This window comes from Ochlerotatus camptorhynchus, unplaced genomic scaffold (genome assembly GCF_037179485.1).
Source record: "Ochlerotatus camptorhynchus isolate MF236.1 unplaced genomic scaffold, CSIRO-AGI_Acam_v1.1 ptg000330l, whole genome shotgun sequence".
Lineage (NCBI taxonomy): Eukaryota > Metazoa > Arthropoda > Insecta > Diptera > Culicidae > Ochlerotatus > Ochlerotatus camptorhynchus.
The window spans coordinates 13,199,368-13,473,886 of record NW_027040818.1 but is presented as its reverse complement, the minus strand read 5'-3'; the positions used below and the strand labels follow the sequence as shown (position 1 = coordinate 13,473,886).

The 274,519-nt window shown below is 40.6% G+C and overlaps 3 protein-coding genes, 1 long non-coding RNA gene and 1 pseudogene across 5 annotated transcripts; 2 read left to right on the top strand and 3 right to left on the bottom strand.

The window, feature by feature from the left end:
* The first annotated feature begins 8,923 nt into the window (after positions 1 to 8,923).
* Positions 8,924 to 22,390, top strand: loj (logjam). Its single transcript, XM_065230579.1, has 3 exons — positions 8,924 to 9,214; positions 9,292 to 9,555; positions 21,786 to 22,390. Exons 1-3 carry the CDS (start codon positions 8,975 to 8,977, stop codon positions 22,011 to 22,013), a joined length of 732 nt encoding a protein of 243 aa, XP_065086651.1. The 5' UTR covers positions 8,924 to 8,974; the 3' UTR covers positions 22,014 to 22,390.
* On the bottom strand, positions 22,018 to 27,305 carry LOC135708487 (uncharacterized). Its single transcript, XR_010518297.1, has 2 exons — positions 25,354 to 27,305; positions 22,018 to 25,051 (listed from the first exon to the last, which is right to left on the bottom strand). It is a non-coding gene; the product is annotated as an uncharacterized LOC135708487 (long non-coding RNA).
* Positions 27,306 to 36,707: 9,402 nt separating this feature from the next.
* Positions 36,708 to 55,560, bottom strand: hpo (serine/threonine-protein kinase hippo). Its single transcript, XM_065230465.1, has 5 exons — positions 55,196 to 55,560; positions 39,737 to 40,545; positions 39,324 to 39,680; positions 38,792 to 39,267; positions 36,708 to 38,723 (listed from the first exon to the last, which is right to left on the bottom strand). Exons 1-5 carry the CDS (start codon positions 55,207 to 55,209, stop codon positions 38,553 to 38,555), a joined length of 1,827 nt encoding a protein of 608 aa, XP_065086537.1. The 5' UTR covers positions 55,210 to 55,560; the 3' UTR covers positions 36,708 to 38,552.
* A 70,111-nt stretch (positions 55,561 to 125,671) lies between these two features.
* yki (Transcriptional coactivator yki) lies at positions 125,672 to 265,289 on the top strand. 2 transcript variants are annotated; one of them, XM_065230492.1, is made up of 7 exons: positions 125,672 to 126,952; positions 217,409 to 217,575; positions 246,177 to 246,389; positions 247,017 to 247,117; positions 247,206 to 247,356; positions 247,417 to 247,481; positions 264,255 to 265,289. In XM_065230492.1, the coding sequence occupies exons 1-7, from the start codon at positions 126,258 to 126,260 to the stop codon at positions 264,357 to 264,359; spliced, it is 1,497 nt and encodes a 498-aa protein (XP_065086564.1). In that variant the 5' UTR covers positions 125,672 to 126,257; the 3' UTR covers positions 264,360 to 265,289. The 2 variants fall into 2 exon arrangements, with proteins under 2 accessions (XP_065086564.1, XP_065086565.1); XM_065230493.1 differs by lacking the exon at positions 246,177 to 246,389 and having other exon boundaries at positions 125,677 to 126,952.
* Positions 259,338 to 260,729, bottom strand: LOC135708520 (uncharacterized; annotated as a pseudogene).
* Positions 265,290 to 274,519: the final 9,230 nt, after the last annotated feature.

The following is a 274,519-nucleotide window of genomic DNA, read 5'->3' as shown; positions in this document are numbered from 1 at the left end:
GTACTACACTATGTTTGTTTTAATTCGCTATGAAAGTTAAGATAAAATGAGGGGTTCGTGGATTTTCCTATGTTTCGAGGGGTGCATCGATTAGCTTGGGACCGAAGAGAGTACCAGAGCTGAGCATGTTTCTTCGGGACCTTCTGGTCTTAGAGTTACCTCTATGGTTATAACATGTTATAATGGTTGTCAAATAATTGCAACACAGAAACCACCATCAAGACAGCGCTATAACATGTTATAACTCTGTAGTCTGAACGTACTATTGGTTATAACATGTTATAGCGCTATCTTGATGGTGGTTTCTGTGTTGCAATTATTTGACAACCGTTATAACATGTTATAACTGCTCAGTCTGGCCACCGTTTTATGACCACTAGCGTGCACAGGAATCTTGTTAAGGAGGGGCAATTTTTTTCTATGGTGCATTTAATCTGGGGATGGGGAGTACTCCAAAGTGCGTGGTGTATAGTGTCCACCTCCCAATATTTCCCTACTGTTCAATCTAGCTAATTTTTTTTTTTTTGCTCCGGTGTAGATCGGTTCGTTATTATATTGTGCAACGACGTAATCATGTCATTTTGAATACGGTACTTGTGTACTGGCTAGTTTAGGCACCTTCCGCCAAGAGTTTTTCCAGCACAGGATCGTAGTTAGCCACCAACTGGGTGACACACTTTCCGCTCCTTCCGAATGTCCACGAAGTGGTCGGCTACCTTTGCAAAGTATGCGCACAATATCGATGATACTTCGTCGATACCCTTCCTGGTTTTGAAATTCTTCCACGCTTCCATACTACCAACATGGGTATCACTGCCATTGTGTTTGTCCAGCAACTCGGTCGCTTTCTTCCAATTTCTGAATCCTGTAGGAATCGGACAGCTTGGATCACCCGAAAAGATCGGCAGCATAATGTATTAGTGTATAATTGGCTTTGAAAATCCAGAATATCATTTAAAATAGTTTTTAAAGTTTCTAAGATTTCTTGGAAGTTAAAGTTACAGTTCGATTAATATACAGGTTAAAAATATAAACCAAATAAAATATATTCTTCAAAGTATTGGTATCATTTTTTATTCAGTTACCTTTCTGAAATTTTGTGCAGTACGTTTTTGTATATTTTGAAGGCACCGTTACAGTTTATTTTTGACAAGGTCAAGGTCAAGGTTTTTTAAGCCCTTATATGCTGTTGTAGTTACACTTTACTATTACCGTTGCGAGTACGTTAAACTTGGCCATTTTCAGCGAAAATTGGAGTTTTATTTTTTTCAAATTTTGACCTTTAGGGCGAACACGAAATTATTGCGACACCGAAAATGTCATGCCAATTTTTTTATAATGTTTAGAATCAAACCAAAATTTTAGGGTAGTTTTATACATATATTTACTTCAAAAATCAAACGAAAAGTTAATCGGGCATTTTCGCTTGATGCCCTCCATCAAAGTCTTTACAGTGTCATCCGGTACCAGTTTCTCAGTTTTTTTTTCCATTTTCTTAACATGTCCTTCTCGTCTTTGACTGTCTTCTTGCTCTTCCGAAGTTCCCGCTTCATTATTGCCCAGTACTGCTCCACCGGGCGCAGCTCCGGACAGTTTGGCGGATTCATGTCCTTTGGAACAAAATGGACAGAATTGGCCTCATACCACTCCAGGACACTTTTAGAATAGTGGCATGATGCCAAATCTGGCCAAAATAGCGGAGCTTCGTCGTGCTGCTGCAAGAACGGCAAAAGGCGCTTCTCGAGGCACTCAGATTTGTAGATCTCGCCATTTACTGTGCCCTTTGTCACGAAAGGCTCAGTCCTCAGTCCGCAAGAGCAGATGGCCTGCCAAATGAGATATTTGGAGGCGAACTTCGACATTTTCTTCTTCTTAAATTTGTCGTCCACATCGAACTTGCGCTTGCCGGTGAAAAACTCCAACCCCGGAATTTGCTTAAAATCGGCTTTTATATACGTTTCGTCGTCCATCACACAGCAGCCATATTTTGTCAGCATCTTCTCGTAGAGCTTCCGTGCCCGAGTTTTAGCCGTCGATTGTTGTTCTGTACCTTGTATGTATGTAGTCCAGCTCTCTTCTTTGCATTCTGGACGTAGCTCTGCGACATGCCGATCTTTTTAGCCAAATCACGGCTTGAGACGTTGGGATTTGCTTTAATCATCCGCTTCACCTTTCCCTCCATCTTTTTGTTCTCCGGTCCCGGTTTTCTTCCAGCTCCTTTGCCGAGGTCCAACGTCAATCGCTCCTGGAACCGCTTCAACAGTCTGGAGACGGTTGAATGGTGAATGTTCAACCTTTTTCCCAACTGCCGGTGCGACAGGTCAGGAAATTCCAGGTGTTTGGAAAGAATTTGTTCTCTCAACTCGCGTTGGTTAACCTCCATTTTCGTTGAATCGAAAAACACGACTTCGAGTTTGACAGCATGTACACAATACACATCAATGAGAAAGTGTGCAAAATTTGGTTGATTTTTACCCAATGGTAAAAAAGTTATGCCCTGTTGAATGTGTCGCAATAATTTCGTGTTCGCCCTTTAAATGCCAAGGCTAATAGGATCATTAAAAAGGTTTAAAAAATATGTAACGATTGGAACGAAAGCGCACAAAACTATTTTGACAAGCGAGTACAGGATTGTTAATGGAATGACGACATGTGCGAAGGATTGAGCATGTCAACCCTGTCCCTAAGTACCGCCAGTTGGGGTGACAGAAAATGATGCCGAATATTCAACATATTTTAGAGATGATATAAAGGACAAACCCGAATTTATTGCAACGCACATAAACAGCTGTAAATTTTTAACCTCGGTAACAAATGACTTGAAATTTTCAGAGAAGATTCTTACATGAATTTTTAGCGAGACAACAATCGACCAGGGTTCAATGGCAAACTAATACCTTCTTTTCAAATAGGGAATCCAAAAGCTGTCTTTAAACTTTGTACAGTTGCGAAAAAGTCCATCCTCAGAATTCCTTGAGGTTCTTTTCGAAGTTTTTAGAACTCTATGAACTCTTTTTAAATTCTCAGAAGTCCTCTGGAATTATTTTTAGAACTCTTCTTGACTTTTACTCAACCCACCTTGGAACTGAAATTCCCTTAGAGTTTCAGAAGAATTTCCTCAGTATTATACAGAAATTATTCCCGGAATGAGCTGGAAATTATCGGTACTCCTTTACCATTTTATTCAAAATCTCTTTGGAATTTCACTCAAAATTTAATTTTCTCGGTATTCTTTTCGGAATTATATTGGAACTATCTACATGATTCACTAGAAATTACCCGCTAATATTTTTTTTTTGGAATACTTCCCAGAAATCCTTTGGAAATGTCCTCAGAATTCAATATCCTTGAGGTTCTTCTCGGATTTTGAAGAACTCTCCCAATAGCTGTTTTGAAATTCTTCTCAGAAGTCCACTGCTATTATATTTGGAACTCCTCATGAATTTTTTCTCAGAACACCTTAACGGAAATTCCTTCAGAAATGCTTTCCCGTTTCCTCTGAATTCGCTTGAAATTTTGCTGAAAACCCCTTTGGAATTTCACTCAAAATTTGATTCTCTCAGAGTTCTTCTCGAAATTATCTTGAAACTATCTGCAGGATGCACTAGAAATTATCCGCAGAATTTTCTTTGAATTCTTCCCAGAAAAAATTAGGAATTGTCCTACGAGTTCAATATCCTTGAGGTTCTTTTCGGAATATTTTAGAATTTTTTTTTCTCAGAACACCTTGGAACTGAAATTCCCCTAAAGTTTCAGAATAATTTCCTCTGTATCATCAAGAAATTTTTCCCAAAATAAGCTTGAAATTATCCTCGGAATTTCCTTAAAATTTTACACTACATCCCTTTGGAATTTCATTAAAAATTTGATTCTCTCGGTATTCTTTTTGAAATTATCTTAGAACTATCTGCAGGATTCACTAGAAATTATTCGCAGAATTTTCATGAAATCATCCCCAGAAATCTTTTCTTTTAGAACTGTCCTCAGAATTCAATACCCTTGAGGCTCTTCTCGGAAGTCAAGTTTAAGTTGTCCGTCCATTCACCAAAACGTTGTAGTTTTTCTACCAGAAATGTTCAATAAAGCTTGCCCCTTCATTCGTCAGAACTGTGCAATTTTTACATCAGGAATTTTCAATTCAGCTTGCCTCTCCATACAGCAGATTGTTGCAAATCTTACACCAGAAATTTTCAATAAAAACTTTCCCCCATAAAATTTCAACTGACCAGAACGATGCAAATTTTCCACCGAAAATGTTCAATAAAAATTGCTTCTCAAATTTTCTGATTAGTGCAGATTTCCTTTTTCCATTTTCCACCAGACATTTTCAATTTAGCTTGCTTCTCCTATCATCAGAATGTTGCAAGTTTTCCACCAAATAAAGCTTGCCCCTATTTTCATATTTTGAGAATGTTTAGTAAATCAGCTTCCCTCCAATCATCAGAATGGTGCAAATTTTACACCAGACATTATTATCAAAGTTTGTTTCTCTATTCAGCAGAAGGATGCAAATTTAAGACCAAAATTTTTCCGAAAAGCTTGCCCATCCGTTCACCAGAACGGTGCAGATTTTCCACCAGAAATTTTCAATATAGCTACATTTTTAATAAGGCTTGTGGCTTCATTTACCAGTGTAAGTTTTCCACCATAAATCTTCTGTTCATTTCATTTATCACGGCGATGCAAATTGTGCACCAGAAATTTTCAATAAAATATGCTCCTTCATTCACCAGAACGGTGCACCAAAAATTGTCAGTGAATTTGTTTCACCATGCACCTTTGTGGTGCAATTTTCAGGCTTTGCCTCTTCATGCAGAATGGTGCAAATTTTCCACCATAAATTTTCAATGAAGCTTGCATTCATCAGAACGATGCAAATTATGCACCAGTAAAATAAATAAACCTTGCTTCTACATTCACCACAGTGTTGCGAACTTTCCAGCAGAAATATTTAGTTAAATTTGCACCTCCAAATTTTTAGCCTCATCTGCCGCTCAAAGGTAAATGCTTCGAACGAATTTGATAGCAAAGATTACATCCTCAGAAGAAGGGTTTGTGTATTTGCTCATTTTTCTATGCGTTGCTTCCACCTTCACTCAAGCGCAGCGCTATTGTATCTGTCGGTTGGATTCTGGCAAAGTTGCCAGTCTTCTTGATTTGTTGTCTTCGCTTATATGCAGAGTGCATTCCATTTATTTTGGCAATTAATGTTTGTGACAATGACAATTTTTGTCATTTATCTCACCCACTCTTCGCTCTTGGCGAAAAGGCGATAAGAAAATTTCTCATTGTGACTCTGTCAATGCTAAATTTGCACGTTGTATGTGTTAAACACAAACCTTACAATATTTTCTTGTTACTTACACATACAATTTCATTCCATAATTTCATAAAACATTTTTTTAGCCAAAATGAATGGAAGGTACCCTGCTTGGGAAGTCACTCTCCACCTTGTGTTATACACAGCAAATACACACTTCGACACACTTCAAACACCCTTCCGCGACATTTTCATCCACTGTGGCACCTTTGCCGTTTGTTGGTCAATTTAGTTGTTGTTTTTTATTCCAAAGAAGCGAGAACCACGGCGGTCGGTTTGTTGGATTGCACCGGACCTCGATGGATTAACAGATGTTGATGAGACGTTCTATTTCAGACGACAGCAGGCAGGATTCCGTGCTGGAAGATCCTGTGTGGACCATATTGTCACGCTCCGCATCATCTTGGAGCAGGTCAATGAGTTCCAAGAGTCCCTGTACTTGGTATTCATTGACTACGAAAAAGTTTACGACCGAATAAACCACGAAAACTTGAGGGGCGCTCTGAGACGCAAAGGAGTCCCTGATAAGATCAACAATCAATACGAAACTAACGGGTTTAAATTGGTTCACTACTTGACTAGCCTATTGGTCCCAAGCAAACGATTAACGTATCCAATTCTAGTCGAAATTCTAGTACTACACAATGTTTGTTTTGATTCGCTATGAAAGTTTGACAGATAAAATGAGGGGTTAGTGGATTTTCCTATGTTTCGAGGGGTGAATCAATTAGCTTGGGACCGAAGAGAGTACCAGAGCTGAGCCAAAAAGTTGAGTACGTTTCTTCGGGACCTTCTAGTCTTAGCGTTACCTCCATGATAAGATCGTCAACCTCATCGAAGCGCAGTACGAGGCTTTCTCATGCAAAGTGTTGCACAACGGAGCTTTGTATGACCCGATTCGGGTAATCGTGGGTGTGAGGCAAGGATGTATATTATCACCGCTACTGTTCCTCATCGTAATCATGGTTGGAGCCGTTGACCGTGTACCGAACCGTGGGTTGCTGTGGCAGCCTATTACCATGGAGCATCTCAACGACTTCGATTAGGCTGATGATGTTGCGTTATTAGCACAACGGCGCTCTGACATGCAGAGTAAGCTCGACGACCTTGTGGAACGCTCCTCTGAAGCAGGTCTAACCATCAACGTCAACAAGGTCAAATCGTTGGATGTCAACACGGAAAACCGTTCCAATTTCACGGTAGCTGGGCAGGCAGTGGAGAAAGTCGAAAGCTTCCAATATCTTGGCAGCCAGATAGCGTCGAACGGCGGCACCAAGAGCGACATAGGTGCACGGATTATGAAGGCGAGGGCTGCTTTTGCCAGTTTGCGAAATGTATGGAGAGCGAATCAGATCAGTCGACGCACCGAAATCCGAATTTTTAACTCGAACGTGAAGTCTGTGCTGTTATACGCCAATGAAACATGGTGTGTATCAGCGGAGAACACTCAGAAGCTGCAGGTGTTTATCAACCGATGCCTGCGGTACATAATTCGTGCCTGGTGGCCCCACAATTGGATCTCAAATTCCGAGCTTCATCGTTTGTGCCTTCAGAAGCCGATAGAGACAGAAATTCGTGAACGGAAAAGGAGGTGGGTCGGCCACACACTACGACGGAGCGGAAATGATATCTGCAAGCAAACACTGGACTGGAATCCAGCAGAGGCAGACCCAGAGGCTCGTGGCGGCGTGGGCACAGGTCAAAGCCAAAGCTAGTAATCGCCCAGGATGGAAATCTTTCACAAAGGCCCTTTGCACCCCTGGAGGTGCGCAGGATCGTTAAGTAAGTAAGTAAGTAAGTTCTATTTCAGACAACATAACATAATTCGGGGAAACGTCTATGAATTGTCAATACACTTTTAATCCGAATAAAAATCCAAGATAATAGCAGGGCATGTTATGGTTGCCAGTAAGCATAATTTTTCGATTTATGTTTTGACAGCTTAGTCGGCATGAAGAAACACCCTCCGGCACCCAAAACACACAAGAAACACAATCACAAGGTGGTTGGCAGAGTGACCTACCCCTTTGTTGTGGCAAAATACAAAACAATTAATAAAACAGATGAACATGATTGCACATAGAGGAATACTGATGGAACTATCCCAAAGTATTTTACAGGTATTTACTGACAAAAAATATTGAGCACACTTAGGTAGTTTCGAGCAACTACAAGCGAATCCAATATCCTTTGAATCTGACAAATGCTTAAGTAAAGTAAGTAAGGTTTCAATAGAAGAATTTGAGAAAATGAAGAATCGAACATTAGAATTTAACAAGTAATACCTAACTCATAAAATTTTAATGCTCGATTATTCATTTTCTCAAATTGTTGAGTTGAAAAAAAAAACGAATGACTAGATAAAGATTTTCGTAATTTCAGACAAAAAAAAACATATTCTAGGGAAATGTGATTGTTACTTCATTACATAAATTTTCAGGTTTGTCTCTCACTACTGGGACTTAATTTTTAGTATTTTAAGATTTGTAGAAAAAAATGCATGATTCATGATTTCGAGATCTTTTTAAAAAGCAAACTTAAATCATTTGTCAATATTCTAAACATTTAACAAACTCTTTCTGAAATGAACGAACTATGAAGATTCACGAAGATCCTAGCGAAGATCTTGATTTGTTTTCCGTGGCACTGTATTTAATTATTTTTTTTAGTTCTTTGCCATTACATTTTTTTTACTTAATTTGGAGATAAGGCGCATTAGTTGCCATATTCGAACTTAACATTTTTTTACGGTAGTGGAACTTACTGAAACATTCAAAATTGTGGGAACACTTGCCTGCCTCACTTTGGCTACATTCATGCCTTTTAAAGCAATAATACATGTCATTCGAGTGGACTTAAGGTAAATTAATTAAAATTAAAATGTCTTAGATGAGTGGGTGATAAATAGTAGTGACATTTAGAAAACAAGATGTTTGAAAAACCTGGAAACTAACGTACTTTGTCTGTGTATCTGGAAAGATGACTAACAATCTGGAATACTGACAACGCTGCGCCCAAGGAACATCAATCATCTGGCAATAACGAAGTAGCAACCGCAGGCGGTCAAACATGCTCATGCTCAATACTTCAATAAAATAGTTTACTTGATGATTTACGCTAACTTCTTGACCCAAAGCTTGAATAAAAATCGACAATTTGGGTTTTAAAAACTGATCAATTAGATTTGCCCTTATCCAAAAAGTTAATGGTTAACCGAATTCCCTCCGTGCACTGCAAATAGCCTCCTCGAGCGTACCTCGACCGTCCACTAGCCTGGAACCGCACACAGATGCACAGTCAGTGAAAAATAAAACCGGAGTCAGCCAAAATAAACATTCCAGCGTATATCAGCAAGTGCCATGGACGAGAAATACCACACCACTACCACTGACTGGCTGCGTTGTTGCGTGGTGCTGATAATCAACTAGACGACATGTAAGTTACTTTAAAAACTTCGGTGTCAGACGACAGCAGCACACCAATATAGAAAAACCCAAACCAAAACGCGGTGGTGAAAGGAGCACCAGTTGAGCAAGCTGACAGACAGACAGACATACCTGCAGACGACGACGTCAGTGTTCTTCGGTACATTAGATCAAGCAACCAGAGAGTGAAACTGCCTGTCGAGAGGTAGCAGGCTAGCGAATCGAAAACATGGTAGCATCGAAATCTTTTACGTGGCACACGTCGATTTGCGGTGCGCTCCTAGCCTTTGGACTGCTAGGGGGATACCTGGTGCAGCTGGTCGGATCACAAGATGACGCAGAAGCCCGACCGTGGTACGAGACCCTCCCGGCTGTGGCCATGGACTACAAAGTGCACATCGAGGCTGGCAAGGAGGACTGCTACTACCAGTACGTTCAACCGGGCAGCACTTTCTACGTTAGCTTTCAGGTGAGAGTTGATTGTGGTTTTGGGAAGATTTGATTTGATCGGTGCCAATTCATTCCTCCCCCCTCCTCCCTTTGTAGGTGATCCGTGGCGGAGATGGGATGGCCGGATTTGCGGTGCGGAATCCCCGAGGCGAAATCGTTCACCCGTACCAATGGCAAGCGTCCAGTGACTACACAGATGGTGCCTCGATGGGAGGATACTATGCCGTCTGTATTGACAATCAGTTTGCAAAGTTCGCGAGCAAACTGGTCAATATGTATCTGACTGTTATTCGGTACGACGAATGGGAAAAGTACACGAGGGAAATCGAAGACCTCAACGTCAACATGAACAACTTCACGGTATGTAGTAAGGGGCGGCGGGGGTGTAGTTTATCTAGAAATCGTTTATCGCCGGACGGCGATGGTTGAAAGATTGTCAGTCATTGGTTCATTGTGGGTTGCTTGGACTGGGAAGTTATAATGAATTTTCCTTTGTTTTAATTATTGTAATATGTTACGAATATAGAATACTTTGGCAATTTCTAAGGCCTTTGGCAGAGTCATGCCGACGTTGCTAAGACCATTTTCATTTGGCCATTTTTGAATCCATTCTGGCATCAGAACGTTTGGTCAGTTTGCCGTTTACAAGGGGGGGCCACAGGATTTTAGAAATTAAATTCCCGGTCCTTTCTTGGCTTTTCCCGGGTGATTTGGTTTGAAGTACGACACTTGAAAAGTGTTTAAAAATATCAGTAACTTACACATTTTTCAAAGGGCTGAACGCTACTAGGCCGAGTGTATCATTAGGGGAAGCTAACCGCTCAAAAAAAAATAATTATAATTAATATTGGAAAAAGGTATCAAAAATCTAAAAAAAACACATTTTTTCTAATTTTTTAAAGAACATTCACGTTTTTTCATAATAAGATAGAAAAAATATTTTCACATGTAATTTTTGACAAAAATCTAAGGAAGAAACTGATTCTCTTGGATTTTTGATAATTTATCTCAATATTTTAAAAAAAATAAAAACGTACCGAAAATATTTTTTTTTATTTCCGGGCCGGTAAATTTTCCCTTGAACCGAACATTAAAGTGATAGTTTGAAGTTTAGATCACGAGATTGAACTTTTAGAAAAAGAAATGGACTAAGAACATTTTTGAAGATAGCATTTGAAAATATTCAAGATTTTAAATTTTTATTAAAAACATTTTTTTGATTTTTTTTTTCTACCATAAAACATTGTTTTTCTCTAGGGGCCAGACAGCTTTATATCATGAGTAATTTTTAAGCAAATTTTGAGTAGCTCTGAGTTACTCGCGCTGCTCAATGATGAATATCGTTGTCAACATGTCAATATGTATCGCAGCAACTGAGTCAACGAGAGAAAAGTTTTGATCGAGTTATGTGTCACATATGTTACACCGGTGTAAGTTCAAAACAATTTTGTAAACTTCTTTTCTTATATTCTAGCGTATCAGTTGCATTCCCTGCATTTTGCATGACTTTAATTACTTTGATCAGCCATGATTAAGGAACAAGTCGCTTCCACCATAGAATTATTCCAGACATCGCAGTGGAAGTGAAAAATCATTGCCAATAACGCTTTGTAAATTGAAAGCATACTACGAATATTCTACCAAACACTTAATGAAAACAAACCAGGAATAGCTCTTGATGAATAATAATACGGGTTTTAATCAGGGTAAAACTTAACAACGGTATTACCGCAGAGTATTAGTTAAAAAACCATCTTTGTCGTTACTACCGAATGTTCAAATAATAGGATGACGAACTATGCAATGATTCCTGTAAATCCATATAAGTTGTTGGAGTTCGTATGATCGAAACGTTTTCAGTTTGTAGCAGTATCTATAAAGTATCTTAAAAAAGAAAGTTTTTTTTAAGAGAAAAATAACATACTTGCATTTAAGCAAAACTACAGCTGAAAGTATCTTTAATAAAGAAATCTTAATCTAAATCCTAAACAAAACTGTTAATGATGGCTGACGTTATTTTGTTTGTAAATACGACAGATTGAAAAAAGTTAAATTAAGGCTACTTTGTTATTGTTTGAGTAGCTACGACTAACTCACAGTTACTCAATGTTAATATATTAGCTCAGAGTACAGCTGACTTGCCCGTAGGTTTTTCTCTACAACTTTTTCTCAGAGAGGTAAAAAATGACAAGGTCCCAACAAAATTAAGTATTCAAGTGATTGATTAATAAAAAATAAATAAATACTTAATAAAAAAAATATTCTGGCAAGGGTATTAACTCTGCACACCTAAATTGGTACCGACTGATTGAGCTGTGCCGAACATGTCAATCAAAGTGTGCCTATCAAGGTGTCAATAATCCATGAGTTTGGCAACCCCGAAAGCTGCGACTTTTGTGATTGTGTTTACATTCTCTATTGCTCTGAAGGATCATGGCAAGCAATCAGCTTCCCTTCAGGAAGTGGAACAGGAAGTGAAAGCCATAAAACCTATACAGTGTATACAGCAAATTGAATCCGTCCACCAGATGTACAGAAACGAAGGCGTAGCTTGATCAATGATGGATCAAATTGTTACCTTCTGCCTATCAAATTCTTCCCGATTCTAGGAGCAACATCCTCGAGCCAGTTTTTAATAAAGCCTCAAATTTTTTTTCAGTAATTACCAAGGCCTTAACAGCGGAAGCGGAACGGCAGTGGCAGCGGAAAAGCCCGATCTGAGTAAGCCTACTTGTCGGATTGAAAACTAGTTATAATCAAATCGACTTCGGTTAGGCATCTTGATGCCATTTGTGACAACTGTCAAACTTTCCGTTTCCGTTCCGCTTCCGCCTACATTGCGCTTGGGCCTTTACAGTTGACCAATCGGTAGGCATCACACTGAGGACCCATGATACGAGCTCGTTCTACAGAAGGAAAGTGACAGCGATGCATCTGTAAAATAACCGGATCTGGTTACGGGAATGTGCTTGATATCGGACTCGTGGAATAGAATAAAATGTAATTGCATTTCTTACTGCAATGATTCTTAAGTAATGAAATTGGGTTGCTAGCGGAATGCTTGAATAAAACAGCATGCTGTTATATTATATAAATCTTATGCTATTGCGCTAAGGCAATCGTACACCAGTCCAGGTCTGATGGAATATGTGGGGTTAATACGTATTGACATCCCACAGCAGTACTGGAACTACTTTCAAAATTATATGGACATCACTATAAAGTCCTGTGGTTACCCCATTTAAGTTCATACCAATTAAGACTGGCAAGAATAACCGAGAGAAACCGCAGGTGAAAATGTAAAAATTTCCATTGCGGATGATCCTCGGTTAAACCGGTATTCGAATCAGGCCACCCTCCTTTGATAAGCTTTTTTTTATTTATTGATTATTCTGCATAACAAACTTGTAAATGTATCTCAACTCTCGCAGAAAATCCTGCTCTGATTTGAGATTGGATGCCCACGATAGTATATACCGTATGCGTGATAATGTTTGCACCATCGTACAAGTAAGGTTTCCGTTTCACCTGTGCATACAATGCCTTGGTTTTCTTTGCGTGCACGTAACTTATAGCTCATACCGTAGTAGGCTTTGTATAAAAGAAAATGATTTACTTAGTTTGACAGTTGCACCATGACGAAGTGGCAGCGTATTCGTGATTTGTCCCACGCTCAAATGTCGCAAAAAGACATTTCAATCGCCGTGGGAGTGTCCCGGTGGACCGTTAAAAGGGTTTTAGACCGAGAAAAGAAAGGACAACTATCCGCGAAGGTGGCCACAGGTCGTCCGAGGTCAGCTCGGGTTCCGAGGGTTATCGCTGCTATCAAAAGGAAGATTCGGGTGAATCCAGTGCGTTCAATAAGGAAAATGGCAAATCGGGATCAGTTCCGTGCCGTAAGATCGTAAAGGAAGATTGCCGGGCGAAGTCGAGGGCACGGAAAAAAACTCACATGATTACCAACCGCATCCGGGAGCTACGAGTCGAACGATGCAAGAAAATCTTGAACTTCCTTAAGCGAAAAAATCCGGTAATCCTGTTCACCGACGAGAGCATGTTTACCGTCGACCCCGTATCAAATTCCAGTATATTAGTTCTCTTCCGGTAAAAGACGAAGCCGACGAGCACAAAAACGTGTATCTGACCAAGCATCCTGCTAGCGTTGTGGTGTTTGGATCGGTGGCTTCCGATGCCAAAAAAACGACCCGGTGTTCATTCCAGAAGGCGACAAGGTCAACACGGAGGTCTACATCGGGATTTTAAGTAAGTATGTTCTTCCGTGGATCAAACAACAGTACGGTCCGAAGCCAAATGTTGTATTTCAACAAGATGGGGCTCCGTGCCACACCTTGAACCGCACTCAGAGGTGGTTGCAGGAACATCTTCCGTTCTGGGCGAAGGATATGTGGCCACCATCCAGCCCCGATCTTAATCCGCTGGATTAAAGAGTGTCCACGATGAAATGGCCACACACAAAATTGATTCGCAAAATTCGAGTTTTCATCCGATTGCCATCAAATTTTCAGGGATTGAGAAATAACTATTAAACTTCATTTTACCATTTTACTCGTATTTTATTAACAGTCCATACGCAAATGCCCGCACCTTGGCCTTAACCCCGGCCATAAGATTCTGCACAACCTGTGAATCAACCGTTTTTTGCATGTAAACCCATACTTTCTTCAGTTCCTCGACTGTCTTCACTACCTTAGGTCGTTTAAGAAGGTGCTGCTTCATAATCGCCCAGTACTTCTCGATGGGGCGGAGCTCCGGAGTGTTGGGAGGGTTGAACATTTTCGGCACGAAATTGACCTTATTGTCCGCATACCACTTCAGCACGTCCTTGGAGTAGTGGCATGAGGCCAAATCCGGCCAGAAGATTGTTGGGACGTTGTGGGCCTTCAGGAGAGGAAGCAGCCGCTTCTGGAGGCACTCTTTTATGTACACCTGTCCGTTCATCGTGTCCTGGGTCACGAAATGTGCACTCCGCTTCCCGCACGTGCAGATGGCTTGCCAAACCAGGAATTTCTTCGCAAATTTGGACATCTTCTGAGTGCGGACATGCTCCGGAACGCTGAACTTATCCTTGGCCGTGAAAAACAGGTTGCCGGGGATCTGTTTGAAGTCGGCCTTCACATATGTTTCGTCGTCCATGATGCAGCATTCAACTTTCGTCAGCATGTTGAGGTACAACTTCCTGGCACGGGTTTTGGCGGACTTGTTCTGCTTCTCGTCGCGATTAGGGGCCTTTTGTACCTTGAACGTTCGAAGCCCAGCCTTAGTTTTGGCCTTCTGGACAAAACTTCGGCTTAGGTGCAGCTTCTTAGCCACATCCCTAACGGAGGCGTTCGGATTTCGGTTGAAGGCCCCAACTACGCGGTTGTGATTTTTGGTGTTGTACGGAATACTTTTTCCTTCACTTCTGGGCTTCCGATCGGTGGTCAACCGTTCCTCGAACCGCTTAATCACTCGCGACACCGTGGAATTCGTGATTCCCAACGTTTTACCGATGGAACGATGCGAGAGATCCTTGTTCTCGTGATGAATGCGCAAGATTTTATCACGCACGAGCTGTTCTTTCGACTCCATTTCCGCGAGTTTTGATCACAGGACTTTAAAACTTGCAGGATGTAAATAATGCACTATGAACTAAATCCACCCAAATTTTCATTAAATTCTACCCAACGGTTAAAAAGTTAGAGCAATTTCATAGTGTGGCAATTTCATCGTGGACACCCTTTACTCAATATGGCGCGTTATGAAGGCCAAGGCCTGTTCTAAACCCCACCCGAGTACAGCAAGCCTCAGACAAACATTGACCAGTACTTGGAGAGAAATGGATCCAGACTACATTATTAGAACCTGCCGTGCATTCCGGAAGCGTGTGGAGGCCGTCATTGCAGCAAGTGGAAACTCGATCTACGATTAACATAGTTTAAGACTCTGAGAAACATCCCCCCTTTGAATAAATAAAAAAAACTCGAAAACGAAATTTTTGAGAATTTTTTTAATTTTGACATTTCTCAATGGTGCAAACATTATCACGCATACGGTAACATTTAGTCCAAAAATAAGAAGGGTTTTCTTTTGGGAGACTTTTGGGGAAAGCATGTGCAGGAGAATGTGAGGGTTTGTCGAGGTTAATCCCTGGCATATAGGGGATCCATTTGTTTGATATTGAGATATTGAGATTGTTGGCGTGGCCTTCCAAATTAACCATCAAAGGCAACTGGCGGGCATTTTTCTCTATGATTCCATCCGCAATCGAAAACGTGTCGGTCGGTAAGCCCCAATTTGGGCAGCTTCTAATTTTCATAGCATTAACCAGCCAGACTTCTTCAAAATTTCCTCCGCAGCCGGCTTAATTTTGATTTGCGTTGAAATGTACTGCGAACGTGCATTGGTTTTGATTTTCATGATACTGGAATCCAACCAGTCTGCACCATATGAAGACTCAACAACTTCGCCGATCGCATTTCGAACTGTACCGTCGTATTGGATGACCAGATCTTCCAGACTTTTGACCAATTGTCGCTGGAGGTAACCCGTTTCAGCCGTATTGACAACACACTCTCAACCGGTCACGGTTCAGAGAATACTTATAGATTTTTTTCGAACGATCCTCAAAACCGGTTACCAAAGTATTCAACCGAGTAGACAACGATTGGCGAAACGTCAACACTTAACAGTGATGCCGTTTTATATTATATTGTTTGTGTCCTACTTGTCAAAGTGCTCCCTATCGTGCCGAACAGTGTTTCGGCACAGTGTGCAGAGTTGATTATCTCTTGACGTCTGAAGTTTTAGAAACAAACGAATGACAATTTTGAATAGGGCTGAATCTCGTTTTGCCCTTCTAAACTTTTTGTAATTTTTGAAATAAAATAAAATAACAATAGCATCAGCCTAATTTTAAAATCCATACAGTAAACAATGTTTGAATCAAATTTGGATAATTTTTTGAAGTCCTTTATTTAAATGTCTCAGAATTCCAAGGGGTTGGTCACTCTACACAGTGTGCCAAAATCAAACTTGGGCACACCCGGGTGCAGTCATTGGCGTTGTTTGGCACCCATGGTTACAATTTTATGATCTTTAAAGTTACTAGCAACACTGAACTTTTTCTGCGCCTGCGCAGTGTGCATGTGTCAAAATTTGTTATTGATGTTGCAATTCCTAGTCAAATTATTTTCAAAACAACCGTGAATCTCCACCAAGTCTCGCCATGGATTCTCAAAATCGTTACACCCGTGACGGCATGACCGAGGTTTCCGACCATGGTTACACGAACTAGCGATGCAGCTCCCAAGGCTGTGGCAGCTTCCAGCTTCCGTCTTTTTTGACGAATTTTAGAGGAGACGGACCAGCAGAAGGAACAGCAGCAGCAGCAACTAAAGCAGCAGCAGCCGCAGCCGTGGGAGCTGCATCGCTAATTCGTGTAGCCGTGGCCGACGCTGGAAATCTTGGGCCGGTCACGACAAGCGGTTAATCGGAAAGTCAACAACCAAACAAAAACTATACCATCCTACCATTCGAACTGCTCAAATACATCCATGGCGGGGACTGCTACACCAACCATTCCATCGTCCAACATATAATGTTGGAGGACCGTCTTGGCAAAATCTCAAATAGTTCAACAAATTATTTTTACTATCCTTCCTTTTTGCACTTCCAACTAACGCAATAAGAAATTATAATTGATGAATTTACGCGAAACTGCACCAGTGCATGCAACACCTAGGTTTGAAATCCAAAACCATAAAAGTGATGATGTACTAAAAAATATACCATGCGATTTTACAGGTAGCAAAACGTCATTATCATTATCACATCATTTCCATCTGCCGGTCGACCGTAACGTAAATTCATCAATTACGAATCATAACATTAACTACACAGAAAAAGGAAAATCCTTTCTTTTCTCAGAAAAAGAAGCTTCCGCTCTTTCAAAGCTAACGTGTTTTCGGTGTTCTCGTTGCTCCACGCACCGTTCATCTTCTTGGAGGAGAAGCACAGCTTCATAATGAACGGGAATTTTGTGCATTTGTGATCGATCGCGCTGTGGTTGTACTTCATTATGACGTTCACCGCCAGGGCTACGCTCGGGAACTCGACCAATCCGGAGGAGGAATTTTCCGATTTCAGCGGGAACATTCGCACTTGCGACGGGTGGCAGTCCTTGGTGGTGAATGCAGTCAGCAACAGATCCTCGGACGGCGAACGAAGAAGTGGAGAATGCGATTTTTTCTGGCCTGGGAAGCGGTTGTTCTTGGAAGCGCTGTAGACCTTCAAGCTGATCGAATTGTCCGGCTTGGTGGAGTTCTGCTTGGAAAATTGGCTGGTCCGTTTCGGGTCAGCGGTGCGTCCTTCATCAGTCTGACGTGTGTTCCGGCCGGTGTTGGTTTCCAGTTTTCCGACGGATGATACTCGGGCGGTGAAAAATTCGGTGCAAATCCGTTTCCTCCGCCGGCTCCCAGAAGGGTTGGTTGATTAATTGATTGTCGTTCGTTGTGCGGAGTCGGCCTTCCGACGAAGATGGAAGGATCGTGTAGCAACGGAGCTCGTCCGTTGCAGGCATCCTTGAAGACGGATACATCATGCATCATGTGTGTAGTCCCAGCTGGAGTCCGTGTCGTTTTTGAAAACATTGAAAAACAAAATAAAAACAAGAGCCGTTAAAATACCGGGTTGCCAAACAAGGTATTATTCACAAGCAATCAAAAGTCAGTTCAATGACTTCTTGGCACTGCCGGTACAACTGCGGCACAACTGCGGAAAAAAGTTGGCGCAAAACAATTGTGTAGAGTGACCACCCCTTCAGAACTATGAAATTTTTCTAAGTTACATGTAAATTTTTCGAAGTGCACTAGACCGGACGCTACTGGACTGAGTGGGTCGTGTATTGTAGGTCATAAAGTGCTAGAATGAACTTGGACATTTTTATATAAAACAATGAAATCGGACTAAGAAGTTTTCTGGAGATTTCTCGATAACATTTTCAATATTTAGGGGCTATGCCAGATTTTCACATTCTTTAATTTTTCCAAGTTACAGTCATGGCGTAACCCTTAAGATCTCAAATTTGAAAATATTCATGACTCTGGAGTTGGGCAACATTTGTTAATTCTGACCATTTGAAAAATAGTCTACAACATTTAGATAAGAACACCAAATGAGTTTTGAGGAATACTCCATAGAAATATTACTACAATATAAAGTTAATTTGAGAAGCATTTCAATCAAATTGTAAGGAGAACTAAAAATTTACCCCAAGTAGTTCTGAAAAGACTATTATGGGTATCCTGAGAAAGGCCATTTTAGGGAGCATTCTAATGGAATTCGGAGGAGACTTCAAGTGAACTCTACGACAAAGTTAATGATGATATGACTACACTGTCCATATTTGCATGATTTCCTATGCGTTTCGGACTGCCATGCGATTATGGGTAATACAATCCTGACATTATTCCTAATGACCTACTACGGTTGAATTAAATGTCAAACAATAAATCAAAGAGATGTTTGAGGTCCAAGGGAATATCGATATTAATTTCAAAGGAATCTACTTTTGAAAAAAGCTCACTCAATTCTTGTCAAAATGTCAAGCTTGTTTGAAAGCGCGGGAAAACACCAGGATATTCTCTCAAGTGTATTTTAAGTAGAATTCAAACTTAAATCTGAGAGAAATTCCCATGGAATTTTGAGATGATATGCAAAGAAAATTTGGAAGAATATCTCCTAAATTCTAAAGGACATATCAAGAGATTTCTGAGGAATAGTCCAGAGAAATTTCGAAGGAAATTATTTAGGGAAATTTAAGGTTAATTCTCGCGAGAATAATTTAGAATATGTACATTGAATATTCAATAATTCTGGCTTCCTAAGCCTTCCAAAGAGAATTTCTGAAAATCTCCAGGAGATTCTCTCAAGAGTATTTCAAGAAAAATTCAAACGAAAATCTGAGAGGAATTCCCATGGAATTTTGAGGTGTTAGAAAACGAAAATTCGGAAGAATATATGATGAATTCTAAAGGACCTATCAAGAGTTTTCTGAGAAAAGTTATAAAGGAATTTCAAAAAAAAAAAAATTATGAAGGGAAATGTATGGTTAATTCACACGAGGATAATTTAGAATACTAAGATAAATGTTGATTGAACATTCAATAATTCTGTAGGGAATTTCTCAAATGTTTTACACAGAATTTCAAGACTATTATGGAAAATATCAGAACGAATAAGACTATTCAGGGGAATATTAAAGTACCATAATAAAAAATCTTTCTCATTCAAGATGAATAAAATAAAACCACTGAAAAAGCGAATGGGTTTCGAAGAATTTAAGAAAAGATTTTCAAAGGCTGACTCTAATTGCTGTTCGACGGACCAGGATATGCGTTCAGCACCGGCTTCCGATTCAACCTCTGGTTGTGAATAGTAGAATGTCAAAACAGAGTGTTGTGAGCAGAAAATGAAGCGGAACACTTTTTTCATTTTTTCTTATAAATTGATTCATCTAAGATGCTCCAATAGCAGTCCCGGTGGTGTAGTGGTAAGCGTGATTACCTCTCAACCCAGCAGCAGGCCTGGATTCAATCCCAGTCGGCGCCGCCGGGATGTTCTGCGGCATAACATCTCTGATCAAGCCTTCCTTCGGAAGGGAAGTAAAACCGTTGGTCCCCAGTTCATGAGTTGATGGGTCGATAGGTAGGGTGCAGGTGTGGGAGCTGCCTCCCACGTCGGTACTTCAGTTGATTAACAGTTGAAACATTTAATGCAAAATGCAAGGATTCTGCTAATGTGCAGGAATCTTTTTGTTGAGAAAAATGGAAAATTTGAATGCCGCCTTAGTGGTTATGATCTTCCGGGTTTCTTATGTGTGAATTGTTTAGGTGCAAATCAGTTCAGATCTGTGGAAAATCGTAAAATAAGACAATTACTGATGGAAATTTGCAAGAAGTTGAATGGAAAATGTAAAAGTAAAAGTAAATTGGTACGCCCCTCGCGCGCCGCTAGCACGCCTCTAGTGTTGGGAATCGAACATCTTTGACAGTGGTTTGTTTACACTTCTATAGAGAACAACTGGTGCAAGTTTGATCAAAGTAGTCCATCGCGGTCAGAAATAACGTCAAATGGAACTCGAAACAAGAAAACAATATTGTACTCAAACACCTGGAAAATCCAGAGTGGCCCGGTTCCAAGCTTGCTAAAGGTCTGAAGATGCCGAAAACAACAGTTTGTCGAGTGCTCAAAACCTACAAGGAAACCCTGAGTGTGGAAAGGAATCAGCGGACTTACGGAAAAACTGGAACGAGGGATCGCCAGCTGCGCAGCAAGGTGTTGAGGTGGTTTTTAAGTCAACCCCGGTCTTTCGATCCGAGATGTGGCCAGAAGGTACAACGCCAACTTTCAAACAGTGCAAAACATATCCTTGTCAGGTATGGATACAAGTCGTACAAAGCCAGTTAACACTCGAACCGACACATGAAGCTGAATTCCGTGGCCAAAAAGCGTGCAAGGCTCTTGTACGACCGTGTTTTGACGAAACACAAGGGCTGCACTTTGATCGATGACGAAACATACGTCAAACTCGATTTTAAGCAGCTTCCCGGTCAAAATTTTTACATCGCGACTGGACGTGGGGATGTGCTGGGAAGATCAGGTTCTTATTTGCCGACAAGTTCGCGAAGAAGGCCATGATTTGGCAAGCGATTTGCAGTTGTGGCCTCAGAACGGAACCATTCGTCACATCCTCGACGATGACATCCCAAGTTTACAACGAAGAATGCCTGAAAAAGCGTGTATTGCCGTTCATCCGCAAGCATAGGGGCAAAGTCATCTTTTAGCCCGATTTGGCCAGCTACCACTACTCCAAGGTGGTTCTGGAGTGGTATGCTGCCAACAAGATCGATTTTTTCCCTAAGCACCTCCGAATTGCCCGGAATTTCGACCAATCGAAAAATACTGGGCAATTTCAAAGCAGTGACTTCGACGAAGCAGCGGGGCAATCAAGGACATCCAGCAAATGTGGGTAAAATGGAAGAAATGCGCTGCTTCCGTGTCCGTTTCCACTGTGCGGGCGCTGATGGGCTCCATCAAGAGGAAGGTTCGAGATTTCGTTCGAAGTGGAGAAATGTAACCATCTAATGCTGTAACTTTGAAGCTTTAATAAAAGTACTGTAAAGCAACCATTAATAGACTTTTTGAACTTATTGAATCACGAATTATAGGTCTTTTTGTGCGTACCAATTAACTTTTAGTCAGCCTTTAATTTGCGTTGTGGAAAAATCCTTATTCTGATGTAAACAAACGTTTTGGTTGACGTTTCCCCTCGCGCTCGTAAAAATTTCCCACGAATTTCCATAAAATTTAGAAAAAAAAATATGTAGCCAATTTGTGATAGACCCATCTAAAAGCAAACCCATAGACTGAGAATCGTTGCTACAAAGCATATCGAAGAACTTTCAACCATCGCTGTTGAGGCAATATTTCATCTGGAAAAACCCTGATAAAGAAAACATACCAAACATCTTTATCTTGCGCCCTTAATTGTTTCCTCATACTGCTGTGTTTTTCTACTCGCTTATCTCTAGAACACGATATCGACGGTGGAGCGCAACCTGAACTCGATGTTCCAGCACCAGGCGTACTCGCGCAACCAGGAAGCCCGGGACTACGCCCTGATCGTGGACAACAACTCGTACGTGCAAAAGTGGTCCCTGCTGCAGATCATCGTCATCATGCTGACCACCTCGGTTCAGGTGTACTTCGTGCGGAAGCTGTTCGACGTCAAAATGGGCAACAGTAAAATGGGAATCTAGGGAATGGTTATGACGACGTGACCACGGTTGTGAGGATAGATTGTTTTTTTTTTTCGTATACCATTCCAAACCTGAAACATGAGCACAATAACAAAAAAAAGAACAAGAAACCAGAAGTCTCGAATGGGAAAGCAATTCGGGCTAGTGAGAGCGGGGTGAGAAGCGCAGGGGAGTTTAGTTATTTTGAGATTTTTGTCTGTATTAGGTACGTTGAGTTCAGTGTCAATTTCCCGATCAAATTGATGAAGCTTCTGTCCTGCGAAGATTGTACTTATGTCACTTCAGAAGTGTCATTCTCGCAATCAAATTCAAGCATTGTTTTAGTTCGTCCAGATAGTAAGGTCGATTATATGAAATATATAATAATGGTTCACAAATTAGGCAGGGATTTGTTCGAAGAATTCTACACAGCGAAAACCGAAAGCCACCAAAGTTCAATGAAAATTTCTGATATATTTGACGCATGGCAACGTATTAGATTTGTTCAATTATTAAAACTAATATCTCATACCCTCTGTTAGTTGCGTCTGCACGTCTTTTCATGGAGCAACTTTCTGCTGATGTTGCTTCATACCTGCTTCGGTAATCCGGTTATAAAATGCATAGGCATACTAAGGTTTCAACAACGGTTTTTTTTTTTCTTTTCATTTCTTTTGGGTTATTTAGGTTTGTCTTCCGCTCTTGGTTTGTTATTTCCTATTGTTTAAGGTGTATGATTTTGTCCTTTAAATATACAAATTTGTTTCTTGTTTGGATATTACTTCCTACATACAATTCTTTCTTTGCTTATCTCCTGGATTTGCTATGAGGTCCACTTTTTTATTTACTTGCCTGATGCTTTGTAGTGTTTGTTTTTGTAACTTGATATTGTATTTTAATTTATTTTTTTATTTTAGATTTAGTTTGGTTAAGGTACTCAATGCTAGATGATTCACTTAACTTGAAAAGGGTGAATTCCGTACCGACTCGAACGGCGACAATTTACTTTGGTTATTTGAAGCTGAAAGAATATTGCGCCTAACAGTAGACTATTTTCGGAGACAAAACATCAAGACAACGCTTCAGGTCGTCCAAAATGGCGTTAGGCATCAAATTTCGATATCATTGGCTATTACGTTCCGTTGATATCCATATTGTGTGGAATGGCTAGCTTTTTGACGTTTCAAACCATTGCCATCAAACCATCACTGCAAAATGTTCTGTCAAAAATACTTCGTAGGGTATGGTGGGGCAAGATGGGTCATCTTCTTGATCTCTTTATATTTTTGTATGTCAACATCAACTGAAAACCTGGAAGGAGCGGAATAACTAGATCCTAACTCACGCCTCCCCGAGTCATATGATAACAAAAGACTACCAGCTGAAACATGGACACAGCAGGGTGGCGTAGCCATCGAGAAGCGGCTCAAACCGGCGTCTGTTCTCCATGTTAGGAGCGGCTGATTCCGTCCTAGTGCCAGCGTGGGACTCTAAACAGGGCTGTGCACGATAGTCCCCCGGCGAGACAGTGGATTGGGGCAGGCCCAACAAGCCACCCTGAAAAAAACATAAAGTTGCAAATACCGAAGAAAGAAATACGAATCGGAACAATCGGCACAGACCTACGCAACGAAATAAGGACTACGATTGGAAACTCGGAACATGGAACTGCAAATCGCTCGGCTTCCCGGGCTACGATAGGTTAATCTATGAGAAGGCGACCTGCGGACCCTTCGCAGACTACGAGGCTGGCGAAATGTGGCCATGGATCGAGTAGAGTGGAGACGACGTCTTCGGACAGCAGAGGACAACAAGGTTTTAGCCTGATTGATGAGGTAAGGTATGTTAACATCAACAGGCTCAATGTAACCCCGATCCCAATGCTGGTTTGAAAAAGCAAGCCATCCTTGGAATTGTATTGAACCGGTTGATATCAATAAATGCACTACTTCATGGTACTGCTATTGGAATAAAAGCACCTCTTCCCTTCACCATCGTCCCTTTAACCACTGACTTACCTATTGCCGTGTAAGACTGGAATGTCCACTCACAATCATGATAATTAAAGGTAAGTTAACCGACTTATTTTCCACTATCGATGGTCACATTCATTTCCTAGGTGACGTAAACGGCAGCCCCTCAAGTAATCTTAGGGGCATCGAGGTGCTTGAAGCTGCGAAGGAAGCAGCCAATCTTTCCATTACCTTTACCAGCGGACAGAGAGAATCTGCAATCGACGTCTCCTTTGTTAGCTCAAGCCTAATACATCGTTTCCTCTGGAGAGTTAAAGAGGATCCTATGGGTAGCGATCACCGCCCCATTGAAATCCGACTAGATTGTATACCAACTGAAACCTCTCGTAGACCACGTTGGATCTACAATCGGGCTGACTGGACCCGCTTCCAAGGGACAATCATCACAACCTGCAGGGACACTGAACCAACGAACCTGGCGGAATACATCGGCTTAATCTTCCAGGTTGTCATGGATACTATTCCTCGATCCAGACCCAATCCGGGGCGTAAAGCTCTCCCGTGGTGGGGACCAAACACTTACATTGCAATTTGCAGTTTGCTAGATTTACTAGAAGGAAAGCTCTTCGATCCGTTAAGCGCCTGCCCAAGGATCACCCAGATAGGGAGGTGGCTTTGGTGCACTACCGAATCAATGGGCATCCGATCTATGGAGCAATGGGAATTGTGCTTCAGCATGCAGGAGGGATCACCCATGATCCGGATACCATCGTGAATGCATTTGGGAACCACTTTGCTTCCCTATCTGACATAGAGGGCTACGACGAACACTTCCGCAGATCGAGAGTCGCATCAACATCATCCATTTCCAACGTGGAAATCCCGATGGAATCACCCGTACCGGCAATAAACCGACATTTCCGGCTGGACGAGCTTGCTTTGGCATTATCCAAGCCAAGGATTCCAAGGCCAGAGGGAACTCTGCAAGCTCAGACGAGGTGGGTTATCCCTTACTCCGGAATCTTCCCCCCAGAAGGCAGAAGAAAACTTCTAGATCTGATCAACCACGAGTGGTTAAGTAACTGCCTTGCCCAGGTAGTGGAAACACAGCCTAGTGGGACCTATCCTTAAACAAGGAAAAATAGGCCGACAGGTTAGCGACCTCAGGCCAATCTCCGTCCAGGATATGGAACCAACACCTACTTCGCAACACTCGCTCAAGTTCTCCATGATGCCACTTCCGCTGAACACCATACTGAACTGGCAGTTCTAGACATCGCAAAGGCCTACAACAGAGCCTGGATGCCAGACGTCATCCGACAAATGCTGGACTGGGGCTTTGGTGGACACCTGATGCATTTTGCTAGGAATTTTCTTATTAACCGCACCTTCCGGGTGCTCCTGGGAAACCACCGTTCTACTACATTCCGAAAGGAGACCGGTATACCTTCCCAAGGAAATCTACTTCTTCCTTTACGCCGCCGATATCGTAATCCTGGTCGTCCGCAAAACCGTCAATTCACTTCGGAGGAAGATGGCAGCAGCAATAAGAGCGGTCACTATGGACGTCATCGGCCGGATTTCAACTCTCACCGTCACCGTCCCCTCAGTACTCCTATATGCATCAACGGGATAACTATTCCCCTCGAGAGGTCAGCGCGCGTTCTCGGGGTTCTATTCGACCGGCATCTGTCTTTTTCACCCCACTTCGACGAGGTTAAAGACGCCTGTAAGACACGCCTGAACCTCCTCCGATGCATTGCGGGACGACACCCGGACTGCAACCGATCCACTCGGCTTCGCGTTGCTAGAACTATTCTGGAATCACTTCTGCTTTACGGGATAGAAATCACTTGCCTAGCCCGTGACCAACTCGCCACTAAACTAGCCTCCACGTACCCCATCAAGCTATACGTATCGCCTCTGGTCTCCTACCATCCACAATCGGAACCGCAGCTTGCATAGAAAGTGGAGTACCACCATAGAGGTAACTCTAAGACTAGAAGGTCCCGACGAAACGTGCTCAACTTTTTGGATTTTATCTGTCAAACTTTCATAGCGAATCAAAACAAACATAGTGTAGTACTAGAATTTTGACAAGCATGGGGTAAGTTAATCGATTTTCTTGGGACCAGTAGGTTGAACAAGGAGTGAGCCAATTTAAAAGCGTTAGCTTACACCGGTTGATACTACCGTTTGAACGACTAATTATTCAGACTATCTGCAACCGATCGATCAGCTTCGAGGAGAAGACAGAAGGCTTAGATGAGAGAGCATTCCTCCTCACCGAGGCTAAACAGCTCCTCTCAGATACCACCAACCTGGAGCTCCCTCCGGTGTCCACAGTCCACTAGTGCGGAGTCAGAGGTTGGAACCTATCCGGACCCACTACCGACCTGACGATAAAGAGGAACTTCAAAGCAGGAACCAATTCACCAGCGCTTATGAGATCGGTTGCAGAGCTCCAGAGAACCAGATATAATAATTAGACCATCCGGTACTCCAATGGCTCAGTCTCGTGTGGTGGTGTCGGAATCGGAATCTCGGATTCCCATATGTCCATATGCCATCGAATACCGAATCAATACTCCATCTTCTCGGCGGAAGCTGCCGCTGCCTTCATCACCGCCACTACTCCTTCAAATAAGCCGATTGTCGTATTCACTGACTCCGCCAGCGTAGTACAAGTCCTCGACTCTGATCTAGCCAAACACCCGTGGATTCAAGCCATCTAAAAACCATCACCTTTGTCTGGATCCCTGGACACGTTGGCATTCGCGGAAACGAGGAGGCAGACCATCTAGCGGCCTCCGGAAGACAAGCGGCACTATTCACCCGGGAGATCCCAGCAAAAAACGCTATCTAGAATTCATGGTCAACCTCATGGTCCCAATCGAGGGACCTTTTCATTAGAAAAATTAAGGGCGACACTCGTAAGTGGGAGGATCCTTCGGACCACCGAATGCAGGTAATCGTGTCGAGGCTCAGAACGGGTCACACTAGAATATCGCACAATTTCTCCGGGAACGGGCCTTTCCGGAAATTTTGTGAACTCTGTCGAAAGCCTCACTCGGTGGAACACGTTATCTGTCACTGCCAACAATATCAGGGTCCCCGTGAATGCTACCAAATTTCAGGCAGCATCAGAGATGCACTTAGCGACGATCTGGCCAGGACTGCAGCACTGATTGGCTTCCTTCGTGAGGCCGGCCTCTTTAACCAAATCTAATCTCCGCACCAAAAACTTTGAGCACCAGAACGCCAAAAAATGAATTATACTCTACGTACCTACGCTGTTTTACCGCAACGAAACAGGACCTTCCACAAAACATCACAATGACTCCCGAATATCTTACAGAAGGACGCGATTAAGGAGACTACTAGGCACCAAGATGACAACAATATTGACAGCAAACAATTCATTTCAAACTCTGTAAAAGAACCACTCTGTATTAAGGGGACCCCTCTGGGACATCGCTTGTTTCTGGAGACTCCCTTCCGGGATCCCCTACACCAAACTCTGTAATTTGGGGAGTTCCCTTCTGGAACTCCCAGCCTCTCTAACTAGGGAAACCGCTTTCTGGGGTTTTCAGAGACGAACCAGCCCACGGGTGAAAGTCTCTCTAATAAAGAAAAAACTGTACTATTTAGCTGACCCATCTTGCCCCGTGACCCATCTTTAAATACATTGAGAACAATAATTCCAACTATTCTTGAATCTAAAGAGATTTAAGGCAAACCCCATCGAAATGTTCTTTCAAGGTTCAGGAAAAGTTGATTTATTATAAAAGCGATTTTTGCTGGTGTCATTGATCCGGATCTCATACTGGAAAAGTTGAATGAAAGTTAAAGGATCCGCTATGGAAATTTCAGAGAACTTCCACAGGAGGTTGGAAGGTTTTCAAGATCAAGTAGAGAGAAAGTCCAGAGGAATGGAAATGCAAAATATCAGGACCTGTAGGGTAACTGCCCAGAATGCTTTGGTAATGGTGACCAGCAAATCTCAATTAGCATTTTCCCAGATTTTTGCCCGGAATTTTAGAAAATTTCCCGGCTACATCAAGTGCGATATAAAATGTAAATTAAGTATAAAACCGAATGCGATTGAAGCTGAAGGATCACTAGGTTTAATGAGCCATTTCTTAAAAAAAATGTTTTAACTAACTTGAAAATTCGCTCTTTTCTTCTTGTAGGATTTAAAACACTCTGTTAAACAAAAACTCCGTTTCCGAGGTTCTCCTTCTGAGACCTCCCCATGACCAAGAAATGAACTAGCCTATGGCTAAAAATCTCTCTAATAAAGATTAAAAAAAAAAAAAATCTTGTAGGATTTTTCTTTGGAATGTTCTCAAGAATTTCTTTAGAATCAGTTCCCTTCATAGTGTTATTTTCAGAAATTCTCTAAAATATTGTGAATTCAGCCAAACATTGGATTCTACCGGTTATTTTTTGCCAGTTTTCATTACGTGGGGGTGATTCATTCACGACCAGAGTTACTCATGAATCACCCCTTTCAATTGAAACCAAAACAAAAACATTGAATCAAAACAAAAACAAAAAATTGTAACAACCTAGCATTAACGAACTCAAATCTCGAACCTACAAAAGATTGCTGCTGATTGCACGTAAGTTAAATGATTTTTTGCTTTAAGATGTGAGCACAAAGATTATAAAAACTCTCAATATTTTACTTTTCAGCATGGAAACCTCTGACATGGAAGGTGAAAGCAGTGAACCAACAGGTTCGAAGAAGAGAAAGGTGGATTCTGACCAAGATCCGGGCCCATTCGCGGAGATTGAATTTCTTGACCTGAGTAATCTGTCTGGCACCGGTTTTGAAGATAGCTGTGAAGATGATATTGAGGACCAGCAAGCCACAATCGAGTCGAACAAAAGTGGTTCCTCATCAACTCACCAAAAGGAAAACGATGGATCTCTGCTGAATATGACTGTCAATGTTCCTGTTGGTCAGTTCAAGAAAAAGCAATTTCATTTCATCGGTGTGTTTTACGTTCGGTTGTTCAGATCACAGCATTTGGCGGATCCGGTTACTTCAAAGGACATGTACGGGAATTCTGTGTCAAGTTTGTTGACGTGCATCTGGGAAGCAGCCAGGGGATATGTTGCTCGGGAGATAGTGGTCGAGCATAGTGACAATGAACAACAAATCAGATGGTCTGCTAAGAATAATCCAGATGAGATTGATTTGGACAGATTTGTGATGTTGAAGCACGAAAAAAATAAGAAATTTTATACTATGGAGGACATATTCGGCACAACAACAAGCTACTAACTCATTGGAGAGGTAAAGTCATTCAGGTCCATGTGTTCAAATACTCCTCCTCCATTGCAACGCTAGCCATGTGGGAGAAGACCAGCAAACTACTACTGCACCCAGAACGCAAGGATAAAGCTGGAGCTCCAGCAACGGAGGAAGTTTTTGGCTGTGTCCATGAATTGAAAGAGATTCACTCACATTACTCCGCACTATTTTCATCTTGGGAACGGTGGGCAAATTTTGTTCTTGCTCAACCAGCAGACCAACGTACAATGTTGATGAGAGAAGCGCCGCCGGATGAGTATCTCCACTTGTTTCGTGCTGCTCCAATTTCTGAAGCAAATCAGCTTAAAGTTACGCGTCAAGGATTACAAGTGGCTTACAATATTGCAGACGGAATTTTAGCAACAGTAAGTGGCTTGTGCACAAAAGCGGATTCAATGGCAGAGATTATGAATCAAATCCAAAGAGAACTACACTGCCTCAAGACACAGGTGAGTTCTTCCCGCTCATTGTTGGATGCAATGCAAGATTCCTTACCACCGGAGGAAACTGAATTCAGCAAGAAGCTGGCGTCTCTTGTTACGGACATGCCTGACATCGACCATGCTGACTAAGCAAGCAAACTGAATTTGTGATTATGATTTGTATTCCTTCAATAAAGAATAGATTGATTGGCTTCGTTTTTTTTTTCAATTTTGAATTGTGTTTATTGTGATTTATGTTCCTAATTTGATTCAAACTGATTTATTTAATAACTATTGACTTAGTTGAGGAAGTCCAACTGAAGGGTCGAATATCCCTCCCGACGAGAACCCACACTTTTGAAAAAGACCTGTGCATTTGTAGGATATGAATTTAGTTAGGGCGGCACCAACAGTTACAGAAAGTGGAGTTGTATCATGTTCCCTATAAATCCGAACACAACCTCGATCGGATTATAGAAGGGGCAGTAAGCTGGCAAGAATATTGGAATAATACCAATTGATCTTAAATACATTACAATATTCTTGTCGCAATGTATACGTGCCCCATCCATTATCCAGACCGCGTGTTTTCCAGGATATTTATGAACATTTCCACTATGGAGAGCCATTTTAGAACAACTATCGAAAAATTTCTTTCTATTGAAAGTACCCTGCGTTTCAAAAGATTCAATTACTCCCGATTGACCTAAAAAGCAGAGACATGAAACGCGTGGCTTGCGTCGAAATTCACCTCGGTAAATAAGGCTTTGTCCAACACGTCCATATCCACGATTTCGAAGCATTTGGCGGTTGTCAAAGGAAACTTCATCCAAAAATACCAGCTGCTTTACATCCCACTGAAAGCATTTCAGTTCATTGGAGAATCGCAAAACATCTTCCTGACGAATTTGAACAGCTCTTCTCTCCAAAGCTTTCCATGACATGCCGTAAGCATGTAGAATCTTGCATATGGAAGCAGCACTGATAGACACACCAAAATGTTCGACAAATAGTTGGCGTGCTTCGTATAAATACAGCACAGGTCGTCTGTTGTACAAATCCAGCATCCATTGTTGCTTCGTCTCATCAAACTTAGAGTACACTGCTGTCCTCTTTAATCTGGATAATGATCCATCTCGTTCGTAGGTAGTAATCCACGAGGAAATAGTAGTTTTCGATTTGTGATAAAGTGTGGCAAGATGAGAGCGAGATAAGCCCAAAAAATAATAGTCGTACAAGCAGTAATATTTCGTGTTAGTAGTGGCCTGCTTGTTCCGCACGTTTCTTAAAGGGTGATACGGTCAAAATTTGGTCAATATCAACTTGACGTATTTCTTTCAATTTTGCATTTAAAAAACCTGAACACCCCTCATTTTGAAGGTGTGTGTGTGTGTAGAATGTTGCCCCTATTTTGATTTTGGAATTCACTCTACAGTTGTCAAAATGCCGTCCAAGCAAGAAGAGCAGCGTATCAAAATTTTGCTCGCGCATCGCGAAAATCCGAGCTACTCGCACGCAAAGTTGGCAAAATCGCTAAAAGTTGCCAAATCAACCGTTACAAATGTAATTAAAGTGTTTGGGGAACGTTTGTCGACAGCCAGGAAGTGTGGATCGGGGGGAAATCGAAAACCGGAAGCCGCTGAGACGACAAAGAGAGTTGCCGGTAGTTTCAAGCGAAACCCTAACCTCTCTCTCCGAGATGCCGCAAATAAGCTGGGTGTATCGTCTACAACCGTGCATCGAGCCAAAAAACGAGCCGGACTATCGACTTACAAGAAGGTAGTGACTCCAAATCGCGATGATAAACAAAATACGACGGCCAAAGCGCGATCCCGGAGGCTGTACACGACGATGCTGACGAAGTTTGACTGCGTGGTAATGGACGACGAAACCTACGTCAAAGCCGACTACAAGCAGCTTCCGGGACAGGAGTTTTATACGGCAAAAGGAAGGGGAAAGGTAGCAGATGTTTTCAAGCACATGAAACTGTCAAAGTTCGCAAAGAAATATCTGGTTTGGCAAGCCATCTGTACCTGTGGCTTGAAAAGCAGCATTTTCATAGCTTCCGGGACTGTCAACCAAGAAATTTACGTGAAAGAGTGTTTGAATAAACGTCTGCTGCCTTTCCTGAAGAAACACGGTTGTTCCGTACTGTTTTGGCCGGATTTGGCATCTTGCCATTACGGTAAAAAGGCCATGGGGTGGTACGCCGCCAACAACGTGCAGGTGGTTCCCAAGGACAAGAACCCTCCCAACACGCCAGAGCTCCGCCCAATTGAGAAATACTGGGCTATTGTCAAGCGGAACCTAAAGAAGACCAAAAAAACTGCTAAGGGCGAGCAGCAGTTCAAGGCAAACTGGCTTTCTGCGGCGAAGAAGGTGGACAAGATGGCTGTACAAAATCTGATGGCAGGGGTCAAGCGTAAGGCCCGGCAATTCGGATTTGGAAAAGCGGAAGCCTAACTAAATATTTTTCCTGAATGTTATACTAATTGAACTTGAAAAAGAAATTTAATTTGATTTTTTAAATAAACGATTTCACCGATTTACACACGTTTTCCCTTGACCAAATTTTGACCGTATCACCCTTTACTATCACATTATCCATGTTACGCCTGATGCTAGCTTAAAAATTAAACATAAATTCAATAATCACACCTTTCACATTAACTATTCCTACTAACCACTTGCTACATTGTTTTGCACGTTTTTATTTTTATTTAGAATTCTCAACATTTTTTAAATACAGCACGATAGAAATCGTAAGGTCATCTTGACAGCACGATGACAGAACAGGTTGACAAATCTTCGACCTGCTGTTTTAACGATGATTTTTAAACCGCTGATTTCAATTCGTCGGGTCCAGTTTACAAATCAACGTACAATAAATTTTATCAAACTAAAAGTTCAAACTTCTCACTTCAGGGAGTCACTTGAAATTTTCTTTGTAGCAATCCAGAAATTCTCTGCAGAACACTCCAAACATTCATGGAATTCGTCCTATGTTCGAAAATCCCTGTGCTGTCGATCGACCGGTTTTCGAGAAGAACTTAGCCAAGGTTGTCAAAATTTAACTTCTTGTCTGTCAGCAGTAACCACACTCGGATAGCAGGGTTAATCGATAACACCTGGAAAATTCATCGTGGTCCACGTCCAAGCTCACTAAAGTGTTGAATTTTCCTAGAAACACCGTATGGTGCGTGCTCAAAACGTACAGACGACGAATCAGAAGCCTCAAAGTAAACGCCGGAGTGGAACTACCAACCGTCAGCTCCATGGAAAGGTCGAGAGGTCCATCAGAAGCAACCCAGGTATGTTCCGATCGCTTCTTCTTCTTTTTTGCATATCAAGCTTATTGCTTATCGCATATTAGCTTATTGGCTGGCCTCAACTTAGTGTTCTAAATGCACTTCCACAGTTATCAATTGAGAGCTTTCGGTGCATGAATTTGTTATATTGTGTGGCAAGCTCAATGATACTCTATGTCCAGGGAAGTTGAGAAAATTTCCAACCCGCAAGATTCCCTCGACCGAACCGAGAATCGAACCCGATGTTCCGATCGCGATTTGAGTAATATGTATGATGCCGCCCGTAGTACAGTGCTGCTGAATTCACTACCTCGAAGGCTTACAGGCATACCGCGCCAGTAGGCATCCAAATCAATCACTCAAGCAGAATACACAACCTGCTGACCAAGTCCGGTGGGTACATACTTATGGATGATGAAACCTATGTAAAGGCCTACTTCGGACAGCTTCCGAAGGCTTGAGGAGGTGTCCATGGCAGATTAAAATTTGTTTCTGCGGATAAATTCGCACGCAAATATATCATCTAACCAAGGGATCGGTCACTCCTCACACCAATCTTGGATCATCTTTTTTCTCAGTGTGCCACAAGTGTGCCGATTGTGCCGGTCATCGAGCAAGCTGCGATTATTTGTAAAATACCCATCCCGGCAACCCGGTATTTCCGACACCTTGATTTTTTTGGTTTGAAATCGCAAGGATAAATCGAATTGAGGATGACGCGGGAAGTGGCGGGTTATCAGCTGGCAAAAAGAGATGATCACCGATTTGCTCATGTACCGACGAAGTGTTTGAAACAGTTCTATCGATGTTCTACCGCACTCAAATTGTTATCTGAAAAAAGCCAGTGGTGCCGCCACCATCCCTCTCCAACGGGGGAGTTTGGTAAAGAGAGATGATCATCCCGATTTGTACCTTCCTCAAAGTTGCCCTTACTCGCTTTCTACTCTCTGTATACAATTTTAACACTGCCGTACTCTAACGGAACTCTCAACTCTATACTTTCATCTCCTCATGTATCGTATAAAAATTACCACTTTAGTCTGTTATTTGAAATTAGTATCTTGAGCTATGTAAATCGTTAACTTCACGCAGAAGTAATGCAAACAAATAGTTAAAGAACAATCCAATGCCTACGAGATTGTGCCGAAGGTGTGCCGATGGATGTGCCCAAGCTGTTCCGAATCTAATTTAGGCACAATGTGCTGCGTGACTCTTACCCCTTGAATCTGACAGGGAATTTGCAGCTGCGGTCAGAAGATAAAGCTTTTCGTCACTGAGAAAATGATGAACTCGAAGGTTTACAAAACCAAATGTCTCCAGGAGCGAATTTGGCCGGATCTTGCGAGTTGTCACTACAGCCAGGAAGTACAACAATGGTACAATGACAACGGAGTCCAGTTTGTTCCGAAAACCCTCAATCCGCCCGATTGTCCCCAGCTCAGGCCCATTGAAAACTACTGGATGAAGAGGAAACTGAAGATAAAAGGTACAGTCATCAAAACGGCAGCTCAGATGACCGTTGTGCGGCGTTTGATGGGTCGTATTAAGGGTAAAGTTCGAGAATTCCTTCCAAACCGCGACGAATAATTCGTTTCGTATTTTTTCTTAAATTTAAAGAATAGTATGGATTTAAGTGAAAACCGTTTTCAAATCCGAAATAGACCTAAAATATGTTCGATTACTAAGTGGCAGTGGCGTCGCGTAACCTCACTTTTTACCTGTGCACCAACTTTCAAAACCAGATTTAATGCCATACCTGAGTACCTGATGGGCGACGACTCGTTGAATTCAGATCTGCGCCGAACGAAGTAACCGTCTCCATTGGTCTCGGTCCTGAGCCAATCGCTTCCAGCCGCCTTGGACGTTCAAGGACCTAATGTCCTCCTCAACTGCACAAAACCAACGCGTGCGTGGCCTACCCCGAAGCCGACGTCCTCTTCCGGGTTCCCTGCTGAATATTGACTTCGCTTGACACTCTTCCGGCATTCGTGCCACATGCCCAGCCCACTGTAGCCTGCCGTGTTTTATAAGCTTCACAATATCCATGCCGTTATATACTTGGTACAACTCGTGATTCATGCAACGCCGCCAGATGCCATTTTCCAGTTTACCGCCGAGTATTGTTCGCAGCACTTTACGCTCGAAGACACCGAAAGCTCTCCGATCGGTTTCTTTCAATGCCCACGATTCGTGGCCATAAAGGGCTACCGGCAGAATCAACGTCTTGTACAGCGCGAATTTCGTTTTCGTACGCAAGCTGCGGGACTTCAGCTGGCTACGCAACCCATAGAAAACCCTGTTCGCGGCTGCAATATGCCTTTTCACCTCGCGGGTAACATCATTATCGCACGTCACTAAAGTACCAAGATAAAAAAAATTCGTCCACAACTACAAATTTTTCGCCATCTAGCACCACTTCACTACCAACACCACTATTGCTCCCATGCTTTCTACCGGCGACCATGTACTTCGTTTTGGTAGAATTTATCGTGAGACCAATCCTCGCTGTCTCCCTCTTAAAAGGCGCGAACGCCTCTTCCACTGCTCTACGGTCGATTCCGATGATGTCGATGTCGTCCGCAAAACCAAGGAGCATGTGCGACTTTGTGACGTTCCTCTGCACGCCAGCTCTCCTAATCGCTCCTTCGAGGGCGATGTTGAATAGCAAGTTCATTTAATGCCATATTCATACTTGAATCAGTTGAAAAATACACTTAATCTTCTAGTTTAATAGATATCTATCTATCCATTACAATATTTTGATAATTGTTTATGTTTTAAGAGCTGGCGCACAGGTAGATTGAGGTTAAGGCGAAGCCACTGCTAAGTGGACCATGTTTTAATATCAATTTGATGAGAGTCTTACGATGAATTTGATAAGGATCTCAAGACGAATCTAGAGGTTTCGGGAAATTATGAATACACAAGTTTTTCGGGGTCTAAACAATCCTGAATAAGTTGACCTCCAATTTTGCAAGTCATCTATCATCTGGTAATCAACATCTTATTTTCGCATTTCATGCTCCGGGATTTCTCGGGAAACTGAATTCTGTGTGTGTATTCCCTCTGGCCGGCCGTGTTGTTACGACAGAACTCTCTCTACAATGTCGCATTTATGGTCATTGTAGACAGCTTTAGTCTGGGAGGTAGAATGTGATAGCTCTATCCAGCATAGCAGATCCAGCAACCCATTTCAGAATGTCTGGAGAGTCACGTCCATTCCGAGGTTTTTTTTTCCTCTGTTCGGGACATAACACTACTGCGACCAGTAATTTGATCTATTGTAGTATCCCGTGTCCTTAATTTAGTGCATGTAGTATTACTTCATCACTATTGAGAAATGATGAAGCATTCGGTTTTGATTGTCATTCTTGCCTTCATCGCAAGGAATCGATTCTAATTGAAAGGTCCCGCTATTTATGCCCTTCGACGTGTTGAAACACCTTCCAAAGGCGCGCCCTTTTGTCAGTCAAAATTGGATTCCTTAGCAACAAAAACTAGCAATGACACCGATAGTGACCATGCATCAGAACCCTAGTCTTAACCACTTCAAACTAGGAAACAACGAATAGAAGATTAGGAATCACATAGGTGAAGACTAACTAACTCATTTTTTCCTTGTTTCAAGATCATCCTCGGTCCAGCCAACCCGAGGACTTATCGCTATCAACAAGGCATAAAAAGTAACAAGGACTAAGATGTGTTCCTTTGATTACTGGAAAATCCTGTTCCCTTAGTTTGAAGTAGTCAAGACTAGGAATCGGTGGTAGATCTTACATCCCGTAACGTACCACGCAAAGGTGATCTACCCACGTTACGGGGTATTCTGAGGTTACTTTCACTTACAATAAGCGCCGCATGTATGTATTACCTGTATCAATTGGATATTAGTATTGCACACACACACTTCCAGTTTCAAAATGTTCTATTGAATCCTGGCACGTATTTAGTTTACGTTTTTTAAATTGTAAAAAGTATTTGGACTAGTCTCACCTAAAGAGCCTGCATTTATAAAGAGACGACATGTCAAAATTGGAACAATGGATTATCTGTCAAAGTCAAAGGAAAAGTTATTCCAATCGAGCAGAAGATCAGTCAAATGGATAAGATGTCGCCTCTTTACCCAATTCAGTCTCTTTAGTCTCATCATGTTAATTTGATCCTCCAATCCTTGGGTTCCGTAGTTTTGATTTTCTCTAAGCGTCGTTGCATCTCATTTCGTGATGCACCTTTGTCGAAATACTTCCTTTTCACGGCAACGTCGGCCACCGAATCACCACCCAAACTCGCGACCGATACATTATCAGCACGTTCCCGGGTTAATTCAAACTCGCCCACGGTGACGAATCTCTCAATAGAACTACACGCCGAAAGTATGTCGGATGCCGGTTTCCCGGTTGGCAATGAAAACCGACACCGAACAATGGAACTGAAGCTGCGTCGTAGATTTTGGAGTTTGGATTCAAGGTCAACCAAGTCACTCAAGGCAAACACAGGCAAAACACGACATATCACGAAATGATAACTTTATGAACACTTGCAACTAAATTTTAGCACAAATTTAAATCGAAAATGTTAAATTCGCTGGCGAAAAATACGCAGCAAAAGAAAAACACGTCAGCTTTCAAGCGCGGCCTACTGCGATTCCATTTCTCGGAAAACTGAATTCTCTATTAAAATTGACGATTACATTAATATTTTCCTTATAATTTGAAATAACCGGATTCGGGTGACCAATATTCGTTCAAAATTACCGAAATAGAATTTTCTTCTGAATTAAGCTAGAATAGTCTACAGTTAGGCGAACTTCCACAGAACCAAAAAAAAAATCATTGCCCCTTTCGGCGATGCGAGACGGAATTCGTAGTGGATGCAATTCAGTGAGCACCAAGGGACCGAATTGGCTTATCTCGGGGGGAACGGTCTGAATCCTAGGGTGGGAACATATTCCCCTAATTTTGGCATCCTCGTAGGTCGATTGATGGACCCAAAACAAAACCAAACGAATCTAAGGGGGAATGCTAGGTACATAAATATTCTTCTCAAGAGGACGGAAGATGAACAACGGAAACGATTTGATCTTCGGAGAATCTCAACAGGTTGGGGAAAAAAGGAAGGAGATTCCGTAAATGATGACCGTAGTTATTTTTTTTCCCGACGATTTTAAAGTATTAAAATTTTAATAGATTAGCTCATATAAATTCAAAAGATCTCTACACTTTGTTTCACCATAAAATAACGCTAGTATTTCACTAAAAAAGATCCGTACTTTCCGCTGCGCGCTTTCAAGGGCAGTCAGGAAAGGTGTATACGTGTGGTTTTATAAATAAGCAAAGTTGGATTAAAAATTAAAACAGTCCGGTCTGATTCGGACGAAAGCTCACTTAAAAATTGGCGCTAACGGTTGCAACGTTTCATTCTTAAAATTCCAAACTAGAAAAAAAAAAACTATTTCATGCTTACGTCTTTGCGGATTTCCCACACGAGATTATTGGGCTTTAGCACATGACGGGGAACGACGGGAGGAGGAAAACTCAAAATTCCTCGAGCTTCTGCTGTCGCTTCTGCTGTTTGGCCTCGATCGCATCGATGATGGGCTTCCGCTTGGCGTGGTAGCGTTTGTTCGTTTCGGCCAGTTCCTTCTCCATCTCCTTGTCGATGCTGGCCAGCCGCTGCTCGAGCTGTTCATAGTTGAGGAATTTCAGCTAAAAAACAACGAAAGAATTTATTGCGATATCTAGACATTTAAATTCTCCCGAAACAAAAAACTCACCGAATCGTATTCACTATCAATCAAGTTGATCCTATTGTTGTAGATCCGATTGTGAGCTTCCATTCCATTGGCAGCACCGCCGCCGCCACCACCACCGCCATCCGGAGTCACAGCCATTGGCGATTGTTGATATTGCACCTGTTGCTGCTGCTGGTGCATATTGGGACTAACAGCGGAGATCTGATTGAGTTGCAGCTGCAGGTGCGACTGAAATCGCTGCCGCTCCTCGTTCAGCTGTTGCTCATCGACACTCTGCGTTAGCGGTGGAGCCGAGGGTTGCTGCTTGCTCGGAGTTTGCACCTGCGGCTGCGGTCGCTGAGGGGACGCGTCCTGATCTTCCGGCGAGGAGCTATCGTCGTCGTAGCTGCGCTGGTTTGTGGATTTGGTCACGAAACTGACCGCTTCCGCTTCCTTTTTGTCGAAGTGGTCCAGGAACAGTGGTCGGTACTTCGGTTTGTCCGGATTGGTGTCATGTCCTACAAATGAGATGATTGATTATCCTACAGGAAAAGTTCCCAAAAAACCGACTTACTTTTCATCGTCGATTCCTCCGAGTCCGAGTTGATCACCATGGTGCCGAGATTGGATTGCAGCTCCACCATCGTTGCACTGTCCGGAACGAGCGTTCCGCAGTCCGTATGTGCTATCATCGTCCCGTCGCCGTCGTCCCGTCCCGGCACCAACGTTCCACAATCCTCCGGGAATTCCTTCATCGTCCTCGAGTTCACATCGTCCTCGTCCGATTCACCTTCGTGACTAATGTTGTTATTGTTTTGCAGCTGCTTGTTCGCCTGACTAATGGCCGCCGCGTGCCGGTAGCTTTGATTTTCCCTAATTTCCTTCGCTTCCGCTATCATCTGACTGAGAATGCTGCACGGTTTGGCGTTTCCTACAAAGAACAGAAACCAGTTAAAAATCCCGACCAAAAATCACCAATCCACCTACCGATAAACTCATGCGTCAGCAAATCCGTCGCCGTAGCTCGTTCCTCCGGATTCTTGACCAGGCACAGACTGACAAAATCGATAAACTCCGGACTCCAGATGTCCGGATCCCGGAACGATGGCGGTGGCTTCGTTGGTATCATAAAGATGGCCCTCATCGGATGAATATCTCCGTACGGTGGCTTTCCCTCGGCCATCTCCAGTGCCGTGATACCCAGGGACCAAATGTCCGCCACGCAGTCGTACCCGATTTCCTCTATCACCTCCGGGGCCATCCAGAATGGTGTCCCGATCACAGTATTTCGTTTGGCCATCGTATCCGTTAGCTGTCCGGCCACCCCAAAGTCGGCCAGTTTGGCGTGACCTTCCGAATTCAGCAGGATGTTACCCGCCTTGATGTCCCGATGGATCTTCCTCCTCAGGTGCAGATACTCCAACCCCTTCAACGTATCGATCAGGATCGTTGCGATCTCGTCCTCCGACAGTGTCTTCTTCCGCAACCTCATGATGTCGGACACGCTACCGGCTCCGCAGTATTCCATCACAATCCAGAGATCGGTGTTCTTAAAGTAACTACCGTAATACTTGACAACGTATGGCGAGTCGCACTGCTGCATGATCGAGATCTCCTTGATGATCTCCTGCAGGTCCGTGTCCACCGGGACCTGCTTGATGGCGAGAACCTGCTCGCTTTCCTTGTGGAGGGCTTTGTAGACCGAGCCATAGCTTCCCTCGCCCAGCTTGCAGATGATGTCGAATACCTCCTCCGGCTGGCGGGTCAAGCTTTCCTCCGAAAGCTTTTTCAGTTCGCTAGACACCCGGATGGGAAATATTTGAGTGTATGTTTAAGGTTTGCGGAAGACTAGAACGTGGACCGAGCGAGGATCTTTGAAAAGTGAGATTTATCTACCGGTAGCTTTCAGCAATGAATAAGATAAACTACAATTTGGGTTAGACACACCACACTCTCAGTTGCTACCGTCGAAACCCCGATTTGCTGATAGTCTGTGTCAAACACGTTACACGCTGTTTGTAAACTCGTATTTAATATTTTCTATAAAAGAAATCAAGTGAATCTTGATAGCATCTCATCAAAAGATGGGGTGTTGTATGTCTTCGTCAATTATTGTATCTATTATCGTTGGGTTAAATGAAGTCCTCGAGCGCTGAATTTTGACCAAATGATGCATCCTCATACCTAAAAAGAGCCTTTACCTTGAGCGTGAGAGGCATTGATGCTGATCATGAATCTTCTTTGTAAATTCTAATGTGATTTGAGCTGTCACATGATGGGTTTTGGTCCAATACAGAAATTGGTCACTTGCCCTTGGATACCCAAAACATGTCCGAGAATGGCCAATGTGGCCCTGGGCAATCAATATTACCTACATTGATCTTTTTTTGAATTCTCATGTGATTTGAGATGTCACATGATGTGTTTTGGACTATGTCAGAAATTGGTCACTTTCCCGGAAGTAGCCGGAACATGTCCGGATGTGGGTTCGGTTATTTTTTTTTAAATACCACAATATCCAAAAGCAGCTCTGTCATGTGAGTTAGTGATGCTATAAGTGCTTTAGCCCAATACCCCACAACCCGCTGAGACTTTCGGCCTCTACGGGAACATTAGGACGCTAGTGGGATTCTAATTACGGCATACAAGGCAGATTGGATCAGACGTGTAGCGTATTGAGTTAAATTGTCCATGATTTTAATTTGTGCATGATGTTTTTGAAACTGTAGGATTTACGAGGGGGACGATTCTATCTATGATGCTGGAAAAATTGTGTTTTGCTCTGGCTAGCTGTGTGCAAGCTGAGTAGATAGAAAGAAGATTGATGACGATTCTAAAGATTTCCTGCAAAAAGATGATGCGCGATGCAAGTAGATGCGAGAAATGAAAGAAGATTTTTCGAAGATTTATTCGCTAGTGTGAGATTTTTTGACCACCTAGAATTAAAATTTAGATGTGTCACCCCCCTCGAGGATTTATTAGATTAACTGTTTGTCACTAGCATTACATTTTGGTAATCCACCTTTTTTTAATACGTAGGGATTGTCAAAAATAGGTGTAAAGCAAATTGATATTGTTCCGCTCTCATATGCTCTCAATATCACGCGTGATATTGAAGAAAATATCATGCTTGATATTGATTGTACAAGCTCCTTTGATATTGCGAGACTATTCACAGCGTGTAAAGTTGAAGCTGAGAGTTGAATCGACGCAAAAATGATCTCGTTTTCATAGACAGAGAAGGTATAATAATGCTATCTCTTTTTTTTATCTTCCCCGATGGCAGACACGAAGCGACGACTGCCAGCCGCTATGGAAGTTTCGCTGTGATGAGATTGAGTTTTATGATTTTTGCTTTACACCCGAATGCAAGTAAAGCAAAAATCATAAAACCCAATCTCACCACAGCCTGGTGAGATTTTCAGCTGGTGAGTTTTGTTAGCTTGATATCCCGATCTACGATATCACAGCTTGCAATATCAACTGCAGTTGTTTGCTTGTTGACTCTCGTCTACGAAAATCAGGCGTGGTCTTGTTCATTGATGAGATTTCATTTTTTGATATTTTCCCAACACTGGATGTAGGGAAAATGACGGCTTCGGCATGACAGACTATTTTCGGCAACCCAAATTGAATCGCTAATTTCATTGGATTTTCTCACGTAAACACTTCCCTGAATGCATTCAAACGTGCGTAAACGTGCCAATGAGCCAGCAGCGGGCCCTTCAAAGAAGGTGCTAATCAAGCCCAGCGCGTCGCAGGATGACGCCGGAAAACGAGTACTGCAAGCCAACCAGTATGCAGTACTCCCGGAAGAAAATGGCGATGGTGACGCCGTTCCCATTGCAAGACGAGAGCGGATTCCCCCGCTTTTCACGCCGGTGAAGGATGTTGCCGAACTGGCAAAACACAAGCTGCTGCCTCGCTTCAAGCTTTGCAGCATCGGTACCAAAATCATGTGCTCCAGCCTGGAGGAGTACAAACAAATAGGAAGTTTCCTGAAGAACAACAACGTGGACTTCTTCACGCATGATCTGCCATCGAGCAAGCCACTGAAGGTGGTTTTGCGTGGATTACCGTCGTTCGAGGCTGCTGCGGTGAAGTCCGAGCTGGAGCGGCTTGGGCTCCAACCTGAGGCCGTGTTCCAGATGAACCGGCGTCCCAACCAAAACACCAGCTTCCGTGATCAGTTGTTCCTGGTGCATTACACGAAGGGAGCCACCAGTCTTGCGGCTCTGAGATCCAAAATCCTGGACCTGTTTCAGGTCATCATCAGTTGGGAGCATTACAAACCCCAACATCGTGATGTAACGCAGTGTATGAACTGCCTCTCATATGGTCATGGCACCAAAAACTGCCACATGAAGACAAACTGCGGCAAGTGTGCTGGAACTCACTCAACTGTACTAAGTCACACATATCTTTAGATCATCTGAAAGCAAGTTTGACAAAAGTCTGCGATGCAATATCTGTGGAGGAACTAACGTCCATCGTCGATAATTTCCCTAAGAGGTTGAAGGCGTGTGTACGAGTCAAAGGAGCACATTTTGAGAAATTGTTGTGAATTTCATAAACTATGTTTGTGTGCCTACATTTCCCATAAACATAACACGGATATTTATTCCTCACCCAGTATATCTTGGTATCCAGGCCATATAGAAGGTTGATGTCTTCGGTAAATTTTTCAGAAAGTCGGAATATTCTCATGACGCGGCACTGGTGTGCAAGTGTATTTCTTGAATATACTATATCTTGCAATACTGGCCATATAGTCTTCTAAATATGGCTTATTCTGAACTTATGTCGATAAACAGAAAGTCCTTGACCTACTTAACAAATTTGCCGAAGACTGCAACCTTCTAGATGATAAAGATCGCAAAATATAGCATATTCAAGGAAATGCACACTTATACCGTGTAGTGTAAAAATTCTTAACTTCTGTCCATCATTCAAAAAGCCTTGACCTACCGAACAACTTTGCCGAAGACTGTAACCTGGAGCTCAAGATATAACATATTTAGGGAATTCACTTGCACACTAGCGCCGCGTAGTGAGAGAAAATTCTGAATATAAGTCCACGAGCCAAAAGTATTTGACCTACTGAAAAAAATTGCCGAAGACTGTAACCTTCTATAAGGTCAGGATCATGGGATATTCCGAGGAGGAACGGACAGCCCACATATTCTTCTGCTTCTTATTTGCTTTTCAAATCTATTGCTTATCGCATTTTAGCTTATTGCGTGCTCTCAACTTAGTGTTCTAGATGCACTTCCACAGTTATTAATTGAGAGCTTTCGATGCCTGTACCATTTCTGCATTATCATAATTGTATGGCAAGTCCAATCATACTTCTATGCCCAGGGAAGTCGAGAAATTTTCCAACCTGTAAAATTCCTAGACCGGACTGGGAATCGAACCCAGGCACCACCAGCATGGTCTTGCTTTGTAGCTGCGGATTTGCCGACTGAGCTAAGGGAGGGACAGCCCACATGTACAAAGTACAACGCGTGATTGCTCATGTTACAAAAGTTGGAGCGAGTACTAAAAGGTTAAGAACAAATTTCAAAATCCTAGTCTTAGAAAACTGTTCAAGATTATGGGTCTAGAAATTTCAGAGAAGTGTAACAGTAAGGTGTGTGGAATATGTATAAAATTTTTGAAAATCTTCTATGGACGTGCATTCAATGCAGTGATGGGCAACTGAACCAACCGGTGCGCACCGTGTGCTGGTTCGTGTTCATAAAAATACTCCTGTGTTTATGTAAAGGCCCACGCACATTAGATCCGGATCGGACGCGTTGCGGCAGAGTGACAGCTAAATCTATTGTCTAACTGTCAAATTTACGCCAACGCAACGCAAACGGATCTAATGTGGGTGGTCCTTAAGCGTGTACCCTGGTTCGGTTGTGTTTTCGTGTACCAGTGTGTTCTAAATCAAAACCGACTGCCGGTTTTCGAGTTGATGTTCAGAACCGCAGTTTGAAAACCGAAAACCGGTGTGCTAGAATTTTGGTTTTGGTTCACGAGATCTAAACCGTGTGCATGGTTCAATTATATGTAACCAAAACCGGGTATACCGTTCTTGGTTCAGAACATAGGCAAGAATTAAATAGCTATAGTCTGGAAATCGAGAACCGATACCTTCTTGAAATCCAATATGGCGGCTTCCGGTTGCAGATAAACTGAGAAATACTGTCAAATACTCTTCAATATGGTTATTTTTGGAATCGGGATGACGTAAACAGACCGGAAATCAATGTCTGACGCCATCTTGAAATCCAATAAGGCGGCTTCTGGTTGTACGAAAACTGGGGAATACTAGCAAATACCCTTCAATATGGGTATTTTCGGAATCGGGATGACGTATATAGACCATATATCAATGTCCGACGCCATTTTGAAATCCAATATGGCGACTTCCGGTCATAGAAAAACTGGGATATACTGTCAAATATGCTTCAATATGAGTATTTTTGGAATCGGGATGACGTATAAAGACCGGAAATCAATGTCTGACGCCATTCTGAAATCCAAGATGGCGGCTTCCGGTTATCGAAGAACTGGGAAATATTGTCAATTACCCTCTTATATGGGTGGTTCCGGAATCGGGGTGACGTATAGAGACCGGAAATCAATTTCAGATGCCATCTTAAAATCCAATATGGCGGCTTCCAGTTGCAGAAAAACTGGGAAATAAAAATACACATATTGAAGGATATTTGGCAATATTTCCCAGTTTTTCTATAACCGGAAGCCGCCATCTTGGATTTCAAAATGGCGTCACACATTGATTTTCGGTATATATACGTCATCCTGATTCCAAAATACCCATATTGATATTATTTCCCAGTTTTTATGCAACCGGAAGCCGCCATATTGGATTTAAAAATGACGTCTGACATTGATATATGGTCTATATACGTCATCCCGATTCCGAAAATACCCATATTGAAGGGTATTTGCTAGTATTTCCCAGCTTTCCTACAACCGGAAGCCACACACTTAGAAAAAATCATGTAAATTTAGGTGCTCTGAGAGTGATATATACGAGCGTCAATTTTGACATAAATTTGAGTCATAACAGACGAGAAATATAGTCCAATCAAACGTACTTTTCGTCGAGCAACGAACTTTTCAGTCTCGGAGCACTTAATTTTACATGACATGTTTGTTTACGTCTCATTTTTTATGTCAAAAACGAATTCCATCACGTGTAAAATTAGTTATTTCTAAGTGTGCACCATAAAGGGTGTCCACTATTAAATTGCCACACACAAAATTGATTCGCAAAATTCGAGTTTTTATTCCTATGCCATCAAATTTTCAGGGATTGAGAAATAACTATTAAACTTCATTTTACCATTTTACTCGTATTTTATTTGCAGTCCATACGCAAATGCCCGCACCTTGGCCTTAACCCCGGCCATAAGATTCTGCACAACCTGTGAATCAACCGTTTTTTGCATGTAAACCCATACTTTCTTCAGTTCCTCGACTGTCTTCACTACCTTAGGTCGTTTAAGAAGGTGCTGCTTCATAATCGCCCAGTACTTCTCGATGAGGCGGAGCTCCGGAGTGTTGGGAGGGTTGAACATTTTCGGCACGAAATTGACCTTATTGTCCGCATACCACTTCAGCACGTCCTTGGAGTAGTGGCATGAGGCCAAATCCAGCCAGAAGATTGTTGGGACGTTGTGGGCCTTCAGGAGAGGAAGCAGCCGCTTCTGGAGGCACTCTTTTATGTACACCTGTCCGTTCATCGTGTCCTGGGTCACAAAAGGTGCACTCCGCTTCCCGCACGTGCAGATGGCTTGCCAAACCAGGAATTTCTTCGCAAATTTGGACATCTTCTGAGTGCGGACATGCTCCGGAACGCTGAACTTATCCTTGGCCGTGAAAAACAGGTTGCCGGGGATCTGTTTGAAGTCGGCCTTCACATATGTTTCGTCGTCCATGATGCAGCATTCAACTTTCGTCAGCATGTTGAGGTACAACTTCCTGGCACGGGTTTTGGCGGACTTGTTCTGCTTCTCGTCGCGATTAGGGGCCTTTTGTACCTTGAACGTTCGAAGCCCAGCCTTAGTGTTGGCCTTCTGGACAAAACTTCGGCTTAGGTGCAGCTTCTTAGCCACATCTCTAACGGAGGCGTTCGGATTTCGGTTGAAGGCCCCAACTACGCGGTTGTGATTTTTGGTGTTGTACGGAATACTTTTTCCTTCACTTCTGGGCTTCCGATCGGTGGTCAACCGTTCCTCGAACCGCTTAATCACTCGCGACACCGTGGAATTCGCGATTCCCAACGTTTTAGCGATGGAACGATGCGAGAGATCCTTGTTCTCGTGATGAATGCGCAAGATTTTATCACGCACGAGCTGTTCTTTCGACTCCATTTCCGCGAGTTTTGATCACAGGACTTTAAAACTTGCAGGATGTTAATAATGCACTATGAACTAAATCCACCCAAATTTTCATTAAATTCTACCCAACGGTTAAAAAGTTAGAGCAATTTCATAGTGTGGCAATTTCATCGTGGACACCCTTTATTTGGTTTCAAGATGGCGTCAGACATTGATTTCCGGTCTCAAGACGACACCCTGATTCCGGAAATACCCATATTGTAAGGTATTTGACAGTGTTCAATTTTTTTCTATAACCGGAAGTCGCCATCTTGGATTTCAAGACACATTGCGTAATATATCATTTGAATTCACAGTTTTTTCTGTATTCAAAAACCGCTATGTCGGCTTGACACTGCAAAATTTTATTCATCGAATACAAATTCTGTTTAGTTACCTGCCATCACTGGCAGGTCTGAATAATGCGCACCACGCATATAAACATACAACAGTACCGGATCGGTTCTTGAATTCAAAACATCATCCTTGTGAACACGAACACCGGTACTGGAAAATCAGAACCGCACCGTGTGCACCGAACTGGTGAACACGGTGCGGTGTTGCTTGCAACTACCAAACCGAACCGAAAGCAGCACCAAACACTCGGTACAACAGATCAGCACATTGGTTATGATTTAGAAATCCGTACCGGTGCTGTACCGGTGTTTTGCCCATCACTGATTCAATGTCCCACAGATGAAGAAATTTTCTAGGATTTGTAACATGAAAAGTTTTCATTGTTCCAAAATTAACAATAGTATTCAAAATGACAGACATTGTTAATGTTAATGATTTTAGTTCCACGTCAAATGAAGAATCGAAATTTGCATGAAACTTTGCATAATTGTTTGTTATGGGCAATGATTCACATTTTTGCTAAAATTCGACCATTTTGGATCTTGTATTTTTTTTTGACGTAGGATTACGTCTTTCGGCAACAAATTGCAATTTAAAAACAAATCGACCACGTTACGAAAAGTGGTCAGGTTTTAATCACTTATAGCTCTGTCAATACCGGATGGATTTTAATTCAAAACAAGCCAATCGTTTTGAAATTTTTCTACGAATCTGATAAAATGAACACTTTATTAATTTTCAATAGGTCACTGCTGAAAATTACACAAATGTCCAACTGTTGCAATGGTGATCAAAATTATCACTGCAAAAAACGCTTTCCCTAACACAGATTTCAAAATTGAATTCCATCTAGTCTCACCGAACGGTGCTTATTCAATCAACGCGTGTTGTGGTGTCAGGTTGGTCGTCATCAGCAGCAGCAGCAGTGCTTTCCGAAAATTCCGTGCGTTTTGTGCACGACAATGCGTAATTTCGCATTGTATTATATCTAATTATATCGAAACTCTCAACGGAATCTCCTATGAAGAGCACTTGAAGTGATTTGAATAATTTCCTTTTGATTGTGTTATACATGATGGCAAGCAAATAGCAATTTCCGGATTTTCCCGGAGTTTTTTTTTAAATGTTACTGGTTGAGCATTACATAAATTTCTGCTTAGAATAATCGTGAACCTCTCACCAGAATTCTATTGGAAATTCAATTCGTATTCTCCACAGAATTTCCATGGTATTTCCTCAGAATTCTCAAAACAAAGATACATCTCAGAATATCATTGAAACTCTTCGAAGAATTCCTTTGAGATTGAGCCCTCAAAAGCCGATTCCATCGGAATTCTTCTCGGAATTTATTTCGCCTTGAAAGTATCCTCAGAAATCATTCCAGAATTCTTTTATAACTACAGGGCTGGTAGCGATCACTGCTGTCAGAAATAGTGATTTTAGTGACCATGTTGAATAATTAAGTGACCAAATAGTGACTTAGGTGAAAGATTCAATACAAAGTTTATAACCAAACCCACGGTATTAGTCGCGGTGTTTACTAACTTCAAAAATCTGGAAAACCGGGACTCCTCAGGAAATATTTTGTTTCTTTAAAATACCTGAAAGGCTCAAAGAATATAAAAAATTCTTCTTAGGATATTTTAAAGAAAATAATGAATTTTAAAATACAACCATTTAATTTTTCTCACACTTTGAACTTTAAAGATTCACAATGGATTGATCTTCAGCTACGAATAAATAAAATAAAATATATTAATTTTATTTTAGGTTTTGGAACCAATCATTCCAAGGGAGCTATGGAGAAAAAAAAAATCATTCAGAAAAGCATCAAATGCAACCTGCTTTCGAGGTAGTTCTGAGGAATTTTAGATTGCATGTGAAGCCTTAGTTTTTAGTAGAAATACAAGAAACTCTGAATTGAGTTAAAAGTAAATTTTAATGAAAAATCTTAGGAATTTCTGATGAGCACAACTCTTGTGAACTTCACCGGAAAGTTCCAAGGGCATTCTGATGATAATTTCATAAAGTTTGTGGGAGAAAAGAATCCGGAGCACAAGTCCTTGGACATTTTTTGAAAATACTAAAAGGATTAGAATTAAATGTGAGAATAACTCCACAACATCTTGAAAGGAATTAAAAAAAAAAATCAGGAGAGTTTGCCAAACAATTATGAGAAGAAATCTAAGGAATTTCTGAGGAGAAATGTCAATGAATTGTTAGTAGACTTTCAATGTGAGTAGAAATCCAAGGGAAGGAGTGAGATTGAAAGAGAAATCTGAAATGAATTCAATGAATACTCGGAGAATCTTTCCAAAGGATTACTATTTGTGGGGAATTTCAAGGTAATTCCGATAGCTTCATCGAGATTTTGAGCAAATCTCCATTGAATTTGGAATGGACTATTTTGAAAGTTCTCAAATTTTTCCTGAAGTTAATGAAACTGCCATGAAATTTGATAAACTAGCCCGATGCTCAAAATACTTTTCCTCAAATCCGGAACTTTATAGGACTTCCTAAAGTTTCCTCAATTTGTAAAACGATCATTGATCTCCTTCAAAGGTTTAACAATTCACTGAAGCTCTCTAAACTTCTTTAAACTTTATGTGACTTCTGTAATGTTGACGGAACTGCTCTGAGGTTCTCTGTTCTTTTCTGAAATTCTCAAAAGTTCTCTAAAGTTTTTGCAGTTCTCATGAAGCTTGTTGTACTGCGCTGAATTTAATTCAATCGTCTTAAAAATGTTTAAGTTTCAGTGAACTTCTGCACCTATGCGAAGACCTTAAACAACTTAATAACGTCTCTGAAGATATCTGAAAATCTTGGAACTGCTTTAAATTCCCCACTAATTCTCTGAAACTAATTTTCGAAGCTTACTTAACTTCATTCAAATGCTCCCGCCTTTTGCTAGTGTTCATAAAATTTCCGGAAGTTCGCGGATCTCATCTTAAGCTCCATAGATTTCTTTGAAGTAATGTTTCTGAAGACCACTGTCCTTCTGTGAAGTTTCCGAAGTTTTTCTAAATTTCTGGAACTTTTGTGCTCCCGCAGTTTTCATAAAATTAGATCGAAATAATTAATATAGTTCTATGATTTTCACTGAAGTTCTCAAGATATGTCTGAAGTTCATAAAACATCCCTTACATTATCGACACTAATTTAAAACTTCTTCAATAGTCTAGACTTTCCTGGTGTCTAAACGATTGCTGAATTTCTTTAAAGTTCTCTAGACTGCCCTGAATTTATCAGTATTTTTTAAGAACCCGCAACTTAACTGAAATTAATTAATTTTCCTTAAGTATTATAACTATTATAAACACTCGCTTATTTTCCCGGAACTTATCCATGCTTACCTGAAGTTCTCTAAATTTGTTTAATAATCCAGCAAATTTTCTGATATATATATATATTCGTCATTCCCTGACGCTTCTGACGTTTTAGGATTCTCGGAATACTCTATAAATTCCACGGAACTCCTTGTAAGTCACTGCCAATTTGTTTGAGTTAATGGGATTATTCTGAAGCTATCTGATCGTCCTCGAAGTACTCGGAACTTCGCTCAATATCATTAAACTATCTAAAAATATCTAAATCTAGTTCTCTGAAATTTCTTGAAGATATCGTTGCTTGCTAAAAGTTCTCGCTTTTTTTTATTAATAGAACTTCGTTGATGTTCTCTAATCAACTTAGCTAAATGTTCGCATTTTTTTTTTAAGTTTTTGAAATCTCCATGATATAACAACCTTAAAATACTCTCACGTTTTCCGGATGTTCATAAAGTTTCCAGGAATTCTCTCGGAGCTTTGCTGAAGTTTTCGAAAATTCACTGAGTTTCTGGAAACTTCTTTAAGGTTTCTTATATTTCCTTGAAATTATTTGAATTGTCCTTTAATTCTCTGACCTGTCTTGATGTTCTCGAAGTTTTCATAAAGCTCTTAGTTCTATTGAAGATCTCGGTTCTGCTCGGAAATAAATAGAATTCCCTTAAAACCCTTTAAATTTCCTTGAAATTCTCTGGAATCGTGCAAAGTTTCTGAAACATTTCTGAAGTTTTTATAAATGTCTCTAAATGTCTCTGGACTTCCCTGAAATTCACGGAACATCTGAAGGGTTATCGATTTTTTTTTCAGCACATCGTGGAACTATCCTGATTTTTTTTTCTAAATTTACGATTATAGATTTTTAAACTGCTACAAAAGTCTGGACTATAGTTACGGGAACTGCTCTTAAGAGCTGAATTCCCTAAAGATCTCTAGATCTAGCTTTTCTGAGGTGCTTAGAACTTCATAAAAATTTGCACAATACCCCTCAAGTTTTCTAAATTTCTCAAGTTTGCTTGACACCTGTGAAGTTCTCTGAAATTCTAGGAACTTCATAAAAGTAAGTTTCCCACAGTTTCAGCTTGTTAACTTCCCTTATGTTCCTGCAGTTTGTTTATAGAGCTTAACTGAAACTCTCAGCATATCCTTTCATTCCTCAGAACTTCTCCAAAGTTCCTAAAATTGTTGTAAAGTTAATGGGACTGCATTGAAGATCTTTAATCTTTCATAAAGTTAATTATGAACTTAAAATAAATCATTTGTTTTTTTACTTAATTCTGACACTTTGAATCTTTTCAATATCTTGAACTTGTACATGGAATACGCAACTTCAAGACATTGAATATTTTTAGATCTTGGACTTACTTGTAAAACCCAGATAATTTTATCCAGAAAAATGAGTAGACATCCTGTATATGGAGAAACACGATTAAATGTCACAACGCAAAGAATAATCAATCTTGAAATAAATCCACGCTAAAAAAGTTGAAAATAGTGACTTCTTACAAGAAAAAGTGACTTTAGTGACTTGGCCTTAAAAAAAGAGACTTTTTAGTGACTGACTTGAAAAAAGTGACCAAGTCACTAAAAAGTGACTCGCTGCCAGCCCTGTAACTAACCACAGCGATCATCTTTGGAGTTCGCGAGATTTACATGGAATTCTCATCAGAGCTCTCTTAAAAAATGTCAGAACTAGTTTTGAATTATTATTAGAATTGGACCTAGAAGCTTCATCCAATCATCATAGAATCCTCTCAATTATATTGAAATTATTTCCACAATTGTTTCGGAGCTGAATTTTGCATCTTTAATAATTTAAACAATAATCAAAAGCAACGCTTGTATCGTCTTAGGACTGGGTTTTTCACCTCCGCTTAAGCCTCCAATCAGGTTTAACTATATGGATAAACCTGGTTTAAGATTTCAGCGGAGGCGAAGAAATCGGTCCTCAGAGCACTTAATTTTACATGAGACTTTCGTAGTCTGTACTTTGGTATTCTTCACTGAAATGTCTTGGTGTCATTCCCATAATTCATTTTCACTCTATTTTAGTTGTGAAAAAGTTACTTTAGTGACTATTTTTAAGGAAATAGTGGCTTTAGCGACTTTTTGGTGCGAAAAGTGACAAAGTCACTAAAAAGTGACCTACTACCAGCCCTGCTTAAGGTGACAGTTACCTACACGGTAAGAAAAAAGTACCCACTTCTACCTACACGGTTAGAAAAAAGTACCCAAAATTAAGTTCTTTTCACTCATCTCGGCACTATAGTGCAGGAGCCCAAAAGTAGGTAAAGCGGGTCAAAGTAATTTTCATTTACTTATGTGCAGTTCGTATGGAATTTTCCACTGGCTTTTTAACCAAAAATATGTTAGTTGTACCCAACAGTAGGTAAATATGATTATACTCAACGTTGGGTTCCCACACTTTACTACCCCTGTTGGGTGGTTTTGCTCCTCCGTTTTTGACAACATTAGAAGGAGAAAAGGAGACAAACTAGTCAAAAATAGGTAAAAGTAAACTTTCCGTTGGGTACTTTTTTCTTACCGTGTACCTTTGACTAGTTTGTCTCCTTTTCTACTTCTAATGTTGTCAAAAACGGAAGAGCAAAACCACCCAACAGGGGTAGTAAAGTGTGGGAACCCAACGTTGAGCATAATCATATTTACCTACTTTTGGGTACAACTAACTTACTTTTGGTTAGAAAGCTAGTGGAAAATTCCATACGAATTACACACAATAAATGAAAACTACTTTGACCGCTTTATCTACTTTTGGGTTCCTGCACTTTAGTGCCGAGATTAGTGAAAAAAACTTACTTTTGGGTACTTTTTTATTACCGTGTAGTGACTGAATAAAAATTTCAAAAATGGATTGCAAAAGTGTCTGTCGGTTTAACGGCGCCGGTGGTGTAGTGGTAAGCGTGATTACCTCTCACCCCAGCAGGCCTGGGTTCAATCCTAGTCGGCGCCGCCGGGATGTTCTGAGGCATAACATCTCTGATCACGCCTTCCTTCGGATGGGAAGTAAAGCCGTTGGTCCCCGGTTCATGAGTTGATGGGTCGATAAGTAGGATCCAGTTGTGGGAGCTGCCTTCCTGGCACGTCGGTAGCATTGGTGCTCAGCACGGAAAACAAGATCGACGAAAAAAAAAACAAACCAAAAAGGTGTCTGTCGGTTTGTGCGAAATAATAAAAAGAAAACATCGGCGAAAGCTTTTTTGCACGATCTGAAGTGCTGCCATTTTTGAAATGCACTGTCACCTTAAATTTTATTAACAAAATTCGATAGGTACAACAAAAATGTTAAGCTTCCAATCCGGTTTCCGGATATGTTCCGGTTTTCCCGGTTCAGTCTTTGGGTGAACCTATTTTCTGTTCAATTAATGCTTTGCAAACCTCGTTTCGATGAGATAATCTTTTCTATGGAGTGATATTCATAAGTCTTTCGCTGATTAATGTGGAAGGGTATTTGTAAGCTTGAATTTACAACACCGGCTTCTAAGCTTTGGCTTCTGCAAAAGCCGCCAACAAAGTAGAACGCTGCTTTCAAAACAACATACTCTCAAGTCTATATCATGCTGAACATTGCATTAGATCCTGAAGAACATTGTTCGATTCCCTTCGACGACTTTCTCATTCGTTAATAACTTGTGTCGCTAGATAAAAGATTCTTAAGACACCTGGGAATATGGCCGTAGCGATACAAAGAGAATGTCGACGAAGATAATCTGTCAATGTTACTTAGGACCTAATGCAATGTTCAGCTTGATATCCGTACGACCGAAACGGTTACGGAAGGTATGCTAAATACCATCACTTCGTGGTCTTCTTCGTTCTCCCTTCTGGACTAATTATCTAATTACTTGTTGCCCAGTTTATTGGCACCAGCAGTTTCTATTTTACATAAACACAGGATCCAAAGCAGACTGATGCCACTCGCCTTATTGGGGCGGACATGCCCCAACCCTACTTGGTTCAACCTTTCGGAGCAAAAGGATCTTCCAAACAGTTATATTTTCACCGATATATATATTATTCTTTTGCTCTGAGTAGTGCGGTACGTCGTCGCCGTCGTAACATGGTTTATTGATTATTTTTACGTCTATTTATAATCCTCGCTCGGGTCTTTTGCACATTCGAAGCATTCCGATGTGTGCTACTTTTTTTTGCGCGGTTCTTCCCTTTTTTAGCGATTGTGTCGATCCTTTCTCGATTCGAACGTCCATAAAAGCATAACAGTCACATCTTTGCTTGATTTCCTATTCCAATGGGACTGTTATGCGTTTATGGGTAGTATGCACTACGATAGCAATTTTTTCAAAAGGGATTTTGAATTTATGATTTAAGCTACATGGGTCGGAGGGTATACTCACTTTTTGGAAGACATTTCTCGTTGGTTGGTCACTTCCGGTATTCACCGCTGATAAAAAAAACAATTCTCGACTGCTCACTGCCTGCCTGCACAGCGGCCGCCTCCTATCGCCTGAGTTGATTCACTGTTTCGTTTCGACGTATTTTTTTTTCTAGAGCACTTGCGTATTTTTTGTGTTGTTATTATTTTCCGTATTTACATGCACGATATAAAAAAAAAACAATTACATCCACACGGGAAAAAAAAATCCTATATTCCTATTTTTCGTTGGTGGAATTCTCCCGTCAAGCAAACATAATAATAATCACACCATCGCTCCCAGCATAGAATACAGAGACTGACTGCGGGAAAGAGGAAACACATAAAAATTTAATGCACCACTACCGACAGAGTTCACAACTTCTCGTCTTTAAACTACACAACACACTGGCTGCTGCTGCTGCTGCGTTGCACTCTGCGTCCGAATCAATGAATGAATGAATGGCAGGAAAAATGTTCCTACCTTCCTTCCTAGATCATGGATGAGGGCAAGATGACTACCGAAAAAAATAAATATATTTCTATTAAAGCTTCACTCCGTTCGTTCTTCACTAACCACCACCGTGTTCTTCGCGCATTTGTCAGACGTTCCGGCTTCAAGGCCAATTTGAATAAATTATGGAAAACAAACACTAGCAGCGCACCACTGATGAAAATAATAATAGCACACGATGAGCTTGTAGATCTGACGATGACGGAAATATCGAAGAGCCGCACTGTGCCTGGCTGTACTGAATTGTGTGACTCGGATAATTCGGGAATTCACCTTGACCACCACGGCTCTGCTAGACACACTGATAATTAGCTGGAAAATAATCGTCCCTCTTGTTGTTAGCGAGACATTGTGGATTCGGTGACAGCGTAGATACCACACTATGTAGTTCAGTCTTCCTCCTACTACTCTATGGAATCAGGCAGACCGTCTACACACGCAGTCCGACTCACTTCAGTTCAGTTTTCGCACAAAAGGAGAATAGGCGGCAACAGCAGAGGAACAGAAAGCCGGAGAGAGCAGAAATTATATGTATGCGCTCTGTGGTTGTGCCTACATGTAGAACATACGGCCGGTGGGGGTGGATGGACCGATAGTTGACAGTTTTGATGTTCAGGATTAAAATGCAAATTGAAACAGGTTAAATTTTTGGTCACTTGAAAAACACATTTCCGATCAAACGCCTGGAAGGTCAAGTGATATATAGGGAAAAGTGGCGCTTCAAAATCAGCTACGTATCAGAACGTATTTTAAAAAAAATCTGTTAGCGTGACCAGTGAATTTTCAATTTGAAATTCCCGGATTTTTCCCGGTTTTCCCGGTTTACATCTTAAAAATTTCCCGGTTGTACAAGGGTGCAAAATGTGTGTCGATTCATAGTTGACATGGCTGGGTTCTCAGCAATGCGATAACCCATCGTTATGATTCAGCCACCCTAATAAAAATAACCATAAAAGAGAGCTTAACGACGTGTTCGGGGAATCGTCCAAACCAGTTGTGGGATAGTTTACCCATCCGGGATACAGTTAGTTGATGGTATTTGTTTATTAGGGCACCAATCGAAAGATATGGCTATCTAATTTTATTTTGAATAGATAGAAAACCAATTGGACCTGTGGTTGCCCGAGCAAAGTTAGAGATGAAATTGAAATCAGAATTTGCTGTTATGATGTAACTTATTTTGAATACTCCATTTGATCTCATTTTGGTTGACTTAAGGGGGTATTCCCGATCTTTTTTTTTTCAAAAAATCAAATTTTTTTTTCACGTTTTTTTGTACTTTAGACTATATACTTTCATCCCCCCAAACCGTTTTCTGATCAGCGAATTCGGTGTCCAGGCATAGCTGACTAATGGTAAGAACCCCCAAAATGGTTTTAACTAAAGTCAAAACTTTAAACGCGTTTTTCTCGAAACCACATTTTTTTATCGGTCGAAGATTTTTCTCAGAAACTATTAGAGATATCGACTTGAATCTTTGCGCATTTTGTTCCTTATTAAATTCTTTGGAGCTTCTCCCACTTTCAGCCAAAAATATTAACATTTAACATTGTTTGAAGCACCTTAAAGCTGCAAAAAAGCGGGCTAAAAATCGCCTGTTTTTTCATATGGCCGCCATTTTGTTAATTTGCAAGATTTTTTGCTGCCAACGGGAGAAGCTCCAGAGAATCTTATGCAGATTATTAATTTCATCACGAAATCTGTTTCAGATGAAGCCGTTCCAGAGAAAAGTCTTCGCCCGTCCAGGCGTTTTCGGCGAACAGGGGTCTGTTTGCCGCCATTTTGTGACGTCAATAATGTCTTTTTTTGTGTCGAAAAAAAATTATTTGTAAACTTTAATGTTCAATAAACAAGAATCCCAAAGAGTTAGGCGCATTACTATTCATTTTCCTTGAAAAAAAAATAATTGAAAAACAGGCCGAAAAAAGGCAAAAGATTGGGAATACCCCTTAACGGTTAACACAGCAAAAATGAGAGCAAAATTTCACACTGTTGAATCAAACGGAAAACTAATTCTGCTTTCAATGAAATCAATTTGATTACTGATTTTGCATTCATAATGTTTGACTGAATACGGGCCTGTCGTAAATGGTTAGCATCCATGCTTCTCACGCTGAAAGATTTGAGCTCAAATGTCACCTCGGGCTAGTCACGAATGACCTAAAATGTGTTAAACAAAACAAATAAACAAACGTTCGTTCAACGACAGATGAACTTAAATCAAATTTTAAACAATAAATTAACAGCAGAACTTCAAGTTAAGTTGCTTTGATTTAAAAAGTCTTGACTGCATAATGAAAGCACAATATGATATCAGACTTCTGTCGCGACAATTGAAAGTAAGTAGTAGTAAAATTCTTCTTTATTTTTGATTTGTTATGTGGTTTACAATTGCTAATACAGGACAAGAGGTTAGCCAGAAGGGCTCTTCATCTTTGGTGCACTTTTTGATTTTGTGTTGTACATGTTGTGTTTTACTGTGTAATGTTTTTCAAATTTCTTCTTGTGAAGTAGTTTGTTTGGATGTTTTCATTTGTTATTCTACCTACTTAACCTAATTTAACCTAACGTGCCAGATCCCTGACGATCTGTTGGTTGGATCGCCTACAGCAATCTCTGAACCTTGCGATGGAGGCAGCTCTCCGTAACTCTAGTGTCTGAAGACCAGCCAGGCGGTGGACCTCAGAGTTTCTAGTCCGCGGTGGACTGTTGAGGATCATTCTCAGGATCTTGTTCTGGATCCTTTGAAGTTTAAGATGGTGGCTTTTTGCGCAACTTTCCCAGATTGGCATTCCGTATTCTATTACGGGAAGGATGATTTGTTTGTAGACAGCAAGCCTATTTTCCAGGGACAGGGTAGACCTCCTGTTGATGAGTGGATACAACGATCTTATCAAGATGTTGCACTTGGTTTTGGTTTTGTCAACGTGCTCCCTGAAAAGAAGCTTGCTGTCTAATGTTAGCCCGAGGTACACGACCTCTTTGGACCATGCCACCACTGAGCCGTTTAAGCAGATTTTGAGATTTTGAGTGTGGAAAGATGATGACCTGGGTCTTTGCCGCGTTGATACGGATCTTCCAGGTGTTGAAATATTCAGACAGGACGTCCAGGCCTCTCTGAAGTTTGGCAGTCAGAGCTCCGATGACCCTACCCTTGTAGACGATGGATGTGTCATCTGCGAACAGAGACAACGATCCACCATCAGGGAGAGCCGGCATATCGGAGGTGAACAGGTTGAATAGAATGGGGCCAAGGATGCTTCCTTGTGGAACTCTGGCACCGATGTTGAAAGCATCCGATGTGATGCTATTCAGAGAGACTCGGAACGTCCTGTCCGATGGATAGTTGTTTATTATCTTCACTAGGAAGATTGGAAGACCGTACTGCTGCAATTTGAACACTAGGCCTTCATGCCAGACATTGTCGAACGCTTTTTCAACGTCCAACAACGCCATGGCAGATGTTTTTGAAACAGACTTGTTCCGTCTCAGAATGTTTGTCACTCGAGTCAGCTGGTGGACGGTCGAACGGCCTTTCCGAAAACCAAACTGTTCCTCGAGTAAGATGTTGTTTTGTTCGGCAGATGTTAGGAGCTGGTGGTAGACTGCTCTTTCGAACAGTTTTGATAACCCTGAGAGAAGGTTGATTGGTCGATAACTTGAAGGTGAGGACGGATCCTTCCCAGGTTTCCGGATGGGTATGACTTTAGCTGACTTCCAACACGAGGGGAAGTAGCCAAGTCTGATGGTTGTAGAATCTGGAACTCAAGTGTTTGAGTTCCAGATTCAGGATGTTGTCGAAACCTGAGGCCTTCATGTTTTTAGATGATTTGATATAGGCCAACAGTTTGTCAGCCGTAATCTCGGATTCCTCTGGAAAAATGTTAGGAATCTGATGAAGATTGGTTGCTTTTTCAGCAACCTCAGATTCATGAGGGCTGACGATGTTTTGTCCGAGATTATGGGAGCTGACGAAATGTTGACCTATCGCAACAGCCTTCTCTTCAGGAGTTATCAGATGAACCACTGGGTCGCCAGGACGATCCAGTGGGGTCAGTGGTGGAATGGGCATGGGTTTGTTTTTAAGAATTTTCGTTAGTTTCCAGAAGGGCTTTGCACAATCTGGGAGTGAGCGGATTTTGTTAGCAAAATCTTGATTTCTGAGGTCCACCATCCTGGCTTGGATGGTTTTTGTAAGACGATTGCAATGGGTCTTCAAGACACGCAAACCAGAACGCTGGTATTGCCTTCGGATGGAGTTACGGAGTCTGATGAGATCTTTGGTAATTCTATCAAGGTTCAGAGTATTGCTCACCTGTCTGGATACTGGCAAGTGTTGGTCCCTGGCCCGGGATATCGCCTCCTCGATGGAACGCAGACACCGGTCAACGTCTTCGGGCGTCTCCGGAAGGACACCGTAGTCGACAGTGGAGTCGACACAGTGTTGGAACTGCTCCCAGCTGACACGATGGTAGTTGCGTCGGGAAGCTTGGAATCGGTTGACAGATGAGTATACTTCAGCCACCACCGGATAGTGGTCCGAACTCAGCTCCTGATGGGTCACAGGTAGCGAGATGTTGTCTCCCATGTTGCTGATGAGGATGTCAATGGTGGAGTGAACGCCAGACCGGCTCAACCGGGTGGGAGAGTCCGGTGCTAATATGGTGTAGCGAGCCTCTTGCAGGTCGTCGTTGAGGATGGTGCCGTTTTGGTTGCGTCGACTATTGCCCCAAGCCTGGTGTTTGGCGTTCAGGTCGCCAGTAATGATGTACTTTTCGCGCCGTCGGGTTAGTTTGATGATGTCCCTCCGCAGGTCTGCTGCCGACCCGTCCCTGATGGTGATTTGTTTGGGGCAGTACGTCGCAATGATGGTGATAGGGCCGACAGGAGTGGAGACTTCTACCCCTAGAGCTTCGATGGTTTTCAGCTGGAAGCTCGGCAAAAGCCGACAGCAGATGTTTCTCCTGACAACAATAGCAACTCCGCCTCCCCCGGAGCTGGTTCGATCTAGTCTTAGAACCCGGAAGTCAGGAAGGTAGACGTTTACCTCCGGTTTCAGGTGGGTTTCGGTGATAACGGCAATATCGATGTTTTGTTTGTTGAGGAAGTCAACAAACTCGATGATCTTGCTCTTGAGCGAGCAAGCGTTCCAGTTGGCGATCTTGATGGTTTCACGGTCCATAATTGTCGATGAAACGTGATGCAGCAAGAATCTGCTCGGTTCTGGTTCTGCAGGAGCGCTTGATGATGATTACTTCTGCCATGATGGTGATAAGTTCCTCTGTTGTGAGTAGCTCTTCGTTTTCATGCGATGGTGGGGCATCATCTCGACGCCACGATAGACCCGGGGGAGGGGACGAAACCGTTGCCGCATAGGACTGACGGCTCGGATTAGGCGGATGGTTTGGCACCTCCGCAGTTGGCGGGACCGATGCAGCAGCAGCAGCAGCCAAACGGTTGTTGAGCGGTAGTGGTGGAAGAATCGGAATCGGACGCCGTTGGCTAATGGCGGGGAAATTCTGCTCATTGCGTGCTGGTACCTTTTTCCGACCCGGCTGGTTCTGCGTGGAGGCCCTTTTGCGGATTTCCATGAATTCCGCACGCTTCGGACAAGACTTTCTGGTAGCTCGATGTGCTGCACCACAGTTGGCGCATTGTGGATCGGCGTTCTCCATGCTCTCGCATTCTTCGGGTTCGTGTTGTTTGCCACATTCGTTGCAGCGATGAGCCATGTGGCAATTTTTGGTCCCATGCCCAAACATGAGGCAGTTTGAGCATTGGGTGACGTTACGGGGGCGAGGTTGGTAGCGTTCCCACTTAACCACGATGTGGAAAAGCGCCCGAATACACTGCAAGTCCTTCAAACACGTTGTGTTTCGCTCGAGGTGGACCAAATACAGCTGGTCACGGTACTTGCGGGAGGCGTCGTGCCGATTCATCCTGAAGACTTGCGATGGCCTTAGGCTGTTCTTCTTCAGCTCATCCGACAGCGCGGCGATAACCATATCGGCGCACGACCACCTTGAGCAGCTTGTCCTCCTCGATGTCGTGAGAGAAATACTTCCATTTTTTCTGCTTCAGCAGCACTTCAACGGCCTTGTAGTCCTTCCTTGCTGGTACCATCAGCATGATGCCTTCAGAGCACAGGCGCATGGTGCACTTCATGAAGCCTTTCTCGATGTAGTTCTCGATGTTTTCCCGAAGTCCAGGCGGGAATCCCTTGACAAAAAAGGGTGGTAGTTTCTCCTTCTTCTTTATTTCCGGTTCATCACCATTTTCCAGAATGGCGTACCGGTTGTTGGACAGCAGCTTTTTCGAGGCCGACTGAGCGTTAGTGATTTCCTGACGGGAACGCTTCCCTGACGAGCTTGCAACCGCATCACCACGCGGCGGTTTTCCCATACTGGGATCGAACGATGTTTCACTTATCACCGCGAAAGGGAGACGCGAACGGACTGTCACAAAACTAATACTCAAGAGAGAGAGCGGACGAAACCGGACTGGACTGCTTGCCGATCAAGCAGTGAATTGCGAGATTTTTTTTTTTGGGTGACAATTGAAATCAAAATGAGTTTTCATTGATAGGAACTGCAAACTTTAATATCGATTTGCTTTCATTTTGTTAACCGACTTTGCTCGGGTGGCCAGCCGGAACGGAAAACACCGGAAAAGTCCCGAGCAAAATGCGTGTCGATTCATGTTGACATGACTGGTTCTCGGCAATTTGGTTACCACATCTTAAGATTGAGCCACTACTTGAAAGGTATGGCTATCGTCTTTCAAACGGAACAGACAAGGAACCGATTGAAGTTGTGGGTGGCCAATCGGAACGATAAAACCCTTGAAAGGTGGCTCTGTGGAAATTCGGATTCACCGGGAAAATGGTCAATTCCTGAAAGAAGACCTAGAGATCCGCGATTTTTTTCCTAAATTGCATACAATCATGAGCATAGAGGAAATATACCATCATCATATCTATTTTGCAAGCAAGTGGCCAGAAAACGGTTCTCTGGATATCCGGAATCACCGGGAAATTAGTCAATTCCAGAAAGTAGACCTAGAGATCCGCAATTTTTTTCTAAATTAGATACAATCATTAGCATAGAGGACATCAACATATCGATTCTGCTACCGAGTGGCCAGAATACGGTTCTCTGGATATCCGGAATCACCGGGAAAATAGTCAATTCCTGAAAGTAGACCTGGAGATCCGTGATTTTTTCGAAAATGTGAAGAACCCTTAGTTGAGAATATATATCTCAGTGACATATTGATTTGGTCCCCCGGTGGCCATTATATGCCTTTCTGGACATCCGGAATCACCGGGAAAATGGTCAATTCTTAAAAGTAGCCCTAGAGCTGCGCGATTTTTGCTAATATGCATACAATCATGAGCATAGATGAAATATGCTTTCACCATATCGATTCTGTCACCGAGGGGTCTCTGGATATCCGGAATAGTAGACCTAGAGATCCGCAATTTTTTTTTTCTAAAGTGCATACAATCATAAGCAAAGAGAAAATAGGCCAAAACCATATCGATTATGCTAATGGATTGCTAGAAGGTGGTCCTGCGGATATCCGGATTTACCGGGAACATGGTAAATTCCTGAAAGTAGACCTAGAGATCCGCGTTTTTTTAGGATATGTGAAGAACCCTTAGTTGAGAAGATATATCTCAGTGGCATATTGATTTGGTCCCCCGGTGGTTATTGAACACCTTTCTGGATATCCGGATTCATCAGGAAAGTTACCCATTCTCAAAAGTATTCCTAGAGATCCGCGATTTTTTTCTAAAATGCATAATACCGTAGAGATTATGCACTGGGTCACCAGAAAACGATTCGCAAGATATCTGAAATCACCGGAAAAGTAGTCATTTTCAAATATATCTCAGCACCATATTGATTCGATCTCCCAGTAGTCATAAAGTGCGCTTCTGGATATCCAGTTTCACCGGCGAAATGGTCAATTCCTTAAAGTTATTCTAGTGATTAGCGATTTTTTTCTAAATTACAAATATCTGCGATTGTAATGAAGTTATATTAATTATTTCAACGTCAAACTAAATGTGATTAAATTTTCTTTTGATTATTTGAACACCATTGTTCAGTGATTCATCTATATTCAATATAGCATGATCGATGTGCAGAGCAGATGGTGTTTCCGCAAGTGTTACATTTTACTCGACATTGTGATAGAAATAGCATAAGTAATCTGACTTGACGGTTCTTCGTCTTAAGTTTTCTCCTTCACAATTGATGCAAACATAATACGGTTTTTGTAAGGTGTGACGCTGAAACACCTGAAAATTGCGAAAATTACGCTTTCTTAGATGGTTTGACCGAGTGCAACTCTTACAACTTGTTGTATGCGGAAGATTTTGATTTGCTTTGATTGATTGCCCTTTTGCAGGAATAATTCAAAGTCTCTTTGTAATTTGTATTTTTCCTCTATACTCAAGATTGTATGCAATTTAGAAAAAAAAAAAAATCGTGGATCTCTGAGACTAGTTTGGGAAATAAACAATTTCCCAGTGAATCCAGATATCCAGATGGGCATTTTATGGCCACCGGGGGATTGAATCAATATAGAGCTGCGATATCGCTTCTCAACTGAAGGTTCTTCATATTTTCTAAAAAATCATAAATCTCTAGGTCTACCTCAAGAAATTGACCTTGATTCCAGTGATTTCGGATACCTTCACCGCCAAGCAGTTCAGTTCGGTGTTTGCTCGCTCTGTCGAGTTGTTCGATAAGCTTCTAGTTTGTTTCAAACGTTCGCAGGCTTACCAACCGGTGGAAACTAACCATTTTAAATTGGCTATTGGTCCCAAGCAAATCGATTAGAGTACCCCATTCTAGTCAAAATTCTAGTACTACACTATGTTTGTTTTGATTCGCTATGAAATTTTGACAGATAAAATTAGGGGTACGTGGATTTTCCTATGTTTCGAGGGCCCAACAAACAAAGAACACTGGATAAGAGTTTATTGAAGCAAAACTTTGCTTGTTCAGCCCAAAAATGGCTTATTCAGCTTTTAATCAGCTCAAAATTGTTTGTTGGGGGGTTCATCGATTAGCTTGGGACCGAAGAGAGTGCCAGAGCAGAGCCAAAAAGTTTAGCATGTTTCTTCGGGACCTTGTAGTTACCTCTATGGGCTTACTGCGCATCGCATCGTGTGATGGGAAGGCAGCGCTCTCGAAGCAGGCCTTGTGAGAAAGCGGAGAAGGCTAACAGTGGTGACTGTAGCTCGGTACCTATTTCCCCGATGTTGGAAATACCATCTCCGTTACGGTGAAGCGGACGAAGAAGCGGAAGAAAAACCAGGGCCAGTCCGATGGTGCTAGTGGACGCGAAGAACGCCAGCGACATCGGTGATTTCGGCGACGCCGTCAAAAATTAGAATTCTGCCGACCCGAGTGCGGCAAAAATGAAGCTTCCTCCACTGGTGGTGAAGAAAGTGCAACAAGGACCGGTACAAGCTGGCCCCAATCGCTGTCTTGCGGATGACGAGGAGAGGCGAAAACGTGAATATGTATCCGGATTGCCTTTTCCTGGTGCTCTTCCAGAAAGGGACGGTGACGCTCAATGCGCTGCAAGCCATCCGCCAGATTTATTCCATCATCGTTCGCTGGGAGCCATACCGTGGCGGCCATCGTGACGTTATACAGTGCCAGCGGTGCCTCGACTTTGGACACGGTGCCCGCAACTGTAACATCAAACCACGCTGCAGCAACTGTGCTCAAGAACACGCCACCTCCAACTGCCCTGCGGATGGAGCCGTGGCGTTAAAATGTGCCAACTATGGTGGTGCTCATTAAGATTCCGACAGACAGTGCTCCAAACGCGAGGACTTTAAACGCTTTTGGATGCATCAGGCATCAACCAACAACCAACCAGGAAAGAGAAAGGAAAAGTCTCCAGCTTTCAGGACCCGCTCCCTCTCAAGAAACCACCTGTGATTCTGCTGGACAAATCTCCACCTACCCTGGATTCTGGAGACAACCACCAACGTTAAACAACAACCCCGATCTGTTCTCAGCTGATGAACTGATGGAAATCTTCGTCAACATGACCGGTGCTCTTCGTAAGTTCATCATCCAGTATGACGTCTAAACCGCTAACTATCGTCACCTGGTATGCTTGCTCTAGAAGAGCAAAAAATATTGAGCTTCCGCAAGGACAGTATCAACGTGGGCCTTTTAACCGAGACCCACATAAAGTCAGTGTGCCGCCATCAAAGGATTAGCAAGCAAATTCAAGAACGACCTGACCGCCATCACTCGTTCTAGTTCCCGAGTCATCGTTGAGGGCGACCTGAATGCCCGTCATGAAGCTTGGCGGAACTACCAGAGGAGCCGGAACGGATGTCTATTGTTCGACCACGCTCAACATGGACTGCAGTTTCCGGACGAACAAACTTTCATCTCTCCGGCGGGAAATCCCTCCACCCTGGCCTTTTTCCTGTCGAACATCGAACTATCCAAGCCGGAGGTGCACAACGATCTTAGTTCCGACCACCAACCGGTGGTGGCTGAAGTCGGCATCAACGTGGCTCCTGTTCCAAGCCTGCGCAAAGACTACCACCACGTCAACTGGGTGCAGTTTAGACGTGTGGTTGACAGAGGCATCTACGAAGATCCGCCAGTTGACACCGTAGATGACATCGATAGGGCGTTGGAAGGACTCCACAACAGGCCATATCCGTGGCTGACGAGGCATGTGTTCGACCAGTTCGTACGAGGGGTAAGTTTGTTGCTATTGATTCCCACAGCCAATTACTGATTCAGTTGAGAAATATTCGTAGACGCCAGTTTCAGACAACTGGAGATCTGGACAAAAATCGTGAAATGGCCAATCTAAACAGAATGGACTCACTCCGAAATGAAAATTTTGGGCGTGTTGTCCAGAATCTGGACGACCGCTTCAGACCATTCTGGAAGATAGCCAAGGTCTTGAAAACTTATCCCAAACCTGTTCCACCACTCAGAGACGAATATGGTGACGATCGGGTCTTAATCACACCACAGGAGAAAGCAAATGCGATCGGCGAGCATGCCGCTTCATCGCTTTTGCTTGGCTCGACTATCCAAAGTCCGCTCGAATATCAGGTTGCGCAATGCGTGCAAAACCTAGATGCACCCCTTGTGTCGTGCCTCCGGCGAATAAGATTACAGTACAACAGATTTGCTCAGCGCTGAAATGTACCAAGAATATGAAGGCTCCCGGGTTTGACGGCATATTCAACATAATCTTGAAGAGACTCAGCATGAAAGTGCAGTCTCTTTTGACCGTTATCTTCAACATATGTTTGAAGCTGCACTACTTTCCAAGCGTCTGGAAGGTAGCAAAAATTATACCATTCCGTAAAACCGGTAAGGATCCAACATTGTCTTCAAGCTACAGACCAATCAACCTCCTTTCAGCGCTGAAAAAAATGTTCGAGAAGCTCATTCTCAATCGTTTGCTCAAGTTTGTCGAGGAACACAACATTCTCCTTCCGGAACAGTTTGGGTTCAGGAAGGGGCACTCCACCAATCATCAGTTAGTACGGGTGATGAATATCATCCGAAGTAACAAATCTGTATCGAAGTTCACAACCATGGCCTTGTTAGACGTTGAAAAGGCGTTTGACAACGACAATTCAACTTTCCTTTGAGTCTGGTTAAAAATACCACGTGTTCTTCCTATTCCCAGATGATACCGCAATAGTCGTCAAACGAAGGATACCCCGCGAAATAATAAACAATATTCAACGATGCCTTGACGCCTTTCCAGATTATGCCAACACGTGGAAAATTCAAAGTCAATGCCTCTAAAGTGGACCCTACACGATTGATTTTATTGACAATAATCGTATTGTCAATACATTCAATATTGACGTCAATACATCGGTATTGAAAATATTTCTGTATTCACATCATCAATATTATTGTCAATAATTCCCCTTCGCGTCAATATATTGATACGTGTGGGGTTCGCTTAAAACTCAAACATATATGTTCCTCCATCCGCAATCGCCCAAACTAAAACCGGCTCCATTTTGTATCGTGGATGGCACAAGAGTTGAGTGATCTGCCGATGTCACCTATCTCGGGATGTTGTTCGATGTAAAGCTCCTTTTCCGTTCGCATGTAGAGAAAACCGTAGTCAAGTGTTCTGCCTTGGTTAGGTGTCTCTATCCGCTGATTTGCCGCAGATCCCGCCTCTCAAGGGTGAACAAACTGGCTGTCTACAAACAAATCATAGCACCTGCGATCCTCTACGCAGCTCCGGTGTGGGAGTCATGTGCTCCTACTCATTGGAACAAAATCCAGGTCACTCAGAATAGAGTGCTGAGGATGGTCCTTGATCGTCCCTTCGACACAATAATTTCAGACCTCCACACCTAGAGGCGAACGTTCAAATATTAGAATTAAAAATTTATGACATTAAGACTACATTTGAGCAGAAATGCAACACATCTGAACTTGTTTTGATAAGCAATTTGTATCTACTGTATTCAATAGTTGTAGGTTAGTTGTAGTTGTAAATAGTAGTTATAAGCAGTCCCTTTTTTTGAATTTCAAACAAACCAATCCCACCAAGGTAGGCATTCTCTACACAGGCCTGATGTCACTTGAAAAATTCAGGAAATAAAGATCATTTAAAGTAAAAAAAAAGTAAAGAAAAAGCTTTGTTTCAGTTCGCCTATGGATGTGATGGTGGTCACATCATTAGACGCCGTCAATTCGTCAATTAGAAAATCAATTTGGGAAGGCATTTTTGTCCAACCCCTTCTGGAAGTAAACAGGTAAACAGATCCAAACCTGTCAAAATCCGTTCGTGAAATTTCAATGTTTGGGCATTTTGTATAAAATCCTTCTCTCTCATTTTATACAAGTATTCCACTTAGACGTCCAATTCCGAATAGTATGACATTCAAGAGCTACAGATTTGATTTATAATTCGATTGTTTATTCTATTATATATTTCCAACATGGAGACAACAATCTTCCGTCATTGATGTTTGTCCCAGCTCTGATAGCGATGGATACATTTTTACCTCGTGTGCTAGCTCAGATCAGCAAATGACGTACGATTGAATTATGTGCATCATTGTTTTGAATGCTTTGCGTTAAGGTGAAAGAGAACGTCATTTATTTTCAAAGATTCGATAGCAGTTTTTACGTTCAAAACCATTGCATTCTACTTGCCTACCGGAACACAGTGAACACGGAATTTCAGATTTAAACAAAAAACTGCTTTTGAATTTCCAAAAATTAATGACGTACCCTTTCCCCTTAAGAGGCAGAACCAATACCTTATGCGTTTCAAATTGGGATGACAATCATTCTGCAAGGAAGAATTACGTATTTCAACTGAAAGCCAGCTTTTTGTTCATCCTGTATTCGAGGAGAGAAACATCATCTGAATTCAAAACAACCGTCATCCGGTTGCAGCTATTATTCGTAAAAGCGATTTCGATGTTTCGAAATAAATGGTTGGATGATTCCTACGAATAGAGGATGATGTTTTGGTACAGTGAATTACAATAATATCCAAAAATATCTGTCAATAAGAGTTTAATTCGGAAATCTCGATGGATATTTTTACGAACTTAGATTTTCATAACAGTGCGATTTTAATGCCTTTAATCAACCAATATTTGAGAATTTCTATGAGCAACGAGCGTTTGTATGCTAAATTAAAATTCAACTTTTCCTAACACTGTCTCCACTATCGGTCATCTCACCCCTTTACAAACCAAAGGGAAAAAGGAAAAGAAATCGGCATAACGACTGGATTTCCTATACATGCTCCTGTTGTTCTAGTGGGGGAGCAATGTAGACACAATTCGCTGCGCGTTGTTCTAATGAAAATGGAAGTGTCTCGTGCCCCACACCACTCCGTTGCACTCGGGCTGCAACTCCTTCCGACGACCTGCATAATCTTTTCCACAGAAAAAAAATACACCGCCCTCGACAATGGGGTACCAAATATGCCAAGATCCACACAAAGAATACACCACCACACTTCTCTACGACGGGTGCAATTTTCTTGCCAGATAAGTCCTTGACGTGAATCACTACCACTGCCTAAAATACCACCGTCGCGTAAAAAAGGATCAAAACGATCACTTGCCGGTTTTTTTACTATTCAACCAAGAACAAGAAATAACTACCTCACTAAACCAGCGATATCGGCGAGCCGCCGCGGGTTATTGACAACAAATTTATGAGTCGGTCTCGAGTGTTCTTCGCTAGGCACAATGATCCTACGGGCGGGCGCATGAATGGTACTCGACTAACTACTGTCTGTCTGTCTAAACGGTCTAAACTGAACACTGACGTTCGGTTGAAGGATAACGGGATCGCTAGTTGACGTAAATAATGTCATGAATGGGAAAGAAGGTATGCCCGATTCAGAATGAATGAAGATGGCTGCGTGCCGGTTGTCGGACTCGCCTGCTTTAGGGGTGTTACATATTTACTACATTCACGTCCGTCCGGTTATATTGGTGCGATATGTGAGAGCGTGTTAAAGGCTGACTAAAAGTAAATTTTTACGCACAAAAAGACCTGTAATTCGTGATTCAACAAGTTTAAAAAGTCCATTAATGGTTGCTTTACAGTACTTTTATTAAAACTTCAAAGTTACAGCATTAGATCTAGAGTAACATTTGAAATGGGCCTATGTCCAAAACGTAAGCAAACCAGAAAATGAATTTTAAATTTTGACTGCCACTATTCAATTCATATTTGAGAAAATTGAAGTATTTTAGGCATTTATATTGTTCACAATAACAATAGTAACTGTATCTCAGTATGACACAGTTTGCGAAAAACTTTCAAAAATATATGTAAATTCCTTTTTTGTGAATCTTTTAATGGATAGGCCCTTTTCGGCCTATCATCGGCCCGGCTTCCATCGGCCCTTCTACGTCACTAGGCTTATCAATGAAATGAAATAAATTAATGGTTGGCCGTTTTAGCATTTCGAAAATCGAGTTATTTTTAATGATTTTTTTCGATTATGCGGAATTTTCTTACACGATTAGTAGCTATCAAGCGGTGCTAAAGAATGGTATCAAAACCCGATTTGTTTACGTTTTGGACATAGGTCCATTTCAAATGTTACTCGAGAGATGGTTACATTTCTTCAGTTCGAACGAAATTTCGTACCTTCCTCTTGATGGAGCCCATCAGCGCCCGCACAGAGGAACCGGACACGAATGCACCGCATTTCTTCCATTTTGCCCGCATTTGCTGGATGTCCTTGACTGCCCCACCGCTTCGTCGAAGGTGCTGCTATGAAATTGCCCAGTATTTTTCGATTGGTCGAAATTCCGGGCAATTCGGAGGATTCATTAGCTTGGGAACAAAATCGATCTTTTTGGCAGCATAAAACTCCAGAACTACCTTGGAGTAGTGGTAGCTGGCCAAATCGGACCAAAAGATGACTATGCCCCTATGCTTGCGCTTTTTCAGGCATTCTTCGATGTAAACTTGGAATGTCATCGTCGAGAATGTGGTTGAAGAATGTTCAGTTTTCAGGCCACAACTGCAAATCGCTTGCCAAATCATGGCCTTCTTCGCGAACTTTTCGGCAATCACGAACTTGAATCTTCCCGGCACATCCCCACTCCAGTCGCGATGTAAAACTTTTGACCGGGAAGCTGCTTAAAATCGAGTTTGACGTATGTTTCGTCATCGATCAAAGTGCAGCCCTTGTGTTTCGTCAAAACACGGTTGTACAAGAGCCTTGCACGCCTTTTGGTCACGGAATTCTGCTTCATGTGCCGGTTCGGATGTTTACTGGCTTTGTACGACTTGTATCCTTTCCTGGCAAGGATGTTCCGCACCGTTTGAAAGTTGGCGTAGTACCTTCTCAGCACATCTTGGATCGAAATACCGGGGTTGGCTTTAGTGCACCTCAACACCTTGCTGCGCAGCTGACGATCCCTGGTTCCAGTGTTTTCGTAGGTCCGCTGATTCCTTTCCACACTCAGGGTTTCCTTGTAGGTTTTGAGTACTCGACAAACTGTTGTTTTCGGCATCTTCAGCACTTTAGCCAGCTTGGAACCGGACCAGTTCGGATTTTCAGGTGTTTGTGCACAATATTATTGTTATTAGAAAAAAAAAGATTAACATACATAGTCGGAACATATATTTTAATCCATTTTAATTGAAAACAAGAATCCACTTGAATCGACTAACAGGCAAAGGTAAACAAACCATCCCAGGATGTCAAACTGATGAACGCGTGATTATCACGTTCATTCGTGACGTCAGCGTGCAGCATCCTATAAGGTTTTACACCATCGGGGTTAACCTCAATCTGGACAGTTCAGTGGTACTGTTTACGAGGATTTATTCGATTTTTTCTTGGGTAGATTTTCTCGATAATTTTTCAGACTGCAGTGAGATGTTAACCACACTTCTGCAATGTCCACGAGCAACATCCTTTCACCATAGAGGTAACTGTAAGACCAGAAGGTCCCGAAAAAACGTGCTCAACTTTTTGGGTCAGCTCTGGTACTCTCTTCGGTCCCAAGCTAATCGATGCACCCCTCGAAACATAGGAAAATCCACGAACCCCTCATTTTATCTGTCAAACTTTCATAACGAATCAAAACAAACATAGTGTAGTACTAGAATTTATACTAGAATGGAGTACATTAATCGATTTTCTTGGGGACAATAGACTAGTCAAGTAGTGAGCCAATTTAAAATCGTTAGTTTCCACCGGTTTGTAACATAACAAACAATTTCCTATTGAAGAAACGACTTTTTGACGATTTTATTCCACTTCATGCTTAATAATAATAACTTCTGTTCAGGCTTTGTTTCACACAAATCTGGAGAATTTATTCAACCACAACATCGAAATATTTGGTGTTGAATAAGGTATGTCGAGAAGCTTTTATTCGACTTACAAAAGTTGTAAAAGAGCTTAGGGGCTGTCCATAAACTACGTAGACAGTTTAGGGGGGGGGGGGGTTGACAATTATCCACGGCCCATACAAATTTTAAAATTTTTGTATGGACAATTGTCTACGCAGGGGGAGGGGGGGTCAACAATTCCAAAAAACTGTCTACGTAGTTTATGAACAGCCCCTTATTCGATCAAATTTTTGATTATTCAGCGTTTACTAGACATCATTACTTCCTTAAACAGCGATGGTATAAAGGTGTATATAGACGCTTAATTCTCATGTGAAATAATGTTTAACTAGACACTATTATACATTTATTAAACGATTATTCAACTACGGGATGATTAATCCGAAAATAAGAACGGGACAGAGCATGGTTGTTCTCGTTAGTGATTGTTGTGTCATTATTTCTGTCGAAGCACGCACCCTCCACATATAGATCATAGAAAATTTATTACATACATACATACATACACACACATGTCGTTAGATGGGATTCGAACCATGACCTTCCGATCACCAGCCGCTTGCCTTGCCATCTGAGCTATTCTAGAATACATCATATGGGCAGCTAAATAAGCAATAAAAGCTTGAATCTGAATACCTATCAGCACTCCCTGCCGTAACTCTAGCTAATTCAAGGAGATGTAAGAATGATTAAATCATTAATAGTTGTTTTACATGAGACCAATGTTACCTCTCCATCTCTCTAATTTCGATGGAAAGGATGCTATTCTTTTCGATAGATCTATGAATTGGTTGTCGTGAGTGATACGATTAATGATTACGATTTAAATTAATTAGGCGTAGAAAGTAAATAAAAAAAAGGGTTGAGGCTGGGATTGAACTTGCGACCTTCTACTTAGAAAGCGGAAACAGTAACCACTATGCTACCAATTTCGTTTGGTTGTTAACCTGAAGCAGTGTTGTGGAATAATGCATGAATACGCCGTTTGTAAAGCATTTACAAAGCATGCAATTAAAACATGGACGCATAGTGGTATAAGAGCTATTATGCTGACTGTATTCACCTTCATTCAGCAATATTGTTAGGCAATGCAATGGAATCTAATAATGGAGCTAGAAAACAATTATTAGACGTATAATAAAGCATGTTATTGAATCAATTTAAAACAGTCGAATTAAAACGTCAATGTATGTGCAAATTACACTTATTCAGTATGTTATTAGATCAAACTTCTGGTGTGGAATCAGGATGACAGTCATCGTTTGTATAGATTTTAATAAGTATATTAATCAAATCAGAGCAATCAGCGGAACAAAGGCGCATCATCAATCTCAATGAGGTTTTCTGAGCACATAATTTGACAACCCGTTTTATTCAGCATTGTACACTGTTATAAAGCATTTATTCAATCAATATTGTATAGCAATACAATGAAATCTAATAATGGAGCTATAAAACATTTATAAGACGTCTAATAAAGCATTTTATTAAATCAATTGAAAACAGTCGAATTAAAGCGTAAATGTATGTGCAAATTACACTTATTCAGTTTACTGTTAGATCAAACTTCTGGTTCTGAATCAGGAAGACAGTCAACGTTTATAAAGCTTTTAATAAGTAAATAAGTCATATCAGAGCAAACGGCGGAATAAAGGCGCATCTTTCGATCTCAATGAGCTTTTTTCAGCACATAATTCGACATCCTGTTTTATTCAGCAATGTACACGCAAACCAAACATCTATTACAATGAATGTTAGTTCCATTTCCTATCATCCTCTGTTCATGAACATCGCAGCGAATGTTAGAAGTTGACCTTGCAGGCGATGTAATGGTTTTTTACCTTTTTTATTTCGTGTTCTGTCTGTGCTTTCACCTACACAAGCAAGCATTTGCCTTGATTTTTATGTATAACATGGTAGAACGACGCACACCCTTGCCGCGAATCTCTCCAGCAGAAAAAGCATACGAAGTCGAGTGTGAGAGGAAAGGAACGCTTCTTGTTTGCTCTTAGGCTATCCATATTCAGAAGCATGGAGAGAGCAGTGGAGAAAGCACAAGTCTGATAATTGCAACGTTCGTTGTTCGAGTCCAGTCGGCAACCTTTTTCCTATTTTTTTTTCGACATAATTAATTTACCTCACTAATACACTCTACATTTTTCGGTCTCCAATTTTCTTGCATTGGACCGCAGCTAGGTATATCGCATCCTCATGCGGTCTCCACTTACATCCTCTGATGATGAATCCCACATAATTGTAAGCGAATCTTACATCCACCGGTTGGGTGTACACTGTTATACAGCATTTATTCAATGTGTATGCTTATTTCTGGCTGTGAATTGTTTGTTGGGAATATCAAGGTTTAAGCAGAGACAAACAGACATAACACTCCCAATCACATTCTTGGCAAATCAGCTTTCTGTTCGGAATGTGCTCGCATTTGTCATGGTGGCGCCACTGAACCGTCAAGCAAGTCAGCACATTTTCAACTTATCAGTGGTGCCAGTTCGTTTTCAGGTCAGTTTAGTAGATGTAAGATCTTGAATTCCCTCAACACTTTTCAGTTGCTTCACGGCGATTTAAATGTGAAAAAGATTCGGCATTCACCTCTTTGTTCACTCTTTTGTCCACCTCAAATATTCACAAGCATTCCCAGTCGAGTTCCCAGTAATCAAGAGTTCATGAATAAGCAACAAAGCATTATAATACACTAGCAATCCCGCAATCTGATGCTATGGTTATTTTCAGCAACGTCAGGAATGCATTGAATATTACATTCTAAATGCTGCGTATTGGTCGTTCCGCTTGTAGTGTAATATTACGCTGTACGATGTACACAGATTTTGACAACAAATCATTCAAATAAGTGTAATATTGTATCCAATTTTAAAAAAACAATGAGTTCAATACATCATCATGAATAACATTGATTGATACATTTTTTTTTTGCTGTGTACATATTTAAGTGATGGGCGGTGCTAGAAAGGTGATACATTATCACGATTAAAAGCTTGTTTCCAGTAAAATTAAAATCACGCAAAACAAACAAAACAAATCCCTAAAAATAGACTGAGCTTCTGTCATACGGATCCGTATTTCTGATAAATTCAATCAATGCCGAATATTTCGTAGAACCGGCATCACTGACTTGCATTTGTTTTGTTTTTATTCAACACAGCTGACGCGTTAACAGACCGAGGGAAAAGCAACTAGTGAAAAAATTGCATGGACAAGGGATGCTTCGGTTGCAAATCACTGCTTCGGAATGTGCAAGATAGAGGGTGCTAGTGTGCACGCTTGACGATATTTTTTGAAGAATTTTCTTCTAAGAGTTATGTCTGTTTCTCTGTGGTTTAAGGCTCTGGGATCGATAATATTCAAAATAATCATCTTACAAAAATTAATTTGTTTCATTTTGCTTTTGATACTCACTTCCGATTTTGACAATTTTAGGTTGAACATCAACAAACGCGTATTCATCGATGGATAATGAGCTCATTTGTTAATATCACACGTACGTGACAGCGAATATTTTCAAAACAAACGCAATTCATCCACCGACAAACCGACATGAATGACCATAGCAAAAACAATAAAATTTCTGACCAAAGCACACTAATGACATCTGGCTCCGGGTTCCCGGGAAATATTTAGCTAAGCCATGAGCCCGCATGCAAACGTTATGAATTGGTTCGTGTCTGATCTATTCTGGGCAAATTATTTTTATCTAGATCAAAAAATCCTATGGTTTTGACAGTTCGGATCACTGCACATTTGAATCGACCGTTTACGATTTTCGGTCATTAGTCAGAATTAAGTGTCATGTCGGTTTGTTGGTGATTCATCTACACTGGGTTGAAGCGGCGTATGATGGTAAATGATAAAAACAGACACTGATTAGAAGTGAAGTTTTCGTGCTACGATATATTGAACAATGTCGAACATGCCAATTTAAAAAAAGAAATCAAAAATAAAAATGACCGTATTCTGGCAGGAATGTATAAATCACGTAGAATTTTAGGGTGATCAGCCATGTAGAAAAATACGCTACAAGGGAAAGGGGTCCAAAGTTGGAGCATCATCAATGTACCCATTTGGTGCTCTTCCTTATTGTAGCTTATTTTCCTGTATAGCTGTTCACCCTAAAATGCTTCGTCATTTATGCATCTTACCTAACAAACAATTCTCGACTACTTTTTCAAAGGGACGTATTTGCTTTTGTAAACAAAGTTTCCAACGTAAATTTGTCGGAATTCTTAACACTCCCACGCCAACTAACAACACCATCTTGTTGGGGAAACATTACCCTTTCTGATGGTGATGTTAGTTTACGTGAGAGTGCTAATACTTTCGACAAATTGACGTATGAATCTTTGTGTACAAAAGCAGATATGTGCCTTTGAAAAGGTAATCGAGAATTGAGAAAAAGTTTCATGCAAATCTAAGAAGGTCGAGTCGGACCATTTCGTGGACCTGCTTTTTCTTCCGACATCATCTTTGCGCATTTCCCAGACTTCCTACAGAAGTTTCGTCTGACTGATTCAGGTAGATTCTTGCAAATATTCCTGGAAGCTCCTGCGGACTTCCTCTCGTTTCGTCCGACTTTTCCCAAAAGCACTTATACTTATCCTGGATGTTGATTTGAATGCTTCATCCGGATGATTCTTCCGGAGTTCTTTCAAACCTCTCAAAAAGCTTCCATCAGTATCCTCTGAAAATTTCCCATTCTCTGGTCCATGTGTTCTTTTTTTCAGTGAAAATGTATATCTAGCATGCCTTGTTTAACTTTTTTCATAATATTAAACTAGCATCTCTACACTCCAAAAAATATGCACGTCCGATCTACGTGAAAACATAGGTAGCTTTCGTCCATACTACTTTTCACGTAACATTTACGTTAATAACAGGTAGCCAAAAATATTCACATTCAGCGGTCAACGTGAACAGTAAGGTAAATATAACGTGATTTCCACTTAAGTTGGAAGTGGTTATCACGTAATGTTTACGTGATTTTGAAATGATATTTACTGGATAATACTGTTCATCTTACGTTTACGTTCCGCGGTTTCCACTATAATTGGAATGGATTTGCACGTAATGTTGACGTGATTTTGAAGTGATCTTTACCGGATCTAACAAATACTGATTTCCAAATTCCCAAGAAAATAATATTTAAACATTGTTAGCATTTTTTTTATTAATTTGACGCATGTCATTGAAACGTTAATACTAACCATTTCGCTTTTCCAACACTTAGTTGATCATGACAATTCAGATCTCGATTCAGATGCAATATCCGTTTGCGGTGTTTACCGCCGAGTCAGGCTAAATTGACCTTTGGAAAATCCCCATAAATTGGGTTCTTTAAGGGTATTGAGGTAAATGCATACGCGTAATCTGCATTAAAAATGGAACCCAAACCCAAAATTTCATCAACTTTGGTACACTGGAACTATTTTAAATAAGTACGATTACATTTGCAATAATCACCTTATTAGCGCCCCTCGGTGTCACTTTGTATGGGAGCGAGCTGTCAGTTTGTCAGTTTAGTTTCAAACAGTGGAGTTATTATTTTGCTTTAAATCTTGATTTAAAAATCGAGATAGTGTGTGGGTTTGAAAAAAATATAGCTGTGCTCAGAAATCGAAGCTCTTTCAGATGATATATAAAAACCGATAAATTTTTCAAAATTAAAGAACCCAATTGTATCTTGTAATCCAGCCTCTGAAATCGAAATAAATTTAATTAGCAGTGTATGGCAGATTTCAAATAAAGCTACACTGATAGGCAAAATAAAGTGCCCACCCCATCATTTTTGAAATTTCTCTCATTTATTTGGTTCAAATTCAAATAAACACACCGTAGTCTGTTTCGATGTCTTACCTTTATTATTCTTTTAAAGTTACACCTATGGAATACTGAAAATATAAAGTTTTACTTGAAGTAAAAGAAAATCAATTTGGATTGAAAAAGAAAACAGTGACAAAAAAAAGTGCCCACTTCAAAAATCGGTATGTTTTCGATAAGTTTCCATCGGAAAACCCCTCGATTGTTTTTGTTTTGAAAGTTTGACATGTATTGAAGCAAACGGGTGGAACTGGTGCATTTGTACACGTGATCGCATTTGAATCAGTTGAAAAAAATGGAGGACGTAGTGATTTCGAAAGCAATTCCCGTGTGTATCCGAAAATTGGTTGTTCGTGATGTGCAAAACGGTGAATCGCACCGGTCTGTCGCTAGGAAGTACAATATCAGCAAAACAGCGGTCGGGAAAATTCTGCAGAAAATGAAATCGTTCGGATCAGTGGTGGATCGCCCTGGCAGAGGCAGGATGCGCAAAACGGATGCGAGAACGGACACCAAGATCATGCGTGAAGTGAAGAAGAACCCGAAGGTAACTGTCCGCGAGATCCAGGAGGCTCTTCAGCTAACAGTTTCCAGTCGAACTGTTCGTCGCCGTCTCGTAGCACAGGGGTTGAACAGCAAAGTTGCTCGGAAGCGCCCATTTATCAGCAAGGCAAACAAAGTCAAACGGCTTAAGTTTGCTAAGGAGCATGCTGATAAGCCCCTAGAGTTCTGGAAAACGGTTCTCTGGACGGACGAATCAAAATTCGAACTGTTCAACCGGAAGCGACGGGTTCGTGTGTGGTGTAGATCGGGTGAGGAGCTTCAGGAGCGCCACATACAAGGCACGGTGAAGCATGGAGGAGGAAATGTGATGGTCTGGGGGTGCTTTTCGTGGGGTGGAGTGGGAAGCCTGGTGAAAATCGACGGGATAATGACGGCAGATTCCTACATCGACATCCTGCGGGAAAATCTGGAAGTTTCGCTGATCCAGACGGGCCTTGAGGAGAAATTCGTATTCCAGCAGGACAACGATCCGAAGCATACTGCCAAGAAGACTAAGTCTTTCTTCCGGTCATGTCGAATTAAACCACTGGAATGGCCTCCACAAAGCCCGGACCTCAACCCCATCGAGAATTTGTGGGCGATTCTCGATGCCAGGGTTGACAAAACTGGTGTTACCAATAAAAATAACTATTTTGAAGCCCTGGAGCGCGCCTGGGAAGAACTAGATCCACAGCACCTGAAGAATCTAGTGGAGAGCATGCCGAAGCGCCTGCAGCTGGTCCTGAAGGCCAAAGGAGGACACATTAACTATTAGGCTGGTATTCTTTTACTTTATTTTATGTTTTCTGGAGTTAAAATGCAGTGGGCACTTTTTTTTGTCACTGTTCTTTTTTACACCCATTTTGATTTTTTTTTCTTCGAGTCAGTCTCTTCTTTTTATCTGGTATTCTATAAGTGAAACTTAAAAAGAATATAAAGAATAAGATATAAAAAATACTACAGTGTATTTACTTTAATTTGAACCAAATAAATGAGAGAAATTCAAAAAATGATGGGGTGGGCACTTTATTTTGCCTATCAGTGTAAATAATATAAAATACCTTCAAACAGTTGAAGTATGCTGAATCACTTCTTCCGCTAATAAAATCGATGCCGCCATATTGTTTCACTTTTTCATACATGTAAATCATGTAAACTCATTTTACGTAAGCACACCACAATCACACGAAGTTTGATGTGAAAATGTTGTCACATTCATCATCAGGTCCAGTGAACATGACATGATATATTTATCAATTTTACTACCATCATGTAAATATGAAAGTTGAAGCATTCGAATGAGCTACGTGATTTTTCACGTAGATTGGACGTGTATATGTTGTAGAGTGTTCATGATTATCAATTACTTTTTACGTGAAATTCCCTTAGCATCAACGAACATGAAAATCACGTAAATTTGATCAAAATTTAATTTGACTTTGACGTGAGCCACGTGCAAATGATTGAAGTGGGGTGTTAAAGAGGTTACGTGATTTTTCACGTAGCATTAACGTGAAGATTTTTTAGAGTGTAGAATTGGGAAACCTGATTTTGCCTTGGATGTCACTGGTAAATAAGAAACACTGTGTCACATTACAGTGCTTTCTCGATTTTGTCAGCCTGCAGATTTCACTAAATTTTTGAGATTTTAACCATGAATTTTCAAACTCTACTCTATGAATAATTGTTATTCTTACACTTCGCTGTAATGTGAATGTTAGGGGGAGCGGGGGTAAAATGTGCATACGGGGTAAAATTAACAATTAACGATTTTAAGTGCTTTTCCATTCAAACATCAATCAATTCAACGCACAGGTCTTTCATTCAATGTACCTTTTACATTTTAATTCATTTACATTAATAAAATATACTCCTAAGAGGAATTATTAGTTTTGAATTGCTGTTTGCTGAAAAAAACCATTTTTACCACGGAAAACCTGTTTCTTTTTTTTTGTAATTGCAATAAAAACATTGCTTCATTGTCATCAACATTTATTCTTAGAAAGTGAAAAAAGAGCATTACATATTTTATTGAATTGTTAATACATAATTAAAAGTTTTGATTGACTTTCAATTTTCAAGAGATTTCTTCATCGCAAAATCTCGAATTCAACGGAGATAAATAACATCGTCAATTGAAAAGGACAGTGCTTCAACCTAATCATCCCTACCAGCTTTTGTATTGGATTGTCGGAGAGGCAGTTTGGATTTCGGAAAGGGAGATCAACGGTGGATGCAATTTGGACAATGGTCGAGAGAGCCGAGGAGGCGTCCAAACAGAAGCGAAGAGGAGATCGATATTGCACCGTGATAACGATCGACGTCAAGAATGCGTTCAACAGCGCAGCTGAAAAGCCTTTGTCAAAGCGCTGCATAGAATGAGGGTCCCTGACTACCCTTGCGAGGATTCTGAGGAGTTACTTCCAGAGCCTGGTTCTAGTTTACGAGACAGATATGGGACAGAGATCGATTAAGATGAGAACGGGAGATCCAAAAGGCTCCAGTCGGAGAGAAGCCGGTAGAGTACGGAAAGTGGTGAATGCGGAGTCTTTGGCAAAAGTGGCAATAGGAGTGGAACACTGTGGATAACGGTAGATGGACACATCGGTTAGTACTGATTCTTTCCACCTAGGTGAACAGAAAACACGGAGAAGTCAACCACCACCGGACGTAGTTCCTCTCTGGCCACGGCTGCCTCAGGAAATACCTGCATCGGTTCGGACACGCGGCGTCACCCCTCTGTTCGGAGTGTGGCAACGTGGATGAAACGCCGGAGCATGTGGTCTTCGGCTGTCCAAGGTGCGAGACAATGCTAAGGGAGATGCCTCTCCTTAACGTGGAAAATGTCGTCGATGAAATGTGTCCAGAGGAAGGCACTTGGAATGGAGAGAGGAACAGCGATCTAGCAACGTCAGCTAGCACTGAGAGTATGAGAAGTGCCAGCCCCCTCGAAGTAGTCGCTTCAGCGTGGTCCCGGGGGGATACAGGCAGAGGAGAGAGTAAGGAATGGGCTTTAGTGGAGCTACACTACACTAAAAAAAATATCACATATGGATGGATGAAATCCATGTGAATTTCATATAGCTTTCCTGTGATCACATAGCAGCAAATCCCACCATAAAATCACATGAATATTATGTGGCCGATGTAATTCATATGAAAATTCGTATGAAAATTCATATAATATTAATGTGATCGCACAAATGTTATGTGAAAATAAGATTAATTCCTTTAGTTTTGTTATGGATGAAAATTATGTGCGTTTCCAATGGAAGCTACATGAAAACGCAATACAGGTCTGGCTTTTTGACCTAACTCCCCCCCCCCCCCCCCAATTTGCTCTGCTTTGAAAATTGATACATATTTCATTATCGTCAAAGAAAAATTAATTCAACAATTCTAGTTCTGGGTTAGAAGAGTTTTTACAAATAATAGCCATACGTAGGACAAGGTGAGGTAAAACGCACCCTGGCGTTTTATGACCAGCAGCGTTTTTTCTCGCACTATTAAAAGACTAATTGATATAAACAATTTCCCAGATGACTGTTCTGCAGCTCTTCTAGTGATTATAGGTGAAACTCCATTAAATTTGTTTTGCAAAACACGTAAATAAGCACTGATCATATTATCCCATAGCACCCCGTACCGTATAAGGATTTCATTATTCTGCAATAGTTTTGATCAAAAAAATAATGAGAATTTTTTTCCCGACTTTTTTTCAGTTTCCCGTTTTTGTCTGCCCTAAATTTTAAGAAGGGGCTGACAAAATCGGGAAAGCACTGTATTGTTATCCGAACAGTTCAGGACGAAGATGCTTGGGGGCTGTTCATTAACTACGTAGACAGTTTTTTTTATTCTTGACCCCCCCTTCCCCTGCGTAGACAATTTTGCATACAAATTTTTTAAAATTTGTATGGACCGTGCACAATTACCAACCCCCCCCCCCCCCAACTGTCTACGTAGTTTATGAACAGACCCTTGTTCACTTTTACGGCTCCATCTAATTGTGTAGCTCAAGTCATTTAATTTCGTTCTAAATTTACTTAATATAAAAATCTACACATGTTCGTCACTGACAGCATTGTCATTGACAATTGACATGGTTTGCCTTGACTGTTAGCTGAAATGAGTGATCAAAGCAGAATTGTCAATATCACCGTACATTGTCGAGATTTTGCAGCACTGGGGTCAATTTCGTGCCGAAGGATCTCAATCCCCCAAACACAACGGCGTTGCGACCGATCGAAAGATACTGGGCTATAATGAAGCACGAACTCCGTAAGCATCCTAAAGTTGTCACTACGGAGCAGGAAATGTTGAAATCATGGTTGAAAGCAGAAAAAATGTCGATTCAACCGTTGTACAAAACCTTATGGGTGGAATTGGAAATTTTCACTCCACAGTGTTCAAACGGTTTCAAATCGGTTTCAAATTGGCGCCATAAGCACCAATGTTGCCTGCTGAACAGTTGATTAAGCATACTCATAAGACATCAGTGACTTGAATCATTAATAATTTTTGTTCCTTACATTTGATCGAAAAGTGGTCTTCAACAAAGTTGTAGCTGAGAAAATTTTCAACAAGCTCAGCTATCATTTTCTACAGTAGAGGGAACGGGTGAATTTTGAGATTGATATGGACCGAAATTATGGTTTCTCCATAGTAATTCCCATAGAAACTTCAAATGGTTTGTGCCAAGTCAGTTTCTCACTAAATGAGTTCAAATTTTGGGAGGTTAATCGGGGCCCAATTTGGAACCGTTTAAGCACTGTGGAACGAAAATTTCAAATTTTGCATCAGTCTAAAAGACACCCTTTAAAAGTGATTAATACATCCAACCGGGAAATGTAAGATTCTATTACAGATTTGCATGAAAAGTATGCAGAATACACAATGTTTCACAACATGAACAGATTCTGTAATGTGGTCGCAGGAAGGTTTAATAATTATGTGAGCTTAATTTTCGAACAAAGTTTGTTTCCCCAAATGCATTGCGTCTAGAAAATCATCTCGTGAATTTTTACAGGAAATGCCATTACAGATCTATACTCCTTCGACGACTGAGCTGAGCTAGGCCACATTCATCCTCAGTGTTCGAGAAAACTCCAAAAATGCAAAATTCTACGTCGCAAAAATCACCGATGAGTTTTCAGATTAAAAAAATAATTCCTCTATAGTTTGGCGTTATTCATTGTTATTTCTATTGTTTGTGCATCATGGTTTGGAAAACTAACACAACATGATTTTTAGGCGTTTTGAGTGTGAGTGTGTGAATATGTATGAAAATATCAAGCGTAAAGTTTGTTTGCCGCATTCGCACGCGAGTTTATTATCGCAGGGAGGGAATGAGATTTGAGAATGATTTTCCAAACACTGGATCCTAGAGATTATCCTGCAAAGATTTTGTAAGAAAGTTGATTCCGAAAAAGTTGTTCATTGTTTACAGTTACAGTGGCATGCTTCAAGAAGGATTATGATTGGATTATACCGCCATTGATGTCAGTTCAGTGTAAGATCAGCTAACATAAGCAGTGAAGCGGTAAGAAACATTCAGGGCACTTCCTCCTCCGAAAACAAATTAGCTCGAAACTCTACATTGACCAACTGTTAAGAAGCTCAACTATTTATCAATTCGAAACCAATTATCGTACTTTTACTTTACAACCGGGAAAGAGGCGACAATAAATGTATTCATTATTCAGTTCCTCCCCATCAGCCGCCAACGACTGAAGAATGATGGATGATCTCCTCCATACAAAGATGGCGCTTGGTACAATCATACATTTACGCAAAGTGCGCACAAATGCGAGAGCAACCATCACATGAAGCCAACTCAAAGGCAGAGAAGAAAACAAGAGAAAAACATCCTGCCCAATTCTACAGACAAACAGCAAAGCCGTCGTTTAGGGTAATTTGCCAATTGTTGCACGCTTCACATTGTTCACTGTGCAGCATTTATCCGTTTACCGATCATGGTAATATGCTAATCAGTAATCAACTGTTGAATGATAAAACATGTGTTTTTGATATTCAGTACTAGAAATATTGTGATTAAACATATTTGAAATATGTATGACATTGCTCACATGATTTCAGACGATTTCTTAATTTTTCAGTTAATAATCCCCATTGTTATAATAAGCTATTACCAACCGGTGGAAACTAACGATTTTAAATTGGCTCACCGCAAGTACATCGATGAACTCAGTGTGGCAAGTGAATATCCATTTTTAAATTCCTGGTTTTTTCCTGGTTTTCCTGGTCAATGATTTAAAAATTTCCTGGTTTTAAAAACCATGTATTTAAAAAAACAATTTTTAGTAAAAAAAAGTGAATCCTTGTATAGACTGTTCCAGAAAGTATAAGCACACTTTCAAAATAACAAAATAGTCATGTTTTTTTAAGTTTTAATAATTTTATTTGGCAAATCATATTTGTATTTGTATTTCAAATGATATTTTACTCTCGTTTAATCAACATATTTAATCATAGCCAAGACTCCTAACTTTTCCTCGAACATGACCCATTAGCTTCTGCACAGTGGTACTTCCCACCATTTTGACCACTTTTGGCTTTTTTGAATTTTTGGATGTCGTCCGCTGGTTTTATTAATTTTCGAAGCTTTGCTTTGGTTAAAGCCCAAAAAGTCTCGATTGGCCGTGCCTCCGGGCAGTTCGGCGGATTCATGTCTTTCGGCACGAAACATACATTTTGACTTTTGTACCATTCTAAAGTGTCATGACATGACGCCAAATCAGGCCAAAATACTACTTGACCTTCGTGCTGCCTGATCATCGACAACAATCGCTTCTGGAGACATTCCTTAACGTATTTCTGAGTGTTCATCGTCTCCGTTGTGATGTACGGACTAGATGTTTTACCACACTCGCATATTGCCTGCCAAACCATAACCTTCTTACCGAATTTTTCGGTAAAAAATGCCTTCTCCGTTTCGGGGATGTCCTTGCCTTCGCTTACAGTATAGAATTGTGGTCTGGGAAGCGTTTTGTAATCTAGTTTCACGTACGTTTCGTAGTCCATTATTATACACCCAGAATTTCGACACAATAACGAATCGTAGAGTTTGCGGGCCCGTGGTTTCACGGACGCGGCCTGTTTTGGGTTCCTTATGGGTTTTTTTCTGCTTCCGGTATGTTTTTAGCCCAAGTCTTTCTTTAGCACGCATGACGTTACTCGACGAGGTCCCTAGTTTTTTCGCAACATCCCGAACGGGAGTCGCTGGTTTTCGTTTGTAGGCATCCCTGATCTTTTTATCGATATCCGGACTTACAGGACCGGATTTCCGGCCACTCTTCGGCGCATCTTCAAACGTACACTGTTCTCTATATTTTTAAATCGCAGTTCGTACCGCTCCGACGCTTACACCCTCCTTCCTTGGCCAATTTTCTCAAGGAGAGTCCGCTCACAGTGCACCATTTGTGCACGATACTTTTTCGTTGTTCCAGAGTAAGACCATAGAGGTAACTCTAAGACTAGTAGGTCCCGAAGAAACGTGCTCAACTTTTTGGCTCACTCTGGGACTATCTTCGGTCCCAAGCTAATCGATTCACCCCTTGAAACATAGGAAAATCCACTAACCCCTCATTTTATCTGTCAAACTTTCATAGCGAATCAAAACAAACATAGTGTAGTACTAGAATTTTGACTAGAATGGGTAGGTCAATCGATTTGCTTGGGACCAATAGGCTAGTCAAGTAATGAGCCAATTTAAAATCGTTAGTTTCCACCGGTTGGTAAGACCACGCATTTTGACAGGAAACACAAAACTAAGCACTTTTTTGATGCTATGTCATTCAGAAATGAGCAAACATAAGGACGCAGCCAAGACATGTTGAAATATTTCATTATATTCAAAGTGACCGTTAAAATAAGGTGTGCTTATACTTTCTGGAACAGTCTATACCATCGTTTTTCGCGCAATGCGGAATTTCACAAACCAAAATAGGTATTAAGGTTCGTGTGAATGCCCGTGAAATCTTTATCTGATTGTTTGCTGTAAAGAAGCTAGTAGGGAGCCGCGCTAATTCGTCGTATCATGGCGCCTATTTCCGTTCTATGTGCTAAAACTATAATAGCAAAGCGTTTTCACTCATGTTTTCGCAAAAACATCTTTGCTTACAAGATTAATTACGTTTGAAACTGAAACATTTACGATAAACCGTAAAATGAGCGATTTTAGGGGTGTGTGACGAAGAAAAGCTGAGATACGACGGACTAGCGCGGAGCCCTATCTAATGATCTATAAGCCCCTAAATCTTGAGATTTCTGTTTTTGAAACTGCGATTTTTTAACTTTATTATTGAGATTTTTAGCCAGTTTATCTCAAGGTGAAATTGCGAAGTGTGATATGAATGAGGACTCTTTAAACAAACCTTTGCTTCTAACAATTTTACGGATTTCCAGTTTGTTTAAATTTTTCGCTAATTGTCAACGATTAAGGATCTTATTTAGCGGAATTTTGATTACAACATGATTTCAAAATCAAATGATTAAAATATTTCATAAACAACGCTGGTTTAATAACTCTTATTATTAAAAAGACTGTCTGCTGAAGTTCATAGAAACTCCCTAAAATTCGTAGAACTTCCCTGAAGCGTTAAGGTCTTTCCTGAAGGGTTCATTGAAGTTTGTATTGCCTGAATTTCATAGGACTTCCCCGAAGTTTGAAGGACTTTTTTTTTAAGATCTTAAGACTTCCCTGAAGTTCGGAGTTTAGGAATTTCTTAAATGTCGTAGAAGTACCACGAAGTTCGTAGAAATTCTCAGAAGTTCCTAAGACTTCCTTCAAGTTCGAAGAACTTTCTCGAAGATCTGAGGACTTAACTGAATATATGAGGACCCTAAATTTAGAAGAGCTTTCCTGAAGTTCATAAGGCTTTAAATATCGAAGGGTTTTCCAAAAGTTTGTGGGTCTTTCCTTAATTCCTTGAAGTTTGGAGAGCTCCCATGAATTTCGTAGGATTACCTGTAGTTCAATCGACTTCTCGGAAGTCTAGGAACTTTTTTGAGCTTGGAGAACTATGTTAAGTTCAGAGGACTTCCCAAGAGTATTGAAGACTTCTTTGAAGCTCGGAAAAAATCCATAAGTTTCATAGAATTATCCTTAAGTTGTAAGCAATGCCTCAATCTCGTAGAAGTTACATTAAATATGTAGAAAATTCTGTAAAATTCGTAGTTATTCCACAAAGATTAAAGGACTTCCCTGAAGTTCGTAAGTTATATGTAGAACTTCTCTGAAGGTTCGGAGAGATTTCCTGACCGTCGTAGGTCATCATAGTAGTTCAAAGCTAAACCCCGATGAGGGGTTCCTTGGATTTTCCTATGTATCGAGGGGTGCATCGATTAGCTTGAGACCGAAGATAGTACCAGAGCTGTGTGTGTGTGTGTGTGTGTACAATCTAACCCCCACTGTCCGGCAGTGTTATTATGGAAGAAAACTGCTTTTTATTACCCTTAAATTAAAGCAGGTTTAGTCCGGGAGTTAGAAGGTGTTAGCTCTATTGCAACTCCAGTGACCCATTTCAGAATGCCTGGTAATTCACGACCACTCCGAGGTCACTTTTACTTACAATAAGCCCCGCATGTTCACTCTACCTTTATCAAATGGATAATGGTATCATAAACACACTTCCAGATTCAAAAAACATTATTTCCAAATCTGGCACGTATATAGTTTTGAAATTTGTTCAACTGTATTAAATCGATTTGAATGGACATTTCTTATCAATTTTGTTTCGAATACCTCTTGATTCATCTGCTGGCAGCACTTACTGGCCCTTACCGGCGACCAACTCATGTGCCCGCAAATGCAACAACGCCTAAATCTTAAAGCTCTCCGAACGTCCCCTCGAAAATGCAATCGAGATATGTATAAGAACAATCTTCAACTGGAACGTACTCACCAAATCAATACATCCGGGAGCAAATTCCCGATGCTTATTTTTCTCTCGCAAACCCGTCGTCGTCGAACGGCAAAAAAGGAAACTCGGTGAGCAATTTTGTGACATGGAATTTTCACTGAACATAAACCGCGAATTCACGATTTTCACCACACCCAACTGCGAAACACGTTCAGAAGCACTTTTGGTACAATTTCGATCAATTTCTTTCGAAAACACAACAAAAAAAGCTACAAGTGAGCCAACATCAACATCGATTGTGCCGAGCTCTTTCACGCACCTTGCAGCGCGTAAATAAACTGAAATTAAAAATTATCACTCGCGATGCCACTAATTTCTGGTCCGGGAGAAAATCAAACAACGCAGATCGCGACATCTCTTCTGATGCTTGCAAACATGTTGAATCACGTTTTCTTTCTCTATTCTAAAACTTCCCGGAAAGCGAGAAAACTACCAATCCCACACGTATAAACGTCCGGGAGGCAGAGCGCCAAACTTAAAACACAACCGTATCCAAAGGCGTTCGAAACTGCACCCGCACTTTAGGTGAATCATCTTGTCGCAAAAAAGCCATGCAGGAGACGGATTCTTCATCGCCTTTAACTGGTTTAGCGCATTGGTCACAGGCTGAAGTCATGCTGACTCAGTTTCCAAAAGTGATTTAGAAACAGCGGTGGAGATGCTCTAATACGCAAAGAGGAATTGGATTCTCAAGATCGCCCAATGCTAGACAGTATACACTACAATATGTCTGATTGGATAACTTTTTCACTGTTTTCACAACACAAAATATGCTCTAATTAGACGATTATCGCAACGAACTGCACTTTCCACTAACAACCAGTACAATATTGCAGGTATACCGAACGGAAAAAAAACGAATAACGATAGCCCGTGTGATAAAAAATCGACAAATTTAGCAGCGCACAATCACGACGATGTGAATAACAACAACTGTCTAAACGAATCCCACCGAAGATAGTACCAGAGCTGAGCCAAAAAGTTGAGCACGTTTCTTCGGGACCTTCTGGTCTTAGAGTAACCTCTATGATAGAATCCCGTTGAATAGCTAAAATTGCATTTAAACGGCGCTCAGTTTGAATTTGTTTAACGGGTATCCCTACAGTGCCCAATGGCACTACGAAATGTAATGCAATTGTGAGTTGAATTCGACTCAGGTATTGATTTACTTTTATGGGCCGTGTAGACTGGGTAATTTTTTTTCTAGATTTTCGTCATATTCGAGCAGGAAAATTTGACTCACTCAGTGAGTAACCCCACTTTCATGATTTTAAGTTAAATGTCCAGTAATGTCATGGTGGTTAGAACTGGTGTCCTTCCAGTTGCAACAATATATTTATCTTTACTTCCTACAAGGGCGCAAAGGGTAACTCTAAATGAGTACCAGTCCCAAATTTACCATGACATCACTGGGTTGCGGTCTTCATCGAAGCTGTTTAGATGCATAATACCTATTAGAAGGTGAACAGTTGAGTTTAGAATTCGTCTTCCAGGTGGCTCTAATAAATTATTCGTAACTTAACTTGACATCTTGACTAGATAGAACGTTTCTGTCTTTGTTTTTCAAGTGAACGAGACTTATTGGATGGTGTACATTACACTAGTATACTTTTTAACTTCTTCTTGCTTTAACTTGCGACTTCGACTAGATAGAAGGACTTAGACAAAGTTGTTCTGATGAATAAGACCTATTGGATTGGACAGCTCAGTTCAGAATTCACTCACCATGTTACGCTAGTGTGCAATTTGACATTGCTTGGTTCAACTAGGGCTCTGGGGCACATTCAAAAGTTTTACATCAAAAGAATCACATTGAAATACATAAAGGAATTCCTACTTCAAAAAGGTTTTCAATCTCGTGCTTAATGCTTAGCTGTGCAACAATTGGCAAATTACCCTACATGAACAACAACGTCGAACCTCGAAAAGAATCTCCCGGATGGACGGTGACGACGGCCGGCGGGCGGTGAAAGGAGACGGCTCGATCTTATGCGCCACGCCGGTTCGAGTGTTCGGAGCACAGAGAAGACAATGACCTACAACGTGCGCTGACCTATTTTAGCTCAGCCAGCCAGCACCAGCACCGATCGATCGATGGATGGACGGACGGACGGACGGACCGCTGGCTGGCTGACCGGCGGCGACGGTGGCGAACCTGCTGAAGCTGATGATGGTGATGCCGATGATGATGGAAGACCGAACCGGTCTGGTGGTCATCAACGCGTGTACTCAACATCAGTAGTGCAGTGCTAGACGGGTTCAAAATCGAACTGAAACGCGGGATTCCTCCGGATTCCCCAATGCATTCGGACCAGCCCAACCGGTGATGATGGTCGATCGTCTTGTGTGGTTCTCGGCGCTGATTGCGCTGATGGCCTGCCTCGGAGATCAACAACTACAACAACAACAACAACAACCGGAGAGACCGGTCGTCGGCAGGTCAACAGCGGCCGCGAGAGAAGAGAGAAATGGGACGATCAAGTTGGTAGGTAGGTATCTACTGGTTGTTTCTGCTGCTTCTGACGACGACGACGAGGATGATGACGAGAATGTCTTATAGCCTTCTCCGCTGCGCGCATGATGGTTTATTTGGCGTGTGATGATAGATTATCATGACGCGGACACACAACATTACAGCGACGACGAAGACAACGGCGAGTGCAGAACTACTTCTCCTTCTTCTTCTTATTCGTCGACCTGTTTTTGTGAGTGCATACACACCGTGACTGTGTATGCACACATCGTCTCTCGCCTAAAAAAAAAAATGCAATCCAAGTCTTATGGTCGTCTTGCACGAAGAATATGCGACGAGGAAATATATGCTTTCTCGTAAGCTCATCATGGCGGCGGAGGTTAGATCGTCGTCCAGAGTATTGACTATGTTAAGATTTGGGATTTGTCACTTATTATTAAACTGTTTCCTGCACTCAATCGGGAACAATTCTGCAAGAAAAATATGTCGGACAATTTTGCAAAGCCATGTTAGCTTATTTTATGGATAATTTGATATCCACATGATAACATTGTAGCTAGAAAATGTTGAGGCAAACAATATAATTTGTGGGTCTTTACTGTAATCATATAAGAATTCAAACATAGTATCGAAGTGCTATAGAAACTAATTTAAATTTTTTGTAAGGGAAATTCGGAAGTCTCCAGAAGAAAGTTAAAAACTCCAGAAATTTACGGTTACTGCCCCTGGAAAGCCTCTGGGGGAACTGAAGCTTCCGATGGAAGTCTCTCGGAAAATCTTTTGAACTTGACATGGTTGTCATTCTAAGCACCCATAGCAGTGTCCTTAATTAACCTGGACAACCAAGAAATTTTTCACTCAGTCTATGAGTAACCTACACGCAAACCAATCTATTACAATAAATGTTAGTTCCGTTTCCTATCATCCTCTGGTTCATGAAAATCGCAACGAATGTTAGAAATTGACCATGCAGACGATGTAATGGTTTTTTGTCTTTTTTATTTCGTGTTCTATCTACGCTTTCGACTATACCAGTAAGCTTGTAGAACGACGCACATTGTAGAACATTGTAGAACGACGCACACACTTGCCTCGAATCTCTCCAGCAGAAAAAGCATACGACGTCGAGTATGCGAGAAAATGAGCGCTTCATGTTTGCTTTTAGGCAATCCATATTCAGAAGCATGGACAGAGCAGTGGAGAAAGCACAGGTATGATAATCGCAACGTTCGTGGTTCGAGTCCAGTCGGCAATCTGTTTCCTATTTTTTTCGACATAACTAATTTTACTCACTAATACACTCTACATTTTTCGGTCTCCAATTTTCTTGCATTGGACCGCAGCTCGGTATATCGCATCCTCGGTTCATGCGGTCTCCACTTACATCCTCTGATGATGATTCCCACATAATTGTAAGAGAATCTTACATTCCCCGGTTGGGTGTAAGTTTTTGGGAATTTGAGTGCACGGAGTGGGTAGTTGGTGGTGCAGTAACCGAGCCGGAAGCAGAGCAATCTTACGTGAAGCATTGTGGAGTTGTGACAAACGAAGCGTTGAGTGAGCAGATCAGCAAGTTCAGCGAAACGGAGGCAATTTCCGAACCACGAAAGATGATCGAAGAAGAGCAAGCAGTTGAACAAAGCTTCATGGACACTTGCCGGAGACTTGCAGACGGACGGTACTAAGTTGGACTTCCGGTAAAGGAGAGCATCCGAGAGCTAGGCGACAGTGAGAAGATGGCATTGCGCAGATTTGTACAGGTCGAGAGGAGGTTCAATCACAACCCGAACGTTTACGAGCAGTATTGAGCATTCATGGAAGACTACATGGCAAAAAATCCGATCTCCGAAATGAGAAAAATGACTATTGATTTTATGAACACAGCGTATTTTCATGTTATGAAAATACACCATGAATAATATTCATGATATCCTGAGCAATTTTTGCGTAACGCAGCCAAGATTCCCGAAATCATGAATCATCCGAGTTGAAATCATGAGCTAAATTCATAAATTTAACTTTTAGCTGTTAGACCAAAAATGTTAAAAGGAATAAAATAAAGCATCAGACTGGATTCGAACCAAGAACCTTGCGATCATTAAACCCATACTTTGACCACCAGACTATCAGTACTTGTGTAAGATGGAAGGCAAAAGGCGTATAAGAGATACCTATGTAGTGCGGTTTATGAACACGGTTTGCTAAGTACGTGTAACGCTTGTAGCGGTCTTGATTCCACTGCTTTATGAAATCATGAATCATTGTTATGATTTCATGGGATGGCAAGTTTTTTCATTTCATTATTTTTTATTCATGAAAATGGAATCGGATTTGTTTCCGTGTACTATGGGCAAGGACACATGCTTAAGATCAATCAGGTAGTTGATAGCGCTTACTTCATGCCTTCATTGATGTTCAATCCGGCGAGCACAACAACCAAAATACCAGTTGTGTTCGATGCGTCGGCCATCACAACAACTGGAACCTCCTGGAACAATCACTTCTACGTCGTTCTCGTGGTCCAAAGAAAGCGAACTGACACTGTGCTGAGGTCCCGAATTTTGAAGATCGCATTCACTGCTGGCATTACGGAAATGTTTAGGCAGATTCTCATCAGGTTACTTGATCGCATGTACCTGCAAATTCTGGTGTTCACATCCAGACGCTTTCTTGGAGGCGTACCAGCTTGCAACGGTCACCTATTGCACTGCTTGTGCACCATTTCTGACGACGCGAGTATTGGAGCAATTTTGCTAAGACAAGAATGAGAGTTTCCCCTTAGCGTCAAAGGCGACAACCGAAGATTTCTATATGGACTATCTTTTAAGTGGAGCAATGCAAAGTGAATTCATCGGAATGATGACCACTGGATTCGTGTTGCATAAATCGGCTTCTAATCATCCGGCGCTTCTGCAGTTGCAAGTTGCATTCTTCAAGGACGAGCAGACAAATACATAGAACCTTGAGTTAACCTGGCAACCCCACAACGTTGTGTTTCTGACCAAGCTACACGAGATTCACTTCCACAACGGGTAATCAACGAAACGGTCCACTGGGATTACTTGGCCCACTGATCTTTGCTGCTAAAGTTCGACTAAAAAAGTTATGGCAGCTAGAAGTGCAAAGGGATGAAGTCTTGACCATCGAAGAAGCTGAATCGTGGGAATCTTTTCGGAACCAAATTATTATCATGGGCGAGATTTCGATTCCACGTTGCGTACTACCATATGCATCACCACGATTGGTTGAGCTGCGATGCTTCCAACTTGGGTTACGGAGCATGTGCCGATATTCGTTCGGTGGACAGCAACCCTATTGCTTACCTCTAAGTCTCGAGTCGCACCCCTCAAGAATGCTAAACTGTATACCGCACGCCTCGAACTATGCGGTGCGCTTGTACTCGCACGATTGTTTTCTAGCCTAACGCACAATTTGAACATTAGCTTCTCCAGAATCACTCTCTGGAATGGAGGTACATACGTCAACACGCTCGACAACCCTGCAGACGTACTTTTGCATGGACTTCAACCTAGTGAGATGCGACACTGTGACCAACGGTGGACATGACCGCCATTCCTGCGTAAGATCGATACACCTTGGTTTTGACCACCACACTACTAATCCTGACCAAGCTATACGGGTTATAATAGTTCAAGACATTTTCAAGAATCTGGAGTCAAACTCCTTGATAGTTTTGAGTAGAATTTCAAGAAAATCCAGAATTGAATTCAAACTAAATTTGAATGAAAACTCATAGGAATTTCTGAGGAGCAGAACTCCTGTGAACTTCAGAGGAAAATGCCAAGGGCATTCTGAGGTTTCATGAAGTTGGTGGAAGAAAACGAATCTTGAGCATAAGTTCTTGGGAATTTCTGTAGAATACTTAGGGGGTGCGGGGGTTTCTAAAAGGAGGATGGCGTGGCGTCCACATGTGCAAACTGTGCACGACACAGTTGTAAATAATTTAAAAAAAATGCGTTTAGATTTTTATAGATTTTATGGTCACATTATAGTTGTACTTCTTTACTCCAGACCACAAGTGACCATAAATATACAATTTTATAGTATGGCTCAATTAAATCTTCGACCTTGGTTTGCTTCAAAGAGGATTAAATTCAGTTCAGATGGTCGATATCACTACCATGTCAAAACTCGTTAAATAGTGTACCTAAAAGCGAGCTTTTTTGAGTGGCGGGTGACAAGTTTGTGAATGGTCAAATGCTTGATGTGTTCACCTCTTGAAACGTACCACAAATTTTCCACAATACATGGCGGTTTGCACCACTAGTTGTAATTGAAGCTTTCAGCAGTCACGTGTTAGACGGGAGCAACACGGAAACAGTAGTATGGTACGCTTTGGACGTGTATTATACTAGCAGACCGGTTTGAGTGTGTGAGCTTAAATTAGAAGAACATTTGTGATGTATGGGTGCCTAAAGCGTGCATTTCTCATTGTGCACTTTGATATCTGATTGCAGGCAAAGAGAGTAATGGAGAAAGAGAGCGCAAAAGCTCGCTCTCACTCTCTTGTCAGTTTTTAATCTCTCAATTATCGATGGTTGCGCCGGTGCATCTTTCAAAACTTATGAGCTTCCCTTGTTCATTCTGATAGTGTTGTTCTGATGAATAAAGAGTTGATTAATTCAAGTTTGTTAGCCAGGAGACTTCATGAATTTTCTTTAGAGTTTGACACTATTTTGTATCAAAAAATGTTCTCGGAAGTGTTTGACGGATATTCTTCATTACACTTCAGTCGGAAGAGTTAGCCTTGTGCTAAAAACGAGAATTAGTTAAGTTTTGAAATTCCGCCTAGTTCGGCTAGCGCGAAAAGGGCCATACAAGTTTTGTTTACACAAGATGATAGGCCATACAAATGTTACGTTAGGTAGTGATTAATATAGTAATTGAGAATATGCCCCTCGAATTCATGGAGCATTGAAAAAAAAACAAATATTATGTGGTGATAAACTATAACGAACAAAGTTTGGTGCACAGATAAACAAATGAGGCACGCGACGCCTCTGGGAGGATTACAATTAAATCTGATAATAATTCCAGGAGATCTTCTAAGGAATTTGGAAAAGAATTCCTGGAGAGTTTGCCAAATAAACTATGAGGAGAAATCTAAGGAATGTATGAGGATAAATACAAATTAATTCTTAGGACACTTTTAATATGAGTAGTATTCCAAGGGCAGGAGTGAGATTGAAAAGGAAATCTTAAACTAATTCAACGAATATTCCGAGAATCTTTCCAAAGGCTTTCTTACTGAGGAGAATTTCAAGGTAACTTCGAGGAAAATTCAAAGAAAATTGAATTCGAAGGATAGTTCCAACGAAATTTTTAGGAATATTTCGATGGAATTTCGAAAAGTATTCTAAGAATATTCTGGTGATATTTTTACAGAATTCAGAGAAGCGTTCCAAGCGAATTTCTAGAATAATTCCATGAGAGATTCAGGAGAATACAAAGCGAATGCTGAGGAGAACTCCAAGTGAATTTTCTTGAGAAATCTCCGTTGAATATGGAATGGACTATTCTGAGCTCTTCGGAACTACTTGCAAATTCCCACAAATTTCCTGAAGTTAATGAAACTGCCTTGAACCTCTTCTGTAGTTTGAGAAACTAGTCTGATGCTCGCAATACTCTCATCAATTGTTTAAACTTCCCTGAACGTTTCGGACTTCCTCAAGTTTCCTAACGATTAAAGTGTTAACAATTCGCTGAAGTTCTCGAAACTTCTTTAAAAATTTTGTGATTTCTCTACTGTTAACGGATCTGTTCTGAGGTTCTCTGTTCTTTCCTGAAGTTCTCAAAACTTCTCTAAAATTTTTGCATGTTCTCATGAAGCTTGTTGTACTTACCTGAATTTAACTGAAATGTCCTGAAAATATTTAAGCTTCTGTGAACTTTCGAATAACTGTCTTCAAATCTCTGAAGTTCCCTGAAAATCCAGGAACTTCTTGAAATCTCCCGCTATTTTTCTGAAACTAATAGAGCTGAACTCCCCTGAAATTCCTCCTTAATTTTACTAAACTTCTTTTAAATACTCCAGCATTTTGCTAATGTTCATGAAAGTTCCTGAAGTTCTCGGATTCCATAGACTTCTATGAAGTTCTCCAACTGTTTCTGATCATTCTGGAACTTCTATAAGCTCCCGAAATTTTCGTGGAATCAAAACGAAATAATTAATATAGTTCTATAATTTTGACTGAAGGTCTCAAGATTTTTCTGAAGTTCATGGAACTGCCTTAACGTTATCCACACTAATTCATATCTTCTTCAATACCCTAGACTTTCCTGATGTTATTGAGACCGGTTGGAAGTGCTATCTAACATGTAGCTTTAGTGTGTTAATTTATTAGCTAGAGAAATGTCCGAAGAGGGTAGGTTGATAGTTCCGCTGGAGTACGGCAGTGAATAGAAGTTGAAATTGAGCGAAGGGCCATTAATGCGACAGTACTAGTTAAACGCACACTTCTTTACCTAGCTCATACAATGTATGAGAAGATTTGAAGTATTTCTTCAAATCTACACGCAAAAAGTGCGCGTTTGACTTGCTAATATACTGTCTGCGGCTGTGGAATAGTTCTAGCGACGTTTCATCATTGCCTAATGCCCCACGTTGCCGAAAGCATTTCCAGTCGATGGTGTGTTATAATGCAATTCTTCTTTACCCAACTATTGTGTTACTCCTCATGACCAACGTAGTCATCTCAGAGAGAAAGCAGTAGGGTGGTTGTTGCGTGCTGTACCATCATCAGCATTGTTGACGGTTACTCCCGCCATGAGTAGCAATTCAAAGTGTTTTTATGTTATTTCATACGTGAAGTTTACGATTTTCAGCGTTGGTTGGAAATGCTATCTAACATGAAGCTGTGAGCTTCCAAACTTATGTGAAGACTTCAAAAATCCTAAGCTATACTAAACTTTTTTTAATTCTCCAGCATTTAGCCAATGTTCAAACTTCCTTAAGTTATCGGATTCTATAGACTTCTATGATGTTCTCGAACTGTTTCTGAACATCTCTACAGTTCTATGAAGTTTTCGAAGTGTTTCTGAAATTTCTGGAACTTCTTTAACCTCCCGCAAGTTTCGTGGAATCAAACGAAATAATTAATACGGTTCTATAATTTTGACTGAAGTTCTCAAGATTTTTCCGAAGTTCATGGAACTGCCCTTAAATTCTCGACACTAATTCATATCTTCTTCAATAGTCTACATTTTTCTGATGTTATTAAAACTGCCCCAGGCTGAAATCCTCTTTAATACAGAAAACATAACTTAACTTAACTGCCCAAAAGATTTCCGAATTTCACTTAAGTTATCTAGACTGCCCGGAATTTCTCAGTATGTTCTATTAAAACCCGAATTTTTACTTAAATTAATTGAATTGCCTTGGAGTTTCCACAATTTTCCATAAGTTTTATAAACTTTACAAACACTCACGGAACTTAAATCCAAAGTTTTCCTGAAGTTTTCTATGCTTACCTGAAGAATAATTCCCTGACGCTTCTGAAGCTTTCGGATCAATCATAGAATTCTTGGAATATCGCATAATTCTACGGGACTTCTAGAAAGACGCTTTAAATTTAATGGGATTGTTCTGAAGTGATTTGAACGTCCTCTGAGTACTCAAGTATCATGACACTATCTACAAATATCTAAATTTATTTGAAGTTCTCTGGAGTTTCTTGAAGATATAGGTGCTTGCTAAAAGTTCTCGCATTTCCATTACTTAATGCCTCGTTGATGTTATCTAACCATCTTAGCTAAATCGTCGAAATTTTGTTAAGTTCTTGAAATATCCATGATACAACACCCTCACACATTTCACATTTTTCGGATGTTTACATAATTTTTATTGCATTTCGGAAATTCTCTCGGAGCTTTGCTAAAGTTTCCGGAAATTCCCTGAGTTTCTCGAAACTTCTTTAAGGATTCTGCAATTTCCTTGAAATTATTTGAACTGCCCTTTGATTCTCTGATCTGTCTTGAATTCTATTGAAGATCTCGGTTCTACTCTGACATAAATGGAATTCTTGCAAAATACTTTTAAACTTCCCTGAAATTCTCTGGACTTCTGTGAAGTTCCTGAAATATTTCTGGAGTTTTCATAAATCATATGATGGTCTCTGTCCTTCCCTGAAATTCTCGGAACATCTTAATGGTTTTTGATTTTTTTTAACAGCGCATCATGAAACTATCCTGAATTTTTCCAAGCTCACGCTTATAGAATTTTAAACTGCTCCCAAATTCTGGACTAAAGTTACGGGAACTGCCATTAAGGTTTCCGAAAGTCCCCAAAGATCTCACAATTTTCCTCATGTTTTCTATATTTCCGAATTTGTCTTGACATCGGTGAAGTTTTCTGAAATTCGAGGAACTTCTTAAAAGTTTCTGCAGTATTTCGGAAGCCAATAAAACCGCTTTGAGGTTCTTAAAGCTTCCAGTAAGTTCCCCATATTTTCAGGGTGTTAACGTCCCTTATGTGAGAGTTGGGAGGAAATGCTAAACTAATATCAATATGAAGCCTTAGTGCGATAATTTCCCTAATAAAAAGTAAGAGGTTGTATCCAAGACGCGACCGCAGATTTGACGTAGGACTCGGTATCAATAGTACACCTGCCTAATCGATTTCCTGCCAACGCAGGACACGAGTGCTAGAATCCATCTCTGTGAATCACCACACTGCCGAATCTGCTTCTGGTTCCAGTAGTCATTTTCATCCACCGAGGTAAAATCAGGTCCACTCGCAGCTTCGCCTTGCTTCTTGTGCATCGACTACTAGTTCTGGGGAAAAGTGCATCGCCTGCAGCCAGTCGCATTCTGGGACGAAATGCGTCAAATTCAACCGTCGTTCGCCTAGGGAACGACAGCAGCTTGCGAGCTCAAAACGTCTGTATCACAACTGCCTGAGGGGTGGTCATTTCGTTCGCAATTGCCGTTCCAGTTACAACTGCCGTAAATGTAACCGGCGTCACCATACTCTTCTTCATCTTGCACAGATCGAGGGTTCTCGCAGGACTAGCAACGAAGGAAGGTACATACTTCTCCTAGTGCAGCCGAAGCCGCTCCGTGTTCGCCTTCTCATGCACCATCTGCAATTGAATCGTCCACGGAATCGATGGTTACTGCCTTCGAGGAGTCAGCATAACTCTGAAGCATCCTCATGAAAACGTCTTTCGCCTCACCGTCGTTGTGAAGGTCATAGGCGCCCACGGTGTGGAGTATCTAGCCCGCGCGCTTCTTGACAGTGCCTCGCAACCAAATCTTATCACTGATCGATTGGCGAAGGTCCTGTGACTGCGGCGACAGCCCGCGAACGTGGCAGTATAAGGAGCAGGTCAGCTTTCCAAGCCGGTCAATGAAGCCGGTGTTCCCTCAGGTGCAGTCCAGGAAGAGAAACTTCTCGTGCGATGTAAACTTTCTGGTGATTGATAAAGTGACGGCTGTTCTTCCTCCGCAAAAAAATCGATTGCGGGATGGAAAATTCTGCAGGATTTGTTCATGACAGATCTATCTTGCAACAAGAGTCAACCGACAGATATGGTTCTAGGCGCAAGACATTTCTACTCTTTCTTCCCCAATATATTTTTTTTTTTTTTTTTTCCTTTATTATAGAGATTTTTAGCCTGAGGCTAGTTCATCTCTTATTCTTCCCCAATAATCAACGCATCCAGCTTGACAGAAACGATCCACATCTGGTCAACACCGTCTTCGGTTGGATCGTTGTTGGTTCGGCGAATGCTAGTTCAGTCACACACACACACATCTGCACTATCTATCTCCTGCAATGCGGTCGAAGTTTCGATGATTTCGCTGGAGGAAATCATGGAGAGGTTTTGAAAAACCGACGAGTTGGCTTCTTGCTCAACGAAGCTCTTTGTGTGGGTCTCGTGGTGCAGGACGATTTCCCGGACATCATTCTGCGGTTTCGTACGTTTTTCATCGATCAAGTTGCCGACATTGCCAAACTGTACCGGCAGGTACTTGTCCATCCCGACGACACACCGTTCCAGCGTATCCTGTGGAGATTTTTCAAAATATCCAAGTACAGTTTGGGCCCATCATATTACCTAGAAACACGTACTCTCCAGCAACTAGCGCTGCATACCCAAATGGCGGTCCAACGTTAATCATATTTTGTCGTGGAGTGTTGTGGTTTTGAAATGCTCGATTACCCTGGAGGGATCGTAAGCAATGAGCAGGTAGAATTTTATTCAGGGCCTGATTGAAGCGATTTGAATGGGGAGAGTGGAATTGCCAACTCTCTGTTGTTACTTACTTACTTATCCGAGTCCGACATCCCTCAGGATTGCACCTGCATCACAATGTTACGCCAATTCACTCGGTCCGTGGCGGCTTGTCTCCAATTTCTTGACCGTCCCACACTTCCAAGATCCTGCTCCACTTGGTCTAACCACCTTGCTCGCTATGCTCCTCTTCGTCTTGTACCGGCCGGATTCGAGGTAAATACCATTTTTGCGGGATAGTTGTCCGGCATTCTTAAAATGTGTTCCGCCCATCGTACCCGTCCAGGTTTCGCAACTTTCTGAATACAGGGTTCGCCATAGAGTTGCACCAGCTCGTGATTCATCCTTCGCCTCCGACGAATTTCTCTGCTGCAGTTGTTATCCGACATAGCCAATGATCCGAGGTACACAAATTCATCCACCACCTCGAACTAATCTCCGTCGATTGTCACGCTTCTGCCTATGTGAGCTCTATCCCGCTCGGTTCCTCCAGCTAACAGATTCACCTTTAATGCAACCTTCTCTGCTTCACGCTTCAGCCTGGTGTACTGCTCCGCCATGGCCTGAAACGTTATTCCGACAATGTTCACGTCGTCAGAGAAGCAGATGAACTGTCTGGACTTACTGAAGATCGTGCCCCGCATGTTAAAGCCCGCACGTTTCATAAAACCTTCTAGCGCAATGTTGAACAGGAGGCAGGAAAGACCATCGCCTTGTCGAAGTCCTTTGCGAGTTTCAAACGAGTCCGATAACGCACCCGATATCTTCACGCAGCACTGTACACCATCGTAGCCCTGATCAGTCTGGTCAGCTTACCGGGAAAACCGTTCTCGTCCATAATCTTCCATAGCTCTTCCGCAACGTATAGTATAGCTTGCCACAACGTCAAGATTTGGTCCGTTGTCGATCGCCCGTCCACAAAACCGGATTGATAACTTCCCACAAATCTGCTTGCTAGCGGCGATAAACGGCGAAAAATGATCTGGGAAAGCACTTTGTAGGCCGCGTTAAGAGTAGTGATCGCTCGATAGTTCTGACATTCTAGTTTGTCGCCTTTTTATATACTGGGCATATTACTACCTCTTTTCACTCCTCCGATAGCTGTTCTGTATCCCAGATCCTGACTATCAGTAGGTGCAGACAAGTTGCCAACTTATCCGGGCCCATTTTGATAAGTTTCGCTCCGATACCATCTTTCCCAGCTGCTTTGTTGTTCTTAAGCTGTCGAATAGCATCCTTAACTTCACTCACTTATCGTGGGAGCTGGCATGTCCCCCTCATCAGCTGTACCGACGAAGCCATTCCTCCTGCCGCCTTGGTCCTCTGCCTCTGCGCCGTTCAGATGTTCATCGTAGTGCTGCTTCCACCTTTAAATCGCGGCACAAAGTTTTGGCGGGATGCGTTGAGAACGGTACAGCTGCTCCATTTCTTCGCTCTCCAGCTCTTCCAGGCGGCGCTTCTTATCCCGGAAAATATGGGTTTGCTGTCTTCGCTTCTGTTTATATCGCTCCACATTATGATGGGTTACTTGCTGCAGCCTCGCCGCCCGCGCTGCGTTCTTCTCGTCCAAAACCGTCTGACCCTCTTCGTCGAACGAATAGTTCCGTCGACTCCGCTCCACGAACCCAACGGCGCCTTCAGCAGCGCTGTTAATGGCTGCTTTCACGTTGCTCCAGCAGTCCTCAAGAGGGGCTTCGGTGAGCTCTCCCTCATCCAGCAACGCTGCGTCGAGGCATTGCACGTACTCAGTTGCGACTTCGGGCAACTTCAGTCGCTCCAGATTGTACCGTGGCGGGTGTCGGTACCGAATGTTGTTGGCAACGGAAAGTTTTTGGCGCACCTTGACCATTAGAAGGTAGTGGTCTGAATCGATATTTGCGCCGCGATAGGTCCTGACGTAGATAAAGTGCCTTCCGTCGATCAAAACGTGGTCGATTTGCGATTCTGTCTGCTGCGGAGATCTCCAGGTGTATCGATATGGGAGGCTATGCTGGAAGTAGGTACTACGTATGGCCATGTTCTTAGAGGCGGCGAAATCGATGAGTCTAAGGCCGTTGGCGTTCGTTAACTGGTGAGCGCTGAACTTTCCTATAACCGGTCTGAATTCCTCATCCTGGCCGACCTGAGCGTTAAGATCTCCGATTGTGCCTTTATCGTCATCGTCACAGGGCTGTGCACGTTGATTATGCTGACATTGAAGAAACGGCCTTTGATCCTCAACTTGAACATTCTGCTATCGATTGACCACCACCCAATCACGCGCTTCTGCATTTCGCCCATCACGATGAAAGCTGTACCCAGCTCATGTGTATTGCCGCAGCTCTGGTAGATGGTATAACCATCCCTATACGTATGTACCGACGATCCCTTCCAGCAAACCTCCTGCAACGCTACGATGTCGAACTTGCGGACCCACAATAAATCGGAAAGAATGCGGGTACTTCCCAAGAAATTAAGAGACTTACAGTTCCATGTTCCGAGTTTCCAATCGTTAGTACGTTTCCGTTGCTTGGGTCTATGCCGATTGTTCCGGTTCGTATTTACATTGTTTGCTTCCTGTACTTTTGTTTTTTTTTACGGCTGGCTTGTAGGACCTGCACCAACCCCCAGTGTCTCGCTGGGGGACCATCGTGCCCAGAACTGTTTAGAGTCCCACGCTGGCACCAGGACGTTGATCAGCCGCTCCTAACATGGAGAACAGACGCCGTTTTGAGCCGCACATCCATGGTGAACAGACGCTCGAAGACTGCACTATCCGGAGAGAGGAGTCCCCCCTTCCCTGTCAGCATACGACCAAGGTCCCACCGGGGTTGGTTACCGATCTTCCCTATGGTTACTCGTACCCCAGCCGGCACTGCGGGGAAGTAGGGATCTGAGTTACTGGACAAGGGCTAAGGACCGCTAGTGGGGTCTATTTTATACCTGCAGATACGCGAAGTATCAATGGTACGCATTTTCCAGCCGTTTACCAGATTATTCCTGTTGTTAACATTTCGTAAATTGAAGGTGGGCTCTTCTCCCCACTCATTGGGACATCCCCTCGTATGATGGCTTGTTCTGTATCGGGTTGGAACATTTTTATCATTGGAAGGTCATGAACCAAAAAAGTTGCACATGGACCAAATTTGGTTTTGGTTTCAAATTAATTTTTCATAAAAGTCGGAGTCGGTACTTCTGCTTCGACTCCGACTCCTTATGCTCAACAACTTAAAACATCTGTCCTCAAATTGATGGGTCGCTGTTAATGAAACTGTGAGAACCGCTGGGATAAAGGATAGGATTCCTGCTTTTGATTCGAGTATCAATTACGTCCTATCATATAACATTCTTCATTTATTAATTCAGAGTGGTTAGAGCGCTGAGCCGACCATGGTGTCAAATCGATTGTGAAAAACTTGTCACCACCCCATCAACAGCGAACCGGGTGGGAGTGGGTGTGGTGGAAAGTCTCACTGCTGTTGCAACGTCGAGGTTCTTGGGTTGACGTTCACCAGCAAGTTCACAGGTACTACTTTCCGCTCGCGCTCTTGCATTCTCAGTCTGAGTGCTCCGCGCTCGAGAAGGGAGAGAACGGCACCGGAGAGCACATTGGCTTCAGCATTGAGCGCTCTCCTCTCGATGCTTGCTGGCGACTTGCGAGAGCAAAGCGGACGGAGATTGGAGAGCGTGCGCGACATAAAGCTAAGTTCTGTGTGTTTGCACTGTTGTCACGTTTTCAATGGGCGCTTCAGATGATGATAGAAAAACATTCAATGGGTGTGTTTGTATGGGAATTATATTGAAAGAAAAAAAAATTGTATAGGTTCTAGACACTACTATAGCTGCGTACACATACAGACGTAAGTAGAGGAAAAAAATCGCGCAGCGCATTAGTAAGTCCGAAAGCTAAGTGACTCTAGGACGTAAGGGTACATGTACGATCGTTTATCGACTGTATCATAATTAGTGTCTACGATGGTTGATGGCGGGGAGGAAAAATGTGAGCGATAAATCTGAAATGTTGCTTCGAATTGAATTGTAAATTCGGAGTTTCAGTAAATAATGGGTCATCAATTACAGGTCAGGGGCTCAGAATTATGGTTCATGCAAGAGTAAAGTTGCTCAGACAATCAGTGAATGGTACACCTGCGTTAGAATATCGTCAATGTTGACACAACAAACTGCTTTGTTGTTATTTTGCATGCGTGGGCAGTTTTTTGCTTGGGTTGTTATTTATATTCTGCGCATTAGTTGGCTTAGATCCATTTTTTCGATGACTTCACAACGGATTTGCGGTTTAAAAATTAAATTAATTTAACAAGCATAATCTAAAATTTACTATGTAATCGATTAGAGGTTTTAAGGAAACAGAATTTGCTTTCGATTTATAAAGCGTCTCGGTCCATCGAATTCCAGTTCCCAGACTTCCGGAAACCGAGACTTCACCAACGAATGAAAAAGATGAACCAACAAGTGTTTTCAGAAAACCAAAAAAAAGTGTCAAAACGCATTCAATTTCAGAAAGCTCAAGTCAAAGCTTCAATCAGTCAATATTCGCATTAGCTGAAGTCAGTGAGCGACTGATGCTGAAAACCGATGGCGGCACAACGAAGAGCGAGAGATAGAGAGATAGGGAGCAAACCGTGAAAACTGTGAGAGGAGCTTGTTGTAGGGGCTCTTGAGGAGAGCGGTCAAGTCGCACTGCTTAAAAAGCAGAATCCATCAAGTTAGCTAGCAGCCTGACTACTACAGCAGCTAGCCATTCGGTCGGGCAACCCAGGCAATGCCAGGCCAGTCCCAGCTGTGTGTACTTCAGTGGTTGTTGACCGAAGATCACGGCGACGGCGACGAAACGCTACGCGGACGGAGCGGCCAAGGGAAGTCACAAGAGAGAACGAACGGGCGCAAAGTGAAAAAAAAAATAACCTGTTTCCACATTATGTTATTTTAATTTTATTTTATATATCGTTGGAATGCCCGTTCTGTGCTGCTGACTGGCTCCTATGCTCGGTGGTGCTGTGCTGGCCTCTTGAGCGATCGAACCGAGGCAAAGCAAGAGAGCCGTTTTCGCATCTCGTTGATCCTCCTCCAAAGTGACTGTGGAAGATTTTCTTCTTGGTCTGCTCTCGCTACATACACAGACCACGACCGACGATGATGATCATGATCATGCGGTGAAGAGTCCTTCGATTTCTTCTTCTCGGCAAATTTCTACCAAGCAAACACACAACATACCTTGAAAACGATCGTTCCACTGCAAAGAGTTCAAGCTTTCTTTGCTGCAGTGCGACTTCTCAAGAGTCCGCGTTCGATCTTAACTCGCGAGAACATCACCATGACTTGGATTTTATTTTTCCATCTTCTTCTAAGCATACAAACTCCGCTCGGATGAAATCGCTGATCAATTCACCAGGTTCGGACGGTGCTGCGGTGAGGATAGCATATAATGAGTCTGAAAAAGAGGTCACCCAAGGCGTTAATCAACCTGTGAAATTTTCCATGAACAGGTGACGGGAACCTGCAATCGAAGTCAGCTGTGAATCCAGCTTCGAGTAGGCGTTGATGATCTGTGTTGATGATATTTGAGCGCCATCTACTTTGCGGGTTGAAAACACTAACTGAGACAATCGTATTCATCATCCAGTTTGAGGTTTAATCCACCGTCAATTAAAATTCAAATCAATAGAATGAGTTTCCTTATTATATGTAGGATCCAACATTCAAGACGATCAATCAACACACAGTGAGGAGAAAGACGAAGGGAAAAGCGCACGTACGCCACTCTCTACAATTTTATCTCTGACTGTAATTCTCTCTCTCTCTCTCACACACACAAACTGTCTTGCACTGATGGTGTGAATGTATTTATTCCGTCGTCGATTGCTTTTGCTCACTCGACATACCTCTACACTGCACACTCCTCCGAGAGGATCGATCTCGTCGTCGTAGCTTCAGCTGATTTGATTGAAATTTTGGTTTGATTCGGGTCGAGGGGTCCAACCAGCTATGGCAAAAGTGGTCTACGAATTGGGTTTGTAGTGAGGAATCAATCAGTTTTTCATCGAAGGAAGTTAAGAGTAATTCTAATAGAGCTGTCTGAATGCTTACGTGTGTGTGTGCGGTAAAACACATTGCAAATGGTGTATTAGGACTAATTAGGACTTATTTATCGAGATTTTCAAAGATTTTGAACACCCAAACACCTTTTAAATAAGGTTTTAAATCATGATTTAGACGTTACTTACCGAGATGATTGCGCCTGTCACATTCCGAGATCAGAAAAAGTGGGAAATACTGACGCCGACCCATTCTATTCACACGAGTATTGATGGTCCGAAAGAGTGGATAACAATAACAAACCAACATTTTTGGCAGAAGCGAAAGTGAGGATAACAAACTTCGCACTTGAAAATCAACATGGGTCAGAAAGGTCAACATGGGTATTTTTGGTCGAAAATTGATATGCGACGTTATTTTGAAATCCAAGATGGCGGCTTCCGGTTAAAGAAAATGTAGGTAATACTGACAAATACCCATTGTTCCGTCCGTTCCCAGAAGGACTGAAGTGAGGTAGCACTCAATCCTATTTCTACGGCAACACTACGAACAGCGACGCTCAATACTATCGAATCCCTACCGTGCGAGGGAGAACAGTACAAAACGAGATCAGTATTAATTCAACCTTCAAAGTGTGTACACTAGAGCAAAGAGCAATAAATGTAGTTTAAGTTAGTGTAGCAAAAGTGTTCTTTCCATCGAACCGATCATCCGAAATTACAGTCCACCACCGAAGATCCATCCATCCAAGGGAATCGTCAAGGGCACTTCCAGTGTCATCCCAAGATCGTTTTCCACGGCGATTCCCTCCCGCATGTGTTATGGTTCATTGCATCGGAACATAATTTGGTCCTTCGAACCGGATCGGAATGCAGCCAAGGTTTAGCTGCCCACGAAGAGGATCGGTACCCAGTCCACGAGAGGTTTCCTGCCAGGAGAAAAGCTTAATCATCCCGAGCGAACACATCGTTGCTACACGAAACGAAACGAAAACGAGTTTCTTGCTGCTGGTGCTGTGTACACACATTCGTATGCGCCGCGTAGTTTGCGGTCCGCAATCGTCCGCCGTCGCAAAAGACAAAAAGTGAACGCCATTTTGCTAACTCCGAACGAATCGAAAACAAGTGTGTGCGTGTACAAGGTCATGTACAGTTGCGTCGTGTGTGCAACGTTGCCGAACTCATACCGAAACATTTAGTCCCGTCGCGTGTGCTACGTTGCCAGATCCGTGTCGAAACGATCAGTGCGTCGCGTGTGTAAGAAAAAGGACAACTGAAAAATAAGAACAAAAGTGAAAAAGTGACCTTGAAGACAAACCCAAAAATGCCGGTAGAACATTCACCGTTGAAACAAGTGCAGCAAGAGGAGCAAGTACAACAATTGGATCAAGCGGAACAATCAGAAGACGTTCCAATTGTGCAACATATGGAGTTGCCGGGTCCGCCTACCGGGCACCTTTCAAGATCCAATTCATCAGGTTCATTTCACGGATTCAATTGGGAGGAGGCTATGGATTCTGAAACGATGCGGAGATTGAAGGGTCTGTTCCGGCAGAGAGGACAAATCGAGCAGAAGCTAGTGCGAATCCAGTTAACCTTGAGAGACCAGAAAAGTATGAGGTTGGTCCAGCTGCAGTGCACCAAGGAAAAACTCGTAGCCATCTACACCGAGTTTAGCCACTTCCATAGCGAGATCATGGCCTTGATTCCTGACGAAGCATCGGATGAACAGGATGACATTTACTGGTCCTTCGAGAATCGTCACAGTGAGCTGTCAAATCGCGTTCAGGAATTGATCAACTTCGCTACACCACGGCAACCTGCAACTTTTTCTGTTCCCGCACCACAAGTCATCATCCAGCAACAACCACTGAAAGCGCCAATCCCTACGTTTGACGGCGATTACGCTAATTGGCCGAAATTCAAGGCGATTTTCCAAGACGTGATGGCGCAGTCTGGGGACTCGGAAGCGCTGAAGTTGTACCATCTGGACAAAGCGCTGGTTGGATCCGCTGCTGGAATACTGGATGCGAAGACGATCAATGAAGGTAATTATCAGCAAGCCTGGAAGGTGCTATCCGATCGGTACGAGAATACGCGTGTGATTGTGGAATCGCACATCCGAGGATTGCTTTCGTTAAAGAAGATGTCGAAAGCAACGTTCAAGGAATTGGATAGCCTGCTGAGCGAAGCAACCGGTCACGTCGAAAGCCTTCGGTATCAGAAGCAAGAGCTGATCGGAATCTCCGAGCACATCGTGGTGTACCTCATCGTCACTGCCTTGGACGATTCGACGCGAATGGCCTGGGAGCGTACCCAGCAGACAGGAGTGCTGCCAAAGTACGATCAGACGATTTCCTTCCTCAAGACCAGCTGTCAAATCCTGGAACAGTGTGAATCATCACGAGCATTATCCCAACCAACGATTTCCAAACCCAAAGCTACACCAACAACAAGCAAGATGCCGTCGCTGAAGACCAATGCAGCCACCACAAGCTCCAGTACATACCAAGGTTCCTGCCAATTCTGTGGCAACGGACATTTCAATTTCCAGTGTGATGAGTTTAAGCAGCTGACAGCAACCCAAAAGGCAGAGAAAGTTCGAACGACAGGTTTGTGTTTCAACTGCCTCCGAAACTGACACCAGTCAAAACAGTGTACGTCAAGCAAAACGTGTCGAAAATGCAACAGAAGGCATCATACTCTTCTACACGATGACAACGAAAGGAACAGCAGCCAGAATGGCAAAGTAATCGTCGCTTCGCCAAAGCATACAGTCGTCACCAAACAACCAGCTATTGTTGAACCTCCTGTCTCGGTAGTGGATCAATCCGTGTCCACTACATGCTCAAGCAATCATGTCCAAGCATCGAAGACCGTTCTGCTTCTCACTGCTGTCGTTCAAGCAATAGATAAGCATAACCGAACACATCCATGCAGAATCCTACTTGACAGTGGGTCACAAGTGAATTTCGTCACCGAAGAAATGGCAAACCGCCTCGGTTCTCCTAAGATGCAAGCCAACGTCCCGATCACTGGAATCAATGCATTAAGAAGCCTAGCTCGTGATAAAGTTTTTGTAAAATTCCGATCGAGCTACGGAGACTTTCAAGCCAACATCGAGTGTCTGGTTACACCCAAGGTAACTGGAACTATTCCAAACAGCAAAATCGATTTCAGCACCTGGAAAATCCCTGACGGCATCCAACTCGCCGATCCACGTTTCTTCTGCCCCGAGAAGGTCGACATGCTGATCGGGGGAGAGCTTTTCTTCGACATTTTGAAGCCCGATCACCTGAGCCTAGGTGAAAATCTACCGCAACTTCGGGACACTCATCTTGGATGGGTGGTAGCCGGAGTGATAAACGAGCCGTACGTTTCGAACGCGGCTATCCAACACGCCAACTTTGCTTCGATCGATTACATCGAGGAATTGATGCACCAATTCTGGAAGATGGAGGAAGTACCAGCCGCTTCTCCATTTTCACCCGAACAGCTGTCCTGTGAAGCCCATTTCCTATCGACGTACGAGCGTGATTTGACCGGTAGGTTTGTTGTGAAGCTGCCATTCAAGGATAACGTGGACCAGTTGGATAACTACCGCTCTCTGGCGCTCAAGCGATTCCTCATGCTCGAAAAACGTTTGGAACGCAATCCCGAACTCAAGCAACAATACGTCGATTTCATCAAGGAGTACGAGGATCTCGGCCACTGCCGGGAAATCAAGGAAGCTGATGACCCACCGAATCTGAGTAGGTACTACCTGCCCCATCATGCGGTGCTGCGTCCTTCGAGCTCAACCACCAAGTGTCGAGTGATATTCGACGCTAGCGCCAAGTCCGAACCATCCAAGCTGTCGCTCAACGAGGTGCTCCAAGTCGGCCCAGCAGTGCAGAATGGAATATTCTCAATTACGCTGCGATTCCGTAAGTACCCATATGCTTTTTCAGCCGATGTAGCCAAGATGTACCGTCAAGTGCTCACGGCGCTACTGGACAGGCGGTTCCTGCGATGCTTCTGGCGATCCGATCCATCGCATCCGTTGAGGGTACTTGAAATGAATACCGTTACGTACGGTACAGCTTGTGCACCATACCAAGCAACGAGGTGTTTGGTGCAGCTTGCCCAGGAAGAAGGTTCTGAGTTTCCCATCGGTGCTCGGATCCTGATAGAAGACTTCTACGTCGACGATGCTCTATCTGGAGCCAACACCCTCGAAGATGCCATCGAATGCCAACGTCAGCTGAAAGCCCTGCTTGCCAGAGGTGGATTTCATATCCACAAATGGTGCTCCAACTCGGATGAGTTTCTCGAGCACATACCACCTGCAGATCGAGAAAAGAAAGTTCCGTTACACGAGTATGGACCCAACGAAGTAATCAAAGTACTTGGATTGCTCTGGGATCCGAACATCGACATTTTCATGATTGCCAATCCACCAAGCGTTTCGCAACCTGCCGATAAACCAGCCACAAAACGCAACATTTACTCCGAGGTGGCAAAGTTGTTTGATCCACTCGGATTGTTCGCTCCAGTGATCGTCACCGCGAAGTTATTGGTTCAGCAGCTTTGGAGGACATCAGCAGGATGGGACGATCCAATCGACGAGGACACTCATGAACAATGGTCCACTCTTCAAGCATCACTACCGGAGCTTGGTCGTATTCACATTCCAAGGTGTGTCACGTTCCCGGATACTATCGCTCACGAATTGCATGGTTTCGCTGATGCATCGAATGTGGCGTACGGTGCGTGCGTCTATTTGAGGAGTATTTTCGCCAATGGATCCGCAAGCTTACGTCTTCTGTGCAGCAAGTCAAAGGTCGCTCCATTGCACGATCTTTCCATTCCACGAAAGGAACTTTGTGCTGCGCTTCTGTTGACGCAATTGGTCGGTCAAGTGATTCCAGCGCTTCAGATGTCTTTCCGAGAAGTTGTCCTTTGGTCGGACAGTACAATCGTTCTAGCATGGCTCAAAAAACCCTTGGATCAGCTTCAAACTTTTGTGAGGAATCGGATTGCTGTAATACAAACGGAAACCAGTGAGTATCGATGGAATTATGTTCGTTCGGCTAGCAATCCCGCCGATATCGTCTCTCGAGGCCAACTGCCGGAAGCTTTGAGACAGAACAGCCTTTGGTGGAATGGTCCGAAGTTCACGAGTTGTATCGGCAATTCCAAGATCAACAAACTGCGAAGAAGATCCAACAGTTCTGCCAAGCACGTGAGATACAGTGGCATTTCATCCCGCCGGACGCACCAGAGTTCGGTGGTCTCTGGGAAGCGGCGGTTAAGGCGACGAAAACCCACCTGAAGAGAGTCGTACGCAACGTGAAGCTGACATTCGAAGAAATGGCGACCATCCTGACGGAGATAGAGGCCATCCTGAACTCGCGTCCGCTGTACAGCGTGTCCATCGATCCTGCAGATCCACAGGTAATTACGCCAGCTCACTATCTTATAGGTCGTCCGCTGATTGCTCCAGCCGAGCCGTCCCTGGAAGATATCAACGTTAACCGACTCGATCGATGGCAACATCTTCAACTGATGCGTGAGCATTTTTGGCGAGCGTGGTCCAGGGATTACCTCAATTCTCTCCAACCACGCAAGAAGAATCTACGAACGACACCAAACCTTCGACCTGGAATGGTGGTCGTACTCCACGACAAGACTCAACCCCCGCTCAGTTGGAAGCTGGGTCGAATCACATCAGTGTATCCAGGTGATGACGGTTTAGTACGGGCCATCGATGTGTTCACCAACGGATCAACGTACCGTCGTCCTATGAACAAGGTCTCCGTACTTCCAATCGAGGACAACGTTTGCCCCTCATCGGCACCTGAAGCTGTTGATACGATGTCTCAACCGGGGGGAGAATGTTCCGTCCGTTCCCAGAAGGACTGAAGTGAGGTAGCACTCAATCCTATTTCTACGGCAACACTACGAACAGCGACGCTCAATACTATCGAATCCCTACCGTGCGAGGGAGAACAGTACAAAACGAGATCAGTATTAATGCAACCTTCAAAGTGTGTACACTAGAGCAAAGAGCAATAAATGTAGTTTAAGTTAGTGTAGCAAAAGTGTTCTTTCCATCGAACCGATCATCCGAAATTACAGTCCACCACCGAAGATCCGTCCATCCAAGGGAATCGTCAAGGGCACTTCCAGTGTCATCCCAAGATCGTTTTCCACGGCGATTCCCTCCCGCATGTGTTATGGTTCATTGCATCGGAACACCCATCAATATGGGTATTTTTGGAATCGGAGTGACGTCTAGAGATTGGAAATAGATATGCGATGTTATTTTGAAATCCAAGATGATGGCTTCCTGGTTCAAGAAACGTGGCGAATACTGTCAAATATTGATCAATATGGTTTTTTTTTTAGAATCGGGATGACGTCTAGAGAATGAAAATCGATATCCGACACCATATTGAAATCCAAGATGGCGATTTCTGGTTTAAGAAAAGTGGGAAATTCTAACAAATACCCACCAATACAGATTTTTTTAGAATCGGAGTAACGTTTAGAGGTCGGAAATCGATATCCGACGCCATTTTGAAATCCAATATCAGGTTTCAAAAAAAGTGTCAAATACCCAAAATATGGGTATTTTCGGATATATATTTAATTGTCGTTTCTAATCTAATCTAATCTAACACCAACACAGCCAGTTCTTGAAAGCATCCTGGAAAATGATGGATATACCTCCATAATTTTTCTTGTCTATTTGATATATGTTTCACATCAAAGATGCGTCACACATATCAAAACGGCCAGGCCTACTGTGCAGCATTTAAGGGACAAGATGATTCAGAAAACATCGGGCCTGTTTAAATCGAAGATTGGTTCAGAATCCAATAAATGGATGAAACGTGGACATCTCGTACCGTACGTTCCGTTTTTGGTAATTATATTATTGGTTGGTCGTTGGAAGCATCAAAGCTAGAAAGGTTAAGTGATGCTCCATTTTCTTCTGACGGTTGGGGCATGAGCACTAACTCTTGCCCTAGCCTTTTATGACTTATGGATATAGCGCCATTGCTCGCTTTCTGAAAAGAGAAGAGAGAAAGGAAAAGGAGAAGGACAAAGGGGACAAAGGTAAAAGGATTATGTAAAGTCTATGAACATAAAAAATATTTTTGATTTGAAATATTCAATATAGAAATGCATAACGGCGGTGGTCACTACCCGAGTCTTGTCACTATTATCAAGTCATAAAAAGTAACAAGCACTAAAATGTAATCCTTTGATTACTGGAAAATCCTGATTCCCTAGTTTGAAGTTGTTACGACTAGGGTTCGGTGGAAGGTGATCTCCCAATGTTACTGGTTTGAAAAGATAAAAATTTACAAAATGGAACGAACTCACCAAGTTTAGCCAATTGAACCTGAATGCTGCCTGACATGTGTTGATGTAGAAGTCCAAATTGTAGACGAAGCTTGACGAAGATCAATATGAACTAGTCCGGTTTATGGTAGTTGCGCGGAATGTCTTCCGTCGATTTGAGATAAACAAATCAGGCATAACATTTGATAACGGCACAAAAGCATTTGTAAACAAACCTTCTAAGGCCCTCCACACACGAACCAAAGTACGCCCATGGCTTGGAAGCTTGGAAGCCAGTTTAGAACAATGCTGTGGATAATTTAACTTGATGTTCTTGGAGATGATAGCGGTGCGGATGTTAAATATGTATTAGGGAAAACACATCAATCACATAATCTAAGCGGTATGCTCAGTGCAGTATGGACGATACCTACGTTTATACTTTTTGATGAGAATTCGGCCAGATTTTTTTGGCATAATTCTCTTAATAGGTGGGGCTTAAAATTTGCATTCAAAGGCATCAAAATAGGTACCGTTTTGTATGCGCAGTGCTCGGTATCAATATTCCGCGACGGTGTTAGAGAAACCACATTTCCCACCACTTTTCAGATGACAAAATTACGTATTTTCGTGCACAAAACGCACGGAATTTTAGGCTTATTCTTAGTAGAAAATTAATGGAAGGAATTTCTTGCTAAATTTTTCGAATTCCATTACATCTATCTATCTATATATATAAAAATGAATTTCTGTCTGTCTGTCTGTCTGTCTGTCTGTCTGTCTGACCCTTATAGACTCGGAAACTACTGAACCGATTGGCGTGAAAATTTGTATACAGGGGTTTTTGGGGCCGTGGAAGGTTCTTATGATGGTTCGAGACCCCTCCCCCTTCTGTAAGGGGGGGCTCCCATACAAATGAAACAGAAATTTCTGCATAACTCGAGAACTAATCAAGCAAATGGAACCAAATTAGGCATGTGGCTCGCCCCTCGCATGTGGGGGTATAAGGAGATAATCAAAGGGGATAGCCCCTTAGATAATAGGGGGGGCTACGTACAATATAGCATTTTTTTTTTTAAATCGGCCCATAAACTCAAGCTAATATTGAATCCCGAGCAAGACCGGGCACACTCAGCTAGTATATATATATAAATAAATTTCTGTCTGTCTGTCTGACCCTTATAGAATCGGAAACTACCGAACCGATCGGCGTGAAAATTTGTATGCAGGGGTTTTTGGGGGCAGGGCAAGATTCTTATGATGGTTCGAGACCCTCTTAAAGAGGGGGGAGGGGCCCATACAAATGAAACAGAAATTTCTGCATAACTCGAGAACTAATCATGCAAATGGAACCAAATTTGGCATGTGAAGGTCGTAGGGGGTAGCCCCTTAGATAAGAGGGGGGCTACGTACAATACAGTATGCTTTTTTTATTGGCTCATAAACTCAAGCTATAATTGAATCCCGAGCAAGGCCGGACACACTCAGCTAGTATGATATAAATTCGAGATTTGTTGCTTTTTCTAGTGTCCTGGAGAAAATCTTGCGAAGTGTTTCTGGTTAATTTACATGGTCATGTGATATTCGGTCATTGTGAGAATTTTTATGTACCACTTCAATGCTTGACGCATTTGACCACAAACGTTTGGTTACTGGGAACATTATTGAAGTTTTTTTTTTTTAATTTTTTATTAAGCAGATTTTTAACCTAAGGCTAGTTCATATATCCGGCATTATTAAAGAGCTTTGGGGTGATGTAGCTGGCAGCAAGGCGAGCGACGTTCAAATCTTAAACATCAATAATTTATGGTGGTCCTGAAAAGGACCGTTTTGTCGTGGTGGTTGAGTAATGCTGAGCTATTAGGATGTTCAACACGGATGAGACTGGCGAGCGAGCTGTATGTTTTTTGGAACGAGGGTGACGCGCTTGGCATAGGTGACCCACAGCGGCTCACGACGAGCAGCTGAATCCGATCAGCGGTTGAGGTCAGCTTTGATAGTTAGCTGCTTGCGGAGGGCCTTTCGTTGTGTACTGGAGAACACCACCACTCACAAAGCGGTGATTGAATAAACACCGTTTGGTGAGACCGGATGGAATTCAACTTTTAAATCTGTGTTAGGGAAATCGCTTTTCGCAGGCAATTGGTAATAATTTTAATTATCATAGCAACAATTTCACATTCGTGCAGTTTTAAATAGTGAAATTTTGAAAAAAAAATAAAGTCTTAAGCTTAGCAGATGCGTAGAAATATTTCTGATCGATTGGTGATAAAATTATTGAAATTGTTCCAGGGGCACCTGAGTTATTAACGTTCAAAATCTTTCATAATTTTGTTACATGTTTCATTTTCGGTTTTCACAAAGTGTACCCCCATATAGAAATCACAGACGTAGTCCTACGTCAAAGTTCAATTGAAATTGTATCTTTTCTCCACTAGTCTTCGTTGTTCCTTACTAGAGAGTTGACATTAACAGTTTTTAGAATCCTAAGATGTCCTCTAAGGTCTCCTTCAAAGAGTTTCACTAACCTCGTAATCCGTAGAGCACTCTTTTTGGCTTCGTTACAAATCGATGCAACGGTGGCATATAAAGCAAAGCATCCAATGCCTTTGATGGTGTTCTTCTCATTGCACCTGTTATTGACAGAGTTGCTAACCTTTGGAGTTTTTCTAACTTTCTCTGCGTTTTTGGCCACCAGACCAATGCACCGTAAGTAACCCTGGGTTTCACAATTGCCGAGTAAATCAAATCATTTTCATTTTCGGTTTCAGTCCCCACTGTTTACCGAATGTTGTTTTGCATATGCATAGAGCATTAGTAGCTTTGTTTATTGCCTACTGTAGATGCATGTTCCAATTAAGTTTACTATCAAGGATTACTCCAAGATATTTGACAGCATTAGAAAGTTCCAAAAGTGTGCCTTTCAATCGTATGCTGTCTAATGAAAATTTCTTCGCGTAAATGGCACAATAGTAGTTTTAAAAGGATTTATGTTCAATCCTTCCCTATCACACCACGATGAGACAAAATTTAAGGCAACTTGTATTCTGTTAGCGATAATACAATCATATTTGTCACGTACAATTATGACTATATCATCTGCGAAGCCAATTATTTCGAAACCTTGGGCTATTAAATTTTTGAGAATATTATCAACCATTAAAGACCTCAGTAGAGGTGATAACACGCCTCCTTGCGGGCATCCTTCGGTTGCTCTAAAACTGATGAGTGAGCTTGCAAGGTTTGCTGATATTTTTCTTTTTGGTAACATCTCATTGGTCCAATTTACAATGCTTTGATCGAAACCACGTTTCATCATAGCTGTAGTCATTGAATCGTGAGATGAATTATCGAATGCACCTTCAATGTCAAGGAATGCAGCAAGTGAAATTTCTTTGGCTTCAAAAGATCTTTCTAGTTTTGTAACAAACGTATGGAGTGCTGTTACTGATGACATTATTTTATCTTAGAACTTCTTTCTGATATTCCCTTATAATTTGCTCCATAATACTCTTGACAATTATCTGCAGAACACTCTTTGAAATCACTCTGTAATGCTCTTCAAATTATTTATAATTTATGCAGTATTGCCTAGAAATTCCCCGGCGGAATTCTTTGAAATGCTCCTCAAAATTACCTTGGATATCTCCTTTGAATTCTTTAAAAATGATCACTGGAATATGCCTGCAATTCCTTTGAAATGTTCCGTTGGAATCATTCTCGGAATGATTTTGGAATTTTCCTCGGAATTACCTTGAAATGCTTCTCAGTAAGAACCCTGCTTCCAAGTTTGGTTACAAGATTACAACTCTGGAGATTGGGGGAAGTAGCTCATCGATTCTTCCGGTTCGCCTCCTAGCATCGTGCTATAAGGTACCAGGCGATAACCAGGGTAGTAGTCTGCATTGAATTGTCTCATATAATAATATTCCGCCCACTATATCACAAGAAATTGCGAGTAGCTGAGTGGAATGGAGATAAGTTAAGCATTGGGTACAGGACCAAGTCTCCCCTGGGTGGTGCCAAAAGATGAGCGCAATAGAATCATCAAGTTGCCATAAGGCACGGAATGAGACTATTGCATGGCTGGGTAGTCAAAGTCTTCCATTCGTTAGTCATTTCAGGTGGATTAGAACAGGTTTAGGTTTAGGGTGGGCGTTGGCCAGATTTGGATTTTTCAGATGTAATCCTGGATAGGACCCTGTCATTGAACGTCGCGTGAAAGTGGAACTTAATGAAGGCCTAAGTACTTTTTCGTAGTTTTTAGTTTTCGGATTTGAAAGATCGTCGGTTACAGTGGCCTGCTTACTGAGCAGAAAAACGCGGTTCCAGGTCCTTACATATCAAAGAGATTTATGGAAACTCGTTGTTGTCGTTGGTTCCGGGTTTGAATGGATACACAAATTTGAGCAACGGTATTATGTGATATGAGGGGCTCGGTGGCCTTAGAGCAACCGTTTTTGCTTACTGAGCAGAACATCATGAGTCTAATCTCAGGCCCATCCACATTCAAGATTCGTCAATCGTTTTATTTGTTAATATGACTACATGGTAATAACAGCAACTCGGTGATTAAAAAGGTGCTCGTCTGCCTAGTGGTAAACGTTTTTGCTTACTGAGCAGAAGACCGTGGGTTTAGTCCCAAGCTTCTTCGCGTTATATGATCGTTAGGACATCAATTCAGCTTATCGTTTACCAAAACGAACTCTGCTGCAAACCCAACCCTCTTATCCAACATCCCAGTGATTCCAAGTGGAAGTGCAAAGGTGTTCTCGGGTTCCGTCAAAGCGAGTGTCATGTCAACACAATCCTTCCCATTCCTTTCTTGACCTGTGTTCGGGCGCGGCCGGCGCTGGTATTGCCTAATTTAAGATCACCAGTTTTTACACATTGAGGATGATTGCTAGTCCCAAGCATCGTCTATTGGTTCACTGTGTAATTACAGCTGATCTGGCAGTAACAGAGTAGCAACCGTGGGCGGTCAATCAAGCTCAAGCTCAAGCAAGATTACAACTCTGGAGATCATTTTGTGTGGTCGTTGAGGGCGTGTGGTTCTGAATATGGACAAATAGGCACAGATAAATTCTATTCCAACTCTTTACTGTAATAAGGGTCAACAACCTGAAAAGCACCGTTTTGTTGCCAAAGTTGGTGATGATTTAACCTCCAAAACCGTACAGAGTGCGTCACTGTCGCTTCAAAGCGTAGATGACATCCATGGCCGCTTGCGCTTGCCGTGTTCAGTGTAGGTGACAGCATCACGGATCTCATTTTCCAGGAACACCTTCAGCACACCTCGTAGATCAGACCGGAGATACGTTTGACACCGCCACGGCTAACTAGACGACGGATGGCGATTATCACGAAGAACCTTGCGATGACGCTTTACGCCTTCTTTACCAAGACCTTTTCCTTCTTTTCCACGACCAATCATTATTGCTTGTTAGGTAGAAGAGTGGACTACCTAACCTACCACCGGCTTCCTACTGCTTCTATTGCTGCTTCTGCTGCCTTTTCACCGAAAGCGAAAATGAGTTGAGGCTAGTAGTAGTGAAGTAGTACAACATTTGGGTTAACATTTAAATTGGTTAGCCTTTGGCTCTTTATTTTTGTTCTAGTTAATTGGTTATTCTAATGTGAAGATTGCGTTTAGCGCTAATTTACATGACACCCTTTTATGGGATTGTTTTCGTTTGAATTTAAAAATTTGATAACCTACCTACTTGAGCACAGGAACCTACCTAACTACTTAAACTAGGTTGCCAAATCACGAATGATCTGGTGGTTTGATCGCAGACAAGCGACTCTGAACCTTTCCAGCGTGGAAGTCTTTCGCTCCTTGAGTGTTTGAAGACCGGTTAGGTGGTGAATCTCAGAATTACGAGTTCGCGGTGGACTGTTAAGGATCATTCTGAGGATCTTGTTTTGGATCCTCTGAAGCTTTAGGTGGTGGCACTTAGCACAACTCTCCCAGATTGGCATACCATACTCAATAGTCGGTAGAATGATCTGCTTGTGGAAAGCAAGCTTGTTTTTGAGGGACAGGGTGGACTTCCTGTTTATCAGAGGGTAGAGCGATGTTGCACTTGGTGGATGTTTTGTCCACATGGGATCGGAATAGCAATTTGCTATCGAGGGTGAGACCAAGGTAGACTACTTCACTCGACCATTCAATGGGAGTGCTATCAAGATGGATCTTGACGTTAGCAGGCGGAACAAGCCGAGGTGAATACGAGTGTGGAAACAGAATGGTTTGTGTTTTAGCTGCATTGATACAAATCTTCCAGCTCTTAAAATAGTCGGACAAAACATCCAGGCCTGATTGTAGTTTACTCGCCAGAGCACGGATCACTCGATCCTTATAGATGATGGAGGTGTCATCTGCGAACATTGACAGGATAACACCATCCGGCAGGGGAGGAACGTCTGACGTGCAAAAGTTGAATAGGATAGGCCCAAGCAGGCTACCCTGAGGGACCCCTGCATCAACGTTTAACGTATCAGAGGGGATTTTGTTCAAGTAGACCTGGAATGATCTGCCTGACAAGTAGTTTTTTGATGATCTTCACGAGGTAGATCGGAAAGTTGTATCGATGCAGCTTGTACACTAGACCATCATGCCAGACATTGTCGAACGCCTTCTCAACGTCCAACAATGCCATGGCAGATGTATTGGAAACGGACTCATTCCACTTGATGATGTTAGTAACCCGTGCGAGTTGGTGGATGGTAGAATGGCCTTTCCTAAGCCAGATGAGTTCGAAAAGGGGGCATGAAGTATTTCGCCTCCTCGTGGTGTGCCCTGGAAACGTTAATTATCGAACCCAAGGGAGAGATATTGCGGCTAAACGAACTACCGCAGAGTAAGGACGCTGGAACCCCATCCAGCTCGTCCCAGGAGGTTGAGAAGCTCTGCACAAACCCTCGTTGTGCAAAGGCAGGAGTGACGCCGGGTTCTTAGAGTGCTTAGCACACGCAGCTGGTAACCGGTCACATCTGTCCTAAGCTGCCCTGTTGGACAGTTGGCTGGCTATCACGTCTGCTCTAGAACTCGGGCGAACAACGAACAGCGAACAACAAGAGGAAGGCCATGCACAGCTGCTCACTGTGCAGTAGCGAGTGTCACGTCGGACACAACACCAAGTGATGCGCCATAGCGCAACCGGCCCCCTCCCATGACGTAATGCTTTCGGGCGGTTCCGGGGAGGGCAAGGGCCTAGAGCACAGGGTAAGGTTTAGTGGGTCGGGAGAGCTATTTCTCCCATCCCCACACCCTGAGTTATCTTCTCAGGAGTCTGGGAGCAGATTCCCCCCTGTATAAAAAAAAGCCCGATGAGTTGAAGCTAGACCGCAGCGCTCTTTTATATTTTTTTCAGGATAAAACAGAATGATGTCCAACCAAGTGGTACTCGATTATGGCGACTGGGTTTGGGAAGAACGTTTATTTCATGAACACAGTGATAGAATTATCACTTTTTATTTGTAAATTGAACAATGCTTGACATTACCACTTTTTTAATAGTTTCTTGTTGAAAATCATCAGTCGAAAGCATTGCTATTGATGCGTAGAAATATTTATGATCGATTGGGTATAAAATTACTGAAATTGGTCCAGGGGCAGCTGAGTTATTAATGTTCAAAATCTTGCATAATTTTGTTACATGTTCCATTTTCGGTTTTCACAAAGTGCAACCCCATATAGAAATCACAGACGTAGTCCTACGTCAAAAGTGACTTTTTAGTGACTTACTTGGAAAGAGTAACCTAGGTTATAAAAAGTGGTGGAGGCGAACCAGTCTCAGGCTGAAAGCCTCTTTAATAAAGATGAATCAATCAATCAATTATAAAAAGTGACCTGCTAATAGAACTCAATTGTCATAGGTACAACAAATAGTGTAAGGTTCAAATCAAATCGTTTTTCGATTCCTAGGTAATTCACCCGTTGGCTACCCTATTTGGCCATTTGAGCACTCAATTGTGAAACGTCGAAAAAGGTTTCGATTTTGGCACAGTCGTGATTTTGGCTACATAGATGAAGCCGTTGTAAATCACCGTAGACACGATAATTCCGTAGCACCCATCGACGAGCCCCTCTCCACTATGTAGCAACACAAATCCAAACAAACCCCCAACTACCATTCTTGTGCGTTCCATTGCATCAATGTATAGGAAGGCAGTCAAACCTAAACCTGCTTATATTGACGCACATAGGAGTATTTGATCCTAAAAGTTGGCCAAAATTCCGATATCTGAAATCCAGAACAACATGTGAAAAGGGCATACAAGCTTTTTGCAAACAAACCTTTGTAAGCCCTTTTCTCACCAACCGAGGGTCGCCCACGCAAACCAGCAATATCATCGGAAAGGGTAAAGTGCCCCCTACCCGGTGATGTTAAAGGTTTGCGTTGGTGTCATATGGGTGGCGAGAAAAGGGCATAAGAAGGTTTGTTTACAAAAAGCTTGTATGCCCTTTTCACATGTTGTTCTGGAAATGCCTAAATCCCACGGTTTTATTTATAGTAACAACATATCGTAGCTATCTCACAGTTACCATTGTGGACCTGCATAATGCTCTTCTAAACCCACCTAACTATGATTATTAGAAGATCTTGAGTAATCACTTGGTCGTTTTTAGAAGTGCATCCCCATACGGAATAGTAAATTATGTTTTTGCATAGTTATTCCAAAGGGTACCACCCAGAATGATTTTCAACAGCTTCCAGGTACAAGCACATATAATTAACACCTATGTTGTAGAGGAAAAACAATGAAAATTTTATCTAAAAGTATGTAACATTGAATTAACGATTCAGTTACTTTCCGGGTTGTTCTCAGAATACATTTTTTCACCAAAAACAAAGATCAAACTCTTTGCAACAAAGTGCCAGAAGCAAATCTTCCTCCTAAGTCTTCTTTGTAATTTTATGGACAATTTTCAAAAAAATGCTGGTCTTTAATTTTTAGAAGTCCTGTGCATTGTAGTTTTCCAGAGTCTAGAACATAATATTGGTCTAGGTTTAGGGTATTTTTATGATAGATAATGAAAAAAATATGTAAACGTAATTAGATAAATCATGAAAAATACAAATTGCACTTTTAGGAGGAATGATTTTTTTATTCATACAATTTTACAGATATTGCTGCACATATTTCTAGCAAACATTGAACCAATTTCAACAATTTAGAGTTTTGGCCAAATTCTTGTAGCAAATACTCCTATGTGAGACGGTACGACAAAAAAATCTTACCACGTACGTATGCTACTTCATGCACAGCTGAGCGACCCAAGGGAGAATCGCCGACCGGACCGGACCGGAGCGATTGAGTGGGAGAGCGCGAGAATCGTCGATGAATGGTGAGATTATTTCGAACGAGCGCGAGAAGAGTAAAGTCAACAGCAGTCAGGCGAACATCGGCAGTACGCAAAACGGGGCACAATAATAATTAGTCAGTCAAGTAGAATCAGTTGTTGAGTATGGTCGGACCCTGATCCTGCTCTCCTGCAAGTGGACTCCACACAAGTAGTCTGTCTTCGTTTCGTTCGTTCGTTCGTGTGTGCCTTCGTTCGGTTTTTTTTGTTTTACTGTTTCTCCTTAGTAGTATTAATACTATTTTGTGTGCATCTTTTTTCCCGTTCGTTGTGGTCGTCTTTTCCACTATTGAGGGGGGGCAAAGAGGAGCAAGAAAGATACACAGACAGACGGACAGACAGTGAGGAGAAGAAGGAAGAAAGAGAAGTGTGGGATCCAACACTGTGCTGCCGCACCGCACTGCTCTTGGTTTTCGCTTATTTCCTTTTTATTTTGATTTCGTCGGTTCTGAACGTCGTCGTCGTCGTAGTCGTTGGAGATTTTTTGGGGGTCCATCTCGCGCCGCCATCCCAATTTAGTGTGGAGTGAAACCTTCGTCGTGATCGCGCGCGGTCGTCGTCACGTTCGTGAAGAGAAGTGTATGATTCGTGATCGTCGTCCGTAGTGTCGTGACACACGGCTCTAGAACAAGGCTGTCGTTAGAATTTTCTGACGATCACTTTCCCACAGTCGAGTTTGGTGTTGGAGTTGAAGCGAAATTCACCGTAGTGCAGCTCTCTTTGCGCGCCTCCCACGAGCAGAGGGGAAAGAGGGAGAAAGAGAGAGCACGAAAAGAGCGGTGGAGCGGTGATTGAAAACAGAAAACATTAGTGCAAGCCTGGGCGAAGAAGGCGGAGGAAAGGAAGGAAGAAGGATAAGTGTATGCAATAGAGAAGCAACAAAGAGTCGTGTTTTATTGTGCACACCGTCGGGAAAAGTGTGTGAGAAGAGAAAAAAGAAGGAAATTCGCCATAATTGAGAGTTAAGTCGAATCAAGTGGAAGGCCTGTGGAAGAAGTAGAAGAAAAGGAAGAGAAAGAGTAAGACAATTTTTGCTCAATTAATGATTTTTTTCCCTTTCTGCGGCGTGCAACGTAATGCTATGGTAGAGTTAGAGTACACGACTGCTCTCTTTCTCCGCGTTGAGTGAGCCAAGGCGCAGTGATTGAGTGAACCAGGGGGAGCCGGAAAATTGCGTATTTTGAATTTGGCCAAGTCAAATTTGGGAAAATATAAATAATCGATCACGGGTCGTGCGCGCTGGGAAACTCGCAGCGTTTGTAGGATCAAAAAATCAAGTGCCTTACCAGTCATGTACGACGACGTTGTTGGCTGCGCAGCGCGATAGGAGCGGGGTATAAATTTAAAAATTAAATACTGCAAGCCGAGCTGGTGTGTAAAAGCGAAGAAAATTACCCCGAAGAAAAAGAATATTTTAAACAGCCATACACACAAACGCCGACGAGACACGGGTTATTCGCCAGAGTTGACGAAAGTCGGGAGAATAAGAAATAAAGGAAGCAATATTAAGAAAAGCTAATTTTATCGCTTAAGTAAAGTTGAAAAGACGGAGAAGCCAAGTCAGACACACTGCTGAAGTATCTCCACAGCGCGAGAATATCGGAGACGTAGAAGAAAAAAAAAACAACAAAAATAAAACTAAAAGCAACACAACTAACAAGGCAACAAGTATAACAAGAGACAGACGACGAAAGCGACGTGTGCGAACATACACACATTCTCTCGCGCGCTCATTCGCGTGCGCTGCGCTGCGCTGTGCTGAGCCGAGCTGAGACGAGCCGAAACGAGCTCTCTTCTTCCTACTGAAAAACTGCACACGGGCAGCGACGAGACAAAACACACAAGATGGCGTTCAACAACAGCAACAGCAACAACACCAACAACACGGCCAGCAACACCAACACCTCGGAGGAGAACGATGGGGCCAATAAAAAGAAAAACCTGATAATTCTGGTGGATAAAGACTCGAACGATAAGTTGAACGAGCTGTTCGATAAAACACTCAGCAATAAATTACCGTTGCAAATTCCCTACCGTATGCGAAAGTTGCCAGACTCGTTCTTCAAGCCGCCGTCCTCCGGGTCCAAGTCCCCCTCCGTGTCACATTCGCGAGAAAATTCGGCCGATTCGGCATTCGGGTCCGGCACAACCATACTGGGCGGGGTCACCACCGGCCCCAACGGACTACCGATCCATCACAGTCGGGCCCACAGCAGTCCGGCCTCGTTGGGCAAGATCCCGGCCGGTTTGGTCGCGAGCCTTACGGCGGCCAGCCAACAGGCGGCGGCCAACAACAGTAGCAATGTAAATAGCAATAAGACACAGCAAGGAGGCAGCAGTGGGGACGGGGGAGCATCGGCCGTTGCCCAACAGCAGCAGCAAGCACAGCAACAGGCTCAGCAGCAAAGTCTCACCAGACAGGCCATTCTGCACAGCCGGGGACGCTCGTATGACGTGTCCAACCAGCATGCCACCTACGGGGAACTGCCGCCCGGTTGGGAGCAGGCCAAGACGCAGGACGGCAGGATCTACTACATTAAGTAAGTACACCGAATGGGCATTTTGTACATTTTGTGGAGGTTATTCACGCCAGAATTATGCAATGTTCCGGGCATGCGAAACGTTAGCGACTTTCGTAAGGAGTTCAGCCAATAGGGAATTTTGTTTTGGTAAACAAATGTAGAAGTGCTCAAGGAAGCATACAATTTTATTTAAACATGTCTTGAGAACACCTAGGCATGTCTAGTAGGTTGCGAGAGAATGTCTAGTAGACATGGGAATAAATCACGGTCACCAGAACTTATTCTTCTTCTTCGCATTTTAGCTTATTGCGTGTTCTCAACTTAGTGTTCTAGATGCACTTCCACAGTTATTAATTGAGACCTTTCGATGCCAGTACCATTTTTGCATTAGTATAATTGAGTGACAAGTACAATCATACTCTATGCCCAGGGAAGTCGAGACATTTTCCAACCCGAAAAATTCCTAGAAATTAATTATTGCGGTTAAAAAGATAAATTTGACCGAACTGCGGTTGTTTCGACCGCCAAGTTCAACCGCACTGGACTGCACTGAAAAAATGAAATTATTTTTTTTTATTTAAGGTTTGAATTTAAAATGATAAATTCCAAATAAATTAATATTTGAATGTCAAGTGTTAAAATTTACGTATGTACTTTGATACTACATTTTACACTTTTAATAGATTTACATTTAAACAATTTCCATTTAACAAATTTTCAACATTTAGTATGAAACATTTGAAATAAAATTTCTGGAATGACAAGTATAACATAATCCATAACATAGTCCATATTCAGCATAGTTTTGTAGTTAATTTTTTATAAACTACATTGAACAAATTACATTCAATATTTACTATTTATTGTTATTAGTATCATTATTATCATTTTATTTTAGAGGCTTTAACATTTAAATATCATTCGTCTCTTATTTATCGTTTATCATATAGCATTTTACATTTAGAATTTATCATTCATAACATATAATTTAAAATTGAACATTTAACAGTTTATATACATCATTTAACGTTTACTATTTGACATTATTAATTAATTTTTAATTTATTATCCTACATTTAGCATATCAATTTTAACTATTTGAATTTAAAATTTAACATTAAAGTTTAAACTCGGCTCCGTAAAGCTAATGCGATTGAGCCTTACAAATAAACAAACTAGAAAAGAACATTAAAAGTTTAAATTAAAAATTTAATAATTATAATTTGAAATTATAATTCAAAAAATATAATTGAGGGCGATAGAAAGAAAGGGGTGTAAGTGACTTAGATCGATTCTCTTCATCGACTTTCTCTTTTGATAGCCACAGCTTTATAAACAGATTTTGCGCTATTTCTGGCACATAGTTTGATAAAGAAGGTTCTCATCTAGCATCCAGAATGGCACACGAATCAAGGAATGTGTTTGCAGCTGAATTATTGACGAACGAGAAAGACGATGATTTCCTTCTAACCCCCTCAATTTAAATAGAAAATTCAAAATTGAACATTCAATATATGTATTTAAAATTAAAAATTCAAACGTTTCAAATAACAAATATTAACATTTAAAACATTAAAATTTGAAGAAAAAAATTCGGCATCTAAAATTTAGAATTTTAACATTTTAAAGGTTATATTTAAATTCATCATTTCGCGTAATATTTGAAAAGGGCCTATCCTCGTTGATCGATTCTCTTCATCGACTTTCTCTTTGGTTTACCACGGCAACATAAACGAATTTCTCGCTAAGCTCGCAGCACAGTTCGACAGAAGATGATGTTGGCTTGCGTCTAAAACGCTGTACAGACTGGAGAGTTTTAACATGTTATAACGGTTGTCAAATAATTGCAACACAGAAACCACCATCAAGATAGCACTATAACATGTTATAACTCTGTAGTCTAAACATAAAACAACACACTTAATGGGAAATTCATTTGCAGTCTGGTTATTCGCTATATAGAAAATCGATGAAGAGAATCGATCACCAATGATAGGCCCTTTTCTCGTGTTGCGCGAGATTTAACAATTTACATTTAACCTCGCATTTAATATTTAACATTATTTCTCACGCAACACGAGAAAAGGGCCTATCATTGTTGATCGATTCTCTTCATCGATTTACTCTTTCGCGAATAACCCGACTGCAAATGAGTTCCCATTCGGTGTGTTATTTCAGGCGCAAGCTAACATCATCTTCTGTCGAACTGTGCTGCGAGCTTAGTGAGAAATTCGTGTATGCTGCCGTGGTAAACCAAAGAGAAAGTCGATGAAGAGAATCGATCAACGAGGATAGGCTCTTTTCAAATGTTACGCGATATTTGAAGTTTGGGGTCGATTTTACTTTAAGATTTTTTTAGTGTACAGCAGTTTGACAGCTGCGGTACTGACTTTTCTTCTTCAGCTTCTTTACTCCGGCAAATGAGAAGTTTTCTATGGATCAGCAATATGCAAAATGATTTGAAAACACTGAACAGTTCCACGCCAACTGACGAATCGATTTTTTCTCTCCTCCCGGCATTCCATGAAACTTCGCATAATTGTTCACAATGAACCAAGTTTGTGCCTTAATTTTTTTAAATGAGGTATTCGATATTTTTCCATAAATTATAGCCCGAAAACGGCTCAACTAATCGAAATGACGTCTGAGACAAAGTTTCAGAAAACTGGATTGCTTTTTCAGAGATGGGTTCTGGTTGTGCCTTGTGTTGGGGTCAGTAGTCCGGGATTTGGTACGCATGGATCTTGGTCAGTTTAGGGTCGGTAATCCGGGTTATGGTACGGGTGGTCGGTCCATGACGAAGAGGAGGGTGCCACCGACCGGTAGCAGGCTTTTATGAGGGATCCGCTGCCGGCAGCGAGCACCGAAGTGGTAGTTATCAAACTAGGTGGAAAAGTTCTACCTCTTTAAGAAAACATAGTAGAGCAGCGGTCCGGGTTGCGTCATTGCTGAGCGCGTCGTTTACACTGCTTGGAATCCCGTAAAGCTCTCTTGCTTCCTGGTATTTGGCAGTGACATAGGAAATGCTCAACAGAGTGATGAATGTGGCATAGAAAGCAGGTCTTGTGGAAATCACCGTTTCCACTGAGGTTGTGGGGAAGGCGAGTGTGACCAGATCTTAGGCGGGAGAGGACAATTTGGTAGCCATGGTCTGCTGGATCCTCCCATTTGCCCGTGTCTCCTTTGATTTTCCTGTTCCCTTTTCGAGTCCCTATTCCTGGCTTCCCAAGTCTGAACCAGGGACTTTACGCGTGTACAGGCACATATGTCTACTAGAGGACGCGAGGCGATCAGCTTCCACATTGCCCTGGATTTCTCAGTGGCTGGGTATCCAGTGGGGTGTTCGGCATCAACGGCGGCTACAACACTGGCTGAGTCGATGAAAAGGACGATTAGTTTGCTTGATTGAGTGGAGATTGTAAACAAAGCGGCGGCGCACAGTGGGACGAAATCAAAAATAGTGGGGAATGGCTATTTGCAACTATTGAGTGTAGCATTTTGATGTCTTTTCGAATGTTAGTGAGTAATGAACATTTTTGATTAAGGAGGGTATACACTAAGATAAAAAAATAACTTTTGTATGTCTTGTCTTGATGAACACCTATGGAAACATTGTAGATAAACAAAGTCATTTTAAGAAACTTTGCCCAAAGCGTCAATTTTCTATCTCTTAAGTGGATGAAGTTATTTGGTTACAAAGTTGGTTGGTATTCTCAATCTAAGTCCGAGTGTTGATGACATTTAAGCAATATTTGGATTTTTGGTAAGCAAATGAATAGGATCGTTCCGCTTCCCATATCAAATTTAAAATTTGCCCAGTTGTTGGCGACCAGAATAAGCATTGAAATAGCAGCGGGGAACAAACCCTAATGTAAACATTTGGAAAAATGGTCATGAAAACAGCAATACGTAACAAAACATTGAGGTATTTTTTAAGAAAATTTATTAGGTATCCCCTTGGTTCCCCCTATGAATTGTATATGTAACAGTAGAGTACAAGATGTTGAACAAAATAACGTTGACAGATAGCGTTAAATATTATTAAAAAGGGACTTAAATCTTTTAAACAAAGAGATAGCGATTTGTTTTTCGAAGCAAAAATGTGAATTTTAAGAGTACTTACAGCTTTGTAGAACAATTAAAAAAAATAGTAAAATTCAAACTAAAATTTATGATAAAAAAACGGGTTTTAAGGGGTTTGTACTCCATTTTCTACCTATAACTTCGTCCACTTAAGAGATGCAAAATTGACGTCTTGGACAAAATATCTTAAAATGACTTCATTTACAATGTTTCCATAGATGATCATCAATTTCAACGAGACATAAAAAAATATTTTTTATCTTAGTGTATACCCCCCTTAGGTAAACTTGTTTCCACTGCAATAAAGTATTTAAAAATTGAAGAAACATTTAAGAAGACATCAAAATGCTACACTCAATATTTTCGTCACAAATGGCCCTGTCCCTCTTTCTTTGATTTTGTCCCACTGTGCGGCGGCGGTGTTTTGTTGCGGTATAACCATGGTGGACGTCGACAAAGACCGGTGGCCATGGGTGCAGATGTGGGCGAACGAATTTTTCTCCGCCGACAACTGAAATCCGGCACCAGATGCCCAACGACGCACAAACTTAACGGCCTATACCACTTCCGTCCGGAGGATTTTGATAGCATTCCTGGCGGCCATAATGCCGATATCGTCGGCGTAGAAGAAAATAAAAAATACCTACTGGGTGATCGCAGAATACACCATTCATACTGACAAGAAATAAGGTAACCGCCAGTACCGATTCCTGAAGTACGCCGGTTTCCTCTCGGAAGGAAGCAGATCGATGGTGTTCCCGAACCTGGGAAGTGCGGTGCCGCAAGAAATTCCGAGCGAAATGAAGAGTATGTCCCTTGAGTCCCTTTTATCAAGGTTTTAAAGCGTGCTACAAGTCTAAATCATGGCCTGCAGAGCCCTAATAGAACCAAAATTGTTACTTGGGAAATTAATATGGAAAATGGAAAACACTATTAAAAACTTCAATAAACAATAATAACAATTAAAATTTATTGGGGGAAAAACAAAATTTGTGCAAAATGATGTTTTACGATTTTGGTCCATTGTGTCCAAATTTCAGAAAAGTTAGCTTTTTTGATAAACTTACAAATAAACATAAGTTTAAATATCTAAATTTTGTTTACGATTTTTTTTACAGTGTGTATTTTTGTCTAAAAAGCAATCCAGTTTCCCACAAACTTTGTCTCAGACGTTATTTCGATTAGAGGCTTTCCATACACCACGTGAACAGTTTGGCGAATGCTGAGCGAAGCTGGCGATTGTTCACTTAAGGCTCTGGGGGTCTGAAACCATTCTAGACATGTCCACGTGGGATATGGACAGCTCCTTTGATGAGTGGATTTCGATATGATTAATTGAAAAACATTAAAATACGCCATTTTGAAAAATTAGACGTGACTCAAAGTGGCTGAACTCCAGCACAAAAAGCCCTCCAAGTTCTATGAAACTTCGCATGATTGTTCAATTGGGGCAATGAACCAAGTTTGCGCCTTATCGACTCTCGCCTAATTTTTCAAAATGGCGTATTCGATTGCATGTTCAGAAGAAAAAATATACACACTGAAGAAAATCAAAAATATTCATCAAAAATATAAAAAAACCTGTTGAAAAAGTTTATTTTTAAATATATGTTTATTTAAAAGCTTATAAAAAATGCTAACTTTTATGAAATGGAAAAGAAAAAAGTTGTAGAGAAAAATAAAGAATAATTGTAAATTATAGGCAATCGTTCACATTTTTATAAAAAATTCGGTCATTTTGGATTTTGTAATTAAAAATAATTTTAAAAAATGACAAAATATGAAATTTTTTTAAATCATGGACACTTGAAAATTGCCAAAAATCGTTGAACAAGAACTTTTGGTCAAATATTTGAACTTTTTGCTAGAACGCTTATTACGTAATTTATACACAGGAAACAATATTTGAGACATTATAAATCATATGTGCAAAAATTACATAAAACAGCTTGTTAACAAGAAGTTGACCAAATATGATGATTGGTATTTTACATTTTTTGGCAAATTTTCAAGTGTGCATAATTTTAAATACTCCTAAAGTTTGCATTTTTTATGAGCTTTTTATTTTTTTTATTGCTGAATATATAGGGTAAATTATGGCTTCGGCACCCATTGACTATTTTCGGCAACCGAAATTGAAACGTTAATTTCACTGTATTTTCCCATCAAAACTCTTCCCTGAATGTATTAAGCCGATTCCTTACCTTTTCAGCTTCAATCTGATTACATTTTTACGACTGTGCAATCCTGTTATGCCATATTTTTCTTTAAATTAAACATACACACTACAAAATACGGCTGATTTCGAGTTGCCGATAATAGAACAGCTGGTTAACACGCAGTTCAAATGGAAAGGGTGCCGAAGAAAAAGAGACTGCCGACAATAGTCACACTCACCTGAGAAGTTTGGAGCGTTGTAAAAACATGTTCAACCCGTTTTGATCAATTCTGTCGATTGGAATTGGTAGAACAGCAAGCAGCAGATAAATGTCAACAAACAAACCTGTCATGTATGTGTGTGACGCTGAGAAATCGCTAATAGAAGTTCGGACGCTGCTTAGATTGACGAGAATACGTAAATTCCCCTAGGTACTTTTTGCAATATTGTAATTTTAAACATTTTTTTGAATTTTTATTCAAAATTACAAAAAAAAAACTAAATACTGTGTATATTATTCCCAGAAAGATTTTACTTTTCTAGACGGGGTTGTGTCATTTTGCCGAAGGACGTTTCGCCGAATGACGTTTCGCAGAAGAACATTTCGCCAAATGGGCCATTTTACCGAATTTTAATCATGAATCAAACTGAATTAACTGGTCATGTTTCAAAGATGGAATCATTCCTAAAAATTGAAAACATTGATTATTTAGAAAATAATGAAATCAGTACAACTCGAATGAACTGCTAATGTTAAAAAAAGAAAGCATTCCTATAAATAAAAATATTGATTATTTAAAATTTCCTGAATTCAGCACAACTTGAAAGAACTGGTCATGTTCAAAAGAAGGAAGCATTACATTTGAATAGCTTGCCAGGTTGAAAAAATCGAACCTTCTTAATATAATTTCGGGACTGATTCCAAAATTTACTGAGCTTTGAGAAAAGTTCAAACCGTAGCTTGCTCTTCGGCGAAATGACCCATTCGGTGAAACGACCTTCGGCGAAACGTCCTTCGGCAAAATGTCCCGCTTCCTTCTAGACAGCTCTAAACATGTTAATTTACATACTTGTAAACTTACAGATGATCATATGCATCATGTAAACTTCTATGTTAAATTATGTAGACTTACACCTTTTTGTCCTGTTAATTTACATGGTTTTACATTGACAAGTTTCATGTGTGCACAACAATTTTAAAATTACAATTTTGAGAACATTTTTTTCCTGTTGTGTCAACGACCATTTTTGATAAGAAAAAACGTTCAGGGTTGTGTCAAAAGCACGATCGCATTGTTGACGTAGAACTACGAGATTGTTTTTGATGTTCCATTCACTAATAAATATTAGCTAATATTTAATAACTATAAATGGTTTAGAAACTTAACTCCAAAATGAACAATTCATTATTCAAATTTTTGAATGTGGGCGATTATTGAATAAATCCTGAAATTCGGATTACCATTGGCCGCTTTCTTATTGGCTCGACACATTCGAACGCGTTCAGCAACGGTCTGCGCCTGTTTCGCAGGTTTCCCTGACTCCTGGTCTCTCACGCGCTTCCGATAATCGCGAAGATATTTAGCAGCCATGTGTTAAGACATTTTGAAGATTTTTACAAAATTTCTCAATAAACACTTGTTTCACTTCGAATATTGACTCTATCCAACGCGGAGTGCAAACACTGAAGCACTTACTGTACCAATTGTAATTTACAGAGAATGCTACAATGCATAATCACGATGGTGTTTCAATATGATGTCTGTGTTTGGGAAACAATCACAAAATTAAATTTTGATTGCCTTTCTTTTTGCATACGCCGGTAAGCTACACAGACTCCTCCCATCATGAGTAATTTGCTATCATGTAGCGACACTCTCCTTTTGCGTAGTTTGCTTGCGTCAATACCTTGAAAGCAAAGGGCAATTAACGAGTTATTAACGAAAGATGAAGAGAATCGATAAAAATCACTTGCACCCCTGCTTCCAAGTTTGGTTACAAGATTACAACGCTGGAGAGCATTTTTTGTGGTCGTTGGGGGCGCACTGTAATAAGCTTGTTCGACATCCATGGCCGCTTAAGCTTGGCGTGTTCAGAGTAGGTGATAGCATCACGGATCACATTTTCCTTCAGCACACCTCGTAGATCAGACCGGAGATACGACCTTTTACTCCTTAGCCACGATCAGCCATTGTTGCTTGTTGGGTAGAAGAGTGGACTACCTAACCTGCCACCACCTTCCTACTGCTGCTATTGATGCTTCTGCTGCCTGCTCACCGCGCCGTCCGAAGCGAAAATGAGTGGAGGCTAGACAGCAGTGCTCTTTTATGTATGTTCAGGTTAAAGCAGAATGATGTGCAACCAAGTGCTACTCGAGTATAACGACTGGGTTTGGGAAGAACGTTAATTTCATGAAAACAGTGATAAAATTATCACTTTTTACTTATACATTAGACAATGCTTGACATTACCACTTTTTCAATAGTTTCTTGATCAAAATCATTAGTCGGAAGTGTTGCTATTGATGCGTAGACATATTTCTGGTCGATTGGTGATAAAATTATTGAAATTGGTCCAGGAGCAGCTGAGTTATTAATGTTCAAAATCTTTCATAATTTTGTTACATGTTCCATTTTTGTTTTTCACAAAGTGTACCCCATATAGAAATCACAGACGTAGTCCTACGTCAAAAAACAAATAAAAGGTGCTGGTTGTTGGGTTCTGCAGCTAAAAGACTATCTGTTGACTAATTGATTTTGAAATAGTAGTGTAAAAATTTGACCGTATGTTAAAGTTTTTTTTTCTCGATTCTCCCGGCTAATTTTCAATTTCTCGGTTATTTTCCTGTTTTTCGGATTGCTGGCAACCTTGCGCTGAACCGTTTACGAAAGCATAACTCCCGGTCCAATAGGTTGATCAACGTCAACGATTCTTCCAGCCTACACAATGTTGCAAGCCTCGATGCTGTGTCACACCAGCAATTTACGACGTTCATTGTGTAGCACCGAACCTCCCAGAAGCCAATTTCCTTCATATGTTTTTCTCCAAACTCAATCCCACATCCCAGCTTCAAACACCTCGATCCCTCTCTGCCCCTCCCCCACAGTCCCTCACTTCCACATTCTAAACCTCCAGATTTAGATGTACCTTTACCGCACTTTCCCTTATACTAGCTCCCCCTCCCTTCCACACCCCCTCCCGATTTTCCCGAACTTGGTGAGAGTTTTCCTGACACAACGACCGCCAATGCCGCTGCCGCCACTGCTGCTGCTTATTTTCATTTTGCGCGTTGAGCTATTTTTAGGTCCCTCTGCTGGGCCGTTCAAATCTTTTACTGAATTAAATTCAATTCGATTCGCGTAAAAATACACACCTCGTCCCACTCGCGTGCGCTCGACCGATCCCGAATTACCGCTGGCAGCTGTAAGGTACACCTAGAGCGAGAGAGGTACACAAACCAAACACCATGTAGAATTGTGGCGTTCGGAAACCGTGGAACCAACAGCCTCCTCGAAGTCGTCGTTGGGGCAAAGTTAAATAAATTTATCAAATTTGAAAGTTTGCGTCTAATTTTTGGTTGCTCACTGTGGGAGCAGCAGAACAGGCCCATCGAGCCCGGAGTGGAGTGGAAGGGAATTTGGAGGTCATGGAATGGAAACTATAGACACACAGAGGAACACCTCCTCCTCGCACTCACTCGGCAACGCTGAATGGCTATAGCGAGTGGTAGTTTTAGCAACAAGACTTCTCACGCCTTCCACGCCGAGCAGAAGTATTCTGGCTTCCCTTAGTACCAGAGCGTTTCGAGAAATTAAATTTACGTTCAAGTCGTTGGGTATGTGTGTGCGTGTGTGTGTGTGTGTGTGTGTGTGCGTGTGTGTGCTGTGTTACACGCCTGCACGACCGACACAGTTAGTCAGGCGTGTATGCCATAAGTGCCAACCACACGGCGATGGGTGGATTGGAAAATTGGGAACGACTAATTTCGCAATCCCGTCACCGTCGTCGCCGTCGCGGTGGCAAACCTACACTGTACGGGCAAATCACAGCAGCAAGCCTAAAAACTCTTGGTTGGGCGTCACACTTGGCGTGCAATTATGACAGTGTGCAGTGCAGCTGACGATGACAGATGGGGTGGCTTGGTGGTCACCTCAGATGTGACCTCCAAAAGAGAAGGAACCGTAATCTGCGGTTCGCCAGGTATCACAATGCGCTCGGTAGAACTGTTGCAGGCAATTTGGGTTTTGAAAGCAATTCAAATACCACTGCTAGGCATTTGATGATGGACATACATAACGGTCATGGACAAATGGACTGTAATCCACACATTTCTTCCGATAGAGTCAATTTTGGAGGGTTCCTCTGATAACCGCTGGGCCTAGTCCTATAAGTCTAATGAATTGGCCTGGACGTCGTTTGAACTACCCTTCGCGCTTCACAAGATTTTTCCGGGTGTTCTATGGAAGGGTGTCGACTACCTGGAAAAAAACCCCGCTGGAAAATCAGGGAATTTCAGGAAATCCATTTTAGGAAAATCAGGTAATCTCAATGAATTTCCTCAAAATTGCAGCGGAATATTTCTTAATTATTTAGAAAAATGGCTGATGTCACTAATCTCATACTCAGAAACTGATCGATGCATTTGAGGATGGTTGAGTTGCGAGTTTGTGGTTACTCAAATGAGCGACAAATTACTCAAAATTGAGCAGAATATACCCAAATTAACGGCATTTTGATGATGATGGAAGCGCATAGCCAGTAGGGTGGGTCAAGTTTGAATGGTGGATTACAACCCCCTGTTCCCCAACTACTCGTCCGATGTATATTGAGGTCCCCAACAACGGTGTCAAATTTGAACGAATTTGGTTGTGGTCCTGATTTGCGGGAGAATTTTAAATTTTGTATGAGAAACGAAGCGAACCTATTAATTTGCTTGCCAAAAAATCAAACATTGCTCAAATTTCACCAAATCATGGAAAAAGATTGGGAATATTAGGCAGAACAACTTTGTTCGATTAGATTTCGGAGAAAAAAGTGTTATTATTATATTAATTTAGGCCCATTGCTCCGCGCATACCTACAGGCGCATATATGAGCTCGTAGGTACGTGTCGAACTCTTGGTCTAAAGTGAAAGATTTGTAACTATTTGTACAAAGATCAAATCGATTAGCAGTCTTGGCCAAAGCTGTTTTGTATAGTATTCTCAATATAAGTCCGAGTATTGGTGAAATTTGAGCAATATTTGCTTTTTTTGGTAAGCAAATGAGTAGGATCGTTCTGTTTCCCTTACTTGTTCCCATTGAAAATTTAAAATTCTCCCGAAAATCGAGATTATATCCAAATTTGTTTCAATTTCGCACAGTTGTTGAGTACCTCAATACTCAATACGTATTAAAAGAGAGGTGGGGCGCTAGGGAAAGGGGGCATTTTTTAAAATGATTTACGAGTAGGCCAGAACGCTATAAGGAATTCTGAGATGAAGTCCTGAGGAATTATTAGATAAAGTCTTGAGGAATTATGAAATGAAGTCCTAAGGAATTCTAAGATGAAGTCCTAAGGAATTTTGTGATGAACTCTTTAGGAATTCTAAGATGAAGCCCTAAGGAATTACGAGATGAAGTCCTAAGGAATTCTGAGATGAAGTCCTAAGAAATTTTGAGATGAACTCCTTAGGGATTCCAAGATGAAGTCTTAAGGAACTCTTAGATGAAGTCCTTAGGAATTCTGAGATGAAGTTCAAATGAATTCTGAGATGAAGTCCTAAGGAATTCTAAGATGAAGTCTTTAGGAACTCTAAGATGAAGTCTTGAGGAATTCCGAGATGAAGTTCTAAGGAATTCTGAGATGCAGTCCTAAGGAATTCTGAGATTCAGTCCTTAGGAATTCTGAGATGAAGTCCTTTGGAATTATGAGATGAAGTCCTAATGAATTTTGAGATGAACTCCTTAGGAATTCTAAGATGAAGTCCTAAGGAACTCTAAGATGAAGTTCTAAGAAATTCTGAGGTGAAGTCCCAAGAAATTTTGAGATGAAGTCCTAAGGAATTCTGAGATTCAGCTCTAAGAAATTTTGAGATGAAGTCCTTGGGAATTATGAGATGAAGTCCTAAGGAATTTTGAAAAGAACTCCTTAGGAATTCTAAGAATAAGTTCTAAGGAAATCTGACATGAATTCCTAAGGAATTCTGAGATGAAGTCCTGAGGAATTATGAGATGAAGTTCTAAGGAATTATGAGATGAAGTCCTGAGGAATTATTAGATAAAGTCTTGGGGAATTATGAGATGAAGTCCTAAGGAATTATGAGATGAAGTTCTAAGGAATTCTGAGATGAAGTCCTAAGGAATTCTGTGATGAAGTTCTAAGGAATTATGAGATGAAGTCCTGAGGAATTCTAAGATGAAGTCTTAATGAACTTTTAGATGAAGTCCTTAGGAATTCTGAGATGAAGTTCTAAGGAATTCTGAGATGAAGTCCTGAGGAATTATTAGATAAAGTCTTGAGGAATTATGAGATGAAGTCCTAAGGAATTATGAGATGAAGTTCTAAAGAATTATGAAATGAAGTCCTAAGGAATTCTGAGATGAAGGTCTGAGGAATTATGAGATGAAGTCCTAAGGAATTTTGATATGATCTCCTTAGGAATTCTAAGACGAAGCCCTAAGGAATTCTGAGATGCAATACTAAGGCATTCTGAGATGAAGTTCTAAGGAATTCTGAGATGAAGTCTTAATGAATTCTGAGATGAAGTTCTAAGGAATTATGAGATGAAGTCTTAAAGAATTTTGAAATGAACTCCTTAAGAATTCTAAGATGAAGTCCTAAGGAATTCTGAGATGAAGGTCTAAGGAATTATGAGATGAAGTTCTAAGGAATTTCGGGATTAACTCCTTAGGAATTCTAAGATGAAGCCCTAATGAATTCTGAGATGAAGTCTTAAAGAATTCTAAGATAAAGCCCTAAGGAACTCTGAGATGAAGTCCTAATGAATTCTGAGATGAAGTCCTAAAGAATTCTGAGATGAAGTTCTAAGGAATTATGAGATGAACTCCTTAGGAATTCTAAGTCCTAAGGAATTCTGAGATGAAGTGCTAAGGAATAATGAGATGAAGTCCTAAGAAATTTCGAGATGAACTCCTTAGGAATTCTAAGATGAAGCCCTAATGAATTCTGAGATGAAGTCCTTAGGAATTTTGATATGAACTCCTTAGGAATTCTAAGATGAAGTCTCAAGGAACTCTTAAATGAAGTCCATAGGAATTCTGAGATTAAGTTCTAAGGAATTCTGAGATGAAGTCCTAGGAATTCTTAGATGAAGTCTTGAGGAATTCCGAGATAAAAGTCCTAAGAAATTCTGAGATGAAGTTCTAAGGAATTCTGAGATGCAGTCGTAAGGAATTCTGAGATTCAGTCCTAAAGAATTCTGAGATGAAGTCCTTGGGAATTATGAGATGAAGTCCTAAGAAATTTTGATATGAACTCCTTAGGAATTCTAAGATGAAGTCTCAAGGAACTTTTAAATGAAGTCCATAGGAATTCTGAGATTAAGTTCTAAGGAATTCTGAGATGAAGTCCTAAGGAATTCTTAGATGAAGTCTTGAGGAATTCCGAGATGATGTTCTAAGGAATTCTGAGATGCAGTCGTAAGGAATTCTGAGATTCAGTCCTAAGGAATTCTGAGATGAAGTCCTTGGGAATTATGAGATGAAGTCCTAATGAATTTTTAGATGAACTCCTTAGGAATTCTAAGATGAAGTCCTAAGGAACTCTGAGATAAAGTTCTACGGAATTCTAAGATGAAGTCCTAAGGAATTATGAGATGATATCCTAAGGAATTCTGAGATGAAGTTCTAAGGAATTCTTATATGAAATCCTAAGGAATTCTGAGATTCAGTTCTAAGAAATTTTATGAGATGAAGTCCTGAGGAATTTTGAGAAGAACTCCTTAGGAATTCTAAGATGAAGTTCTAAGGAAATCTGATATGAATTCCTAAGGAATTCTGAGATAAAGTCCTAAGGAATTATGAGAAGATATCCTAAGGAACGCTGAGATGAAGTCCTGAGGAATTCTTAGATGAGGTTTCAAAGAATTCTCAGATGAAGTCCTAAGGAATTCTGAGATAAATTCCATGGGATTTCTGGGGAACAGAAATTAAGTTTTGGTTTGAATTCCTATGTTATTTTTAAAATAATTCCAAGAGAGTTGTTTGGAGAAGTTTAAGGCGAATTCCTTGGTGATTTTGATAAGACTTGTATGGGGATCTTGAGAAGAACAACAGGTTGAGAACCCCTAGAGAATTCTTAAGAGAATTCAAAAAGAATTATAAACATAATTTAAGAGAACACAATTCAAGTGAATTCCTAGAAAAATACCAAAAAGAATCGTATTCTGATCTTTATTCAATAAAAAAATTGAGGAAAATTATAAAGGAATTCTAGGGTTATTTTCAAGAATTCAAAGGAAAATTGTTGTAAATCTCTTTCTGAGGAGAGTTTTGACCAGAGTTCAAAGAAAAGTTAGAGAAAAATTTCAAAGGGATCGAATCGTCAGGATTCTCAATTTTCTAGGAATTTTAAGGCGTATTCCGTGGAAATTTTTAGAAGAGTTTCAAGGGAATTCCAAGGTATTACGAGAAGAGTCTTCTGTTAATTTTCAGGAATGCCATTGTAATTTTGATCCGAACTCCAGGATAATTTTGGGATTGACGCAAAGCTTTATTTTTATTGAACTTTTTTATTTTTTCTAAAAATAACGGAAAATTATATTAAAAGTCCAAGAAAATCAGTTTCGATGGCAATTTAGGCCAAGCGCTATAACGCTGAGGTCACTAGGTCTAATGAGTCATTTGACCGAAATTGATATTTTGCAATATATTTGTCTCTTCTCATCATTCGATTTTTTGGCCCCCTTCACATCATTTGACACTTTGTCCTTTCGACCTTTTGTCCTTTTGACCTATAATCCTTTCGACCTTTCGTCTTTCGACCGTTTGTCATACAATCGTTAAAACATGGACAAATTTTGAAGATTTCGGTCGCTGACTAGCTTGGTCGCGATCCACGGAAATTTTAGGAATGGGCGAATTTGATTTTTTTTTTTCAATCGATCTCAAACGCACCAAGAATCGTTCGATTTTTGTTATCAATTTAGCTTTGGTCGTAACATGGGAATAATCTAAAAATAATGAATGGGGCGTCATTGTCATGAATTGGCAAAAGGCGCAAAAAACCCACATCGCCTCCCCCCGCTCACAACATTCTAAATTGAAATATTTTGTTTGAGCAATTCCAGCCTATTTATCCACATTTAGCCTGGAACTGCTCATGTTTAACACTGAATTTAGAAAAAATGTGAATGGCTTGATTTTTTCTGAAAATCGACTGAAAAATCAGGGAACTTGTTTCCTTCATTGGGTAATGGGCTTACCTGCGAAAGACGCATTGTACATAAAGATTCATCGTGCAACTGAAAAACTTGGACGCGTCAGCTGCCAAAAACGGAAAGCTACGGTAGCCAACTTTCTGCGGCAGAGTAGTGAAACTTCGCAACATAGCTTCACTGCGTGCTACCGGTTGTTGCATCTATCACAAATCATTGCTCATGCCACCACACTATATTTGTTCGAATTCGACGGGGCAATTGATCAACCGCGCGGCGGCGGTGCTTGTTGTTGTGTACACATCGGGAAATCAACTTTCAAGAGAGGTGCAGCCTTTTTACCATCGATTACAGAAAACGATGGCAACGGCAACGAGTGATCGCCTATATGGCGTTGCACAGCCTCTGCTGCGTCGTTGTTGATCATCGTTGATCAGACACAAGGGGGAGAGTCCTCCTAATCGCATCCGCACTCCGCACTGATGCATATACCGCACGATAGGGTAACGGTACCTAAATTGGCCCATTTTACGAAGCTGATTCAGCGGGGTTGTGCGGCCATTCGTTTGCTATAAAAAAAAATCATAGCACCTGCAAGTTACAAGAAGAGATTGTAAAACATGTGTTTGACACATGACACCTGTCAATTTCGTTTTTTATGATCAATGAATATTCATGCTTTGTGAAAAGTTAATATTCACCGATCATTAAATCACTTATTGTGACTCTCTAACTGCGAGTTTGACAGGTTGTATCTGTCAAACAAATAAATTGCAACCCCTCTTTGTAATTTACAAGTACAACTTATTACGAATGGCGTAAACAAATAGCACACATTTGGAATCTCGCTAACCAACACGTCGTTCCATGGAATGCTTATCACAAAAAAAAATGGTGCGCCAATTCATTAGAACTGGGCGTAAAACCACCGACAAACCGACATGTATTACCATGAAATTTCTGTTCAAAGCACACTACTGACATCTTTCTTCGTGTTCACGGAAAACATTTATCTAAGCCGCGTGCAAAATTTATAAGTTGCTTCGTATCTGATCTATTCTGAACAAAATAATTTTTATCGAGATAAAAATTGCCCGGTTTTGACAGATCGGATCGCTACACATTAGAATCAGCCGTTAGAGATTTGTGTGCAACATTTAAGTTCAAGTTTCATGTCGGTTTGTCGGTGGTAAAACCATAGAGGTAACTCTAAGACCAGAAGGTTCCGAAGAAATGCGCTCAACTTTTTGGCTCAGCTCCGGTACTCTCTTCGGTCCCAAGCACCCCTCGAAACATAGGAAAATCCTCGAACCCCTCATTTTATCTGTCAAACTTTCATAGCGAATCAAAACAAACATAGTGTAGTACTAGAACGGCAGGTTTTAAGTGACCAATGGGCGAAAATTAGCCGTACGAGTGATATTGACTCCTAGCGCGAATTGAAGCAACTCTACCCTACGATGTAACAAAACGCACATCTCACTCTCGCTCCTCTCGTTGCTGCCCAGAGTGTATGTGTTGTGCATGTGTATCACTCACTTTATTAAACGTCACAATTGAATGAAAATTATAATTAAACTATTCATTAAGCAAAACGAACCCGACAGCGTCAACGTCTGGTGGCTTGGCTCCGTTCGGCTTTCGAAGAGTAGCATACAGTAGGTTCAGCCAAGACAAAAAAAAAGGGGTGGTGCATCGATTCAGCGTCGCGTCGTCGGAGAGGTGCAGCCAAGACAATGGAAAGTTGTTTTGGAAATTGGCTTCCACTCGATTCCATCATCCAACCAAGGTTGTTTGTAATCCGAGGAAATTGGAGATTTTTTTTCAATTTGACCGACAAGTTGCCTTCTCTCCCCGCGTTGCTCGACGTCTATGACCAGTCAGCGACTAGAACAGGAAATTGACAATCTATTTTAGCATGTCGCTGTTCTAACGGTTGCGAGACGACGACGTAGCACACCTGTTGTAGCGCAATATAGGAAGACATAAGTTTTACTGTTAGCTGCTTTTACATTAGGTAGTGCATAATCCAACCGATACTGTGGTGTGCCAAATGTAGGACTCATTCGCGAAGGTCGTTCCGCAAACTGCTCTCTCCCTCTCTCCACATCTCTCTTTCCCCGTAGTCGTTTGTGGGGGGATTTTTCAAGAGCTGCACTGTCACGCCGACTGTATCGGAGAGCTTCGGCGACGTAGACGTAGACAATAAGATAACAGCTGTCAACCGGGTTGTGTACAGAGGGCGAAACATGCCTGCCAAGATGTAGACTGACAAGATAGTGCTGCACGTACCGTACGTACGTCAGTCAGTCAGTCAGTCAGTCAGTCAGATACGGAGAGCTCTAGGAAAAGCTTGTTGTTTGCTTTGAAGCCGCGCGCTCACTCGCTCCGCTCTGTATAGAGACTCAAGCTGTTATCATTGGAAAATAGACCCTCGAAGGCGCAATGCTCCGCGTCTCAGGTTCTGCAGATTCCAGCGGAACTGAGCTCATTTTTCCGAAAATAGAGATGCGGTTACCGTGTTCGCTCGCTTGCTTGCTTGCTTGCTTGCTGTATATCCACATCAGGGTTCGGTTTAATCCATATGCGTAGATGATTTATTAGACAGTGCGAGAGAGAGAGAAAGGGGGAGCAAGTCTCTGTTTAGAGAGCAGTGCATTAAACGATGAGTCTGACTGGCAGGCGGGCTAGATTAGATAAAACGCTTCAACTTGAAAAGTCTGCTTTGGGACAATTAGCTGGACCACACACGTGATCAAGGGTTTGTTATTGTAGAGCTCAATTCATGATATGCTATTTTTGTGGATGATTTGCCAAGGCATACCAGATTTATCCAGTTTGATTTGATTCACATTTTCACTTGAATAAATAGAAAATAAGCTACAAATTCCAATCCATTAGCCCTTCAAAAACCGAATCCTTGAGCTCAGTTTGTGCTGTGAACGTTTGGACTTCTTACACAAGTACTTGCGAAGCCAAAATAGACGAGGCTCAGTAGCTTAGTGGTTGCCAGAGTTGCCAGATTGTTTTCAAGCTTATCGTGATCAAATGTTAAAAAGAGTATCGGTATCGGTATTTACTATTTTAATTTAACTTATATTTTAGTATGAGTAAAATTTAAAAGAATTCGAAAGTAAGAAATTTCGACAAACTTAATAATGATGTGAATACAATTCTGACACTTAGTGTACCCTATTAGGCATACGGACGTTAGGCATAATGGACGTTAGGCATAATATACGTTAGGCATAAAATACCTTGCTGCTGTGCAACTCTAGAAACCTGTTTCGAGCATGGTAAACAATACATAAATTAAGCTAAGCGTTGAATAAAAAATGATACAAGTTAAACAATTATAGTCTATTTAATAAGCACAGTTTGGAATACATTATTTATCATATCATAAGTGACGTAGCTACATATTTACTTAGATACAAGATTAGTAGCGATAGCGGTTAAGTAATCTGGCAATGAAAACTCAGCAAAGCTTTGAACTATATCTTGAAATCAATCGCATCTAGAAATAAAAAAATCACACATTTGTTGTAATATATTCTTACACACATATTGCAATTGTCAAAGAAAAAAAGGTTTTCCTCAAAGAACAGCTCATGAAATAAAGAATGGTGAATCCTGTGATTTTTTCATTCAATAACAAAAAAAACCAGCTAAGGTTCCCGAACAGGGGAAAATAACTAATGAATACCTCATTCTGATCTGATACCAAAATTTGGTATTGACCAGCATGACATAAGAGGTAAAATACCAAAGAATAATACCAAAAAATAACATGCAAAATACTTTGTGAATACCAAAAATTGATATTTGGATACCAAAAGAATACCTGGGTGGTATTGTTTTGGTATTGCATTATCATAATTTGGTATTGGAATGGTATTGTGGGAACATTTGTTTGGTATTACTTTTTGGTATTTTACCTCTTATGTCAGGCTCATCCATACCAATTTAAGGTATCGAGATATTTGTTCCTACTCGGGTTGAATAAAATATTATGCCAAAGAACAGCTCATGAAATGAAGAATGGTGAATTCTGTGGTTTTTCATTCAATAACAAAAAAGCATACCTACTGCTTCCAGGATTTCCTGTACTGGATACTTTTCGATACAACGATTCTGTTTTTGTTGTCATCAGAATGAAAACTAGCGGAACCGTCTGCTGATGTGAGGGAGCGATACTACCATGAAAAGTGACGAGTTGCCGAAACAAACAAGGAACTGTGGCAAACGTACCACCTGTAACCCAATACTTTGCCTGTCCAATACGTCGCAAGTTTTCATGAGTTCCAAAAATTAAGGCTCTTTCATTATTGTCACCGAAGTCAGCAATCAATAGACGGTCCCCATTATCATCCTTCTGGAATTCATCGGGTAGATTATGCCTAACGTCCGTATGCCTAACGACCGTATGCCTAACGTCGTGTACCCTCTGACACTACCTACGCCTGAAAATATCTTAAACGATAGTCAATCAATCAATCAGTCTGAGAATTCTGAGAAAAGCTCCAATTGAATATCGATAATAATTCCAAGAGAACTTAGCTCTAAATAAAATTTAAAAAATTTATTGCAGAATTTCAAACTAGTTTGAAGATAGTTTAAAGGAACATCCGGCGGGGTTCCTATAGGAAATTTTGAGCATTATTTCTAAAAACTTTGGAGTAGCGTTCCAGGAGATTCTGAAGGAAATTTCCAATTCTAAGGAGAGTTTCATGAGGATTCCACACCATTTTCAGAAAAATTTCGATTGTATTCTGAGTCAAATTCTCAAGAAATTCCGAGGTGAAATCCAAGGAAATTTTGGAAGAATACTTTCTAAATTCTAAAATGCATGTCAAGAAATTTCTGAGGAATGGTTTAAGGCTATCAAGAGAAATTAAAGTAAATTCTCGCATGAATTATAAAGAGGGAATTTCTTAAAGGCTTAAGAAAGCAGAATTCCGAATCTGTTATGGAGAATTTTTCTAGAAAATACCGCAGAGAATCATACAATTAGGGGCCACCCACATTAGTAATAGCTAAATCTATTATCTAACTGTCAAATTTACGTCAACGCAACGCAAATGGATATTTTTGAAGGAGAAGCTTCTGGACTAAGAACGCTTTCAGCGAGAGAATAAAGAAGCTCTTCTGGAGGAAGTTTGAAGAAACTTTCGGAGAATAGCTTATGGAGAATCTTCCAGAGGAAGACGAAAGGAATAATGGCACTTCCTGGAGCAGACGGAATACATTTCCAGAAGAATACGGAATAAACTTTCTAAGCTAGTTGGGAAGAGCCAGAAGGCTTACGGAACAGCCGAAAGAAACTTCAAGGAGATGTTGGGAAAACCATCAGGAAGAAGGAGATTTATGAGGGATGTTAGCACAATATTCCCTGAAGTTCCTGACATATTCTAATGATTCAGAAATTTTCCTAAAATTCATAAAAAATCCCTGAAAACCTGATGTTTTTGGAACCTTCCTGAAATGCACTTCGGAACATCCTATAATTGCTCGGAACTCCTTGAAATAAATGAGGCTGTTTGTTTATTAATTTGATATGGCTCAATCGAATTAACTTTACAGAGTCGAGGATTCTTGTTCATTATACAAAACATCGTAAAACTATAGTCAAAAGGTACAGCACAACGCGTTATCGCCGATATCCAATAAGCCTCCTCCATCAGAACGGGAACCGCTTCCAGTGGTTTCATTGTATGGCAGTATCGCCAACGGGGAAGCGCTTCCATTGCAGCAATAGACGCAAAACGTGATCGTCACTCATACACTCATCACGAAACAGTTGCTTTCCAAAATGTACGACGCATCGACCGAAAGAACTGCTGATAAAGCACAATGATGTGGTCCACATAATGGGAAATACTCGGAACTTCCCTGATTATAATCAAACTACTGGAAAATCCCTCACCTTCTTTGAACTTCTCGGGACTTTCTTGAAGATATCGGAACATTTTAAGTGCTCTCACAAATTTTCTAGAAATTAATATAACACCAACATTGAAGTTCTTTGATCTTCCCAAATTCTATAACTTTTAGAAGTTCTCAAAACGGAGTTTCCCTTAAACGGTTTTCAAAATTTTCTCATGTTCATGTAACTTCCCTTACAATTCCAAAATGTTCATGAACCTCTGCTCATTGCTGAATTTTTCGGAAATTACCTAAATTTCTCGGAATTTCTTTAACGTTTCAGCAATTTCGTTGAAATTAATTGAGCTGTCCTGATGTTCTCAGAGCTTCCCTGAAGTTCCCAAAAATTGTCCTGAAACAAAAAGGAACTGTCCTGGAAACAATTAAATTTTTCTTGAATTTATAACAGTGGTTTGAGTCTGTACAGGACGAGAGTTTGATAACGAGTGAACATAGGTTGCACTTGTTGATATCTTCAAACAAACAGGTTATTAGGGTAGTGTGTCCTGATTACTTCGATCTTCAACCTCTTTATCAGCCAATCATCACACGAAAAGTTCCAGCCATCACATGGTCCCGCAAAAAGTGGTGCTTGATATCAATGTGCTTAGCAAATGGTTCTTCAGCTTGCAGTACACCTAAGTCCTCCAAGATGCCCTTCAACCAGATTCCTTCGGATGCCGCAGCGCTTCGTGCCACGTACTCAGCTTCGCTTGATGACATTGCCACAGTTTGTTATTTTCTGCTTGTCCAACTGACGGTACAGCCGTAGACCTTAAAAAGGTATCCGCTTCTTGATTTTCGATCGCTGCTATCTGAAGCCCAATCTGCATCTGCATATCCGGTCAACACTGCTGCGTCATGCTCGCGGCGAAACAACAATCTCGATGACTTGGTCCCCTTCAAGTATCTAACAATCTTTTTCAGGGCTTGCCAGTTGCTATCGCTGGGGCGTTGCTGGTACCTTCGCATATGTCCAACAGCATAACAAATGTCAAGTCTGACGCATAGCATAAGGTACATCATACCTCCAAGAAGCTCGCGGTAGGGTTGATCAGTACCACACCTTGATTCGATTCGATTTTTATCCATTCCAAATTTCATCATTCCATCGAAAGTTTAATAAATCCTTTTTCTCGATCATAGCCAATTAGAGTGGCAAGTAAATGTCTAACTTCTCCGCAATCTGACATCTCGAATTTCAGCGACAATGTTTTCTTCAGTTGATCTATCAAATCAATGTTGTCTCCCGTTAGAAGTAGATCATCTCGGCTCACCATGGTGTCAAACAGTAGTCGTGTTTGGAACGGACGAAGTTGTTTTCAGTAGCAAACAGTTCAACTTCTCGTTCCAGCATCGAAGACTTTGCTTAAGGTCATAGGGTCTTTGATCTAATTTCCGTCCTACTAAGCACAACGCGCACTTTACCTCTCTTTTCCGAACGAGTTTAAACTAAAAATGGAATTTTTCTGTCAAAGATTACTTCTAAATTAATTCACCTTTCCAGACGTAGGGTTAACTACCCCATTTCCGGCCTATTAAGCACAACCTGCACTTAGTCTTTCTTAATCTAGTGCAGTTTAGCACCAAACGGAATGTTATTATTACTGATGGCTTCCAAATTTATTTACCTTTCCGTATGTACCGTAAGATTTAATAAAGAGAAACCAATCGTTGATATATTGTAAAAAGTCTAACACTGTTTCTTGACGCCAAACTCGGCCTACGGATTCTAAACTCGGCCTAACGCATTGAAACGCCATTGAATTCACTTCGGCCTATCGGATGATGATAAAAATTGATTCGGTCGTAGCGTTTCTTTTGTTTTTGGGAATAATAGGTGCAAACATTCATACCACGCTTTCTCATTGAGTTCTTTCGGTAGCTTATTAACTAAATTATCGTACCAAACGCATAATTGACTTGTTAACTCTGAAAACATGGATTTTATTTGAAGTTTTCTGCTCGATAGGCCCAAAATGGGCGATTAGGCCGAAGTAGTTCTCTACCCTACCGTTGGATTTGATAAAAAGCCACAAATTGTTGAGATATTGTTTAAAATCTAATACTGCTTCTTGATTCTAAATTCGTTCTACGAGTTTCAATTCCGTCCTAACGCATTGAAACGCCATTAGATTTTCTTCGTCCTACGGATAAACGTAGAAAAAAGGGATTCGCAGGGAGCGCTTCTTTTGTTTTGAGAACAATGAGCGTAAATATTCATACAATGCGCTCTAACCGGGTTTATGTTGTAGCTAATGAACTAACGCATCGGAGCAAACATATTATTGATTTGTGCACGGTGAAATCATTGATATTATTGATCTTATCTGATCGTTAGAACGGAAATGGGCGATTACGACGAAGTAGCGCTCTACCCCATAACGATTTCGCTAGTTTGCACACCATGTTGCTTGGAGCTTCTACTCCTTTTGGAACTGCCATAAATAGGAAAGCAGTTTTGACATCAAGTTGATGGACGTGAGTTTCCGACACTGCAAGTGCTGTTCTTATGGTGCTCAGCTTCGTTACTGGAGTATACGTTTCAGCATAGTCCATGCCAGCCTTCTGTTGGAATCCTTTAGCGACCAAGTGAGCTTTGAAGCGGATAGGGTTGCCAAATTCGTCCTCTTTGACTCGAAATACCCATTTCGATTGTAAATGCTTGATTCCCTCAGGACGCTTCACAAGTCACCAAACGTTATTTGAGTACAAGGAATCCAGTTCATCGTTTACAGCTTTCAACCAGCATGCCTTGTCAGTTTGATCGGAGATCTCGTCGAACGCAGGGAAGATTGGGCAGCAGAAACCGTTTCTGTTCCAGTTAACATTGTATTTTACTTACCGTAGAACGGGCGCTCCCATTCGCAAGACCTCGTAGAAGTTTCAACAGAACTTGATCTACGTTCAAAGCCCTAAGGGAGCGTAGTATTTGAAGCTTCACTAGCTTCATCTTCTTGTGGTCTGCAGGGGATGTATACGTAGAAAATAATCTTCCAACTAAAAAACCTCGTAACTTACCAGGGATCTTGCGCTCCCGTTCGCGGTCCTTCGAGGTCGCCGTGTCAAGGTTATGACCAGGATCTAGATGCGAAGGGAGCAGTTGGAAACAGTCTCTGATTCGACATCCTCTTGACGATCTGATTCGACATCTTCATTTGATTCTTCCCACTCTTGCTCGAATTTTCTAGTGTCTGGTAGATTTGCTGCAACATCAGCATCCGCTTCTTCTGCGAAATCGTAAGGAGCCACAAACAAGGTGGTCTCAGGCTCTGCGTTCATTTTGGACATAAACGGAAAATTCTCTTTGTCATTTGTCGTAGCCGACCATTACTGACAACTAACTCTTCGAATCTGCATGCCTTGCAGCCAAAAACTCTGAGCTTCGTCAGATCAGGCTTCTGATTCGTCCACATCTCGATGGGAGTTTTGCTTTCGGAAACAGTATTGGTTGGACGTCGGTTCATGAGCTAGACCCCCGCTAGTGCAGCTTCATTCCACATACGTTTCGGTGCCTTGGACTCGATCAGCATCATAAGAACTTTCTCGATTAACGTCCGATTGAATATCTCAGAGACTCCATTCTGCTGTGGAGTGTATGCAACAGTTGGTTCTATGTGGATACCCTTCTTGGAATATAATCCGTGCCTGGTCCTTTGAGCAGTATTCTCTGCCCTTATCCACGGTAAGCTTCGAGATTCGGTGGCCCGTTGCAGCTGAAACCATCGCTTCATAGTTTCGAAACTTCTCGAATATCTCTGACTTCTTTTATTGTAAAAATTACTGCGAAGTGCGTGAAATCATCAATGAAAGAGACGATGTACCGAGAACCATCCCAAGCTTTTGACGTCATCGGTCCACAAACATCGGAGTGCACGCGTTCTAACGGTCTTTCAGATCTTACTCGTGTGCCGTTGAATGGTTCTCGTCACTGTCTCCCGAGAACACAACTATCACAAAAATCAAGCTTACTTTGTTTCACGGTCATATCTGAAACCATTGCCGTTAGTTTACGCAGATTTTGTATCCCGAGGTGACCTAACCTGCGGTGCCACAGTTTGCAGTTGCATGTTCCAGTTAAACATCTAGCTCGTAGAAATCGCCTTTCAGAGGACACACACCTACAATCTCACCATTGTGGTTCATCTCAGCCGATTTCTCTCGAAACGACACCTTGATACCTGCTCTAGAGAACGTTATCTATGGTACACTGAACACCGAGACTGTTGACTCCGACGATATTTCTTTTGTGCCAAGCTGTTATAGACTCTGGTCTTCTTTTGCAACATGCGGGATTCTTAATTCTTTCAAGAGATTCGAAATATCCCGTCTGGTTCACTAGATGGTCACTAGCTCCTGAGTCCAGCTTGAGGGTAGCCTTTCTTCAATCGATCTACCACCCATGAACGCAACAGCCTTTCCACCACTTGCCGCATGAATATTGCTTCTGCAGTCCTTACCCCTATGTCCTTTCTTGTGACACCGATTGCATTTACCTGTGAACTTCCGTGGTTTCTGTTTGATTCCAACAAACGCTGATGGCTTCTCTTTGTGCTCATCGGTCATTCGGTCAGATTTCTTCTCTTCAACAATCTCTCTCGAACGGCATCAAGGGTCAACTAGTCTTCATCAAGGTTCTCCAACGGCTGTGACTAACGGGTCTTAGGATTCCGAGAGGGTTCCGAACAGCTGCGGAACCGGATCACTTTCTTCTAGTTTTACTCCTGCTGACTTCAGTTTCCGAATAATCTGGTCCGAAATCTTCAAATGGTCCTTGATTGATGTATCTTCGGCCATTGTCAGCTTTGCGAGTTGCCTGCGAATAAGCGTTTGCGACTAAGCCGACTTCTTGGCGTAGATTCCTTCCAGAGTGCTTCAAATTTCTTTGACCGTTTCTTTTTCACGAATCAAATCCAGTAAATCATCGTGGATGAAGGAGATGATCACATTCGTTGCCTTTCCATCTAACTCTTAAAATTTCGCTGCTTCAGCCGCTACGGTTGGTGCGTCTTTCTTTACCGCATCCAGCAATCCCGTCGACTTCAGGAGTTTCTCGACTCTAAACTTCCAATTCTCGAATTGCGGGATCCCGTTTACCGAATATCTGCGTGTATCGCCCATAGCCTCTTGAATTTATAACAGTGGTTTGAATTGAGAAAGAACTATATTTTGAGTCTGTACAGGACGAACGAATATAACGAATGAACAAGGTTTGCATATCTTTCAAACAAACAGGTTACTATTTAATTAAGTGTCTCATGATTACTTCGATCTTCAACAGTCTCAGACATTCCATGCTACAATGTTTGAAAAATTTCAAGGACGCCATTTTGAAAATTGATAAGATCCAAAATGGCCTAGTTTTTGCAAAAATGTGAATCATTGCCCATAACAAGCAATTACGTAAAGTTTAATACCCATTGGAGAAGGTCAATTCAAAAATTAAACCCATATTTTCACTAAAAATTTCAATACTTGATTACCTCCCACGCAGTAATTAACAATTGCCCCTCCACTCTATTAGAACCAAAGTGTTCAGCAAAATATGTAGAATCTCATCACGGTATTAGTCTTTGAAAGCAATTTGCCCAATTTTACGATTTGACTTATGTGGATTACTAGATAAAGTGTTGCTGTCTTATAGAAAGTTGCGTGTTTTTTTAAATAATAAAAAAAATGCTGAACATAGCATGCCTTGGAAAAAATCAAACACCAAAGTTAATGCCGAAAAATCGATTTTAAGGGGGCTTCCATAAAGAATGCTTCATATCTCAATGAAAAATGCCATGCTAGTAAAATTGAATCTTCAGTAAAGCTTATGGAAATGTGGTTTCCCAATGAGTATAATTTATGGACGAACCCTTCATCAGATGTGAACTACAAACTTCGCTGAAGACACCACATTGCACAGTGGTCCAGAATGCAGATTTAGGTGGAAGGATATGTTTTGAGCTTGAAATTGAAACTTTAGACTAAAAATATCTTCTACAAAGTTGTTCCTTATAGGAATTCTAGGGTGGTTCTTATTATCATTAAAATAAAAAATCTAACTTTTTTGTTTGACGAAATTAAGGTATATATTCTTCGGTAACGTTATAGAGTTGAGCTAATTTCAAGCAACTTTGTAAAACAGAACTTTTTTGACCGATTTAGAGCTATTTTCTTGAATTGAGTTAGGGTGCCTCTAAAAAAAAACAGTTGATTTGCTCTAGTTTTCTTATTTCACATTTCTCAGCAAAGGTGTTTTCAAATAACTTTTAGATCTTTAGAAAGCGCAAATTTTTGCTGCACAGAGCTTGTCGATATCTTTCACCGTTTGTTGACGTTTTTCTACTAAAAATATTCCTTTTTCAAATGTTAATATCTCTGGTTGGGGCAAACAAAAAAAAATTTTTTTTACGGCATTTGAAAGGGCGTAAGTTATTCTCAATAAAATGAAAAAAATTGAGGATTGTTTTTTTTTAAACTCGTATAAAATTATTTTGAATTTATTCATATTTTTAATATAATTGGGTATATCTTTTTAATTAGAAGAGATAGGGGAAATGGCTCTAATGTTGGCCTATCGATCTAAGATTGGGCCCATCGCTAAAAATCTGCTATTTATCAATTTTATCTAGATGAACACGTCAGACGGTACTAATGGATATTTTTGGTCGCTATTGAAAATTTAGTCGATTTCGATGGACTGAATTTATGTATGGGCCCAAATTAGGGGCATTTAGGCCGACATGCATCCATTTCCCCTACACACAACAACTTTCGATATAACGTGCGTCTTAAAGAGCTTTAAAAGTCTCTAGAAGATGACTTTCATGAGAAATTTGAAACTGATTAAACTTCATCTTCATGCACCTTTTATTTTATTTTTTCCTGAAATTCACCCTTCTGTGAATTGTATCCTAGTATTAAATTACTTATTGCCTTTACCGTAAAATAAGTTTCGATTATGTAAGCATTCAAACTAGGCCAGCCGAAACCATCTACTACGGTTACTTAGCAACTGATTCGGATAGGATTGGATCTACCAGAACCCCAGGACGTCGTAGTCGTCGTCGATTAATCCGCTCCAGGTGTAACCTAAGCCGTAGCTAAAATCTGACAAGACATGTAGCCATGTCAGCTCACCTAATTCTTTACGACAACAACCGCGACGACTAAGCGATCCGACGCTGGTAGGAGCAAACTGTTGCATTTGTGTACAACCCCCCTCATCCACACAACTGCCCTGGCACACCATTCTATGAGTAGTGTGTTGGACTTTTGCCCACCACCCGACCACAGCACCTAAGCGATTATTGCTTGTAGTGCTTGTATTATTATTTACGCTACTGCCCCGAACTGAAAGGCTTCGCCGCTTTCGTCGTCTTCGTCGTCGATTTTGACACACGTGTGCAAAAAAGGTTCCTGGCCGACAACCGCAAGGCGGTCACTTTTTGCTGCAGGCGGTACAATACGGTACCTCAGAGTAAACCAAATCAAGCGGAAAGTTTAATTAGCATTTTACAAAAATCGAACACCCGATTCGATCTTCCAATCCGATTTAACGTTGTTGAACTGAATGGTGCTTTGTGCAATTGCGCGTGCCGCCCAACCGAACAGTAAATACTCTTTTCAGCAAGAGGGCAGTTCCCGTGCGAACCGCTTGGGGCGCTGCCCTTCGCTTTCCCATCTTTCTATTTAGCATGCACGGTAATCGCAACATACTCAATAATGACTACCCAATAAGGTGAAAATTTATGGAATCCATAAATGGCTGGTATGCGCTTTTTGCCTTGCCACTAAGTTTTTGATGGCACGAATGTCATAAACTATAAAGATTTCGTGCAGAAAATTGTAATCACATGTATACTGTCGTGCAGCAGAAGAGTGATTATAGTTTCGCCCACGAAATCTTTACAGTTTCTGAGCTTCGAGCCATCAAAAATTCGAAGTGGTTAGACAAAATAACCAGCATAGCAGCCATTTGTGGTCGTAGTATTTTCCCTCGCACATTGCGAATCCAACATTTGAAAGAGTAAAATTTTACTCATAAATGAGTAATTCTTTCTTAAGAAATGTCAGAAGTTTTACAGTCATTATTCAGTCATTTGCGGTAACCGTGTGCTTCTTTAGCAAGTAGGCTGCGCGCAATTTCCGTCCGAATCGTTGTGCATCAGTCACGCCCGGTATTGTTCATTCCGAGAAAGAGTCCCATCTCGATTCCCATCAATATCCGGTTACCTGTAGAGCCCCGACCACTTGTTGTTTGTTTGGTTCCATCGCACAGGTCCTTCTGCTCGAATTCTTCCCCCTTTGGTGTGTGTATGTGTGTTTTTGTCTGACCCCTGAGCTTCTTATTACACACATTCCACCTTTATCGTATTCATTTCTTCGCCTGCTTAAGTTTGTTGATTCATAATTAGTTAACGTCCCTCTTCTGTCGTACTAGTCAGTGCAATGGTGAATGGGAATTTTGGACGATTCCCTTTTCAACTGCTTTTGAAGTCCTTTTGTTCCCTCTGCGTCCCCCGATAGGTAGAATCGGGACAATTTTAGGGGACTCGATTGTCTGGAAATTTTACCTGTTGCGATGACGGCGTTGAGTGGCTCTCCGTCGTTCAGGTTCATTTATTCATTTTGATGATTTGCGTCAAATGGTTCCCTACGACGCACAGAGGAGTAACTACAACAAAATCCTGACCAAAATTTAAAAAATATAAATTTTTCATATCTGAATAAATGGTACACTAGTGGAAACGGTTTTTTTCCTTGATTTGTTTTCCGTACTGAGTACCAATGCTACCGACGCCAGAGAGGCAACTCCCACACCTGGACCATACCTATCGACCCATCAAGTCATGGACCGGGGACCAACGGCTTTACTTTCCTTCCGAAGGAAGGCGTGAGCAGAGATTTTATGCTTCAGAAAATCCCGGCGGCGCCGACTGGCATTGAACCCAGGCCTTTTCGGGTGAGATGCAATCACACTTACCACTACACCACCGGTGCCGCTTTAAGTGAAAACGGTGAAACACGTAAAACGATGTTTGCAAATTTTGGTAAGTGTTTAAACATTGACATAATTTAGAGCTTATTTTTTTCAAAAATCAACCAGATAATCAATGGACAATTCTTCACAAAAAAAATAGTTCCCTGCTAATTACAGTCAGCTCTTCATAACTCGATATTGAAGGGACCATCGCTTTATAGAATTGTCGACTTATATAATAAATAAAACATTTTGTTATCGTGTATAATTTTAAGAATAATACCGAATTACTTCATTTGCTGAAATATCTGGCCTTATTTACAAGGATCCGTTTATTATAGTTCAATTTATAACATTAAACCAAGGTGCACAAAACATGCAATAGGACTGCCAGTTCTTAACATTTAATTTGTCAAGGCAAGATATCAAAGGTTCAAAGAAAGCTGGGTTTTAAATTAGTCAAAAAGTTTTTTTTTAGCAAAACAACAACTTGATTTCCGCAAACTTTTTTAAAGCATAAAAATCTGTTTTAAGAGAAAAGCTTTACAATCAAAACTATTAAAAGTTTAAGTTTAACATTTGCTTAATTTTAGTAAGTCCAAGATCAAAAAAAAAACATTATCTTAAAGTTTCGAATTCCAAGTCCAAGATCAGTATCTTTAAAATTTTCAATACGACAGCAAATGACAACAAATGAACGATTCACAATCTTAAAAAGTCTACCGAAGTTCGACATTATTTCTGTTCTGTTCTGTACTACTGTGTTCTGTATTGGAACTTGGAAACTTCTCATATTACGGAATCTTGAGAATTTCTACATGTCCGGAATAATATAAAAACTTCCTGAGTTTTGTAGATTTTTGCTTATAATTTACTCCATAATACTCTTGCAAATCATCTGCAGAACCCTCTTTGAATTCACCCTGCAATGCTCTTCAAATTATTAATATTTCATGCAGTATTGCCTAGAGATTCACCGGAGATTTCTACGGAAAATTCACTTGTAGTTCTCCTCAGCATTCACATTCGCGAATTCCTTTGGCACTCTCCTTTGAATTATCTAAAAATTATCATTGGAATATGCTTGTAATTGCCTTTAAATTTCGTAGGAATCATCCTAGGAATTCAATTCCCATGCTCCCCTTCTTTGGAATTATTCTCAGAATTTCTTCCTTTAGAATTCTACTCACTTTGGAAGTTTTCTAACAATTCGTTTGCAGTGAAGTAACAAATTCCTTGAAATTCATAGGAATTTCTGAAGTTGATGCCCAAGGAATTATGAGCATAATTTCAGGTAGAAGAAGAATCCGAAGCATAATTCCATGGGAATTTTCGGTGAATACTTCGGGACTATGCTTTTTAGGATTACAATTAAATCTGAAAATATTTACAGGAGAACTTCAATTAAATTCGGAAAATAATTCCAGGAGAGTTCTGACATTACGTTCATGACATGTCAGAACTCTCCTGGAATTGTTTTCCGAACTCCATTGAAGTTCTCCGGAAAATTATTTTCAGATTTAATTGAAATCCTCCTTTTAGCATACTCCCGAAGTATTTTCCGAAAATTCTCATGAAATGACGCTTCGGATTTTTATTCTTCCTGAAATTATCCTCATACTTCTTTTAGAGTTCTTCTTTGAATTTCCTTGGCATCATCTTTAGAATTCCTTAGGAATTAACTTCAGAAATTCCTACGAATACCAAGTAATTTCTAATGATACATCTAAGGAATTTGATATTTCACTGCAAAAGAATAAAATGAGAAATATAAGCCATTTTTTATTTCACTGCAAATGAACTATGAATTACTTCATTTTAGAACTCTCCTGGAATTATTCTCTGAATTCCAACGAAGTTCTTCTGTAATTATTGTCAGATTTAATTGTAATCCTCCTTTTAGCATACTGAACAATTCTTCAAAAATTCCCATGGAATTAAGCTTCGGATTCTTCTCCCTGAAATTGACCTCATAATTCCTTTGAAGTTTTTCTTTGAATTTCCTTGGCATCCTCTTCAAAATTCATTAGGAATTAACTTCAGAATTTTCATTTAAAGTTCCTTCTAATCCTTTCCAGGGTTTACTTCGAATTCTACTAAGAACTACCTTGGTATTCAGGTTTCACATAGAACCTGGAGTTCCTCAGGACAACCTTGAAAGCAGATTGCACTTGATATGTTCATCAGAGTTCTTCCCAGAACTCCCTAGGAATGAGTTGCTTAGAAAATATCATTAAATGTCATGAGCCTTGAAAATTATGCAAGGTCCTCAGTATTGATGTTTTTCAAATCTGTAATCTTGGAAAATACCTAGCAAAATGTCCGACATAATGAAAAACATGAATATGTGTCTTCGATCCAGTTGACATGAAGTCCGACCCGTTTTATTGTCTGCTGGACGAACCACACGGAAGAATTAAACCTTCTTGGCCACGTCCCGTAAGTAATCCCTCACCTTCCTTGCGGTCACGGCGTCGGTCGTCTTCACTTTTCTTCCACTGCCAGCTCGCCACGCAGGGTCGTCTGGGTCTCCTTGAACGATTTTAACACACGGGGCACAGTCGAATTATCGATTCCAAACTGTTTCGCGATCCAACTGTGGGACTGGGCTGGATTTTCCACTACCGCTTACATAATTTTCGAACTCGATAACCACTTGACAGATTGTGATGAGATTTTACACTCTAAACTAGTATCATTTTTTTACCCATGCAATAAAATGTTATGCACAAAAGAAATTTTTGCATTTTTTTCGAGTACAATCTTTATTTGCTGGTTATTATCTTTTTCAAACCAGCAAATTTGCTTCGAAAGTGATAATAAATAATTTTCCTGAATTCGACCTAGTGACCATTCAGCCTAATGACCGTTTGGTCCAATGACCTTCGGCATCCACCCTGTGCATTCAATATATCCTGTCTGATATACCCAAGTAACAATTCAAGCTGAACAGTAAGCTGCGGATTATTGGTTGATTTAGGGGTGTACAAAGCTGATTAACACCAGACTGAATATATAGTTGATTAGTAGTTCATGGAGCTAACTGTATCCCCATAATCCAGCCTCAATAAGTTAGCTGATCTTAAGATTGAACAAGCCTTATTTAAGCTTAACACTACTCCACAAATCAGCAATGCGTTACACATATTTTGATAGCCTGATTTGTTAAATGTCGTCAGTGTCTGTTGCATTTTCGGCATTTCAGTTCTACTGAACTCACTGCCTACTTTTCCAATCCCAAGCAGCGGCAGCAGAAGAGACAAGGGAGAGGAGCTTTTTGGGAATAGCTCCAGGTAGACGTGGGCTGCAACGCTTGTATTCCTGTGTTTTGACTGTTATATTGCACTAAATTCCCAGACCGCATTCCAAAAATATTACTCAATTATGGCACTAAAATAGCATTCAAATGACCATCGAAATAAATCACTCACTTATGTCCACATTGTGTTACCTGCACTTGAAAATGAGAGGAATGTTTTACCAACAATCAATACGAAACTATCGATTTTAAATTGGCTCACTACTTGACTAGCCTAGTGGTCCCAAGCAAATCGATTAACGTACCCCATTCTAGTCGAAATTCTAGTACTACACTATGTTTGTTTTGATTAGCTATGAAAGATTGACAGATAAAATGAGGGGTTCGTGAATTTTCCCATGTTTCGAGAGGTGCATCGATTAGCTTGGGACCGAAGATAGTACCAGAGCTAAGCCAAAAAGTTGAGCACTTTTCTTCGGGACCTTAGAGTTACCTCCATGATTTTACTGTCCCCAGTTGTGGTTTACAATTCTGCATTGCTGTATAATACTCCTCCGGTTGCTGTTATTCATCTTAAATTTAACGTGCTTCAAGTTAATGATCAAACCTTTTGCCACACACATGCTGAAGTGGTCCAGTAGGTATGGCTGTCGCCTGTGAATCACCGACTGCCGGTTCAAATCCCGAAATGCAAAGGTAATTTTTAGACTTATCTTAACAATATAAATATGTAAATCCAATAAGTCAGCAAACAAGGTAAAGCAGATTCATAAGATATGAAGCGGTCTTCCATTATTTTAACTTGAAGGCTGAAAAAGGGTTGGAAAAGACTGTCATTTAATTGCCTTTAAAAGCTTTAAATTTATGTTACTGTTAAGCTTTCGGCTGATTAAAATCATCAGATTTAGATGTTTAAAAACTGAACAAAGGTTAACGTGGTCTATGTACGGCAATTATTTAAATTAAGACTGAAGTAAAATTGATAAAACAACACTTGTTACCTGGGTATCCCATGATAGGTCCTGGTATAAATTAAAGGTACGGACCATTTCCCCGAAACACCAGGAACATATTCTGATGTGGTTGGTGGGCCCTGAGCTAGTTCCTTTGATTTTAACATCAAAATCACAGAATTCAGAAGCTCTTCCTTTGACATATCGCGTTATAGAATCAAAATAACACTACATAGATCATCGATCATCAGGAGGCATCGACTTGCAGAAATATCGACTTATGGAAAGTGGAGAGTTGACTGTACTACAGTTATGCGTATAACGGCCGTGTAGTTGATCTCAAAATTTCAATGGTTTAGCTTGTTGTAAAGAAATTTAATAAAATGTAATTCTTAAGTTTTTTTTGTACATTTTCATTGGTAAAAAAATTGTGAAATCTTGCGAGATATGAGCACATAATCTATGGACAAATGAAACTTCAAGTTGTTATGAGCACATTAGTGGTGAGAACCCAGCCGGACTCATCCGTACCGGCATTTGCCAGCCTTTTAAAAACTGTAGGTTTTCCATCATTTAATAGCAAATTTGCCAAATTTTGGCCAACCCTTTTTTTTGTTTTTGTTCCAATTTAACTTAAAACCAGTTATTACATAGTTGAAGATGCTAAGTTTCAAATAACGGACTTAAAGTGGTCATTTTATACGATAGATGAGGAGATGAAAGCATAGAGTTGATACTTCCGTTAGAGTACGGCAGTGTGAAAATTATATATAGAGAGTAGAAAGCGAGCACCCACCACCACCACTGGCAAAAAGAGATGATCACCGATTTGCTCATGTACAACGATGTGTTGGAAACAATTCTATCGATTGTACCGCACTCAAGTCTTTATCTGAAGGGAGGCATCTGGTCGTAGGTTTAGAAATTGCAGTTATTGTTTTGGCCAACTTTTTGTCCATGTTACTCCACTGTGCGAAGCGTCGTTATTGTTGTTTGTGCAAGTGGCTTGGGTCGTTTCTGTTTTGGCTTGGCTCTGCATTTTCCGTTTCATTTGTAGTCCTATAGGGGTCGGGTATCGCCGCTTTGCTTCGGTTGATGCGTGTGTTGTCGGTTTACATTCGTCTTCAACAACTGCTTCGGTAAGCGAATTCGAATGGAATTTCCAACCTCTTGGTCAGGATTCAGTGACGTGGGCAATGATTCGATGGCTGTTGTGGTGAGAACTGTTCGGTCAAGCAGTTCTAAGCACTTTGGATTGATTTTGTTTTTCATTCGGATAATTCGAGTGGAGATTTGAAAAAAAATACAATCATTTACTACACACACGTACACCGTAATATTCTCTGAATTTAGAAAACGGTAATGAGCCTATTTACCTATCAGAATTCCCTGAGACTTCGCCTAATTGTTCGTTAGGGGCAATTAACCAAGTTTGTGCTGGAAGTCGACGATTTTGACACTCGCCTTATTTTTCAAAATGGCTTATTCGATCATTTTCAATAAATCATAACGCGAATTTTTCAAAATGACGTATCTAATCGAAATGACGTCGAAGACAATGTTGTAGGAAACCGGATAGGTGAAAATACATCAGTCATACAAAATTATGATCTTGAATCTAAAAATTATATGCATTTGCTCGATACAAGAGGTATAATATCAATCAATAATATCTGAAATTTGTCCCTGCAATATCGTTCCAATAGCAAATTAAGCAATTAAGGTATCAAATCAATAACAACGTAGTTAATTTTAGGTACTTGTTTGATATGCAAATATCAGGATTTGTTTTTAAAATTATATTCGGTATGATATATTTTGGTATTTTTTTCTTTTACCTCCTATGCAATGCCAATCCATATCAAGTTTAGATATCAATAGTAAAGATTCAACCCGCGAAAATGGATTGCATTTCAAGATAAAAAGACACACTGAATCAAAAATCACAAATTTTCGTTAAAAGTTAAAAATACTATTAAAAATTTTAATAACAAAAAAAAAACATTTTTAAGATTTTTAAATTTGTGTTAAAAAAAAACTAAAAGGTTTTGTGCTACGATTTTGACCAATTTTGAAGTATCAATTGTGTCCCTTTAATAAAAGTTAGTATTTTTGATAATCTATTTAATGAACATTAGATAAATAATCTTAAAATTTTCTTTTTTTTTGTTATTGAAGTTAATAGTTTTTCTTATTTTTTTTTTTTTTTAAGAGAATTAATGATTTTTACCGTGCGTATTTTTTTTGGAAAATGTAATTTTGTTAGCATCATTTTTATTATTTTCAAAAAGGCCAAATTCGGGCACAAAATTGGTTTACTAGCCCTAGTGAACAATTATGCGAAGTTTCATGGAATTCGTAGAGGGAAAAATAAAATCGATTCGTCAGTTGGCGTGTTTTTTTCCCCTTTACTAACGAGACTTTCAGCCTTAGGTAGGTTCATCTCTAAACCTCCATAGGGGAGGCTCTCAAAAAGATAGGGATCGAAGTTCCAGATGGGAACTCCTCAAATCAGATTTTCACAGAGTATTTTAAACAGAGTTTTTTGTTGTGTTCCTGTCTTGTTTCAGTTAAGGGGTTTCTAATTCCGGTTGTTCCGTTCGTTCGGGTCTTGGTGATATTTTCGTTCCTTAGCTTTCCTTGTTCGTTGCGATTGGTCATGATAGGGATTTTAAGTGTTATATCTGGTTGAAGAGTCCAGCTTCACGTAAAAAGGCGAGTAGGGCATCGCGGATATTCTCGGGAATGTCGTAGCATGTTCTAGCTCCTTCATACTTTGGACAATGACAAATGAAGTGTTCCACAGTTTGCAGCGTGAGGCATAGATCGCATATCCTTCTAAAAGGCCCATCTCCCTTGTAGTTGTGGGAGATGTTTGTATGGCCAGTTCGGAGACGGGATATCACGACCTGCTCCCGGTGCAGTAATGGATCGTCCCATCTAATTTTCGAATAGCTGGTGTTCTAGCTGCTATCCAGTCGCGGCTCCAGGAATCCTCAATAAATTTGGTTACCTGGGACCTCTCGCGTATATTTGGCCATGTGCCGACCAGAGGCTACATTCCCCCGAACACCACAGTGCCCTGGCATCCAAACGAATGTTGTGTTATTTGGTGCATGTTCCTGGATCCAGGGGTGTCTACTCGTTTCGGACTCAAGATCAGCAACCACGCTGGCGGAGTAGGTGAAGATCGGTTGTTCATCGGAGGTGGTGGCAGCGATGAAAGCCGCGGCGGCTTTGGCGGAGAATATCGAACACTGGTCTGGCAGTCGGTGACAACAGATACCGATCCTCACCTTCCCCTGGGCGACCGAGCCATCTGTGTATCTAATTGAGTATCCTTCGTATTTTCGTTTTTGAAGGTCTAGGACCGCTTGTGCCACTGCTAAAGGGTTGGAACCTGCTTTAAACTTATGTTTGATTGTAGGATCGGTTTGAATTTTGGCATGCTCCAACCCCTGGCTCCACACCAGTGGACCCTGGACACCGGTGGGAGTACTTGGTTGGATGATTCTCTGAGGAGTTTGTTATCCTCAACGAGGAAGAAACCTTCCTAGCTGATGGCTCGATGGCAGATTGTTTTGGTTATGTACCTGTTGAAGGGGAGCACTCCGCCCTCGATACAGGCAGCTACTCTAGGGGTACCTGGGAGGAGGCCCGATGATAATCGTATCCCGTATGTTAGGCGTGAGTTTATGATAGCTTTTGCGGTGTTCAGACGGGTCTGCCGGTTGGCATTTTGGTGGCGCCCAGCCAGACTTTTCAGCAGGTTGATTCGCTGTTTACAACTGCTTTTAACCTCGTTGAAGTGCGGACCGAATGTGAGGTAACGGTCGAAGCAGACTCCGAGGATTCGAATGGTTTTATGGAATGGGACCGGTTTCCGGTTGATGAGAATCTTGGTGCTCAGGACCTTGTAATTGGTGTATACCTGTGTGTATACCCGCTTTTGCTTGCAGAGAGCTGAAATCCGGCTGACGAAGCCCAGGTTGATACGTAGGTCGTGGCTTGTATAAGCTTTCTTCGTAATGATCTGACTGTTGCTCGGACCACCATGAGAACGATATCATCAGCTTATACAAATATAAGGACTCCTTTCGGCAACCGCGAGAAGACACCGTTCATCCTTATGAGAAATAGTGTAACCGCAATGACCGATCCCTGGGATACCCTGGTTTCCTCGTTGAAGGTCTTGGAGTGGCAATTTCCAAGGGTAACTTGGAAGGTACGGTGTGACAGAAAGTTTTGTATAAACAGTTGGCGTGGAATTGCTCACAAGCACTGGAAATAACGATTGGAACGAATGGATAACGATTACCAAGGCTTTTGAGTGCTATGAGTGAATGTAGAACTGCGTTTAACCCTTATGTGTGCGACATCGGGTACCCATTTTGTTGTTCAATTTGAAATAAAATCATGTTTATGTTCCTGACATCTTGAAATTTCAACAGATTTGGACAATGGAGGGCTATTCAAGGACCAAATACTATTTGTACTCATTAAAATGGCGACGGGATACCCGGGTATTCATGCTTTTTACGAAACTCAAACAACCAATAAACAAGAACTGGATTACGGAGTAAAGAAACTTTTAGATGGGCCATCCATTATCTCTGCAACAGGTTCCGGAAGCCTTAGAAAAATTGCCAATCTCTGATTTCAACATAAACTAGTCATGCGGCATATCAAAATTGTCAGAATTTTACGTACAAAATTCCATGTTAATTCAAACAGTGACAATTGCCTCCCAATAACCCTGTAACAGGTTCCGAAAGCCAATCTCTGGAAGAGGCCAATCTCTGATTTCTACAAAAGCTGACCATGCGGCATATCAAAATTTTCTGAAATTTGCAGACAATTTATTAGACACCCTACCAATTCATCAGAGCAGTGTTGGGAAAATATCAAAAAATCAAATCTCACCAACGCCCAAGATCACGCTTGATTTTCGTAGACAAAAATCAACAAGCAAACTTGATTTTGCAAGCTGTGATATTGCAGCTCGGAATATTAAGTTAACAAAACTCACCAACTGCAAATCTCACCAAACTGTGGTGAGATTGATTTTAATGATTTTTGCTTTACAACCGAATGCAGCCGAAACTTCGATAGCGACTTGCAGCAGTCCCTTCGTGTCTGCCATCGGTGAAGATTAAAAAGAGATAGCAAACTATGCTTTCTCTTTCTAAGAAAACGATGTGCAATGGAATCATTTTTGTGTCGATTTTTGCACTTTGTGAATAGTCTCGCAATATCAAAGGAGCTTGTAAAATCAATATCAAGCATGATATTTTGTTCCAATATCACGCGTGATATTGCGAGTGCATGAGAGCGGAAAAATATCAATTGATTTCTCATTTTGCCAACACTGGATCAGAGTGACAATGGCCTCCCTATGCCGCTGGAATAAGTGCCGGAAGTGACCAATAATTGATTCCTACAAAAGCTGGTCATGCGGTATATCAAAATTTTCAGAAATTTATGAACATGACATTATAGGCCATACCAATTGAGCAGATTGTCAATGACCAAGGGGCCTCCCTTATCTCACTCGGCAAAAGCGCAACTACAAAGCAAGACCACATTGGAGGTGGCTAGGTTCCGTTCCAGGTCCGGCCTAGGAATTTGTCACGTTGGAAAATTTTCTCGACTTCCCTGGTCATGCAGTATGGTTCTTTTCCTTTATTTAACGTCGATCTCTCTGTTCCGCAATCTAGTGCCAATCACCGACGGACATCGATTGCCATCCATTGACGGCAACCGAATGTGCAAGAAGGCAGCTTCCACACCTGCGTAGCACCCATTCACAACACACATGGGCCGGGACCAACGGCTTTACTTCCCTTCCGAAGGAAGACGTGACCAGAGATTTTAATGCCTCAGAAAAATCCCACCGACCTCGGCTGGGGATTGAACCCATTGGGGTGTTAGAAAGCAGTAACGCTTACCACTACACCACCGGCGCCGGCTTGCAGTATGGTTGTACCCTTACATTTAAACTAATGCAAAAATGGTACAGGCATCGAAAGCTTTCAATTAATAACTGTGGAAGTGCATCTAGAACACTAAGCTGAGAGCACGCAATAAGATACTATACGATAAGCAATAAGCTTCAAATGCGAATAATAAGAAGAAGACAATGGCCAACCTATGTCCCTGGAATAGGTTCCGGAAGCTCAGGAGGAAGGGGCATATCAAAATTTTCAGAATTTATGGACATTCATTAGCTTCCAAGTCAATTGAACAGAGTGACAATGGCCACCTAAAGACTTTGGCACAGGTTTCGGAAGTCCCGGAGAAAGTGACCAATATCCGATTTCTAGCAAAGCAGGTCATGCGGTACATACAATTTTTAAGAAATTTGTAGTCACTTTATTGAACACCCTACCAATTAAGCAGAGCAACAGTGGCCACTCAATGTTCCTGGAATAGGTTCCGGTCATGAGGCCATGCCAATTGAGCAGGGTGATAATGGGCACCCTATCTACAATATCTGAGACTTCAACAAAACTAGCCATGGACATATCAAAATTTTCAGGAATTCGTAGATACTTCATTAGATACCCTACCCATTTAGCAGAGAGATAATGGCCACCATATGTCGCTGGAAAAGGTTCCAATTGCCCTGTAGGAAGTGGTCAATCCTGTTTTTAACAAAAATCAGTCATTTGTATTGTATGACCATGTCTTTACAGACCATGTCAATTGAGTACAGTGACAATGGCCTCCCAATGGGTCTGGATCAAACAAATTTTATGGACCTGTCATCAGAGGTCATGCCAATTAATCATGTTACCATACCTGCTGTTTTTAATGGTGACATAAGAAATTACTCATACACTTAGTTCCACTAATTGTTCACAGAGAGCAGTGCGGTCAAAACATGTATGGTACCTCTATACATGCATTTAGATTAACATCCAAATTACCGCCTTTTTTGCATATTCTGTACAATCTGCGGCTGTGGAATAGTTCTAGCGAGTGATGAAAGGTCGCTAGAACTATTCCACAACCGCAGACAGTATATGAGCAAGTCAAACGCGCATTTTTTTGCCTGTAGATTTGAAGAAATACTTCAAATCTCCTCATCCATTGATGAGTTGGGTAAAGCACTGTGCGTTTGACTGTACTGTCGCATTAATGGCCCTTCGCTCATCTTAAACTTCTATTCAATTTTCATACTGCCGTACTCTAGCGGAACTATCAACCTACCCTCTTCAGACCTTTCTCCAGCTAATAAATTATCACACTAAAGCTTCACGTTAAATACCATCTCCAACCAACTTTATTAGGATGTTTTTTACGACTTGCAGCGGAAGAGTCCTGCAACTTCTTCCGGTTTTTCTAGACTTGATCTGGAAGTTGCTTCTGACTGACATTGGCCAATTCTTACGATTTAACTCGAAAGCTCCTTCCGAATTCCACCGGAGGTCCTGCTGACATGCCCCGGAAATGTCTGCCGACTTCTTCTGGAAGTTCTCTGAACTCTTTTTGAAAGTTTCTTCCTCTTGCCCCGAAAATTTCTACCGTCTTAGGTGTCGAGAGTCAGTCGGTTTCCTCTGGAAGTTTCTTTTAGCCTTCTCCAGAAGTTTTTTTTTCTGGCTGCTCTGGATGCTCTTTCTAACCTCTCCAAAAAGCTTCCATTCGAAATTTCTTTTAATTTATTGAAAATTCTTTACAACGTTTGTTTTCTGAGAATGTTATGTTTAGAATTTATCCGGAAAGAATGTACACACTATGTTGTTTCTATCGAGCTCGGCTGTGCAAATTTCGGCAAAAATAAGTTTCACTGAGATATCTGCAAAACTGACATTTGATTGCTGAGTCTCGAATAATGCTTAATGAGTGAAAATTGATTCCCAGGATGCTAGTGGTAGCTTAATTTTTATTACGGCATTTTACAACACCCCCCCCACAGACAGAAATCCTGACTGCACCACTGAAAATCTGATGTAAATTCAAAGAAATTTTACTGAGAATTACAGAGGAATTCCAAATGAGGCAACGAATTCCAAAAGAATCGTTATAACCCAAGTAACATTGCATGTTTTATGGAGGTTTTAAAGCATGCTACAAGCACAAACGAAGTGACAGACTACTAACTGGCGAAGAAATCAATTAAAATAATGTGGTTCGCTGTAATAGAATTTTCTTAGAAGCTTGTGTCATCATCCTCCAGATGGGCTAGTATTTTTGTTTTGATTTGAATAAAGTTGATTTTGTATGCATTGATATTTGACAGTGTGCAAAGAGTGTATCATTTTGTAATTTTTTTTTATGCATTTCAGTTTTGAGTAGAGTGAAAGAGGTAGAACCAAAACATTCTAGTAAATTTAGTGTTGCCATGTGGTACAATCCAGTAGTAGTGTTGCCATGTGGTACACTAAAAAATTGCAATAGCAGGTTCATCACCAAAGTTTTCGAGCCGCTCCGTCTGTCACTTCGTTTGTGTTACAAGTCTAAATCATGATATACAGAACCCTTATAAAACCTAAATTGTTACTTGGGAAGCATTCCTAGGGAATCTGAATCTGGAGATTGTCCCAATGAAATGGAATTCTAGAGAGTAATTCAATTGTTTTATAGCATTTCAAGAGGAGATTGCTTAGAAAACAGCAGTAGTAGTTATGAGTAAAATTTAAAGGAACTTCTGATGTAAGGGAAAGGAATTCTACGAAACTCAGGGAATTTCCGAAAACTTCAAGGAATTTCTGAGAACATTTTAGGAGTAGTTTCATGCTTTTTAATTACAGATTCGAGAACTTAAAAAAAACCGGAAGATCAGAGAATTTCAATGCTTTTCCGAATTCTTCAAGAAAGTTCAGAAACCTTAAAAGAAGATTAGAGATTTTCCGGAAGTTTCGTTATAATCAGGAAAGCTCCGAGTACTTCGAGCGTGATCAGTGTACTTCAACAAAACAGCCTCATTAAACTGCACGAAAGAGCGTGATTACCTCTCACCCCAGCAGAACTAGGTTCAATCCCAGTCGGCGCCGCCGGGATGTTCTGAGGCATAACATCTCTGATCTCCCGATCACGGGAAGTTGGTCCCCGGTCCATGAGTTGATTGGTCGATAGGTAGGGTCTAGGTGTGGGAGCTGCCTCCCTGGTGTCGGAAGCATTGGTGCTCAGCAGGGAAAACAAGATCGACGGAAAAAAAAAATCAAGGAAAAAAAAAAAGAAGAATTCGAACAGAATTTTGGGAAAAATTCGAACGAAATTTTGATAAAAATAAGGAAAATAACAACAGAAATTTTAGAAAAACTTCAACGAAATTATGAAAAGTTTAAGAATAATTCAAAAGAAATTAGGATGTGAACTCCAAGGAAATTCTTTCAAAACCTCCAAAGGCATTCTACCAAGAATTCCAAGAGAAATGTGATCAGAATTCTGAATCTGAGGATGATTCCAAAGGAATTATTTCTTCTTGTTTGATATGCGACCTGAACCAGTAATTAGATTTATTTGATGGAATAGTTTAGGAGAATTTTTGTATTGTTTTTTGCTTTATTTTAGAGACTTTCAGCCTTTAGCTGGTTCGTTAGGAGAATTTGAATTCTGATAATAGATGCACGGGCATGACGATGAAGAGTTTCAAGGGCGTGGACGAAGAAGAACTTCTGAGAGCATTAAAAGTGGTACTTAACACGAAAATGCAAGACTGATTTATTATAACATAAATATGAAATCTGCAATAAAACAGTGCACGTATAGATTTTGTATAGCAGATCTCCTTATTATACTTATTCTCCTCCATTTGTTGTAGTTTGTTCCTAAAGCAGTGCCGCCGGTGCGTCTCCAAATGAAACAAAAAGCATTTGTCTTTAAAGCCATCGTAAAAGAAGAAACATTTTCCTTCCTAGCGCTTTCCGGCCTGAGCTTCGGTGCCCTGGTTCCAGTTTTACCATGTTAGCGTTCGCAAACATTATCGAAGGAGCAGTCGATAAGATTGCACGCTCAACAGATGTAAGGTTTCTACATAGCTCCTACAGAAATTTGGTTGAACATCATTCGAAGTGTGATAAAAATACAGCATTTTCCTCGAAGAAGTAGCTGTTTGTAACCAAACCTTCGCAAACAAACATTCAGTGCTGGGTATCAGTGGGACGTGCGTCACAAGCACAAGTCAGACCCCCCCACTCCCCCACCGGCGCATCCGGAGGCATCTCTTCTTCATCGGCAGCGTCCAACTTGACTCCAATCCAATCCCAGCTGCATGCATCCATCCGCAAACATCGCGCGCAATGATGGTAGACGGGGATTTTAATTTTAAGTTCTTCTTTATATTTAAATTTCGCCGAATCTCAAAATAGAACATAACTTTGATGGATTATACACTCCGCCAAACGACAACTGGCTGCATCAATCTCTGCGCCAAGCCTTACTCTCTGTGTGTGTTACTACCAGAAGTCTCCGTTTCTCAACCTAGTCTTGACTTTTGCTCCGACGACGACTAACAACGACGACGACGGTGCCCGCTATATTGCGCGTAGATCTTTCGCTCTACGGTTGCGAGACAAGATCGCGTCACGGTTGTGTGATTTGGCGTCCTACTCCTAGCTTGATACAACACACAACTCGCGCACTGTCAAAAGTTAATTTCTTCGGGTCCCTCACCGCCGCCGCCGCCACACAGCTCCGCTCCGTCGACGGCGACGTAATATACGACTTGGCGTGTGCTGCCGGCTTCCCAAAAAATAAAAATCAACAGCCGCCGTTACCGCCGCCGCCGCCGTCGTTGAGACGTGAACGTGTAGATTTTTATCTCCGAGATTTGATGCCACTTTTTTCATCGTCGTCGTCTTGATCGTGATCGTCCACTCGCAAGATGTCACTGGTTAATCTATCAAAACACACCAAGATGCCAATCTCGCACGGTGCACTTTCTCGGCGAGCTCACGCGCGCGCGGTCGTCATCTTCCGCGAAAGAGAGGGAGAGGGAGAAAGAAAGAGAGGAAGCAATGCCGTGTGAGGTATGCCAATTTTCCGCGGATATGCACAACACCTCACACACAGTGACCGCGATGACGGCGACCGGTCGGGAGTTGATTTCCAAATTATGATTATTTTCGACATCTCGGACGCCCCCTTCCGGCATTGGTTCTGTCATACATGCATGCATGCAGTCAGTTTCTTAATGAAAAGCAGAGAATAAACTTTCATCCCACACATTCCGTACGACGTTCGGGTGAACTTAATGCGCGGTTCGACTGACCGCAAAAAAAATGTGCATGTGACGAATAACTGGGCAGTTTACGAAGGTTTCGTTTTGGTAAACAAACTCTACTTAATTGTCAAAAAAGAAAAGTCACGAGAATTCCCTTCGTCGTACTAAACCAATTCCAGCTATGAACTTTTCCGTTAATCCCACGAACCAAGTTTCCAGCGATTATGTCATTGTACTTCACCTCTGCGTAAACCACAGCAACAGCAGCTATGGTAACCACCACTGGACATACTTCAAAATACCTCTTGCCAATAAAGTATCCATTCTAATCACCGTCGCTCGCTGACCAGGTCCGTGTGTAAGCACTCGAAAACGCGCGCACCTGTAGCAACACCAGATTGTTTTGAAATGCACAAATCATCACAATAGAGTAGTGCTACTCTCACCTGAACAACCAACCAACCAACCAACGAACAAAGTGGACCGGTAATCCTTTTTCCAGCGCTATCTCGCTAATCCCTTGTCCGTTGGTTGAACGATTGCGAGCACCTGCCCACGTGACACAACTTCCGCTAGTTCTTCTCCGTCCCGTTCCGTTCGGTAGCAGAATGGAAGCTCTTGTACCTGTCACGAGCCGTCAAGCTGTGTCCAAATCATATTTGCAGATTACCGGGTTATTCTTTCGGTTGTTTTGTTCCATTTACTTGATTACTTGACGCTTCTTTAGCGATGATGTTTGGCGCACCACCGCTACTAATCTGAAGTTGGCGACGTCAAAATCTGCACTGGCAACCTAGGAACTTCAGTGCCAGTATCGCTTACATTAAACTTAACAGTGCCTTGTACAAATCACACGCCCTTATAGTCCTGTGGGATTTGCGGCGTAACCCCCGAAATTTTTGGAGCTTCGTCAACAGCAAAAGGAAAGATTCGAGTATAGCGTCCAACATGCTACTCGATCGGAAAGAGTCCACGTATATTAGTGAAGCGTGTGAGATGTTTGCTAAACACTTTGCATCTGTCTTCGATAAAAATATGACAAGGGACGTTGAAGCTGAAGCTGCTGCCTCTGATACGCCTAGTGACTTAGTGGAACTGAGCACATTCGAAGTAACTCGGGATATGATACTTTCAGCAGCAAGGAGACTGAAAACCTCACTCTCTCCTGGTCCAGATGGAGTTCCGGCAGTGGTGTTCTGCCGTTGCTCAGCTGCCTTAGCAGAACCTTTAGCAGCCATATTGAATGCATCCTTTGAGCAAGGAAAATTCCCAACATTATGGAAGCAGTCGTATATTTTTCCTGTTTTCAAAGCTGGCAATAAACGGGATATTAAGAACTATCGAGGTATCACCAGTCTTTCGGCAGCGTCCAAACTGTTTGAGATCATCTTGAGCGAATTTGTCCTGAAGCGCTCGAAGAACTACATTTCAACTGACCAGCATGGATTTATCCCCGGTAGATCGGTAGCTACTAACCTTTTGGATTTCACCAGTACATGCTTCACCGCGATGGAGGATAAGGCACAAGTCGACGTCATATACATATACTGATCTGAAAGTCGCATTCGACAAAATTGACCAGAAGGTTTTGTTATGCAAGCTTTCCCGGCTAGGAGCCTCTGAGCAGCTTAGGTCGTGGTTACATCCCTACTTGACTGGACGAACTCTTCGAGTACGACAAGGATCTTGTGTCTCTTCTACGTTTACCAGCATCTCTGTTGTACGTACCTCAGGGAAATAACCTGGGTCCACTTTTGTTTACGTTATTCTTCAACGATGTAGCAGTTTTGTTGGGAGTTAAATGCAAGCTCGTTTATGCAGATGATCTTAAGCTATACGTCATAGTTCACTCGATTGAGGATTGTCGTCGTCATCAAGCTCTGCTAGATTTGTTTGTGCATTGGTGCCGTCGCAATTAGCTCATCATCAGCGTTCCAAAGTGTGCAGTGATGACGTTTCACCGCTCTAAGAGTTCAATCCTTTACGAATAATGCATTGACAATGTAACGCTTCGCAGAGTAGAACGTATGACTGATCTTGATGTTCTTTTGAACCCAAAGTTGACCTTCAATCTTCACTATTCCTTGATCTCTAAGGCGAATCGTCAACTGGGATTTATTTCGAACATTGCACGAGATTTCAAAGACCATCTAGCATCTGTGGTCTCCATCCGTCCATACATCGCTAGATGGGCACTTTTAAGGAAAAAAGTTTTTCGTACAAAAACTTTTTCATGTCTGAACTGATTTTTTAACGTACCATTTTCACATAAAACTAAACCAGTGAAGCTCAAAATCATCCCAGAGGTCAATGAAGCTCTATTTGTGATTCAATTTTGTCTAATGTTAGGTAGTAAACATAATTACCTATCTTGAGACAAACTTTCATCCAAATCAAACATGGCTATTTGTTTAAAAATCGGCTTCAAATTTTAAAAATCGATTTTTTTCAATGTAGGTCTCTAAATAATGGAATTTGATATTTCATTTTTCAATATTTTTTTTTGAAAACTACGACAATTTCATAAAAGTCATCCATACAACACGTTTTTTTAGGAGTTGTCATTTTCCCATAATATTTTTTTGAAAAATAAATCGGCAGAAAAAGTTTGGCCCTTCTCAAATGTTAGTCTAGATAAATTTTGGAAAAAAAAACTGAGTATGCAAAAGTGCTTATTTAGTCGAAGTCTACACATCCAGAAAATTTCATTGAAATCTGAGAGGGGGTTTTTTTTTATTAATTAATTTATTTGTACAGGCTCAAACGAATAAACTTTACAGAGCCAAGTTATCATTTGCGTTATACATAATTGATGTCTTAAATCTAGGGTAAAAGGCACTGAACCGATTACTCGCGGTCGTCTCGAGGTTAGTAGAGATTTACAGTTTTATGCATGGGGAGAGGGAGGAGGAGGTTTGAGTTATGATTTACGATACAAATATTTAATTATTCCTAAAACGTGAACTTATTCCTATTCAATTTGGTATCCACAGTGTAATGATACAATTATTACAGAAACAAACTTTAAAAAAACCAACACGAACAAAACAAAAACTAAACACAAGGTTAGTCAAACTTACAATCTAAGGTTTCATAAACTCCTGAGAGGGTGTTGCCAGCTTCGATTCGATTTGGCGCGAAATGCGTCTATTATCTAAGTTTTATTCATTAAGACAACTACTGTCAGATGAATAACAATAAATAAATAAATAAAAGTGTTGCCAGCAATAACATCAGCATTAGCCTTCAGTCCTCTTAAGGGGGTATTCCCAATCTTTTGCCTTTTTTCGGCCTGTTTTTCAATTAATTTTTTTTTTCAAGGAAAATGAATAGTAATGTGCCTAACTCTTTGGAATTCTTGTTTATTGAACATTAAAGTTTACAAATAAATTTTTTTCGACATAAAAAAGACATTATTGACGTCACAAAATGGCGGCAAACAGACCTCTGTTCGCCGCAAACGCCTGGACGGGCGAAGACTTTTCTCTGGAACGGCTTCATCTGAAACAGATTTCGTGATGAAATTAATAATCTGCATAAGATTCTCTGGAGCTTCTCCCGTTGGCAGCAAAAAATCTTGCAAATTAACAAAATGGCGGCCATATGAAAAAACAGGCGATTTTTAGCCCGCTTTTTTGCAGCTTTAAGGTGCTTCAAACAATGTTAAATGTTAATATTTTTGGCTGAAAGTGGGAGAAGCTCCAAAGAATTTAATAAGGAACAAATTGCGCAAAGATTCAAGTCAATATCTCTTATAGTTTCTGAGAAAAATCTTCGCCCGATAAAAAAATGTGGTTTCGAGAAAAACGCGTTTAAAGTTTTGACTTTAGTTAAAACCATTTGGGGGTTCTTACCATTAGTCAGCTATGCCTGGACACCGAATTCGCTGATCGGAAAACGGCTTGGGGGGATGAAAGTATATAGTCTAAAGTACAAAAAAACGTAAAAAAAATTTGATTTTTTGAAAAAAAAGATCGGGAATACCCCCTTAAGGCCGACAACATAGTAGAAGCGATTCGATGCGTTGGCAATAAGCGAAGCGCTTGCGTGAAAGCTCCCTCTATGAGCGTTCTATGGGAATCGCCCAAACCTATCATAGTGAAAGCGATGCGGAGAGGTGTGCAGCGTTCAGCCTGCGAACGCAAGTGGACTGATAATCTTGTTTGTCACTAGATTCAAAATCAGATCGAATGTGTCCATATCCATTCTTGTGTAACTTCTCTGGATATTTACGAAGATCTTCGCACAATCTCAAGAACTCCTCATCTCGCCTTCTAGTTCGATTGATTGGGTGAACTACAAACTCTCTTTTGTTGTTCATTACTCAATTAATCGTGCTTGAGGAAGCGAAATATTCCCCATCGGATGAATCCACGCTGAATTGAAACAAATTTGAACAAATATTTTGCACTGCGCGAGCGACTGTAATATTTTCAAAAACGTTTTCACTATGTAATAGGTTGCTTTGCTTGCCGCTTCATTTCGCTTTACCAATTGCTATCACATCGAATCGCTTCTACTATGTTGTCGGTTTAACGGTCTATCCAATCAGAGGCTTTTTATATGGTAAACAGTTATGTTTGAAATTCTGCCACTTTCAAAAGTTCTAAATCACGATTTTGAGGGTGTTTGAGTTTCACAAATCTTTAAACGCGTTGAAAAGGCCTAAATAATGATTTTAGGGGTTTTTTAGTGCTTCAAATCTTAAATAAGATTCGGAAAATTCGACCTTCTTCGATTTGCATGAAACTTTGCATAATTGTTTGCTTTGGGCAATCATTCGCAGTTTAGCTAAAATTCGACCATTTTGGATCTTGAAATTTTCAAAATGGCGTTTTTGTCATTTTTCAATATATTGTAGAACGGAATGTCACTTCTGATCGAAATGACGCCTGACAAAGTTAAAGAGAAAAATAATGTCGTTTTATTCACGGTAATTGTTTTTTGGTAACTTTCAGTGAAAATTCCAAAAAAGTGTAGAAAACTCAAATATCTTAAAATAACCTTGTTCAATTTTGGATTTGCTGAAAAATTGAAACTTTTGAAATGTTCAAATAAAGATACATGAAAATGGACAAAAATCGTAAAAACTTAAACTAATGTTACACGTGACGGAATCCATCTTTGACAAAAAGAATAAGACGTAGACAAACATGTCAAGTAGAATTAAGTGCTACAAGACTGAAAAGTTCGTTACTCGACGAAAAGTACGTTTGATAGTACTGGATTTCACATCTTATTCTTCTTCTTCTTTGCATTTCAAGCTTATTGCATATCGCATATTAGCTTATTGCGTGCTCTCAACTTAGTGTTCTAGATGCACTTCCACAGTTATTAATTGAGAGCTTCCGATGCCTACACCATTTTTGCATTGGTATAGTTGTGTGGCAAGTCCAATCATACTTCTATGCCCAGGGAAGTCGTGAAATTTTCCAACCCGAAAAATTCCTAGACCGGACCTGGAATGGAACCTAGCCACCTCCAATGTGGTCTTGCTTTGTAGCTGCGCTTTTACCGACTGAGCTAAGGGAGGCCCAGGATTTCACATCTGTTATGACTCAATTTTATGTCAAAATTGATGCTCGTATATGTCAGGCTTAGGGCACCTAAATTTACATGATTTTTTCGAAGTGTGTAGAACAAGAACTTTAAGTAAAATATTTTAAAATACAGTAAATATTAGAGAGGGTAATTTTTGGATATTTAAGTTTTAACCTCTTTTTTGGATTTTTTCATTTTTTTTTCTTTATTAAAGAGACCCAAAACTACTTGAAATTCCGTACTATGCATATTTCTCCGAAAAATTTATAATTTTTTCATACAAACTTATTTCGATTGGAAGTGACGTTTTCAAATTAAGATTTGTTTAAAAATTACTAATACGCCAATTTATAGTATTTAGTGATATTCGAAATGGCCAAATTTTAACTCAAATGTTAATGATTGATCATAAGAAAGAATTATGCCAGCTTCGTACAAATGGTTTAAGGTCGCATCAGATCGATTTTTCATTTGGAAGTTCACTGAACTTCCTCGAAGTTCAGCGAACTTCCTCGAAGACTAGCGAACTTCCTCGAAGTTCAGCGAATTTCCTCGAAGTTCAGCGAACTTCCTCGAAGTTTAGCGAACTTCCTCGAAGTTCAGCGAACTTCCTCGAAGTTCAGCGAACTTCCTCGAAGTTCAGCGAACTTCCTCGAAGTTCAGCGAACTTCCTCGAAGTTCAGCGAACTTCCTCGAAGTTCAGCGAACTTCCTAGAAGTTCAGTAAACTTCCTAGAAGTTCAGCAAACTTCCTAGAAGTTAAGCGAATTTCCTAGAAGTTAAAATGATGAGATAAGTGACTTCATCAGTTCCCTCACTTTTGGTAGACAGACCCGTTTTCAATCGGGTGTGACTTCAGCAGAGAACGTTTTTCGCGTTATTTCAGTTTCTCGCCTGTTTCGGTCTAATATTATTAGTTCTGAAACTAACCGGTTACAGTGTCCCTTTTCAGTTGGATTTCTAATGTTAAAAATACCATTAAGGACTGTTCATTGAAGAAAGTGGACACGTGTTTATCAATGGTTTAGGGTTAAAACGAAAAATTGTGAATTTTCGCTCAATTTGTTAAAACATTGGTTATTTTGGCAACACACCTGAAAAAAAAAATAAAAACTACAAGGAACAGCCCTATGGGGTAGTACGCAATAGTGACGTAGAACTACGTGGTCTTATATAATAAATCTTATTTGTTAACTGCCGCAGGAGTTTGTGTTTATACTCTTTAGTATGACGCGTTTGGCATTCATGGCCCACAGTGACTCACGAAGATGTACTGATTCCGATAAATAGCGGTGCGGCTTCTTCCTCCTTCTATGGATACTCATGAGAGCTGCAGCTCGCTGCTTGCAGGCAGCCTTTCATTGTGTACTGGAGAACACCACCACTCACCACGCAGTGATTGAATAAACACCGTTTGGTGAGACCGGATGGAGTTCAACTTTGAAATCTGTGTTAGGGAAATCGCTTTTCGCAGGCAATCGGTGATAATTTTAATTATTATAGCAACAGTTACATATTCGTGCAATCTTCAACAGTGACATTTTGAAAAATGATAAAGTTTTAATTTTAACAGATTCGTAGAATAAATTCCTATCGATTGGCTTATTAAGAATTAAAATGCATCATTTCTGAAACAAAATCATACCACTTTCATGCCGCAACAAATTGCACCCCCAATGAAGCCTTCAAAAACATGGTATGTTAGATTTAAACATATCTAGATAGAGCTGGAATTAGGCGTAGCACCTTTTGTAAACAATGACTTCTCTCGATGATTTTTAGGAATTCAAGGCACGCCCACGCAAACCAACATTACCGTCGGGTAGGGGAAGTCTTACCCTACATGATGGTGGTGTTGATTTGCGTGGGCGAGCCTTGACTTTCAAGACATCATCGAAAGAAGTCATTCTTTACAAAAGCTGTTACGCCCTAATTCCAGCTCTATCTTGATATGGGAACTGACATCCGATTGATGACCTTGACAAATGATAAAAAACAATTTTTAAAATTTATGGTGGCCCCGAAAAGGACCGTTTTGTCGTGATGGTTGAGTAATGCTGAGCTTTTCACAGGCAATTGGTGATAATTCTAACTATCATAGCAACGGTTCCTCATTCGTGCAATTTTCAATAGACACGTTTTGAAAAATGATAAAGCCTTTAATTTAACAGATGCGTAGAAATATTTCTGATCGATTGGTGATAAAATTATTTAAATTGGTCCAGTGGCAGCTGAGTTATTAACGTTCGAAATCTTTCATAATTTTGTTACATGTTCCACTGCGTCCTATCGAAAGATATTGGGCAAACTCTGTTGACTGCTTCAAGAAAATTTGGTCTGCAGCACAACGAAAAGTTAAGAAGAAATTTGTGGGCAGTATCAAGAGAAAAGTCCGAGCGTTCTTCAGAAATGAAAAGTAAACATTCAAACTTACGTGTAATCGCTCATATGTATGTTGAATTTCATTTATATAAAGTAAACTTATGAATTTGTTCGAAAATAAATATTTTCCTTTGAGAAACAGTCCTTATAATAATAACCAAGTATTGGGACTGCGATTAGAGATTTGTGATGAGCGGCGTTATGTACCACTTGCGTTCACTCAAGATCACAAATCAATCAATTACCTTCTCACATGGATCCACCTCAAAAAAAACTCCGCTTTCCCTGGCAACAAGTCGGCAATTGGAAATTCGAAAATCACACAATAATTGGCCATCATATATCTGCAAGCCGGCGGGAGGGGGCTAAATCTATCAATTGCTGCGCCACTGCATAGTGCAGTCAATTGCAGCACTTAATCCAAGCACAAACACACCCACGAAGAGTGCAACAATTTAACTGCCACTCTCACTGACGGTGCTGGAGCGCAGAGCGCAGTAAACATGTTGTGTTTTGTGCCATTTTAATTGAGCTTTATTAGAGCTGAAATCTTCTTCGATCCGTAACAGATTCGGCAGTTTCGTTTTCCCTGCCATTTCAACGGGAGGACGAGGAGGAGGCTTCTCCGCTTACGTAAGCCGGTCGTGGTCGTGAAATGGCAAAAAAAAATGCAACCGGCTGCAATAATTGGGATCACACCGTGGATGGATTGCACAATAGCGGGCCATAAACTTGAAGATGAGCGATGAGCAGCAGATCCACCTCTCTGGATCGCATCGATGACAGCGTGACATTTTTACATGTTTTCCAATTTGAAGCACTTAAAAGTTTACGGTTGCCTTTCTCGCTCAATATTCGATCGGATCAATGCGAGCCTACCGAAATGTGCATTGCGAAAATGCGCGCAGCAGCAATTACCTTCCCTGCTTTCTGGCTTGGCGATCGCCGATCGATCCATTTGCGATCGATGCATTGCCTGTTCGTCTATGGTAGGTAGGTAGGTAGGTTGAGTAGCCCACCTGATGATCGCTGTTTAAGTGTTTATGCTGGCTGCAACCTACCGTACCGTAGGGTTGATGCTAATGCCAAGTGAGTGAATTGGATTTCTAGGCCCCAGCCGGACAATCGTTCCAGTGAGCGGCTGGCAACCATTCCGATTGATTACGAAACTTTTAATTGTAGAACTGTTTCACGCGCGGTGCGCACTAGTTGAGCGGGTTATGCTTCAATCCAGTCCACGGGCTCTATGCTGCACGACGACACATACACACACACATATCTTGCTTGGCGAGTGGAAATGGAATTGCAGCTGAAACATGCGAATAATTTTTGCTGAGCATAATTTATTGATCTGTGCCGATAGCGGTTGCCAGCGCCACTGGTCGGTATCTGAATGCCAGGAGGGGGGGTTCAGCCATTGAGAACCTTTTTGCATTAGTCATCGCACCGAAGACATTGTAGTTGTGCTTTCGGCTCATGAACTTGTTTTAACGCTTTAGAGCTCTTGCAGAAATGCTGTTTTTCTTCTTGGCTATTGCGTGTTACTTTCGTAAAATTTTCGCAGTAACACTCCAAAGTATTGAATCAGCTTCAAATGTCAATTTCGACTATTGGTCCCTTGGACCATTTATCCATTTCGACTTTTTGTCCATTTTGACCTTTAGTCCATGCGTCCTTTAGTCAATTTCAACCTTTGTCCATTCGAGTTTGAATTTCTATGCATTTTAAGATCTTCTTTGAGATTCCATGAACTTTCCTGAAGTTCGCTGAACCTCTCAAATATTCCCTAAATACCGTTTATGTTCAAGAAACTTCGGGCTTGATGCTTCCGAAAATCCTCTAAGCTTGCCTTAGTTTTTTCTCTGGGTGCTGTGGACTCAATCTCTCAGTTTTCTCTATTCTTCAGTTGAATCTTGCCAAAAACTCGCAGTCAGTAGTTCTCACATGACTCTAATAAAGTTTGTTTACATTCTTGGTTTACAAGAGTATGTTTTTGACGAAGGATTACGTCTTTCAGCAACATATTGGGGGTGCAATTTCAAAAAACCAAAATCGACCACGTCACAAAAAGTGGTCAAGTTTACAAGCCAATCGATTCAGTACACAACGAAAGGCAGTGTAGCTTCAGCAGTGAGCTGCAGCCAGCGATGCCAGGTCATTTTCAGAAAAATCTAGCTCACTTAAAATATAAAATCTGGAAAAATCTGGAATGCTCTAAAAAAATTTGAAGTCTCCAGATCTTGAAGTGATTCTAAATTCTGGAATTTACATTTTCCTGGATTTACTTGGAACTCTTCACAGGATATCTCCGTCCTTTTTCAGAGTTCCATTTGAATCATCCAAGAATTCCATCACACTTCTTTTTTTGATTCCCTTAAAATAATCTTGATTATATCCAAAGTTTTTTAGTAACATGCTAAGAGTTATTAGCATTATCCCTTGTAATCTCTTATAAATCACTCTCCGATTCAACAATTCCCTCAAACTGGAAATAATTTTTCTCTATGAACTAGTCTTTCTCAATGAATATTCTTAATAATTTCCTTGATACACTCTTCAGAATGCCCGTCACGCTCTTTTCAGACTTATCCGATAATTACATTTGAACTGCTTTGTAGGTAAGGCCAAAATAGTTTTGAAATCCTCTTCAGTATTTCCTAAGTACTCAAGTACTTTGTCAAAATGGACTTGAAAGTCTCCCAGAAATTGCCAGATGTTCTTTTCGCATAATTCTGTTTAAATTTCTTAAAATTTGATAAAAATTAATCTCCATAGAAACATTGGACAGAATTCCATTGAAATCATTCTCACAATTCGTATGAGCACACTCCTTAGGAATTTTTTATGATGTATCTTCCGAATTCTAACTATTTCCTTTCTTCGCAAAATCTTCATGCAATTATCATCAGAGCTTTTTAAAGACAATTAACCACTTCATTCGAGCACTTAAAATGACGTTTACTACCACTCGAACTTTTAAATAAAACATTATTTTGAGATTTTTTCTTCTAGAACCTCGAGAAAAGTAGCCAACATTTGTGCGTTTCATAAAAAAATAGAAATTAGTTGGTCCAGTTTTGGGAAATCCCTGGTAGAAAGTCACGCCAAAACTGCTTGACAAAGTGGTCAATTGACACCGTTTTCAACTAGAGGTTGCACAGACTGCATACTTAACACTAGACAATTGACAACACACCACACTAGTAGGGACATTTTCAGGTTGCGAAAGTTGCACCGGCTGGAGCAGGAATCACAATACGCCTGAATGACGGGAGACGCCGCACGACCACGAAGCCCACAGAGTTGGATGGAACTCTACTCAGATTTAACTTGAAATTCTCCACACTTCACTATAAACTATTTTCAGAATTACCTTAAAATTCTAAATTCTAACTCCAAATTTAAAAAAAATCCTGGCCCGATATTTTTAAAAATCACACCATTGCACAGCTGTTGTAACAATTCCATGTACGATGTTGCAATAATGTCCAACTTTGGTGACCCATAATACATAAAGTAGTAAGTTTGATTTTTGTTTTTATTTTTTGATTAGAGGGTCCTTCAATTACAGTGATATTTTTAAAGCAACATATTTTATGAACAGCTTTGAGTGTGTTGGTTTATTTCCTTTTAATTCCGTTATAAATATTATAACGGAATTAAAAGGAAATAAACCAACACACTCAAGGCTCTTCATAAAGGGATTCCGTTAAGAGGTTCGACAAATTTAAAAGATTGAACATATTTTAAAAATCTGGGAAAATCTTGGACACATTTAAAAAATCTGGAAATATACGTGATCTGTGTATGTGGCAAGACGACTGAAAATCTGGAAAATTCAGATAAATCTGGAATACTGGCAACACTGGCTGCAGCCCACATATGCGCCCATTAACCGAAGTAGGAGGAAGACGCCGCACCGCTACTGATCGGATTCAGTAGCTCTTCATGAGTCGCTGTGGGCCATCTATGCCAAACGCGTCACCCTCGTTCCAAACAACATACAGCTCGCCAGCCTCATCCGTGTTGAACACCTTAATAGCTCAGCATTACTCAACCATCACGACAAAACGGTTCTTTTCAGGACCATCATAAATTATTGTTGTTGAAGAGTTAATTTTCATTGAACGTTCGCTCGCCTTGCTACCAGCCACATCACCCCCAAAGCTCTTTGATAATGTGCCCAGCAACCAAACGTTTGTGGTCAAATGCGTAACAGTATTGAAGTGGTACATAAACATTCTCGCAATGACCGAATACCACATGACCTCGTCAATTAACCAGAAACACTTCGACTTAAGGTAAGGTTTTCTCCAGGACGCTGGAAAAAGCAAAACAATCTCGAATGTATATGATTGGAACATTTTAGGAAGAAATTCCTCCAATCAATTCGCTTTTTCGCTTTCCGTGCGTAATTTTGTCATCAGTAAACGAGGCGTTTCCGTGATGGTTTCCCTAACACAGTCGCCGAAAATTGATACCGAGCACGTAATCCTACCCAGTTGAGTCGTCCAAGCTATGCTGGTTTTTAGATAAGAACAGTAACTACATTTGTGGCTTCTGAATGTTTGGCTCCCGTTTGACAGTTCACTTTTCCTCCCAGTTCTTTGAAAGACCACGAACATCTCTAAACTTCCCCTGAACTTCTCAGAGGTTCCACTGGCCTTGTGTGAAGCTTTCCTTAGCGTTTGAATGGGGTTTTTGGCGTCTTTCTTAAATTTCCTACTCTACTACGAAATTCTACGAACTTCTAAGAAGTATGCTTATTTTTCCCGAACTTTGCTGAACTTTAAATTGCAGCTTGCGTCATGATTTTAAAACAGTCGTTTAGTCCAAATCATGATCTGCGAGACTCAGATAAAATCAAAACTGTAGCTTGCCCAAGTAACAATTCGGTAACAATTTGGCATCCACTCTGATTTATGGTGGTTTTATAACGGCAATGAACAATCTATTTAGTTTAAATACAGCATTTCCAAGCGTAAAACATTCCTGCTTAGTAATTCAGCTTTTTGCTGTTTTAAAAACCTTTTCTAGTCTGGCAAGAAAGTCAAAAACTGTCTTGTTTTAAAAATAAATTTAAAACAGTTCTCAATCCCTCCTTAAAACTGTTCTTCGATTCTAGCATAAACGTCATTAGCAATTGTTTATCAATGTCTTGATAAAATACTTTATAAACGTGTTCTATCATTATAAAAGCAACCATAAAACCAATAGGTTTTTCATTAGAGAAAAAAACATTTATTGATGCTTTTTAAGGCTTTTTAAGGTGCATCATAAACTCCCAAATGGCTCTGTTTACAAATTGATCTTAAAAGATTGTTCCTCATAGTTAATAAAAGCCAATTTTATGACAAAGAAATCTCGCAGGATAGACGAAGTAGGATGACAAATTCAAGTCGATTTCAGCCAAATTTACGTCTTAGAAGAACCATCACACCATCAACGACTGACCATCTGGCGGAGAAGAGCAAAATGAGCGGGCCCCTCGAATTCATAAAACACTGTCGAAAGTTTAAAAAACTGTTAGTTAGCGAAGATTAGCTAGTTTCCGATCCATATCAGTGATTTAATTCGGCGAAAGAATCAACTCTTCGAAAATTTCATTCAAGCGTACATCCCTGCATCGTTGGTGCACTTATGTAACCACCTGGAAGAATGGGATCTTTTTCGGGGACGATTGCACTTCCAGTTGTTCGAAATGCGAAATGTTGTACAACAGTATCGCAAACTGTCTGAGCCTGGAAGAATCCTAGATCGCGCAACTATCGAAAGATAAACAAACTTTGAAGTTTAACTTTTAACAGGCAACTTTGCCTCTATAAATGCTGCCAAAAATCTGAACGGGTTAGGATTAAGCAAAATGGCTTTAGATAAATACAATTCAGTCTGCAAGTTTTCTTCATAAAAGCCATTTCAAAACCTTATGAATTTAATAAGGATTTCTTGAAAGCAAAACAACTTTTTCACAAATGACCCATGAACATCAACTTTTATGCTACCGCCATGTTACAATTAGTTTGCTTGTTTTTTACAATCTTCGATTTTCAATCTATATTTCCTTGGATAGAACTATATTTTGGTAAATTTATCAATGAGCAAACATTGAAATGCGAAAATCATTAAAAAAAAATTTTGGCCTAGCTCGACTGAAAAATCATTTTTTTTTTTCCAATGTAAAGTAATTAGTCAAATCGATAATAAGGCACTTAAAACCAGGCCTTAGTGGCTACTTGAGAACTATTGTAATAAATTTGGACATTCAACAAGATTTTTATACCATCAGTTTCTATTTTAATTATTTTGATAAGATCGGATTCATAAATCCTTTTCTATCTTGATTGATGCTTTACTAGTGGATTTAGCCAGCGGCTAGGGGAACTGGCTCGGAAAGGGTTTTTATTGTTGCTAAATAGCTTTTGTTGTAGCATTCAAATGGTTCTCAATGCGTTCGTCATACAACCTTTGGCAGTAAATCAATCTTGAAGAACTTCGAGAATACACCCTTCCGAACCTTCTCCAAGGTGGGCCAACTAGACATAACCTAGTCTTAATGAGGTTTTGGTGGATACATTAATGACAAAATAGCCTTGACCAGGGTTTTATAAATGTTGTTTTATAGTTGCTTTGTAGTATTTCATAAAACTTAAAATGTTACTTGGGTGGGTAAGTTCGCTAAGCTTCTCTAAATGTCGGTTGAGCTTGCCTGAGATTCCATTCGGACTCTTCTGAAGTTCTTCTGAACTTTTCTGAAGTTTCTGAAGTCTTTCCCTAGACTACTTTGAAGTTCTCTGAGCTTCCGTTAACATCGGTAAACTTATCCTAGTTTCGTTTCTGAAATTGACTGAGATAACACTGGATAACCTGGATAAACATCTTTAAGGTTTAGTGAGCAGGTCTGAAGTTCTATAAACAAGACTGAAGTTCCCTGAACATTGCAGAGAACTTCTAAGAAAATGTTCAGCTTTATCAGTGCATTTAACCACTTTGTACAGGGTGAAAGGTAATTCCTGTCAGTAAAGTATATGGTCATAAAAATGAGAAGATGTGAAATTTAATTGTCAGTGTATTAATAAAATTAGTGTATCTATAAAATTTGTCTTAACCAAGTCCAATTCAAGTCTTTCTCCCTTTCCTTTAATAACGAGCCACATCCGTTATTCGAAAATCGTTACAGCTGGCACACACGATATCTTGAGGCATTTCGTCCCATATTTTCACCAAACGTTGCTTAAAAGTTTCCACGGTTAGTCCCTTGTTATTCCCTAGTTCGCCTAATATGTAGCCCCATGCAAAGAAGTCGAGAGGATTCAAATCGGGTGAGGAGACAGGAGGCCACTCTTTCGACGAAATGAAATCCGGGAAATTGGCCTCACACCAAGCCTGTGCAGCTTTTGCCTGATGGGATGGTGCAGAGTCTTGCTGGAAGCAGTATGGTGCATTCTTATAATGTTTTTGGACGAAGGGAAGCAACCATCACCCTGGAAACATTCTGGAACCTTTGAACAGCCAGTTTGTCACGAGGAATAACAGCAAGATATGCAGCATAAACCCGATCATGTATGTTGCTGGTTGTGGTGATCCTGTAGCAGGAACATTTTCTCATCCGAAAACAGAATTTAGCAATCACCGTGCCGTTTGAGCAGTCTTTTGCTTTCCGGTCAAACCATGCACCCGCTGTTCTTTGTAAGCATTCAATCGGAGATCATCTTTCAAAATACTCCTGATCGTTGGCTGTGACATTCCGAGTTCTTTGGCCATCTTACGCCCAGACTTACAAGGATTCACTATCTCACTCGTTTGATAACTTCCGGCGTCCTGACACTGCGTTTTCGGGCTGGACTGGGAGGGATTTTCCACGAACCGGTTTCCTTGTACCGTTTAATGGTGCGAAAAATGAATCTTTCGTTTATTCCGAGTGGTTTCAGCGTCTTCAAAATAGAACACGGTCTATGATGCTTCAAAAACATGCATTTGACATTTGAACACACTCTAAAAGAAAAATATGCAGACATGTATGTGATTAACCCATTTGGTACTACAATTGCTTAAAAAACACTGACAGGAATTACATTTCATGCACTGTTTTATTCGTTTATCGTTCTTGGACCAATGAACCAAAAAACTGATACATTACTTCAAAAACATATTTTTCATTTGAGACCCGAAGGGTCAAGTGGCATAATTGACCAACCGACTCAGCTCTACGAGATCACTCGCTTTTCTCGCAGATGGCTTCTATTAAGTATTCCGAACTTCTAGGGGTTCTCGGACCTTCTAGGAGGTTTACCGAACTTTTGTGAAGTTTACTTGAACTTGTGTGAACTTCCTCGAACTTGTGTGAAGTTACCCGAACTTGTGTGAAGTTTCGTGAACTTGTTCGAAGTTCCCCGAACTTTCCGGAGGTTGTAGGTTTCGTCATCCATAACCACACACATCGGTTTCGTTAACCACTTTCGATACAGCTTCCTTGCGCGGGATTTGGCCGCCGTGTTTTGTTGATCACGCCGGTTCGGTGCCTTCCGGACCTTGAATACACGAAGCCCAACTCGTTTCATGGTTTGCTGAACGAACCAGGCGGAACACTTTGCCTTGAGAGCCGCGTCGCGAATCGAAAGGTTCGGATTACGCTTGAAATAATCCAACACCTTCCGGGCCTTCACAGGGTCAGCTGTCTTCGATTTTCTTCCACTTCCAGCCCGCCGCTCGGTCGTCTGGGACTCCTTAAACGATTTTACCACCCGAGACACAGTTGTATGGATGATTCCCAGTTGTCTTCCGATCCATCTCATGGTCGCAGTCGGATTTTCCATGCCGGCGCGCAAAATTCTCCGACGATTTTCTTCTTGTTTCGATGACATCATCATCTCAACAACTACTGAACCGATTATTATGAAATTTTGCACATGTAAACAATTCACTTCAAACTAGTTATACCCAGATTTTCATCAATTTTTACCCAAGGATAAAAAAGTTACACACGGATAAAAATTGTGCATTTTTTTCGAGTACAAGCCTTATCCGCCTTGGCCAAAGATAGTCCTAAACACGTGTCGTTCAAAAACCCCAAGTGCTTGCAGGTCCTGCTCAAGCATTGTTCACGTCTCGGGCCGGTAGATCGGGTATCAAGATTGAGTCTACCTGTTTTCTGATAAAAGTAAGTTTTGACCTCAGGTTGAAGTTCGCAAACTGAAAAACAAATTGGCTCCCAATGACAGTTCCTGGCAGCTTGTGTCTGGCTCCTCTTGACGTTTATATGTTTCGAGTCTGGGTCTCCCTTCCAGACTGAAACCAAATCAGAAGTCTATCCTGTGCAGCGTTGCCAGGTCATTTTCAGAAAAATCTGTACCAGTTAAAATATAAAATCTGGAAAAATCTGGAATGCTCCAAAATAACCTGCTTTTTACACAATGCTATTGAAATCCAAGTGATGTGCCAATCTCCCGTAAAAAATGGTCGGTATGATTATCTGGAATTTATTTAAAGTACTAGAATTGTTATGAATTACTAGTTTCAATAAATTATATAAAGCAAATAACTTGTAAGCATTGCTAAATCATCCAAAAGTTGAAAAGTATTGACACAGTGTGCCCAAAAAGTTTAAATATTCATTACGTAGCAGTTCAAACATTGAATTAAATGTGGGTAAAATACTGCAGAAAATATTTTTAGAATTGTTTTTAAAATATAACTTTTTTTAAAAGCATAGAATTAAGCAAATTTGATGGGATGGATTTTTTTAAACTAATATTCAATGTAAAGGGTGTCCAAGATGAAATTGCCACACTATGAAATTGCTCTAACTTTTTAACCGTTGGGTAGAATTTAATGAAAATTTGGGTGGATTTAGTTCATAGTGCATTATTTACATCCTGCAAGTTTTAAAGTCCTGTGATCAAAACTCGCGGAAATGGAGTCGAAAGAACAGCTCGTGCGTGATAAAATCTTGCGCATTCATCACGAGAACAAGGATCTCTCGCATCGTTCCATCGCTAAAACGTTGGGAATCGCGAATTCCACGGTGTCGCGAGTGATTAAGCGGTTCGAGGAACGGTTGACCACCGATCGGAAGCCCAGAAGTGAAGGAAAAAGTATTCCTTACAACACCAAAAATCACAACCGCGTAGTTGGGGCCTTCAACCGAAATCCGAACGCCTCCGTTAGGGATGTGGCTAAGAAGCTGCACCTAAGCCGAAGTTTTGTCCAGAAGGCCAAAACTAAGGCTGGGCTTCGAACGTTCAAGGTACAAAAGGCCCCTAATCGCGACGAGAAGCAGAACAAGTCCGCCAAAACCCGTGCCAGGAAGTTGTACCTCAACATGCTGACGAAAGTTGAATGCTGCATCATGGACGACGAAACATATGTGAAGGCCGACTTCAAACAGATCCCCGGCAACCTGTTTTTCACGGCCAAGGATAAGTTCAGCGTTCCGGAGCATGTCCGCACTCAGAAGATGTCCAAATTTGCGAAGAAATTCCTGGTTTGGCAAGCCATCTGCACGTGCGGGAAGCGGAGTGCACCTTTCGTGACCCAGGACACGATGAACGGACAGGTGTACATAAAAGAGTGCCTCCAGAAGCGGCTGCTTCCTCTCCTGAAGGCCCACAACGTCCCAACAATCTTTTGGCCGGATTTGGCCTCATGCCACTACTCCAAGGACGTGCTGAAGTGGTATGCGGACAATAAGGTCAATTTCGTGCCGAAAATGTTCAACCCTCCCAACACTCCGGAGCTCCGCCCCATCGAGAAGTACTGGGCGATTATGAAGCAGCACCTTCTTAAACGACCTAAGGTAGTGCAGACAGTCGAGGAACTGAAGAAAGTATGGGTTTGCATGCAAAAAACGGTTGATTCACAGGTTGTGCAGAATCTTATGGCCGGGGTTAAGGCCAAGGTGCGGGCATTTGCGTATGGACTGTAAACAAAATACGAGTAAAATGGTAAAATGAAGTTTAATAGTTATTTCTCAATCCCTGAATGAAAACTCGAATTTTGCGAATCAATTTTGTGTGTGGCAATTTCATCGTGGACACTCTTTAGTCCTTACTTTTTGATGCAGTACCAGAATATAAAGATTTTGTTAGTTCTAAATAATTCTAATATTACCATGAGGTTGATCAGATTTACAATTCAATTCTTGACATCATACAACACACAACACCCAGTAGACCAGTAGGCAATTTTATTTTGAAGCAAAATTCACCTAGCTGAAGTGGGAATCAAAGCCCAACATCGTGGTACTCACACAAAGTTTACCTAAACTAATACCCCGTTCACATTACAGCGTATATCACGTGATATACGCTGTCTTGCAATGAGCACTCATACATCTAGTTTTCACTGGAAAACCTATGTATGAGTGCTCATTGCAAGACAGCCTATATTACGTGATATAGGCTGTAATGTGAACGAGGTATAAGGGTAACTGCACTATTCGCGCATGACCATTACGAATAATTTTATGCCAAAGAATAATTTTATTATATTATTAAAATGAAAGTCTGATAGCGTCATTTTTGAAGTCTCAGGATCTTGAAATGATTATAAATTCCGGAATTTCTATTTTTCCTGGCTCCCAGATCATGAAACATTTTTTTAGTCTGAATTTACTTGGAACTCTTTACAGGATATCTTCGCCCTTTTGTTTTAGTTCCATTTGAATGATCCTAAAATTTTAGTTGGTCTGAATTTACTTGAAACTCTTCACAGGATATCATCGCCTTTTTTTAATTCCGTTTGAATGATCCTAAAATTTCATCATACTTATTTTCTGGATTCACCTAAAATAATCATTCCCAGTAACATTCATAGCAAAATTCATAGCATTACCTCTTTCAATCTCTTATACATTATTCTACAATTCCACAATTCTCTGAACTCCCTGTGTCCAGTTTTCCCTATGAAATTCTTAAAATATTCGTAATAATTTCCTTGATGCACTCTTCAATATACGTCTGAACGATGGGTGACGCCGACGACCACGGAGGCCAAAAAGATGGATGGAACTCTACTAAGAATTAGTTTGAAGTTCTCCTTTGATTACACAAGGAATTCGCCTCACACTTCACTGTGACATATTTTCAGAATTACCTTAAAATTCCAATAATGTCCAACGTTGATGGTCTTTAATAATTAGAGTAGCAAGCTTGGATTTTAATTTTTTTATTAGAGGGTAAATCAATTGCAGTAATATTTTTAAAGCAGCTTATTTGAAAAATCTGGGAAAATCTGGAACATATTTAAAAAATCTGGAAACATACGTGGTCTTTCTGTGTATCTGGCAAGACGACTAAAAATCTAGAAAATCCAGATGAATCTGGCATACTCGCAACGCTGATCCTGTGCGCCTCCTTTCAAAAAGCTTTCAAATCTGATTAGGCTGCGTACGTTAATTCGTACTAGCTAAGTTGGATTTTTGAATATAAAAAAAATATACACTAAATTAACATAGTATTCCACTCAAATTTTATTGAAACATAAACATATCTCGACCACCAATCGCGTTGCGCATAAGTTTCCGAAAACCAACCCCAAATTACCCATTTGGCATATTGTGGTCGGCAAAAACTTCCCCGCAAAAAGACACAGTCCGACGTCCGACGTCCCGAAGGCAAACAATAAACCAAACTGTCAAAAGCGATGTAATGACAAACAAGAGCAACTCATAAAATTTAATTAGAACGGCTATCACGCGTGAAAAGTGACATAAATTTCGGAAAACGGACGCGATCGGCGGCCTCGAGCGATGATGATCAAAGAAAAGGAAAAAAAAAAACGCCCATCAGAATCTGGTCGGTCGGATTGGAACCCTTTCGTTGCTAAAGCACGCATTCCACCAATGCGAGGGTGGGATAGTGGCGCCGACGGCGCGGTGCGGTGAAATCGAGAAAAATGTTCCTAATGTTTATTTTGTTGTTTTAATTAAGCGCCCAACCGAACGCAAATGTCGCACCGTGCGTGCGTCGCAGCACTCGTAAACAAGAGAGTAGGTTGTCACAAATCGATCATCGCCGCCGTGGTTGGCGCTGCGACCTGCCCGACAGATGGAGCCGCCATTCCTATTTTTGTCAAACCAACAAACACGGTTTGATTTATTTTCGCTCATCGCCATCACCGGTGAATCAGTTTATTTTGCTCGGCTGCCAAAAGTTTTCCCACCGTTTTTTTTTTTTTTTTTTTGTTTTTACAGACAAGTTTGACCCGCAGCCATCGCTCAACCATTTTCAAACGACAACAACATCCTCCTGCCTTCGGCCGGCCGCGATTCCATTTATAGCAAGCGGTGCGAAATTGATATCGCGACGAGTGAGATGAATCAGATCGTCGATCGCTTTGACGTCATTTTGAAGATCAAAGCATGACGTATCGCCATAAACCCGCTCACATGACGCAGCCACCTTTTGGTTTTTGTTCTCCATAATTGGGATTGTGTCATGGCGACTACCTACCGCGCCGCCATGTTGGTCTAGATCTGTTATAAGAAACTTCATTTCGGACTCGCACTTGTCAAAGCCTGCTTGCACTGCTGAAGTTTGTGTACGTGCGGTCGCACGATTTGTTTTGGTTTCGAACGCTTCCTGCGAATGTTACTTGATCGTTGGTGCATGATGATGCACTCCGCCGTTTGTGCCAAGCAAACGGGTGCACTCGTCGAGGATCTAAATCGATGCCGTGTGGTAGCGCTTGGCGTCGTCCCCATGCAGGCGGCAGCCTGTATGCGCCATATTATAAATAGCCCAGACAAAAACATCGCCCATCTACACTCACAGCCGCAGACGATGGCGATTCGCAATCGCTCGAGATCGCTTCGCAGAATCGAGAGTACAGTGATCCTGTCCTGTGTGCCGAGAAGAGTGTGGCGGCGACGGATTGCCTAATCTCTTGTCACGAAGCTTTGCGTTGATGGGCGGCAGTGGCGCTAAAAAGTACAACGTGCAACACAGAGCTCGTAGGAAGCGGTTTGTTCACAATTTGTATAAACATCTTTCTACCTTCGCACGTCCAGCCGGCAGCGAAAAACTACACCGGTCCTCCGATGTTCTCGTGATAGTGTCATGCGCCCACTTGAAAGCCGGCCAACGCACGACAAACGCCCCTCTTGAAAGGTGTACCGTTGTAAATAAAAACACACGCACGGCGCCCGGGTCGTAAACGTCACTTTAGCGGTGGTGTGGTGTCGGTCATCGTTTCGGTGCGACTCAAGGCTGCTTTCGATCATTGTCTTCATCGGGACGCGAAATCGAATCCGGGCAGGATTAATTTCCCAGAAATGTTGGCATAAAAATAAATTACCATTATGAGTGTCGCCCTCAAGCGCCCCTGCCCCACAGCAGGCGTTTTTTTTTTTTGACTGCGTGCGTGTACGGGCGTTAGCGACCGCGGGTGGGTGGGAGTCAGCGCCACACAAACAGACTTCTTTCGAAGAAAAAAAGTAAATTGAATATTACGTGATGAAATCCGAAGGCGCCACTCTTGTGTGTATGACAAATCGTAAATAAAAATAGAGCGTTATTTTCCTAGCGCTTTTTGCGGCTGCGGGCGGCGACCCTGTTATGAGTAAAGCTCATTAGCGTAGCTAGGAAAGGGTTCTAGAAAAAAAAACATTCCGAATTTCCGCAAACATTTAACAAAAATCAAGGTTCTTGAAGGCTGAGGATGTTGACATTTCGTAATAATTTTCTATATTTTACTAAATCCAGGGTTGTTACGAGAAATTTGAAATTAAATCCGCGCGAAATCCGCGCGGACTTTATATCAAAATCGCGTAAGTCGACCGAAATTTGACTTGCGCTCAGGTTCAGACGAAAACAAGAAATAACCTAAGATATAGGATTGCAGGCGGACAACAAATAAAGTAAGGAGACTTCTGTCAGCGATAAACGTTAATTTTTGGTCAATTATTTTATTGCATGTATGCGTCAAAACACTAATAATCTTCATTAGCATTCATTTTAGCCAATTTTTCCTTTTCTGATTTTTCCTCCTGCTCAATGTTATCTTTTGCTTCAAAAGAACTTTTAGGAATGATGTTTCTGGATTATCGGATGTCATTGTTCTGATTTCTTTTTCCATCAAATAAAAATATCTTCTTTTGCCTTTCTTTTCATTCCGATCTCTTCTTCTTGTCTGTTAATGTGGTGTCTGACTAACTTCCTTTCTTTTTCCTTCTTTTCCTGAGCTTCCATTAATTCTTTCTTTTGTTCCTGCTTAGTTTCGTAAGATTTCCTCGCGAACTTGGCATTCAAAATTAAGTCTTTCGAAACAACAAATTTGGTTACATCATTATCAAAAAAAAATGCATGCCACTCAAAATGTTTTTACGGTTATTGAAATGCTGTTGGATGCTTGGATAGTGAAAACTTCATTTCTACTTCTGCATTGGAATGCGATACGCATGTTACAATGTTAAACAATGTGCTGAGTTCTGAGGAACTTCCATCTCGAAATAAAGGATCCAGAATTTCCAAATCACAATCTGAATCAAACGTTTGACCTGCCAATTTCACACTTGTAAGTACGAGTTATTCGTGTATCTTAGATTTGTCTAATTTAAAATCAATTATTTTCACTAAACGGACGATTTCCTTGATGGAGTCCTTATTCATGATCCTGCGAACCTTGAATTTACTGACAAATTGAACAAATTCATTGGGAACATATTGGGCAAACAAATACGACACAAAAGATTTCGTGTGTTCTTTGACATTCTTATTGAATTGAGATGATTTGAATTGATGTTTAGCAGCATCAAGTATGGATTTGAAAACAATAACTTCTGAATCCTTAACAAAATTGTCTTCTTTTAGTTTTTGTTCCTGATAGCTTCTGATATTTTTCCTGGACTATAAACTCTTGACATCATAGTGACAAAAAATGAATGAATCCTATCATATATGTCGAAAAGAATAAACTCATTCGTCTCAAGAAACTTCAGCAAATTTTCCGTCTCTTCTGCTGATCCTGCTGAAAGAACCTGCTCTTTGATATCCGGTAGCAGTAAGATCAACTTGATGTACTAAGTTAACAACCCAACATGAGTCAGATCTTAAAAAGCAAACTGCTTTGTCGTTTTTGAAGTGGTGGAACTATTTAACCGCCCTGGCCCTGAGAAGAAATTACCCTGGCAATGAAAATAAACAGGCTCATATTAGTTTACTCATTCTTTGAATATGTTTTATGTTTAACTAATTGTGTTTAAAGCTATATGACTGAAAAAATTCTCATTTTTTATTGAACACCCGTTAATACAAAATTTAAACTATATTGAACAAATCCGCGCCATAACAAGCAAATCCGCGCCAGAACAAATCTGATAAGCAAATCCGCGCCAAATCCGCGAAAATCGCGAAATCCGCGTTGTCGTAACAACCCTGTAAATCCAAGATGTCTATAATAAATTATAAGTTCAAAATCTAAAAACCATAAATATGAGATTTCCAATTTTATTCTTAAGGGGAAAGGGAACGTGAAACATTTTTCAAAAATTTAACAGTTTGTGATCATTGCGATCCAATTGACAAGCGAAAAACTGAGGACACAGTTCTATAAATAGAATCTCGATCTTCCCACGACTGAGTCTCTTTAACAGAAAAAAAGTCTAATCTAATAAGAATGTCGGTTTTTAAAAAAACAACTGCTTTGATTTTTTTTTCCACGTTATCTTGCACTTTGAACAAGTTTTCCAAGCCCAGAGATTGTTGGTCATTTACCCCTATGAAACCCAGAATGTTTTCTTACTCAAAATTCAGAGCTGGTAGTGGCGATGCTATTTAATACCAGTGACTTTAGTGACTAAATTCTAATAAACCTCCTAATGGAATCCCCTACAAAGAGGTTTTCGAGCAGAAAAAGTCAGAGTGATCTTATTTAGAAAGCCGATGAGCAGGAGGAAAGGAGTAGTTCCACACCAAATGACAAATCAATCTGGCGCGACCTTCTCCAATTTGCATGAAACTTTGCATAATTGTGTGTGATGATCAATCACTTGGCTAAAATGTTCAAAATGTCGTAGGGTTAACTACCCCATTTCCGGCCTATTAAGCACAACCCGCACTTAGTCTTTCTTAATCTAGTGCAGTTTAGCACCCTAAACGGAATATTATGATTACTGATGGCTTCGAAATTTATTTACCTTTCCGTATGTACCGTAAGATTTGATAAAGAGAAACCAATCGTTGAAATATTGTCAAAAATCTAACACTGCTTCTTGGTCTACGGATTCTAATATCGGCCTAACGCATTGAAACGCCAATGAATTCACTTCGGCCTATCGGATGAAGATAAGCATTGATTCAGTCGGAGCGCTTCTTTTGTTTTTAGGAATAATAGGTGCAAACTTTCGTATCACGCGTTCTCATTGACTTCAGCTTATCAACTAAAGTATAGTACCAAACGCATAATTGACTTGTTAACTCTGAAATCATTAGCATTAGCATCGAACAAGTTGCACAATATCGAAAGTGGTACGAATTTAAAACTACTATGAGCAAGACGGATATCTATTACTGGATAGAGAGTAAGTAGGAAATAATTACTCCCAGATTTATTTGAAGATTTCTGCTCGATAGGCCCAAAATGGGCGATTAGGCCGAAGTAGTTCTCTACCCTATTAGATATTTTTAAACAAATCATAACTCTAAAATCTCACTTCCAATCGAAATGATGTCAGGGACAAATTTGTAGGAAAATGTAATTCCTTTTCAGAAAAAAATATACCCGTAAAAAAGTTTCAACTAATTATGGGCAACAAATCAAAAAAATGTTTAGATTAAAATAAATGCTGACTCGGCCTTCTCAGATTTGCATGAAACTTTGCATAATTGTTTGTTATGGTCAATCATTTAAATTTTAGCTGAAATTCGGTCATTTTGAATCTCACAAATATATTCACAATGACCTCACTTCCAATCGAAATGACGTCTGACAGAGAATTTTCATTTTGAAATTCCCGGTTTTTTCCCGGTTCAAACCTTAAAAAATTGCCGGTTGTTAATATGCAACAAAAAAACTAAATTAACGCATTTTTAAGAACGTGCTGATAGGAATGTACTGGAAGGATAAAAAAGTGATTTAAGATTCATAAGATTTTGGGGCTTTAAAATTTGTGTAGAGTCTGAAACTAGAACTTTTTACAAAATTCATGATTAATAACTATCTTCGCGATGCAAGATTTAGAGTAAAAATAATTAAAATGTAAGATTTTGAAAAAAATCAAGATCACAGATTTGAAAAAAAAAATATCATACTTATGAGTCGTGGAGTCATAATTGTCATGCTCTGAGACTTGGATGCATTTTAAAAGTTATAACAAATTACATAACAATCTGTAGAATCTAGCGGACAAACCCTGGAATTTGTAGTAAAATTTGAAAGTATTCAAAGTGTTGATTTCATACAAATATTGAGAAGGATTCCCACATAGTTTTCGAAGGAAAAGTTCTGAGCAGATTTCCAGAATTATTCTGACATGAAATCCTTAGAAATTCTTTGATGAATTTGGAAGGATTTCTGTGGAGAAGAATGCAAGTTCTAAATTAAGTTGTTAGGTAATTCTAGAAGATTTAAAAAGGAGTTGTGAAAAACAAATCTTTGGGGAAAATTCCTATGTGATTCTGAGGAGATTTGTATGGGGATCGTGAGAAAAATGACAGAAGAATTTAAGAAGAATTCCAAGAGAATTATGATCAGAATTCAACAAGAAACAGAGTTCTAAGAATGTTCTGGCAATAATTTCAACCCTAGTGCGAAAGATTCATCACAGAACTCCAACAAAATTGATCGCAGAAAATTTGATGATAATTAAAAAGAAATTCTTTAAAATACTCCAAGGGGTTTATTAATAAAATTTCGAAAAATTTCTGCTGTTTTGAATAGCGTTAAAAGAAATTTTTGAAAAGATTTTCAAAGGGAATCAAAGTCTCCGGATATGCTCAAGGGAATTCTTAGAAGGATTCCAATTAAAATTCCTGAAAGAATTCAACGGTAATGATTACGCGGAGTGTTTTCTGGTTTATTTCAGAGCAATTTCAAGGTAATTCAGAGCAGCATCCCAAGTTAATTCTGGAATTCATATCATGAGAATTTTGAACAACGAAAAATTAAAACCCCGGAAAAGAATAATTCAGTTTCGGTTGTAACAAATATTTGTTGTCAAAGTCCATCATCTTCAATATTTTCTTTTAAGGACCATGCACTTTACATCTTTACATTAAGACGACAAAAATCAATATGCAATATTTCTGAGTGATTAAATTCTAAAAACAATAAGACGGTAAACCGAAGAAAATTTTGCTGTATAATAGAGCAAGACATTCATTTGCTAAAGGATCACTCTGTTTTAATGGTTTATTCTAAAATTCTGATGCAAAAATTTATTTCTATGATATAGTTAATTTATTTTCCCGGTTCTCTTGCCGAATTCCCGGGTTTTCCCGGTTTCCCCAGTTACTTTTGAAATTCCCGGATATTTCCCGGTATTCCCGGTTTTTCGGTTTGCTGGCCACCCTGGTCTGAGCCAAAGTGGTAGAAAAAAAAATAATTCCTGTTCAGAAAAAAATACACACGAAAAAAGTTTCAACTAATTTTGGGTAAAAAAATCCAAAAAAGTGTTTAAAACTTTTTTTTCCTTTGGTTTGTAAGAGTGAGAGGTAATCACGCTTACCACTACACCACCGGTGCCGTTGTTTAAAACTTAAATAACATAAAATTCCTTATTAAATATTTCGTAGAAAGCTTACAAAATACGATATCTTCTGTGATTTTTTTTTTAATTTGGACACTTAAAAAGCATACGAAATCATAGAACAACAACTTTTGAACCAAATTTTGAACTTTTTGTATTGCATTTGTTCAATAATACACCCTTTCTACATAAAAGCACGATAACATCGAATATTTCTGTATTTAAACGTCTGAAACTGATGATACTCAATTGAAATCTGAAAGTGAGAACATTTCCCAGTTCCGGAGAGGACTTGGCCCCTTATGCTCCCCTTCTAGCTACGCCAATGGCACCCGCTACGATCGGACGAAATCACAACAAATTCAGAGCAAAACGCTTCGACGCATGCGCCCGTTGGCAGCCGCAGCCAAACGGAAGCATTCAGTCAAAACCAAGGGGGGGAGGTGGCTGTCAAATACGAACAATCGTCGCCTACCTCGCATGCCTCGCATAACTGGTTCCAAACGTAAACAAGCCATAAGAAACCTACAGCGATTGTTTACGTTTGGAGCCAGTTTCATACAAGAATGATCAGTAGGCTGATTTGACAGCACGTCCCCCCCAGGTCAAAACACACCACTGGTAAGTCACCGATATGTTGTGATGGTTGCTTCGTGGCGGCCCTCTTACTTCGTCGAACGCAGCAGCCGTCTCCTTACAACGATGACGGTTCGGTTTATCCGTGTGACAAATTACTCAAATCGCAGTACTCTCGGCCGAAAATAGAAAAACCTTTTTGAAGCGCGCGCCTACTTGGATTTGCTGTCGCTCAGGTGAACCAATCGAGGTGCAAATGCTGCTTTTTCACTATATAAGAAAGTGGGAGAAGAATCACAAGAAAAAAAAGAACAGAGTTTTCGGAGAAGATCCCAAAATCTTGAATGAAAATCCCACTACCCTCTATGCACCACGCGATCCTCCGATGTGCGTTGCTTTGTTTTGCGGCACTTTAAACCTTTCTTCTTGGAAGGAAGGAACTTCTCTTTTTGCTGTGTTTGCACGCAATGAAAACCCAAATTGGGATGCTTTTTGTTTTGCATGCCGCCACCATCGTTGAAGTGTCAACGTGGGAGTTGATATCTGCAACAGTTCTCATGAATCCCGGCCGAGGAGGCTCTAGTAGGGGAAACGCTCCTATAGTTGAGCTACGTTAGATGCGTTAGGTTCCAATAGTTGTGCATGGAGACTCAAGGGACCTTTTTGACGTTTCTCTATCTAGCACACATGGATCAATGTACAATTTGTTTGACCACTAATCAGTTTCCCTCTTGCTCGCACTCGTTCGATTTAAATGGAGCAGTAGTGTGCGCCGATTAAACGTCAAAAAGCTCTATGCACAACTATAGGAACCTAACGCTTCTAACGTACCGCAACTATAGGAGCGTTTACCCTAGACATTTTTTTAATTCAAATTGGAAATTACAGTAGGGTGAATGTCGGCTTCGACATCGATTGACTGTTTTCGTCAACCAAAGTGTAAACGTTTATTTCACTGCATTTTTCCTTAGTCTTTTGGCTTCAAACTAATTACATTTTAACGACTGAGCAATCCTGTTGTGCTAGATTTTTGTTTAAATTAAATGTACACGTTACAAAGTTTGTTTGATTTCGAGTTGCCGATAATAGAACCGCTGGTTAACACGCAGTTCAATTGGAAACGGTGACGAAGAAAAAGAGGCTGCCGACAATATTCACACTCTCGTGAGAAGTTTGGAGCGTTGTAAAAACGCTTTCAAACAGTTTTGGATAATTTTATCTATTGGAATGGATAGAGAAGCAAGCAGCAAATAAATGTAAACAAACATGTCATAACACAAAGTAAAAAAATATACCAAACGTTCTTGTTATTTAAGGGCGTCTATGTGATGTTTTGCTGTACCTGTTGTGGACATTAGTACATCCTTTTTCTTCAACTTTAGTCTAGGACGCCTAGTTATCCTTTTTCAACTACTGATCTTAACAATATGAAGGACACCAGTACGGAGCATTCGATTTGATCAAATTATTCGCAAAAACATTTTTCCAACACTCCCAGCTAGGTGAGGGGTAGAGGATGACACACACCGAGATCGGCGAAATGACTTCACTAGTCTTCACCTTTACTGTTCCAAAGAGGGGGGGATGTTGTTGAATTTTTAAGATATATACCGTTAACGTCAAGGAACGTTGTAAAACTTCAGGAACTACGTAGATCTAACGGCTGATAATAAATAAAGATATAAAAAAAAAAAAACGTAGATCTTGATGGAACTTTGTAAAACTTAAGGAAATTACGTTCAGTGAGCTGCGTATAAGTTCAGTAAACGTTCTAGAAGTGCAGACAGTTTTGTAGAAGTTCAACTGGTTTTGTAGAACTTCAGTGAACCGAAGGGCAGAGCATTTTGTAGAAGTTTGGCAAATTTTATAGAAGTTCAGATAAATTTGTTCATCAAACTATATGAATATTTAGCGAATTTTATAGAGATTTAACGAATTTTGCAGAAGTTCGGGGTACTTCGTTAAATTCAGGGAACTTTGTAAATCTTCAAGGACTTCGTAAAGCTTGAGTCATTTAATATCTGGACGCACTGTTTATTTTACTGCAGTGCTCCTAGCGGTCGGATCTGAAATGTTTTGACAGCAGTTTGTTTTGGAGGAAACCGTCATCACGATTCATTTCGTTTAAAACGAAGTTATAGGTACTTGACGGAAACCACGAACCGAAAATTAATTTTGGACACCCACTAGGAAAATCCGACGTGGTCAAGTTCAAAAATCGCGAAGTCGTTGAAATTGACTAAACCGACCGTGTGCAGGCATTCGAGATCCAGTTGTGAGGCCACCAGGCACGAATTATATACCGCAGGCATCGCTTCTCCGCTGATATACACCACGTCTCGCTGGCGTATAACAACACAGATTTCACGTTCGAGTTGAAAATTCGGATTTTGGTGCGTTAACTTATCTGGTTGGATCTCCATACGTTTCGTAAACTCACAAAGGCAGCCCTAGCCTTCTTGATTCGTGCACCTATGTCGCTCTTGGTCCCGCCGTCCGACGCTATTTGGCTGCCAAGATATTGGAAACTTTCGACCTTCTCCACTGCTTGCCCCGCTACCGTAAAGTTGGAAGGGTTGCCCGTGTTGATATCCAACGATTTGGTCTTGTTGACGTTGGTGGTGAGACCCGCCGCAGAGGAGCGTTCGGCTAGGTAATTGAGCTTACTCTGCATATCAGAGCGCCGTTGTGCTAGTAGAGCAACACCATCAGCCAAATCGAAGTCGTTGAGATGCTCCATGGTGATAGGCTGCCAAAGCAGCCCACGGTTCGGCAGACGGTCAATTGCACCTACCATGATCTCGTCGATTACGATGAGAAACAGTAGCGGTGATAGTATACATCCTTGTCTCACACCAGTGACCACCCGGATAGGGTCGGACAAGGCTCCGTTATGCAGAACTCTGCACGTGAAAGCCTCATACTGCGCTTCGATGAGGTTGACGATTTTATCCGGGACTTCCTTGCGTCTCAGGGCGCCCCACAGATTCTCAAATTGGGCAGGAATCATTTAAAGATTTCAACAACGTCCTCTAAATATTTTTCTACGACTTCTGGTTGATGAAGTTTATTCTGAAGAACTTCAAACTGTTCAAAAATTCAAATGACGTCCACAGATATTCTCCCTAAACTGCAGGTTGACCGGGAACTATTCGAAAGATTTCTGAATTTTTTTTCGAGGCTTCACGCTGTTCACTATTCTGAAGATTTCTAACTGTTAAAAAATAAAAATACGTCTTTTAGTCGGGACTACGCACAAGATCTCCAGCTGATTGAAGATATCAGTCAAGACCATTGGTTATTTTTTCAATACTGCAGGTTGATCGTCAATTATTTCGAAGATCTCAAAGTTCAAATGATGGGACTCAAATATTCCCCCAAGATGGCAGGTTGGTCCGAAGGTAAACAAAAGATCTTAAGCTAATTGAAGATTTCAGTAAAGTCTTGTGCATTGTCAGGTCGATCAAGTATTATTTTGAAAAAAAAATACTGATTGTGGTTACATTATTCGTAATCAACATCATCAAGAAGAAACTTAAAATATGAAGTCAAAATCTTCCTTTAGAAAAGATGTCACATTTCTGGTTAAATAAAAAAATAAACCCTTCTGAAGTCTTCTTTAATTTCTACGTGGCTTCAAACATCTTCTCAATGTCTTCACAGAATTTCAGGTGAATATTTCAAAAGGTCGTATCAACATTGATCAACTCTCTTCATAAACTTTCTCTTTCGTTAATAACTCAGCTGCAAAAACATTCCCTGTTGTGTTTTACGTTTTGGACGCTAGAGTAGAACCTTCTATGTTGCGAAAATAGCCCAAAATCTGTTTGCAGAGCCCTGGATATCAAAAGAGGAAGTCTATTGACAGAGTTGATCACAGCAGATAGGACCTTTTGAATTGTTCATCTAGAAATGTCTTCCACATGAAGACATGTATTGAAATCTGGCATCCCTGCTATCGAGTACCTATCTAATCGTTGCTTTTCTTATTCTCCTTTCTTCGTTTCGAATGTTACGAGACTATGCAGCATAATCGCTTCGACCGAACAATAGACGTACCGAAAAGCGAACCCATACCAAACCAGCATGATCATTCTCTTCTTGATGCTGCAAGATGATAATCATCATCATCTCCGGCTTCGCCGTTGTTGTTGTTGTTGTTGTTGCTGTCGTCGTCATTCCCAGACTCGGCAGACCCATCAGAAGAAGCCGCTGCGCTTGCTTGCAGTGTAATTTATTATCTCGCTTCTGATCGATTTCTCGATTCCGAGAAAATCCGAATTGAATACAAGCTCTCTTTTTGGCTTCTTGTTCGCTGTTTTTGCTCAAATTCTTTCCGATCAGATCCGGTTGTTGATCTGCAGGTCTTCTGTGAGTGAGACTGCCGCTAAGGATGGGGTTTCTTCTGTTGACGTTCGTACGATGGTTCTCTTTGTGGGAGTTCCTTTGGAAAGGGCACGTATGACTGATTTACACCTGTGTGCTCTGGGGCGCTGCGCAATGTGACGCTCGTGTGAAGCTCGGGCAATTTGACACGTTTCGATCGTCGTCCCCTGTCTCCGTCTCCGCTCGCCTTTAGTTGGGAAAGGAATGGATCATGATTTTTGCACGAGTATTTTTTAATGAGGCATAATGGAACAAATATAGCAGGGTTTCCAGCTTCGTTCCAATCAGTTGAGGTGTGATGGTTTCGCTTTGGCGTTTCAAATGGAGCGTCATGTGGGTGATGATTCAGCAGACGGGGGAGAAAAACAAACATTCATGATAGGACGGTAGTGTGACAATCGTTCTTCACGTGGAATTTGTCAAGGCCAAGGAGTCACAATTGGAAATTGCACCACACAATCACATGAACCATAAGGTCCCAATACAAACTATGTGAATAGTTTGTTCAGTGTACCACATCGCCTATGGCGTTGTGGACCTACATGGTTGTACCCTTTCAGTCCTTCAGTTTACAGCAACTTTTCTACGCCGATTCTTTCAGATATTTGATGACCACTTTGTTGCTTTCCAATGGAATCTAGCAGTGTTGGCAGAGATTTGGTTCACAGCTATGTCTGTTGGGGTAGTCTGCCCAACGAATGTCAAACAGCCAACTGGTACCTTGTAGGAAACTCACAACATATCCGCTGCATCCGATTATTGTTTATAAAATCTCTGGATTTTAAGGTGAATTCAGGAAGCCTTAGTGTGAAACTTCAGATGCACAAACGTCAGCTTTCACAATACTTACAATTCTGAGATTGCTACTCTCTATTTGTTGTAGCGCAGCAACCAAGGAGTAGCAATTTCATATTTGTATATTTCGTGGAAGCTGACATTTGTGCATTTGAAGTTTCATAGCGTGTCACCAAATAACAGAACGTCCGAAATCTTCGATGACTGTTAACTTAGTTGCAACTAGTTTCGCTACATCGCGCTACAGTGAGAAAACACTTGTTTTACAAATCACCTAACCTAAAAGTACGGATCAAATTCGAACCCACCCGAGCTCGGCCTCAATCCCATACCCACAGCTGTATCAATACCGGTTGTTAGCGGAAGAGTGCACCGTCAAGGTCGCGGCTCGTCAAATGTTCGTATTTTTGTGTGTCGTGCGAACACATTGAATGAATTTTGTGGGAATCGCCTCAGACTCGGAGAGTCGCACAGCAAAAAAAAAAATGAAACATCGGTAGAGTTAATTCACTTTTATGACAACTTCCTGTTTTAAATATTTATAGGTTTGGGAGCTCGCGCGAGACCAATAATAGCGTTGCGACTCGCTCGAGAAACCCCGAGCCCCCCAAATAATACGCAAACGACGAATGGCAGTAGAAAAATCCGGACTCTCACCAACCCTGCCTGAGAGAAAAAGAAAGAGAGAGAGTGGGTCAGTCAGGCAGTGTGGGATGGGAAACACCGTTCCGGTACCCAAGGAGATTCACAGGAACTCCGTATTAAGGCCGCCGCCCAAGCCACCTCGTGTGAATTTGTTTCGCACGATCGAATGAGCTAAATGAAAGGAATTTTGCTACGATGAATAATTCAGGGGAATTTTGATACTTCCGCGGAAAATCACTCGATCGCAAGGAGCTGCCGGTACCATTTAAGGTACATACCAAAAAAAATACAAATGTTCTGGCACGCGGCTTAAGCCGAAACGCGATCACTGTGAATATAAATCTTATTTTCGTCGCCGAACCGGAAACCGAGGCAACAAATCCCGTGTAGAACATGCATCGGATGGTGGAAGGAGAACGAGAACGAGTGAGTGAGCTTACACAAAGTCATGTGATTTATTGGTAAGATTCGCGACGCGACGCGACGCTTCGTTTACCCTTCGCAGTTCTCTCCGATCCAGGAGAAGTGCGAACTTCATGCTTCCTTTGGTATGGGAAACAAATTTCTAATTTTAAATCTCAATTGATGCGTGATCGCACAAAAGCCGGCGGGATTCGAGTGATCACAGAAAATGATCACGCACGGGAAGATGGGTACACTCAAATCGGGGTGTTGTTTACCGAGAATCGGATAAAGCTAGGGACCCACGCTAGGACTTGTGCTGGATGTCCTATACAGCTATTAACAAGTTCCCTGATGGTCGATAAAAGCAGTTATCCGTTCGATCGGTGTCTGAAGACCAGCCTGCGGGTGGACCTCAGAAGTTCGATCATCCTTACACTGAAAACGAAACTAACTCAGAGAGTCACTTTTACTCAGTTGTGAGTAGGGTTATAGAACCGATAGTACCGGGTTATTTTCTGGTACCATAACTTTAAAAAAAATTAGTGAGATCAGAGAACTTCATGGCAGTTGGATCAACTTCATCAACTTCAAGAAAGATGCGAGATATTCAGGGTACTTCCATGAACATCTGAACATTTTTGGAATCATTTGGGAAATTCCAAAAACTTCAGAATCTTGTTGAAAAGTTCAAGGACGTTCGATTTATTAAAAAAAAGACAGCAGAGAACTTTGCAAATGCTCCAAGAACAATGTCCAAAAAACGTTTTTTTTATTTTCAATATCTTTTCCTAATATTTTTGGAGAAAAATCAAAACGCAGATTTTTTGGGTCTTAAAGCTTCTCCTTAACTTTGGAAATATTACAGAATTTCATGACAATTCCGAGAACTTCAACGAACAAGGATAGCTCTGGAAACTCGTCCAGAACTGCGGAAAAGTTTTAAGATCCTTAATATTAGGTTTCAATGGTCTCGGGGCTTTTCCATCAATTTCAGGAAAATTAATCCATTAAATCCTGGAAAATTTCAGAAGAAGTATAAAGATTTTAGATGATTTCAATGCAGTTTAAAAAAATCCAGGGAAGTAACGTGAACTTTTGTGGCTGTTCAGAGAACTTACAAATAGTTTCATGAATAACAGAAAAATTACGGGAACTTCCGGAAAGTTCTGAAAGGTTCAAATATATAAAATTAAAAAAAATATCAAGAGATTTAAAGGTGTTAAAAAATTTAAAGATTTTCAGAAAACATTCAGGAAGTTAAAAGAACTTAACAAAAATGTTTGAACCTTAACAGTGAATTCAACTTCAAAAAACGGTGGGATGTTAAAAGATTTTCAGTACAGTTTCATTGAATTCAGGGCAGTACCAGAAAAATTCCCCAGAAGAATAACGAGAACTTCAGGATAGATTAGGGAACTACAAAGTGGTACACATATTTTTTAGGACCTTTACAGAAGATATGAGGCATGAAAGGAAATACTTGGGATTTTCGGGAAATTTTATTGACTGCGGGAGAAAAATCTGAAAAAATTAAGAATCTCCTTGAGAAGCTTGTTTTACAATCTTCTTTTAGAATGTTCTTCAAACGTTTCTTTCAGAATCCTCTTTGGAAAAGCTTTTTTTAGTATGTTATGCAGTAGCAGACTCTTCTTTAGAAGCGTTCTTTTAGAATCTTCATTAGAAGTCTCGTTTAGAAACTTTTTTGGAAGCTTATTTTAGCATCCTCTTTAGAACCTGCTTTTAGAATCTTCTTCAGAACCGTCTTTTAGACTATAATCTTCTTTAGAAGCTTTTTTTAGAATCTTCTTTTAGAACCTTCTAGTAGAATCTTCTTGATAAGCTGCTTTTAAAATCTTCTTGAGAAGCTTGTTTTAGAATTTTCTTGAGAAGCTTCTTTTACAATATTCTTCAGATGCTTCTTTTCTTCTTTAGAAGGTTCTTTCAGTATCGTCTTTACAAGCTTCTTTTAGATTCGACTTTAGAAGCTTATTTTAGTATCTTCTTTTTTCATCTTTCGAAGCTTCTTTTGAAATCTCCTTTAGAAGCTTATATCAGAATCCTTTTTAGATGCTACTTTTAGAATCTTCTTCAGAAGCTTCATTTAGAAACTTCTTTGACAGCTTCTTTTAGAATCTACTTGTGAAGCATCTTCTATAATTTTCTTCAGAGGCTTTTTTTAGAATTTTCCTTTAGAATCTTCTTTTAAAGTCTTCTTTAAAAGCTTCTTTGAGAAACTTCTTTTAGAATCTTCTTCAGAAGCTGCTGTTAAAATCTTATTTAGAAGCTTCCTTTAGAATCTTCTCTAAAAGATACTTTTAGAATTATGTTTAGAAGCTTTTCTAGAAGCTTCTTTAAGAATCTTTTTTAGAAGCTTCTTTTAGCATCTTCTTTAGACAATTCGTTTAGCTTCTTCTTTTAGAATATTATTTTAGAATCTTCTTCAGAAGCTAATTTTAGAATCTTCTATAGAAGCATCTTTATATTATTTAGAAGCTTCTTTTCATATCTTATTTAGAAGCTTCTTTTAGATTTGAGAATCTTCTGATTTTAAAATCTACTTTAAAATCTTCTTTAGAAGCTTCTTTTAGAATCTTCTGTAAAAGCTTCCTTTAGAACCTTTCTTAGATGCTTCTTTAAGAATCTTCTTCAGAACCTGCTTTTAGAATCTTCTTGAGAAGCTTCTTTAGAATCTTCTTTTAGAATTATTTTTAAAAGCTTCTTTCAGAATCTTCTTATAAAATCTCCTGTAGAAGCTTCTTTTAGAATCTTATTAACAAGCTAATTTAGAATCTTTTGTAGATTCTTCCTTAAAATCTTCTTTTGAAGCTTCTTTTTAAATTTCATTTAGAATTTTCTTAAGAAGCTTCTTTTAGAATCTTCTTCAGAACCTGCTTTTAGAATCTTATTGAAAAACTTCTTTTGAAATCTTCTTTAGATGCTTCTTTTAGAATATTCTTCCGAACCTGCTTTTAGAATCTTCATGAGAAGCTTTTTTAGAATTTTCTTGCGAAGCATCTTCTAGAATTTTCTTCAGAAGCTTCTTTAGACGATTCGTTTAGCATCTTCTTTTAGAATCTTCTTCAGAAGCTGCTTTTAGAATCTTCTTTAGAATCTTATTTAGAAGCTTGTTTTCAAATCTTATTAAGAAGCTTCTTTTCAAATCTTATTTAGAAGCTTCTTTTCAAATCTCATTAAGAAGCTTCTTTTCAAATCTTATTTAGAAGCTTCTTTTAGATTTTAGAATCTTCTGTAAAAGCTTCTTTGAGGACCTTCTTTAGATGCTTCTTTTAGAATCTGCTTTTAGAATCTTTTTGAGAAGCTTCTTTAGAATCTTCTTGAGAAGCTTCTTTAGAATCTTCTTGAGAAGCTTCTTTATAATCTTCTTGAGAAGCTTCTTTAGAATCTTCTTTAGAAGCTTCTTTTAGAATTATTTTTAGAAGTTTCTTTCAGAAACTTCTTATAAAATCTCCTGTAGAAGCTTCTTTTAGAATCTTCTTAAAAAGCTAATTTAGAATCTTCTGTAGATTCTTCTTTAAAATCTTCTTTTGAAGCTTCTTTTTGAATCTCATTTAGAATTTTCTTTAGAAGCTTCTTTTAGAATATTCTTCAGAAGCTGCTTTTAGAATCTTCTTTAAAATCTTATTTAGAAGCTTCTTTTCAAATCTTATTAAGAAGCATCTTTTCAAATCTTATTTAGAAGCTTCTTTTAGATTTCAGAATCTTCTGTAAAAGCTTCTTTGAGAACCTTCTTTAGATGCTTCTTTTAGAATCTTCTTCAAAACCTGCTTTTAGAATCTTCTTTAGAAGCTTCTTCTAGAAATTTTTTTAGAAGCTTCTTTCAGAATATTCTTTTAGAATCTCCTGTAGAAGCTTCTTTTAGAATCTTCTGTAGAATTTTCTTTAGAAGCCTCTTTTAGAATCTTCTTCAGAACCTGCTTTTTATTCTTCCGAACGTGCTTTTAGTTCTTCCGAACATGCTTTTAGAATGTTCTTGAGAAGCTTTTTAAGAATTTTCTTTTAGAATCTTTTTAGAAGCTTCTTTTAGAACCTTTTTTTAGAATTTTCTTCAGAATCTTTTCTTATAATCTTCTTATAGGATCTTCTTTTATTTAGAAGCTTGCCCGTCACTCTGCTCCTCTGACTGAAAAAACACGAGCGGGCCAGCGGGCAATTATCCACGGCCCACACAAATTTTAAAAAAATGTATGGACAATTGGGCAGAGAGAGAGGGGAGGGCATTAATCCCAAAAAAACTGTCTACGTAGTTAATGAACAGCCCCTTATCAGTTCCTTAAACATTAATTAAGATGTATGTTCTCACCGGAGCTCGTTGGAAATCTCTGAAGCTCTCTGAACATCTCTGAAATCTGAAGTTCGCAGATGCTGTCTCTTGATATCTGAGAACTTCTATAAAATGTTGGGTACTCCAAGGAAGCTTTTGTAAACAATTACTTCTTTCGATGATTTCTAGAAAGTCACATCACCGACGGTTGGTTTGCGTGGGCGTGCTTTGAATTCCTGGAAATCATCGAGAGAAGCTATTGTTTACAAAAGCTGTTACGCCCTAGTTCCAGCTCTATCTAGAATTAGACGCAGTTTCATGCGAACCGGAGAAGATCGAGTTTGAAATTCCATCTGTTTTACTATTGGTCTGTAAAAGGGAGCATTTCACAGTAGTACCAAATAGTAAAACAAATGGAATTTTAGAAACAGAAGCATTGCGTCTGAGAATGCTTGTCAGCTGGTGAACGGTCGATCGACCCTCCCGAAAACGAAAATGCTCCTCGCGACGATGTGATTTTCATCGGCAGATGTTAGAAGTTGGTGATTAACGGAGATCTTTGATGACCCAGATGAAAGGCTGATAGGTCGGCACTCAAGTAACAATTTTGGTTTTATTCTAGTCTTCAAGACCATAATTTGGACTTGAAGAATGCTTTATAACCTCCATAAAACTAGCAATGTTCGTTTGGTAGCTAGTAGGAGAGCAATGATTACAATTACCAGATTTCCTGGTTTCCGAATGGGTATGACATTAGCTGAGTTCCAGCACGAGGGGAAGTATCCAAGTATAGGGTGATTGTAGAAGACTCAAGATGTTGAAGAAACCTGGGGCCTTCATGTTTTTTGTAAGATTTGACATAGTCATGGTGACCAGCAAATCCCGATTATCAATTACCAGATTTTTCCCGGATGTGCGATATACATTTAAGTTAAGCATCAAACCGAATGCGATTGAGCCGAGGAGATCGCTAGGTTGAATGGATCATTACTAAACCGGCAGCATTTTGAATCTTGATCTTGAATATGGTTTTCCGTTGGAAGACTACTAAATTTGTCTACGTTCTAGCTTTCTTGAACATAAAGCTCTGTACACGATTTTATTGGATTGTACTCAAGCATTTCCTTGAGAATCATTTCCCTTCGCAGAATGCTTTTCAGAATTGTTCTTAAATAAATTTGAGAGTCTCTCTTGGAATCCCTTGGAAATTTCTTTTTAACAGCCCAAAAATTATCTGCAAAAAATCCATGGAATTCATTCATAAACTCTCTTCAAATTATGAAAATTCAAGTTCAAAGAATTCACTGGAGCTTCCTTCCAATTTATTGTTTAATTCAGTTGAATTCTCCTTAGAATTTCCATGCAATTCACCTCATAATTTTCTTAAAATGTCGACACTTTGATTGTGTTTTGTTACTTTATACGATTTTCAGAGATGGGAGGAAATGCTATACTAATATCAACTTGAAGCTTTGGTGCGACAATTTATTAGCTAGAGCAAGTTCTGAAGAGGATAAATTGATAGTTCCCCTAGAGTACGGCAGGGTGGAAATTGAATAGAAGTTGAAATTGAGCGAAGCGCCATTAATGCGACAGTACTAATCAAACGCATACTCTTTTACCTAACTCATACATTGATGGATGAGGAGATTTGAGGTATGCCCTCAAATCCACAGGCAAAAAAGTGCGCATTTGACTTGCTCATATAGTGTCTGCGGCTGTGTAATAGTTTTAGCAACGTTTACCACTACCTATATGACAGTATATGAGCAATTCGAACGCGCCAAAGTTGGAAAATAATCTCAAGGGAATTTAAAGCGAATTCGGGGAGGATGAATTGAGTATTCTGAGCTGAATTTCAAGAGAATTCCTAGAAATAAATTCCTGAAAATTTCTAGAAAGCTGCTTAGATTTACAAGACAATTCTGAGATAAACTCAAAAAATAGGAATATTCCAAGGATAAGATTCAGTAACTTTTAAAGAGAATTATGGAGATAAAGCAAAGGGAATCGTCGTAGGGTGAATTCTAAGGGTTTCCTAAAGTGGTATATAGAAAGTTTTTAAGGCTGTTATGGATAAAACAAATATCAAGGGTATGCCAGAGAAAATCATAAAATTATGCAGGGGAATCCAATATATTCAGAGAATGCAATCAATTTTCCGGTTTTTCCCGGTTGGTTTCGATTGCAGGTTAATTCAAGGTTCTCCCGGTTTTCCCGGCTCAGTGGCCACCGTGAATATTTCCTTGCCAATCAACTCCAGAGTCTTTTTGGGTTTACTTAAAAGATCTTAATGATTAATACCAGAAGACTTATCGGTTAACTCCAGAGGTGCCTTGTCTCTTCAGACACTTCAAGACATATGCTTCTTAAGTTCTAAACAGGCTTCAAAAGATCCATAGATTTTCCGAGTAATACCCATGATTCTTCCACTGAACTTGCGTCGCACAATCTCAGGGCTTAACTCTCCACCATTAATACATTCGGGCTTGTTCTAGAAGTTTACTGAAAAACCTCATGAGATGTAATATCTGCTTTAGTTGAAGTCTTAATCTTCTTCTAGGCATTTTACGCTTCTTTAGCGAGCGTTTTGCCGACTCTTAACTTAGTGTTCTAGATGCACTTCCACAGTTATATTAATTGAGAGCTTTCTATGCCAACCAATGCATGAATTTGTATACTTTTTTAAACTTTTTTGGGTTGTTTACCCAAAATAACTAAAAAAATTCTACCGTGTACATTTTTTTCTGAAAAGTAATTATTTTTTCCTACAACTTTGTCTCAGACGTCATTTTGATTGGAAGCAACATTTTCAAATTATGATTTGTTGAAAAATTTCTAAAACCCTTATTTTGATTTTTTTTTTTTTTTGCATGCTTCAAAATGCCCGAATGTAGCTCAAATGTAAATGATTGACCATAACAACCAATTTAGCAAAGTTTCATGCAAATCGGAGAAGCGACGCGTCTAAAAACTCAGATTGTTTTTGCTATTTGGGCTGGAAAATGCTCTAATGCCATGTCTATTCGGATCATTTTTGGCTACTCTCCCAAATCCGGATACGTTCTTAGCTAAGTAGGTAAAACCAGACAGGCCGTGTTCGGCCTTGAGCCGAAAAGCACCGACGGTGGACAGGCTGACTTGGTTCGCGTGCACAGCCGCCCGCTTTTCACGGCTACGAAGAGACGCAGACGACCGAGCTAAACGAGCGCTATCGCAGTACACTTCGACGTCGATATAGGTAGTCTCTGCAATAAATCACCGCACACACACACCCCCACAACCACGATCCGAATGTGAGTGTGGGTGGATAAAAACCGATTATCAAATTCTCCATCTTCTGATGACGTCCGCACGCACGCACGAATCAGACAAAATCACGCACATTTTAGGTCCAAAACAGCCGAAAAGTCCGGGCAACTGTTTTTCCATGAGTTGCGTTCTTGGTGTGCGAGCGCAAATTTGTTTAGGAATGGATTTATTTTTAGCAAACAGTAATGTTCTCCAACCAAAAAAAAAAAAAACAAGTCCGATGTTGATGCGTGCATGCTGTGCGAAGATCGCCAGTTGTTAAACGTGCGCGAGGTTGTTTTTGTTTTGCTCTCGCTTTCTGTCATTCTCGTGGCGTGCACCTCCCTTCCCCTACTTCCGCGTGCCCGTAAAGTCTACACAGCAACGAACAACATCGGAAAATGGCACAGTTTCGGCGGGTTCGACGAAGAGTGACGCAAATGTTTTCGGAATAACAGCTTTCTGAAACCGAACAGGAATGAATTTGGAAATGAAAAAAACAAGTTTGTTTGAGGCACACAGTGCTGTCACTATTGACAATAATATTGATGATTTAGCAACGTGACAATACAATGTGTCATTTGCACCTAAAACCGCGAGCATTTTGGGGATCTCACAAATTTTAAACTTTTTCGGCGTTTTGATCATTGTTAAGAACATTTAATGTTGTTGGATCGCGAGTTTCTGAAGATTATCTAAGTGGATCGCAGTCAATAAAAGTTTAAGAACCACTGTTCTAATTCACTAACTGATGTATCTAATGCCATTTTTTAGCTGAAAAAAATTCCCTGAGTTTGCCAATTGTTTTCAAGAACTTTTATGGACAATTTCCAGGTTTTTAGGAATGTGTTAAAAAGCCTGTTATTTTTGGTAAATCAATATTGAAATGCCATAAACGGTTTTTAGATAGTACAATCAGTTTTAAGGGAACAGCTTTACAATCAATCCCTTTAAAAGTTGAACATGTACTTAATTTTACTAAGTCTAAGATCGAAAAACATAAATCAAAGTCTTAATGTTCCTAATTCTAATTCCAAATTCATGATCTTAAAAAAAAAATCAACAACAACAACAACACAAATGTCTCAGACATTTGATTTATTTCATGTTCGCAATCTTACAAGCATTTCAAAGTTAAGCATTTCTAATATTTCTATTAGTTTCAAATCTTGAAAACTTCTCATGTTCCAGAATCTTGGAAATTTCTCCATGTCCAAACCCGGAGTATTGAATTTGAAATAAAACTGCCCGAATGTTGAAGATTTCTCTCCAGCAGGATCATACAATTTTCCAATCACGAAATTTAAAAAGAAGTCTCAGAATTTTAGTTTTGTTTTTCTATACCCTGGATCTTGACATTTTGTGTTTGCTGTGTTACATATAAATCATCTTGATCTTTCACGTAGTATTCTCCAGAAATTCTCATGGAATTACTCTTGGAATTCTATTTAAGATATGCTCCGAATTCTCGTGGAGTGGTCCCATAAGGGCTTTGAAATGCTTCTTTCTTTCTTTCTTTCTTAAATTCTCTAAAAATATCACCAGAATTACGATGGAATGCACCTAGGAATTTCCTGCGATTATTAGATTAGATGGACCTGTTTTTGGAATTCAATTTCCTTAGATTGATCCTAGGAATAACCTTAAAATTCTCCTCAGAAATTGTGTGAAATTATTCTCAGTATTTTCATTGAATTAATTTCAGAATTCTATACGAATGTTGCTCGTTCCCTTGGAATTCTACTCACAACCTTGAAATTTTCTTATGCTTTCCTCATTAATTCCTCTAAGTTCACCTCAAAATTAGTTCGGCATGCAAGTCAAAGCTTGAAATGCTTCTACGAATTCTTTTGAAGTTCTCCTTTAAGGTCTAATTATGTCCACGAATATTCTGTAAAATGGACAAAGTCAGTCCTGGGAGTTCCCAAATTAAAAAAAAATTGTGCAGGGCAGCTGTAACTTGAAAACAGTTTTCAGTCTCATTTTGATATTAGTAAAGCATTTCCTTCAACTTTGTAATCGTCAACTTCACGCATGGAGCAACAAAAATTTGTCATTTTAGCAATATGTTGGCTATTTGTGGCGCTACGTTTCAAGGATACTTTTCCAGGATTCAAGCAATTATGCAGTTTTGAGGCTTATTTGGCGTTTTTTAATATTCTACGTAGCTCCATCGTCATGACGTTGGTTTGCGATGTTGATGTATCGAATACATCAAAGAAAAAAAAAACACGTGTGACCAGGCCCCGTCTACACCACAAGCGCAGCCCAGGCCCACATGTTTCGGAAATTGCTTCGCCAATCGAGTCACTGGAAAAACGTGCCGTACGTGATGTCGCCCCATTTCTTGGAAACAAAAAGGTTCCTCCACTCATGGGGATATCCCCACATTACCGACAGCCACTGCACCGGTGTAGATCGGGTGTACGTGTGTTTGTATGCGCACTTATCGAACGAAGCCAAACAAGTACGCCAAAACGTACCGTATCGTACCTGAACTTGAGCAATGTTTACCATCAGAAGGTTTCCTTGGAAACCCCCGTAGTTTCAGCGCTCGGTTTTACTAATCGACCTTCTCTCCCTTTTCTTTCCCAACAGTCACAACACGCGAACCACCACGTGGGAGGATCCACGTATCACCGCAGCCATGCAGCAAGAGAGCCTATTCCAACAGCAGCAGCAGTCCAGCGTCGAGACGCTGTTCAACACGGGGTCCCAGACGCTGATAAGTCCCACCATCTCGTCACCCACGCCCACCAACAATGGTGAGTGCTAGTAGGTTTAGGATAGAGACCATGCACCGTCGTAGCAGACGACTGACGCGACTGACCGGGGGGAAAACCCCCCAAAGTTTGAAGCTCCTGTTTTTCACTCTCTTTCTCTCTCTCTCTCTCTGTCTCTCTTTGGTTGTCTCTTTTTTTGTGACATAATTTTCCTTATCCTCACATCACTTCTTTGCTGCATACCTACACTTTCCACACACACACACACACACACACACACACGCATACACACATCTGTGGTTGGTGTTGCTAATTATGTGTTTTTCCCTAAACAATTAATTCTGTCACTAATCCTAGTGTAATTTAACGTAAATCTGCTCCACCTGGTCTAGAAACTGTCGGTTGTAGAAATTCAAGTCTTAATGCACAGGTTGAATCTAGCAGCTCTTCCTTCATTCACGTCCACCGGGGAATCAGGAATGTATCAGTTATGGGTTTTGGTCACTTTTCCCGGCACATCCCAAGTAACATTGCAAGCTTTATAGAGGTTTTATAGCGTTCTAAAAGTCTAAATTATGCTCTACAGAACCCTTATAAAACCAAAATTTTACTTGGGATGGGGTATTGGATGGTCGGATTCCTAGCGACCATGACAGTAAACATCCGTAGTACCTTATGCTCATCCGGAAACGAGTTCAAAGTGTAGATCGAGAGCTTCACTTCTCAATTCCACTGCGAGGTCTAAACCCATCCCGTCAGCCTTCTTCCTTTTCATGGCTTCCACGGCTAGAACTGAAGTTAGAAGTCAAGTTTAGCAGGTCAGGTCCAGCTGGACCACTTCCTTGACATGCTAAATGACATGAAACGAACCTTAGTCAACGCAGGTGTTCGCTGGAGCGGCTACGGGAAAATACTCCGATTGAGGCAAATTGGATCTTGATCTAGAACGCTTCAAAATCTCTCAAAAACTGCCTACATAGCTTATGAATAGCCCTACAGATGATGATATTTTAATTTTAATAATTTGGTCCATCTAGGTTTGTCACACAAAATCGGGGGACCAGGAGAAACAGGTAGAAGTTGTAGCAGCAAATGGAAGAAACATCAGGAAAAAAAAATGAAAAAAAGCTAACCTAAAGTTTTAACGAATGCCTGTGAGAAGTGATGAACGATAAAATGCTTCTTAAAACATCGAAAAACGTTCCTTTCCTGCGTAGCTATTCAGATTTACTGTCATGCAGGCAAGCATTTAAATAGAGTGAGCTTCCAAAAGAAGCTTCATTTAGGGTCTTCTTAAGACACTTCTTCTAGAAGCTTATTTTAAAAGCTTTTAAAAACTTCATCTAAAAGCTTTTTTTAAAGATCTTCTGAAAAAGTATCTTTTAGAATTTTCATCAGTGCTTCATATAGAATCTTTTTTAGAAGCTTCCTTTAGAATCTCCTTGAGAAGCTTGTTTAAGAATCTTCGTTAGAAGTCTCGTTTAGAACCTTTTTAAGAAGCTAATTTTAGCATCCTCTTTAGATCTTGCTTTTAGAATCTTCTTCAGAAGCGTCTTTTAGACTATTCTTAAGAAGCTTCTTTTAGAATCATCTAGTAGAATCTTCTTGAGAAGCTGCTGTTCAAATCTTCTTGAGAAGCTTGTTTAGAATCTTCTTGAGAAACTTCTTTTATAATATTCTTCGAAAGGATCTTTTATAATCTTCTTCAGAAGCTTCTTTTCTTCTGTAGAAGAATTTTTCAGTATCGTCTTTAGAAGCTACTATTAGATTCGTCTTTAGAAGCTTATTTTGAAATCTCCTTTAGAAGCTTCTTTTGAATCTTTATTGGAAGCTTCTTTTAGAATCTTCTTTAGAAGCTTATTTTAGAATCGTCTTAAGAAGCATCTTCTAGAATTTTCTTTAAAAGTTTCGTTTAGCATCTTCTTTTAGAATCATCTTCAGAAGCTGCTTTTAGAATCTTCTTCTGTAGCTTCTTTTAGAATCTTCTTCAAAATCTGATTTTAGAATCCTCTTTAAAATCTTCTTTAGAATTTTCTTTAGAGGCTTCTTTTAGAATCTTCTTTAGATGCTTCTTTCAGAATCTTCTTCAGAACCTACTTTTAGAATCTTCTAGGAAAGCTTCTTTAGTATTTTCTTGCGAAGCTTCTTAAGAATCTTCTTTAGAAGCTTCTTTTAGAACTTTCTTTAGAAGCTTCTTTTAGAATCTTTTTGAGAAGCATCTTTTTGAATTTTCTCCATAAGCTTCTTTTAGAATCTTTTAGAATCTTCTTTAGAAGTTTCTTCTAGAATCCTCTTTAGAATCTTCTTTTAGAATCTTCTTTTAAAATCTTCTTCAGAAGCTTCTTTTAAAGGCTTCTTTAAAAGCTTTTTTTAGAAACTTCCTTTAGAATCTTTTTAAGAAACTGCCTTTAGAATCTTCTATAAACGATACTTTTAGAATTATGTTTAGAAGCTTTTCTAGAAGCTTCTTTTAGAATCTTTTTTTTTTTAATCTTCTTAAGAAACATCTTCTAGAATTTTCTTTAGAAGCTTCCTTTAGCATATTCTTTTAGAATCTTCTTCAGAAGCTACTTTTAGAATCTTCGCTAGAAGCTTCTTTAAAAACTTTTTCAGAAGCTTCTTTTCAAATCTTCTTCAATAGCTTCTTTTAGAATCTTCTCCAAAACCTGATTTTAGAATCCTCTTTAAAATCTTCTTTAGAAGCTTCTTTTAAGTTTCTTTAAAATTTTCTTTAGAAGCTTCTTTTAGAACCTTCTTTAGATGCTTCTTTTAGAATCTTCTTCAGAACCTGCTTTTAGAGTCTTCTTGAGAAGCTTTTTTATAATCTTCTTTATAAGCTTATTTTAGAATTTTCTTTGGAAGTTTCTTTTAGAATCTTATTTAGAAGCTTTTTTTATAATCTTCTGAAGAAGCTTCTTTTGGAATCTTCTTCAGAAACTTCTTTAAGAATCTTTTAGTATTTTCTTCAGAAGCTTCTCTTAGAATTTTCCTTTAGAATCTTCTTTTAAAATCTTCTTTAGAAGCTTATTTTAAAATCTTCTTCAGAAGATTCTTTTATAGGCGTATTTAAATTTAGAGACTTTTTTAAAGGATACCTTTCTAGAAGTTTCTTTTATAATCTTCTTGAGAAACATCTTCTATAATTTTCTTTAGGAGCTTCGTTTAGCATCTTCTTTTAGAATCTTCTTCAGAAGCTACTTTTAGAATCTTCAGTAGAAGCTTCTTTAAAATCTTTTTCAGAAGCTTCTTTTAAAATCTTATTTAGACGCTTCTTTTAGAATCTTCTTCGGTAGCTTCTTTTAGAATCTTCTTCAAAACATGATTTTAGAATCCTCTTTAGAAGCTTTTTTTTATTTCTTTTAAAATTTTCTTTAGAAGCTTCTTTCAGAATCTTCTTTAGATGCTTCTTTTAGAATCTTCTTCAGAACTTGCTTTTAGAATCTTCTTGAGATGCTTCTTTATAATTTTCTTTAGAAGCTTCTTTTAGAATCTTCTTTAGTTGCTTATTATAGAATCTTCTTTAAGAATCTTTTAGTATTTTCTTCAGAAGCTTCTTTTAGAATCTTTTAGTATTTTCTTCAGAAACTACTTTTAGAATTTTTTTTAGAATCTTCTTTTATAATCTTCTTTAGATGCTTTTTTTAGAATCTTCTTCAGAACCTGCTTTTATAATCTTCTTGAGAAGCTTCTTTAGAATCTTCTTTTAGAATTTTCTTTAGAAGTTTCTTTTAGAATCTTCTTTAGAAGCTTCTTTTAGAATCTTCTTTAGAAGCTTATTTTAGAATCTTCTGTAGAAGCTCCTTTTAGAATCTTCTTGAGAAGCATCTTTTAGAATTTTCTTCAGAAGCTTAGTTAGAATTTTCTTTTAGAATCTTATTTTAAATCTTCTTTAGAAGCTTCGATTAAAATCTTCTTTAGAAACTTTTTTTTTAATCTTCAGAAGCTTATTTTAAATGCTTCTTTAAAAGCTTCTTTTAGAAACTAATTTTAGAAGCTTTTTCAGAAGCTGCTTTTAGAATCTTCTTTAAAAGATATTTTTAGAATTATGTTTAGAAGCTTTTCTAGAAGCTTCTTTTAGAATCTTCATTAGAAGCTTCTTGTAGAATCTTCTTTAGAAAATTCTTTTAGAATCTTCTTAAGAAGCATCTTCCAGAATTTTATTTAGAAGCTTCGTTTAACATCTTCTTTTAGAATCATCTTCAGAAACTGCTGTTAGAATCTTCGTTAGAAGCTTCTTTAAAATCTTTTTCCGAAGCTTCTTTTTAAATCTTATTTAGACGCTTCTTTTATAATCTTCTTCAGTAGCTTCTTTTAGAATATTCTTCAAAACCTGATTTTAGAATCCTCTTTAAAATATTTAGAATTTTCTTTAGAAGATTCTTTAAGAATCTTCTTTAGATGCTTCTTTTAGAATCTTCTTCAGAACCTGCTTTTAGAATCTTCTTGAGAAGCTTCTTTAGAATCTTCTTTAAGAGCTTCTTTTAGAATCTTCTTTAGAAGTTTCTTTAGAATCTTCTCAAGAAGCATCTTCCACAATTTTCTTTAGAAGCTTCGTTTAGCATCTTCTTTTAGAATCATCTTCAGAAGCTGCTTTTAGAATCTTCGTTAGAAGCTGCTTTAAAATCTTTTTCAGAAGCTTCTTTTCAAATCTTATTTAGACGCTTCTTTTATAATCTTCTTCAGTAGCTTCTTTTAGAATATTCTTCAAAACTTGATTTTAAAATCCTCTTTAAAATATTTAGAATTTTCTTTAGAAGATTCTTTTAGAATCTTCTTTAGATGTTTCTTTTAGAATCTTCTTGGGAAGCTTCTTTAGAATCTTCTTTAAAAGCTTTTTGCAGAATGTTCTTTAGAAGCTTCTTTTAGAAGTTTCTTTTATTACCTGTTTTAGAATCTTCTCTTAAAATCTTATTTTATTTAGAAGCTTGCTCATCGCTCTGCTCCTCTGACTAAAAAAAAACACGAGCAGGACAGTAAGGCTGGCAATTATCCACGGCCCTTACAAATTTAAAAGAAAATAGTATGGACAATTGTCTACGCATGTGGAGGGGGGAAGGTCAAGAATCTCAAAAAACTGTCGACGTAGTTAATAAACAGCCCCTTATCAGTTCCTTAAACATTAATTAAGATGTATGTTCTCATCGGAGCTCGTTGGAAATCTCTGAAGCTCTCTGAACATCTCCGAAATCTGAAGTTCGCAGATGCTGTCTCTCAAGCACTTTTAAGATCTTCAAAATCCGCCCAACCAGTCTGTGGTTCGTCGAGCCTCTCAGAAGTTCTCCAAGCATCACATCTTTCCATTATCTCCCTGGTTCTCTCGGAAGTTCTCTGAGAACTTCAGAGAAGCTAAGTGTTCTCCAGAGAAATCATGAATTTCAAAGAAGATCAGTTGATCTGAGAGCAGGCTTGCTGAAACTCATCAAACTCACTGGGGGTTTTAAAACACTCTTATCCTGCGAGATTAGTCAGCCCTCACCTCGAGTGAGTGGTGGCAGGAATATGGAAGAAGTAAACAAAAACTCCTCGAAAGAGAGAGAGGGAGAGTGAACTTCAGCGAGAGGATGATTTGACGTGAGGTGCGCTTTTCGAGACTCCGGATGACTTTTTCGTTCGACGCAAGAAGCTCATAGTTCACCCAGAGTGAGAGTAAAGCTGGGTTTAGACTAGGCAAGTCAAATGATCAGCTCAGTTGAATTCAATTGGCTTGAAAAGTTGAGCCTGGTTCAACTTTTTTCAATTCAAGTGAGTTGATCAAGTCAGTTGAATGGCATGGTTTACACGTTCAATTCGCGTTCATGTCAGTTGAATTCAACTGACTGGTTCAATTGACTGCCCTGTCTAAACCCAGCTTAAGAGCGTGTGATAGAAAACATGAACATGAATGGCAGCAAACCTCACTCTCATTTTATGCCCCTTCGCTCACACGCTCTGAAGCTCAGTGGAATGATTTGGCAGTAGGAATTCTACTCCTCAGAAAAATCCTACGCTCGGCTAATTTCAAACTCGCGATCGAGGCTCCATCAAGCCTGTTTGAGAGATATTTAGAAAAATTCAGTGAAACGCGGGGACCGGTATTGTAGTTTATGGAATATCAAAAGGGATCAGCGATGTTTTGCAGAACTTAAGAGATGTTTAGGAGCTTAAGGAAGACTTTTCGGAGACGATTAAGGGAACCTCAGGGAAGCTGAGGGTCTGTTTTTGTGAGAAGAAAATAAACCACAGTAGTTTAAGTTTCTTCAGAAAAGTTAAGAGAACTTAAAAATTATTGGGAAATCTTGATAATCTTTTGGAAACTTGTATTAAGATTGGGAAACCTCAGAGAAAGTAGTAGAAATTCCAGGAAATTTATGGAGCATCAGAAAATTTCAGGGCACTTAAGAGTTGTTGAACCTCATAAAAATTAAGGAATTTTAAGAAACCATAGGGCATTTTGGGCTTGTTCAGGAAATTCTGGAGACGTTCAAGGAAAACTCATATTCGTATACGACTCAATGTGGCATTCCGGCTCAATGTGGGCCCATACATAAATTCAGCAATCGACTAAATTTCCAATAGCGACCAAAAATATACATTAGTACCGTCCCAATGACGCGTTCATCTAGATAAAATTAATAAATAGCAGATTTCTAGCTATCTTAGATCCATAGGCCAATATTAGAGCCATCCCCTATCTCTCCATTTGTGCTCTAATGAAACTTCCGGTGGAAGTTGAAAAAGGCTTTCCGGAGAAGACGAAAGAAACTTTCTGGGGAAGTTCCGACGAAAAATCGAAAGAAGGAAGTCAGAAGAAGGTTAGAAGACACTTCCCCAGGAAGCCCTAGAAACCCCAAGGGAAGGATCTTAAGAGGGAATTAGGAAGAAACCCACAGGGCAAGTTGGACGAAATTTCCGGGATAAATAGAAGAAACTTCGAGAATCGTTAAATGAAATATCCGGGGGAGGTCGGAAAATTACTGATAGAGGTAGAAATAATTTACCAAGGGACATTTTGAGAGAAGTGCGGACTTCTGTAAGGAACTTACGGGGTAAATTGGAAGAGGTTTTCTGGAGAAAGTTGGAAGAAACTTCCCGGAGTAGTCGTTAGAATCTTTCCAACATCCTAACTTGAAGTCGGTGAAATTTTCCTGGGAGAAACTCCCGTTGGGATTTTGGATGAGTCGTCCGGGAAAGTTAGATAAGTAAAATTAAGTGAGTTAAACTAATTCAAATAAACATTCTCATGAGCTTCGTAGAACAGTAGAAACGATTTTCAAAGCGGGGGCTGACAAAATCGGGTCATCGCTGTATTAGCAGCTTCATTCTGCGGGCATGACCTACAGGCACGTTCCCTCGTTAGTGTCATCCTGAGATAGGTCGGAGCTATCGTCAGCAATATAAATCACGCGCGCGAAGCGATTCGGGCTCATTAGCGAAATCGTACTTGGCGCGTAATCAGTTGTCAACTCGAAAATATTGTCGCCTGAATTGCTCGGTTGAGTATGGTCCGTGTACATGGACATTGACGTCATTCAGAGTGGTCAATAATGAAACGAGGCACTCGATTGAATCTCAAACGACCATAAACCCGTATCGATTAACTTGGTCTCTACACTCCACTACCACGCAACTATCAATCAAGCCCATTATGAATCAGCACCTGACCTATGACGGCTGCGACAGTTGTAGGACTGATAGCGTGTACAAGTAGAAACTAATCGCAAGGAAGTCCAGGGGTCAATTCGTAATCTCCGGCTATGATTGCCGCCATCATCAGCCAGCAGTGGTGTCGATTATCAGTTTGAATTGCATTTCCCAACGACGACGATCGACCGACGACGACGAAGACGAAGCCGGCGGATGCCGACGACGAAAACAAACCCTTTGACGGTCGGTCTCCAATCAGCGAAACCGATAAGACCGCGCTGTAAGCACAGGCAGACTCTCTTGAGTCACAACACAACAAAACTGGGCAGTATTTAGTGGGGGGGGGGGGGGTAGATCTTTGTTTATTTGTTTAACGAAAACTTGGTCACTCGATATCAAGCAGGCAACGAAGAACGGAAGAAGCCATCAACGCCTTTCGTCAGTTGTTGTTGCATTCATGAATGGCATTTTTATCAATCGAACCTCGTAAAACTTATTCTGTTTACTCGCAACTGGCAGGCACTATCAAAAAGTAAACTAACGTACACGGTGTGAGGCGTTCATTCATAAATATTCAGTTTGGATTTTTTTTTGTTTTCTTGGGGATTGCGTTTCAGAACAACCAATCACAGGATGGACGATTCTCTACACAGCAAAAAATTAATTTTAATATTACATCCAAGAGGATGCACTTCAATCATGTCGAAAATCTCATGTAATTTTTATAACCACGAAAATAAACAAATGCAGTAAAAGCAGCGTAATGTCAGTTAATGCACTATATTAATGATAATTTTGTCACACCATATTTTCGACACGATTGAAGTGCATCCACTTTGATGTGATATTAAAATTAATTTTTACTGTGTAAAGTTTTGCTGATATTCAAACTCTGTAATGCAGGAAGTCATTCCGAAATTATGCAGGAATGGTGAACCTTGGACTACCGACAACAAATCTTGCCGGTCGTAGATATTCGACCTGGACATCAGCCAGAACTCTGCTGGACGCTACTGACGTTAACCTTTCTTTGGGGAATGAGACTGCTAGCGACGTAGTTTACAGCCGGGAAAGAACTCAGAGTTCCCGTATTTATCTATTTTCAAGCCGTAGAGCAACAACTGCAATGAGTTTGCCATGTAGGAAGGACTCCATAGCACATCCGAATTTGCGATAATATATCACCTCAAGGAACGACAAGTTCTGTATGACCTAGTGAATTAAATGCTCGCCGACATTTCCTAGAATCTCCTCAGGATTTTTTTGAAAATATCTTTAAAATTCAATTCTTTTAGAACTACAGGGCTGTTACAAGATCTTTAAAACTTGATCCGCGAAATCCGCGATTTCTCAAAAGAAATCCGCGACTTCAAATACTTATCCGCGACGGATAAAAAACTGTTTTCATTGCTTGTAAATACCATTTGTACATGGTATTTCAAGCTTATTGCTTATAGCATATTAGTTGTTTGCTTGCTCTCAACTTAGTGTTCAACATTTTAATCGAGATTTCTATGCCTGTGCAATCATATACCCAAGGAAGTTGAGAAATCTTCCATCCCGAAGAATTCACGGGAATCGAAGCCAGCTTCCTCCAGCATAGACTTACTTCGTAGTTCAAAAAAAAAATTAAATTCTGAATTCCGAGGATAGCTCTAGCAACATCTTGAGGATCATTTCCAAGGAATTCTGAGGATTATCCCAAAAATATTCCGGTGTAAATTTTTAGAAAATTTAAAAGAGATTTCCAAGGAAATTATGAGGAGCATTTCAAAGAATTAATGGAAATTCTGAGCAGGACTAAAAATAAACTCCTATGCGAATTTCAAGAGAATACTAAGGAGAACTTCAAATGATTTTTTTCAGGTAATTGCTAGAATAATTAATAAAATTAGGAGCATTGCAGAGTGAATTCAGGGAGTGTTCTGCAGAAGATTTTCAAGTGTATTGTGGGGGAAATTATTAAAGAATTCAATTTTTCCACAATTGGACACAGAAAAGGTCAAGAAGATATGAAGGGGGGATTAGGGAGCAGATTAGGGAACGTGAGAAGTTTTCAAGTTCCAAAACTAGCAAACATATTTGAAACGTCGAACTTTGAAATTTAAGGTAGCGAGCTAGAAATATATCAAATATCTAAGACTTCATTCTTCTAATGCTCGGATTTTGCAACTTTGAAATGTTTCTGGATTTCATGGTGACCAGTGGATTCCGATTAGCAATTTTCCGGTTTTTCCCGATGTTTACCCGTAAATTTGAAAACCGAAAGGATCACTAGGTAAAATAAGTCATTACTAAGACAGCAGCATTTTTCTTGAGACGAATTCGAACCTGTGTTCGAATTCTTCAAAATTCGATAGTCGAACTTCCTTGAAGCGCAAAAAACAGGATTTTATTATAATATTCTCAAACATTTCCTTTTCCATCTTTTCTCAGCGTTTATTTTAGAATTCTTCTAAAATAAGATTGAGATTCTCTCTGAGAGTCCATAAAAAATTATTTATAACAGTCTACAAATTAAACAGCTTTTCTAGGAATTTGCTGAAGATTACTGCTGAAATTCTACTCAAAATTAGCTTTTATTCTCATTTGAATTCCCAAACAATTCACTTCAGAAAAATTGAAATTTTGTTCAGAATTATCTTGAACTTCTCTTCTAAGTTCTTCTGCAATTTTGCTTTGAAGTTTCCTTAAGATTATCTAGAAATTCATTTCTTGATGCCCTTGGAATTAGCTACGAAGTTTTCTTAAAATTATCATCAGAATTTCTTTGCAATTTTAAGCTTAAATTAGTTATACTTGGTATTTTTCACGGATCCTAGGATCCTCTTCACAATTGATTTGGAATTTTCCACTGAGCTATTTTAAAATTTAAAGTGAAGTGACACAAGTGTAAACAAGTGACATGGAGTTAAAAGTTCGATCCAAAACTCCCATTGATTTTCTCTGAAAAACCCCTGGTGTTATCCATTCAAAATTATTCTCTATATTCCTTCCATTAAAAATCTAGTCTAGTTCAAGAATCTTGAGAATTTTTAAAGATCCAAAATCTTATTTTTGAAAAAAAAAAATCAAGTAAATGGGGGTTATTTCGAGAGTGGAAGTGACTTTTCTCGCTTCACTAATGACGAATGTCACTTCGACTCTCGGAACAACCTCCATTTTTTCCCCGATTTGTCATCGAAATTCGTGGGTTTTTCCCGGTTTTCCCGATTTCTCGGTTCACTGCTTTGATAGTTTATGAGATCTTAGACTTAAGGATATTTTGTCTTCTTTATTATTGAGATTTTCAGCCAGTTGGCTAGTTCATCTCATACTTCAGTAAATGTTAAACTTCAACTTTTGGTGGTTTTGATTGTACATTTGATTTCTTAAAACTAATCTCATGTCTTGAAATCGTTTGTGGAAATAAAGTAGTTGTAGTAACAAAAATAACATATTTTTTACGCAAAAATCTCAGGAAAGTTAATTTAGCAAATTTCATCTTCATCGACATTCTCTTTTGTTAATAACTCAGATGCAAAAATTTTTCCTGTTGTATTTAACGTTGAGGACGCTAGATGAGAACCTCTTTAATCAAACTATGGGGTAAAAATAGCGCAAAATCTATTTGTATAGCAGTGGTTATCCAAAGAGAAAGTCGATGAAGAGAATCGATCAAAACAGATAGCACCTTTTGAAATGTTCATCGAGAATTCACAAGAGAAGATGACGAAGCCCAAATATTTTCAAATAATATTGGTAGATAAGAGATAAATAATTAATATTGACGGCAAGATTTGTGATGGTTCTGAAACAAACTGATTTGTTCCAAGTTCTCAACATCAGGTAGGGTAACTTTGACATAAAGTTATTTTAACTGTCATAATACTGAACCTGCAAAATACGTGTCGATGCTGTGACACAGCACACCCGTCTCGATACCGTGAAGCGAGCAATTGCAACTCACTTGCAATATTACATTTAAATTAAATACTGCATTTCCAGATTTCAATTCCAATATAAAAGTTTAAAGTGTAAGCATCTGAGTCATGCTGTACTGGTAATGGTAATGGTTCAAATCCGCTACAAATCCGCAGAAACCACGAAATCCACGAAATTCGCGAATTCCGCGCCAGTTGTAACAGCCCTGGAATTATCCCATGGAATGCTTCTAGAAGTTATTTGTATTCTCTTCACAGTTACAGAATAACTTTGGAATTATCCTCAAAGTTCGATTCCCCTGGAATTCCTTTCGGCATTTCCTTGGAACTATCCTTAGTTATTCCCGCATAGAACTTCTATGAAACTTTCCTCATAATTTTGCAATAAATCTTTAAGGTTCCTCGCAGAATTTTCTAAGAATTCCCGTAGAGCTGTCTTGAATACTTCTCAGAACTCTTTTGTAAATATCATCAGCATTGAAATCCTTTAGAATTCTTTTGGAAATATCCCATAGGATTCTCCTAGCAATTCATTGTATTCACTTCAGAATTTCGTTGGACCGTTGCATTTCGGAATTCCTTATACATTCTCTTGAGATCCTCCTTAGAATTCTAGTCTGGTCTTTCTCTCTACTTCAAGTCCGAAAACCTTGCATAGAAATGCATAGAATTGTGTTTTTTTATTTGAGATTCAGGAAATGTTTTAACATCAATGTTTCTATTAGTCCCTGAATCCTAAAAAATGTTCAAATTTGAATGTTTGACTTTATTGCTCGACGTCTACAATCTAAAAAGAAATCCTCAATCATAAAATAAAATATCCTAGTTCCACATACTCCCAGAATACAAAAATAAGACATTCGAAGCCAAGAACAAAGTCCGAATATCTTAAGGACAAGGATGATAGCATCCACAAATGGCCGTTGTCATGGCTGAATTTGCAAGTAACCATAGGCACGTTATTTCGCCTTTTTCACTACATACAGCTGAACAACGGCTATACCAATGTTTGTAAGTTCTGATTAGGCTCGTATAAGTTAGAAAGGACTACTTATTCGGCTTATTGGTTACTTGAGTTGCCTTGCAAAAATCAGCCATGATATTGGTCATTTGTGGATTCCATCAATCTTGTTTAAGGGGAAGCTTACCATCCCGAAAAAAAAAACTACGTTTTGATCTTTCTATATCAAAAATAAATAAAAAATCAGAAAGAGGTAGTCGATGTAGAGAATCGATCTCCACCAGTTTCAAAATAACTGTCACCAAAAAAAAGTACGCAGCCAGTACACGCTTATTTTAATTGATTTAAAAGTTGGAAATTTTTAGCCTCTATCACACTAACGGTAGTCGTGTGCCTTAAGGAGAAAGTCTACCGGAACCGGGTTCAATGCATTCGATTGGACGTGGACTCCCAATTTGCACTGAGAAGACAAATCTTCCGCAATCAAAACGGAATCAAGCAGCCCAATTCAAGAACTTTCCCGTTAAAACCAAACTCAACCTTGTCCTACATCGGACTTCCGATTTCCCGTGCCCATATCTTCGATCAATGCAACGCAAAGAGCACCAAAGCAACACAAATGGACAACCACTGGCGACGACTTTCGTAATTATTGCTCAAACGTCGTCGTCGTCGTCGTCGCCATCGCCAGTTGTGGCTGGTTGTTTCTCCTACACCCAATGAGTGTTGCAGCACTTCAGGTACGAAGACGGAACGCGACGGAAGATAACTGCACTTGTTTGATGTACCCATTATCATCGTCGTCGTCGTCGTCACACGAACGAGGCAGACGCCATCGCCATTACCGTTGCGTTTTGTAATGCCTTTCAAGCAAGTGTATGTGTCACCGTAAAACAATCAGCCGCCGAGTTCCAAGAACTGGATCTTCCACGCAGGCACCTGACTGACTTTGCGCTGATAAACACAAAGACCTGCCGGATGGCCCTGACTGACCCGTTCTCAATCAAAACATACACCACACCCTTTTCCTACTGATGGTGGATATTTTGGTTCGTGAGGAAATCGTAAATTTCGCTTCGGTCATCATCGACTTGGGCGGTACGCTCGGTTCGATCTTCAGTAGCCGAGGGCGCTAATAAGAGCACCAGCTAAGTAAACAACCGAGTTATAGTGGGCAGAGAACAGCTACTGAACGAGCTCGGAGCGGAGTAAACATGGCTTTCCTGATCTGGCAGTCGGTCTGGTGTGGGATAATTTATTTTATCAAGACACACACAACCCCCTGTACCAATTTGAAAATTCGAAACAAGCGGGTCTCTCTTCTAGAAATAGCTTGTTTCCTTGCTGTATTGGGAAAGCGGATTGACCATAAACACGATCACCCTCGCAGATCAGTGGTGATCGTCGTCGTGACGAAGCTAATCATGACGACGTCGATGATGGGCGATCAATGATTATCGTTTTTTTTTTCAGAGCAGAGCGCCTCTACTAGGCAAAAGTTCGAGAGCACTGGGCAGCGTGATGACGTGTGCCATCATTACTTCTTTATCGATGTGGATTTGTGTACTGACTAGTAATCAACGACGGAACGAGAGAGAGTGGCAGGGAGAGAGAGAGAAAGGTTGAAGCAGTTAAGTTAGTTCCCTGCAGTGGTATGGGTTTAGAGATAGCGCTGTGAGAGCACGAGAATTTCATATGTCCGATGTCCGGTTGTCGGTTGCATTACAAAAACAACAACAACAACAAGAAAGATCACTGAGCATGAGAAAAAGAGCGGAACAGAGATAGAGAGCTGTATTAACACAACATGTAGGACTATGGCTAGACCACAACCAAGCAAACAGAGGGAGCACGAAATTATGAATGAAATGGTTCAATTACAACTTCATTGATGATTTTCGTTGACGATGAGGAGGGTTAGGATTGGGAACGGTTGTTGCTACTACGACGAAGACGACGAGTATTTGGTACATATTACTATCTATGGAAAGAGCCTTGGCCGTAGAAATAGCGTTGAAGTTTTGTTTCGCTTGTGTGAGATCATTTGTTTGCAGGTACTCTATGGCATCTGTTAATTGTTTGCTTTTACCTCAATTTGCCTGCGTGTTTAAATCCCACTTTTGGAAATAATCAAATTGATACTGCACGTGTCGTGCAGTAAAGTGCCACGCACATTAATCCGGTTGGGATACGCAATGTATGACTTATTTGACTGTTAACCCATGGGTTCATCTGTAAAATTGGCTGTGGCACTTATTTAAATCAAGTAAGTTTGTAATTTCGACGGAAAAATCAAGACACTGATCTCTTTGAGTGCTCTAAATTGAGCAGAAGCGATCTGTGATCAGTATCGAAATCTTAAAAAAATAGAAAGCTTTAACCGTCACCGAACAATTAAAGAAAACTCGAAGAATAACCGATTTTCTTGGAACAAACCGTAATGCACCTAAATCCAGACACTTGGTCCGTAAATTCGGACACTTTTTAAAGTTGATTATCGATGCGTACTATGCCCAAAATACCAGGTACATTTTAACGTGACTTTATGTCATAGTTCAGAATCATTCCACATGTTTATTATGTAGCAAAGTAAATGTAATAATTAATTAAAAATTAAATACCCGCATTAACGGACCGTCCAGTATTCGCAGTATTACGGTAGTCAATTGTTAATGAGATAACTACAAACATTAAATTGAGATGTTTTTTGTATGAATTTTAATTCAGTGTATTCCTCCCATAACGGTAAGTTCCATCGTGGATAATACGCCAATCTTGAATTATCCTTGATTTTGCTAAGGACCATTCAGTATTACCCTCAATTTTAATCTCGGATATAACTTTAATACGCCGATTTCGGCGTATTAGAGAGAATCTCGGAATCTAGAACGCAGCCAAAACAAAATCTGCTCTCACCGCTCTCACACACACATATATGCACGAGCATCAAATGTAATTTTTCTTTTTATGTTTGCGGAATCTGACCGCAGTTCCCAGAGATTTTGTTACGGCTTGGTCCCAATCGGAACATTCTTCCGCGGGTCGGATGCATTATTTTTCATCATCTTCATCGGCTGCACCGAATAAATTCGAAAAATTTATACACATATTATTCGGGAGGAAGAGCAAGTTATTGAAAGTATCGGCAAGGCTATGAAATCCCACAACGGACTTTTTCGCATCATACTATTGATCCATGTTTGCCAAGAAACTTGTTGCCTTTTCGGGATATATTATGCTGCTCCTTCTGGATGAATTTCTCCTGGGACGTACTATGATCATCTCGTCGGAAGTACTGTGAATTTATAGTAGGTAGTTCTCGGAATTTATCGTCAGTAGTTCTCTGCATTTTTCGTCGAAAGTTCTCTGTAAAGGGTGTCCACGATGAAATTGCCACACACAAAATTGATTCGCAAAATTCGAGTTTTCATCCGATTGCCATCAAATTTTCAGGGATTGAGAAATAACTATTAAACTTCATTTTACCATTTTACTTGTATTTTATTTACAGTCCATACGCAAATGCCCGCACCTTGGCGTTAAACCCGGCCATAAGATTCTGCACAACCTGTGAATCAACCGTTTTTTGCATGTAAACCCATACTTTCTTCAGTTCCTCGACTGTCTTCACTACCTTAGGTCGTTTAAGAAGGTGCTGCTTCATAATCGCCCAGTACTTCTCGATGGGGTGGAGCTCCGGAGTGTTGGGAGGGTTGAACATTTTCGGCACAAAATTGACCTTATTGTCCGCATACCACTTCAGCACGTCCTTGGAGTAGTGGCATGAGGCCAAATCCGGCCAGGAGATTGTTGGGACGTTGTGGGCCTTCAGGAGAGGAAGCAGCCGCTTCTGGAGGCACTCTTTTATGTACACCTGTCCGTTCATCATGTCCTGGGTCACGAAAGGTGCACTCCGCTTTCCGCACGTGCAGATGGCTTGCCAAACCAGGAATTTCTTCGCAAATTTGGACATCTTCTGTGTGCGGACATGCTCCGGAACGCTGAACTTATCCTTGGCCGTGAAAAACAGGTTACCGGGGATCTGTTTGAAGTCGGCCTTCACATATGTTTCGTCGTCCATGATGCAGCATTCAACTTTCGTCAGCATGTTGAGGTACAACTTCCTGGCACGGGTTTTGGCGGACTTGTTCTGCTTCTCGTCGCGATTAGGGGCCTTTTGTACCTTGAACGTTCGAAGCCCAGCCTTAGTTTTGGTCTTCTGGACAAAACTTCGGCTTAGGTGCAGCTTCTTAGCCACATCCCTAACGGAGGCATTCGGATTTCGGTTGAAGGCCCCAACTACGCGGTTGTGATTTTTGGTGTTGTACGGAATACTTTTTCCTTCACTTCTGGGCTTCCGATCGGTGGTCAACCGTTCCTCGAACCGCTTAATCACTCGCGACACCGTGGAATTCGCGATTCCCAACGTTTTAGCGATGGAACGATGCGAGAGATCCTTGTTCTCGTGATGAATGCGCAAGATTTTATCACGCACGAGCTATTCTTTCGACTCCATTTCCGCGAGTTTTGATCACAGGACTTTAAAACTTGCAGGATGTAAATAATGCACTATGAACTAAATCCACCCAAATTTTCATTAAATTCTACCCAACGGTTAAAAAGTTAGACCAATTTCATAGTGTGGCAATTTCATCGTGGACACCCTTTACTTCTCCTTGTAAGTTCTTTGAATTTCTCGTTGGAGATTCTGTGAATTTCTCTTCGGAAGTTCTCTGAGCTTCTCGTTGGAAATTTTGTGAAGCTCTCATCGGAAGTTTTTTTGAATTTTTCGTCGGCTGTTCGCAGAACTTCTCCTCGGAACATCTCTAAACATCTCCTCGGATGTTCACTGAATTTCTCCTCGGAATATCTTTGATCTTCTCGCCGAAAGTTCTCTGATCGTCTCCTCGCAAGTTCTATGATGAACCTCTCCTTGACAGTTCTCTGAAATTCTCATCTAAAGTCCTCTGAATTATTCGTCAGAACCCGGTTAGATATACCTAGAATATCTCAGTCATACAAAATTATGACCTTGATATCAAAATATGATATGCCTAGAGGTAAAATATCAAAAACTAATATCTGAAATGTGTGGCTTCGTTCCAATAGCAAATTTAACAATTACGATATTAAATTAATAACAAAGTACTAAAGTTTAGATATTTGTATGATATGCAAATATCAGCATCTGTTTTTAAAATGGTATTCGGCATGCTATATTTTGATATTGTTTCTTGATATTTTACCTCTTATGTAATGCTAATCCATATCAACTCTAGATATCAATAGTAGATCTCTGCACTTCTTGTTGGAAATTCTCTAAGCTTCTCTGTTGTCGGAACTTCTCTTTAGAAGATCTCTGAACTTATCGTTGGAAGTTCTCTAAACTTTACGTCGGAACTTCAAGGAAGCTTTGTGAACATCTTGTCGGAAGTTCTCTGAACTTCTCGGCGGAAAATCTCTGTCGGAAGTTCTGTGTACCTCTTGTTGGAAGTTCTCAAAACTTCTAGATGGAAGTTCGCTAAACTTCTGGTTGGAATTTCAGAGATCTTTAATGAAGTTCTGCGAACGTCAGCGAAATTGAATGAAGTTCTGTAAAGTTTTCGCCGGAAGTTCTGGAAACTTTACTTCGAAAATTCTGTGAACTTTTCGTCGGAAGTCCTCTGAAGTTCGCGTCTGTAGTTCTATGAACTTTTCATCGGAAGTTCAATGAACATTCGGTTGGGAATTCCCTGAACTTGTCGTTGAAAGATATCTAAACTTCTCGACGGAAATACTCTAAATTGCTCGTCGGAGCTTCGGGGGCCACCCTTAGCTCAGTCGGTAAAGGCGCAGCTACAAAGCAAGACCATGCTGGAGGTGACTGGGTTCGATTCCCGGTCCGGTCTAGGAATTTTTCGGGTTGGAAAATTTCTCGACTTCCCTGGGCATAGAGTATGATTGTACTTGCCACACAATTATACTAATGCAAAAATGGTACAGCCACGGAAGCGCTCAATTAATAACTGTGGAAGTGCATCTAGAACACTAAGTTGAGAGCACGCAATAAGCTTGAAATGCGAAGAAGAAGAAGAAGCTTCAGGGATCTTTAATGATGTTCTGTGCACTTCAGGGAAGTTCTTTAAAATTTTCTTCAAAAGTTCTGTGAACTTCTTATCGAAAGTTCTCTGAACCTCTCGTCGCAAGATCGCTGAACTTGTTGGAATGCTTGTGAACAGTGGTGGACAAAACTTTGAACAAAGAGATGCACGCCTAACCTTTTTCACATTTATATCGCTGTGAAACAACCAATTGTAACCAGGTCGTATTTCTAATCTAATCTAATCTAATACCAACACAGCCAGTTCTTGAAAGCATCCTGGAAAATGATGGATATACCTCCATAATTTTTCTTGTCTATTTGATATATGTTTCACATTAAAGATGCGTCACACATATCAAAAGGACCAGGCCTACTGTGCAGCATTTAAGGGACAAGATGATTCAGAAAACATCGGGCCTGTTTAAATCGAAGATTTAAACAAGATGGTTCAGAATCCAATAAATGGATGAAACGTTGATATCTCGTACCGTACGTTCCGACTTTGGTAATTATATGATTGGTTGGTCGTTGGAAGCATCAAAGCTAGAAAGGTTAAGTGATGCTCCATTTTCTTCTGACGGTTGGGGCATGAGCACTAACTCTTGTCCTAGCCTTTTATGACGTATGGATATAGCGCCATTACTCGCTTTCTGAAAAGAGAAGAGGGAAAGGAAAAGGAGAAGGACAAAGGGGACTAAGAGAAAAGGATTATGTAAACTCTATGAACATAAACAATATTTTTGATTTGAAATACACAATATAGAAATGCATAACGGCGGTGGTCACTACCCGAGTCTTGTCACTATTATCAAGTCATAAGCACTAAAATGTAATACTTTGATTACTGAAAAATCCTGATTCCCTAGTTTGAAGTTGTCACGACTAGGGTTCGGTGGTAGATCTTATACCAGTAACGCACCACAAAAAGGTGATCTCCCAATGTTACTGGTTTGAAAAGATAAAAATTTACAAAATGGAACGAACTCACCAAGTTTAGCCAATTGAACCTGAATGCTGCGTGACATGTGTTGATGTAGAAGTCCAAATTGTAGACAAAGCTTGACGAAGATCAACATGAACTAGTCCGGTTTATGGTAGTGTCGATTTGAAATAAACAAATCAGGCATAACATTTGATAACGGCACAAAAGCATTTGTAAACAAACCTTCTAAGGCCCTCCACACGCGAACCAAAGTACGCCCACGCAAACCAACAACATCATCGGAAAGGGGCAACTATCACCTTTCCGAAAGTGGTATTGGTTTGCGTGGGCGTACTTTGGTACGCATGTAAAGGGCCTTAGAAAGTTTGATTACAAATGCTTTTGTGCCGTTATCAAATGTTATGCCTGAAATGATGTATGTAGTTGATTTTTGATCGTGGCCAATAGTCAGGTTCAACGAATGATGGTACTAATTGTGGGACGTCTCGTGGAGGTTCTACTTGGCTTCGGAACAGCTTCTCAGTGGCAAATAATAGGGATTGAGGAACTAGAAATTGTCTCCTGGGCCTGGTTTTGGCCAGATCAGCAACCGATCATAGATAAAAAAAAACTCCCCCAATTGTAACCAGTTCGTATTTGTAGCTCATCTGGTTAAGATGTTATACTTAATTATATTAAAGATAAATCGTCCAGCTCAAACCTTTGTCGGGGTAAGTGGTGGGATCATCATCACCATCAAGTTCAGACAACTTCGCTATATAGATAATCTCTCTCTTAATAATGAAACAGTATTACTTTATTAGGTGGCGCCTCTCCTGCGCACTCTTCAACGAGACCCAGTGATTTGTCGACCTGTCCAAAATGCTCACCCTTAAGTCCACGAAAAAACTAACAAGTCCGATATCATATTCGCGATTCGTTGGAACGTGATCCTTGAGCAATCCGCAATACAGCATCTCCGAAATAATCTTCTTACACGACGTTACAAAGAAAGCATCATCGTCTTTGAATGCATTCTGTATGTTTGTCTTCAACACTGAACTGGCTTTGTTGAACAAGATAGAAGTGGGTTATTCGAAGACGGCTTCCAACGTCAACGGCAGATCCTAAATCAGCAATGAGCAGAATATCTGGACCAAAAATTTAAATAGGCGGAGCAACCAAACGTAAGAAATGGCGCAAATTTCACGTGAATCGAAACACATCCACACAATCTTACACCAACATCTGAAAGAACAATGTTCCTTTATCGAATGGCATGGTAAGTTTGCCTAGGTGTGTTTTTATTCTTGAGAAATTAGCGTTTGTATCCATTGATTATGTTTGGATACTCCGCCTATTTCAATTGTTGGTCTAGTACTCATCTTCCACCTGCACTGAATACACTCACACCTTGAAATTCTTTACTATACGCGAGAGAATGGCTGCGTGCTTTCTATGTTTTATCCTCTCTTGGTGCTTACCGAATGGGTATTAAAATTTAATCTAGATTTTTGAAAATCTGAATTAAATCGCGTATTATTCTCCATGCAGCTTAAGGCTTGTACTCGAAAAAATGCACCATTTTTATCCGTGTGTAACTTTTTTATCCGTGGGTAAAAATTGATGAAAATCTGGGTATAACTAGTTTGGAGTGAATCCGACTGCGACCATGAGATGGATCGGAAGACAACTGGGAATCACCCATACAACTGTGTCTCGGGTGGTAAAATCGTTTAAGGAGTCCCAGACGACCGAGCGGCGGGCTGAAAGTGGAAGAAAATCGAAGACAGCCGACCCTGTGAAGGCCCGGAAGGTGTTGGATTATTTCAAGCGTAATCCGAACCTTTCGATTCGCGACGCGGCTCTGAAGGCAAAGTGTTCCGCCTGGTTCGTTCAGCAAACCATGAAACGAGCTAGACTTCGTGTATTCAAGGTCCGGAAGGCACCGAACCGGCGTGATCAACAAAACACGGCAGCCAAATCCCGCGCAAGGAAGCTGTATCGAGAGTGGTTAACGAAACCGATGTGTGTGGTTATGGGCGACGAAACCTACATCAAGGCAGACGCAAAGCAGATACTGGGGCTGGAGTTCTACGTTGCCAAATCACGGTTTGATGTTCCGGAAGACATAAGGAAGAAAAAAGTGGACAAATTCGCCAAAAAATACTTGCTCTGGCTTTAGAGATGAACTAGCCTATGGCTAATAATCTCTTAAAATAGAAATTAAAAAAAAACTTGCTCTGGCAGGCCATATGCCAATGCGGTAAACTGAGTAAGCCGTACATCACAATGGGTACCATCAACAGCGAAATTTACCGCACTGAGTGCCTCCAGAAGCGTCTGTTGCCCTTCCTGCGGTCCCACGGAGGCAAAACATTATTTTGGCCGCATCATGCCATTACGCGCGATCGACGTTGGATTGGTACAGAGACAATTACGTTGTTTTGTACCAAAAACCGCCAACAAATTTGGGGGAAATTCACCAGAGATTCGTCCGGTGGAAAGATTTTAGGCCATTATGAAGACCAAAGTTCGAAAATCGTCCAAGGTGTTTAAGAACGAGCTGGAGTTGAAGAAAGAATGGTTGAAAGTGACCAAAAAGGTCGGCCCCACCATTGCACAAAATGTAATGAGGGGTCTTAAGGGAAAGGTGCGGGCTTTCAGCGATGGAAAGGAAATTGAATAAAGTAATTATGCCGAAACATAATCCATATGTCAGGCATAACATTTGATAACGACACAAAAGCAATTGTAAACAAACTTTCTAATGCCCTTTACACGCGAACCAAAGTACGCCCACGCAAACCAATACCACTTTCGGAAAGGTGATATTTGCCCTTATCCGATGATGTTGTTGGTTTGCGTGGGCGTACTTTGGTTCGCGTGTAAAGGGCTTTAGAAAGTTTGTTTACAAATGCTTTTGTGCCGTTATCAAATGTTATGCTTGATGTATTAGTTCATTCCCTGAAAGTTTCAAGAAAATCCGACTTAAAATAAATTTTTGGCGAACACTTTTGTCTGGTGCATTTTTTTTCGAGTACAGGCCTTACTGCCATCAGTGTTTCAACAAAACGAACGCAGCCAGTACACTCTACCATAAAAAGACTTAAAAGAGATTTTTTTTTGCTCCAAAGGTCACCTTCAGCAGGTGGTCCAAAGTAATAATAACGATGTCAACATTTTAAAAGGGGCGAAATCACTTTTGTAAACAATGGCTTTATTCGTCGATTTCTCGCGAATAAAAGCTTACAGATGCAAAATAACGACACCATCAGCTAGATGAGCGACACCTCTACCAGCTTTCATCGTTAATTTGCGATAAATCGGTGGTTGAATAAATTTGGGATGTAAGAAAATTTCCAAGATTGCTTTCGACAGTTGTGTATAGTCTTAGAATACGACATATTTTTGAGATTTGTTAATTCTAAAAATGTTTATAATCCGTTTTTTTTATCTGGGGTTGAGAATTTTCAAAGCTTTGGAACTTGAAAGAACTTGCAACAGGTTTCAAAAATTTCAGGATTTTTTTTATAGAATTCTGCCAAGAAAACCTACGGAAATTTGAGGTAAATTTGAAAGGAATTAAACTGTTCATCCAAAGGAAATATTTAGGAGGATACATTAAAACGCCGAGCGAAAAATTCTAAGGGAGCTCCGTCCAGAATTCAAAATTTTGATATATAGTCCTAAGAAAATCTGAGATGAATTCCAAGATATTTCCGGGGAGAAGAAAGGAAGTTCTGAATTGAATTCACAGGTTATTCTCAAGGGACTTGTATTTGAATCAGGGCTCTAAAATGAATTCTTATTTTGTTTCGCAACATTTCTATAACGCCTAGCTAGACTATCAGCACGAAATGAAAATGAAAAAGAAGCACGCTTTGAACGAAAACCTGGCTGTAGATAAAGTGATTTTCAAACCTTGGCTAAATCATCTCTGCATGATGTCAAGTAAAATCAAAGAATTAGAAATTAACCATCCTGTTGAGTAAACTGAGCTGTACATACTTGAAATGCGCTTTAACTCTTTCAGTCTAAATTTTTTCTAACGCATAATTTAAGGAGAATGCTTTTTTTTATAGAATACGGCTATTTAAGTACAAATACCTAATAATATTGGGAAGATTTTGTTTATGTTCTAGGACATCCACATTATTCTGTAGTTCAGATCAAATGATCTACCATATCAACCATGACTTATGCTATGCCCTTAATAACAAATCATCTCCAAACAAGTTCAAATAGATTATGCGCATCATTTACGTTTCAATTCCATGTGTATAAGACGTTGTAAGTTCTTCTAATTATCCAGAAGTTCAGCCGATATGATCTACTGAATCCAAACATGTTCATAGAGTTTTTGCGCATCACTTATAATCTTGAGAATATACCTCAATATGAGGTGCTCAAGATTCTCTAAATTATCATGGAGTTCAGATAAAATGATCTACCCGATCAACTATGCCTGATACAAGGCCCTTAGCTACGAACCAGTTCCAAACAGGTTTATAGAGATTATGCACATCATTTACGTTTCAATTCCATGGATATAAGAAGTTCTAGATTCTCCAAATTGTCCTGTTTTTTAGATCACTTGATCTCCTGGATCAACCAAGGCCGGTACGATTCCCTCAGCGACGACACCTGCCCAAACATGTTCACAGGATTTTTGCGCATCGCTTATAATCTATTCTGCGGTATCTAAGAGGCTCAGGGATCTCCAAATTATACTGGAGTTTAGCTCAAATGATCTACCGGATCAACAAAGACCACTGTTAACCACTACGCCGGGGTCGCCCCCAACTAAGGGCATTGAATTAGTCATTGTTGATCGGGTAGATGATTTGAACTGAACTCCGGGATAATTTAGAGAACCAAGAGCATCGTATAGACATCAACATAGATTATAAGTGACGCGCAAAAACTCTACGAACATGTTTGGGCAGGTGTCGTCACTGAGGGAATCGTGCAGGCCGTGATTGATCCAGTAGATCAAATAGTCTGAACTCCAGGACAATTTGAAACACCTAGAACATCTTATTCATTGAAACGTAAATGATGTGCATAATCTCAATGGAATTGGAATTGTTTCGTAACTAAGGGTTTTGTATCAGTCATGGTTGATCTAGTTGATCATTTGATCTGGTAGATCACTTGATTGAAACACAAGGGTGATTTGAAGATTCTTTAGCATTTTATATAGTTCAACATGGATTATAAGTGATGCTTAAAAATCCTATGAACATGTCTGTTTTCAAATAGGCTGATCTCCTGGACTGTTTGGAGAACCTAAAACAACGTATACACATGGAATTGAAACTTAAATGATGTGCATAATATCTATGAACTTGTTTGGAGTTGTTTCGAAGCTTAGGGCATTGTATCAGTAATTATTGATCCGGTAGATCATTTGTTCTGAATTCCAGGATAGTTTGGAGAACCTTGAGCGCTGCATACATCAAAATATATTATAAGGGATGTGAAACATCTCAATGAACATGTTTGAGTAGGTTTCGTGACTGAGGACATCGCACAGGCCTTGGTTGATCCAGTAGATCAAATAGTCTGAACTCCTGGACAATCTGGGATACTTAGAACGTGTTACAACCAGTGTTGGAAAAGTTCGCGATATTTAACGAAGTTCACCATGGGAAAAGTTCGCGAGTCATAGTGAGTTATCGCGAACTTTTCCATCACTGGTTACAACTAAGCAAATTCATCTAGAATTGTCAAATTGGGTTTAATTAACATGACAGTGCATGATCCGTTGCTAAAGATATCGTCGCTGTCCAGATTTAAGTCTATGTTAACATAATACCTTCATAAGGTTTTGAAGATCTAGGTCTTTGAGTTTGGCTATAAACTGGTGCTTTCATATTTTTCCTGTAGAACTACAACTTTGCTGAAAAATGTAGCAATCTATTACTTTTGGTTTTATGCAACCAATCATAGCGCGTAGCTCGAAAGGGTTAAGTCGGAACTTCGAAAATTTGTCCAAATCAGAGATCTTCAAAAAAGTTCAGGGACCTAACATATGTGTTTTCCATACGTTTTGGATCTTTTTTTTTCTTAGTTCAGCGTTCTAAATGCTTCAGTGCAGCGGTTCTCAAACTACCAACAAACTCAACCTTTCGATGAATGGGACCCACATTGAGAATTTCCATACACTAGCAATCCACCAATATTGATATTGAAGAGTATGACCAAAATTACCATAAGACACAAACAAAAGTAGTAGGGTCTGTGCCTAGGGGCACGAACGCAAGCTTGACGTAGGACCGCTAGTGGACTAGGCCTAGAACAAATATGTTGAGTCTTTAGTTCTCTCATTCTGTATTTGAATTGGTGGCCCTGAAAAGGGTCGTTTGTTTGTTAGTTGTTGGCCCTGAAAAGGGCCTTTTGTTTTTCAAATGGTGGCCCTGAAAAGGACCGTTTGTTGTTTTTTCCTGGTGTCCATCGAAAGGGTTGTTGAAGTTATTGCTATTGTATTTGCTTCAGTGGATTAAGAACTAACACGAAATGCATAAACGTGCTACCAATTGACGTCGGCGGGAATGTTTAGGGCTGGATGATTTACGCAAGTTGATTCTCTCACGGACACTCAATGACCCAAAACTGATAGTGATTTTCCGAACACTGCTATTGGCACTGGTTGATGATTCTTTGCTGTTATTTCTCTCCATGGTTCAAAAATATTTCAATTTTGTGAACCTGTTTTACCCACCATCTAGGGATCATAAAAACAAATTTTCAAGGTGATTATTGTAGTCAAACTCAGCAACGTTTGAAGGATGTCGTTACCGTTGGTAATGCTTCTCATTCCGATGTCCACGTCCACTTTCTGGGTCTTTGAAATTAGTTGTGACGACTGTCCCCTAATGCTAATGGAATTGCAACTGATCACGTTTAATGAATTACAGACTGTTTTATACTTCCACAATAGTTAATTAGGCCCCTCCCTTTTGGAATATTTTTACTCAGAGCGTTCCTAGTTGCTTGCAAGTAGGTATATGGCAGCATTCACACCAGACCAAGACGTGCTCCGCTCCGACCAGCATTGAATTGGATTGTTGTGAAAGAACAACTAGCACTACTTGACTCTTTCACACCAGGTATGTGGGTACATTCGTCGTCGTTTTCGTATTGGTGCGATGCGTGCTGTTCCACTCATACGTCGTATCCAACGCTTATCCGTCCGTTGCTCGAAAGTAAATGACGAAGAAAACGATTTGGCAAGCGTTTATATTACCGCTGCTTGTCTCCTCCCTTCCATTCTTTGGTGAAATGGTGAGCGGTCAACCGAGCGGTGAGCTCGCTCATGTGAGTATGCGCAATGTGTCGTGTGCTCGGTTTGCGCTCTATCGTTACGTCCGTGTTTGGGATTTTTCGTTACATGTCTGAATTTGGATTTATTTTTTTTAATGTGGCCCCCGGTATAGAAATTAAAAACGTAGTCCTTCGTCATAAAACCCTACAAAAATGGCCTTTAAACGTCGAAATAATCACTAAAATTTCACCACGATTAAACAAAATTGTAATAGCTAATGCCAAAGTATTTTACAAACGCCAAAATTACAAAATATATGTACACAAAGAACATAAAAACGCGAAAATTGTAGTCGTGGAATTAGCGGGAGCACCCCTCGACCATTCAGGCGGTTTGTGTGTGCCACGAAGTGACGATTCGATTTCCGTTCCAGCCGGAACTTTTCGAAAAAAAATAGCTTTACTGGTTTGCTGGATGTTGACAAACAAACGTAACACTTTAGATAAATTTTAGTTAAAAATATCATCACGGAACTCACTAACGACATCTCGCGAGCTAATTTTCGCGGAAAAAAAGCTTGCTTGCCAGGTCTCAAACAATGTTACATACTGTCTGTTTTTCTGTGGTTAAATGTTCAGTCTGGTTGAGGACGGTGTCGCTTACAAGAAAAGAAAAAGTCACTTTACCGGATTCAGAACAAAACTAAAAATATTGCTTACTTTGTTTTAAGAATAGATTTGATGTCCTATTGAAGGTTGAACACGAAAAAATCCAGACTTGAAAATCTTGTTACGGTTTAAAAATGCGTTTTATTTTTCATAGTTCAATGTAACAGCTATGCATTAGTAGGTATTATGCTTATTGTAAGACCATTGTTTCAGTCTTCCTTCTTACCATAGCCCCCTTCATCTTTTGCACGAGCGCTGTTCCCACTTGTTTGACTGCCAAATTCCATTCCGCTTGAAATCTTCTTCTTCTTCTTCTTCTTTTCTTTATTTAACGTCGGTCTCTGTTCCGCAATCTAGTGCCAATCACCGACGGACATCGATTGCAATCCATTGACGGCAATCGAATGTGCAGGAAGGCAGCTTCTACACCTGCGTAGGATATCACATCCATTCAACACACATGGGCCGGGACCAACGGCTTTACTTCCCTTCAGAAGGAAGACGTGACCAGAGATTTTTATGCCTCAGAAACCGACCTCGGCTGGGCTTGAACCCAGACCCATAGAAATCCTTCTGGTCAATTTCAGTTCCACCTTTTTTCTTCAGTATGTGTTAAATAATTGGTAAATTTGCTTGGTTTATTGTCCCAGAAGTAACGAAAATTTCACTTTTCAGCCCACAACTGCAGATTGCTTACCAGACAAGGAGGTTTTTTGGAATTTCGACTAATTTTTGATTTTAAATTCTACCGGGCACTCCGGTCAACCGAGGTGTAAAATTCCTGCCCAGGATTTCCACGACGTACTTGATCCGGTGAAGCCATGATGTAAACAAATGAACTTATCCTGACAACCAATGCCTACTGTTATTCTATACACTCTTAGGAAAATTTTACTCAAACAATTCCTTAATGGCAGCGTTTTTAATGTGTCCGGATTTTTTCGTGTTCAAATTTTATACATATACCTAGTTAGGGTCTGCTACCGTCGGAAAGGGTCAAACAGGAGCCTTCCTTTGTAAATATTGTGCATAACAACAATCAGACTGATCATTGCACCTGCATCAGCCACAACAGCCTCCCTTTCTTGCCACGCCCCCCCGCCCTATTCTCCGCTGTCCCTACACACCCCACCTCCTTCTAAAAAAACTAACCACCAACCAGCAAGGAATCTTATTTTCTACTGTCTTTTTCAGTGGTATTTTCAGATTCGATTGAAATGTCGAACGATCTGCCGCTGCTGCCGCCGCCACCGACCAACGTGTCGATGCTAACCAACAACAACAACAACAGTAATGTCAATCTCGGTCCACTTCCGGAAGGTTGGGAGGAAGGAATAACGGCCAAAGGCGAACGGTACTACATCAACCACGCGACGCGGACGACCACCTGGAGGGATCCTCGATTGTGTAGGTGTTCCGTTTTTTGTTGTCCCAGCCAACCGAAGCACACACCGTCATCTTCCCCTTCTGTAGCGCCTGAGTAGTAGCCTCTAGATACCAACCAGAAACACACGTTCAACACTCGAGCATCATTCGAACCCGTACCAGAGTCTGAAATTTACCATTCAGAAAGCATTATGAAATACTATTCTTTTGTTGCTCCCGTCTAACACCCCTTGACTGGATCCTCGGGACTTGACACTAACCACCGGTCTTTTCCACTCCGTAACCTCTCTAACTGTCATACCTCAACAAGTTGCAGCTCATACACTTTCTAAGGCTTCCTATCATGAACATTAAACGCTCTTCCATTTCTGCCGCCAGCCACCCGCTTTCCTGTGCACATGATGATACTGCGTGTCACTTGACCTATCTATCTCTCTCTCTGACTCTGCTTGCCTTGCTACTGCTGACTCACTTTCCGGAACGGGGCTTCGTGCCTCCATCCTCCATATATAAACTAGTAAAAAACTCGCTTTAAGAAGTAGAATAATGACCACGGGGCGCCACTCGCCGGAAACGGCAATTGTGCAAAAATCCAACCCAAACTGAACGCGCTAACCGATTCTTTTCTCCTCCTCCTCCTCCAAACAGCAAACCAAGATTGGGCAGCACAAGAGCAATCGGTCAGACTGTACAACCTGCAGCTGGAGCGAGAGCGCCTCCGGAGGCGACAACAGGAAATTAGGTCACATGTAAGTGTTGAGCAATGATTGTTCTTTTCTTGTGTGTGTGTGTGTGTAGAATAAACAGGAAATGATTTGGAACCTCGCGTCATTACAGATAGGGGAAGATCCGTTCCTGTCCGGACTGACGGATCACTCACGCCAGGAGTCAGGTGACAGCGGACTGAGCGAATCGTCGACGTCGCAATCGATGCCACACACGCCCGATTTCCTCTCCAGCATAGACGACAGCATGGATGGGCTGAGCAGTGAGTAGAACTGATTCTGATTGGAGAATTTCTCTAATGAGTTTGTATTTTTTTTTCTAGTGGCAGACAACACAATGGACACAATCGCATTTGGAGATAATTTAGAAACGCCAGATGAATTCATGGTGAGCGCATTTGCTGTTTTGACACAATTTAAGGGTATTGTGAGATCGCAGAATGATTGAATCTAGCGGTTAGAGTCACATATCAAAGTTGATATAAATCATGTTCATATCTAGCTAGATCAATTAAGCTTGTCAAGAGCAGTTTCCAGTTAAAACCATTATCCATCGCTTATCAACGCACGATCCAAACTGGTTCGGCTGAATTTAGAATCTGTGGTCGCCAAAAATATTACTTTTATTTCTTCTTAGTGAATTTTAGCCATTTGCTAGTTCTTCATTTTGAAGGAAAAATATCAGAGATATAAGGCCTGCCTTGGGAAAAAACACAGTTGGAATTTACAGAGCTTTGGTTGAACGACATTTAAAATTTGGGAAACACAGAAGAACAAACTAGACCATTGACATTGAGTTAACTTATTGACTAATCCGAACAAGGCAGAGCGGTGCCCCCGTCCGGTAGAGATGCCCCGACGACCGAAAGGAAGGAATCAAACATTGAAAAACAAATCAGCGTCCTTCAGGAAGGAGATCAGGGAAGCCAGGATCGAAGGTTCGTCGCCCAGTACGTCGCCGACATTCCCCAAAAGGCCGTAGTGTTGCCGCACGAGCTCGTACTTTGGACACACGCAGAGGATGTGCTCGACGGTGGCTGGAATATTACAGATGACGCAGGCCTTGCGGAAAACTCCTCCGCCGAAATCGTGTGAGAGCCGGGTGTGACATGTGCGAAGCCTGAAGGTTCCCAAGGTCCTTCCATGGACGCGTGCTCTCCTTGATTTTCCTTAGAAGCGGTCCTTGGTTTGCCACCATTCTTCTTGCCACCTAGCCTGCATGGAAGTTTCGACCCATCGCTTGATGTCCGGAAGGGGAACTTCATCGGTGTACCTGTCACCAGATGGTCCCACCCCGGCCAGTCTGTCAGCGTCGGAGTTTCCAGTGATGCCACAATACCCCGGAACCCAATCGAATACTGTGTTGGGAATTTGCATGTCTGATGATTCCCTGAATCCACGGATGAGTGGGCATGTTGGACCGGAGAGCAGAAATTACGCTGTGTGAATCTGTGAGGATTAGGACTGGTCGGTCGGATGGTGTGGTTGCTGCTTCGAAAATCGCCGCTGCCTCTGCAGAAAAAACCGAGCATTGTGGCGGTAGACTCAAGCTCGTTGGCGAGATCTTTCCCGCAATGCCTATCCCAACTCCGTTGTGCGATTTGGACCCGTCCGTAAAACGATGCGTATGCCTGGTGTACCCGGAGTTTAGCATCTCCGCGATGGAATGTCTGAGCGCCGCCGAGTTGTCTCCTGCCCTAAACTGGTCCTTAATTCGGCTTTCGATGTTTAATGGTCTCGATTGCCAACTTTTTCCTCCCAGCCAGTGGCTCTTGGCTATTGGGAGGTGGTCGGTATTAGCTGCTGTACGGAAGATTCTGCTCCCCTCCTCGAAGAGATAGATCCATTCGTTACCCGATGTTTTTGCCAAGTAGGCAGCCGCTTTGATGGCGACTGCGGTGTCGATTCGAAACCGGAAAGGAAGTATCCCGACTTCAGCGCAGGCTGTGTCGGCCGGCGTCGAGGGCAGGAGACCTGAGACTACCCGGATGTAGCCATTGTAAACCGGTGCAAGGTCCTTGGCAATTGCGGTGAGCTCCAGACCGTAGAGTTGACGGCTGTCAATAACTGCCTTGGCTACATGCAGCCGGATAGCTCGGTTGTTGATGCGGTGTGGAATGGAGATTGTTTTGATAAGGTTTATGCGGGTCTTGCAACTATCCTTAACGCACTGGAAGTGTTGCGTGAAGGTTAAGTGTCGATCAACTAGAACGCCCAATTTGCGTATCGTTTTTTTCAGGGGGATCGGTTGATCCCCGATCTTGATAGAGGCGCCACCGACTCGGTGACCGCAAGCGCAGACGTGACAGCGGATACTCTTTGCAGATGAGAGTTGGAACCCGGCTGAGGCCGCCCATTTGGCAACTGCCGATACAGCTGCTTGTGCTTGGATGCGGGTCCTTGCGATGGTGCGGCCGGTGGCCACAATTAGCACGTCATCCGCGTAGAAGAGAATGTGGATGTTAAGCGGCAAACGAGTAAAGATCCGGTTCATCGCTATTAAGAAAATCGTCACCGCGATAACCGAGCCTTGTGGCACCCCTGTTTTCTCCGGGAAAGAAGGAGACTTGGTGTTCCCCACGGCGACTTTAAACGATCGTCTTGCCAGAAAGCCTCGGATAAAGGAAAGGATATTTCCCTTAAATCCCCAGGTGATAAACTCTTGAAGTACTAACGGCGTCCATGTTCTGTTGAAGACCTTGGAGATATCCAAGGAGACGATCTCCGCGTGGTGACCCTTTTCCTGCGTGTCCCTTAACAGTTCTCCCAGCGAAGCGAAATACGTGGAGGTTCCCTTTCCTGCCCAGAAGGCGTGCTGCCGGTGGTCAATAATAATACTAATACATACTATTGAAGTTGATAAGAACAGGATAGGTTTGGTTAGGTTTCTTTTCACGACTAGAATCGATATCTCGAAAACCATTCACTCTAGAGGTTTGACATTTTGCAGAGAGTTTGTCCACCGTTTGTCTATAATATAAGATCTTTCTTTTGGTATAGGTCGTGACTAGGGTGATCCTAGTCCTAAAAGTTGTTTCTACGAAGTTATAGATAATTCAATTTCAAGCAACTTTGCTGAAGATATCAAAATTCAATCTTATCAACATCATTCTATGTGACATCATTCCGCTGTGACAGGAATCCGAAAAACAGTCTACCGGAGGTGGTGTTCTCGTGGCAGTTCGTTCTGGGTTAAAGGCGAGAGCTATTGAAAACGACTTGTGGACCTGTGTGAACCAAGTTTGGGTGTCCGTAGAACCGAGCGATCGCACACTGTATCTATGTGCGGTGTTCGGTTTTCATCATAATGGAAAGTGCGACACCAATTGATGCGATAATCGTTCTGGGTGAATTCAATCTAGCTGGCGTTTCCTGGAAACCATCTCACAGTGGATTTCTCTACCCAGACCCTGTACGCTCGGTATTTCATACAGGATCAGTTAGCCTTCTCGACTGCTATAGTACAGCAACGCTATCTCAAATAAACCACGTAGTCAACTAGAACAACCGTAGCTTGGAGCTCTGTTTCGTGAGCGTTCAGGACACCGCTCCATTCATCTCCACGGCACCTTCTCAGTGTCATACGATTTCCGGAAAGCCGATTACCATAGTATCGTCAATGTGCTATCTAGCATAGATTGGGAGAGCATCCTCGATCCTGATAACGTTGAAACCGCTACGCAAACATTTTCACATGTCTTGGCTTACTAATATGTCATTGACAGACACGTTGCGAAAAGAGTTCACCGTAAAATTTCTCATCCTCCCTGGCAGACGAGTGAACTGCGTAGGTTGAAGTCTAAGTATCGTACGCTTGCGCTACGTTAGGCTCAATTGATGAGTTCAAGCGAGTTAGCCGTCGATGCTATTCGCGATATCAACGAGGGATTCAGAGCAAACTCAAGTCGCACCCGAATTAATTCTGGAATTACGTAAATGAGCAGCGCAAGGAATCCGGCCTTCGTTCTTCAATGGTGGAATGGAGTAGTTGCTTCCACTCCTCAGCAGATCTGTCGCTTGTTTTCTGAGAAGTTCGCCAGTGTTTTCTCGAATGAGGAAATAACCGAAGAACACGTTACCCTAGCAGCTGAAAAAGCATATCGCCAGCTTGCTGCTGCCGTTGCATCACCTATTCCGATTGTCCATCTCGACTCTCGAGTGGTACATTTCCATCTTGTTGGAAATTCGTACATATGTTTCCTGTCCACAAAAAGGGCAGCAAACGAGATGTGGACAATTATCGTGAAGCTACGTCGTTGAGTGCAGTTTCGAAGTTATTCGAGTTAGTCATCATGGAGCCTCTGCTCTCTCATTGTAAGCAGTATCTAAGTGGTGATCAACACTTTCGGTCGTTCTACTTCCACAAATCTGCTGTGTTTCACATCGGAAAGCATGGCAGAGAGGACTCGAACAGACGTCATATATAGTTACCGACTTGTCAGCTGCCTTTGATAAGCTAAACCATGCCATCGCGATTACCAAGTTGCATAGCCTTGGGGTCAGCGGCAACCTCTTGCGATGGTTTCGTTCATATCTCACTGATCGACAACCGATGGTTGCCGTTGGTGACAACCGATCCGATGTCTATTTATCTAGCTACGTCAGGAATACCTCAAGGAAGTGATTTTCTTACTCTGCTTCAATGACGTGAACTTGGTCATCGAAGGCCCACGACTATCGTATGCAGAACATCTTATTACTTTTTTTTGGCTGAGCTTGTACGAATTTCCTATAACTTGAACAATGTCCCCTTGGCATCTACAAAGTTTCCTTAACATCTAGAAACTGTTCTCAACTTCTACGAAGTTTCCTGAATTTCTTCCAAGATTCATAGTTATTTTTGTTTAGCTCTCTTAACTAGACCGAAATTTCAGAACATCCATGAACTTCTCCAAACTTCCGGGACGACCCTAAACCCTTTCTATGAATTTTCCTGGACATCTGAGTGAGTCGAAGTTCCCAAAACTTCCAGGAAGGGCATTGAGCTTTTCTGAAGTAAGTTCTCTGATAATTGCTGCGCAGTTTCCTAGACTGATACGAAGATCTCGGAAGTACTAAGAAGATTTCTGAACTCCTACGATATTCAATGAGCGTTTATGCAATTTTATGAACTTCTACGAAGTTCACTGAGCTTCTACAAACGTTGTCTATTATGAGATTTGCTGCGCTTCTACGAAGTACAATACAATTTAAAGAATTTCGATGATTTTCTGCGATTTAACTTTTAAAACCAGCGGTGAAGACATTCTATCGATCTCGTTTCTAAATACACCTCTCTTCACGATGCACGCCATCATCATCTGCACAAAAGTCTGGTCGACCTCAGCGGGCAGTTTATCCAGTTTATTCCAGTATCCCACGACACCTTGTCAGTTCTGTTGTGTTTTCGCATGATTATCGCCCAATACTGCTGTTAGATCAGGCCGCATTGGGGGCAGTTGTGGAGAATGATTAGGCATATTCTGCGCGGCGTGTGAGTTGATGTGACAGTGAATAGGCCTAGATGTCTTTCTCCATGAAATCCACCTCGTTGTTACGGTATCACAGAAGTACCTCCTGGCTGTAGTGGCAGCTTGCCCAATCCGGCCCATCCTCTTAGGTCCTTTGTGGGGCCTAAATGAAAAGTAAAATGCATTTTTCAGCCATTCTTGTTAGTTTAGCTGCGAGTCCATTTTATTGCGACCACAACTGTAGATCCCCTGCCAGATCATCAGCTTATGGGAGAATTTGTCGGCGAAACCGAACCTCTAATTTGCCGACATCGCTGTCACTGGCTGGATGGCAGAGAAACTCGCAATAAGATCAGTGAAGAAAAGTGCAGCAGGGTTGGGATTGTAGCAGGAGCTTGGGATTGAAGCCACTAGGCAAACGCGCTCTTTTTTAATCATAGAATTGTTGTTATTACCGTGTAGTCATATTGCCAAATAAAGCGAATGACGAATCTTGAATGTGGATGGGCCTGAGATTAGACTCATGATGTTCTGCTCAGTAAGCAAAAACGGTCGTTTTAAGGCCACCGAGCCCTTCATATCACATCATACCGCTATTCGAGTTGTTGTAACACACAACAAGCAACAAGCACGATAAACAAGCAATTTGACCATAAATCTTTTTAATATTAATATTCCTGGGACCACACTTTTCTGCTCAGGAACAGATAATGTTTGGGACCAACATTCATCCTCAATGTGTAAAAACTGGAGATCTAATATTTAGCAATACCAGCGCCGGCCGTGTCCGAATGCAGGTTAAATAGGGAAAGGGAAGGAATGTGTTGACGTGATACACGCTGTGAATGAAACCGAGAAGTCCTCTGCGCTTCCACGAGAAATCACTGGGATGTTGGATGTGGCGAAAGGTTTGCAGCTGGGATCGTTTGTGTAAACTAACGCTGATAATAAAGTACCTTAAACACTAATGGATATGAAGTATAAAAAGATAAAAAGGAAAGATCTTACCGAAGTAATGGTACCAGCCGTAGACGGTCCACGAGGATCAACATGAACTGGTCCAGACTCTTTTAGAATTTATTATTTGAAATACCCCTACTTCACTTCTGATAAAGTTTCAACGTTCGTTGATTGACCATTTTTGAAATTCGATTTTAGTGGCGATTCAGAATCGAGAAATTGGTTCTTGAGCACTGCAGCAAGAGGTGGTCACTTTACACACGTATTTTGCGTCAACTTTTTTCGCAGTGTACCTAACGTGTGCCGCAGCTGTTCTTTAAGTGCAGAGAGTGTCATCAGACTGATTTTTTTGTTTGTCATTATGCGAACAAAAAAATCAGCCTGATGACACTCTCTGTTTGGCAATCCGGTTAATTTGACAGTTCACATGTTTTGTTTTGAAGAAACAAAACAACAAGCAGTGAAATCCTATCCCAGATCCTAGCTATCATGACTCTCGATTTATTACTCCCAAATTCTTTCGGAAAAGGACTACCTGAATAAGCACCTAATAAGCAACGGTCTCGGCCACCGAATCGAAGCTTCGAGCGAGAACGTTCTCCGGCGGAGGCAGTTCCAATTTCCGACAGGACAATAACTTCTACTGGATTGGAGTATGATGAGGACTCGGATGAACCACAGGTGGCGGTGGTAAGTAGACGAAGCGAGCTTGCATCATCATAGGAAACTGGTCCAGATGCTCTTCAGATTCTGATGCACGCTTGCGGGAGGAGTTTCTACCGAAAGCCATCGACTCAGTCAAAAAAAGGCGAAAAGCAGTGCCGGCCAGAGAACACCTGTAAAAACTGGGACGCTGTATATGATAGGAAAGCAAACACCGGTGAAGATTCTAGCTCCGAACATGGTCCGAGTGATCATCGAAGGCGAATTCCTCGATGTCCGTTACGATGAGGAACGAATCATCGAACTGAACGTCGGTTGGCTGATCAACGGAGTGGTGAAACGTTACGGAATCAAACATGGTAAACGACCACTGATAAAACTGTTTCTGACCTTCTGTGCGGCTCGGATTCCATAATCAATTCGTACCTCATAGAGTTCGAAAAGCTGCATTCGGATCAGTTCTACGAAGATTATTTCAAGCATCGCGATGTTGAAATGCTTACCGAAGTGCTCCAATCGCTGGGCACCATGGAAAACACCGGTCGCTTTACACTTCGCCGGGATTTCTTCTCCGCCAAGCCTATACATATTCTATTTCAAACGCTGGGTTACCAGGTTCGTGTCCGAGTGCTAAACCTATCCTTCAACCAGCTCACCGATGTCGACTTTCAGGAGCCCAACAACTGACCAATCAACATCTTACAATTCCACTTATCCTCCTTCGGCTGTGATTTCAGCTCCGTCTCGAATCTCGCCGTCCCAAACTGATCTACCAACGTCCTCCACGTTCCCTTCACTTCCTCTTTCAGGGTCTCGCTCTACTCACTAACCAACTCACTAATCACATTCCGAATCGGCATTATGACTAGTAGCAGGTGTTCATCTTTACAAACAGCTTCCGGAACGATGCCATCCCCTTCCTAACTGTTCTGAAACACCAAAGCCTTCCGCACCAGATCAGTTCGATCGTCTTGAGTGGAGGTTCTCCTATCTCGAAATCTCGCTCATCTCGCAAGCACACCGCGTTGACTTTTGACCGGTTTATAGCTAATATTTTGAAAATATGTACGCTGTGAGGAATCCATGGCAGAGCTTTGCCGGACATTCACGGTTGAAGTTATTAAGCCAAAATTGTGTTGTGATTGTGTCAACAACAATAATTAAAATTTTGACACATACACAGAGCAGGCACAGATATAGTACAGTGTTGCCAGTAATTTTAAATATCATGAAAATTTCTAACCATGGGTGCCAATGAGAGTGCCCAGGTGTGCCCTTCTGTATTTTTGGCACTCCTTTGAAAACTTGTCCATCTGTCACGGTAACCTATTTGCCAAGGGGTAGGTCACTCCGCACCCCGATTTTGCGTCAACATTTTTCTCAGTGTGCCGATTGTGCCGCCCATAGAGCAAGCTACGATTTTTCAAAAAATACGAATAGTATGGTATATTTGGTAGTCCTTTTTTTCTGGACAGCTGGAATGTTTAGGTTTGCATTAACAACGGCCCCGAAAATGTCGAATATCGTGCTCGATAAGGATTCCTTCTATCGATGAATAAAACGCCTCTACGCCAACTGGAAGGAACCGGTCAATCTGGAAGAGGAACTGCTGAAGGTGATGATTCCGGGCAAGAAGCTCTCGGAGGTTTTCGACGTCGGAATGGATTATGCCAAGCAGGAGGATTACAAGCTTAGACGTTCGGTTTTGCCATCGGTTTGGAGTTCCGGGAGAATTCTACTTTCAGCACACTGTGCTAAGTGACTTACCCCTTGCTATTTGCAGTAGCTCGTTCCGCGCAGCCAGAAAACGGGAATTAATTGTGGAACCTGAAAGCAGTTCCCTTGCTCGTGACCTCCGCAACTCCAACTCCAAACTTCGCGCACAATTTAGAAATCAGCTTCAACACAGGAAACAGAGGGGGAAAAAACATGCCAGATTACAGGTTACGCTTCTTCCATTGAACATCAATCAAACTCTTTATTTGTTCCAAATTCAAAATAAATTACATTTCATTTTTAACCTAGGTGCTCCAGTTACTACAGTAACTTACCAGCCTTAATTGTTATGATATATATCTAAGTGTTTTTACATTGTTCCTGTCTTGGCAATTCAGTATTTTAAACAGGTTTTTTAAACCTGCATGTCAGTATAACAATTGATAGCTTAAAACTAAATAACTAAAACTAAATCTTATCTAAGTATAAAGGGAATTAATCGTTGCAATTGAGGATATGGGAACTCTCGAATTGCTTAGCAAGTTTCTGAGCTTTTTCCAAATTTGTGATCAAAATTTTACCACCTTCTTTAAGCGCTGGAATTGGTTTTTGAGGTTTTTTCAAAATTTTTGTGAGTTTCCAAAAGGGTTTGGAACTCGGGTCTAATTTAGAAACATTATTTTCAAAAGTTTTGTTCCTCAGGGCAGAGAATCGCTTTTTAATTTGTTTTTGCAAATCCCGCCAGATAACTTTCATGGCAGGATCGCGTGTTCTTTGAAATTGTCTCCTACGGACATTTTTAAGACGGATCAAGAGCTGAAGATCATCGTCTATTATAATTGAATCGAATTTAACCTCGCATTTTGGTACTGAGTCAGCTCTTGCTTCAACTATAGAAGTAGTCAGAGATTCAAGAGCATAATTAATTTCATCTTTGGTTTGCAAAGGAATGTTTGGATCGAAGTTATATTCCATAAATGTTCGATATTGCTCCCAATCAGCCCTATGGTAATTGAAAGTAAAGCTGTTGGGATTAGAAATTATTTCTTGGGATATTTCAAAAGTTACTGGAAGGTGATCAGAACCGAAGTCAGCATGGGTAACCAATTGGCTACAAAGATGACATGAATCAGTTAAGACCAAATCAATAGTTGAGGGATTTCTTGCAGAAGAAAAGCATGTTGGGCTGTTTGGATATTGAATAGTGTAATAACCTGCAGAACAATCATCAAACAGAATATTACCATTGGAATTGCTTTGAGCATTATTCCATGAGCGGTGTTTTGCATTAAAATCACCAATAATGAAGAATTTAGACCTATGACGGGTAAGTTTCTGGAGGTCACCCTTGAGAAAATTCTTTTGCTGGCCTACGCATTGGAATGGCAAATAGGCAGCTATAAACGTAAGTTGTCCAAATTTTGTATCAACAGAAACTCCCAAAGTTTCAAAAACTTTGGTTTCAAATGAAGAAAGAATTTTATGCTTGATTCGTCTATGAATAATGATGGCAACGCCACCACAGGGTCCATCAAGACGATCATTTCTATAAATCAAGTAATTTGCGTCCTTCTTAACCTTATGGTCAGGTTTAAGGAACGTTTCAGTTATAACGGCAATGTGCACGTTATGAACTCTCAAAAAATTAAATAGCTCGTCTTCATTATCTTTAAGAGATCGAGCATTCCAATTTAAAATGTTTAATGCTTTAAAATCCATTACTGAATTTTAAAGTCATGACAATATTATTAGCAAATTTTACTCCAGTTTGAATAGCATCAAACATGGAGTTAGATTTAAGCATATCAGAAATCATGTCAATTAATGAATTCTGTAAAAATTCCATTTTAGGGGCAGTAATGCTTCCTAAGTCAAAATTGTCAAAATTTCCGTTAGAACGTTGGTTAGTATTTTGATTTCTACCCGCTGCAATAGCAGCATAGGTAGCTCCAATAACTCGCTGAACATTGTTAGCAGCGAGGGGAGTAGGTACAGATGAAACATTTGAAGCAGGGGTGATATTTGTACCTACGGGTACGAATGTAGAATTTGTTCCTCGCTGACCGTTGTTAACAGCAGAGGAATTTGTACCTGGTCGGAAACGTGGAGCGTTTCCTACCTGTCGGTTAGAACGAGATTGTAGGATCGCTTTGCGAGTCTTACATTCCCAAAAATTGGATTTGTGGTTTTCACCACAATTTGAACATTTAAATTTCTTAGGATCTTCCTTCACAGGACAGTCGTCCTTTGCGTGAGAGGAATCACCACAATTCATGCATTTAGCTGGCATGTAGCAATTTTTAGTTCCGTGACCCCATCCCTGGCACTTACGGCACTGAGTGAGGTTTTGGAAATTTCCTCCAGTCTTCCTGAAGTGTTCCCACTTCACTCGGACATGGAGCATAAGGCTAGCTTTTTCTAAGGCCTTAAGGTTGTTTAGTTCACTAGACTTGAAGTGAACTAAATAAAAATCATTAGAAATCCCGTTGCGCGAATCGCCAGGACGGGATTTCATTTTCATTTTGATTACTTGGAGTGGCACAACTCCAAGTAATTTTGCCAGTTCATCTTTGATCTGATCCAGGGATTCACCACTGGGCAGTCCTTTCATGACAACCTTGAACACACGTTCAGTTTTGGTGTCGTAAGTAAAAAATTTGTGCTTCTTCTCAGTAAGATACTTGAGAAGACATTTAAATCCGTCCAAGGTTTCAGCCAATACACGGCATTCACCCCGACGTCCAATTTGTAGTGAAAACTTAACTTTCACGAAATTCAAAAGTTCCATGCGAAGAGCATGGAAATCGGTAGTGGTTATCACAATAGGGGGAATCTTTTCCTTCTTGGCATTAAGCCGGGAAAGTTTACTAGAATTTTTCTTGGATGATGGATCATTCTCATCATCCGTGAGCAAATCAAATTGATTACTCAAATTAATTTCTTCAGAAGGGGGGTCAAGAGTTTGCCCCTTTCTTTTGCGTTTAGGCGCCATGGCGGCAGTAAATTTTTTATCCAAATCGACTTCCAAGCAGATTACTATAAGAATCTGAAGGATCGAAGAGGAATTTTCCAAATCGATATCCAAGAAGGATTACCTCGGGTAGGGTCCAAACAAGGATCGAAGAGGAATAAGAGGAGTTGAACAAGGTAGAAAATTTTTACAGGTTGAGCACTGAAAAGTGCTGTTTAAATTTGTTGTAGCTTTAGGTAGTAGTAACACTTCCTTAAGCAAAAAGCAAATAGATCCGCACGGCAAGAGAGCACGATGCGGACTAATTAGCACTGATTTTATGATTTCTTCGTTTGTGTACTGATGACTTGTTACACTTAAAATATTTCCCTCCGAATCAACAACCTGATCATTGAGCCAGCGATCAACGTCACTCTCACTTGTATTGGTACCGGCTGCTTTGTCTACAGCAGCTATGTGTAACTTGATGTCTTGGGCGTTATCGTTAAACAGACGAAGAATCATTATACTCGTATCCTGGAAATTCATCAATCAGTTTATTCCAAGAATTCCTTATTGTCGATGTAGATTCCTCATCCCACGAGCTGGCCAACCAATCCATGCATAGTGTCAATGAAATATGTTTCAGTCGTTGATTTAATCGTCTTCAAGAAACAACTTTAGCATCAACTTTCTCTTATAGCGCGTTCTGATTGCGTTGATAACGAATTGATCCAAGGGTTGGCACTCACTAGTGACATTGGGTGGTAAGTAGATGACTTGGATCAACCCATCATCACTTTTTAGATCACATGCATCATGGTGAGCCGAGCAGTTGTCCAGAAGAAGAAGTGCTTTTGGTTCAAGCCCGCTGAACTTTCGTACAGCGGGGACAAATTCCTCATCGAACCACTTCGAAACAGGATCCGGTTCATCCAAGCCTTCTTTGAGTTATAATAAGATACCGGTAGAGCTTTCTTATAACGGGGGAGGTCTCGCGGGTTTTCAGACATGCCGATGAAGATAAGTTTTAATTTCAGGGTTCCGTCCATGTAGGGCATAAATGTATACCTATTCCGATTCAATTTACGTCAAGCAGCAGCTTTTTTATCCCACAAGACAACCGTTCGGGATGCAATTAGTTTAATAAATAATGCGGATTCATCAGCGTTAAACAATTGCGAAGGGCTCAAACACATTTCCAGGATTTTCATCATAAGCACTCCTTTGAACTTGCCGTAAGCTTCGAGGTCAGCCGAAGCTTTTTCTCCAGCGATTACAACCGCACGTAGTCCAAAACGGTTCCGGAAACGACGAGCCCATCCATTCGATGCAAGAAACTGGCATCCTTCGTAGCATCCGTTTTGCTGTAAAGTTTCAAAGAGAAGTCAGGCTTTGGCCTTCATTACATCTGACGGAACAACTATGTTTGCAACCCACAATAATAATGCCTCTTCCATCAACGGAAAACTCTGTTCCTTCAGAGTTCGTCGCTTCTCTACTCCGTGTTCTCTATCGCTGTCTATTTTCGATTTGATGACTGCCTTTTGTGGCCCACGGATGAACTTCCAATGCCGTATTTTTTCCCGATCTGCTCGTTCATCTGCAATTCACTGGACTCAGCATCACGGATAACATTTCCTGTTTAATATGAAGGCAATTTGTTAAAAAGTAATGATTGAAAACACTGATTACATACCTTTGCAAAAAAGATAACGACCAGAAAGAATTAATTTTCTTTGAACCGGTGACGAAACTTTGAACTGCTGTGAATCGAGAAACTTTTCCGTCTTATTTGCAGAAAGAAAACAAATAATCTGCGTTCCCCCTGAAAATTTCGACCAGCTGTCAGTTGCCCCAATTAGCGAATACGATTCGCTAGTTGAGGCGCAGTCATGGCCCAGCTAAAGCTGTATCAAGTTCGAAAAACGGTACAAATACAAATATACAAATAAATCGGTATATCTGGCAACACTGATATCACATTGAGTTATACCAACAATCAATACGAAACTAACGATTTTAAATTGGCTCACTACTTGACTAGCCTATTGGTCCCAAGCAAATGATTAACGTATCCCATTCTAGTCGAAATTCTAGTACTACATAATGTTTGTTTTGATTCGCTATGAAAGTTTGACAGATAAAATGAGGGGTTATTGGATTTTCCTATGTTTCGAGGGGCGAATCGATTAGCTTGGAACCGAAGAGAGTACCAGAGCCAGTGCTGCACAATTTCGACAATACACGGTGATACTCAAAATTCTGCTTTGGTCACTCGTTTGAGCTAACAGTCATCGTCAAGGCAAACCATGTCAATTGTCAGTGGCATTTTTGTCAGTGACGAACATGTGCTGATTTGTTTATTAGCTAAATTTAAAATGAAATTAAATGGCTTCAGGAAAACAATTACATGGAGCCATTAAAGTGAACAAGCATCTACGGCCTGAACAGCTTGGATAACAATAATGTGTCTCAAAATGCAAGAAATTACCCTTTCTGTTACCAGGTGAATCTTTGTCACTGACGAAAAAATGAATGAGATTTTAACAAAGATTTTTTTAAAGATCAAGTCTATCATTGACTATGTGAAAAACAATTTTGTCAATATCGCGCAAAAGTCTGTCAATGACAATGACAAATCTCAGCACTGACCAGAGCTGAGCCAAAAAGTTGAGCACGTTTCTTCGGGACCTTCTTGTCTTAGAGTTACCTCTATGGTTATACGCCTTTTCAATAGAAACTAAAGGGTGTCAACGATGAAATTGCCACACACAAAATTGATTCGCAAAATTCGAGTTTTCATCCGATTGCCATCAAATTTTCAGGGATTGAGAAATAACTATTAAACTTAATTTTACCATTTTACTCGTATTGTATTTACAGTCCATACGCAAAAGCCCGCACCTTGGCCTTAACCCCGTCCATAAGATTCTGCACAACCTGTGAATCAACCGTTTTTTGCATGTAAACCCATACTTTCTTCAGTTCCTCGACTGTCTTCACTACCTTAGGTCGTTTAAGAAGGTGCTGCTTCATAATCGCCCAGTACTTCTCGATAGGGCGGAGCTCCGGAGTGTTGGGAGGGTTGAACATTTTCGGCACGAAATTGACCTTATTGTCCGCATACCACTTCAGCACGTCCTTGGAGTAGTGGCATGAGGCCAAATCCGGCCAGAAGATTGTTGGGACGTTGTGGGCCTTCAGGAGAGGAAGCAGCCGCTTCTGGAGGCACTCTTTTATGTACACTTGTCCGTTCATCGTGTCCTGGGTCACGAAAGGTGCACTCCGCTTCCCGCACGTGCAGATGGCTTGCCAAACCAGGAATTTCTTCGCAAATTTGGACATCTTCTGAGTGCGGACATGCTCCGGAACGCTGAACTTATCCTTGGCCGTGAAAAACAGGTTTCCGGGGATCTGTTTGAAGTCGGCCTTCACATATGTTTCGTCATCCATGATGCAGCATTCAACTTTCGTCAGCATGTTGAGGTACAACTTCCTGGCACGGGTTTTGGCGGACTTGTTCTGCTTCTCGTCGCGATTAGGGGCCTTTTGTACCTTGAACGTTCGAAGCCCAGCCTTAGTTTTGGCCTTCTGGACAAAACTTCCTCTTAGGTGCAACTTCTTAGCCACATCCCTAACGGAGGCGTTCGGATTTCGGTTGAAGGCCCCAACTACGCGGTTGTGATTTTTGGTGTTGTACGGAATACTTTTTTCTTCACTTCTGGGCTTCCGATCGGTGGTCAACCGTTCCTCGAACCGCTTAATCACTCGCGACACCGTGGAATTCACGATTCCCAACGTTTTAGCGATGGAACGATGCGAGAGATCCTTGTTCTCGTGATGAATGCGCAAGATTTTATCACGCACGAGCTGTTCTTTCGACTCCATTTCCGCGAGTTTTGATCACAGGACTTTAAAACTTGCAGGATGTAAATAATGCACTATGAACTAAATCCACCCAAATTTTCATTAAATTCTACCCAACGGTTAAAAAGTTAGAGCAATTTCATAGTGTGGCAATTTTATCGTGGACACCCTTTAAGCGATCGATTTAATCTCTGATGGTGAATAGGAGAACGTGTTGTGAACAGAAATAGTTGCCATGTGACATAGAAAGCATTATTTTTGCAAGGATCCTGTTCAGGAATATTTTTTGACGTAGGGCTACATCTGTAATTTCTATAAGGGGGTACACATTGTGAAAACAGGAAATGGAACATGTAACAAAATTATGAAAGATTTTGAACGTTAATAACTCAGTTGCCCCTGGACCAATTTCAATAATTTTATCACCATTCGATCAGAAATATTTAAGACATTATCATTCTTCAAAATATCACTATTGAAAATTGCACCAATGTGCAACTGTTCCTATGATAATTAAAATTATCACCGATTGCCTGCGAAAAGCGATTTCTCTAGCACAGATTTCAAAGTTGAATTCCATCCGGTCTCACCAAACAGCTTTTATGCAATCATCCTGTGGTGAGTGGTGGTGTTCTCCAGTACACAACGAAAGGCTACCCACAAGCAGCTAGCTATCAAGACTGCCCTCAACCGCTGATCGGATTCAGTTCCGATCACCGTGTGTGGTGGTGTCCGGTCATCAACATTAGCAGTGCTTTCAGCGCGTGGCGTTGAACATTCTTCTGCAGTAGACAACGAAAGGCTGCCTGTAAGCAGCGAGCCAACATGAGCATCCATAGAAGGAGAGAGCAGCCGCACCGCTATTGATCGGAATCAGTAGCTCTTCGTGAGTCGCTGTAGACCATCTATGTCACGCGCGTCATACTTAAGAGTATAAACAGAGAAAACCCTGCTCAAATTCCTATTCCTACACAAAACACAAGCTCCTGCTGCAGTTAACCAATAAGATTTATTATATAAGACCACGTAGTCCTACGTCACCATTGCGCACAACCTGATAGGGCTGTCCCTTGTAGTTTTTTTTTTTAGATAAGTGGACAATTCTAATAGATCCTTAGTGGTTATGATCTTCCGGATTTCTTGTGTGTGGATAGTTTAGGTGCAAACCAGTTCAGATGTGTGGAAAATCTTAAAATAAGACAATTACTGATGGAAACTGGCAAGCTGTTCAATGAAAAATGCTTTAATTTGGGTTGTGAAAAATCCTTTTTCTGATGTAAACAAACGGTTTGGTTGACGTTTCTTTTCGAACTGCCCTCTACGTTGGTGGTGCATTAAAAAGGTCTATTTTGTCGACTGCCAGTGCTGCCAAACACTGGCATACATATACTACACTGTGTATCAGCTTCTCAGTATATATTTCTTGAAAGCTTAGGCAGAACTTACCTTACTATAGAGGCAGGAATCTGAAAAGAGAAAATAACAATTTTAAACGTGAATAATAATAAAAGTAATGACGAAACAATAATTTCCCATGCAATTCTACTTTCAGCTGGATGATCCCCTGCTACTGGAAAAGATCGATGCCGTCAGTAATCTGAACCTGATAGATCCCTCGAGTACCAAACCGGACAACACGTTGTACGACATCATCTAACAGCAGTTTCCCGAGTAAACGCGAAAGGAGAAACAATAGGAAAATGCACGCGTTTTTTTGTTTGTTTGCTGTTGTCACAACGGCGACAGGACAGATGAATATTCATTACGGTTTACCAACACCCACACACACACACACACATTATATATACTTAAAAGCAGAAACACCATTACTCAAATCCACATACTGAGTAACGTTAGGAATTTTCATTTTGGTCATACTCACACACAAACACCCATATCCACACACACACACATACATCTACACGACGAAGGTTAAGTATAGCTGTAAAGTTTTTCTTTATCGCTATAGGAGAAAAGTAAACCATACAACCGAGAATAACAACAGGAATAGAATCAGCGAGAGAGGAGCGTGTGAAATGTTAAATGAAACAATTTCTACATTTAAGATTTAGTTAAATATTGGTTTAATACTGCATACAATAGGGAACCTCTGAAAAAAAAAGAAAACTAGAACCTCCGACACTCTCGATATCAGAAGGGCGAGAGACTCGTGTGTGCGTATTATACATTTAGAAATATTGCAATCGCGGGATCACCCCGTCGCCATTGCAAGCAATGATCAAGTGCCTTATCGGAAAAGAGGACACTTCCCAGTGGGAGGGGGAGGGCGGCGCGAAACTGGACAAAACAGGAAGATGTGATTTCATGTTGATTATTTTTGCGCAGACACCAACACATATCAGAGAACATATGCGCCGCGCGAAGGGAAGCTTTTCCGAAGCAATCGTCTGTGAAAACTCCGCAAAATGAGAGAATGCGAGTTTTAAAATACTGTAGATCAACACACACATACACACACACACACATACATACAAATCGTTAACACGGAGATGCAATAATGAGTAGTTTTCACATGTTTTGTTTGGAAATGTCTTTTGGAGAGAATTTTAAACTTCGTTAGGAAAAAGGAATTTAATTAGGAGGAAAAGAGAGCTACTTACGGCGAGAAAAGTGCCTTTTTCGAGAGAAACTTTTTATCAACAGTTATTATTTATGGTAAGGATGTAAGGATGAAAGATAAGAGATGGGAAATTTCGTAGCAAAATTCAAAAGTTCGAAAGATCGTGTCATTTTCTTTTCTTTTTTTTTTAATTGAACATAGCATAATTTACATCCCTCTGGTCTGTCTTTTTCAGGCGATCATTTTATAGGGCATAATCCCATACTTTTTATCACGCCAATTTGTATTAGTAACTACTAGCAAACACTTTTAAACACATACAAAATACATTTATCAAATCTACTATTCTATTTGGTTAAGAATACTGTTCTTTTTTTGTCATCAGAAGCTGAATGGAAACTCAACGCAATCGGAAAAGCAAATACAGTCGATTCAGTTGGTGTTTAAAGGCTTGGTTATCAGAATAAAAGAAAGACGCAATATCGAATGCTGCTGGACAAGTGAAACAAGCTGGCCGGTTGGTTGGCAGCTGACGTCTAGGGAACCACGTTAAATATACTTTATTATAATTATTCATTGATAATGAAAAAACAAGCAAACAATGGTTTTAAATTGTAAGAAATTTTTTAACTACTTAAATCAATCAGCATTAGCATAAATTTTACCGCTGTAATGTTTATTAGCAGTAAATTGCAATTTTATTCGTATGTTTAGAACCTTTCTACCACGTTTCATTATCAAACTCATAAGCAACCTTCTTCAGTTATACGTCTAGAGACAAGCAAAGATTACATACTTATTTCAATCAAAAACCTAGACCTGATCACAGGCCAATTTTCATATACTTTCATATTGATAACTAGTTATAATAAGCTATATTTAAAAGCTCCTAGCGAACTGCAGCACAAATCGTATAACCACAGAAGAACGAATGAAACAATAAGCAAACATTCGCCGCAAACCCGATGAATCGAAATATATTTGCTTGAATTCAAATCATCGAAAAACACGCGATCAGTTCCAGCAAAAACAGCTTTTGATGAACAACAGATCCCCCGACTGACAATCAGCCTCATCATCCTCAGGCTGTCATTTGTCCCAGTGCTGCACGGCTGCGTACATGTGCACCCGTCCAAAACTTATTGCATTTTTAATATGTGTTTTCTAACAAACCAACAATTTGCGTGTACACCACTGGAGCACACTGGTCCGATGACGGCCATACACACTTTATGGTCAAGGAAGAAAATATGCTATGGTTGACTGAGAAAAACAAAAAAAAAACTGAACATCGAATCCGGAGCACATTTCTCTACTAGTAGCAACCCGTCGAAACAAAAAACCATAAAAGCCGTCCATTTAGAACAAGAGAAAAATAAGAAGAAGAAGCATGAAACCACGCGAAATCTAAGCAATTATCATTCTCTCGTTTAGCGCGAAAGTGAAACTATTTAAATTGAGCTAAAATCGTGATAAGAGTTGTTAGGTTTAACTATCAAATGACAATAAAACAAAGCAACAAGTCGGAGAACCATCCGGGAGACGTATATCATCATCAAGCAATATTTTTCAGAAAATATGATCAGCGTTGATGTGCATTAGGGAGGCGGCCAGGAGCGAAATGTCAGTTAATTTCGTTCCTTGCCGCAAAACAAAACTAAGGCTGTGTTTCATTTGGTGAATTTTCACTTAAATTTTGACAGATGGAAAATTTTCAAATAAAACCAATAGGGAGTTGCACCGTCGAGGTAACCTCACTTTTTTGACATCTGGCAGTGGTTTGTTTACATGGACTTAGAAAAAAAAAGTTTAAAAAATTTATTAATTTTTTTTTAGATTTATTGGAGAGGAATATTTTTCAAATGAACATAGTCGGATATCATATATTTTAATTCTTTTTATTTAAAACCTCAAATCCACTTGAATTGACTAACAAGCAAAAGTAAACAAACCACCACTGGATGTCAAACTGATGAATTCGGGTTCATCGCGTTCATTCGTGACGTCAGCGTGCAGCATCCAATAAATCCATTGTGGCAAACACCTTCTCGAAAATCGGTCGATCAACAATCGATCAATTTTCGAACATCGTAATTTATGTTCGAAGTGTCAAATTTAAGTGAAAATTCACCAAATGCCGCACAGCCTAAGCGCCAGAGCTTTTGATAGATTTTCCTTTTGAAATTCTCCACCTAGTAGTGGTCACCTATTTCTCTACCGGCACGTGTAGAGAACGTAGTGTTGACACGGTTGTCAGATGCCCGAAACGGGGGTCGTCCGATTCCCCGGGCATCGCCTTTTAAACAAAATGATCTTTTTTCATTCAACCCTCAATGAAAAACTGAATTCAAGAAATATATTGAGATTATAACACCGTTTTCTTTTTTACAAGAAAACTAAAGCAAAATTCTGTTTCACCACAAACTAAAACTGCGAACAGAAGAAGAAAAAGAAGAAGGAAGATAGCAGCGATAGGAGTAAATAACAACAGAATTATTTTTTACGGAAACTATAAAAGCTAAAAATGTTGATACAGTTGCGGGAATCGGTGCCTGTGCCCCAATATCGCAGCAGCAGCCATCTCTACCGGAGCGCCGGTACCGGTGATCGTGTTTTAGCGAAAATTATTTCTCCCCCGTGAAGATTCACAGGCAGGAAGAAACACAAGCAAATTCCGTCGACAAGCTGGTGTAAATAGGAAGGTAAAATGAGATTGCAATCGTTCGATTTGTCACGTCAATAGCAATCAGTAAACAGTGTCAATCTTCGGAGCTGTGTATTTTGTGAAATGGAATAATTTTGTTAAAATGTGCAAATGTATCATGGAAAAAAAGAAAATAAAAAAAATCGAAAAACAAGGAAAGGCTACGATGGTTGGTTTATATTTATGCAATATCACAGTAGATACCGACCATATGAATTTCAGATAAATTTGCATGAGCATGAGCATGATTGACCACCCGAGGATGCAACTCCGTTATTGCCAGATCAGCTGTAATTACACAGAGAACCAGTAGGCGTTGCTTGAGGATCAGGAATCACCCTCAATGTGTAAAAACTGGTAATCTAACAAATGGCAATACCAACGCCGGCCACGTCCGAATGCTGGTCAAGAAAGGAATGGGTAAGAATATGTTGACGTTATACTCGTTTTAATGAAAGCCGAGAACATCTCTGCACTTCCACGAGAAATCACTGGGATGGTGGATAAAAGGATTGGGATTGCAGCAGGATTCCTTATAAACGATATGCTGAATTAATGTCATCACGATTCAATAGCACGAAGAAGCGGGGGTTTGAACCCACGGTCTTCTGCTCAGTAAGTAGAATCTGTCACCACTAGGCCACCGAGCTCCTGATATCACAAAACAATTACGTTCAGGTTTCCGTCAAGGGGTACTCAACTCTGCACACCTACATCTGTTCCAAATTATTTAGCTGTGCCAAACGCTATGCCAGGATATGCCAAAGTGTGCCAATCAAAATGTCAATATCCCATGCAGCGTTGCCAGATATACCGATTTATCGGTATTTATACCGATTTCCGAACTAGATATCGATATACAGATAAGATTCCTCAGAATACCGATTTTTGAAATTGTATACCGATTTATACCGATTTTTTTAAATGATCGCGCTCGAATTTCGGAGAAAATTACTGTGAGAGACTTGAGTTATCTTTTTGAATAACTCAAATTTTTGAGCCCCCAAAATTCTTTAAAAAAAAATCATTTTGAAAATGTCATATGCTTGATACTCTTTTGACTGATGTTTCCATTTCTCCACCGCTTTTGGCTACCCATGAATCGAGAAACTGTCGATGGCTCTTTACGGTTATTCTTAGAGAATCGCGAAATACTTTTTAAACATTATTTAACTTCCTAAAGTTTTTGTTCATTTTTTACTTCCTGAATTTTCTTCCAACTTTCGCCTGGAAGTTTCTACCACCTTACATCGTAACTTATTTTTCGATTCTTTCCGAAAACTTATTTCAACTTCCCTTGGAAGCTTCTTCAGCCATCGCTCGAATGGTTCTCCCACCAGTTTTTTTTTCAACTTCCCCTGAACTTCACGGATGTTTCTGCGGATTCATAGCTGGAGGAACTTTTAAGAAGTTCTGAAACTTCAGAAAAGTCCAGAATTTTGAGTAAGTTCTGATAAATTAAAAATAGTTTCATTAAATTCTGTTCAAATTCCAAACCCGAAAATTTTGAGGAAAGTCCAGCAAACTCCAGTGAATTTACGAAAACATCAAAAATATGTTGGAAACATCACAAGTTCAAAGAACTTCATGGAAATTTGATGGTTTTCAGGAAAGTTTCATTTGTTTCAGAGAATTGAGGCAAGCTCCGTAAACATCAGGACAGATCAATTAATTTCAAGGAAATGCTGATATTTTAAAGGATTTCCGAGAAACTCAGGGAATGTTCCATAAATTTAGGAAACGTAAGGAAAGTTACATGAACATTAGAACATTGTGAGAAAATTTTATGGGAAATTCCGTGCTTTGTAATGGCAGTGCCAAGAATTAAAATTTTAAAAATTGGGAAGATCAGAGATCTCTAATGCTAATGATACAATAAATTCAAGGAAATTGTGAGAGCACTTAAGAAATTTCGTAATCTTCAAGAAAGTCCAGATACCTTCAAAGATGATTATAGAAATAAAGGTAGCCTCATTATAATCAGGGAAGTTCCGAGTACTTGGAGGATGATCAGTGAACTCTAAAACAGCCCCATTAACTTCAAGAAAATTACAAGAACTTTTAAGGAATTCCGTGGAATTATGGAATATTCTTAAGTGCATTTCAGGAATGTTCCGAAAACTTAAGGGGCATTGCGGGGTCTTCAGGGATATTTTATTAATATCAGGAAAATTTGCTGGATCATTAGAACATCCCTAAGAAATTTCTTTCTTCCGGAATTATGTCCTTGTTCCTTTCGACTGTTCCGTAGGCGCTCTGGCTTCCGAATTTCTCCAATCTTGCAATCTACCTTTGGAAGTGTCTGCCAGCGTCTTCAGGAAGATTCTTTCGTCTTCTTCTGGGAGTGTGTCCATAAGCCATAGGTTTTCGACTTTTATTGGAAGGTTTCTCCGAACATCTTCTGGCTACTTCTGGAATTTACATCCGAAACTTTTATGGCTTCCTTTGGACGTGACATCCAATTTTTTTCCGATTGTTTCTTTGAATATTCACTAGAAGTTTCTCAATTCTTGTCTTGGTAGTTCCCCGACTTTCCTTAGAACTTTTCTCAAATCTCGTCCAGAAGAGCTTCTTTTGTCTTTCTCTGGATGTTCCTTCAGAAGCTAATTCAAACATTCTCCGGAGTTTTCTTTCAGTATTTTCCGATCATAGTCCAAAAGTTAAAATTTTTGCTTTCAAAACAGCTAAAATATAAAATAATTTTTTTTTTCCTTTGGTTTGTTTTTTTCGTCGATCTTGTTTTCCGTGCTGAGCACCAATGCTACCGACGTGCCAGGAAGGCAGCTCCCACACCTGGACCCTACATATTGACCCATCAACTCATGAACCGGGGACCAACGGCTTTACTTCCCATCCGAAGGAAGGCGTGATCAGAGATGTTATGCCTGGGATTGAACCCAGGCCTGCTGGGGTGAGAGGTAATCACGCTTACCACTACACCACCAGCACCGCTATAAAATAAATTAAAATAGTAAATACCGATAAATAGGGTGGGTGAGTCAGTAGTGGACGTACTAAGCCAATTTATCAATTAAAAATAAATATGCGATGTTACACACAATTTTTATACGTCAATATATAGCTTTCAACCTCTATTTTGATAGAAAAATATTAAATTGTAATAAAATTGCATTTTAGAAAGATCGTCCTCCATTAATAGGAACACTGTTCCAGTAGTTGTGGTAGTTGCTAACTTTGGTTCCTATAATAGTGGAATGCATTGGTTTCTAATGGGTTCCACTATTATAGGAACACTACCGCAACTATAGGAGCAAAGGAGTGAAAATCTTAAGGAAAATTAATAATTTTCCGCAACTTTTGGGCATATTTTAAGTTTGAAATATGCAAATTTTAGGAGAGCTACCGATGAAAAATAATCTTATCCGGATCCTCCTCACTATTCCGGCACAACCTCCATACCGCAACTATAGGTACACCACTATTACTGAAACACCTACCCTACCGATTTTTTTTAAAACCTTTGATACCGATAAACTTTAAAACAATCTGGCAACGCTGATCCCATAAGTTTGGCATCCCTGAATTTGAAATGACATTTGTGATTGTGTTTAAATTCTGATTTTTGGAGCAGAAGGTGAAATAGAACCTGGAAGCTATCAAACCTATACGGTGATCAAGTAAACACTACCGTTCCACAAGATTCTGACTCAATGTCAATTTGAATGACTGATTCCTTGCAGGTGTGCAGAAACGAAGTCGTAACCTGATCGATGGAGGTAAAAAGTGCCACCAGCATCAATTGAAATCCTCCCCAACTAAGAAAAGATGAACGAAGGTCATGAAACGACACGTCGAGTACCTAGTGCGGACCCAGTGCCATCCATGCAAGAAGATAGCTCGTAATCTCTGGATGAGCCGCATTGGAATCCGGAAATCTGTTTTGCACAATTAGTACTAATGCCTGCTTGTCCATAATTTGGTCAACAATCTAGTGGTCTTCAAGCCCATAGGCTCTTGCTAAACAGCAAATTGTTTAGAGTCGTCAAACGGAAACCACTGAGCGCACCGAAACTCACTCTGCCGCGAGTAAAATTTTCGAAATTCAGCAAGGCATTACAGTTGACCGATCGGTAGGCCACCAATCGCAACGGGGCCTCTTATGATGAACATGTTCAATAGAAGGATGATGACAGAGATGCATCTGCAAAATGACCGGATCGTAGATGACGGATGATGTCAAAATCGCGGAACAGATTGACTGTATTAATCCGTTCCAATCGTCGATCGGCCCATATCTGATGGAATATTTGGGGTTAAAACATATCGGCATCTCCTAGTTGTTCTGTGAGTCGTGTGACACTATCGATCACTAGTGAGGAGACAAATTTAACGTCATCACACTAGGACAGAGAGTAACACCAACAATCAATTCGTAACTAACGATTTTAAATTGGCTCACTACTTGACTAGCCTATTGGTCCCAAGCAAATCGATTAACGCACCCCATTCTTGTACTACACTATGTTTGTTTTGATTCGCTATGAAAGTTTGACAGATAAAATGAGGGGTTCGTGGATTTCCTATGTTTCGAGGGATGCATCGATTAGCTTGGGACCGAAGATAGTACTAGAGCTGAGCCAAAAAGTTGAGCTCGTTTCTTCGGAACCTTCTGGTCTGGTAACACGATTCACAGAATAGGGGTGAATTACAAGAAAGAATATGCGAGGAAAAACTCAGAGAACGATGAGAAAAATTCCACACCGGAAGATCCTCGGAAACCCCTACGATAAGCTTTTTTTTCCTTTATTATTTATTCGGTGTTGGGTCATTAAGCCAAAGTACGTTAGGCCGACAATCATTTATAAGTTATTCTGCATAACAAGCTTGTAAATGTAGCTCAACTCTTATCGAATATCCTGCCCTCTTTCGTTCCAAATGTATATTTGACCTTCGTAGGATGCAGGATATTCTTCCGGCCGTTCCCGTTTCGATTATGGCTTTGTTGTACGTGTCGCGCACCGGTGTCAGGAATATATCCACCTGTCCGTGGGAGTTGGTTAGTCTTAGAACAGTGATTGTATCGTTTCTGGATTCATGCCAACTTTTTATCGAATATTAATGCAATTTAAAGCTTTATTTCCAAGGGCTGTTTGGAATAAAGAGCAGAACCTACTCACAGAAACTGTCTGCTCGACAACCGTTGAAAACAAACTTCTTCAAAATTTGCTCTGCAGCCGGTACAGTTTAGCCTGTTGCACCAAATGCAAACTCAACGATTTCGCCGACCGCATTCGAAACTAAACCGTCATATTGGACAACCAGATCTTCTAGGTATTTGATCAACTCTCGTTCGAGGTAACCCGTTACGGCCGTCTTGACTGCTATATCGACAACACTCTATCGCCAAACTATGGTGTCGAGGAAAATGAAATTGAAGCTGTTCTGGACTCTGGACAGCCGCAGGGGTTGTTGCTGCGAATCGGATGAGATGAACTGAACTTTGTTAGTTTGAATGCATTCATGAATCATGATGCAGAAAATACTTACAGTACGTTTCGAAATGTGGCATGGCACGAACTTATTGGGCTTTAAAATGGAGTAAACAATGTATGCATTCTTAGCAACAATTGGCAAAACGTCGACAGTGATGCCGTTTTATATTATATTTGTTGTGACCTACTTGTCAACGAGTGCCCTAACGTGCCGAACAGTATGACATGCTGTGTTTCGGCATAGTGTGCAGAGTTGATTACCCCTTGGTTTCCGTTCAACTTGCTGTTATTTGATTTCGATGCTGGTGGCGACCTCACCGATGACGATAAAAACTACTCTTGAGAAGGATTTGTTATAGATTTGCGATCAAAATGTCCTTCCTTAAACTCGTAGCGTACCGTACCGTAAAACGAGGTAACATTGATAGATTTTTAAACTATATTCTAGATATTTTTTACACAACTGAATGTTTTTCAAAGTTTGTAATTTTAAAACAAGTACTGAGGATCCAAGAGGTAATTCGTTAGTAATATGAAAAATCATTTTTTTTTGGCTTAAAATGTTCCTTGGGATGTATACTTTAATTTAGAAAAGACTCCAAGTCCGCCAGAATATTCCTTACCGCTTTACGAAGCGATTTCCTAAAACATGTACCGGCACGCTGAGAGAGCAATTTTATCTTTAAACGCGTTTATCTCGAAACGGGGTTTTTCAAACTGGCGTGGGAAATAACTCTAACCAGTTATCATCAAATTTGAATATCGCCTAGGTTTTCTTGCTCAGAATTAAATTCTGCTTAGAAATACGTATCCACATTTTCGATTTTGTCAAAAATGGATTTTTAATCCACGATTTTGTAAGCCTTTTAGGGTGAAAAAATGGACTTTTTTTTTCCTAAGGCCACAACTTTAAAAAAAATTAATTTAACAAAAAATCGGAATACGAATTTCTAACCCAAATTTGATTACTAATCAGGATTTTTGTTCGATTTATGTTCCAGGATCACATGGAAAGGAGTATTTTCCCACGCCATTTTCCGACTTCCGCGCGAGGATGCCCGCGCGACCTGGTGCACCGG

Excerpts from the sequence above, each read along its gene's own strand:
- loj (XM_065230579.1), top strand. The coding sequence starts at position 8,975 with ATGGTAGCATCGAAATCTTTTACGTGGCACACGTCGATTTGCGGTGCG. Across the intron at positions 9,215-9,291 it reads CTTTCTACGTTAGCTTTCAG|GTGATCCGTGGCGGAGATGG; the intron begins GTGAGAGTTGAT and ends CTCCCTTTGTAG. Across the intron at positions 9,556-21,785 it reads TCAACATGAACAACTTCACG|AACACGATATCGACGGTGGA; the intron begins GTATGTAGTAAG and ends GCTTATCTCTAG.
- hpo (XM_065230465.1), bottom strand. Across the intron at positions 39,268-39,323 it reads GGAGGAATCGACGATGAAAA|GACATGACACCAATCCGGAC; the intron begins GTAAGTCGGTTT and ends TCTCATTTGTAG. Across the intron at positions 38,724-38,791 it reads TTGATAGTGAATACGATTCG|CTGAAATTCCTCAACTATGA; the intron begins GTGAGTTTTTTG and ends GTTGTTTTTTAG.
- yki (XM_065230492.1), top strand. The coding sequence starts at position 126,258 with ATGGCGTTCAACAACAGCAACAGCAACAACACCAACAACACGGCCAGC. Across the intron at positions 247,118-247,205 it reads AACAGGAAATTAGGTCACAT|ATAGGGGAAGATCCGTTCCT; the intron begins GTAAGTGTTGAG and ends GCGTCATTACAG. Across the intron at positions 247,482-264,254 it reads AAACGCCAGATGAATTCATG|CTGGATGATCCCCTGCTACT; the intron begins GTGAGCGCATTT and ends TTCTACTTTCAG.